Source organism: Sus scrofa, chromosome 9 (genome assembly GCF_054392235.1).
Source record: "Sus scrofa isolate SSC_HxYL_T2T_F1_AM1 chromosome 9, Sscrofa_HxYL_maternal_Yorkshire_Landrace_v2.0, whole genome shotgun sequence".
NCBI lineage: Eukaryota > Metazoa > Chordata > Mammalia > Artiodactyla > Suidae > Sus > Sus scrofa.
This window is the reverse complement of record NC_139391.1, coordinates 69,282,862-69,527,545: the sequence shown is the minus strand read 5'-3', so window position 1 is coordinate 69,527,545 and position 244,684 is coordinate 69,282,862. Positions and strand designations below refer to the sequence as shown.

The 244,684-nt window shown below is 48.4% G+C and overlaps 5 protein-coding genes across 11 annotated transcripts; 4 read left to right on the top strand and 1 right to left on the bottom strand.

Moving 5' to 3' along the window:
* Positions 1-2,679: 2,679 nt before the first annotated feature.
* On the top strand, positions 2,680-14,050 carry GOLT1A (golgi transport 1A). 2 transcript variants are annotated; one of them, NM_001444233.1, is made up of 5 exons: positions 2,680-2,784; positions 10,437-10,528; positions 11,522-11,700; positions 12,960-13,023; positions 13,703-14,050. In NM_001444233.1, the coding sequence occupies exons 1-5, from the start codon at positions 2,760-2,762 to the stop codon at positions 13,739-13,741; spliced, it is 399 nt and encodes a 132-aa protein (NP_001431162.1). In that variant the 5' UTR covers positions 2,680-2,759; the 3' UTR covers positions 13,742-14,050. The 2 variants fall into 2 exon arrangements, with proteins under 2 accessions (NP_001431162.1, XP_084830314.1); XM_084974188.1 differs by lacking the exon at positions 13,703-14,050 and adding an exon at positions 13,195-13,357.
* A 1,474-nt stretch (positions 14,051-15,524) lies between these two features.
* On the top strand, positions 15,525-21,516 carry KISS1 (KiSS-1 metastasis suppressor). Its single transcript, NM_001134964.2, has 3 exons — positions 15,525-15,793; positions 18,800-18,934; positions 21,086-21,516. The coding sequence occupies exons 2-3, from the start codon at positions 18,832-18,834 to the stop codon at positions 21,397-21,399; spliced, it is 417 nt and encodes a 138-aa protein (NP_001128436.1). The 5' UTR covers positions 15,525-15,793; positions 18,800-18,831; the 3' UTR covers positions 21,400-21,516.
* A 12,293-nt stretch (positions 21,517-33,809) lies between these two features.
* REN (renin) lies at positions 33,810-47,265 on the top strand. Its single transcript, XM_021063212.2, has 9 exons — positions 33,810-33,934; positions 38,385-38,535; positions 39,722-39,845; positions 40,800-40,918; positions 41,853-42,049; positions 44,991-45,110; positions 45,475-45,619; positions 45,878-45,976; positions 46,903-47,265. Exons 1-9 carry the CDS (start codon positions 33,837-33,839, stop codon positions 47,062-47,064), a joined length of 1,215 nt encoding a protein of 404 aa, XP_020918871.1. The 5' UTR covers positions 33,810-33,836; the 3' UTR covers positions 47,065-47,265.
* Positions 47,266-49,593: 2,328 nt separating this feature from the next.
* On the top strand, positions 49,594-70,905 carry ETNK2 (ethanolamine kinase 2). 6 transcript variants are annotated; one of them, XM_013989550.3, is made up of 9 exons: positions 49,594-49,783; positions 50,506-50,578; positions 51,469-51,728; positions 54,722-54,844; positions 60,783-60,925; positions 61,477-61,560; positions 64,268-64,413; positions 66,589-66,662; positions 69,763-70,905. In XM_013989550.3, the coding sequence occupies exons 2-9, from the start codon at positions 50,534-50,536 to the stop codon at positions 69,833-69,835; spliced, it is 948 nt and encodes a 315-aa protein (XP_013845004.3). In that variant the 5' UTR covers positions 49,594-49,783; positions 50,506-50,533; the 3' UTR covers positions 69,836-70,905. The 6 variants fall into 6 exon arrangements, 5 of the variants coding, with proteins under 5 accessions (XP_013845004.3, XP_084832958.1, XP_003357431.3 ...); XM_084976832.1 differs by having other exon boundaries at positions 50,506-50,657; XM_003357383.4 differs by lacking the exon at positions 50,506-50,578.
* Positions 70,906-75,531: 4,626 nt separating this feature from the next.
* Positions 75,532-124,091, bottom strand: SOX13 (SRY-box transcription factor 13). The gene is given in 16 exon segments (XM_084978396.1): positions 75,532-77,451; positions 78,307-78,523; positions 79,373-79,516; positions 79,822-79,918; positions 80,054-80,163; positions 80,861-81,023; positions 81,241-81,326; positions 83,900-84,014; positions 84,382-84,450; positions 84,854-85,026; positions 86,716-86,802; positions 86,890-87,001; positions 88,365-88,397; positions 88,400-88,592; positions 94,137-94,193; positions 123,945-124,091. Coding segments are annotated over 14 exon segments (1,875 nt in total). The 5' UTR covers position 88,592; positions 94,137-94,193; positions 123,945-124,091; the 3' UTR covers positions 75,532-77,174.
* Between the last annotated feature and the right edge of the window lie 120,593 nt (positions 124,092-244,684).

Genomic DNA, 244,684 nt, shown 5'->3' with positions numbered 1-244,684 from the left:
AGTCTAACATTTCCACTACTGTATACTTGGTTCCAGTGCAGTAGGGCCTTTGCTGAATAAGCAAAGGGATTGACTGCAAACACATCATTAAAGCAAAGATAAATGCAAGGGAAATTCCAGGGATCTCCTTGTGTCTTCTTAATAAATATTTTTAGAAATTATTTCATATTATTGCCTACTTTATATTTTTTAAGTTTTTACATCCCAAGGATGAACACCTGTGTTGTAACAGTTATATATGGAAATATACTGGGGAATTCCCTGCTGTTTTTCTTTTTTTCTGTAACACCACCCCAGGGATCCACATTCAATTGTTCTAAAAACTTTATATCACTACTTCTCTTTCCAGTCCATCCTCTATTCCTCCATTGCCTATTGGAAATATATGATCTTCAAGGCCTTTTGAAATCCCACAGGGAGTTCCCTGGTGGTCTAGTAGAAAGGATTTGATGCTTTTACTTCTACAGCCCAGGTTCAATCCCTGGCTGGGAACTGAGATTCCCACATCAAGCCAAATGAAAGAGAAAGAAAGAAATGCTATAGAATGAATTTTATCACACAATGGCATTTCAAAATACAAATCTGTGTGTCTTTGATGTGTTACCACTACCCCATTCCAGACCATAACATGGGAAGCTACATTATTATTATTATTATTGTCTTTTTTAGGTTTGCACCCACAGCATATGCAGGTTCCCAGCATAGGGGTCTAATCTGCCTACGCCAGAGCCACAGCAATGCCAGATTCGAGTTGCATCTGCAACCTTCACCACAGCTCATGGCAACACTGGATCCTTAACCCACTGTTCAAGGCCAGGGATCAAACCTGCAACCTCATGGTTCCTAGTTGGATTGTTTCCGCTGCACCACGATGGAAACTCCGGGAAGCTACTTTAATAACACATACATCATGAGTTCCCGTCGCGGCACAGTGTTTAACGAATCTGACTAGGAACCATGAGGTTGTGGGTTCGATCCATGGCCTTGCTCAGTGGGTTAAGGACCTGGCATTACTGTGACTGTGGCGTAGACTGGCGGCTACAGCTCGGATTGGACCCCTAGCTTGGGAACCTCCATATGCCACAGGTGCAGGCCTAGAAAAGTCAAACAGACAAAATATATATATATATATACACATATACATCAAACCCTATTTATTTATTTATTTAGGCTTCACATCATGTTCCCTCACTGTCTCCACTTTGCCATCTCTAACTTGTTTTGTTATCTCTACTTCACTGAAGGTTATTTCCCTCTTTCTCTTTTTTTGTGCAAGTACATCTGGTCTGTTATTACTTATCTAACACCAGGTTTTATTCTAGTGTTCATTCCCTCCTCTTTCATTTTCTTGTGTGGAGAGAGGGGTTATTTGGGTGGGGTTTTTTTGGGGGGTGTGGTATATCATGACCCTAGTCTTCTATTTCTCTTTCTCTTTTTTTTTTTTTTTTTTTTCAGGGCCACACCCTCACATACGGAAGTTCCTGGGCTAGTGGTCAAATTGGAGCTGCAGCTGCCGGCCACAGCTACAGCCACAGCCACAGCAACTTGGGATCCAACCTGTGTCTGCAACATACACCATGGCTCATGGCAACGCAGGATCCTTAACCCACTGATCAAAGCCAGGGATTGAATCCTCGTCCTCATGGGTACCAGTCAGGTTGGTTACCACTGAGCCACCATGGGAAGTTCTTCTATTTCTCTTAAATTCAAACTTATTACAAGTAGGTGCAAGCAATCTGCCTACTTTATTTATGCCTTCTGGTAAGTCTTTCCTGAACACTTATATATTGAGAGACGTTGTGTTTTATTATAATTTTTTCTTCTTTATTATAATTAGATTTAAGTTATTTTGAAATGGTGTATGTAGATGGGTCATATTATCTATGAATTGCACTGCAGGATAGGGGGGATGTTACAGAGAGGGTGCTGGCTCTAGCGGGTTTGACGTTGGGAACTGTCCAGCCTCTCTTTTTTCAGGCCCACGGAGGGAGGAAAGGATGCAGCCACGTCTACACAGCAGGTAGGTGGGCCAGAACCAAGCTTCCTGAATCATTGTCCAGCCCTACCGTAAGCGTAAATTCATCTTTCATATTCCTTTAGCTCAACGTCACAGTCCAAAGCTGGACACCGCTGGGGGAAAGGACGTCGAACTCCCTTGGGACGTTTTTTGCCCTAGATGGAACTGAGCCTGGCCCTCCCTTAAGGCTATCAGAAACAGGTTTTAGTCAGTTCTTTCGCCCTCTAGCGTCTAGCCTGGGTACCAACAGAAAGCGAGCAAACTGCTTACAAGATGAATTTAGTAGTTTTCCAAAGAGAAACAGATCCCAACTCTTCCCCCACTTTCTACCAAACCATGTAAGGAATTCAGGTGCCCCTAGACCCCAGTTCTTCCACAAACAGCCCAAGTTTTGCGAAAGAGATGGAAACAGCTGAACTCGGCCTCAGGGCGTGGGGGGAAGGAGATAAAAGGGTCGGGTGGGCGGGGCCTTCTCCCGGTGGGCGGAGCGCATGGGAGGGAGCTTTGCTCTCTGGGAAGAACCAGGAGCAAAGGAGGGTGTGACTTCAAGCAGCTGTGTGTGTGTGTGTGTGTGTGTATGTGTGTGTGTGTGTGTGTGTGTGTCTAGAGTTAATGATTTACCAGAGGCCCATTTCACAACTTGCCAAGGGTCAGCTTCCCTTGAGCATGTACAAGTTCGGTCCTCTCTGCTCCTCGCCCCTTGCCAGCTTCCACCCGGGAGGTCCCCCAGGCAGCCTGCAGCATGATCTCCATCACCGAATGGCAGAGTGAGTGTGAGGGGCCGGTGCTGTAGAGGCGGCTGGCCTGGAACTGGGAATCCAGGCTGCAGTGGGTGGAGAGCAGCCCCTCCCAGCAGGGACCTTTCTCTGGGGAACCGGGAAGGCGACCTCTGGAGCCGGTGGCTGGGAGCTGCTGTGTTGGCATCCTCCAGGCAGGCAGCAGGGCCAGGGCGGGGTGTGGCTCCCTGCCTTCCACAAGGTGGGGATGGGGCTTGATCAGGACCCCCAGGTAGCCAGAGGCTGGTTTCTATTCAAGCACTCAAGCTGGAACCCATTCAGGGTTCTTAAACCTGGGATACCACAAAGGCAGACCTGGTAGATTCTCTGTCTATTTAGACATCTTTCCCCCACAAACTCTTAGGGTCTTCTGTGACCCTGGGCCCTTTCTTATCAGAAACTAAACCCAAATCCCCTCCCCAAATCACTGTTGTTACCCCTAAGTATCTTTCCCCTCAGGAGAGAGGGCAGGGCAGTCCCCAGGTCCAGGTGAGAACTATAGCTCCGTGAGTTTCATTTGGGTGAGTTACTTAAAGCCAATGTCTCATCTGTGAACCAGGGATACTGTTCGTTCGTTCACTGAACAAATGTGTCTCCTCTGTTGGGCACAGAGTATACAACAGTGAGGGGAACAGACATATTCCCTGCTTATGTTCCAGAATGAGGCAACAGGTAATGAGCAGATAAAGACGTTAGTATGTAGTACGTCAGATGGTGATATGTCCTCTGGAAAAAAATAAAACAAGTTGAGGAGGCTTGGGAGTGCGGGCTAGGAGAGATTTTGTTTAGAGTGGTAGGGAAACGCTTCCCTGGGAAGGTATTCTTCTACGGAGACCCATAGGAAGTGAGGAGGCAAAGCCATGCAGCTCTCTGGAGGGGGCAATGTTCTAGGAAGAGGGGACAGCCAGTGCAAAGGCCCTGGGGCATTAGCAGACCTGATGTATTTGAAGAACAAGGAGGCTGGTGTGGCTGGAGCAAAGTGAGGAAAGGGGAGATTAGTAGGTAGGTTAGTCAGGAAGGTCATGGAGAGGCCAGGCTGTCTAAGAATTTTGGTTTTACCTTCATAAGATGGGGAACCATTGGAGGGTTTTGTGCAGAGGACTGATGTGATCCGCTTATGTTTTTAAAAAGTCACTCTGGATGCTGGATTGAGAATAGACAGACTGTAGAGGGGTGGGGTCAGCAACAGAAAGACTGGTTTGGAGGCAAGAGATGGTGAAGGAGACCGGTTCTGAGGGGAGAGGCGATGATGGAAGAGGCGCAGGGTGGTAGCAGCAGACTGGTGGGAAGTAGTCAATGCTGAACCTATGCTAAGGAGATTGCTGAGAGGATTGATGGATGGACTGGATGGGAGATGTGAGAGAAGGAAGTCCAGAATGCCTCCAGTATGTTCAGCCTGTGCAGTCAGAAGGGCTGGGTAGGGGGAAAGCAGGAGTTGGGTTTTAGATGTGTTGAGATTGATGTCAAGCAGTAGTCGGGTATGTGAGTCTCTAATGGAGAGAGACATTTGGGAGTTGCCAGCATAGAGATGGCATTTTAAACCCGAAGGTCCCAGGAGTTCCTATGGCTCAGTAGTTAACGCATCCGACTAGGATCCATGAGGTTGTGGGTTCGATCCCTGGCCTTGCTCAGTGAATTAAGGATCCGGCGTTGCCGTGAGTTGTGGTGTAGGTCGCAGACGCAGCTCTGATCCTGTGTTGCTGTAGCTCTGGCGTAGGCCAGCGGCTACAGCTCCAATTAGACCCCTAGCCTGGGAACCTCCATATGCCGCAGGAGCGGCCCTAGAAAAAGCAAAAAGACAAAAAAAAACAAAAACAAAAACAAAACCAGAAGGTCCCCTGGATACCGATTCTCAGCCTCCCCACTACTGACATTTGGGGGCAGGATAGTTCTTTGTTGTGGGGTCAGTCCTGTCCGTTACAGGATTTTAGCACTATCCCTGGCCTCTGCCCACTAGATGGCAGTAGCACTCTCTCACTCCCACTTGTGAGACTCAAAATCTCTTCGGATTTCGCTAAATGTCCTTGGGGGAACAAAATCGCCACCTCCCCCACCCTACCCCCAGTTGGGAACCACTGACCTGAGGGGAAAGAAATATAGAAAGAGAAGAGGACTGAGGGCTGAGCCCAGTGGCGAGCCCAGTAGCAAGCCCACGTTTTATTAAACCAACATGTGTTTTAAGTCCTAAGCAGAATGTGCGAAGTCCTGCAAGAGAGAGAAAAGAGGCAACCAGCTTAAGTCAGGAAACACAGTGGATCAGATTTCCCTGAGAAACTGACATCTGCCTTGAGATCTGAAGGAGGAGAGTGTGTTAGGCAGGAAACAAGTAGGTAGAAATAGCATGTGCAAAGGCCCCGAGGCAAGAAGGCTCACCATGGAAACAGTGATGTGGTTGGGGTATGGCAGCCGTGGGCGATAAGGGCAGGAGATGAAACTGGACAAGCAGGTCTAAGCCCCATTATGTGGGGTCTGAAAGCCAAGGCAGGCATGGGAGGACTCTGTGTCGGTCTAAGTCCGTGGGAAGCCATGGAAGATTCTAGGCAACGCTAATATGAGTGGATTACACGTTTTCCAAGATCCCTGACTATGGTGAGGAGAAGGGATAAGAGGCTAGCAGGAATGAAGCAAGAGACTAACTGGGGAATGTTGCAGGAGTCCGGGAAGGAGATAATGGTGGCTTGGAATTAAGTGGTAAGAGTGGAGAGGAATGGACAACTTTCAAGATGCATCTGGTACAGGAGGAGTTAATACAACATTGTAAATCAACTATACTTTAAAAATTTTTTATGAGACATTTGGGAGGAAGAAGCCATAAAACTCAGCTGTGGATTGAATGAGGGAGGGAGATGGCAGGAACAGTGAGATAGACTCAGTGATGCCCCTTGGGCTTCTGCCTCGAGCTGCTGGGTTCATGGTGATGACATTTTTTTCGTTTGGGGAAAACCGAGTGAAGTGCAGCTTTAAGGATGGAAAATCAATAGCTTAGTCTGGACCTGCTGAGTTTAAGACACCTTGGACAGAGAAAGAGATATGCCAGGTGGGCAGCTGGATAAGAATTTGGAAGCTCAAAGAGAGGCATGGGCTAGAAAGACAAATATCAACATTGTCAGCACACAAGAGATACTTAAAGCCGTGAAAATCCCTGTGAAAAATCCCTGTGAAACTAGAATGAGAAAGGAAGAGTTCCCATTGCGGCTCAGCGGGTTAAGAACCCAACTAGTATCCATGAGGATTCGGGTTCAATCCTTGGCCTCACTCAGTGGGTTACGGATCTGGCATTGCTACGGTGTAGGTCATGGATGTGGCTCTGATTTGAAGTTGCTGTGGCTGTGGCATAGGCCGGCAGCTGCAGCTCCAATTGGATCCCTAGCCTGGGAACCACCATATGCCCTGGGTGAGGCCCTAAAAAGTCAAAAAAAGAAGAGGGACTTCCCATTGTGGCGCAGCGGAAACAAATCCGACTAGGAACCATTGTCAGTGGGTTAAGGATCCGGCGCTGCTGTGAGCTGTGGTGTGGGTCTCAGACACAGCTCGGATCTGGCTTTGCTGTGGCTGTGGGGTAGGCTGGCACCTCTAGATCCAATTAGACTCCTAGCCTGGAAACCTCCATGTGCCACGAGTGTGGCCCTAAAAAAAAAAAAAAAAAAAAAAAAAAGACGTAAAGAACAGCAACAACAAAAGGTCAAAAAAGAAGGAAAAAAAAAAAAAGAATGAGAAAAGAACTGAGCTGGAGCCCTGAGTAATTCAAACCACCAAGAGGAAGAGAGGGAAATGGGAGCTGACAAAGAAGACTGGGAAAGAATGGCCAGGAGAGCAAGAAAAAAACCAAGAATATGGTGTCACGGAATCCACAACAGGATATTTCAAGACGGGAGTGGCCAGCTGCTGATAGATGAGGCGTAACACCTGTCCTCTGCATTTGGGAAGGTGGATGTGACAGGAGGCCCAAGCAAGAGCAGTGGATATGGAGGAGGTAAGGGCAGAAGTGGACTGGACCGGGTTGGTTAAAGGCACTTTCTCTAGAGCCAGACTGCTGGGTTCACACCAGACTCCTGCCAGCTGCTGGCTGTGCACCCCTGGGCACAGGTTGAGACACTCCACTTATCCTCTCAGTGTTTCAGTTCTGTTTGCGAAATGGGGCTAATGGCATAGCTACTCATAGGTGGTTAGGGAAATTTAAACGAGCTAATACGTCTCAAGTGCTTAGACTGCCTGGCACCACGTGTTCATGAGTGATAGCTATTATTACTATTAATTACTGTTAATTTTGAAACAAGAAACAAGACGTCTCTTCTCATTTCCTTCCTTCCTCTTCCTGAACAATTTTGATCTAAAGCCTTGAGATGGAAGCAGGGCAGTGCCCGGGGCAGGTGTCAGAGCCCTAGTGGGTGGAGGGTTCACACTGGGGTTGGTCTGGAGCCAGAGCAGGGGGAGGGGGGCATCCTGGCTGGGTAGGGGTGGAAGCCAGAAGGTAGCTTGATGGTGGAGGGGCCTGCAGACTCCCCCTTAATGAAGTGCTTAAAGAAACATCATCAGGAGTTCTCATTGTAGCTCAGTGGAAATGAACCCAACGAGCATTGGTGAGGACAGAGGTTCGATCCCTGGCCTCACTCAGTGGGTTAAAGATCCAGCGTTGCCGTGAGCGGTGGTGTAGGTTGCAGACACGTCTTGGATCTGGCGTTGTTGTGGCTGTGGTGTGAGCGGTGGTGTAGGTTGCAGACATGTCTTGGATCTGGCGTTGTTGTGGCTGTGGCATAGGCTGGGACTACAGATCCGATTAGACCCCTAAACTGGGAACCTCCGTGTGCCGAGGATGTAGCCCTAAAAAGACAAAAAGTAAAAAATGAAGAAAGAAAAAAGAAACATGAGTAACAGGTCAACTTGAAATCGTGCATCACCTAGTAGATGGCATGAGAAGAACCCAGCATCGCCTCTTGTTGATATTCTACATAACCTGAATCTAGTCATGAGGAGACATCAGAAAACCCAAATAGAAGGACAACTGCAGGATAAACTGGCCTGAATCGTCAAAAGCGTCAAGGTCATGTCAAGGAGAGACTATTGTTCCAAATGAAACAACCTGAAGAGACATGGCAACCAAATGACACATGCAATGGCTGTCAGTGATATTACTGAAACAACTGGTGAAACCGGAATGGGGTCTGAGGGTTGGATGATAGGAATGTATCAATCTTATGACTTTGATGGTTGTATCCCGGATGAACGGGAGAATAAAGGAAACCACAGCCAGGTATTCAGGGGTGATGAGATAGCCGGTGGCAGCTGCTTTCAAATGGTTCAGGAAAAAAAATTCTTTGTACTGTCCTTGCAACTTTTCTGTCTATTTGATATTGATTTTAAAAAGAGAAGGGGAGTTCCCACTGTGGCTCAGAGGGTTATGAACCATGAGGACACGGATTCAATCCTTGGCCTTGCTCAGTGGGCTAAGGGTCTAGCATTGCTGTGAGCTGCAGTGAAGGTCAAAGACAGCTCAGATCCCACAGTGCTGTGGCTGTGGCGTAGGCTGGCAGCTCCAGCTCTGATTTGACCCCTAGCCTGGGAACTTCCATATGCTGCGGGTGCAGCCCTAAAAACCAAAAAACAAAAAACAAAAACAAAGAGAGAAGAAGAGAGGAAGTGTGTGGTGTCTGAGATTCCCTTGCATAGCCTCAGGCCAGAGGGACTGCTGTCCTTGGCACTGTAGCTGCTTCCTGGAATAAGAAAAGCATTAAATCCGACTTCAGTTAGTGCAAGATACAGAGTTGGGAGTTGGGGGGCAGCCTGGCTCATCTTCTTCTTTTTTTTTTTTTTGCTTTTTAGGGCCACACATGCGGCATATAGAGGTTCCCAGGCTAGGGGTCCAATCGGAGCTGTAGCCGCCCGCCTACACCACAGAGCCACAGCAATGCAGGATCCAAGCCATGTCTGCGACCAACACCACAGTTCATGGCAATGCCACCACAGCTCATGGCAACGCCAGATCCTTAACCTACTGAGCAGGGCCAGGGATCGAACCCACAACCTCACGGTTCCTAGTCAGATTCGTTTCTGCTGCGCCATGATGAGAACTCCCAGCCTGACTCTTCTTGAGAGCTGCTCTGGAGGTGCAGCGTCCGGGCCGTTGTGCAAAGAGGGCCTCTGGGCTGCCATCAGCCTGGTGCTTCTCTGCGGTTTGGGGAGACCCCCCCCCCCCTTCTCCCCAGGTGTCGCCCTGGCAAGTCAGGCCTCTCTGTTCCCTGAGACTCCCAGCTGTTCTTTGCTCCAGAGCCTGGAGTCCTGGATGACCTCCAGCTGGGGGAACTGCAGGCACTTGTGTCACTCCCGGTGGCATGCCCCGCCCCCCACCCTCTGCCATGCTTTCTGCCCCAAGCACTTCAGAAGGAGCCTTGGCTGGTAATTTGACTGAAATCCCTCAGCTACTCCACCAGTGAGAGGCAGAGGAAGGTCTGAGTCTTGTGTGTGAGAAACACCATTTCTGACCCTTTTCTACATAGTTTCATGATCACGGAGTAGTTTCTCCACTGAACGCTGGAAACACTCAGGTTGGCTCATAAGAAGCAGCGGCTGCCTCCATTGCAGGAAAATTCTGGAAATGCACCAGCCTTTGAAAGGCCTTGCAGAACAAGTTGGAACACTAATAATCATGTAAGCCAGCCAATGACTGTTGCAGAAAAAAGTGTAATATAGGAGAGAAGGCATGAAGTTGAATTTGAGAAATGTATGCTATTTCTACAAAATGAGTAAGAGGCTGGACTTAAGTGTTTACAGGATGGGCATGTGGATATTTTAACAACAACAACAAAAAATGAAAACCCAATAAAATGTCCACGAGTTCCCACCGCGGCTCAATGATTAATGAACCTGACTAGTATCCATGAGGACTCGAGTTCAATCTCCGGCCTTGCTCAGTGGGTTAGGGATCCGGCGTTGCCCTGAGCTGTAGTATAGGTCGCTCAGATCTTGCGTTGCTGTGGCTGTGGTGTAGGCCAGTGGCTACAGCTCCAATTTAACCCCTAGCCTGGGAGCATCCATATACCTTGGGTGCAGCCATAAAAAGACCAAAAAAAAAAAAAAAAGAACAGAAAGCTGGGGACAGGGGTGGTTTAGAGAAGGAAGGAGACAGTGTGAAGAATTGTTCAGGAGGGCAAGCGTCCTAAGAAATAGGGCAGGTCAGCTGGGCAGCTCCAAGACCCTTTGGAGGCTGGTGGCTGTGAATTTTCAGTGGTACCCTTCTGCCCTGGTATGCACTGGGCTCCCAACTGCAAGAGGACATGGACAGAATAGGCAGAGCCATCCCCGATAGTGATCTAGATAACATAGCATTTGAAGACAAAAGGAAACTGAAAACAGAAGGCGGGGGGGTAGCACTAGGTACCTCATAGAGCTGTTGTGAGGACAGGATGCCAGAGTGTATTGAGAAGACCAGCAGTTTCCAGGTGCTCAACATAGATGTGTGCCCATTCTTCCCTTCCCTTCCCACCTTGTTATTCTGAGGACACAGAAGCCACAACTCCTGGATGGAAAAAGAGCCACCCCATCCCCCACCCCAGAGGGCACCTGTTCAGTGGCAATGGTGGGAGCGGGGGTTCCAGGACCCAGCCTCTCCCAAAGCCCAATCCACACAACTTCCTTGCCTGTTGCAGAGATTGGTGTGGGCACCACCGGCTTCGGCATCTTCTTTATCCTCTTTGGGATGCTCCTGTACTTTGACTCCGTGCTCCTCGCCTTCGGAAATGTGAGTCCCCCAGCCCTGTAAACCTACCTGAGATCTCCGTTGCTGGCCAGGCAAGGGCAGCTGGGATGGATGGTGAGACCTGCTGGGCACAGAGAATCTGAGGACCTGGATTCTCCCACCAGGCTCTGGGCGAAGCCCTGGAGGTGCCAAGATGAGTCCATCAATGTCCCCCATCAGAAACCCATCTCCTAGGGACAGGAATGTTACATCAACACAAAAGGCAAGGACAGAGGTAAAATCTCTGTAAGAGAAACATCTGCTATGAAACGAGGTGCTTAAAGAGAAGAGAATATGCCGATAGGAGAAGAATGAAGAGGAACTTAGAAAAAACTGGATGGGGTGGGTAAAGCACTTCCAGGTGGATGGAACAGCAAGAGAAAAGGTATGGAAGGAGTTCCCTTCATGGCTCATGGGTTAATGAACCTGACTAGGATCCATGAGGACATGGGTTCGATCCCTGGCCTTGCTCATTAGGTTAAGGATCCAGCATTACCGTGAGCTGTGGTGTGGGTCACAGATGCAGTTCGGTTCTGGCATTGCTGTGGCTGTGGTGCAGGCCGGCGGCTACAGCTCTGATTTGACCCCTAGCCTGGGAACCTCCATATGGAGCAGCCCTAGAAAGGAAGAAAGAGAGAGAGAGAAGAAGGAAGGAGGGAAGGAAGAAAGAAAGAGGGAGGAAGGAGGGAAGGAAGGAAGAAAGAGAAATGACATCCTGTGTGAAGAAGCACTTGAGATCCAAGAAATTGGGTTGAAACATGCTAGAGGCCTTTGCAGGTCTCCCGGTCTCCCCCCGCCCCCACTTCCTCTGGGCATGGGTGTTCCTAACCGGTTCACGTTCCTCAAGGCTCTGGGAATTGTGCTCGTTGCTGGCTCACCCTCTCCCATGTTGTCCCTCCCGGAAGGGTTGACAAGTCCTGCCCCATGTCTGCTGCGTGGCACCAGCCCCAGCCCCTTACTCCCCAGGGAGCTCACCCCTGTTTTGCTCCTCTGCAGCTGCTGTTCCTGACCGGCCTGTCCCTCATCATCGGCCTGAGGAAGACGTTTTCCTTCTTCTTCCAGAGGCACAAGCTCAAGGGGACCAGCTTCTTCCTGGGGGGTGTGCTAGTTGTGCTTCTGCGCTGGCCCCTCCTGGGCATGTGCCTGGAGACCTACGGCTTCTTTAGCCTCTTCAAGTGAGTGCAGCTCCGTTACCCCTGGATGGGCTCAGCGGGGCCTCTGAGCAGCTGAGATCAGGTCTGCACAGCTTGGGGCAGCATGACCAGTACCTAAAGAACACTTTATCCTGCAAGAGATGGGGGCCTCGGAAGGGTGGAAACTGGGGAGGGGCTTCAGGCGGACACTCCCCCAACCGCAGGCTGAAAGATAAGTTGGAGGGATCAGCCCATCCATCAGCAAACATTGAGCGCCTGCTGTGTACCTGTCACTGTACCTCTCACCAGGGTGTGTGAGGTGAAGAGTGGGGCTCTGAATAAAGTGGGCACGGTCTCTAACAGAGATCCAGGCCTGGAGCCCAGGAAACCTGCAGCAGGCGGCTCATATCCAGTCTAGGGAGGAGAAGACAGTAGCAAATAAGCATCCCCCACGCATTTCTTTGTGCAAGGCCTTATGATGTAGATACTATTTTTTTTTGTCTTTTTTTTTTTTTTTTTTTTTTGCTTTTTAGGCCAACACCCATGACATATGGAGGTTCCCAGGCTAAGGGTCGAATAAGAGCTACAGCTGCCAGCCTACCTCACAGCCACAGCAACATGGGATCTGAGCCATGTCTGTGACCTACACCATAGCTCACAGCAACACCAGATCCTTAACCCTCTGAGCAAGGCCAGGGATCAAACCTGCGACCTCAGGGTTCCTAGTTGGATTTGTTTCCACTGCACCATGATGGGAACTCCTATTTTATCTTTTTGGGGCCTCACCCACAGTGTATGGAGGTTCTGAGGCTAGGGGTTGAATCGGAACTACAGCTGCTGGTCTACACCACAGCCCCAGCAACACCAGATCCAAGCCTCATCTGTGACCTACACCACAGCTCATGGCAACACAGAATCCTTAACCCACTGAGTGAGACCAGGGGTTGAACCTGTGTCCTCATGGATACTAATCAGATTCGTTTATGCCGAGCCATGCCAAGAACTCTGATGCTATTTTTATTAAACCCATTTTACAGCTGGAAACTGAGCCTCAGAGAGTTAAGGAATTTGCCCAAGTGCATACAGGTGCCAGTGAGGGGTAGATCCACTCAGAAATGGTAGGACCTTCATTCTTAACTGCTCCATTTGGCTGCCTCTCAAAAACCAGGGGTGCAGAACCATGCCTGCCCTCCAGTGCCCGGAGGCCTGCTCTGTTGGAAGCCAAAGCTGGAGTCTTTGGGGGACCTCATCTTCCCCTCTGGGGCCATCACTGACCCCTCCCTCCACCTCTCCCCTCCTAGGGGCTTTTTCCCTGTGGCCTTTGGCTTCCTGGGTAATACCTCCAACATCCCCTTCCTGAGTGCGGTAAGTGGATTATGCTCGTGGCTTGGTGGTGATGCCTTGAGGTGGGGGGAGCACATGGAGTCAGTCCACTGCCCCCAGAAGAGCACAGTAGACCCTATCCCATCTCCCCTTAAACCCCCTTCCCCAGGTTGGTGGTCTCAGCTTCTCTTCCCCTCCCTGTACCATCTCCAGGTGTCAAGAGGAGATGAGATGAGGGGACCCATGAGCAGTTGTGCCTAAGGTGTGGCTGGAGACAACAGTGGCTGTCCATAGCTCCCTGTTAGAGCCAAGGGGACAGAGACTTAGGGAGTCCAGGTGACCCAGCCAGCCAGTGCCAGATTTCTGGAGAGATGGCCGAGTCTGGGCCCCAGGCATGGAGAGGATGTGTGACAGCCAACGACAGCAGGATAAGCAGGTGGCAGAGTCTGTCCTCTCCTTGGGGCAGGCATGGGGCAGTGGTCCCCAGCCCCTGCCCCTCCCTTTCTCTGAAGCACCTAACAGAACATAAGCTCTCTGAGAAGTTCAAGGAGGCCCTAAGCCAGCATCTTGACATGCCTGCCAGCTGGGCACACCCCCGCAGCCCCCTCTCCATATCTGCACCTGGCTCTGCTCCTGGCTCTCAAGGCCAGCTTCTTAATAACCTAGATATTGAGTCTGCTCTCGACTCTTTGTCTGGAGTAATGATTCTTGGCTCCCACAGCTGTTCCGGAGGCTACAAGGCACCAGCTCAATGGTCTGAACAGCAAGAGATAAGCTCCTTGAATTTGGATCATCAGCGGAGGGGGCTGGAAAGGAAATGGGGGCCACCCCATCAGGCCCCCACCCCGCACTGACTCATGTCCCCGTCATACCTGGACCTCTCCAAGTCCAGAAGGAAGGATAGAGCTGAGTGACTGACCTCAACTCCCCACGTCAACTTAAGAGGCTGTTTAGGACTGTTGAGAGCAGAGATCCAGGGCCCCACGGAGAACAGCCTGGGCTGGGATCACATCCCACTCTGTATTTATCAGAGAAAAGGCAAAGATTAAATCCCCAAGCTGTGAATGTGCCTAAGAGTCTAAGTCAGTGTCTCTAGCCCATTAAGTCCAGTCCCTGACTCGGGGCAGGCCCACACATATCATTTCGTGTGACAAGGGGCAGGTCTGCTTTCATAAAAAGGCTTTCATTCTTACCCTGGTGTTCACTAGTCCTAATGAGTGAGATAAATGTGTGTGTGAGCCCCTGTTAGCAGTAGATATTAAATAACTGTTTTTTTTTTTGTTTTTTTTTTGTCTTTTTGCCTTTTCTAGGGCCGCTTCCCCCGGCATCTGGAGGTTCTCAGGCTAGGGGTCTAATCAGAGCTGTAGCCGCTGGCCTGCACCAGAGCCACAGCAGTGCGGGATCTGAGCTGCATCTGTGACCTACACCACAGCTCACGACAACGCCACATAGTTAACCCACTGAGCAAGGCCAGGGATTGAACCCGCGACCTCATGGTTCCTAGTCGGGTTCGTTAACCACTGAGCCATGACGGGAACTCCATAAATAACTGATGGGTCTTAATCCCCATCCTGACAGGAAGTTCTTCTCCACTACAAACTAGGTGGATGTCTGCAGCATCTGTATTGGGGTGGAGACATAGCCCCTACCTTCTGAGAGCCCATCTCTGTCCTGGGGAGCCCCTCACCCAAGGGCCCAAGAGAGACAGGAGTGCCCTGCCGTGCATACACATAGCAAGTCTCTATGAGGGCCCCTGGGTCTCTATGGAGCAATGGAGCAGGTGCTGAGGGAAGGCCTGCACTGCTTCCAGCGAGGTTCACAGCAATTCCAAAACAGTGTGATCGAGGTGCCACGGGACATGACCGTGGGTGGGGCCACACCCCAGGCCACACTGCACCTGGAAGGCTCCTGTCCCCTCAGCACCTCCCAGGTATGTCCACTTTCTAGAGCTGCCAGTTTGCACAACTTTCTTAGCCAGCGGCTCACAGACCTGTCATGTTCCTCTCCAGACCCTGTACTGAGCACGTGCTCAGGAACTGTTTGGGGAAAGAAGGGATGAAGGAAGGAAGAAAAAAGTGACAATTCCCCCCTCCCAGCCCAGGAGTCACCGTCTAGTCTGAGACCCCAGCTGGCCAAGAGCTGGGAGCAGCACAGGGAGAAGGAGCACGCTGCCGCCCCCACCTCCCCCCACCCCACCCTCACCCTCTGCTTCCTCCCACCTCCAACCCCCCGCCCCCACCCCCACCCCCACTCCCCACCTGCCCCCAACCCCCCACCCCCACCTCCCCTGGGCAGATTGTGCTCCTTCCTCCCCTGTGTCCTGCTCATTTCACACTGGCTGTGTGGTGCCTCTTGTCTGGGAGGGAACATCGCATATCCACACCACCACCCCCTCCTCAAATAATCCATTTCCATATTGTTTGGGGCAGAATGGGTCTCTCGGTGGGTCTGGGGAGAAGCGGGTGAGGAGGCTGGAAAGAACCGGTGGGCATCAGAAAGCCAGGCTTGGAAGGCTTCTGGAGGGGGAGGAAGAGGCTGATTTCAGTCCTGAGGACCTGGAGGCGGGAGTCAGCCCTCAAGAGCGGGAGTGCTCTTCTCTCCGAGGGGGTCAGAGGAGCGGGGAGGGGGAAGCAGAGGGGGGCCTTTGCCTGGAGACGTCATCTGGCTTTTATAAAAGGGATGTGACCAAGGAGCTGGTGAGAGCAAGCCCAGGAGCCCAGCTCCCCTTCCTCCAAGTGGTCTCCCACCCAAGCAGTGTCATCACCTCGGAGACCTCGGGGACCTCGTGGCGCTCCTTCTGGGCCAGGACAAGGTAGGTACCCACAGCAGAGGGGTCTGGCTGGACCCAGGGAGGCACCCAAGGAGGGAGCAGGAATTCAGTTCCAAGGCTGACAGACGTGTCCCAGGCAGGCAGAGGGGGTGCTGCTCTTCCCTGATGTTTGGGTTGGCCAGACTATTCTGGGATGTCTGGATAAATAGATGAACTTGTACTCTATGCAGCCAAGACCTGGGGAATCCTTTCTGTGAGAGAATTAAGTGCAGGGAAGAAGTCTCTGGCTGGGATGAGAGGCCCCAGAAGTTTTGGGAAGGAGCTGGGGAGTTCCTAGGGCTCACGGGGCTGGAACCAAAGAGCCCTGAGTTCCCCGAAGCCCCTCACCCCCACCCCGCACTAAAAGATGGGGTCACCCCAGAAGGGAGCTGCCATACTGCAAAAGCTTTCCAACCAGGCCTGGAATTTCTGTCACTCACTAGGTATAAAACCCTTAGGGCAGGGGCACCACAAAAATGCCCACTGCAGAACAGCCACTCATGGCCACTTGGAAGCTGATGGTTCTTTTCCCAACATTTTAATTCTACCACATGTGTTAAAAGCCCTTGTGCTGGGCAGTGAACCCAGAATTGGTGGAGGGTGTGTGTGTGTGTGTGTGTGTGTGTGTGTGTGTGTGTGTGTGTGTGTGTGTGTGTGTTAGGGACGGGTCTTGGGAGGGAAACTGAAGTTCCGACATGGTGCACATGGTAAGTGCTCCTATGATGGGTTGGGGAGGATGGAGTACAGGTGAGAGGAGTGCAAAGAAGGAAACTTCTAATTGCACAGTCCCCTGTCCTCACTCACCAGCCTGTTTCTGAAGAGCAGCCCCAGTGCTCCATCCAAGAAACGCAAGTCACATATTCCCCTCCGGCTGGCTCATGGCTCACACAGATCCCTGCTCCCGGTGACAGGCAGGGGGGTGGGCGGCGGCGTGTGGCCCCTTCCCCAGGCTCATCGCTCTTCCTCTTCAGCAAAGCTCCACCCTCCTGGCAGGCTGGAGGGCCTGTGCTTCCCCCCACACCCAGGTCCAGCTCCCCTGCGGGGACCACTCTCCATAAACCTGGTCAACTTTTATTCATCTGGCTGACTTGTGCCCCAAAATTCAGCTCAAGTGCCATCCACTGCAGAACACCTGCCTGCACCTCCAGGTCAGGCTCCCATGGGCTCTGACATCCCTCACTCCCTACTACCCCACCTCCCATCCCCTATCCCCTCCTACCCCCCACCCCACCCCCACTATCTTCCAAACCCCACCCCCATCACGTACTCAAGAGCCTCCAGCCTATCATTTACCATGTTATTTTAAGATGGTCTCATGTGTCAGTGTCCTGTGCTAGATCTCAGGGGAGGGCCTGGGGGACGCACCTGTGCCTGAGCACACCTGTGCATCTGTAGCCCCTAGCGCAACACCCAGTTGGTGCTGATCAGGAATGACCTCTGAACTAACCTGGATCCTATGCATCCATGGTCTGAAGCCACAAAAGAAATGGTTTTACACTCTTCTTTCCCTAATGGATTGATCCTGCCTCGATGCCACACCCTACCCCAGGCCTCAAGGCAGGTGCGGAAAGCCATGACCTGGGTTTCAGGGTATCACAGAGCCAAAGTCTGCAAGGATAAGTGACCGTCTGAGGGAGCAGTTGGTGGCCAGACTGATCAAAACTATTATTTTCTGCATGGAGCACTAAGACCCAGAGGAGGGGGTGGTGACCTGCTCTAGTCTCACAGAGGGAGAGGGCAGAGCTGGGGCCAGATTTGAGGCCTCCTGATCCCCCTCTTATGCTACCCCATGCCTGCATCCAGGTGGGAGCAGAGAGGGGGACAGAGAGTTGGGGCAAGATCAGAGGGACAGATGGGGCTGTGTAACCATTAGAAGCTGATGGGCAAAAATGATAGCCCCACCCCCACTTGCCCCTTGACCACAGAGAGAGGCTCGAGCCTTTAGATCTGGTACCCACACCCTTTCTGCTCAGCCTGCTGCGCTGCTTGGCTCGCCAGTGGTTTATCTTTAATTATGTTTGTTGAAAGATCTCAGGTGCCTGATGACTTTTTCAAAGAGAAATCAGCCTTGGGAGCTGGAAGAGCTGGGGGTGGGATGGGGTGAGAGGAAAAGGGGTGTGAAGGGGGTTCAGGGTACACAGCTGCCATCTCAATGGCCAAAATCATGATGTCAATTAAATTCATATCCTCTCAGAGCCCATGGAGAATAGATTATGGAGACAATTGACCTGATACATCAGGGAGTTTTTTTCTTTCCTGAATGACAGGCAATAAGACAATTTAATGATAGTCTTCAAGGCTGTTAAGGGTTATGAGAGCAAGCAGGATGATTGCCTCTTCCTTTTTTCCAAGCTCAGCTTGGACTTCACTGTGCAAGTGGTCTCGGTCCCATTTCCATGCTGTGTCTGTTCAGACTCATGTAATTCAAAAGAATTAAATTCCTATTACAGCAGGGGTTGGAAACTGGGCCAGGTTCTGGAAGGCACATTCTAACGGGGAGAATGGAGCACAGAAAGTTGTGGACTGATGCAGAGCCCAGCATGGAGGGAAGACGCACCTGCTCCCAGGCTCCAGAGAAAACACTGGGACCTCAGCATCCTCCATTCAGGAGACTTCCTTGCCCACTTCACTCCACCCCTCCCTGCTCACTGCAGGATTCTGAGATTCAGAATCCTGGCCATTTCCCAACCGCCAGGATGGCTGCCTCCTTCCTTCCCTCCTCCCCTCCCTCGATTCCTTCTGTCCTTCTTTCCTTCCTAACCTTACTGGCCTCTCTTCCTGCAGGAAGCCCTCCCTGACGATCCTCGCCAAGCAAGGGCTCAGCTTGGACTTTACTGTGCGAGTAGTCTCAGTCCCATTTCCATGCTATTCAGACTCATCCCTCCACTGGGGGCCTCCTGGGGAAGGGGCTGTTCACCTCTTGTCTCTTGGCACCGGGATCTGCCCCAGCACCCAGCCCAGACTCGTACCTGACTGAATCCCTCTTCCCTTTCTCTGTCTTGGCCTCAGGTCACTTCCAAAACCTGCATCTTCTCACCAGGATGAATGCACTGGTTTTTTGGCAGCTGATGTTCTTTCTTTGGGCCACTTCCTTCAAGGAGACATTAGAAAAAGTGGCACCCATGGAGAATCCTAGATCTACAGGTATGAGGTGTCTGGAAGAAGGGTGGGAGGGGGCAGGTGAATTGTCACAAAACGAAAGGGACCGTATTTCTCAGATATAGCTAGTATGTGAATTTAATGCTACGTTTAATGGAAACCTAAGACTGGCTGGCACATGCAACACATTTTGGGGCCCCACTAACCTTGTAAGCAAGGGATGGCTTGCTGTTGTTATGGGCAACAGGGGGCTCCCCGAAGTTCAGGTGTTTCTTAATCACCGAGCCCCTTCATGGTTTTCTCTGGTCTGTGCCAACCATCTCTCTGCAGATCTGCTGGGAAGGAATTTACTATGCAAGCTTCTTTGATCAGTGACCTCAGTTTCTTTATGGGGAATTTGAAAAAAAAAAAAAAAGAAAGAAAAAAAACCTAGATCAAAGGACAGACCCTTAATAATTTGTCAACCTTATGCATTCATTGCGGAACTGATGACCTGGAGAAACCAAGGCCCAAAGAGGCAAAGAAAGCTTCCCAAAGTCGCTCGGTCCAGTGCTGCAAAAACTCAGCAGTTGCTGGGCTCCTGAAATGCCCTCTATGGGGCATAAGCTAGGACAGGGTTCATTCCCCAAGTCAGGAGTCAAGGTGGTCTGCTTAGCCTCCAGGGACCTCAGTTCTTCTAGCTATGGAACTGGCAGCCTTCTCTCTATCAGATTTCGAAGAGCAAAGAGGACATGGCCCTTTGCCAAGGGAGTCTTCTCTCCTGGGATCAGGTATTCTTTCTGGGTGAGGGAGAACACCCCGGGAAATAACCTTACCACTGCCCTGGGGACACTGAGCTCTTGCCTCTTTCTGGCAAAAGGTTTTAGGTGAGGCTAAAAACAACAGCTTAAGCGGTCATCCTACTGCTGAGATGGTGGCTGTCGCTGGAAAGGACACCATCGTCCCTCCCATCTCAGCCTGACACCAGGCGAGGTGGGAGGGCCCTCCTAGGAAGATTATCACTTTGCAGACCATGCCCACACTCCTCCAAAGTATGCCAGGGCATCCGAGAGCAAGGCTCCAAGCCAGCTACCCACCTGTACATGCCCACTCACACCCCAGACCTCATTTCCCACTGACCTCTTAGAACAATTGGCTGAGGTCGTTGTCTCCTCAGAGATAGTCACACTATTTCACTGCCAAAAATTAGAGTTAACTTAATGAGCCTTGCATATGAAGTGCCTTAAAATTAGCCTCATTAACCCTCAGTATGAAGGGGAGAGATTATACCCAGAGTGGGAGAGGTGAGCTGGTTAAGGTGACCCAGAAATTTCTTGTTCTTCATTGAAAAGTTGATTAGGGGAGTCACATGTGTTGGGGGTGTAGGGGCACAATGGTCTTAGCTTCACTCTCTTGATTTCTGTAACTGCAAGCCTCTCATTAACTTTCATATATTGAACATTTTTGAGGCCCTGCTATGTGCAAAGCACTATTTTCAAGACTCTGAGAAACTCAGAGATGAATGAACATGGCCCCAACCCCCACAAGGAGCTCAAGGTCTAGTGGGAAGCTGGTGTGAATCTGGGGCAGGTGGCCAGCCAATGAGCCAAGAAAAGAATGTAAAGCTGAGTGTCCAGTATACACTTTAGTTTTATTTCCAAGCTCTACCCTGTTTGCTTCCTAAAACAAAGTAATTTATTACAAAAGATACTTCAGATAATTCTGGAAAACATAAGAAATCAAAGCTCTGTCGGAGTTCCTGTCGTGGCTCAGTGGTTAACGAATCTGACTAGGAACCATGAGGTGGCAGGTTCGATCCCCGACCTCGCTCAGTGGGTTAAGGATCCGGTGTTGTGGTGTAGGTCGCAGACGCGGCTCGGATCTGGTGTTGCTGTACTCTGGCAGACACTGGTGGCTACAGCTCCCGATTAGACACCCCCCCCCCCCAGCTGGGAACCTCCATATACCGCGGGTGCCGCCCTAGAAAAGAGACAAGAAAAAAGACGACCAAAAAAAAAGCTCTGTTGAAGGAGGAAGGAACAAATGGCCTAACCACCCAAGCTAAGATGCTGGTGGTGCCTGGCAAGGAGGTTTGAGCTTCCCAGGGACAAAAGGAACAAAAGGGAAGTAGAGAATGGGGGGATGAGCAAACGGTCCAGAGCCGTCTTTCCCAGGTGGCAGGCCTCACAACAGCCTCTCCTTGCGACTTTGTCCTAGGCCCGCGGCCCATTCCGCCGCCGCTCCAGGCTCCCTGGGAGCAGGGCCCGCGGTGTGCGGAGAGAAAGCCCGCTGCCGCCGAGGCGAACCCTCGGGGGACCTCATCGTGCCAGCCTCCCGAGAGCTCCTCGGGGCCCCAGCGGCCAGGCCTGTGCACCCCCCGCAGCCGCCTGATCCCTGCCCCGCGGGGCGCGGTGTTAGTGCAGCGGGAGAAGGACCTGTCCGCCTACAACTGGAACTCCTTCGGCCTGCGCTACGGAAAGCGGCAGGCGGCGCCGCCCGGGAGCCGCAACCAAGGCGCCGGGCGAGACTGAGACCTTCAAACCCGGGAGGCGGGTCCAAGCATGGGGGCGGGGCGGGGCGGGGGCGGGGAAGTGGGAGGGGCTTGGAATTTCAACCTGAAACAATAAAGGAAATGCAGTGCGACTCACCCCACCTGTGATCTGTGGCTCATTTTTGCTAGCGGCGTGGATGAGACTGCTCCCCTTCTCTCTCAACTGGACTTTTAGCTGGTTTTAAGTGTTGTCAAAGCCAATGCTTTTCAAACTAGTGGTGAAAAATTGGGTTGTTTTTTCCCCTAATCTGGGGCAGATCAATACTGCTAGTCACACACGCACGCACAAAATGAATCTGCAAAAGACTGAAAAATTTTAAAGTAACTTAAGCCCAAATTAGATGCTGCTTGGGTATTTCAGCAATATCAGATTTCTGGAATTCTTGTTGTGGCTCAGTGGGTTAAGAACCTTACTAGTATCCATGAGGATGTGGTTTGATCCTTGGCCTTGCTTGGTGGGTTAAGGATTCTGCATTGCTGTGAACTGTGGTGTAGGTCACAGACATGGCTCGGATCTGGTGTGGCTCTGGCTGTGGCATAGGCCCGCTATAGCTCCAATTCAATCGCTAGCCTGGGAATTTCCCTAAGGTGTGGCCCTAAGAAGACCAAAAAAAAAAAAAAAAAAAAAAAAAATCAAGTTTCTATAAAAACTTCTGAAGATGCTGTCTTAATTCCTAGACTTAGTGTCACCTTAGACAGTAACAAATGTTTTGTAGAGGGCCATGAGCGGGCCATGAGATCACTCTGAGTAGCACAGACCCAGCCAAGGGGAGGCAGGTGGCTTAAGTACTTAGTTTTTAGCCAACTGGACAGCTTGATCCACCAATGCCCCTTCCACTGAGGCTTAACTATCATCCCAGCCCTGCAGTCAGACCCCTGTTCAGGTGCTTGGCCACAAGACACTGAAGCCTCACTCTAAGTGCAAGATGTGTCAATAGTGGGCTGGGCCATCCATCTGCCATCCTGCCCCTGACCCTGGGAAACTCTGGATGGGTCCAGTACTTTACAGGCATCACTTATCTACATCCTTGGAGCCACCCAAGGGACTGAGCATGTATTAGCCCCATTTCCACAAGTGAGAATCTCGAGGTTCAAAAAGATAAATAACTCAGGCAGCCAGTGAGTGGCAAGACATTTCAGGCCATCAGACCACCAAGCCTCTCTGGCAAGGTTTCCCTCTGAGTCAGCTGTGATGGAAAGGTCAGCCTGCCTTGTGGGGACATTCCTGGGGGGCCCCAACAGCCTTGGAGTTTGAACTGCTGTAGGAAGGAGTAGAGCTTGTCAGTAGGGGAATCCCAGGAAATGTAAGGCTTCTGACCACAAGAAAACCCAGCCCTATTCGACAGCCTCAGGCTCCCCCTACCCTGCTTGGTGTAGAATGGAAATGTTCTCTCCCACAAGGATTGTGGCGTCCACTGCCATTCCGTGAAACACCAGTGTTCCACCCATTGCAGAAAGCAGGACTCCAAAGAATGGAGGCAGAATCTTGTTGCTATGGCAATGAGATGGGCTGTCATGGGAACATGACAACCGGCCCCACCCCCATCTCTACCCTGAAACCCTCCTCCAGGATCGCTCAAATTACTGAACTGCTGTGAGCTCATGTTCCAGCACGGCATGATAGGGTGAGGCTGTTGATATTTCATCCACCAAACAGACTGGGGCATGTCTCTGTACCTCTGAGAAAGGAATTAAATCCCCCCCCACCTATTCTGTTAAGTGAGTTATTCTCTATTCTCTGGACCAATCCTTTCTCTGATGAATCTGCAAGTAGGAAGAGGCTAATGGGTCTCTAAAATCTGTTCTTAGCCAGCCTAATTTTACAAAACTCCCTGTGATCCCCTCTAACCCTCCTCATGACCTTAAATGTAAACTAACGAAAGGCAAGTGTGTGTGTGTGTCTGTGTCTGTGTGTGTGAGAGAGAGAGAGAGTGTGTGTGTGTTGCTTCAGGGGCAAGAGCGTGAAATGTGTTCTCTGGTATAAGAAGCAGGTCTGAGAGTTCCCATCGAGGTGCAGTGGAAATGAATCCAATTAGGAACCATGAGGTTGTGGATTCAGTCTCTGGCCTCGCTCAGTGGGTTAAGGATCTGGCGTTGCCATGAGCTGTGGTGTATGTCGCAGATGTGGCATTGCTGTGGCCATGGTGTAGGCAGCAGCTGTAGCCCCAATTCGGCCCCTAGCCTGGGAATCTCCATATGCCTGGAATGTAGCCCTAAAAAGACAAAAGACAAAAAAAAGAAGCAGCAGCAGGTCCGTGTATGCAAAGCTGTGTGTAAGAAGGGTAAATGTGAGAGACACGCAGGTGTCTGTGTGACCCTGTGTGTGGCGTGGCCCCTCTAACTACATTCCAGGCCTTATCAGCTCCCACTGCACACAAGTGCCCTCCAGGACCTCTGTTCTAGCTCCTCCAGCAGGTAAGCAGGAGGAGAGCTGGGTCCACCTATCCCGTGCCTCCTGCCCTGTGCCTGTGAGACTCCAGGCTTTGCAGTTTGGGGTCCCATGACTTGTGAAGGGGTGAGGATCTCCATGGGATGAAGGGATCACTGGTTCCATGAGGCTCCCAGCCTGACTCTTAATGGATGGGAGGGAAGGTGCAGGGCACATTGGATGCTGGGAGGGGCCCCAGGGACTCCCATTCACCTCCTGAGACTTCTGGCTGGGCTCTGAGTATAGGGCACCAGGGACCAAAGACTTGGAGGTAGGGCTGCCTAGGCGTGCTCAGATCTGCTCCTTCCTGGGATCACTGGACAGTGGGCAGTCCCCAAGGGGCAAAATACCGGGAGGGCCTGGGCATCCTTCCCTGGGGTGGGGGGTGGGGGGTAAAGTGGGAGGGAGCTGGTCTCATGCTCCTAAACAGAGGAACATGGTGGGGGGGGGGGGGTGGAGGCGTTGCGGGGGCGGGTAGGAGGAGGCAGAGAGATTTGTGCCTCTAGCATCTCTCTTAATATGTTAACAAGCACAGTCTGGGGTTCCCGTCGTGGCTCAGCAGAAATGAACCTGACTAGTATCCATGAGGACAAAGCTTCACTCCCTGGCCTCTCTCAGTGAGTTAAGGATCAGGCGTTGCTGTAAGCCGTGGTGTAGGTTGCAGGTGTGGCTCGGATCCCATGTTGCTGTGGCTGTGGTGTAGGCCAGTGTCTATAGCTTGGATATACCCGTAGCCTGGGAACTTCCATATGCCTTGGGTGCAGCCCTAAAAAGATAAAAACAAACAAACAAAAACACAAGCCGTATTTGAGTACCTATCCTGTGCCAAGCACAGGGCTGCTCCATCTGAACCTCACAACAATGGCCTGAGGTGAGCAGCATTGTTGGAGAGATTGAATGGTGTGCCCAAAATCACACAGAGCCAGGGCGTTAGACTCTCACATTCTAATGCCAAATACCATAATCTTGCTACACACCAGTCTTTCCTTTCTCTGGCCCTGCTGTGTGGCAGGGCCCTCCCTTTTCCTGAATGATGCATCTTGGGAAGCAGGTCTCTGGCACCCGGTGTAACTCTACCCCCATCCTTCTCTGACTCCTTTGACGACATCATGGTTGTGGTTAGCAATCCCCAGAGCAGCCCTCCTCCTTTCAAAGGTGCCAGGCATCTGAATTTCGCCTCTGTCTGTCACTTTCTTTCTCTGGAAGCAGCTTGCCCAGGTCCAGACTTGGTCACAGGTAGGTGAGATATATCAAGTCCCAGGGGAGCTAGCATACGCTTCTCTGACATTTTTTTTTTTTTTTTTTTGCTATATCCACAGTATGTGAATCGAACCAGCACCACAGCAGTAACCAGAACTACAGCAGTGAAAACACCAGATCCTCAACCTGCTGAGCCACCAGGGAACTCCCCCTTCTCCCATTTTAAAGACATCAGAGCCCAAAGGGCTTCCATACTCAGCTCAGAGCTGAGAGCCTGGAAGCCAGCAGGACTGTTTGGGTTTTTGGGAAAGCCAGAGCACAACAAAGGGCCCCCCAGTTTCATCTCCTTCTCAGATTCTGCTTGTCCATGTTTTCTCTATTATCTGTCCAGTACAGTCTTTTTTTTTTGTCTTTTGTCTTTTTAGGGCCACACCCTCGGCATATGGAGGTTCCCAGGCTAGGGGTCCAATCAGAGCTCTAGCTGCCAGCCTATGCCACAGGCACAGCAGCTCAGGATCTGAGCCGCATCTGCAACCTACACCACAGCTCATGGCAACGACGGATCCTTAACCCACTGAGTGAAGCCAGGGATCGAACCACAACCTCATGGTTCCTAGTCGGATTTGTTTCTGCTGCGCCATGATGGGAACTCCTGTCCAGTATAGTCTTAACAATAGTCTCGTCCACACATCTTGCAATGTACAAAAGTACCACTTTTGGAGTTCTTATTGTGGCTCAGTGGGTTAAGGACCTGATGTTGTCTTTGTGAGTTTGTGGGTTTCATCCCTGGTCTTGCTCGGTGGGTTAAGCTTCCAGTATAGCCGCAGCTGAGGCGTAGGTCCCAGATGCAGCTCTGATTTGAGCCCTGGCCCGGGGAACTTCCATAAGTGGCAGATGTGGCTGCAAAAAGAAAGAAAAAAAAAAAGTACCACTTTTGACCCATTTATGTTTGCTTGGTCCCTAAGCCCCTTAAAAGACAGCAAAGGAGTAAGAGAGGAATAAATTCCTAAGGACACAGAGAAGGGACAGGAAAGCACAGCAGATGAGAACTAATCACCAGGTACTGAAACTGGAAGTGAGACAGAGGGCTCAGCAGAATAAAGGAAGCTACAACCTCAGAGCCAGCAAAAAGGAGTCACCCAGGATCCAGTCTTTATACTTGGAGGTGTCTGGGACAAATTCTAGACTGAAAACAGGGGAATGGCTGAACATCTCTACCTGGAAAATGAGACTCCCCAGGTCCCCTTTCTCCAGCCAGCAAAGCCAGGCTATCCCACTGGGGAGAAGCTAGAGGGTTTCTCTTCTAAGGACTCAGGTAGGGACCTCTACTCACGGGAGTCACAGCACAATAAGGATGGGGATAAAGAGAGTGACTGAAAAGAGGAAAAAAAGAGAAAACAGAGGGTGAACTGTGAGATTCTGCCTGGGTGAGCCCCTAGCCCAGTCCCCATCTCTTCCCAGAATCTGGGCAGCAAGGACCAAGTCATCAAATAGGAAAGTTCTGACAGATACTGACATTGGAAGGTTCCTATCCTGGTCTTTTTAGGCTGCTTTAATTAAGTACCACAGACTGGGTGGCTTACAAACAACAGAAATGTATTTCTCACAGTTCTGGAGTCTGGGAAGTCCAAAATCAAGGGGTTCCGGTTCATTGCCTGGTGAGAGTCTGCTTCCTGGTTCATTGATGGCTGCGCTTTTGTTGTGTCCTCACATGATGGAAAGGAAGAAGGGTCTCTTTTATAAGGAAACTAACCTCGGAGTTCCCTTGTGGCTCACCCGGTTGAGAAGCTGACTAGTACCCATAAGAATGTGGGTTCAATCCCAGGCCTTGCTCAGTGGGTTAAGGATCCAGTATTGCTGTAAGTTTTGGTGTAAGTTTCAGATGCAACTCGTATCTGGTGTTGCTGTGGCTGTGGTGCAGGCCTGCAGCTACAGCTTCGATTTGACCCCTACCCAGGAACTTCCATATTCTGCAAGTTTGGCCTTAAAAAAAAAAAAGACACTAATCTCATTGATGAGGGCTCCACGCTCATGACTGAATCACCCACAAAGCCCTCCACTTCCTAATACTATCACATTGAGGGTTAGGATTTCAACATACAATTTTGGGAGACATTCAATCTGTGGCAGTGCCCCAGGGAAATGCCTACTTAGAACCCCCATCGAGAGAGGGGTGCACCAGCTGTGAACCTTGCCCCTACACAGTGTTTCTCCACCTCTCTCTCTTAACCATGAATGGAGAGCCAAGTTGTTCCAGGACCCCGAAGAAAACTTCCTGTTTGGAAGAGAAGACCAAAGCCAGCAAACACAGAGAAACCAGAGATACCATGAAGAAAATTAGTCTATAAATGAATCTCCTCAGTGGGGCTCAGAAAACATTTATAAAACAAGCAGTGTATACAGGGAGTTCCTGTTGTGGTGCATCAGAAACAACTCCGATTAGTATCCAGAGGTTGCAGGTTTGATCCCTGGCTTTGCTCAGTGGGTTAAGGATCCAGCGTTGCCATGAGCTATGGTGTAGGTAGCAGACACAGCTCAGATCCTACATTGCTGTGGCTGTGGTGTAGGCCGGCAGCTGTAGCTCCAATTCTACCCCCAGCCTGGGAACCTCCATATGCCTTGGGCGAAGCCCTAAAAAGTGGAAAAAGAAAAGAAAAAAAAGAAGAGAAAAGAAATGGCAGTTAAGGAATTCCTGTGTGGCTCAGTGGGTTAAGAACCTGACTCGTATCCATGAGGATTCAGGTTCGATCCTTGGCCCTGCTCTGTGGGTTAAAGGATCTGGTGTAGGTCACAGACATGGCTAAGATCTGGGGTGACTGTGACTGTGGCATAGGCTGGCAGCTGCAGCTCCAATTCAATCCCTAGCTCAGGAGCTTCCATATACGGCAAGTTCGACCCTAAAAAGACAAAAAGAGAAGAGAAGGGCGGGGGTAGGGGGGAAGAGAATAGAAGAGAGGAAGGAAAGAGAGACAGACAAAGAAAGAAAGAAAGAAAAAGGAAGGAAGAAAAAAGAAAAGAAAAGAGAAAAAGAAAGAAGTTTAAGTTTAATCTTTAGGAATATGGATGATCAACAAGAGCAAAATAGCTGAGAGGGTTGAAAGGCATTGCCTCTGTAGAGCAGGGCTGGGCATGGGGTTTGGGGTTTGGGAGCTGGGCTGGAAAGACTCATTCTCATTTTTGTTTTGTTTTGTTTTGTTTTGTTTTTTAGGGCTGCATGCGTGGCACGTGGAGGTTCCCAGGCTAGAGATCAAATCAGAGCTATAGCTGCCGGCCTACACCACAGCCACAGCAATGCCAGATCCAAGCCGTGTCTACCACCTACACCACAGCTCACGGCAATGCCGGATCCTTAACCCACTGAGTGAGGCCAGGGATCGAACCCGCATCCTCATGGATGCTAGTCGGCTTCGCTAACCACTGAGCCAGGACGGGAACTCCGGAAAAGCATTTGATTATGTTTCTAGCTTTCACGCCTCAGAATACAGTGTCTGGTCCCACCACATTGGGTACATCTCATTACAGGAACACTCCTTTGAGCTGACTCTCCCACCAAGCCCCCTGCCCCTTTGCCCATTCTGTCCTCCCCCCAGGCCCCTGCCACTCTCAAGACCTGTGTGATCCACCTTCAATTTTCCTGGGCCCCCACTCCAGCAGACCTCAGGTTGGGATCACCCCAACCCTGGCTGAATTCCTGTTCCTCCAAGCTTCCCCAGAACAAACAGCTAAGGACACTTGGTTCTCTGCAGCCCTGCCCCCAGCTTCAAGGTGTTCCTGGTCCCAGCCCCAATGCCTTCCAAGTAATTATTCCCTCTGGAGGGTCCACCCACACAAGGCAGCCCTGGCCTGGTTATTAAACTCCATTCTGGGTCCTTTTTTTTTCCCCTCTCAAGTCCCCAGCTGCTCATCTCTTTAAGTTTAGCATTCCCATCTGATTGAAAAATTCTTCCAAGGAACCAGCTGCACCCTCCAGGGACGGGGAGCCAAGTGTGACAAGGGGAGGAGGACAGGGAAGGAAAGACATGTCCATTTTTACCTTTTCTCCTGCTTCCCCCTTTGCTTTTTATGAACAGAAGCAAGACCGGCCCCCCAACTCCGTGCCACAGTAAGTCCAACCTCTTGACCACCTTCCCCGGAGCAGTGGCCACGGCAAGAACTTTCCTAAACTAACGCTGGCTGGGAAGAAATCCACGCGCTCCTTTCAAAGCTGCAGAAAGCAGGCTCTTTGTCCCTCCAGCTTTCTCTCCCTTCACCCTTGACCTTCACGGGCCCCTTAGTAGGCCTTGCTCACAATTCCAAATGCCCTTGGGCTCATTACCATGGAGCAAAGTGGGATTGGGGGCCAGTTATCTCCTGAGAGATTTCTGGAGCCCCACGTGCCCTCGGGAAGCCCCCCACTCTGCACACCCCTGCCGTGGCCATGGGATCCGAAGAGAGAGGAAAGGACTAGCCTTCGAGGGATTTACGCTTCTTGGAAAGGTTCTCACGTCATGGGTCTGCCCCAGGGGAAAGGGCAGGTGCGACATGGCCCTTCCCTCTGCCTCTGCCAGCATCCCTTCCCTGACCTTGAGGCGACGCAGCCTGGGGCCTGGATGTGGGACCCTAGGGGGCTTCTGTGAGAAACACCAGACCTCTGGGCTGATGGGGCCTGAGAGATAACCTGAGAAGGGTCCCTTCCCACGCGCCTTCCCACCCACAGCCCAGGGCACCAGCAGGCTCAAGTTCAGAGGGAGACTCTCAAGGCCGGCCCACCGCCTTTCTGGATCAGTCCACCCCAACTGTGGAAATGGGGGCGGAACTGGTCGGACCACCCAGCAGGGCATTGGGACACATGGAATCCTAAAAAGTCCAGCATCGCAGCTGAGCCCTACAAGGCCCTCACTCTCATTGGCAGCCCTGGCTATGGTGCTGTTCTTCCTCAAAACAAAAATAAAACCAGATTCTCCTCCTTGCCACACGTCCTGGACGTCAGCTCTATATGGTGGGGCTACACACACGGGTCTGGCTCTGATTCCCACAGAAAATCCTTCAAGGTCTTTATGATCCTGGGGCTTCTCGCCCCCAGTGAAGCATCCGTGGAGCCGTCATCCACTTTCTTAGGATCTTTGCTCGTTCCGACTACAAGCCACAAACTGTCTCGCTGGGATGCGGTCACCGGTGTCTGGTCTTAGGATCTCTGGCCCACAGAAGTGGAGGGGGACTGAGAGGAGCCTCGGAGAAGAGCATGGAACGGCTGCCCCTCCCAGCCTCTGAGCCGGAGCCACCAGGAGAAACAAGAGACTGTCATTTCCAGGCCATGTTACCCTCTCAGTGGCCTCACATTGTTAGGCATCCCTCTCTCAGGGTGGTTATTCACTTTTCTTTTCTTTTCTTTTCTTTTCTTTTCTTTTCTTTTTTTTTTTTTTTGTCTTTTCTAGGGCTGCACTTGCAGCATATGGAGGGTCCCAGGCTAGGGGTCTAATTGGAGCTGTAGCCACTGGCCTACGCCAGAGCCACAGCAACGCAGGATCCGAGCCGCGTCTGCAACTTACACCACAGCTCATGGCAACACCGGATCCTTAACCTACTGAGAAAGGTCAGGGATCGAACCCAAAACCTCATGGTTCCTAGTCAGATTCGTTAACCACTGAGCCATGACGGGAACTCTGGTTATTAACTTTTCTTATTCACGCTTGTGCCCACTGCTGGTCCCAGGGCCAGCACACAGGTGCACTGCACACATTGGCAGGAGGCGAGGATGTGGGCAGGAAGGGTGGTTTTGGTTGTCCGAGAGTCTGAGGCCGCAGAGGGCTTGACCAGCTGCCTTGACCACCTGGCCATGACTTTGCTCTAGAAGAATCCTGAGTACTGACCTGAAATACAGATGAGGTTCTGTTGCCCTGTGCTGGGTGTCTAAACCGCAGTCCAGCTGGGGATTTAAAAAGCTCCTTCTTTCCCACAGAAAACTCTTTGGGCTTGTCAGGCTCAGCTTTCAGACTCAGCCACAGCCCAGCACTCCTCTCCTTTCCATCCCATGTCTAACACCCACAGTCCCAGGAATGGGCCCAGAGCCACAGGATAAAGAGCTCAGCTCTTCCTTCCCTAAGTTCTCTGAAGCCTCAGCTTCCTGTATGAGCAGTGGGGGTGAGGGTCCCCACTTCACAGGGCTGCTGAGAAGGAACCATGTTAGTTCCTGTCATTGTTGTAATGCCACATCTAGACAAGTGTCTGACGTAGAAGGAATGCTCAGTGTGGAGCTCCCGTTGTGGCTCAGCAGTAATGAACCTGACTAGGATCCATGAGGTTTGATCCCTGGCCTTGCTCAAAGGATCCAGCATTGCTGAGAGCTGTGGTGTAGGCTGGCAGCTGTAGCTCCAATTCTACCCCTAGTCCAGGAACTTCCATGTGCCATATGTGGCCCTAAAAGATAAAAAGGACAAAAAATAAAAGAAATACTCAGTGAATACTTGCTAATGAGTGAAAGAGGAATGAAAGAGCACTGAGAGCTACAGGGACGTTTAATAAATATTCACTCGGGTGCCCATCATGGTGCAGCGGAAACGAACCTGACTAGGAACCATGGGGTTGTGGGTTCAATCCCTGGCCTTGCTCAGTGGGTGAGGATCTGGCATTGCCATGAGCTGTGGTGTAGGTTGCAGATGCGGCTCGGATCTGGCATTGCTGTGGCTGTGGAATAGGCCGATGGCTAGAGCTCGGATTCGACCCCTAGCCTGGAAACCTCCATATGCCGTGGGTGCGGCCCTAAAAAGACAAAAGACAAAATATATATATATATATATATATATATATGTATATATATATATATATATATATTCACTCAATCTGACAAGGCAGATGTTTCCATTTTGAGGGGTTCTATAAAGTCTTCCCCTGCCCTCAAATGCTTCTCCCACTGCCAACCACAGTGCTTGAAAATTCTCTAGTTAAGAATTTATACTAAGAAACAACAAATTCTTCTCATCACTTGGTAGGCGTGTGATAATTTCAGAGGTCCAGATGCATTAATTAGTCAGCATGTTAGCAACAGAGATTAGCTCCTCTGGTTACGTCCTTACTGCCTACCGTCGGTGCAGAGAACACAGAACTGAAGACACAGGACTTGGATACTAGAATGTTCGCACAGGAAGGCACCCTGGGGCCATCCAGCATCTGCTTCATTATATAGATTTGGAAACTGCAGCCCAGAGAGTGGAGGTAAGGGTACCACATCACACAGCATGTTCATGGTAGTCAGAACCAGACCCCAGGTCCCTGACAGCAGTGCCAGGGCTTCTCTCACTGCCCATCACAGGTCACTGGTCAGCCACTTGATAAGTATTAAGCTCCATTTGGGGCAAGAGGTTGATGTATACACAGAAATAATTCTAAGAGAGGACAGTTGAGGTCTGTGCTCTCCTAGAAGGCTTGTGTCTGCACTCTGGGCTCCCCACCCCCGGCAGAGACCATCGATTCCAGGCTGAATCCGTGCCTGCATCACCGAGGAAGCAGTGATTTTTTTTTTTTTTCTTTTTTCTTTTTTCTTTTTTCTTTTTTTTTTTTTTTTTTTTTTTTTTTTTTTTGGTCTTTTGTCTTTTCAGGGCTGCAGCCGTGGCATATGGAGATCCCCAGGCTGGTGGTTGCATCGGAGCAACAGCTGCCAGCCTACTCCACAGCCACAGCAACATGGGATCCAAGCCGCATCTTTGACCTACACCACAGCTCACGGCAATACCAGATCCTTAACCCACTGAGCAGGGCCAGGGATCGAACCTGAAACCTCATGGTTCCTAGTCAGGTTCGTTAACCACTGAGCCAGGACAGGAACTCCACCAATGAGCCACAACGGGAACTCCAGGAAGCAGTGATATTTGAAGTAGGCCCGGAAGGATGAGCAGGGAGAAGCCAGGAGAGGACACCCTAGGCTGAATAAATAACAGCCATCCTGGGACTTAGGAGCCAGGTGTGGGTGTGCTGAGCTGCCTCAGACTGCTTGTGAAATACAGAGAAAGGGGAAGGAACAGAGGCAGGGCCCAGCCAGAGAGGCATGAGGCCCAAGCAGAAGAAGGAGCAGGGGTGGCAAGTCCAGGAGCCTCACCTCACTCCTTGGCAGAAGCTTCCCCAAACCCCTAAGTCCGTCCTTCCAACAATACTAGGTCCAAACACACCTCTGCCCCAAGCCCCCTACTCCGAGGCTACACAAGGTGCTGCTTCTCCCATCAGGCTGCGGACACTTTCCCATAAGCAGCTGCTGCTGATAGACGTGGAGGGAGACAGGATGGAGACCCCGTATCTGGGTCTGTCAGGAAATAAGCCAGGAGGAGTCACCCATGTTTCAGACGGGAATGCTGAGATGCAGCCTGGGAGAAGCCGGTCAGAAGCACAGTGAAGGTTAACACAAGAGGACAGATCTTCCCAGACAGGGGCCGTGGAGACTGTCTGGGGGATTAGAAACCCCCGTTCTATGCCTGTCCCAGCCCTGACCTTGTTCCCTAGCAGGGATATTTCTCATCTGCCCCTGTCTTCCCTGAGGGGTCACAGGTCCAGGCTGGGACAGGGCTGCTGGCGTCAGTGGGCACAGCTCTGCTTTCCCACAGCCCTCCTCCCTCTAGCTCCCCTGCTCCGTGTCGGAAACCTGATCACCTTTCACCCACTTAGCTTGGTCCCACAGAGGGATTTATTACTGCTGCCCTGCCATCTGCCCCCAGGTAATAAATTAGGGCAGAACAGAATCGCAGCCATCTCAAGTGCGGAGACTATAAAAAGAGAAGGGATCTTCATCGGATCCCAGGAAGGGCTGGGGACCCAGGTGGAGCATGGACCGGTGGAGCAGCATGCCGTGCTGGGGACTCCTGCTGGTGCTTTGGGGCTCCTGCACCTTCGGTCTCCCTGCAGACACTGGCGCCTTCAGTCGGTAACTGGGTTAGGGGGTTGGCAGGGGCTCAGGGATTCTTGTTTTCCAAACACCTCGGCTTTCAGATATGTAATAGCATGCCGTCCTCATGTCCAGCCGCTCAGGGAGGTTTATGGTCTTATTCAGAGAGGTCAGGTGACTAGCCCACTGTCACACAGCCAACAATGGCACTAATCAGGCCTGGAAGCCATGTCTTTTCATCCCTGCCCTAAGCTTTCACTTCCTGCACAGACCACCATACTAGGCACTGCGAGCGGATCCAGAGATGACTGAGACATACTCCCTGGCCTCCAGGAGCTCACAGCCTAATCACTAAGAAGGGCGAGGTATGGTTCAGTCCACCAGGGAAGCTGTGTGACATAGTGGTTAAACATCAGGCTTCTGGATTTGAAATTTCTAAGTTTAAATTCTGCTCCTCTAGCAGAACCAGCTAGCTCTGAAACCATGAACAAGATATGGAACCTTTCCAGGTCTCAATTTGCCTGTTTTTAAAATTTATTTATTTTTATTTTTTATTTTATTTATTTATTTTTGCATTTTAGGGCCACACCCAAGGCATATGGAGGTTTCCAGGCTAGGGGTCAAATCGGAGCTGTAGCCACTGGCCTACGCCAGAGCCACAGCAACACAGGATCCGAGCCGCGTCTGCAACCTACACCACAGCTCATGGCAATGCCGGATCCCTAATCCACTGAGCGAGGCCAGGGATCAAACCTGCATCCTCGTGGATGCCCGTCAGGTGCATTAACCACTGAGCCACAAGAGGAATTCCTCAATTTACCATTTTTAAACCAAGGATAAGAAGAGCATCCATTTTACAGAGCTGCTTTGAAGACTGGAGGAGATATTGCATGTAATCCTTCAGCCTGGTGCAGGCATGCTGGAAAACACCAGCTGTTCTCATACTACAGGGTGGATTTGTCACAACTGTTAAAAGAAAGGCTTAAGGCAGCTCAAAGCGGGGGAGGGCTTTGTGGAGAAAGGGTTTCAGGTTGGGGAGTGTGGATGGAACCAGGAAAGGGTTTGATAACAGTAATAGGTGCTAAGCCTATAAAATGCTGAAGATTTCACAGAATCGTTTCTCATATTTCATCTCCAATCATCCCTCCAACAAGGCAACAGTCCCACTTTACAGCTGGGGACACTGAAGCTTAGGGAGGTCGCACATAAGAGGCTGATCCTGGGCACACACCGAGCCCTTTGTTTCCAAAGCCCCCTTCCCCTGCTCTGAGGTTTGTGGAGAGTGACTGCCATGGTGGGGGGTGTGACGGGAGAGACTGGGTGCTTCCCAGCAGCATGAACCTGAGCCTGGCGCCCACCCCCAGGATAAAGGCAGAGCAAGGTAAAAATATTCTCCCTTGTTCTCGTCCAAAAAAAAAAAAAAAAAAAGAAAAGAATGGGAGTTTCCATTGTGGCGCAGTGGTTAACAACCCAACTAGTAAGCATGAGCTCACAGGTTCGATCCCTCGCCTTGCTCAGTGGGTTAAGGATCTGGCATTGCTGTTGAGCTGTGGTGTAGTTCGCAGATGCGGCTCGGATCCTGCGTTGCTGTGGCTGTCGTGTAGGCCAGTAGCTGTAGCTCCAATTCGACCCCTAACCTGGGAACCACCATATGCGGCAGGAGTGGCCCTAAAAAGCAGGAAAAAAAAAGAGAGAGAGAGAGAATGGAGGAGTTCCCTCGTGGCCCAGCCAGTTGAGGCTCTGGTGTTACCACTGCTGTGGTGCCAGTTGGAGCCCTGGCCCAGGAACTTCTGCATCTCCTGGGTGCAGGAAAAAAGAAAAACAATGGAATTTGGCTAGGGTGGAGAGTCAGGGTTTCAAAACATACTTACAGGAATTTTGCCACCTGCTATGTGCAGGGCACAACGTAAGGCTCTTTGGGAGATCTGAGTGCCAGACCTCATTCTCAAGGTGCTATCATCGCCTTTACCTACACAAAGGGCTTTTACATTTACTGAGAAGCGGGCAGCTCAGTTAACTTGCACAGTGATTCCTGGTAGTACCCCTGGAGGTAGGTACTACCATTACGGCCACTTTTATAAAGGAATGAATGGAGGCTTAGAAAAGGCCCAGAGAGGTTGGGTAAATTGCCCAGGATCACACAGGTAGGAAGGGATTCAAGCATGTCCTGACAACCACCAGACAGCGCCACCTCCATGAGCCTGTGCCTGTGCAGTGCTGGCTGTGAGCACCGGGAGCCCAAGTAAAGGTGAGACCAGTGAGAAGGGAGTTCGTGTAGCAAGCTTCCAGAGGTGGGGTGCATGCTGGGCTCCCAGGGATAAAAGGGCTGGAGTGAAAGGAAGGGGAAGGGGAGACGGGAGGGAATATCTAAAAGGAAAAAGGTAAAAGTAAAGGTCCAGGGCAGGAGTTCCCATCGTGGCGCAGCGGAAATGAATCCGACTAGGAACCATGAGGTTGCAGGTTCGATCCCTGGCCTCACTCAGTGGGTTAAGGATCTGGCGTTGCTGTGAGCTGTGGTAGAGGTTGCAGACGCGGCTCGGATCCTGCATTGCTGTGGCTGTAGCTCCAACTAGACCCCTAGCCTGGGAACCTCCATATGCCGCAGGTGCAGCCCTAAAAAGCAAGCAAGAAAAAAAAAAAAAAAAAGGTCCAGGGCAGAGACTGCTCAGAGTAAAGAGTGGAAAATGAGCCCTCTGAGGGATCAACGCTTCTCTGCTCCTCCATTTTGCCATCTGTAAAGTAAGAATAGTAAAATTACCCAAATCATGAGATGGCTGAGAACTAAATAAGATCATAATTATGAAAATACTTTATTGACCAGCAGACTGTTACAAATGTGACAAGTTATTAAAATATTACACTAACAGGCATGAAAGTTGCATTCATGTTTTGTGGGCATCACGGGGTACACAGGGCGTGTGGGGTGTGAGAAGGAAAGGACAGTGGAAGTGCAGGGAAAGGAAGAGGGATGCTCCAGATGCTGGGCTTCAACCCTGGGACCTCCCTGCTGCCCCACCCCCCACCCCCGCAACAACTCAGGACATGTTCCACTGAGTTTGGGCACACAGCCTCATATGGGCACCCAAAAGACTCTATATGGGAAACGGGACCAGACACGCCGCTTTGAATCCCTGCTCCTTTGCTTCTGTCACCTCATCCCTTATCATAAAGTGAGGGCAATGACAGTCAGCTTTAGACCTGTTCTGAGGTTCACATGGATGGGGGTGGTGCACAGAGTGTTTGGCATTCATGTGGTGGCAGCTCAGTATGCTGCGAGTTTCTTTTTTTAATATTTATATATATATGCTTTTATTTTTTGCTTTTTAGGGCTACACCTGTGGCATATGGAAGTTCCTGGGCTAGGGGTTGAATTGGAGCTGTAGCCGGCCTATGCCACAGCCAGAGCCACACCAGATCCGAGCTGCATCTGTGACTTACACCACAGCTCACGGCAATGCCAGATCCTTCACCCACCAAGCAAGGCCAGGGACCGAAGCCTCATCCTCATGGCTACTAGTTGGATTCGTTTCCGCTGCGCCACAACGGGAACTCCTTCCCAGTTGTCTTTAATTCGGCCTCCCAAAGGAAAGTGTCAGGACAAGAAGCAGAGGAACTGGGATTTAGCTCAGGAAAGTACCTCTTTCCAAAGAGGCTGCACAGGCACTCTGGAGATGCCTGCCTCTCCCCTGCCACACCCTGCTCAATGGGTCCACTTCACCACACACACCAGGCTGGGCACCTGCCAAAGGCATCAGAGAGCCCCTCGGGCCACGGCAGGTGCCTGCTGCCACCTGCAGGCCGTGAGTGGCATTGCCTCCTCCTGTCCAGCTTTGAAGGGGGCACTCCCAGCCTTCACCTCCTTAGAGGGGAAGTCAGTGCCATTTCGTCCTCTGTCTCCTCGCCTGCTGGAGCAGGTGAGAATGTGTGATTATGTTCAATGTGTGATTATGGAATGAATGAGTGAATGAATGAATGGCCTTGCAGTGGTAAGGAGTTAAATTAGACATCAGGAAGGAGTTAGTTTAGGGTTTTTTTTTCTTTTTTTTCTTTTTTGCCATTTCTTGGGCCGCTTCCGCAGCATATGGAGGTTCCCAGGCTAGAGGTCGAATCAGATCTCTAACCGCCGGCCACGCCAGAGCCACAGCAACACGGGATCCGAGCCGCATCTGCGACCTACACCATAGCTCACGGCTACACCAGATCCTTAATCCACTGAGCAAGGCCAGGGATCAAACCCGCAACGTCACAGTTCCTAGTCGGATTCTTTAACCACTGAGCCACGACGGGAACTCCAGTTTAGGGTTTTTTAATACCAGAGCAGGTGACCACAGAGGTCTATATATTCTCTTTCAGAAAGTTAAGGGCACAAGAGTGATTCTTAGGTGCCTGGACTAAGGTTAGGGTAGATATACTAGAAGCTTCTGAACTCTACCATTATAATGGGGGAGTACAGAGCTCTTCTACTTTTTCTCACTCCATCACGGGCCAGGATCTTCCTCAAGAAAATGCCCTCAGTCCGGGAAAGCCTGAAGGAGCGAGGCGTGGACATGGCCAGGCTGGGTGCTGAGTGGAGCCAGTTCAGCAAGAGACTCTCCTTTGGCAACAGAACCAGCCCCGTGGTCCTCACCAACTACCTGGATGTGAGTGCCCAGCTCGGTCCCTTGCTCCCTTGGGTCAAAGGCCTTCCTAGCTCTTTCCACCCTGTCTTTGACCAAGTTACTGAGGGGCACTAGGTACTTCACAAAATCCCCATGTCACAGCTGGAAAGCCTGAGGCATAGAGGGCAGGAAGGAGCACTGTTGCAAGACATGTTTCCTTGAAAACTCCATCTAGTCCTTCTTTACTTTATCCCATCTTCTTGTCTTACTTTATCCCATCTTCCTTCTTGGAGAAACAGTCACAGTGCTGGTAAATGACTTAAGCTTAAGAGCAAAGACCTAAAGGCATAAGTGACTTAAGTTTAAGAACTGTTATGTGCCTAGAGGTCAGAGTAAGAGCTTAACCCTTTACCACCTAAGTGGCTTTTTAAATAGTAAAAGAACTTATATAAGAGTAAACAAACCCTGTATCATCCACCCATAGCCACTCCTCACTTGATCTCACAATAAAAGCAGTGTGGTTTCTTGAGGCAGGGCGCTCTTGGTCCCTGAGATCTGGAGTTCCCCGGCGCTCTTGGTCCCTGAGATCTGGAGTTCCCCGGCGCTCTTGGTCCCTGAGACCTGGAGTTCCCCGGCGCTCTTGGTCCCTGAGACCTTGAGTCCCGTGCTCTTGGTCCCTGAGACCTTGAGTCCCCTGGCTCCCACCTTTACTTAAGATAAATGTCCTCTGTGTCTTGTTTTATGTTAACTATTTTTCCTTAAGTTCCACAGCACCCGTTCTTCAGCCCCATCCTGCTGAGCTGGCCCCGGCAGAGCACTGAGACAGGGTCAGGTTTCGAACTTAAGAATCCAGGCTCTGGGCCTCACGTCCAGGTGTCACTAGTGGGCGGGAGGAGGGGGTGGGAGGGGAGTGTGACCTCAGACGTGGTTTCTGTGACTAGGCTCAGTGCACCTTGAGTACTTATTTCATCACTGGTTCCCCAAGGCGTGCAGCACCTTCCTGCTTCATTTTCAGTACTTTTACTCTGCAATCTTGCCTCACTGAGCCTCCCACTTCCTGGGAAGTCTTGAGGCAGCGCTAAGCCTCCCACCCCATCTCTGCTGGAACATGGAAGCCCAGAGACGCTGCATCGTCTGTCTCATCTCCCACCAAGTGCCAAAGGGTGGGATCAGGCAAGGCCCCAAGGCCCAAGGCCCCTCTAGCCACCTTTTCCTTTCACCCCTACAGACCCAGTACTATGGCGAGATCGGCATTGGCACCCCGCCACAGACCTTCAAAGTCATCTTCGACACAGGCTCGGCCAACCTCTGGGTGCCCTCCACCAAATGCAGCCCTCTCTACACGGCCTGTGGTGAGACTCAGGACCTGGGGTGCCTCCCCCTCAAAGCCCCTGCCCTGTCACACAGAAAATGTCCCCCGTTTTTCTGATATGGCCACCAAGGTAGAAAAGCAGTCTCCAGGAGCCATTTCTCACTCTTGCTGAGACCGAGAGATCTGAATTCTTCGTGAACGTATGGAGTGCTTACTGTGACCGGAATCTTCCCTTCATCCCAGTGTTAGCAATTACTTCAAAAATACTCCATTTGGGGGTTCCGTCGTGATGTAGCGGAAACGAATCCAGCTAGGAACCATGAGGTTGCAGGTTAGATCCATGGCCTCATTCAGTGGGTTAAGGATCCGGCGTTGCTGTGAGCTGTGGTGTAGGCACAGACACAGTTTGGATCTGGCATTGTTGTGGCTGTGGTGTAGGCCGGCAGCTGTAGCTCCGATTAGATCCCTAGCCTAGGAACCTCCATATGCCATGCGGGTGGCCCTAAAAAGACAAAAAAAGACAATAAACAAACAAACAAACAAATAAAATACTTCATTTGAGGAGTTCCCATTGAGGCAGAAATGAGCCCGACTAGTATCCATGAGGATGTGGGTTCAATCCCTGGCCCCACTCAGCAGGTTAAGGATCCAGCGTTGCCATGAGCTGTAGTGTAGGTCACAGATTCGGCTTGGATCTGGTGTCGCTGTGGCTGTGGCGTAGGCCGGCAGCTACAGCTCCGATTCGACTCCTAGCCTGGGAACTTCCATATGCCGCAGGTGCAGCCCTAAAAAGCAAAAAACAAACAAATGAAAAACTTTGAGACAAAACTCAGATATATGAGCACATGACAGAGGCCCAAGAAACACAGTCCTTGACTGGTGAAACACATTTTCAAGCCTCCGAGCTCAGGGCCTCCCCATCCCTGCACTCAGGCCTCAACACACCAGTCCTGCCTGGGCTTCTCTTGACCCTGAGCTTATGTCCCCCTGGCAGAGATTCACAGCCTCTACGACTCCTCGGAATCCTCCAGCTATGTGGAAAACGGGACGGAATTCACCATCCACTATGGGTCCGGGAAGGTCAAAGGCTTCCTGAGCCAGGACCTAGTGACTGTAAGTGGGGCTGTCCCAGGTCATCCGACCCCTGTTCCCTTCTTGTCCCTAGACCTCTCCTGCGACCCCAGGGCCCATGGCTGGGGAAGGTGGGGGCCAGCCCTCCTTGGAGCCCGGGGAGTCGAGAAGCATCCTTCTCCGGTAATTCTCTCTGAGCAGCACCTGGGGCAGAGCAGACCTGAGCTCCTGGCTCAGCCTGGGTGATCAGTGGAGACTTTTGCATTGAATGCACACATAGGGCTTGTCCTGAGCCCTGCGGCCTCCAGTCATGTAACCTGCCTGAGCTCTGACTGGGCTCTTTCCCAGATGCTAAGACCGAAATGCAGGGTCAGAGTCAGGGGAACTGTGGACACTACGAACAGCATCACTTTTGGGGCCAGGCCTGGGTTTTCGGGTCATAGTTGAAGTTAGAGTTCGGGATCAAGGTCTGGTTTTGTCATTTGGCCTGTGTCTGACCCTCCTCTCCTTTCTAGGGTTTTCCAGCCGCTGCTCTGGACAGAGTTAGGGGGAGGGTATGCATGCGACTGAGAGGGAATCACTATGAGCCCTCACTTCTCCACCTCTCAGTGAAATCCGGAGCTCAAAGAGCAGGCCTGGCTGTGCTAAAGAAATCCTTAGCCCAACATGTGGGTAGGAGCCCAACAGCCAGTCTTGCCCATGTGGAAGCTGGACCACTGGGGAGCTCCTGGCATCCTCTACTACTGCTTGTCAGCCTCTGCCCCTTCCAGTCACTGGGCAACCCCAGTTCTCTCTGGACCCCAGAGCCTGGCACGTAGGATTGTTGAAATGGTCTTACCCCAAAGTTTCACACGCTGGAGCATGCATGTCCGTCCCCTCCCTCCCCCTGCCACTGCCCCCAGAGGAGAAGCCTAGACCAGACCCTGGCCAGGGGATGGGTCATGGGCTTGGTCTCCTCTGGTCCTTTCTCCCACAGGTGGGCGGATTCACAGTCACACAGACGTTTGGAGAGGTCACAGAGCTGCCCCTGATCCCCTTCATGCTGGCCAAGTTCGATGGTGTTCTGGGCATGGGCTTCCCTGCACAGGCCGTCGGCGGGGTCACCCCCGTCTTTGACCACATCCTTTCCCAGAAGGTGCTGAAGGAGGACGTTTTCTCCGTCTACTACAGCAGGTGGGCCTGGACTCCAGCGACAGAGGCTGGGAAAAGGCAGGAGGCAGGAGAGCTGGGAGAGTGGGAAGAGAGTTCAGGGCCAGGGTTTCGATGCGTTCGTGATCAGGTGGTATTCAATCCATAGCTAGAGCTACACTACCCAATGTGAAGCCGATGCTTACATTCAAATTAATTAGAATGAAGTAAACTTAGGCATTCAGGAGTTCCTGTCATGGCTCAGCGGAAACAAATCTGACTAGTATCCAGGAGGACAAGTTTGATCCATGGCATGGGATCTGGTGTTGCTGTGAGCTGCGGTGTAGGTCGCAGGCGCAGCTCAGATCTGGCATTGCTGTGGCTGAGGTGTAAGCCAGCGGCTGCTGCTCTGATCAGACCCCCCAACCTGGGAACCTCCATATGTCTCGCATGCATGAGGCCCTAAAAAGGCAAAAAAAAAAAAAAAAAAAAAAAGAAAAAGAAAAGAAAAAAGAAAGGTAGGCATTCAAGTCCTTAGTCACACCACACATTTCAAGTATGCAATAGCCACAGTGGCTAGTGGCTACCACGTTGGGTGGAGATTTACATTCTTGCAGAAAGTTCTTTTAGACAGCACTGCCCTAGAACAAGAGGAGAATGCAGGGTGAGAGTGATGGGAACTAAGCCATTGCCATGACTGGTGACCTCCCTGTGAGGGTCCCTGGCTCCTCTCACCCAGGGAGAGCTGACTTCATTCATTCATTCATTCCTTCATTTATCTACTCATTCACTGGTTCAACAAATAGCAGGTGCTGATGTGGCCAGCACTGTAGGAGGCTCTGGAGGTACAGCCACGAACACAGTGTACAAGACAGAGTCCCTGCCCTCACAGAACTTACAATCTGACAGGGAAGACAAGAAGCATGACAACGTGATTTGCAGCAACAACAGCAGGGCCCGAAACTCCACCCTCCCCCCCACCACCCGCTTTCAACTCTAGGCTGAGTTTATGTGCAGTTCAGCCAGCCTTGGGGAAGCTGCTAACAGCTGCCGAACAGAGCTGTGATCTGCTCTGAGCTGCCGGGCTGAGCTGGAGACAAGAGATCATAAGGCAAAGAACAGGAAGCTGATAGCAGTGAGGCCCAAAGGGAGGCTCAGCGTCTAGAGAAATCACAGAGATAAAATGGAAAGGAGAGTCTGGTTTGGTAGGAGAAAGGGAGGGATCAAGAAAAGGCCCCCAGTTGGCTGTCAGGAGCAGTCTTGGGAAGAGGTGTTTTAGAGGCCGGGCCGGGCCAGATGGCAAAGGCAGCGGAGAGGTGGCTGTGGGCATCAGGAAGGGAAAAGCAGATGCAGGCTGCCCTGAGGAGCTTGAAAGAGAAGGGACTGTCAGGTGGGGGTGAGGGCAGAGCTGCGGAGAGAAGCAGAGGAAAGAAGGGTGGGTGTTTCCCAGTGCTGGCGGCTGTCAGAGTGTGCCTGCAGGTGGAGGAAGAAGCCAGTGGAAAGCGAGAGGGCGGAAGTGTGGGGGGAACAGGGGAGGTAAATGAGGGCACAGGAACCTGGAGGCCATGGAAGGGAGGAGGATCCCTGGAAATAGGATGAAGGCAGGCCTTGCCGAGCAGAGGGCCTGCCTCTTCCTTTTGTCTGGGATGATGAGGGAACACCCAGAGTGAGCTTGAAGTGTCGGAAACTTGTGCTAGCACATGCGCAGATGTACTGGATTTATAAAAAAGCAGGTAGTTGGGAGTTCCCGTTGTGGCTCAGTGGTAATGAACCTAACTAGTATCTGTGAGGATGAGGGTTCAATCCCTGGCCTCGCTCAGTGGGTTAAGGATCCAGCATTGCCACGAGCTGTGATCAGGAGTTCACATGCCAGGGATCAAACCTGTGGTCCTCCTGGATACGAGTCAGATTAGTTTCTGCTGAGTTACGACGGGAACTCCTGATCACAGACGCAGCTCAGATCTGGTGTTGCTGTGGCTGGGGTGTAGGCCGGCAGCTGCAGCTCTGATTCAGTCACTAACCTGGGAATATCCATACACCACAGGTGCTGCCCTAAAAAAAAAAAATGCATCTAGTTGCACTTGCACCAAAGACATGTGCAACCTACACCCATGTGCACGTCCACATGCCTCCTATTACAAATGCTGGGAAACCCTGCACAAACACACACACTCACACATGCTGAAAACCAGCCCTAAGTTAGGCCCTGAGCTGTGGGAGGCATCGTGCCCCTTGGAGGAGGGGAAAGGACAGGCATCCGCTTTGGACGGGACACCAGGAGCCCTGGCTCCAGCCCCCTCGCCGCCGGGGTGACTTCAAGCAAGTGACTTGACCTTTTGGTGATGCCACTGCTGTAGGGTAAAGTGTATAATACCCATCTAGCAATAGGCTGCTGAGGCATACCTGAAACAAAGGCTTCCCTTCTGCTGTTTCTCTCTCTGCAGAAATTCCAAGTAAGGGATATGGAAAGCCCCCCAACTTGGCCCTGACCCTCCAGAGCACCTGGCCCAGAATCTCACATGCCAACTGCCCAAAACTTACCTCTACAGGCTTTGTGGGATGCCAAAGGGCTCCGCCCCCTCTTCCTGCTCACCCCAGGCCCCTGTCCACCCCCACCCGACTGCTCCTAGAGGCCCATCCCACACCCCATGCACCTGCTCAGACTGCAGCTCCCCAAACCCAAGCGAGGGTGGGGCTGATTTCCATCTTGTTTGCATTCTACTCACTGCCCTAGTGCTTCTTCCTTCTCTATGACCTCTCTGGGGATGCCTTATTGGGTGCAGCTGGATTATCCTGGAACTACCTCTGATTGGGCTTGGGGACGGGCAAGAAAGGCGGAGATGCCGTATGTTCTACAGCTTCCCAGCCTTGCTATCCGTCCCCCCTTCCTCTGCCTCACCTGCACCGGTGCCCAACTTCCCTTGCTGCTGACATCACTCAGTCCCAGAGCTTGTGGGTCTCCAAGAGCCTCTGATTTTCCTTTTAGGAATTCCCAGTTGCTGGGGGGAGAGATTGTGCTGGGCGGCAGTGACCCCCAGTATTACCAGGACAGTTTCCACTACGTGAGCATCAGCAAGACTGGCTCCTGGCAGATCAAAATGAAAGGGTCAGGAATCACCTCCTCACGCTCCCCAAATGCTGCTGCTGCTGGGGGTGGGGCTACCATCCTTTCCTCTCTCCTAAAGCAGCCGCTTCTTAAGGCTCAACCAACATTTGCTCTCTGCTTGCTTTGTGCAGGGATGGGAACACTGACATATGTGGGTCAGAGGGGAGGGGGGACCTCCTGAGCTAAGCCATGTGCTGAGGGAGGGGGCGGCACTTTTCCTTCTCCAGTGCATGCATTTCCCATCTTTCACTGCATCACCAGCATGGCCCCCCAATCACTTGTGCTCACTCAGGAATGCTATGCAGCCTGGGGGTGCCCCATCAGCCCTCTGTCCATCTGTCTATCTGACTGTGGCCTCCTCCAGGGTGTCTGTGAGGTCGGCCACCTTGCTCTGTGAGGAGGGCTGCATGGTGGTAGTGGATACCGGGGCATCCTACATCTCAGGTCCCACTAGCTCCCTGAGGCTGCTCATGGAGACCCTGGGGGCCAAGGAGCTGAGCACAGATGAAGTAAGGAGTGAGGGAGGATGGACGCCCTGGATCGGGGTGGGGGGTGGAGACAGGAAGCATGAGGTCCCAAATGAGACTATTTCAGGCCTTCCTCTCTGCCCCTGACATGCTCCACCTGTGTGGTTTGGTCCCTTGGGTGGAGGGAGAGGACTGTGCCCAGCCCTCTCCAGCAGAGGGATCAGGCCACAAGCACAGGGCTGTGTCCACTAGGGGACCTCCCACACTCAAGGGGGCTCCATTCACCCTTCCCACCACCAGTATGTTGTGAACTGTAACCAAGTGCCCACACTCCCCGACATCTCCTTCCATCTCGGAGGCAGAGCCTACACGCTCACCAGTGCGGACTACGTCTTACAGGTGAGGCTCCCGTCTGCCCCTGGGCAACAGGGAGGAAGGGTGGGCAGGGGCCCTCAAAAAGAGACATGTCATTATGTACACAATATAGACTAGACCAGCGGTTCTTGGCTACACATTAATCACCTGGGAGCTTTTAAAAATCCCAGTAAAGGAGTTCCTATTGTGGCTCAGTGGTTAATGAATCCGACTAGGAACCATGAGGTTGCAGTTCAATCCCTGCCCTTGCTCAGCGGGTTAAGGATTCAGTGTTGCCGTGAGCTGTGGTGTATGTCGCAGACTCGGCTCGGATCCCGTGTTGCTGTGGCTGTGGCGTAGGCCGGCGGCTACAGCTCCGACGAGACCCCTAGCATGGGAACCTCCATATGCTGCAAGAGCGACCCTAGAAAAGGCAAAAGAGACAATAAATAAATAAATAAATATCCCAGTAAAAAGCCCCACCCCGTACCTATTGTTACCTCTGGGAGTGGTTCCTGAGCACCAGTGTTTTCAAAACTCAGGTGATTCTAATGTGCAGTCACATTTAGGAATCACTCCTAAATGATGCTCGTTTCCTGAGCTTCATTTTCTCATCAAATTCCCCCAGTAATACTATGCTCCTATACCTTTATTCACTTTATTTTTTTTTAATTATTATTATTATTTTTTTTTTGTCTTTTTGCTATTTCTTGGGCCGCTCCCGCGGCATATAGAGGTTCCCAGGCTAGGGGTCGAACCGGAGCCACAGCAACGCAGGATCCGAGCCGAGTCTGCAACCTACACCACAGCTCACTGCAACGCTGGATCATTAACCCACTGAGCAAGGCCAGGGACCGAACCCGCAAACTCATGGTTCCTAGTCGGATTCGTTAATCACTGCGCCACAATGGGAACTTCCCCACTTTATTTATTTATTTAAATGGTGGGGAAACTCTCTTGCTTCCCGCCAGGACCCCTACAATAACGATGATCTGTGCACACTGGCCCTCCACGGTCTGGACGTTCCACCGCCCACTGGACCCGTCTGGGTCCTTGGTGCCAGCTTCATCCGAAAGTTCTACACGGAGTTTGATCGACGTAACAATCGCATTGGCTTTGCCCTGGCCCGCTGAGGCCCACTGCTGCCTTGCAGGCCCTGCGCTCGGCCCTAGCCCAGAGCTACATCACTCTCTGTGACCCATCCCCACCCTGCCTATGCTTGTGTCCTTACTCAGGGGCACAGGGCTTGGAGCACCTCCTGGATGTGTGTCCTGCCCCCAGCATCGGCTCTTCCTGCTTTGAGGACAAATAAAAACTTCATGTTCACAGCCTCATGGCACCTGGCTTCACGGCAATTTGTAACAGAGGGAGGCACAGCCGTGAGATCATGTGCAGACAGAAACGTGACAGAATGACAAACTACACATTCACTCACGCGTGCAGGTTCCTGCGTGCAGGGCTGATGCCATCTGTCCAACATCACTGGGGCCCAAATGGAGTTGTTTACACAACCTTGGATGGGAAGTTTGCAGACAGCCAGCCCCTCAAGGACCAGGGCTAGCGCTGTGGCAGAGGACCGTGGGTCAGGAATATGCTCCCAGCTCATGGAAGCCAGCTTCAAGCTCAGGCTCTGCACTCAGGCACTGCAACCCCCTGCCCCACATAGTCATTTCCACAGGCAGTCTAAGGTGCCGACACCCGAAAATGTAGACCACCAGAGATCCTACTGACACTCCCTTTTTACATGAGGAGAAACTGAAGCCTGGAGAATGAAAGCATTTGGCCAAGATTGTTCAGTAAAGTGTGCAAAATCAAGACGAGCACACTGCAGAGTTCCTGTTGTGGCTCAGCAGTAATGAATTCAACTAATATCCATGAAGACGCAGGTTCGATCCCTGGCCTCGCTCAGTGGGTTGAGGATCCAGCGTTGCCATGAGCTGTGGCGTAGGTTGCAGACGCAGTTCGGATCTGGCGTTGCTGTGGTTGTGGCATAGGCTGGCAGCTGCAGCTCCAGGAAAACCCCTTGGCTGGGAATTCCCATAGGCCATGGGTGTGGCCCTAAAAAAAGAGAGAGACTAGCACACTGCCCATTTGACTCCAGTCCTGGGGGTTTCCCACCTTACACATACGGGTTCAGAGGTGCACAAGCACACACACGTATGCACTGCCACCCTCCATCTCACAGACATGGGACTCAACAGGTGGTCTTCTCCCACCCGCACCCCTTGGACTGTCTGCAGGGGATGTGTAGCTTCAGGAATGAAAGACAGCATCCACCTGAAGCCACTGATGCAGGTCCTCATCACATAGCTGCTCACCCCTCTTTTGACTGATAACCCAGGTCCCATCAAACCTCACACATCTAGGATCACAGACTCTAGGGATTATACGGGGCCCCAGAGCACCTCTAGGGCATCGTTCTCTCATCCACAGCATTCTGTGCAGAGCCGAGAGCATGATTCTCTGAGTTTTGTTTGCCTGCTTGGCTTAATTTCCTCACTGCAGAAAGAAATGGTTGGAGTCAGCATCCTTTCCAGCTCAACATCCTAGGGTTCCATGACCTTAAGTGGGCAGAACCCCCCCATCATCTCCTACCCTGTTCAATACGACAACCATATATGACTATTTACATTAAGTGTAAAATTAAATCAAATGTCACATTAGCCACATTTCAAGTGCTGGATAGTCATATGCGGCTTGTGGACAGCATAGTTATAGCACATTGCCATCATCACAGAAGTTCCGCTAGGCAGAACTGGGGCCTTGTGGTTAAGGGGTTCTGAATAGGTCAGAGAGATAACATGAGGAAATAGGAAACAGGTGCAGTGAGAGCTCTCCTATGCGAGCTGGTGGCTGGTGAGGTCACCATTGGCACACCCACCCCAAAATGCTTCCCCCAACGTCCCCTCTCCGTCGGAAAAGACTTTCCAGATGCAGCAGGGGCCGCTCCCACAGAACCTCTTCCAGGATTCTGGCGATTGGGGGCAGGAAGCTGGGGCACAGGTAGTCCAGCCCAAACTGACCTCTTGGGAGCAGCCAGTGGCCACACTCCAGGAAGGAGTAGGCGTGCAAGAAGAGCCTTCCCCAGGCCCTGCCCCAGGCTACCCAGGGGGAGCTGACCCAGAAGAGCTGGAAGGGGGGCGGCCACCTCCCCCGCTCAGAAGCCCGCGGGTGAGGCCAGGACTGCTGGGCAGCCCAGAGACCCAGGTGGGGGGGCGGGCCGCGCCGACCACGCCCCCCGACCACGCCCCCTACGTCACGGCCTCCCCGGGGGCGTCACCCCGCCCAACGCTCCAGGTAGCGGCGGCCGCGGCTGCCCTCTGTGGCGGGAGGCTCACCCCCGCGGCCCTCCGCCCGGGGCGGGGAGGGGGCGTTCCTGCGACCCGCCGCCCGTGATGTCACAATCGCGGCTGGCCCTGGCGTTCCCGGGTCGGCTTGGGGCGCCCGGCTGCAGGGCGGCGATTGAAGCGGGCCGCTGGCTCCCGAGTCATGGAGTTCCCCTGGCCCCTCCTCTACCACTCCCACTCCCGCGCTGGGCCCCCCCGCGGGGGCTAGCGTCCGCGCGGCGGCTCCGAGGGGGTGGGGCTGCAGGGAATGGCTGTGCCCCCTTCGGCTCCCCTGCCGTGCTCGCCCTTTTACCTGAGGAGGCAGGCGCCTTGCCCACAGTGCTCATGGGGCATGGAGGAGAAGGCGGCGGCCGGCGCGGGCTGCCGGGAGCCGCCGGGCCCCCCGAGGGCCGCCGCCGTCCCGTGCTTTGGCATATCCGTGGACCACAACGACATCCTCCCCGGCGCCCTGCGCCTCATCCGGGAGCTGCGACCGCATTGGAAGCCCGAGCAAGTTCGGACCAAGGTAGCCGAGTGGGCGCGAGGCCCGGGATGGGGCCCCGCCGGGGCTGGTGTGGGGATGCATGGACCTCTGTCCCTGCATCCTTCCGGGTGTCCGTCCCAGGGGTGCGCGACTGCTGCTCAGGAGAGGGGTGAAATGGTGGTTTGTGTGTGTGTTTCTTTCTTTATCTATTTTGGTCCCTAAGCAAAGCTAGGCTCCTACCTTCCTCGGCCCTCCACACAGCTCTCTCCTCTTGGGGCTCTCAGGCACTCCGGAGGTCCACCTGCCCACTGTCAGCACATTGCGCGTGCGGGACCCACCCCCTGTCGCTGCGTGCTGGTGCCCCTCGCTGCCCAGAAGCGTGTTCCCAGCTGGCTCTGAAACCTGCGGAGGCAGGAACTTTTAAGGGCATCCCCCCAACACTCCGACACACATCGCTGCACCTTCTCCACCCTATGGTGGGAACCAAGCCTCCAGGCTCTGAGCTGCTTCTCCTGGTCCCAGGAGCCACCCTGTGAAATTCCGGGCTAGCCCCCAGCCCTGGCGCTTGGCGGTGGTAGAGGGGGTGGGGGGGTGGTTCTGGCTCAGCAACACCACTCCCCCGTTACAAGGCACCTCCCTGTTCTGCTGGGCACATTCTCAGGGACATAGACGTGAACAGAGCCTCCCCTTGAGGAGCCTCAGGCTGACTCCCTAGATGAACTGCCTCCTTTCTAAAGAGCCTTCATCTGCCCCATCCTCTCTAGGAGCTGCCTGTGGAGGAAGCAGCCGGGAATGGGCACCTGCAGCTTCTGCTGGAGTGGGAGGAGCTCCATGCTGGTGGGCCTTTCTGGGTGGGGAAAGGCAAGGGTCAGAACCAAGTGTGGAGGCTGACAGACCCTTCTTAGAGGAGGGGAGGGTGGGTAACGTTTCTAAATAAAAGACCGCTTTGGTATAAAACTGTCAGGGCATTAAGTAGGACTGACGTTAATTCCAGCACTGGCCTAACATGCTGTCTTCCAGTCCCTCCTCTCTCTGGGCCTCAGTTTCCCCACCTTTTATTGGTTCAGATGTCCTCTAAGGCACCTTACAGCTCTGTCACACTGTGCTCTGTAAATTCCTTGGCTCATTTCTCCTTCTCACCCTACCCAGAGAGCCAGCTCTCCCAGCCCAGGATCTACTATCTCTTCTGGCCCTAAGGAACTCTGACCATCAAAGCCCTGGGGTGGGTGCCCACCTCAGTCCCCTCCTGTGCCCCTGCTGCTGGGTGGGGCAAGAGACACAGCAAGGAGCCCTCTGCCTGTAGGGCAGTGAGAGGCTAGTTGGGTCAGGCTGTATCCATCCTGGGCTACTCCCGGCCCTCCTCTGCCACATTCTTTCAGGGCCCGATAGGAGAGTGAAGATGGGGAGGGGGTTTCTGCCCACCAAGTGGTGTGAAAACCCCTCCACTGCCAAATCCTATCCAGTAAAGGAAGGCCCAGGAGAAGTGGGCCTGGCTTTGCCCAGGCTGCCATTTTTTGTCTTGAGCTTTCTGGTCTACCTCAAATGTTGGGACAGGGTGGAGCATTAGGAGCAGTGCTGAGCTCTTAAGTGAAGGGGCTAAGGATGGGGGTTCTGTGTGACCGTGCTGAGGGTTCAGATGAGCACCCCATGCTGGAGTTGGGGTGCTGCAGGGCAAGAGCAAAGTCCCTGGCCCACATATCCCTGCGCTGCCCTCTCCCCCATGCCAGCGCTTCACTGATGGCATCACCAACAAGCTGGTGGCCTGCTACGTGGACGAGGACATGCGGGACTGTGTGCTGGTCCGGGTGTACGGGGAGCGGACGGAGCTGCTGGTGGACCGAGAGAATGAGGTCAGGAACTTCCAGCTGCTGCGGGCACATGGCTGCGCCCCCAAACTCTACTGCACCTTCCAGAACGGGCTGTGCTACGAGTACATGCAGGGCATGGCCCTGGGGCCTGAGCATATCCGTGAGCCCCGGCTCTTCAGGTGAGGAGGCTGCCCAGGTACCATTCATCTCTATGATGCCACGGGCCTTGGGTGTCAAAATCCTTGGCCACTTCCTTGGTGGAGTCCATGAATGAGAGTCTTAAGATCTGTGAATTCCTTGAACCTGCATGAAAAGTGTGTGTGTGTTTATCTGCCTGGCTCTGTGGAGAGGAGCTATAGCTTCAGTAGATCTGCAGTAGGGTCTGCTAAAAGGATATGCCCTTGAGGAGGCAAGTGAGAATTTTGGTGACCATGGGACCAAAGGAGGGATCTGCTTCCTGGCCCATGCCTCATTTGTCGGGCCCACCCCACGTCTGACCTGGAAACATCTCTTGGAGCCTTGAAGTGAAATCTGAGCCAAATCCCCAGAGCGCTCAGGGTTTCTTGCCCCTCCCCTACTGCCCAGGGCTCAGGGAGGCCTGGAGAATGGGCCTTATCCAGGGTGAGCGTGGCTGTACCAGCCCAGAGAGATGCCACCCTTCCCCTCGCCTGAGCTCTTTCTGGGCTTTCTGACAAGGCGGAAGTCCATGTTTGGGGAACTGCTGAGACTTCCTTCCAGAGGCTCACAAGAAGGCTCCGTGGGGCCCCCAGGGAGTACCCCCCATTAAATGCCTGGATGTGTAGGACCCAGGAATTGGACTTAACCTTTAAGCACTGTGGATGCCACTGTGGGGTCTGGAAAGAGGAGATCCAACGAAGAGTCCCTATGGTGGTGTCCTCTGACCATGCTGAGCAGGGGTGTCTGGCCAGGTCCCCCTCCCTCCCTGTGACGCCACATGTATGTGCAGGGCTTTCAGACTGTAGTGAGGTTCCAGGCAAGCCGACGGTGACCCCTGACACCGGGGACAGCAGCACCAGTGTCTTCCTGAGACCCTTTGGATCTGTCCTGTTCCTCCCAAGGGGAAGGGGCCTCCCAGATCCCAAGGGGAAAACAGGAAAGCCCACCAGGGGACTGGACCAAGAAATTTCTTTGCTCCCTCACCTGCTCCCCAGTTAAGCTCAAGCAGGTGCACCTGGCCCTATTTGCAGGGAGCCCCTAGCAGGGCCTCTGGGGACTTAGAAGAAGGCAATGTGAGAGCACCCCATCCCTCCTCTCCTGAGCCATCCTGCGTCTCGGGCTGGCTGGGCCCCGGGATATTCCTGTGGAGTTGTATGTTGTAGCTGTGGGTAGGGGTCTTCCCAGGCTCCAGCTGATAGCTCCAGATGCTCCCAGCTGTGGATGCGAGGTCAGAGCAGGGGGCGGGGGGACCCTGTCCTGACTTCTCCCACAGTACCCCTCCCACCTCTCCCTCAGTCTTGTGCAAAGAAGCTCCACTGTTGGCAGGTCCTCACTGCTCCCGGGCTCCTGCCACCTCTGTGAAGCTAATGCTGTCACTCATCCTCTCACAGAACCAATTACCATTGTCAGGAAGATTGAAGATGGATTTAGGTCTGATAAGAGGAAGAACTTTTTATTTGGGGGAGAGCCAGAAATTGGGATAGGTGTAGGAGGTAGACCCTTCCTTGATGATTTTCCCAGCAGAGACCATCATCCTTCTGGCACGAAGGTGGATCTCTGCAGGAGGAAGAGGCCTCAGGAGCCACCTCCCTATGTTCCCCTGAACCCCACCTTCCACCCTCAGCATGGAGACTTTGCAGCACAAAAATGCTGAGTGTCGAGATTACTTTCATTGCTATTCCAGACAACAGCTCTATTGATATTCAAGAAAACGCTCGGTTCAGGCTCTTTTCCGAATCTTCCTTTGGGAAGGGAAGCTCTGGGTCTCGGGTCTGCTTCCCTGTTTTGCCCAAACCCTGGTGGGCTCCCTTGTGCCCCAGGGCCTTTTAGCCTCTGAAAGCGCAGTCTGGGTCTCTCTCCTGCTCGCTTGCTGCCACGCCCCCTGCCCCCTCCACCCTTCAGGAGGTGGGAGTCTCGGCAGCGCTTCCGGAGGAGCCCCAGACGCCCCGCTCTGCTGTAATGGGTGACGGCCAGCCCCTTCCCAGGACCTGGCAAGGGGAGGGGGTGTCCCTGGAACAGCTCCGTAACAAGGTTTCAAACAGCCAGTGCCTTTGTTGTCTTTCCCAGTGGTTATTATTCGAGCAACAGGCAGAGGCAAAGGAGGCTTGAATGTTGGAGGCGCGGCAGCTGGCTGGGGGGTGGGGCTCCAGAAGGGAGAGCTGGCAGAGGACTGGGAGAGCCCAGCCGGGCCACAGGGCCTCAGACGCCGGGGTCCTTATCAAGGCCCTCCCTCTCCGACCATCCACCCCCGCCCTCTCCCAGCAACCTTCCGTGGTTCTGTTTTCTCCTCTGCCACCGCCCCCTCCTTCTCTCCCGGGACCTTGGATAATGTCCACAGGAGAACTTGAAAATAGAACGCTGGTTTGTTTTGCGTCCTTGGCACCCAGCCGCCAGCATCAACTCCCTGCTGCAGAGGAAGGGGCTGCCCTGGGCTGGCTTGCCTTCCCTCCCCACCTTGGCCAGACTGATAAGAGACAGGCATTTCTTCCCTGCCTGGCATCACCACCCCCTGATCCCTTGGGGCCATGTGTTCACCGCCCCCTGAGGGCATGGGTCAGAGTCCAGGAGGTGTTGGGGGAGGGTACTCTCCCCATCCCCGGGTGACCCCCCTGTCCTCCGGGCTTGCTGTAATTACACAACCTTGGAGTGGGGCGGGGTCATTGGCCTGCTTAGCCCACTGCTTTGCCCTTCTGCTTCCTCAAGCTGCCCCAGCTCTGGTTCTGGAAGGGGAGCTGCTAGGCTGAAGGCTTTATTTTCACGCCTTCTGCCGAGACCTTCCTTCTGGAGGACCGAGAACTCCTAACAGATTTGTATGGTCCTAACCATTCTGCCGAGACCTTCCTTCTGGAGGACCGAGAACTCCTAACAGATTTGTATGGTCCTAACCTCGGCCCCAGTGGACCTTGTAAGGGCCATTTCTTTATGATCGGGAGGGGCTGAGCTGCAGAAGGCCTGTCCCACACTCATACTCTGTTCTTCCTGTTTTCTGCTGTAGGCTCATCGCCTTAGAAATGGCAAAGATTCACACCATCCACGCCAATGGCAGCCTGCCCAAGCCCATCCTCTGGCACAAGATACACAATTATTTCACCCTTGTGAAGAATGAAATCAACCCCAGGTACAAAGATCTGTGAATGGGTTCAAGGCTGCCACTGTCTCTGCTGCCTTAATATGGCCTCCCCTCCCCGGCCCACCCTGGCCAGGAGGTTTAGGCTTCAGTCCTCATTGCTCACCTCTGTCAACCAGCAGAGGTGGGCTGGTGGATGACACCTCGGGAACTTGGGTATTGAGCTCAGAGACTAAGCTTTGCCCATGGTCACAGGGCTGTAGTCAGAGGTAGGGCTTCTGTTTCCCAGCCTAGGACCCTTTCTACCTGAGCTGCCTTCTGCGCATGGAGAGGCAAGGGCCTGGCCCTCTTGAGAATGGGGTGGGGCTGAGTTCAGATCAGTCAGAAGAACTCAGCTCTTTAGCTGACAAACCTTTGAGACTTCAGGATTCCTGCTACTTGTCTGGGCAGCCTCTGGGGCCGACGTGGCTCTGGGGCCCCTGCTCCCCACCATGTTCACAGTGACAGCTTGCTGTTTCCTCACTGCTCTTGCCAGGGAGGGACGCACCCCACCCTTCCTGACATTGCCCTCCCCCAGGGAAGACTCGGTTCCCCGGCCCTCTCCTTACCCTCTCTGCCCAGCAACCTGAGTCCTTCTAGCCTCCAGATACCTGACGCCTCAGCATATCCTTGAGTGCTGAGAAAAGGATGGTGACATGAGAAAAGACTGGGGCACCCCTGCCCCTAAAAAGGCCATAGCGAGTCTCTGATCCCTCCATGGTCAATCCACTAGGATTGAACACCACTCTTTTCCAGCTGTTCATGGGAGCAGGGCACAGAAAAGGTTTGGGAGAAGGGTATCTCCTTCCCCTCCTAAGATGACAAGATAATAATTAACCACCCCGATCATGTTTCTCTGTCACATGCACACACACATGACTTTACCTAGATCTTCCCTCTGGGTCATTACCAAGCACTGCTATGGGACTATTGGTCTAGGATGGCCCATATTCAGACTTTCTGTGTCAGATGTTCTCTCGGGGACAAGGACTGCCTTCCTCCTTGGGGTGAGAATGGCACGTGGAGAGCAGGACCCTCTGATCATCTGGCCTACCACTTTCATGTGACAGATGGAAAAACTGAGGCCCAGAGGAGAGATGGGACCTACCCAAGGTTGTTACTGATCAGAGATAGTTCAAGGACTAGAGTCCAGGCCTGGTGTTCAGGCATGACCCATGTTCCTGCAGCATCTCTTACCTGTAGTGCTGTGTAACCTTGGGGTGACCTGTTGGAAAGGGAGTGTTCCCTGAAGGAGAACCAGCCACTGTCCTTTGTTCTCATCACACCTTTGACCTCGGGCAAATCAAGTTTGGTCACAAGGCTTAAGTTGGGCCTCTTGAGGGCAGTGACACCTGCCCTAAACTGTCCAACCTGCCACAGGCAGGGCAGTGATGATCAGTCACTCAGATGAGATGAAGCACTTGGGAACCCGTCTTGGCCTCATAGCTCTGACTTAGTCAGTCCTTCCTTCCATTGATTGATTGGGATTTAACACAATAAAAACTTGAAGGTGACATAAACCCTGCCCTCAAGGCTCTTAGGAACCATCTGTATAAATGGCGCCTGCCTGGGCAGGGTGTGTGATGTATGCCAAGGTGGCAGCACCAGGGGAAGTCTTCTTGGCAGAGATGGTGTGGCCGAGATGAGAAGGGAGGCTGCTCTGGCTAGAGGAGACGGCTTGAGCCTGGCTTGCTGTGGGTAATGGGTAGATGAGGCTGGCTGAAGCAGATCCTCAGGACGGGTTGGGGGTAGGGCCGGAGATGGTGCTGCAAGGGTGAGTGGGTGCTAGATTATGAGGGGCCTTCAATGCTGGCTTAGGGAGCCAAGGTTAATTTGGCAGGTAGTGGAGAGTCAGTCACTGTGAAGGTGTCAGAGCCGAGGGCTCAGGTCAGTCCCCTAATCAGGACTGTAATTTAGGAGGAAAGCCTTCCACATTGTAAAGGACAGATGTGTCTGGGAGATGGGAGGCCAGCTGGGGGAGCGTCATTAAATGGGCCACATCTAGGACTAGGGTTCCCAAATTTGAGCATGAGGTGGTGCTTACTAGGTACAGGCTTCAGACCTAATCCTGGGGTGCTTACTAGGTGCAGAGTCCGAGCCTAATCCTGGACATCGATTGGGAGGTCTGGCATTACACCCTGGGAATCTGCATTTTTGACCGGCTTCCCCAGTGACTCTGAGGCAGGGGATCAAGGAAGCAGGTTCTGAGGGACATTGCCCTGGGGCAGCCCCATGGGGAGCTGGAGAATAGGCAAAACAGCCAGACCTTGTGGAAATATTTTTTATTTTTGTTTTTATTATTTTATTCTTTTAGGGCCGCACCCGTGTCATATAGAAGTTCCCAGGCTAAGGGTCAAATCGGAGCTGCAGCTGCCGGCCTACACCACAGTCACGGCAGTGCTAGATCCAAGCCGCACCTGCGACCTACACCACAGCTCACGGCAACGCCAGATCCTTAACCCACTGAGTAAGACCAGGGATTGAACCCACATCCTCATGGATACTAGTCGGGTTACCACTGAGCCACAACAGGAACTCCAGACCTTGTGGGAATAGATCTGGGAGTCCTTAGGGTTGGGCTGGGCAGGGAGGAGCCCAGGGTGGCTGTGGAATATGGGGGTGATAACGGCTTCAGGGGCATCAAGAAGAGATTCGGATGGGTTGATGGGCCTGAGGGCAAAGATGGTGAGCAAGTAAGTCCTCCATGGAGAGAAGGTCTCTTCCCTCTGCCCGGATCCCGAGAGCTGAATGGACATGTGCCAGGCAGCCGTCCTTTCTTCAGGGGGAACCCCAGGCTTCGCTGAGGAGAGCCCCAGCCCCTGCCCCCACCTCCTGCTGCCTCTGAGGGACAGAGGAGTAGGAGGAGCTCTTCTTCCTGGGCTGTGAAAGTTTCTGGGATGCGGTGGTGGTTACTATTCTGCCAGCCCCACAGCCTTGAGAGTCGAGCGATGGCAAGGCCGAAGGTAGCAAAGCTGGCAGTGTTCCAGGTGCTCAGGGGAGGAAAGCAGGGCAGCAAGGGAGGCTGCCCAGGGAGGTAGAAGGCCTGGTTTGTTCCCACGGTAACCAGCTGCCTGGCCTTGGGGTGGGTAGTATAGGGGTCAGATAGAGGTCAGGGCCTGGGCAGCAAGCATCTTGGATGTCAAAGACATGTTTTTCCAGCTGAGACCTGGGCACACTGAAGGTAGCCCCCTAAATCTTATCTTTGGATGGTCTCAGTCCAAGGGGGGAAAAAAAATCTTAAAACAAAAGGTAGCTTTTTTTTTTTTTTTTTTCTTTTTAGAGTAGCACTTGCAGCATATGGAAGTTCCCAGGATAAGGGGGCAAATTGGAGCTGCAACAGTACGCCTATACCACAGCTACAGCAACACCAGATCCAAGCCGCATCTGCAACCTATGCCACAACGTGTGGCAATCCCAGATTCTTAACCCACTGAGCGAGGCCAAGGATCGAACTGGCATTCTCAGGGACACTATGTCAGGTTCTTAAACAGCTGAGCCACAGTGGGAACTAAAGGCAGCTTCTTTTAAAAAGCCAAGATCGGAGTTCCCTTCGTGGCTTAACACATCCGACTAGGAACCATGAGATTGTGGGTTTGATCCCTGGCCTCCCTCAGTGGGTTAGGGATCCGGCGTTGCCGTGAGCTGTGGTGTAGGTCACAGATGTGGCTCGGATCCTGCGTTGCTGTGGCTCTGGAGTAGGCCAGCAGCTACAGCTTCCATTGGACCCCTAGCCTGGGAACCTCCATACACCGTGGGTGCAGCCCTCAAGAAGGAAAAAAAAAAAAAAAAAAAAAAAGATTAAAAAAAGCCAGGATCAAGGAGTTCCCATCATGGTGCAGCAAAGATGAATCTGACTAGGAATCATGAGGTTGCGGGTTCGACCCCTGGCCTTGCTCAGTGGGTTAAGGATCTGGTGTTGCCGTGAACTGTGGTGTAGGTCGCAGATGTGGCTCGGATCCTGCGTTCTGTGGCATAGGCTGACAGCAGAAACTCTGATTCAACCCCTAGCCTAGGAACCTCCATGTGCCTCTGGTACGGCCCTAAAAAGAAAAAAAGTAATAAAAATAAGAAACTCGGGAGTTCCCGTCATGGCTTAGTGGTTAATGAATCCAACTAGGAACCATGAGGTTGTGGGTTCGATCCCTGGCCTTGCTCAGTGGGTTGAGGATCTGGTATTGCCGTGAACTGTGGTGTAGGTTGCAGACACAGCTCAGATCCTACGTTGCTGTGGCTCTGGTGTAGGCTGGTGGCTACAGATCCGATTGGACCCCTAGCCTGGGAACCTCCATATGCCGTGGGAGCGGCCCTAGAAAAGACAAAAAATAAAAAAATAAAAAATAAAAATAAAAAACTCCAGTGAGAGTGAGGAGAGGCCTTTCCCCATCCCACCCCTAGCAGACTTGTAGACTCAGAGTGGCCTGTGCAGAATCTCAGAGGCTACTGAGCACCGCCCCCCCCCCCCCACAGTTTGGAGGCTTTGGGATTCTTGCTCTCCTCAGGAGAGCAAGTAGTGTATCCATCTGTGTAAGACACATCTGGAGGCTGGAGGAAGCCTCTGCCCTTCCCTGAGCCTCAGTTTCCCCATGGGGGTGGAGACCTACGATCCTCTTTGACTTTGACCTTCTCAAAGCCTGCAGGGGAGGCTGCTGCTCATCCTTTCCCAGGGGGACATGGGGATGCCTCAGTCGCTGAATACACTTCGCTGTGTTCTGGCCTCTTGGCGGGTGAGGGACAATGGGACATTTCTCGTTCTCATCCTCCTGCATGCGCACCCTCAGTGCCCTGAACAAGAAAGCAAACAGGAGTCACATGCCTGAAGATAAAAACCCTAGCCTCCTCCCCTCCACCCATTGGTGGTTCTGGGGTTTTCAGGGCTCTGCTAACTGTTTGGCTTTTCAGTGTACACAGACCTGTGTGCTTCCTGGGGACCAAAGTTCAGAACATTGGAGCACAGTATACCCTTTCCAGCTTCCCCATGGCCTCCGAGAACATCGTTGATTGACCTCTTCATTCATTCTTCAGCATGTACTTTTCTCTGCAGAAATGCCTGCTGTGGGCCGTGGGATGGGGTGGGGCTGAGAGACAGGTGGCCTCTGTGCATCTTTGTTCTTGCCTTCAAGTGGCCCCACACAGGCAGCGGGCAGGGAAACACCCTCCTAGTTCAAGGGGTGGGGGCGGTGAGTTATCGGAGCTCAGCAGAGCAAGTGCTCTGGCATCGAAAAGCCCTGGTATCCCCTTGACCTTGTAGGAATGGGCCGAGGAAGCAGTATTTTTGCTTTCTGGTGTGGGTCTGAGTGGTCTTACTGTGCAGTGAGAAGCTAGACTAGATGATCTCTGGTCCTTTCCACATGTGATGCCAGCCTCCAGAGTGGGAGACATACCAGGACCACCCTTTGCCTCCTCAAGAGGGCGCCAGCGCTTCCCCCCACCCCAGAGCAGTGATTCGTCCCCTGGAGGAGCTTTTCTGGATCTTACTGTAGAGAACTACACCTTCCCCCTAGGAATTGTTCTGAGCATCCTATGAGCAGGTCTGTTCACATCCTACCCACCCCCACCCCCGCCGCCCGTGTCTCCTGTCTGGAATAATTGAGTTTGAACACTCATTGTCACCTTCCCCAATCTCTCCTGTGCCTCTGTCCTTATTTCCCTCTCCCTCTGACCAAGGAGCAGGATGCTGTTGGGTCAGGGACTTTTATGCTTTGCAAAATGCTTTTATGCCCATGTTTTAATCAGCTTCTTAGAGTAACCACAGGAAGTCAGAAGGACAGGAAAACCTTAGTGCCATTTTACAGATGACAGAAGTGAGGGTCTGAAAGGTCAGCCATTTGTCTAGGGTCCTTCCGCAGGTGGAACTCGTGATGGGGCCAGAGCCCAGGGCATTTGAGGCCAAGCACCTGTGTGTCTGCTCTCAGCCCTCCCTCTACCGGCCAACTTTCTTGCCACTGTCAAGCCTTTCTGCAGATGTCCCTAAAGTGGAGGTGTTGGAACAGGAGCTGGCCTGGCTGAAGGAGCATCTGTCTCAGTTGGATTCCCCTGTGGTGTTTTGTCACAATGACCTGCTCTGCAAGAATATCATCTATGACAGCACCAAAGGTATGGCTTCTCTGGCCCTGGCCACGCAGCAGCAGGGCTCAGCCTGCTTGACCAGCTGGTTTCTGGGTTTTGGTCCTCAGGCCAGTACTTGGACAAGCAAAGTGAGACCTCCGGTATAGGTCAGAAGTTAATTTGTAGGAGAGAAATGAGAAAGAAACAAATTCCTACTTAGAAAAATCTTTGCCAAGAAAGAACTCAAAAATCACAATTTGCAGAGCCATTCCCCGACAAGGATGTCTCGGCTGCCCTGAGCCACTTTACAGAGAGGGAGAGATCCCGTGTTCCTGATGAGAGCTTCGCCTCAGGAAGCCCCGAGCTTTCTCTCTGGTCCTTAGCCGTGCTGAGGACCCAGCAGTGTGAGAGGGACAGCTGGGGCTGGAGTAGGGCAGGTGACAGATGGAAGGAAGCAGTTTAGACGGTTGCCACCAAGAAGCTGGGTTGCTGCCGAGGCCAGGGAGGGCCCGTGGGCATGTTCCTGAGGTCTGTGGAAGCTTGACCAGGCCCCGTTTCCAAATCTGGGGCCAACCCTCCCTGCCTCTCCTCTCCCACAGGTCATGTCCGATTCATTGACTATGAATATGCCGGCTACAACTACCAAGCTTTTGACATTGGCAACCATTTCAATGAGTTTGCAGGTGAGAGGGGCGTTCCTCTTTGGCCTCTGTCCAAGATACCCTCCTCAGGATGGAGGGCCAGGTCCAGGGGGGAGGAAGAGAGGGGCTTCTGTAGGTGGGGAGTGGAGGCTGGACACCCTGTGCTCCAAATATCACAGTTCAGGGGCAGGGGCACAGCCTCCGTTGCGAGAGCTCCAGGTCTCATGGGGGAGGCTGGATGCACAGACACAGCCCCTGCTAGCCTATCTGGCACTTTGGTACAAATTGGGAAAACTAAACTTGATGGAACACGTTAAGAGTTCCTGTCATGGCACAGTGGTTGACGAATCTGATGGGGAACTATGAGGTTGCAGGTTCGATCCCTGGCCTTACTCAGTGGGTTGAGGATCTGGCATTGCCGTGAGCTGTGATGTAGGTTGCAGACGTGGCTCGGATCCCACATTGCTGTGGCTCTGGCGTATGCCAGTGGCTTCGGCTCCGATTGGAACCCTAGCCTGGGAGAAAAAAGTGTGTAGTCTGCAACTGGACTCCGCAGGTTCCCCTCCTGGCTTTGTTGCTTGCTAGCTGCATGACCCTTGGGACAAGTTACTTTCCTTCTCTGTGCCTCTGTACAAAGGAAATGCTAATAGTACCCACTTCATAGTATTGATGTGAAATACACGCACACACACACCAGTGTGGCACATACTAAGCCCCCAGTTGGTGTTTGCTGCTGATGTCAGGCAGGGGAGCTTGCCTGCAGCTGAACGGGGAATGGAAGAGGAAGAGCAGCCGTGGAAGAGGTTGGCTGAGCCTAGGGCCGTCCTTCCATAAAGGCAGGTGTGTACAACAGAATCGTCTGTGTAAAAGAAGCAGGGCAGGTTTTTCCAGCTCGAGAGCTTAATTGTTAACCAATTCGACAGGGCTAAAGAGGCGACTGGTGGATGGACCCAGACTGGAGGGACATCCCCAGGCTGGCAGTGTGGGATGCTTGGCACCATGTAGCCAGTCCCTATGGCTTAGGATAGGTGAGGCACGCCCAGGCCAACTGGATTGCTGGCATCTGACGCAGCCTCCGGCACTCCCCAGCCCCCATCAGGCCAATCACGTCCCTTCTGGAACCTCAGGTGACCAAGGCTGTCAAGCACTGCTGGCTCCTGAGGGGATGCCTCCCGGGGGGTGGCCACAAGCTGCATTGAGGAACCCACGGGATGGCTGGGGCCTCAGCTGGGCAGAGCAGCTGAGCCATGGGGGGTGGCATGGAGCAGAGGCTGGCACTGCAGGGCGTGGACCTATGACTGCTCGGCTGCCAGACCCTCCAGCCTTTCCAAAAGGGATACTTTTTAAGCATTTTAAGTCCTTACCCACCTCATGGAGCAAAAAGTCCAGCTGGACATTTCTCCAAGGGGGGAAGATTGCATCCTGCTTCCAAGTAGAGAATGAAAGAGCAGGAACCTGGCATGTGGGGAGGAAGAGGGTGCTAGAGGGGAGAGAGGGACCACCAGGGTCCTCGGGAGCAGGGGGATCCGGCGCCGGGAGCTGGGAGTTAAGAACCAGCCTCTGGAGTTCCTGTTGTGGCTCAGTGGTAACGAATCCAACTAGGAACCATGAGGTTGCGGGTTCGATCCCTGGCCTCACTTAGCGGGTTAAGGATCTGGCGTTGCCGTGACCTATGGTGTAGGTCGCAGACACGGCTCGGATCTGGTGTTGCTGTGGCTCTGGCGTAGGCTGGTGGCTACGGCTCCGATTGGACCCCCAGCCTGGGAACCTCCACATGCCGCGAGTGTGGCCCTGGAAAAGACAAAGAGACCAAAAAAAAAAAAAAAAAAAGAACCAGCCTCTAACTATTGTGTGACCTTGAACAGCTCTCTTCTCTCTGGGCCATAGTGTCTGTATCTGCACCAGGAGCTTCTTCCCCAGCCATACCCTTAGGGGCCCAGGAGGCAGTGTTTCTCCGGGCATATAAAGGAAGCTTGGGAAGGATAGGAAAAAAAGAAGAGGGAGGAAGAGACGGGAATGTGCCTCAGTCCTGGTCCTAAGTAAACTGCTTTTCTCTAGCCCAGCTCTAAAGCCAGGGTCTCTGCACAGGATGTGACTGGTGCATATTGGGCTGGCAGCTTGAGGATTCAGGGAAGGGTGGCCTAGAAGGAGTCAAAGCCACCTAGCTCAGGGATTCTGGGCCTGACTGCATTTCTGAATCATTGGAGGAGTTGGACAGGAATCTGTATTATTGCCAGGCTTTCCAGCTGATGTTCTTAGGTAGCCAGCTCAATGCTGGTCCAGGGAGCAGTGTTTGAGATGCATTATATCCAGCTCCCCGACTTTAAAAATGAGATTTAGGCCAGTGAGAGGAAAGTGTTTGCCCGACAACTAGGCTCCCGATTCAGAGTTTTGACCCAGCATCTCCTCCGTACCCAGGTTTTATGTAGGGCTCAGGGACCCAGTGGTGCTATCTTGGGGGGTCTGTGTCAATTCCAGGACTGGGCCTTGCCCCTCAGTGAATCTGCCTCTCTCTGTGCTCTCCTCTAGCTCAGCCCACTGAAACTGGCACCCCCAGCTGGGACGGGGGTCGACCCTTCACGCATTAGAGTTTTTGATCAGAGAAGCTCCATGCTTAGGCACAGCCCCACAGGGGCAAAGTAGATGGTGGTTTTGAGGGGATCAGGGAACACCTCCTGAGCTGGAAGAGACCCCCCCCCCATGGGGGCCCAACTCCCCAGGAGTTTCTGTGCGCATGTCTCCCCATCAGGTGTGAATGAGGTCGATTACTGCCTGTACCCGTCGCGGGAGACCCAGCTGCAGTGGCTGCGCTACTACCTGCAGGCACAGAAGGGGATGGCTGTGACCCCCAGGGAGGTGGAGAGGCTCTACGTGCAAGTCAACAAGTTTGCCCTGGTGAGTGCGTGTGACTGGGAGGCGGAGGGGAAGGAGGAGCCAGGAGGAGGGACTCAGGGCTTACCCCCAGCTCCTACCTCCCCACAGCCCAGGGAGGAGGAAGCCCAGCCCAGGGTCAGGGGTGAGGCCCTGGAGACTCTCGTGCTATGTTCTAGAGCCCCAAACCAGAGGGGCCGTCTGGAAAGAGACATCTTGGGCCTCCGGTTAATAGTAAAATGCCCTGTTCACTGCTTTCCTCTCATTCCATCAAGTCCAGGTTTTCTCCTTACCAGGGAACGACTTCCAAAGAGATCTCAGCTTCCTACTATCTCTCACTGAGATAAGTTCTTTCTAGTGTCTAACCTTGGCCTTTTATGCTGCAGTTAAACACCCCCCCCCCCGTTTTTTTAAGCCTCTAGAGGAGATAGAGAATGTTAGTTCTTTTTTTTTTTTTTTTTTTTTTTTTTTTTTTTTTTTTTTTGTCTTTTGTCTTTTTAGAGCCACACCCATGGCACATGGAGGTTCCCAGGCTAGGGGTTGAATTGGAGCTACAACTGCCGGCCACAGCCACAGCCACAGCCACAGCCACGCCAGATCCGAGCCACGTCTGCAACCTACACCATAGCTCACAGCAACTCCAGATCCTTAACCCGCTAAGTGAGGCCAGGGATCGAACCTGCAACCTCATGGTTCCTAGTTGGATTTGTTTCTGCTGCATCACAGCGGGAACTCCAAGAATGTCAGTTCTAATCCCCCTTTTTAACTACCTCCACTGTCTCAGACCCCTATGTAAGCCTTTCCCGTCAGGCTCTTCCTTCTCAAATCACTGTGCTGTCAGTTCTAGATTTTGAGTGCTGCTTAGCCAAGGTACATGCCAGGTCTCCATTGCTGGGTGCCCAGGGGATTGCTGACTAGTCTTGCTAATGTCAGCCATGCATAAGCAAGAAGATGAGTCAGCTGTCCTGAATTAAATAAAAGCTTTAATTACCTGTACTTTTGGATTGCGGATTCTATTTTCCATATTGGTATAAAACTGATTCTCATCAGGTTCTTCCTCTTAAGTGTTCCACCCATGCCTTCCTCTTGCTAAACTTTTTTTTTTTTTTTTTTTTTTAGGGCTATAGGTGCAACATATGGAAGTTCCTAGGCTAGAGATCAAATCAGAGCTACAGCTGCCTGCCTATGCCACAGCTACAGCAACACCAGATCCGAGCTGCATTTGTGACCTACACCACAGCTCATGGCAATGCTGGATAGTTAACCCACCAAGAAGGGCTGGGGATCGAACCCTCATCCTCATGGATACGAGTCTGGTTCATTTCTACTGAGCCACAATGGGAACGTCCCTCTTGCTAAATCTGTAGTGATGATTCCCACTTGCTAATTAATCTCCATCCCTTTAAGTTATGGGAGAGGAATAGCATGGAGGGAGGAACTATAGAGTCAACCCCAGAGTGGGCAGGACTTAGGGTGGGATGGGAGGGCTGCGGGAGTGGGCCCCCTGGCCTGGGAATGCAGTGGTGGCACAGCTGTTTGTCCAGGAATAGCAGGAACCATGGTGCTCTGGCTTCTTGAGCCCAGGGTAGCCTGGGCCCCCTGGTTGTCTGGCTCTGGGGAGGCAGGTGACCTACGGCACGGGGATCGGTGCCTGGCTCAGACCTTCCTCCCATGTCTATGCTCATTCTCTAACCTGAGCTCCTCATGGTAGGAGACAGGGAAGGGGAGGAGGAGGTCAGCTTAGGGGTCTTCCAGCAACTGGCCCTATGATGCCCATGTGACCAGGGCACTACGGACAGGGTGCCAGCCCCTGCACTGGCCACCAGGCCTAGGCTCTGGCTTAGGGATTCCTCTCATCCTGGATACTTTGGCCTTAAAGAGTCTCTTGGGTAGGGAAGAGACCAGGGATGGAGCTTGGGTCCTGCTTAGGCTGGGGAGCAGGTTGAAAGCCCCCATCCTGCTTAAGCCCCAGAAGGGGTAGAGCCTACTCTGCTTGCCTTTTTTTAGAAGGAGTGGAGCCCCCAAATATCGTCAGTGACTTGACCTCTGCGATATCCCCCATCTGTGCCAGGAGGACCCCACCCTGTCTCTGCCAGTGTCCTCGTATCTCTGATGGTGACTGTATCCCTCCAGGTCTGGGGGTCCGTGACAGGTGTGTGGGGGGGGTCACCACACTGACCTTGTCTGATCCGTTTTCAGGCGTCTCACTTCTTATGGGCCCTCTGGGCCCTCATCCAGAGCCAGTTCTCCACCATTGACTTCGATTTCCTCAGGTGAGTGCAGGGAGCGAGTTGGGGAGGCGTGGGGAAGGAAGAGCCTTGAGCCAGGATGTGGGGACAAAGGACAGCCCCAGGAGAATGTCCAGGATCCATTCCTGTGCTCTGCTAACTCATCCCCATTCCAGCCAGCCCACACGAGGGGATCAGTGCTCCAGGAAGGCCGTGGGAAGCGCATGCGCCCAGAGCCCCTCTCTGAATGCTGTCAGAAGCCCCCGCTTTCTGCCTAGTAGGTCGAAGATATGGCTCAGATCTGGCATTGCTGTGGCTGTAGTGTAGGTCACAGACGTGGTTTGGATCTGGCATTGCTGTGACTGTGGTGTAGGCCGGCAGCTACAGCTCCAATTCCACCCCTAACCTGGGAACCTCCATATGCCACAGGTGTGACTGTAAAAAGAAAATAAATGAAAAAAAAAAAAATGGGAATTCCTGTTGTGGTGCAATGGAAATGAATCGGACTAGGAACCATGAGGTTGCAGGTTCGATCCCTGGCCTCACTCAGTGGGTTAAGGATCTGGCACTGCTGTGAGCTATGGTAGAGGTTGCAGACATAGCTCAGATCCTGCATTGCTGTGGCTGTGGTGTAAGCTGGCAGCTGCAGCTCTGATTCTACCCCTAGCCTGAGAAACTCCACATGTCTCAGGTGCGGCCCTAAAAAGCAAAAAAAGAAAAAGAGAAAAAAAAAAAAAAAAAAAAAAGTAGCAGAGGGAACAGAGTCCCAGAGGGAGGGCTGACTGGCTGAGGTCACACAGTGATTTAATGCTTTTACCTCCCAGCCTCCCTGCCTGGGGTATCAGACCCACCTGCTCCTCCAGAAGCCCCCTAGTGACATCCTAGGACTGATAACCAAGACTGTACTTTGAATATTGACCACTTAGGCAGCCCTGTTGTGCATGATACACATGTCCCTAAAGGACTAGGAATCATTTTGTCTTCCATCCCAGTCCAGTCTCTGTCTTTACCCTCCCCACCTGCGCTCCGCTAAAAAGGAATCACTATGCTGGCTTCAAAGTGTTCCCCAGAATTAGAGGAATGCAAGGCAAACCTATCATCACACCTGTTAGGGTGGTTACTTTTTAAATTTATTTTATTTTATTTTATTTTATTTTAATTTAATTTAATTTTATTTTATTTTAATTTTAGAGCTGCACCTACAGCATATGGAGGTTCCCAGGCTAGGGGTTGAATCGGAGCTGTAGCTCCCAGCCTGTGCCACAGCCACAGCAATGCAGGATCTGAGCCGCATCTGCAACCTACACCACAGCTCATGGCAACGCTGGATCCTTAACCCACTGAGCAAAGCCAGGGATCAAACCTGCATCCTCATGGATGCTAGTCAGATTCATTTACTGCTGAGCCACAACAGGAACTCCTTCTTTTGGGACGGGAGGGGTGTCGGGGGGTGTTTACTTTTATTTTTATTAAAAAAAATTTTTTTTTTGGTTTTTTTCTAGGGCTGCCTCTGCGGCACATGGAGATTCCCAGGTTAGGGGTCTAATCGGAGCTGTAGCCACTGGCCTACGTCATAGCCACAGCAACTCGGGATCCAAGCCGAGTCTGTGACCTACACCACACCACAGCTCACGGCAATGCCTGATCCTTAACCCACTGAGCGAGGCCAGGGATTGAACCTGCAACCTCATGGTTCCTAGTTGGATTCACTAACCATTGAGCCACGACGGGAACTCTGGGGGTGGGGTGGGGGGTATTTTTAAATAAACAGGAAATAACAAGTGTTAGTGAGGCTGTGGGGAAACAAGAAGCCCCGTGTACTGCTGTTGGGAATGTGAAATGGTGTAACTTCTGTGGGAAACAGTTCTGTGCTTCCTCAGAGAGTTAGCAGTGGAATTATTATGCGATCCAGCAACATCGCTGCCGAGTAAACACCCCAAAGAGGTGAAAGCAGGGTCTCAAACAGATATTTGCACAACCACGTTCACAGCAGCATTACTCGCAATAGCCAAGAGGTAGAAGCAACCCAGGTGTCCCTTGATGGATGAATGGTTAAACAAAAGGTGGTGTGTGCATACAGGGAATATTATGCAGCAGCCTTTGGAAGGGCAGAAATATGTCACAAGCTACCACACAGATGAGCCTTGAAGGACACTGCACTAAGTGAAACAAGCCAATCACAAAAAAAGACAAATACTGTATGATTCCACTTAGATGAGGTAACTGAAGTAGTCGCATCCCTAAAGAAGAAAGTAGAAGGGTGGGTGCTGGGGGCTGGGTGTTGCTGTGTGATGGAGATAAAGTTCCACTTTTGCAGAAGGAAAAGGCCCTGGAGATCTGTTGTGATGTGACCATGGACCATGGTGAACTATTAAAAAAAAAAAAAATCAGGGAGTTCCCTTTGTGGCTCAGCAGTTAATGAACCCAACTAGTATCCATGAGGACTCCGGTTTGATCCCTGGCCTCGCTCAGTGGGTTAAGAATCCAGCGTTGTCATGAACTGTGGTGTAGGTTACAAATGCAGCTCCGACCCCGAGTGGCTGTGATGTGGGCCAGCAGCTGTAGCTCTGATTCTGCCCCTGGCCTGGGAACCTCCATTTGCCCTGGGTGCAGCCCTAAAAAGATAAAAAAAAAAAATCAACAAACATGTTTAGGGAAGGGTTGCTCCGGTCTGATCTAAGAAGAAAAGTACAATTATAGTTGAAATTATTTTTATTTATTATTATTATTTTTTTTTGTCTTTTGTCCTTTTAGGGCTGTACCAGCGCCATATGGAGGTTCTCAGGCTAGGGGTCTAATCGGAGCCGTAGCTGTCAGCCACAGCCATAGCAATTCCAGATCCGAGCCTCGTCTGCCACCTACACCACAGCTCACGGCAACATCAGATTCTTAACCCACTGATCGAGGCCAGGGATTGAACCCTCAACCTCATGGTTCCTAGTCGGATTCGTTTCCGCTGCGCCACAATGAGAACTCCTATAGTTGAAATAATTTAAAACAAACACCCCAGCCTAGGCTGGGGTCCATTTGCCCAGACCCAATGGGCTGAGCTGGTGAAGAACCTTCCTTGTGGTGTCAATGCCCCTACCAGGGCCCACCTGGCTTCCCTTCTCACCCTCCCGTCCCCCCTCCTGTCTTCTGGCAGGTACGCAGTGATCCGATTCAACCAGTATTTCAAGGTGAAGCCTCAAGTATCGGCCTTGGAGATGCCAAAGTGACCAGCTTCCCCCTCCCTCTCCTACCCATCTGCCTGGCCAGACCCATCCTCCAGGGCTCAGTTCTGCTCTGGGGTCTGCACCCTCGGACAAGATGGGAGAGGGGACAGGTGGGTGTCCCAGGAGAAGGCTCTGCCCCTGCTGCCAGCCCCTGGGACGCTGCTGGTGACCACATTCTCCTTTGGAGGGGTTGACAGGACCCAGCTCTGGGGATCGTCTTCACCTTATCAGACTTGGGGTCGGTGGTGGCAGAGGGCCTGTGGCCAGCCAGGACTCTGACCACACCCATCCCGGGAAGCCCGGCATTCCTAGCCCGGGGCCATGCTGGAATCTGGGCTGCCTTAGATGTGTCTTTGACCTTGCTGGCCTGGGGAAGGGGGAAGGTGGGAGGGCTCCATTCTACCTCCAGTGCCCTGAGCCTCCAGCCTGTCTACCCCTGCATGCCCCACATGGGAGGTGCTGAACTCAAACCAGCATCCTGCCAGCTCTGACAGATGGATGTAGATATTTGGGGTAGGGGAGGTCCTAGAATTAGGTTTGATGGCTCGCCCAGCAGCCACCTCATCTGAGATCCCTGTGTTTCTCCAAATCAGATCCAATCCAATAACCCCTTCCCAAACCTCAGCCCAAGGACATGTGCTCTCCTCCAGGCTTGGGTTCTGTCTCTCTGCCACCTGCTGGGAGGGAAGGGAATGGTGACATCTTGGGCCACCAAGGGCTGGCTCTGCTTCATGCTGTGGCTTGGCTGGAGGGAACGTAGCCAGCAGCCTCCTGCCTTGCTCCCTCCCCTTCCCTCCTCAAGTGGATCCAGGGTCTCGCTGCTGGGGAACGACTCGTGAGAGTTAAACAGCAGGGCCAGGGACCGGGGCCAGGGACCTCAGGGGCTTGCCCAGTGTGGGGGAGCCTGGGTGGGATGGGTTGTGAAGGTGCTGAAGGAGCTGCCACCCCTGACTCCCAATGGCCTCCACCTCCCTTCTGCCCTCACAGCCTCATGGGCTTTCCTGCCTCTGACCTATAAAATGATTCATTTGTAAATTATCATGGTTTTCTGCATTAAACTGACCATTTATGGACCACTCTGTATCTATTTTTTTGGGGGGGGGCGGTGGCCGCACCCATGCCATGTGGAAGTTCCTGGGCCAGGGATCGAACCTGCACCACTGGAGTGGCAATGCCAGATCCATAACCCACTGCACCACAAGGCTCTGTGTGAGTGCCAGTGGTTAGGATTTGACTCCGACAGTGTGATGAGTTCTCCTGACGTGAGGGGTGGAGAGGGGATCCAGCCCCTCCCCTCTGGGGTCCCCTTGGGTGGTACATTTTCTACCAGGCCCTCCGTGTACCTGACACACAGGGCACAGGGCCCTGGTTTGGGGCAGACCAGGGCACAGAGCTGGTGCTTTCACAACTCCTCTGCTTTTGACCATCTTACTAGACTAAGTTGACCCTGAGAGAGCACAGCTTAGGGAGAGCTAGGCTGTGGATTCCAAGAACTCGGCCTACTCAGGCGGTGGACCAGTAAGCCCCAAATGGTACCAAGCAGGACTTCTTCCCAAATCTCGCTGGCCCCCAGCTGTTCGGGAATTGGGATGCAGGTTGCTCTGCCTGAGGGCAGGCAGGGTGATTCCTGGAACCAATCTGTCATCTTCTCAGAAGGCCAGAGGGAGGGAGAAGAGAAACTCAAAGGTGAGTGGGGGCACCTCTCTGCAGCCCAGGCTGTACTCCCAGGGCTGGGCCTCAGGGCTACAGCTGCATCCATGCACCCAACCCCACCTCCACCCCGACAAGGTGCCTGGTGCCCATAGTGGCAGCAGCGGCCACAGCAGCAGCTGCCTTCCAGGTGGACTCTGGCTGTTTGGCTTTTGCCTGCGTGAGTACCAGGATGCCATGGCAACCAATGGAGCTGAGCCGGCACTAGCAGCTGGGGCCTTGTTCAAGGTCACGGTGATCCAGTGTGGCCAGGCCCTTGATGTTTAGTGTTATCGAGCCTAGGAGGGGTGCTCGTGGAGGACACGGGGGAAAGGTTTGCCCTGGCACAGGGACGGTGCAGGGCTGGGCAGGTAGGGCCCCTGTGGGGTCAGGTAGTCACGCATGCAGCCTTCTCGTGGACTAAATGGCAGTGCCCACCCTCCTTGTTCCTCTCAAGACTCACCTCTGGAGCTGAGGGCAGATCTAACCCCTGTGCAGGCAGTTTTCTTTCCAGCCTCCTGGGGCCTTGATGTCACAGCATTGAGATGGTGGTGCAGTGGTAAGCAGGGAATGCCTGGGACAGGGGCCACCACCCCCCAGATGCCCCGAGGCCCAGCTGCCACCTGCACTGAAGGAGTTAATGTGTCGGCACCATCCTGCTGCTGCCTTTGAAAAGCATCCTCATTCCTCCCATTCTCCAGGGAAAGGGGTGGGGGATGGGAAGTTTGGCAGACCCCCCCCCCCCCCAATAAAGCCTGGAATCCCACCATCTCTCCTTTCACTGCCACCCTGGACCAACCAGGGCCCCTGCCCATCCAGCTCAGCACCAGGACTTGGAGACTCCTAGGGGGGGCCTTGGCTCCACTCTGAGGCCTCTGACAGTTAACAGGAGCTCTGGGCAGAGGTCATCTCCGCTGGGCTCTGACCCTCAGCCTTCGCAGGAGAGGCAGAGGCCAGAGAGCAAGCTTGTGCCCTGGCCTTCCTGGAAATGTCGAGGACACTCTGTTCCTGGACTTTAGACCCAACTGAGCCTGTTCTGCCTCTCCTGGGGCCAGTGGGGTGGGTATCCCGGACACCAACCACAGGTTCCCAGGCAGAGCTTTCCCATCCTAAGAGGATGCAGGCCATGAGACTCTGTCTTAGCTGTTGGAATGAGGACAGGACAAGGGTTGCTGGAGTGGGAGGTGGGCAGTACTGGTCTCAGGCTCCCCTGAGGCCACAGAGGAGCTGGGAATAGGGAAGTGAGAGGCACTCAGGACTGGCAGGGGGTGAGGGTGAGCCTGGCTTGGAATGTCCTAACGAGACTGCCCAGATTTGGTTTGGAATAGCGAGGGGCAGTGGACTCGAAGTTGAAATGAGCAACTCCCCCATGTGACCACCAGGGGGCAGGCGCCACAGTCAGCCAAGCACCTCTTCCCAAGGGGCCAAGGGGCTGGGCTCTGCTACTGGTCACTGCCCTGTGGGAGACCTAGGATGCAGAGGGCAAAGGTGAGGGGTCTCAAAGCTCTGGGAGGCTGGGCTGGGAAAAACCAGCAAAGGCTGGTAGCCAGGACACTCCCTAGATTAAAAGACTGGGACCCTGGGAGTTCCCCTTGTGGTGCAGGGGAACGAATCCAACTAGGAACTATGAGGTTGTGGGTTCAATCCCTGGCCTTGCTCAGTGGGTTAAGGATCCAGCGTTGCCGTGAGCTGTGGTGTAGGTCGCAGACACGGCTTGGATCCTGCGTTGCTGTGGCTCTGGAGTAGTTTGGCAGCTACAGCTCCGATTAGACACCTAGCCTGGGAACCTCCATATGGAGCGGGTACAGCCCTAAAAGAACAAAAAGACGAAAAAAAAAAAAAAAAAAAAAAACCAACTGGGACCCTAATTCTTGGGGTGTCTTTACTACCATGTTTGTAACCCTGAAATCAGTCACACCTACCTTCTCTCACTACCACCCCCTCCAATTTGGAAGTCCAGTTTCCAGCACTGAGGAGCCTCTGCTTGAATACTTCCCGTGTTGGGAAGAACACTACCACTTTTGACCATTTTTATCAAAAAGTTCAAGCCAAAAATGTTGGTTGGCCCTTGAGACTTTGCATCAAGAGTCTAAGTGCTAGTGCTGCCTCATGAGCTGTATCATCTATGTGTTACCCACCTGACAGCTCTGAAGAAAGCAGTCTTGGAGTTGCTGTTGGGGCTCACAGGTTAAGAACCCAACAGGTATCGGGTTCGATCCCTGCCCTCACTCAGTGGGTTGGGGATCCAGCATTGCCATGACCTATGGTGTAGGTTGCAGATGCAGCTTGGATCCCGCATTGCTGTGGCTGTGGTATAGGCCAGCTGCTGCAGCTCCAATTAGAACCTTAGTCCAGGTATGTCCTTATGCCTCAGGCGTGGCCTTAAAAAAAAAAATAAAAGGCAATATTGTTCTTTTGGCCTTACCCCCATTGTCTCTTTTCTGGACTAAACATCCCTGGCCCTCAACCATCCTTTAAGAATGTGTCCATCCACTAACTCCCTCCAGTTCTCCATTCAGAATGCTTGCCTCTGGGCCCCTCCAGGGTGATAATGGCCTTTTCTACTGAGGGGCCTGGGACTGGCATGATGCGCCTGAGACCAGGACTGCATGGTGTATACTGGCCCCTCACCTCCCTCCTGTTAGCACATATGTCTGTTTTTTGGGGTTGTTTGTTTTTAGGGCCACACCTGCAGCATATGAAGGTTCCCAGGCTAGGGGTCAAATTGGAGCTGTAGCTGCCTGCCTACACCACAGCCACAGCAATGCTGGATCCAGCCTCGACCTACACCACTGCTCATGGCAATGCCAGATCCTTAACCCACTGAGTGGGACCGGGAATCAAACCCGCATCCTCCTGTTTCCTAGTCGGACACGTTTCCACTGTACCATGAGGGGAACTCCAGCACACACCTGTGTTAATCCCACCTAAGTCTTCCTCTTTGACAAGAATTACCTCTCAGCTTTGTTGCCCCCTTTTCATATTAGTGAGATTAAATTTCCAGCCACAAGGGTTGGTCTTTTTATCAACCGTTGTTGCATTCAAAGAGTTTCAGTCTGTCATCCAGCTCTTTTAGGGCTAATGGACTATTATTTCTCCTAGTGTGAAACATCTTTGAAATTCTCACTTCAAAGCATAAGGTCACAGAGCCCTGAAGTGCATCAATGGAGACCCTGCTTCATTAATCAATATCTTGGCGGGGGGAGACTCATAAATGAGCTCCTGGCCTTCATGTGAGTCCTTTTCTGGAGTGAGTTTCACAGCTTTCATTAGATTCTCAAAGGGCTCCTTCTCCAAAAGAGGGTAAGAGCCATGGCTAAGGCTTAACCTCCTTGTTTTCAGATGAGGACAATGAGGCCTAGAGGGGAGGCCCGATCACTCCCACCCCACCCCTCACCCCCTGCAATACACACACAAAACCGTGTAGCTTGTTTTGGGGAGAACCCCAGCTGCCTGACTCTTGTTACAGTGCTTGTGCCACTGCCTTCTTTCTTAGGACCTGGGTGGCCACTTTGTGGTGAGGTCTGCCTCACCTCTGTTTTTTTTTGCTTTTAGGGCCCCACCTGCAGCATATGGAGGTAACCAGGCTAGGGGTCCAATCAGAGCTGTAGCTGCCAGCCTACACCACAGCCACAGCAATGCCAGATCTGAGCCAAGTCTGCAACCTACACCACAGCTCACGGCAACGCCGGACCCTCAACCCACTAAGCAAGACCAGAGATCAAACCTGCAACTTCATGGTTCCTAGTCGGATTCGTTTCCGCTGCGCCATAATGGGAACTCCTGCTTCACCTCCTTGAAGCAGGTGTGGTGTTTTTCTCAGGTGCGGGCTCTGGGGTGGCACCTGGCCTGGGCCTCCCTTGCCTAGGATAGTTCCCCACGGGCTCCATGCATGAAGTTCCCTGGGGCTGCCACAAGGGGGCAGTGGTGCCTGGGCTGGTGGCATATGGAAACATTCTGGACTTGGGCCAGGCTCCCGTGCCATCCCCCCTCCAACAAGAGCCAGAGACTGAAATGGTCTGTCTTTATTATGCCAACAGAAAACAAACAAACAATTCCTCCAAGGGTAAACAGGAGAAATATGCTGGTTAAGTTACTCATCATTATCTTATTATTAACAAAATAAAGCACTATCTATGTTTACAGTCATACAAAAAAAAAAAAAAGAAACAGCCTGGAGAGAAGTTGGGCTTGGGGAAGTGGAAGGGAAGGGGAGAAGGTTGGGGGGCGGACAGACTCTGTCCCTGTGGGACTGGGGTTCCCTTCCCACCCCAACCCGGCCCCCCATTAGGGGCTGTTCAGGATCTTTGGAGTCATGTGCCAATGGGATTGGATTTTCTTGGGCAAAGATCTTGTGAAAAGGGTCAGGGGTTGAGGCAAGTTCTGGTGTAGAGTGGGGGAGGGGAAAGGAGTGGTGGGGGCGAGCTGGGTGGGAGAGGATGGAGAGAAAGCCGAAGCCCTTTTCTCCTTCCACTCCCTTCCAAGAATGGGGCCCTCCCACCCCTGCTCAAGGAGTGGCAACCAGCTGCCACAAGAGCCCCCTCTCCAGGGCTTCTGTCACGGACAGAAGAGGGCACCCTCCGTCCTCCTGCCCCTATTCCTGGCACTCAGGTTGGGACCGGGGGCAGGGGCACCAGGCCAGAGCCCCCTGGAGGCCAAGCACATTCCCAAGCTGCTGGGAGCTAAAAATGGCTCCGTGGGAACTGACAGGCTGGGTCGGGGAAGGAGCGAAGGGGAAGGCAGGAGGCTGGGGGGCTGAGGGCAGAGACCGGGCCAGCATCAAAGGGCAAGGGCAGACACCTGGGAAGGCAGAGATACAAGAAAGGCCCTCCAGAGAGGCAGGGACAGAGAGAAAAATGCACCAAGGACACACAGAACCTGAGACACCCAGACTGACAAAGAGGTAGCAATTAGGGGACGAAGAGAAGCACGGAAAGGGCCCCCCCAGGGAAGCGAGAATGGCATCCAGAGACACACTCACAGGAACTCAGCGACAGTGCCTGGCACATAGCGGGCACTCAATAAATACCTTGTGCAATGAAAGAACAGATGAAAACACATGTGCATGTGCGCGCATGCGCACACACACACACACATGCACACACAGCAGCCAGAGGCACGATAGGCTTGGCAGAAGATAAAGACGGCGAGGACACCCAGACCTTTCTGCACAAAGTACAAAGTGATCCTCATGGCAGAAGAGCAATCTAGGGTACTGCAGGCGGGGGCGGGGGGGGTGCCCGCAGGCGGTGGGGGGGCGGTTGTGTTGGTCCCATGGTGGCTGGTCCCGCTAGGACAAGAATGGAAACAAAGCATGTGGCCCCAAGGGGACAGGTCTGTAGCTGCCATACCCTCAGGGTGGGCAGACCTGCAGGGAGGGTCACTGGGTGTCCCCTGGCCACAAGCCCCATGGGCCTGGATCTCAGCCCATCACCACCAAGTGGAGCCATCAGCTCCTCAGGTGTGCCCATGGGGCAGCGGGGAGGGGGTATCTCCCCGTCGTGAACATTATCTACAAATGCACCGCTGTGCCCCTCTCCCGGGCATGCCCAAGTCCAAGTACCAACACAGTCCAGGGTGGGTGGCTGTGTCCCCCTGTCCTGGGGCCAGGTCCTCCCCAGGGAGGAGGGTGGCCAGGCCCACGCAGCCGGGATCAGTCCGTAAGCACCACCAGCTCCCCGTCACTCTTCTCCTCGCCCTCCGAGTCCTCCTCCTCGCTGAACCGGTACATCTCACCATCGGCCACTGAGTGCCTGTCCTCCGTGCCCTCGCCCTCCTCCCTGAGGCTGCAGGTGTTGACGATGACAGGCATGTTCGGGTCCAGGCTGCGGGGCACATAGTGCTCCACCAGGGGCTGTGCCAGCGGCACGCCCGCCACCCGAGGGTACAGGACGTCTGAGGGGCTCATCTGCACCTGGCCGGCCTGCGGGCTGGGGAGCAGAGGCGGGGCAGGGTTACAGGTGCACCCCCTCCTCTCCCCTCCCCTCCCCGCCTCCTCAGGGTGCACCCTCCCACCTCACACCCTTGGTTTCAAGATATACACACTCTGTTCCCGGGCTGCTTTCTGATAGCATTTTCTTTTCTTTTTTTTAAGAGCACACCTGCGGTATATGGAAGTTCCAGGCTAGGGGTCAAATCAGAGCTACAGCCGCTGGCCTGCACCACAGCCACAGCAATGCAGAATCCAAGTTGCATCTGTGACCTACACCACAGCTCACAGCAATGCCGTATCCTTAACCCACTGAGCAAGGCCAGGGATCGAACCTGCATCCTCATGGATACTAGTCAGATTTGTTTCCACTGCTCCACAAGGGAACTCCCTGATGGCATTTTCACTGTCAGCTCCAGACCCCCAAACACATGCAGCCTCAAGGCTACGGGTCCAGATATTCCTGGAGGATAGTGTGTGAATCCAGTTTTTGGAAACTATTTCATATGCCCCAGGGAGTCTCCTGTTTAAAGGAATCCACTAAGATGCTTTGCTTTGGTCAAGTCGGGAATCCTTTGTATGATAAGGACCCTGATTTTGAGTATCCCTGAATTTTTACCAAGTTTGTGAGAAATGGGATCCACAGGCACATTTTTCCAGATATACGTACGCTAGTCCCCCACAGTCACTCAGTCACTAATCTATATCGTGAGCCACCAGGGACTCACCAGTCACAGCCACCCCCACAGTAACATGCACAGACTCAGCCACAAACAGATAATGCCACCCTCCCGACACACACACACACACACACACACACACACACGTGTCACGGCTGACAGGGGAGCCTGCTCACGGGGTCGCGTAGCTCTGGCGGGCATCCTGGCGCCGGGTCCTCATCAGAGCCTTGTACTCGCCCACCCGCAGCCGCTTGCCCTCCACGATGCAGGTACGCTTGGGCCTCGGCTTGTACTTATAGTCAGGGTACTTCTCCAGGTGCTGCCGGCTCAGCCTCGCCTGCTCCTCGTAGTAGGGCTGCTTCTCCTGGTTGGTCATGGACTTCCAGCGGGAGCCTGGCCCATCCCCAGGGGTGGGGGGGGGCAGGCAGTCAGCACTGGGCTCTGCCAACACCCCCAGCCCCCTACAGGCCCTGGAGGCCCCAAGAAGGTTTTGGTCCCAGAGATATGTGCATGCGTTTCCACAGCAAGAACCTGGCCCAGTGTGGGCATTCCATTGAGACTGAGCAAATGGATGAAGTTGGCATGTGTAAGGCTATTCAACTGCCAGCTTAAGACACAGCACCCACCCACATACCAAACTACCCAGCAACTCTGGGAGGCCTCTGGTCTGCATGATTTGCATAAACAAAAGAGTAGCCACCCAGGCCCCCAACAATGACCAGAGGCTCACTGCTCGGGACAAAAATACCCGGTGTCTCAGTTGACGAAGAGACCTGTACAGACCCTGGAGGAGCTGAGGCTGCAAAACAACTGCCCTCTTCTAGCCCCACCTGGCCTTACATTTCTCCTTGACCTCCAGGGGGGACACATAATTTTAAAAACTGTCCTACTGACAGCCCAAGAAGGCCAGTCTCTCCTGTTTCCTGCCAGAGCCAGCTCCAAGGGTCTAGGCAAATGGGAACAGGCTAGGGAGCGATCATAGGGGCTAAAGCATGTATGTACTCTCTCTTTCTGCCCTCCCTGCCCTGCTGAGTTTTTAGGTGCTGAAGAGCCCTATACTGTGACAACACCCCAGGACTCGGCTGCCCCCTATCCTGCCTGACTGCCACACTCCATCGGATTCCACTGGGGTTCACCTAGCAAGCCTTAAGTAGACCCAGCTGACTCCTGCAACCAGGTCTTGCTGGACCATGGCTCCTGGAGCCCCCGAAAGCCACCGAGACCCCACTCACTGGCCCTTACCAAGGATCTTGCTGATGCTGGAATTGTGCATGTCTGGGAAGGCTTGAAGGATCTTTCTCCTCTCGTCCTTGGCCCACACCATGAAGGCATTCATGGGCCTCTTGATGTGGCTGCTGTTCCGGGACTCAGGGAAGTGGCGGGAGCCTGGGGAGCAGGGGAGGAATCAGCCAGGCAGAGTCCCCAGCATGGAGTAAGGAGAGTCCTCCAGCATGGGCAGAAAAGGACATTCCCAACTTGACCACTAGGGGGTGCTGGGAGGCTCCCGCAGAGGCCAGGGATGGTCAGGAGTAAGACATCAGCAGAGGCCCAGCCAGGGACTCAGAGACAGACACATAAGGACACTCCATAGACAAAGGGACTGGAGACAAACACAACATGACCCACCCTAGCCCTGGTGGGAAGCAGAGGTGGGCCCTCTTGCCCAGAAGCCCAGTACCCAGAGCCCTCACCGTCCACGTCACAGCCCAGCATGGCTTCTTCCAGTGGGTGCACGCAGTTCTCCTCCAGCCGCTCCTTGGCTGGGGATGTGTCCAGGCTAATGAGGTCCTGGGTGGACAGAGCAACTTGTTCATCAGCCCCCTCTGCAGCCCCCACTCCCTTCCCTCGGATATTCCCTTTGGTAGCCTCAGACTCTGTCTTCCACCCATGGCCACTGGGGTGCAGGAGAGTGGGAGCCCATACCTTACGGAAGGGGGTGTTGGGGGAACTTTCTAAGGCTCCACTGTGGCCATGCAGCAGCTGTCTGGCATCCTGAATGGCTTTGGTGACAGCATCCCCTTCACCAAGGAATCCTATGGGAGACATTGTGGGGTGGGGGAGCGATATGCAGGGAAAGGAGGGGTTATTATTATTATTTTTTTGTCTTTTTGCCTTTTCTAGGGCAGCACCCACGGCATATGGAGGTTCCCAGGCTAGGGGTCTAATCGGAGCTGCAGCCGCCGGCCTACACCACAGCCACAGCAACGCGGGATCCGAGCCGCGTCTGTAACCTACACCACAGCTCATGGCAACGCTGGATCCTTAACCCACTGAGCGAGCCAAGGATGGAACCTGCAACCTCATGGTTCCTAGTCAGATTCGTTAACCACTGAGCCACGATGGGAACTCTAAGGAGGAGTTATTGAGGGGGTCCAACCAGCTCATACCTGGCCACCCTGAGCTGAATGAAGCTCCCTCTTCCCTTCTGTTGCACTCAGCGCACATCCCCAAGGGGGCACCTTTTGCATTGGAGTCATGGTGCCAGGAGACCAGAAGTGAGAATGGCACCCCCTGACATCCCTGTGGCCTGAATCCCTGATGCGGGGTGGATGAATCCCTGATGTAAGAAGGGGATCTTTTGGGACACTGAGTGCCGAAACTTAAGGGGCCAAAGAGGGCAAGCCTAACCCCTTGCTTTACAAAATCTGTATCTGGCAGAAGGGAAGGGATGTGCCCAGGGTCACGCTCTCCCCAAGAAGACAGCTGAAGGGAAAGGTGCAGGAGGCTTACCCAAAGGCAGGCTGGGGGGGCTGGCCTGCAGGTCCCGTGTGGGGGCCCCATGGCTGGGGGGGCGGGGTCCGCAGTTGCTCATCTTCAAGCTGGGGGAGCTGGAGGTGTTGGGCAGCTCGGGGGCCTTGGGCTTGGCCGTGAGATTCAGGGGTTGGGAGGGCTCCTGAGGGAGACCCAGAGAGGCCAGAGAGTGAGACACCAAAGACACCCCCAACGAAGGACCGAGGGGCCATAGAGTGACAGAGGACGAGAGGAGACAAGCATGCCCGGAACAGATAACGGGACAGACAGGAAGAGAAAACGGAAGAAGCAGATGAACGCGAGCAAAGGAGCCCAAGTGCCCTAGGTGGGCAGCCAGCCATCACAGGCTGGGGCAGTACCTGTAGGGGGTGGTGGGCAGACAAGGCCCCAGGCCTCTTCACCACGGGGGCAGGGGGGCTGTGCAGCAGCTGCAGCGGATACTCCACTATGGAAAAGGCGGCAAGGAGAAAAGTCCTGGATGAGCACAGAACAGCAGACACCCTGCTTGACGAGGTCCCAGCAGCACCACATGAGCAGAGCCTCGGAGCTGGCCCAGCTTGCTTCCCACCACCGCCCTCCCAGCCCCCAAGCGCTGCTGAGGACCTCCTTGGCACTTGTCCCCCGCACACAGATCGCCCTCATCACCCTCCTTCTGCCCTTCCTGACCCACTGAGCGTAGAGTTCCCACCCATTGGAGATGAGAACAGGTAACACCGTCTCCTCCTTTCCCCTGTATTCTGTACCTATGAAAACCCGTCTCTTGCCCACTATCCCGGTAATCCCCAGTGTGTGGCCTGTAATCAGGACTCCAAACATCATCCCATTCTATGGATAAGGAAACTGAGACCTGGAGAAGTGACACAGCTGCCCACATCGTTCATAAAAGGGAGCACTGAGCTCTGAACCCAGACCTCTCCTGCTCCACGGGCCCAGCATCACTGACTTGACAGGTGAGGTGGAGCAAGAAGTCAGGGAGACAAACCACAGACCACATGGCCGGCAGTGACAGGGGCCACACGGGTGGCATGCCAGGGAACTCTGTCCAGTTGGGGTGACTGGAGCAGGCTTCCTGGGGAGGGGAGGCACGCAGGTGGGAAATGAGATGGGCACATGATGGGCAAGGGGGGGGGGGGGTTCAGGGCCTGTGAGGGTGGAGTCAGGGAGTTTGGACTCTATGCAAACCATGTACCAGCCCAGGCTTGTGAGCTGGAGCCACCTAGAGTTGCAATGGTTTTGTGCAACCCGGCTCCCTCTTCACTGCCCCCGCTTCCCAGGCCCCACTTCTTCACCCCAAACTGGAAACCTCCTTCAAAGCAGGGCTTGAGGGAGTTCCCATCGTGGCTCAGCAGTAACGAATCGGACTAGTATCCATAGGACGCGGGTTCAATCCCGGGTCTTGCACAGAGGGTTAAGGATCTGGCATTGCCACGAGCTATGGTGTAGCCGTGAGCTGTGATGTAGGTTGGATCTGGCATTGCTGTGGCTGTGGTGTAGGCTAGAAGCTGCAGCTCTGATTTGACCCCTAGCCTGGGAACCTCCATATGCTGCCGGGGCGTCCCTACAAAGACAAAAAATAAAAATAAAAAAGTCAGGCTTGACTTTCTCCATCCTTTGTGTTTCCCCTTCCTGTGCCCTGGAGTCCATGGAGTTGACCATGACCTGTGTGTGCCCTTGCTGGTGGACCCATAGGAACTCATCCAGATAGATCTGCCCTGGCTCCTCTCTTGAGTGGGACAGAGAGGGCAGGCCAAAGAGGGTTGATTTAAAACCTGTTCCCCTTTTGGATCAATTATGGGCAGCATCTCTGCCCTGTCCCCAGGACCACTCAGAGGGACTCAGTGATCACAGCCCAATAATTCTATCTCTGCCTGGGTCCCACTGTCACTGCCCTAGTTCATAGTTCAGGCTGTCATCCCCCATCTCTAAAATCCCCTCAAAAGCCCCCTACCCAGTCCTACCTCCACATGGCTCCCCTCATTCCCTACCACTCTCGGTCAGTGTGACAACACATCCTCTTAGAATTAAGCCATTTACGCCTATCCCACACCCTACAAAATAAGTTCCAAAGTCCCAGCTTGGCCCCAACTGCCCCTCAGGCAGATCCAACAGCTCCCCTCAACTCCAGCACCCCCTGGGGCTTCCTGCCTCAGGACACAGGCCCCTGCCCTCAGCTCCCAGCCTCATCCTCACAAGTCTACTCCCCCCGGGACCCAAGCAAGGGTCACCTCCTCAAGAAGCCCTCCCAGATTCCCCACCTCCCCAGATGCTCCAGCTGATGGTATCCTTCTATCTCCCTCCCCAGACATTCTTTGAAATAAATTCTTTGAGCTCAAAGTCCACTTTTTTTTTTTTTTTTGGTCTTTTTGGGGCTGCACCTAGGGCATAAAGAGGTTCCCAGGCTAGGGGTGGAATCCGAGCCGTAGCTGCCAGCCTAGATCGCAACCACAGCCACAGGGGATCCAAACCGAGTCTTCGACCTACGCCATAGCTCACGGCAATGCTGGATCCATAACACACTGAGTGAGGCCAGGGATTGAACCCATGTCCTCATGGATACTAGTCAGATTTGTTAACTCCTCAAAGTCCACATTTTATCACCCCCTTGGCTGCCTAACTCAGCAACTGATGCATGGTTGGTGCTCGGTCTGTGTCACTGAGACTCAATGATGGTGCAGAAGGCAGCAGCTCTTATGGTCAGGGCAGGAGCGAGAGCATGAATTTGGGAGATGTATAAATCTCACTTAACATTCAAAATATTAGTATTCTGGTACAGGACATGCACCAGAACTGAGGGACTAGACCTAGATTGGTGACACCCTCTTACTGCTGGAAAGCACTTTATGGTTTTCAATGTGCTACTTCTTTTCTTTCCCAGTGAAATTTGGAAAGAAGGGATTGTTCTTCCACTAGACAGAACCCAAACTGAGGCCCAGAAAGGCCACACTGCCAGGGACTGGATGAGAGCTGTTCCTGGGCACCTTCCCTGCCCACCGGTCAGCCCTCCCTGCCCACGCTCACCTGGCTTGCAGGGGATGGGCTGAATGGGCAAAGCCAGCTGGGAGTCAGGGGTGACAGGCAGAGGTTGGTGGCTTGGGGGGAAGGCTGGGATCATGACATAAGGCATGTTGACCTGCTGAGGGCAAAGAAATCCTGTGTGAGTCCCTGGGGGCCCAGCCAGCTCCCTAGCTGTGGTCAGCCCTGGTCACATGGGGTGGACCGAGGGACAAGAGACACAGGCCTGGGGCAGGAACAGTCTTCAGAGGGACCCATCTGACTCCACGCCCCCTCTGTGGGCCCCTGTCTTTCTGTCCTCAGGTCCCAGCTGGGGAGGAAGATATTCTGGGCCCCACCCTTGACACAGGAGAGCAGAAATGAGCCTTCTCCTTAGGGTCAGGGCTGAGTGGTTCTGCTTCGTCCGCTTCTCTGACTTTCCCTGTCCACGCTGGCGTCCACCCCTTAACTTCCTGCTCTCCCATCACCTAGCTCTCGGCTTGTTTTACCTGGATCTGCTGCTGAAGGAGGTTGATCTTATGCTGTTGCTGAATCAGCTGCTGCTGCTGCTTAGCGATCTGGCAAAAGGAGATGGGAGCATGGACCTTAGGCTCCAGGATCCCACCCCCCCACAAGCCTTCGCGGCACCATCCTCACCCCGACTTCCGCGCTAGTGCCAACCAAGGAGGACAGCTGGACAGGCCAAAAAGCAGGAGAGCCAATCCTTTCCTCAGAGACTAGGGATGGAGGCGGGGCAGCAAGCAGCCAGCTGCTTTCATGCAGAGCCCCTCAGCCTCCCTCTAGCCCCTGTCCCCTCACAAGGGCTTACGATGTGCCAGAGATGGGAATTCTACAGCCTCTACCTGTGGTCCCCTCCCCACATCTGCCCCCAAGGCCTCAGCATGCACCCATAAGCCTGATCACTCCCCCCAGGCTGACCCACACCCCTGGAAAGAGAGCCAGACACCAAGCAGGGCCCACCTGCTCCTGCTGCTGCCGGGCCAACTCCATCTGCTGCTGCTGCTTCTCAAAGAGCATAGCAGCCATGTTCTTCTGCTCGGAGTGGGCCGTCAGAAGCTGGTCCCGAAGGGTGGACAGTTGGTGGATCATGACCAGAAGCTGGAGCTCCTTCTCTGCCAGGCTCTCCTGGGTCCCTGCTCCACAGTGAAACAACCACCACTGAGAATTTTTCATCTGTCCATCCATCCATCCGTATGACATTGAGCAACTGCTACGCCCCCAAGCCCCTGTCAGGGGCTGGACGGCAGAGATGACTGACAGGCAACTTTGGCCCAGGAGGGGGCTCCTCAGCCAGTCATCTGACAACTAGCAGCTCTAGAAGTCCCTCCCCATCAGCTGCTGGTTCCAGGTCCCGGAATTGCTGATGGTGGGGCATCTCGGCCCTGGCCCACCTCTTGGATGGATGTCCTCAAGTGCCCAATGCCACAGGGTCAGGGTGGACAACCATCCCACAGGAGGGCCCAGTGTGACAGGCTCAGGTGTTGCAGCAAGACAGATCTGGACTCAAATTCCCCTTTTAGGAAGTTCCCACTGTAGCTCAGTGGAAATGAATCTGACTGGTATCCATGAGGATTCAGGTTCGATCCCCTGCCTCGCTCGGTGGGTAAAGGATCCAGCGTTGCCGTGAGCTGTGGTGTAGGTGGAAGATGCAACTCAGATTCCAAGGTGCTGTGGCTGTGGCATAGGCCGGCAGCTGTAGCTCCAATTCAACCCGTAGCCTGGAAACCTCCATATCCCACAGGTGCAGCCCTAAAGAGAGGGGAAAAAAAAAAAAAAAAAAAATTCCTCTTTTAACCCATGCCTCCCGGGAACTGTTGGGCAAGCTACCAACTTCTCTGCACTTTAGTTTTCGAATCTATAAATAAGCACAATGATGGTCACTTCACAGAGTTGCTGTGAGGGTGAGAGGTATTGAATGTAAAGCTTAATCACAGATCTGGCACATGGGTCTTAACTAGCAATGTCAGTGCTGCCCTATCTCTCCAATCCAGCTCATAGCAGATGCGACAGTTATTCCCAAGTGCCAGGCTGTAGACTATTCGCATCAGGGAGCCTTTGAAAAATACCATCGCCCAGGCCCCCATCCTCTGGGGCTCGCATTCAGTAGAACCTGGACATCTGCATTGTTTTAAAGTTTCCTCTGGGAGTGTGAGCAGCCACACTGGGAAACTTTATCACTCTAATGAACCCAAGCAACACCCCTTTAATAATCACTTGGGGAGAAGTTCCTGTCGTGGCGCAGTGGTTAGTGAATCCGATTAGGAACCATGAGGTTGTGGGTTCGGTCCCTGCCCTTGCTCAGTGGGTTAACGATCCGGCGTTGCCGTGAGCTGTGGTGTAGGTCGCAGACAAGGCTCGGATTCCATGTTGCTGTGCCTGTAGCATAGGCTGGCGGTTACAGCTCTGATTCGACCCCTAGCCTGGGAACCTCCATATGCTGAAGGTGCAGCCCTGAAAAGACAAAATAAAAAATAATTTCCAGCAGTGAAAGGGAAAGTCTGGCTCATTTCACAGTGAGGTCTGGGAAGTGGTAATGACATACCTGGGGTCACTAGGGTCCCTGGTAAGAGCCCAAATCAGGGGATTTGATTCCCATCAGGCCTCTGCTGCGTGGGAAGAAGCCTAGAGCTTGGGCACTGCACATGAGGGATGGCGCTGACTCCTAGGGCCAGGCAGGAGCCAGAGAGGCACAAGCCAGGCGTGAGGGCGCCGAGAGCCCCAGGAATTGCCCTACAGGCCTAGACTGCATGGCCAGGCCTGGAGAAGGGAAAGGGGCACAGACATCTCCCCCCGGCGCCCCCGCCTCTGCCCATGGCCTTCACCTTTGACGTCTTTGGCTTCCACAGAGCTCCTTCCCAGAAACCTCTCCTTCCAGTCACTGGACAGCAGCTTCTCAATGGCCGGCACGACTGGAAGATACCAAAGGAATGAGGAGCCACCATCCCACCACCTCCCCACCCAGGCCCCTATATCTCTAAACAGGGCAGACATCAGACCTTCTTTCAAATTTCGGTTGAAGTCCAGCTTCTCCTGGCTTCCAGAAGCAGCCTCGGGGCCTCCTGGTCTCTTGGGTTCTGGGGACCCACTGCTCTCCAGGGAGCTGCTATCCTGCAAGACACACTGAATGTCACTGTCACCCCCAAAGAAGGGGGTCAGACCTCGGGAGAGGTGCACCCTGCAGGTGCCCCAGAATCTCCCACCCCACCTCCCCTGAGTAAGGCCCTCCCTCCCCACCTTTCTGACCTTTGCTCAGACTTGACTTGATAAATAAGAACAAAAGGTTCAAAGACAAGAGACCTGGGCTCCGTGACTCACAAGGTGCTTGATCCCATGTGTGTCCCTGAACTCCAAACCTGACCTCCCTCTTCTGAAAATGAAAATACTAATACCTCTCTCGCCATAGGATGGTTGCTGGGATCGAGGGAGGGAACACATGGGAGTGAGGTTGGCCACTGCAGAATCAGAGGCCAAAAGCCAGCTATTCATTGCTCCTTTGCATATACCTACTGCTCCAGCTCAGCTGGTTACTCCCAGGGCCCCCACCCCTCCCCTCTTTAAGACACCACCCCCTCTATTCCTCTTCTCATCAAAATCCTCTCCATTCTTTAAGGCCCTGCTCAAAGCCCTACTCCTCCAGGAAGTCCTCCATGATCGCCATCCCTATCCCCCAATCTTCTCTCACACAGAAGCCTCCAAACTCTCCTGATTTTCACTCATGTGGTGTTTTTTTTTGGTTTTTTTTTTTTTTGTCCTTTGTCTTTTTAGGGCCGCACTTGCGGCATATGGAGGTTCCCAGGCTAGAGGTCTAATAGCTGCTGACCTACACCACAGCTCACGGCAACGCCGGATCCTTAACCCACTGAGCAAGGACAGGGATCGAACCCGCAACCTCATGGTTCCTAGTCAGATTCGTTTCCGCTGTGCCACGACGGGAACTCCACTCTCACATATTCCTCCTGGCTGGATCCTTCTCAGAGTCCCCAAACTCTCCCAATTTTCTCTCACTTGGCTTTTGATCATATTCTCCCTTTTTACATCTCTTGCATGGAATCATGGAGTTTTTAAGAGCTGCAAGAAATCTTGCTGCTCGTGTAATTCAGCTTCTTCAGGACGAGCAGCTGTGTTGTCTTGAACAGTGAGTTAACTCTGGTGTGGGTAATCAGATTGATTTTCACAAATCATATGAAAAAGCCTAACAGATTTAAGCCAGACTCAGAGCCTGTGTATCCTATCTCTCAACTAGTCCTGGAGAGTAAGGACTGGTCACACATAGGTGAGCAGCTAATATCAGATGAATGAGGGCAAGATCCTGCTCAGACAGGTAGCCTGACCCACCCACCCATCTAAGTCTTGCCCAGAGAAGAACATTTCTGCCAGCCCCTCTGCCCAGCTAGGCTGGTGGATGCCTGTCCCACCCACTCGGGGAATGGCCACATGCATGGGGCTACAGAAGCGGGGTGGGGACACTGACCCAGGAGCCCCTAGCAGAGTGCTGGGCACCTGGGCTGGAGCTTGAGGGTCAGCACCATCTTGGGGGACCCGGGCTGGGTCTCCGGGCTGGGGTTCAGCTGCGGTGGCCGAGCCCTGGGGGGCCTCGTGGCAGGGCTCCTTCTTCCCCTCTGACTTGACGGTACAGTTCACCATGGTGCCAGCGTCATCCAGGGCCAGCTGGGCAGAGCCGGGACTCCTCATGGACATCCTGAGGGAGGGAGGAGCAGAGTGATGTGGCGAGTCCTGAGCCCCGAGGCAAGTGACTGTCCCCCGCAGCCCCACAGATACAACACTCAAGCAAAATGCAAGCTTCCATCGGGAACCCACTGTGACCAACTAGAAAAGATTCTTGTCCCTTTATTTATTTACTTTTATTTCTTTTTGGCTATGCGCACAGCATACAGAAGTTCCAGGGACCACAGCAGCCACCCAAGCCACAGCAGTGATGATGCCGAATCCTTAACCCACTGAACCACCAGGGAACTCTATTTTTTTAAACAGAAAGGTCTAGAGAAGACCGGGCCAACACACCCTGCCTGTTGTAATGTTGGGACCAGGGCACGGATGGGTTCACCTGAGAGGCCAGAGATTGTTAACTGGCCATTTCTGAGCCCAGTAAAGCCAAGATCATATATACACTACATGTCTGAGTATCTTTATAGATGTATGTAGTTGTCATCAGTTACCAATATTTAAAAATCAAGAGATAGCACATAAAAATCTGGACTTGATCTTCTCTTGACGTTGGTCTGCGGCAATAATAGGCTGAGATTGAGCCGTAGTTACTCCTGAGAACAGGCCAGTTTGCCTTCCTTTCCACCACTGCCCCCTGCTCCCCAAAAGGGAAACCAAAGTATCAACTACCCTATATAACACATTATTATTTGTTTTCCTTATAGTAGAGGCAACATAAACGTGAACTCTTTCTTTCTTTTTTTTTCTTTTTTTTCTTTTTTGGCTGCATCTGAGGCATATAGAAGTTCCCAGGCCAGGGACGGAATCTGAGCTGAAGCTACAACCTACACCATAGCTGCAGCAACACTGGATCCTTAATCCACTACGCCAGGCAGGGGATGGAACTGGCACCGTCAAAATGAACAATTTCTAATATCCATGTACCTATCTATCAAAAGTAAGGAAAAAAGGAAGCTGAGAGATAAGTGATTTTTAAGAAAAATATTTCCAGAGTTCCCGTAGTGGCACAGTGGAAACGAATTCGACTAGGAACCATGAGGTTTGGGGTTCGATCCCCAACCTCGTTCAGTGGGCTTAGGATTCGGTGTTGCCATGAGCTGTGGTGTAGGTTGCAGATGCGGTTCGGATCTGGTGTTGCTGTGGCCAGCAGCTTAGCTCTGATTCGACCCCCAGCCTGGGACCCTCCTTATGCCACAAGCGCGGCCCTAAAAAGCAAAAAAAAAAGTGTGGCACAGTGGGATCGACGGCGTCTTGGGAACACTGGGACATAGATTCGATCTCTGGTCTGGTGCAGTGGCTTAAGGATCCAGCATTGCCACAGCTGTGGCTTGGGTTACAACTGCAGCTCAGATCTGGGGAAAAAAAAAAAATTCTCGTAATTAGTTCAGAGTCTCTGGCCCCTTCAGGCATCTGCAATGCCTGGTGCAATGTAAGCAGTGAAACTGCGTCCCTGCTGCCTCTCAAGGCCATCCGGCTGCCTGGGGCAGCTAAATTGCTGAGCAGGACACTGGAAGTAGTTTTCAGTGGTGATGCCAGGCTCAAGGCCAGAGTAGCAGATGCCCAGAGCTCGCCTGTTCACCCTCCAAAGTCACTGACGCAAGACCAGCGGGGACACACAGCAGGTTCCAAGTAGGCACAGGTCTTGCCTCAGCTACTCCATTGGCTTCTGAGTGACCTTGGGGAAGTTACTTAGCCTCTCCACTCCTGTTTCCTCATCTGTAAAATGGGTGGGCACCGATTTGATATTTACATGGGTGTTTAGAACAATGCAAGGCCCTAGCAAGCAGGGAAGTGGTCTTTGTTAAAACACTGCCAGCTTGGGAGTTCCCTCTGTGGCACAGCAGAAAAGAATCCGACTAGTATCCATGAGGATGCAGGTTCGATCCCTGGCCTCTCTCAGTGGGTTAAGGATCCTGCGTTGCTATGGCTGCGGTGTAAGCCGGCAGCTGTAGCTGCGATTCAGAACTACTATATACCACCAGTGCAGCCCTAAAAAGCAAAACGAACAACAAACAAACAAAAAACACCACTGCTGGCTCTAAGACAGCACAAGGACCACAGGCTCAAGCATAGCCCAGGGGCTTGAGAGGTAAAGGCATGGATCACCCACAAATCAAAACTTCTGTGGGTCAGGCCATAGATCTATTTTAACAAGCCCTCCAGTTGATTCTGATACATACTAGTTTGAGAGGCATTGTTAAATAAACACTTTTTTATTTTATTTATTTATTTATTTTTGTCTTTTTGCCTTTTCTAGGGCTGCTCCTGCGGCATATGGAGGTTCCCAGGCTAGGGGTCTAATTGGAGCTGTAGCCGCTGGCCTATGCCAGAGCCACAGCAATGCGGGATCGGAGCCGCACCTGTGACCTACACCACAGCTCAAGGCAATGCCAGATCCTTAACCCACCGAGCAAGGCCAGGGATCGAACCCACAACCTCATGGTTCCTAGTCGGATTACTTAACCACTGAGCCACGATGGGAACTCCGATAAACACTTTTTAATTTTTTTTTTTTTTTATTTTGTCTTTCGCCTTTTCTAGGGCCACTCCCGCAGCATATGGAGGTTCCCAGGCTAGGGGTCTAATTGGAGCTGTAGCCGCTGGCCTATGCCAGAGCCACAGCAATGCGGGATCCGAGCCGCGCCTGCGACCTACACCACAGCTCAAGGCAACGCCAGATCCTTAACCCACTGAGAGAGGCCAGGGATCGAACTCGCAACCTCATGGTTCCTAGTGGGATTCATTAACCACTGAGCCACGACGGGAACTCCGATAAACACTTTTTAAAATTTTTCTTACATAAAATTTTTAGGAGGGGAGTGTAAGGCAAAAAATAAAACATCCTTTACATTAAACTGCAGGTGAAACATAATATTTGTGTCTTACATCAACTGTATAATAAAATGTTTCTTCTCATGTATAATGAATGATGCAATGTTCCATACATAAGAAAGATGCATACAGCTGTATACAGGTGCAGTATTTTATGTGAAAGAGCATTCTAGTTCAATACCATGTTTGATTTGATGCCATCCTACAGATCACACCAGACCTTACCCTCCTGCCACTTTCAAAGGCAGGGTGTCTGGGGGCTCGCCTGGGACCCAGGACCAGGCAATGCAGGGTGAGGAGAGAAGGGCATATGTCAGCTCAGGAGAAAAGAGACGCTTCTTCAGGGTGCTGCTCTTGGGTCCCCTCCCACCACCTAGGGACCTGGAGAGCGTCCAGGAAGCAGGCGACTCGGCCCATCCGGGCACAGGGAGGGGCGCAGAGCCAGGCCCCGAGCAGGGGGGCCGGGCGTGGGGGAGGGGAAGTCGGGGAGGGGTATTATCCTGAAGCTGAGGGCAGCAATTACATAACAAACAAACCCGGGGCTCAAGCTGTGAATTAATCAAACCGCTGAAAATAAAACCTTCCTCTCAGGAACTTCAGACAAAAGAAATGAAAACAACCAGGCTGGCTGGAAAATAAAAGACAGCAGCACTGAAAGGGGGACAAAAGGAAATCAGACAATAGGGTGTTGGACAAAGGCAATAAAGCCAAAGGAAGTGTGACAGGCGAACAATGCGGGCCTGTGGGCTTCTGATCCCCGGCCGGCTCCGCGCCGCGGGCCCACACCCACTGCGCGCCACCGCGCCAGGCAGGCCGCCGGGTTGCCTCCTCGATCGGACCTGGGGTCCTGTGGGCGTTTTCCTCCCTGCGGTCCCAGCTTCGTGGCCTTCGGCTTCTAGCTCAAAGCCTTTCTCCCCACTGCAGCCCAGACACCCGGCGGCAGCCACGGGGTGCGCGATTCTGGGCAGGAGCCAGGGTGGGGCGCAGGGCTGGGCTCGCCCCGGCACCAGACTCTGACCCAGAGCCGTGGACTGGCTGTGCATCCCCCACCCCCACTCCCGACTGAAGGCGGAAGCCGAGGAGGTGATGATCTGTCCTAACGAACCCCAGGGCCGCACTGCCCGGTGCCCAGGCCACCTGCCACACCGCTGCTGAGCACCTGTACCAGGGCCAGTCCCAAAGGCAACGTGCTGCGTACAGAGTACCCCCCCCCCCCCCGCGCTTTGGAAGGCTTTGTATAAAAAACAATGTAAACCAGCTCTTAATAATTGGTTATTGATTACACGTTGAAATTTTGAGTCTGGATGCTGTTGGGTTAAATAAAATATATTGTTGAAATTCATTTCACCTGTTCCCTTTTGCACTTCCCGTTTTAGCTACCAGAAGACATTAAAAGCATATAGGTGACTCCCATTATATTTCTGTTGGGGGGGGCGTACTACACTAGAACATCCCCTCCCTTTGACCTTGATGGCCTTTTCTACCCACACTTAACCCCAAGAGTACCTCCCACTGGGCGTCAAGACTATCTATATTGGCGCCCCTGCCTCCTGGGGCTCCCAATGGCTTATCCTGGCCTCTGGCACAGCGCCTGGTGAAAAAGAAAATGGCTCCTGGTGACCAGCCAAGCTAGCTTGGAGGTGTCAGTCTGTTCACTGGGGCGTGGTACCCATTAGATAAGCCCGCCAGACCCTGCTAGCAGCCCAGACAAGGGCTCTTCATTCCCACAGGCGTCTGGCTGTACTTCAGGCACCGGGCCTTGGCTCTCCATTGGTCCCCTCTCTGGATCCATTTGTAGATGATGCAGAGTACAGGCTTTTGGGTTCAACAGCCTGGATTTAAATTCCTTCAAATGCCTGCCCTGCCGCCGTCTGACACCAGCTGACTTGTGCAACCCTAGGCAAGTTAATTAACTCTTTCTCCTAATCCATATAATGGGTATAATAACCCATCTCTCACTGTCCACGAAAATTCAATAACAGGGTGAGCATCCATTAAGTTATCACATGGCCCAGGATACTCCTGGTGCCAAGTAGTTGAGAGAAAACTCCTCTGGGGTCAGAAAGACCTGAGTCCATTTCATTTCCAACTCTGCTTATTTAATTGCCGACTCTGTGCAACCTTGGCCAATGATGTAACCTCTCTAAACCTCAGTTTCCTCTTCAGTGAAAGGGGAATAAAAAAACCCAGTATGAAGGGATGAGCCATCCATTAACACTTCAGACTTTAAGATATGCCTTTTTTCACATTTCTTGGCATCCTGAACTGGGCCTTCAAAGCACTTATCATAGTTGATAATGATAACCTTTACAAGTTTCCCTTATTTCTGACTGGCCTAACAGCCTGAGAACCCATCCAACCCGACCCACAGCAGTGTGAAAATATGCTTGTTTTTGCTCATCACTGTCACCCCAAAGTCTAGCACAGGGCCTGGAACACAGTAGGTGCACAATAAATGTACAACCCTCAGTATAATACAGTTCAGCAGCATAGCACAAGGCAGACCTGAATTATAATAAGTGACTGCTACTATTATCCTTATTAGATAGATGTTGCTCTCTCTGTGGTTTATCTCCCACGCCCCCACTGCCCACACCCAATTATCCTCAGCTGTCTCTTCCTTGACTCTAAACTCTCTGTAGGAGTGACCCAAATGCCCCAGTAACAAAGCAAGTACTTATCTTTTTGTTTTTACCTTGGGACAGGTAAGAAACATTGTCCATACCTTTTGAATCGAAAGACCCTGTTGGAGTCTTCCCTTAAGTCTCTTCTTTTCCAGAAACTAAAACAAACAAACAAACAAACATCCCTCAAATTCCCTTATTACCCCTTCCCTACAAAGCACGCTTCATGCTTCAATAATCCACATGGTTTTTCAAGAGATTTTAAGGTCAGCAGCCACACCCTCCCCTCTCCCCAGATGCCCAGAAGCCAAAGGCTCAGTACACAGGAGAATTACGGGGTGCCCCCGAGTCCACGCAGGTCATGGTCAGAGGCCACAAGCCCACAGGACACTCCAGTGGATGTGCTCCCATGTAGCCGATCTCTCCATCTCACCCAGCCTTACTCACATTTTTCACATGGAGAAACTGAGACCCACAGAGGTCAAGTTCATGTGGCTTGTTTGGGCAGTACTGCTTCAGGAACAGAATCAGAGGTCCTTCAACTGGTTGGGAGGCAGAACAGCATCCCTGCTCTGAACCTTCCTTCCCTTCTGGGGAACCTACTCCACATACTATCTGCTGCCTCTTCTCCTTGGCCTTATCTCACCTGAGCATCACCAGAGAGAGGTGAAGGTCCCTCGGGGTAGAAGGCTCCGGCTATACTCACCCTGGATGCCACAGAGTCTTGAGTCTCTGAGCTGATGACTGTGATGCCCAGGGGCCCCCAAGTCCAGTGCTGAGGACAAGGCATAGAGATGCCTGGTCTCCATGGAAGGCCAGTGGCTCAGAGCATGGCTCTTGGGTGACAAGGCAGACTACAGGTGCACACACACGGAGCCCCTTTCTGCCCAAAACAAATCACCAGCCACTTCCTCTCCCAATCAGCTATGGACCAGCCCAGCTGGATGGGAATCAAAGACGTTTTTACCCTCAGATCTTCCTCCCTCCACAACGACAGCCCCCACCCCTCCAATATCTAGATAGAGCTAGAGATAGTGATAAATTCCAGTCATCGAAGCATGACGGGTGACTCAGACCCAGGGGTACAGGAAGACAGCCTGAACAGACAAGCAGACCCTCCAAGGAGGGCCAGTGACTACATTTCCCCACTGGGCACATACCGAACCCCTCCACTGAGACTCACTCCCAAGCTAGCCCTGAGCAGGTGGTGCGAAGGGACACTGCCAGGGAGAGAACCACGTGGCAGGGGAGGGGCAGAGCCCGAGTCCCAAGGGAATGTCACTTCCTTTCAAAGCCCCAGAGAGTTGAGAGCCTCAGGCAGCCCTAAACAATAGCCCGAGGCATGGGTGCCCAGAACGGTGCCCCGGTGCCACATCCTGCCATTCTTCTCCCAGGCCGCACCCTGCCACCCTTCCTGGCTACGACCGATCCTATCTCTGCTGTTTACTCAGAGCTGGGAGCTGGGCTGGCTGCAGACTCGGAACAAAGCTTTCCTGAGAGGCCCCCTCACCCTCTCCAGCCTCTGCGGGCCCTTGGGGGTATCAGATCCATGGCGCTGCCCAATCTGGTCTAGCCCAGCTCAAGGGGGAGGCCACAGCCAACACCCCTGGTCCCTGGGCTGTTTCTGGGCTGGCCAAGGCAGTAGTCACCTCGCAGAGCAGGAGACAGAGGCTCGCTGAACCTCGGGATTCCAGACCTCCAGCCTGCAAGAGGAGGCAGCCTCCCCCGCACCTCTGGCCCAGCAGCCCAGCTCCAGACAGGGCTTTGGCAGGTGCCAAGATTCAGCTGATGCCTAGCCCAAGGGCACGAAGGAGCTGGGGAGAAATTGGAGCTGTGATGCTCCCAGCCACAGCCCCATGTGAGTCTTCTCCCAGCCCAGGAGATACCAAGAAGAGACAGAGGGAAATGGCGCAGAAGTGATGTTGAGGTTCCCAGTGGGATGACTGCTTGCCTAGGAGGCCTGGGTGAAATTGAGAAGAGGTATGCGATGTCTCCAGGAGCCCCTTCTCTGGGGGCTCTCCTCCCTGAGGATCCAATGCTGTCTCCAGCCCCTCCCAAGCCCCATCAGCAGCACCCCCCACAGTGCTAGGAGGCAGCCACAGTCCTGTCCTTACCTCCCAGTGGCCAGGTCCAAACTTATGCCCTAGACAAGGGAGTTTCTGGTCTTCTGCACCAGAAGTACCCAGCCCAGAGTTGGCACTCAGCAGAAATGGTAAAGCTGGGGCCAACTGGCTTTAGGGTTAACCTTAACCGTAACCCTACCCCCCTCCTTTGGGGATAGCCCTGAACGTCAAACCAAAGGGAGAGGAGGCAAAAAAGAGCAGCAATGACAGCGCGCCCACTTGGCTGCGAGCAGTGGGCGAGGGGCTTGCCGCTTATTTCTCCTTCCCACCCAAGGCCCAGTGGAGGCATCTGAACTCAGGCCTCAATGATGCTCAAACCCACATCTTTCTGTCTGTTGGCAGATGCCCTGGCCACTCTCCCTCTCCCCCAGATGACAGGATCCGGTCCAACAAAGATAGATCTGCCACTGTCTTCACTGCTTACAGGATTCCAGTTGTTTTCGACTTGAGTTGTAGCCAAGAAAGGATCAGTCGAAAGAAACCAAGGGAGTTCCCATCGTGGCACAGCAGAAACAAATCCAACTAGGGACCATGGGGTTGCGGGTTCGATCCCTGGCCTCACTCAGTGGGTTAAGGATCTGGTGTTGCCGTGAGCTGTGATGTAGGTCACAGATGTGGCTCGGATCTGGCGTTGCTGTGGCTGTGGTGTAGGCCGGCGGCTACAGCTCCGATTAGACCCCTAGCCTGGGAACCTCCATATGCCGTGGGTGCGGCCCTAAAAAGACAAAAAAAAAGAAAGAAAGAAAGAAACCAAGACACTTTGGAAACTTGGGGGAAAGACTCAACTTCTCAAAATCCTAGTTTCTTCCTGTGTCAAATGGAGATTCCAATACCTACTTTATGATGAGAAGGTAATCACGAGCTTAAAGATCTGGTACAGAATCTATGTTTAGGGAAGGAGATGGGAAAGAAACTTAATTAAGCAAGAAAGATGTCCCCCCTCCCCACCCCAGAGCACCCAAATCAGGACACCCACTCTGCCTCTCTCCCCAGCAGGCCCAGTACATCTCTGGCTCTCCAGATGTGACCCTTTGGCATTGCTGGGTGGCATCCTGATATGGCTAAAAGAAACAGGCTTTATTGGCAGCCAGATCTGTGTTTGAAGCCTGGCTTTACCATATACTACCCGTGTGATTGTGGGGAAGTTTCAGTTTCTTCATCACTGAAATAGAACACATAAGGGATTCCGGCTGTGGCTCAGAGAAAACAAACCTGACTCTTATCCATGAGGACACGGGTTCCAACCCTGGCCTCCCTCAGTGGGTTAAAGGCTCTGCTGTTGCCCTGAGCTGTGGTGTAGGTCAAAGATGTGGCTCAGATCTGGTGTTGCGGTGGCTGTGGTGTAGGCTGGCGGCTTCAGCTCCGATTCAACCCCGAGCCTGGGAACCTCCATATGCCTCGGGTGCGGCCCTGAAAAAAAAAAAGGAACAAATAATAACCACCTCATAAAATTATTGAGAGGACTGGATAGAATGTTTTTTTTTAAAAAAAAAAAAAAAGTTTGGTTGCTGAATGCTCCCATGGCCTTTTAGGGACACCTCCCCCACCCCTGCATGGCCAAACACACATGAGACCCCCACCTAAAGGACAACTGGGAATGTCATCCTCTTCCTTCTCCACCTGTCTTCTGTCGGTCTTCCTCTCTTTGGTGCTGTTCCACTACCCCGCTTAGGTTGTTTGCATGTTCTGTCGGTGTCCCCCACCACCCTGAAATCTCCCCCCACTGGTGCCCACACTGAGCACGGCACCCAGGCCCCACACAGTGCACACTGAAACCCCAGCAAACCCCACATACTCAGCGCTACTGCCAACCTGGCCAACTGCACCCCCCCCACACCCCCAATCTTCCTTTCTCAGGCCCATCAGACCTCACAGCTCCTCTGTTTCCTCCAGAAGCCAGAGCTGAGAGGGTAAAGTGCTGTTGTGTGAACCCCTGTGGTCCCCAGCCAATTCCAGGAGGGGACGGGAAGGTGGAAACTAGAGGGATGACCACAGAGAGGGACAGGACAAGTGGGAATGGCCTGCTGGCACCAGGCTGAGTGAAGGCTCATCTTTTTTTGTTTTGCTCTCTAGGGCCACACTCATGGCATAAAGAGGGTCCCAGGCTAGGGGTTGAATCAGAACTGAAGCCACAGCAACGCAGGATCCAAGCAGAAATCTGCGACCTACACCACAGCTCACGGCCACGGCAGATCCTTAACCCACTGATCGAGGCCAGGAATCAAACCCACAACCCCATGGTTTCTAGTTGGATTCGTTTCTGCTGCCCCACGACGGGAACTCCTGAAGACTCATCTTTGCAGACATCCCTCTTGCTGGGGCTGGCATGGGCTGGGCAGCATTTGGCTTCTGCTTGGTGACAAGTCTGTGCCATGTGGACAAAGCTCTCATGGTCTATGGAGACAGAGAGGCTCTGGAGATGCGCACAGTTGATTCAGACCCAGCAGCCCTCTGACTAGCTGCAGGGACAGGCCGACGCATTCAACGCAACCTGCCAAGCATACTACTTTCTTTATTTGTAAATGCGACAGTAATACATACTCAGGAGTGCAGTTGTGAGAAGAAAACAATGTAACACAGGCAAAGGCCAGTGCCTGGACACAGCCGTGCTAAAAAGCTGTATGACCACGGGTATGTCGTGGTCATCTGGCGCTGGGGTGATGGGTGAGGAGTGGAGAGACAGTCTAAGTGGGAGCCCAATGAATATTTAAGATACACCTCAAATTCTTAACCTCTGAAGGAGACCAAGAGCTACTTCTCATGGTTGTGGGAGACTCAATATAAGTATAGTCTGTTAAAATATACGTATAAAAATACATATATGCATTCTATATAAAATACTTAGTGCAATGCCTGGTACAAAGCATTGGCATTTAGTACTGTAACTGCGATCGAATGGATGAATGAATGAATGCTTGTGCTACCAGCCAGAGCACTCAACCCCCCAAGCCAGTGAACATTTTGAGGCCCCTTCTGAAGCTATTTCAAATATTGGCCTATGGAGTTCCCGTAGTGGCGCAGTGGTTAACGAATCTGACTAGGAACCATGAGGTTGCAGGTTCGGTCCCTGCCCTTGCTCAGTGGGTTAAGGATCCAGCGTTGCCATGAGTGTGGTGTGGGTCGCAGACGCGGCTCGGATCCCGCGTTGCTGTGGCTCTGGCGTAGGCCGGCGGCTACAGCTCTGATTTGACCCCTAGCCTGGGAACTTCCATATGCCCCGGGAGCGGCCCAAGAAATGGCAAAAAAGATAACAACAACACAATAATAATAATTAAAAACTATCGGCCTCCACATATTTGGGAGTCCACACTCCCCTCTCAAAGTCACCTCCATGGTACATGCTGGTGTCCTGAGGGCTCAGGAAAGTACCTGATTCCTTCCCTAGCTCTTCTTCCTCTTCCTGCCAGCCCACCCACTGCGAGGGCAGGGGAAATGGGGCAGCAATTGAGATGCGTAAGAGGTACAAGAAAGAAAGAGGAGTCAGTAAATGCCAGTCACCAAGAAGGCCACCAGGCAGTATTGACATAGCAGGGCACATCTTGACCCGGAAGGTTGGCACGCAAATAATCAGCAAAAATACTTGGCCTCATTCTTTCCTTTCCGGGCTGTACCTCCTTAAGGCTCCATAAAAGAGACACCTTGAGAGCCGGTCCGGGGGCTTCCAGGGGGGTCTGAGCATCCAGCTCCCCAGCTTGAGCAGACCACGGAGAAATGAGGTGGCTGGCAGCACTGCGGTCATGGCAGCCGGGGCCCGTGGGCACTGGCCTCACTGTTGGGCACCCTGCTCAAGCTGGCTGCTTCCCTCATGGCCTCCCCACCCCCCACCCCTGGGGGTTCTGGGTGGGACGCCACCTGTGCCTCGTGAAAACCTAATCACCACCATCTCCCCCAAGACGAGCTTGCTCATCGGAAACCCCAATTGAGCAGCTCTTGCACAAGAAGCATTCATTCTTCCAGCGAACAAAGTGTTCCGTTCTGTTTCTCTGCAAAGGCCATGTTTCCTCTGCCATTATCTACCCCATCGGCAGCCAAGCCTGCCACAAAACACAAGATTTCTTCTTTCTTTTTGTTATTTTCATCGCCCCCTTTATTTATGGGTCGTTGTTTTTTCTTGGCTTTGGCTCCGTTTCAAAAGGGCAGGGGAGCAGAGGGAGGAGAGCAGTATCATAGTCTCTGAGTTTATCTAAAATGCTCATGAAACGACCCCTAAAGCAGGCAGCCTTGTCCCCCAGTATGCCTGGAACCCCAACTTCCAGCAGCAGCACCCTTTGGAAACTGAGACAGGACCACTTCAACCAAGAAGAGACCCAGAGCTGGCAAAGGGTTGGATAAAGCATGATTCTGAGAGGGATCTTGACATCTGGAGCCCATAATGGTAATTAATAAGAATAAGAAAACAACGGTGATGTTCAAAGTATTTAACAACAAATCACAAGCACTAGCCAATTAGATGGGACTCTTGGGACAATCAGATAAGTTGGCAGATGCCCACCACCCACACTCTGGTGTGTGTCAGCTGAAGACCCCCTCTGATCACAGCTAATATTTTCTGATTATTTTCTATGTGCCCAGCCCTGTCTGAATCACTTTTATTTCCCTGAATTTATTGAATCTTCACAATAACCATCTGAGGTAGATGGTATTATGGTTTCTCCATTTTACACATGAAGAAATTGAGGCACAGAGGTGATTTAAATCTGGGCAGTCTAGCATCAGAATCCACCTCTCAACCAGACAATAGGAATCAAGCACCTAACTCAGTGTCATCTACAGGGATTAGCTCTTTTAATTCTTCCAACAGCCCCATGAAATAGTTACTATTATCATCTCTGTTTTCGCAATGAGGACACAAGGGCTTGAAGTGAAACAACTGCCCAAGGTCAGAGCCAGTGAGTGGTGAACAAGACACCAACCCAGAGACTGGCTGCTGAGTCACTTCTTTGCCTTGTTTGAGGGCCCAGGAGCCATGAAAAATCATCTCCTGGAGCCTGAATCACCTACCCCCACAGCCCCAACCTCTGCCGGGCCACCACTGCTCTCATGATAGGCGTCAAGGGACCCAGGCGGGTCCTAATTCAGTTGACGTGAGAAAAGTCAAAGGCAAAAGCCAAATGAGAGACATCAAACGATTCAAAGCCAGTGTCCTGGGAGTCCCCATCGTGGCTCAGTGGTTAATGAACCTGACTAGCATCCATGAAGATGCAGGTTTGATTCCTGGCCTTGCTCAGTGGATTAAGGATCCAGCGTTGCTGTGAGCTGTGGTGTAGGTTGCAGATGCGGCTTGGATCCTGTGTTGCTGTGGCTGTGGTGTAGGCTGGCAGCTACAGCTCCAACTGGACCCCTAGCCTGGGAACCTCCATATGCCACAGGTGCGGCCCTAAAAAGCAAAAAAAAAAAGCCAAGGTCCTACCACAGCATCCTCTGAGTGAGTTTCAGGGTGCAGGGCTACCCCAGCCCCTGACCTTCCTAAGAGCTGTCACCTCTCCTTTGTTCCCTGGCCATCCTTCCCTGCCCTCTACTCCAGCTCCCTTAGCTTCCTACCAACAGCATCGAGTAGAGCTATGCACTTCAGAGATCCCTTAACATATGTACCTAAAGAATAGTTAGGGGTCATCTTATTTTCTTCCCAATTTTTTCTGACTACACAAGGAATGTATGCTCATCGCAGAAAATTCGCAAAATTTAGAAAAACATAAAGACAAAAAAAATTAAAGTCACCCGTTTCCCATCAATCTAGAGGTGGTGACTGACAACAGTTGGGCATGTTTCTATCAAATCTCTTTTCTATGCATAGTTTTCTTTCTCATCACTCAGCTCAGCAGCAAGCTTTTATATTATCTCCCCCACCCTAACTTAATAGTATATCAGGGGAAGTTATCACGTTACTAAAACTCGGAAATTATTTTAAAATTCTTTATAAACGTCATTTGTAATGGTTGTACATCTCCCTCGGTGGCTGTACGGTAATTTACTTTACCCAATGCCTGTGGTTAAAATGGTTCAACTCTTTAAATCTCACATGACTGAAATCTCCTCTTCACCCCCAAAATCATCCACCCTCCAGACACTTCTGGTGGGTCAGGGCCCTTCTGCTCCTATGACAGATGGGAAGGAAAGGGCCCTGACAATTAGCAGACAGAACAAGGTAGCAGAAGGACCTCACCTGCCTCCTCTTTTTTATTTTTTGTCTTTTTAGGGTCGCACCCATGGCATATGGAGGTTCCCAGGCCGAATCAGAGCTACAGCCACCAGCCGACACCACAGCCACAGCAATGCAGGACCTGAGGTGCATCTGCGACCTAGACCACAGCTCACGTCAACCCCGGATCCTTAACCCACTCACTGCACGAGGCCAGGGATCGAACCCGCAACCTCATGGTTCCTAGTCGGATTTGTTTCCACTGTGCCATGACGGGAACTCCTCCTGCCTCCTCTTGATGGGACAAATAGCAAAGGACAGAGGATGGAGGCGATGACGAAGGCCCAGACGTGTGGGGCCAAGGCCTGACTGCTTCTGCAATGGGGAAGGCATGTCTCAAGGTTTCTGGGGGCCTGACTTCCCCTTGAAAAGATAAAGAATCATGATGAGATGCCACTCCACACCCATTAAGAGGACTATTATTAAAAAAGAAAAAAGAAGTGTGGGCAAGGATGTTGGACAATTGCTGGTAGCAATGTAAAACGAAACAGCTGCTATGGAAAACGACATGACGCTTCCTCAAAAACTACAACAGAGAATAGCCAGAGGATCCAGCAATTCCCCTTCTGGGTGTGTACCCACAGGAAGTGAAAGCAGGACCTTGAAGAGATGCTCTTCACCCGGCTCACATAGCATTACCCCCAATACCCAGAAGGTGGAACCACCCAGGCCTCTATGGAGGGATGCATGGAGAAAATGTGATTCACAGCGGAATATTATTAGCCTCGGAAAGGAAGGAAGTTCTGACACACATGCTACAACAGGGATGAACCTTGGAACCATTATGCTAAGTGAAATAAGCCTAAGTGAAATAACAGACTGATACTTCTTGATTCTGCTTATAGGAAGTACTTGGAATAATTAAATTTCTAGAGATAGAAAGTAAAATAGAGGTTAGGAGGGGCCGAGGAAAGGGGCCAAGGGGGAGTTGTCGTTGAATGGGTACAGAGTTTTAGTTTGCGATGATGCAAAATTTGAGTCTGTGGAGGTCCTGTCGTGGCGCAGCAGAAACAAATCCGATTAGGAACCATGAGGTTTCCGGTTCAATTCCTGGCCTCCCTCAGTGGGTTAAGGATCCGGTGCTGCCCTGAGCTGTGGTGTAGGTCGCAGATGAGACTTGGATCCCACGTTGCCGTGGCTCTGGCGAAGACCGGCAGCTGCAGCTCCGATTGGACCCCTGGCCTGGGAACCTCCATATGCCACGGGTGCAGCCCTAGAAAAGACAAAAAAAAAAAAAAAAAAAAAAAAGGCAAAAAAAAAGCTCTAAAGAGGAAGATCTGAGCTAACTAACAGAGAGGGGTGAGTGGGGTAGGAGCCTCCTGCAGAGGGAAGGAGGGAATGGAGCAGCAGCCCTCCCAGGTCGCAGAGCCACCCACTTATTCCACAGACGCTGCCTGCCTTGGGCCACCCGAACTGTCCTTTTCCTCCAAAGAGCCACCCATCCCTAAGGTTCATTTGATATTTCTGTTTTCTGTCACTGGTGCCTTTACTGGTAAACATTCCCCCAGTTGCCACTTACCCACTTACACATCGGAGGGTTTCCAGCGTCTCTAAGAGCTGCCTGCGGGCGGTGGCCACGCCGACGGCAGTCCTCCACAGAGAACCTTAGAGATTTCCCAGGGAAACTGAAAAAAAGCCCCTGGCATCTCTGTCCATCTTTGTCCAAAGAGGAAGAGAGATGAGCGTCCCCTCCCCTGCCCTAGCCTCCCTAGGCCCTCCCTCTGCCCTCATCGTTGTTGTTGGGCCATCAGAGCTGCTCGGCTTCCCTTCCCCCACAGCCTGTGTCCTGACCCAGGGGGTGAGGGTCAACGATGGGGTCACTAGAGGCGCCCAGCTCAAAAGGAGCTCTGTGGCTTAGAAAGGAATTTAACCCTCTCCCTCCCAGCTCGGGACTATCCACCCTAACAGACCTACCTGGATGGCAGGAACAAAAGTATGGCAGCCCAGAGGATAATTCTGAGCTCACAGGAGAAACGAGCCCTAGACTTGGAGGCAGAAGGTCTGAGTTTGACCCCTAGCTCTGCCGCAAGTTCAGGGTGCAATCCTGGGCAAGTCTTAATTCTCTGAGCCTCAGTCTTCCTATCTGGACATTGGGAGTCAAAATACACACCACCAGATTGCTTGGCGCCTCAGCACAGCAATTTCCTAAATGTCAAAGCACAATGTCCACTTGATGGTTTAGAAGGCCCCATACAAGGGCAAGGATTTGGGCGCCTCTAAGTCACTGTGGGGCCTGGATCACACCACCTAACCTTGCAAGGTCTCAGTTTTTCCATTTGCACATGGAGCGTATTATGACTTCTCTCAGAGATAAAATTTTAAGTCACGGAGGGCTCCAAAGCCTTTGACGCTGTGGAAATACAGGCACCATGAAGGCCCTTGGTTTCCATCTTGAGGCTGTAGCCCAAATCAGCAGTAAGAGGGTGACAGCACCTGCCGTTTTCCCAGTGAGCACAACAAGCAGAGCACCTCAGATATTTTTGGACTCAATAAAACCCCCCCCCTTTTTTTAGGGCCACACCCACAGCACATGGAAGTTCCCAGGCTAGGGGCTGCAGCTGCTGGCCTGCACCACAGCCATAGCAATGCAGGATCCAAGCCACGTCTGCGATATATACCCCAGCTCATGGCAAGGCCAGATCTTTTAACCCACTGAGCAGGGCCAGGGATTGAATCTGCATCCTCATGGCTACTAGTCAGGTTTGTTACCATTGAGCCACGACAGAAACTCCCAACAAAACCCCTTTTATAGTTGAAGCACCTGAAGCTAAGCAGTAGAGGCACAATCCCACTGAAGGCCCGCCTGACTCCAAGTCCAAAACCATAGCTCGAGGACCCGGGTGAAGAGATTCCATCCCCAAAAGGACTCCCAACCTAATTAGCCCTCCTCACTGTGGGGGTGGGTGTCGGGCGAAAGCCTCTACTTCCAGCCAGCCTCCTGCAGGCAGCTCCTGAACGCCCAGAGTCCAAGGGTTAGTTAAAGGCTGTCTATTACTCTGAATTATTAAAATTTAGCAGCAGTTGGGTTTGGTGAATGCAGTGATTTCATGCTTTAAAGTGATCCCAACTCTGGAGTTCCCATTGTGGCTCAGTGGTTAACAAACCTGACTAATAGCCATGAGGACGCTGGTTTGATCCCTGGCCTTGCTCAGTGGGTTAAGGATCTGGCGTTGCCGTGAGCTATGATGTAGGTCACAGATGAGGCTCAGATCCGGAGTTGGTGTGGCTGTGGCAAAGGACAAAAGGAGCCAAAGCATCATGTCTGCCATACCTGGCAATACCCTGCCTGTGGCTAGTGCCATGAAAAGTTCACTGCCTTTTCCAGACTGCTCCCCAGCACCAGCTCAACAGGGTCCACACACTGGGGTCCGTGCCCCAGCCCACCTCCACCCCACACCCCATCCCTGCTCCAAGCTCCTGGAACACTTGAGGCAGCAGCTCTCACTCTTGTTTCTTTGAGTGCGTGGGTCACTCTGGTAACAGAATAACCACAGCAACAAGAGCAGCCAACACCTGGATAAGACTCCTCTGTGCCAGACACTGTCTGAACCCTCTCCACGTAACCCTTTTTTATGTAATTCTCTCAGTACCAGGTATGATTGTCAGCTGTATTTTATAGTTGCGGAAGGTCAAGCACAGAGAGGCTAGGTAACTTGGCCACAGTCACACAGCCTATCTCTGGGCCAAATCTGAAGGAAGAATATGGTGGGAAGCTGAGAGGGGTCTCGACAAAGTCTGTCCCCACCACACACTGCAGAAGTGCTCCTCCTCATGTCCCAAATCCCACAGAGCCATGCTCATGACCCAAGGGAGGAGCTGGCCCACATCCAGCCATCACACCCCAGCACAAGTCCCAACAACAACCACCACAACGGCCACCATATTAGCTCCCACTTACTGGAATCTCCTACACTCCAGGCCCTGTCCTGAGTCCTGCAATAGATACATGATTTCATTGAATCCTTTTACCTTTGGGAGGTAGATATTATTCTTTTCCCACTTTGTGGGTGAAGAGACTAGGCTCTAAGAAAGTTCTGGTATTTGCCGGGAGTCACACAGCTCAGAAGAAACAGAGCTAGGACTCAAACAGGGATCTCTCCGCCTCCACCTTAACCCAGCCTCCCAAACCAAGCGCATGGAGAAGGAAATGTCTCCATCAGTCCTGGCACCCACGCCAACTCAGCCGAAAGGTCTGTTCCCACAACGCAGCTCAGTTCCCCATGATCCTGTCTCACCTCCCTAGACAGATTACGGCTTCCTAGTGGGCAGGGTCTGGTCTCCCCCGCAGCCAGCCTCGCCCAGTGCCTTCCCACAACGAGGGACTGGTAGAGCTAATCCATCGCCTGGGTATCTTACTTGTTAAAAATTATATCAAACCACTACCTTTAAAAAAGACATCCAGAGATTAACAGCCATCAATCCTGAACCAAATACATTTGCTCATGCATCGAGAAATGGCACACCCATGGAAGGCTGGCCGTGCTCACGCACTTGAGCTCCTGCGGGACCAAAGCCAAATCGAATGTGGGTCAGAGCAGACCAGGAAAAGGAACATTCCATCCCTCGGGCTGCCAGCCTTGGTCCCACACCCCCACTTTCCGCCCCAGCAGGGCTGCTCAGCCTCTGAGCTGGTAGCTTGGTCACCGTTGTCCCTACAGCACCTGGTGCAGAGGTGGCCTACTCACATCTGTCTTAGCAGGACACAGGGTTGCCAGGAGCCCGAGTCTGGTGCTGGGCCCAGGCTACGTGCTCTGTACACACTTCATGGACGTATCTGTGCTGAATCAAATCTCGGAGTTCATCCTTTCATGAACCCCTGGCAAGAGCCTTGAGCCAGCGGGGGAAGAGGATGGCAGTCCATAGAACAGAGGACAAGGAACCCGCCTCAGGACTGAGTGGCCATCAGCTGTGCGAGGATAATAATAAGATAATAGTCCAAACCTCACAGCTGGAAACCAGGCCCATTCTCACTGCCCGACATCCCTCTCCCCCACCACCCAACGCCTTGCATTCTCTGCCCTGGCTCTTTCCACAGTCCCACAAAAGCTTCTTATCTTTCCAGAGAGTCTGCCTTTCAACAACCATCCAGCGGCACCAAGTCTGGAGACATGGTTGGGATGCGCGAAATGGCCACTTGAGGGGTTCGCTCTCCCCGAGGCAGCCTGGGCTCCTCTCAGCCACGAAGCCGAGGCCAGGGATCAGGCATCACTGTCCCTGACCCTGAGAAGCCCCCCACCAACCCAAACCAACCCTTTGGGACCTTGGCCCGCTGGGGGATGCCGACACCCTAGAAGAATGGTTCATGTAGCTACTTCCAGCCAAAGCCGAACAGTTGGACGGAGAATGTTGGGAAATCACAGAAAGAAGGAGACCAACTTACGTGAGGAGTGGATGGAGGAAGGGGGCTTGCCTCCAAGAATGCAGACTGGTGATGGGTCCAGGGAAGTGTGGAGGCCAGCCTGGTGGAGGGGGTGCCACAGGTGCTGCTCCCGTGCTCTCCATCATCTTCCGGACCCCACACACAACAACCTGCACACACACAGCCCAGGCGCCCGCAGAGCTCTATCTACTGCCCCGATCTCGTGGCCGCTGAGCTAAATTCCACCAGCTCAGCACTTTTGCAGAAAGGGGGTTGTTTTGCTTGTGTGCCATTCTTTCCACAGCGGTGGTCATCTTGCCCGCTCCCCCTCTTCCGGGGTCTTCTCTCACCCCGCTGCTCTCCTTTCCTGGTAGGCGTTTTCCCAGATCTGGCCACCTCGAGAAACTCTGCTCTGAGGGTCACTGCCCTGACCCCATTTCACAGAACAAAATCTGGGCACCATATGGGAGGGGAGTTCACCCCTGTAAGAGAAGCCATTTGGGTTCCCATGGGGAAGCCGTGCCATCCAGAAGGGCATCTCCCCACCCAGGGCTGGGCTCGAACTGGCTCCATGCTAAAGCTGCTCCCTAGCACAGATTAAGGCACCGCACAGTCAATCAAAAAATTGTTGACCCGGTCGTCTTTCCTGTCCAACCTCTCACCACGGCCCTAAGAACCTTCCCCCAACCCTGGGGAACAGAATGTGCTTGGCTGCAGACCTGGTTGTCATAAATTGCTAATAACAGATTCTCAATCTGAAAAACAAAATAATAGAAGCCCTGGTTCTTCCTTTCTGCTCTTCTCATCCCCACCGCTACTTCCTGCAAGGTCAAGAAGAGAAAGAAATGCTTCCTTTGGTCACAGTCAGAGAGCAAAATCTATTTCTCAGGGGCTCACTTCTCCCCACCAGCCTTGCCCTATATGGGCACAAAAGCCAAAGAGACTATATGGGATATGGCTTTGTTTTCCAATGCTCTTCCTTGTCTCTAATCGCGCTCTATGCCCAGATTTATTGAGCACCTGCTAAGTGCCAAGTTCTGGGCACCCGCGTGTGAAGGTGCCCTGAGCCACGTTCTCAGGTAAGGGGACCCCTGGGGAGCAGCAGCGAGGATGAGCCTGTGTGTTCCCGCTAAAGAGCGACGGGGGCCGCCCTCTGTGCTCACCCCAGGGAAGGCGATCGATAGTAGGGCTGACCTGAAGCTGACCCTCGGTTCCCCTCTGGCACCTGCCCTCTGTGAGGGGGTTAGGGGTACAGAGAACAGGAGTGAGGCCAGACAAGAGCCAAAAGCCAGAAGCAGCCATCTTTGAAAAGAACAATAGTAAAAAGCAAATCTGAATGTGCCTAGGGAGAGATTATAAAATTGTGTTCAGTGTATTGGTTGGATGCAAATTATATGTAAATATGCACATGGCCCTTGGAAAAATCCCAGTGTTACTGCTGCTTTTTCTGCCTCTCTCTTACTCGGGAAGTTTTCAGGGCTACCTAGAGGCTCTCTGGCCAGGGGGCCCGAGGACTGTCCCCAGCCCTATCTCCCTGCTTTCTGCGCTCCCCTTTGGGGAAGCTCACCTCACCATGAGGATGCCTGAGGAACATGAGTACAGAGGAGAAAGAGAAAGTGGGGCTATGCTTATGCTGGGCATGGCCAAGGTGGCAGGTGAGAAAGAAGAAAAAGATGATGGTCTCTGCCAAGGCAAATATTCTTCCAGATCTGGACTCAGCACAGGATAGCTGGAACTGCCAGAAAACCCAGTAGGCATTCCTCAATGCCCCTAAGCTTTTCCTACCACCAATTCCTAAAAGCTAGTGACAGCATGGCAGAGCAAGCAACCAAGGGACCCTGCCACAAGGTCCCAGAGTGGGTTCCCGGTTGTTCACCAGGCTCATTTCTTCAGACCCACAGTCAGTGTGGAATGAAGAGGTTCCACCACTAGGATGAGCTCATGACTGAATCTCAATTTTCTCATCCACAAAATGGGGCATTAGATACTCTCCGTCCTTCCTAACTGACAGGGTTTCACGTGCGCCCCTGAGATGAGCTGTGTGGAAGGAGGTGCGGCGTGGAGGGTACCACCAGATGCAGATGTGGGATTGTGACCGTGTGACTCCACGGCTGGACTTTGAAACTGCAACAAAAATCACCAGGGGAGCTACCATCATCCTCATCCGACTCTATTGCCACCGCAACACAGCATTCCCGTGTTATCCCAGGAGGGGTCCAAATGATTCTTCCCAAGTTGCAGATGGGAAAAGCGAGGTTCCAAGGGCTGGAGTGACAGGCCTGAGCACACACCGTCTAGGGCCTTGGTTTCCTCTGGTGCCCAGTGGCCCCGCCAAAGCCAGCACAGAATAGACGGCCCTGGAGGGCTTCAGCTCTATGGGAAAGGCCGGATGGGGAGCCCCACTGCCTGCTGCGTAGGGAGCAGCACCTGGGGTGCAGCCACTGGAGATCAGCTCCCTTAACTCGGTCCAGCAGGCCCAGTGGTGCCCTGGAAAGGCTGCCAGCTGAGCTCTCTGGTCCTGGGTCTCGGGCCTGACTGACCTACTACCCCAAAAATGGGCAGCCTGGCCATTACCGGTTGGAAAATCATGGAAGGAAGTAGACAGACAACTGTTTCCCCCTTACAGATACAGAGACCAAGGGCCAGAAATGTTGATAGCACTGGCAAGACCACACAGAGAGCACCCCTAACAGTTGCTGCTGACTGGGCCACTGCAGTGTCTCAGCATTTAGCCTATCCTTGCTCTCCACCCCCGGTCCCCATAATAACTCTGCCAGAGGGGAGATGCCATTACTCCAGTTATGGAGGAGAAAACTACCACTCCAAGAAGTCAGCTAAATGGCCCAATATCAAGATTCAAAATCCAAAAGCTTCAAATGCAGAACTTTCTGACTCAAAAATTTCAAGGTGGAGTTCCTGTTGTGGCTCAACGGAAACAAATCCAACTAGTATCCATGAGTATTTGAGTTCAATCCCTGGCTCGGGGGGTTAAGGATCTGCCATTGCCGTGAGCTGGTTGCAGATGAAGCTCAGACCCCTCGCGGTGCAGCTGCTGTGGTGTAGGCCGGCTGCTGAAGCTCTGATTGGACCCCTAGCCTGGGAACATCCATAGGCTGCACCTGCGGCCCTAAAAACAAACGAAAAACCCCTCCATGGTGTTTCCACTGAAACATCCTACTTCTCTGTAAATCGAAGAATATGCCAGAGCGAGTGAGACTGAGTTACCCAGGCCCTTTATGGCCCAGCCTGGCTGCCCTCCAGCTGTTGCGGTCTCTGACCACAGTACAAGTGCAAACAGGTGCCTTTACACCTCTGGCCTGCGACTCACATGGTGCCCTTCCTACCTTCTTGACCAGAAAACACCCATACCTCACTCGAAGCCCAGCTCCGTTATGAATCACTCCATTATGAATCACTCCCTATTAATCGTAGAAGAGGTGACCTTCCTCCAGGGCATTCCAAAGCCCTTGGACACCTCTGGTCTTTAGCACCTGATGGGGCTGCAATTATTTGTCTCCCTGTCTGCTTCCTAGGCTCTGGCTAGATTTGAGCCCCTGATACTCTCTCAGGGACAGGGACAATGATAGCCTTCTCTCCTGTCTCCCTTACTAGATATCAATAGGCATCCCACAGGCACCTCTTCGCACATTTAACCATCACAACAGCCCCACTAGGCCGTAACTATTATCACCCCCGTGTTACAGATGCCGAAACTGAGACTCAGAGAGGTTAAGTTACTTACTCCAGACCACAGAGGCAGTCTGGCTCTAGGGTCGTCTGTCCATGCAGGTACCATTTGATTCCTCCTTTTCTCCCCCATCCCTGCTGCAGTGGCCGGCACATGGCAGGTGTTCAGTAAAGTTTTGAGGGAAGTGGGTTTTGCTGCACCCCAGCTACTCCACCCCAAATCCCACCTGGAATCCCTTGGCCCAGGTCTCCCTACTTCTCCCCCCACCTTCCATTACTCCTGATATTTGCTGCTTCTTTCTTCCAAAAAGCTCCAGGTCCTTTTCCTATCTCCCATCCATTTTTTATCCATGGTACCCCAGCAGTGGTGAGGGTCTTTTTTTTTTTTTATTACTCAATAAATCTATTACATTTATAGTTGTACAATGATCATCACAATCTAGCTTTATAGGATTTCCATCCCACAACCCCAGCGCATCCTCCCACCCCCTGGGTCTTTCTGTCTTTCCAGCAGGAAACTGACACTCAGAGGCCTTGTGGCCAGTGGATCTGTTCAGAGGGAGGGCTCCTGCCTCCCGGGCTAGTGCCTCGTAGGGACTGGTCTCCGCCTCAAGCACGAAAAAAACAAACACCAAGATGCAAGGGAGTCTGGAGGTCAGCACCTGCCCTGCCCTCGTTCCCAGCACCCCCTGGCTGACCTGGCCACTGGTCTCAGGGCTGGGCCTGAGAGAGGGGGGGAGAAGGCTGCTCCCCAGGGCCAGGGAGGAGGAGACAAGAGGTCCTTTGTGTCTGCAGTGCTCCTGAGACACCTGTTCTCCCTCCTGCCTGCCTGCGGCCTCCCTCCCTCCCCGGCCAGCCTGTGTGCGGCCTTGTTTATCCTGCAGCCCTGGCAGCCAGACCCAGCCTGCTCCCAGCGTGGGGCTCGGCAGCCCCTGCCAGCACCTGCCTGGTCCTGGCAGCCCTGGAGGCTGCCGGCCAAGCACAATCACCCCGCTGTTGACACAGTTGTTGATTTTCAGGAGGGCGGGGAGGGAAGGGAGGGGAGGAGAGACGTAGCAAAGGCATTTAACACCAGCCTGGCTAATTAGCAGTTGGCCCTAGCAATCCTGCACATCCCCGTCCCCCCAACCCACCGAGGAGAGGTCTGAGCTTCCGATCCCTGGGCCACTTGGGCCACAGGCCACAGGCAGCCCCCACACACCCCATGCAGATTAGTGCACCCCCAAAACCCATGCACCCCATGCTGGCACACACAACTCATAGCTGAACGAGGCCTCCGGGTGCCAAGAGCCACTCAGACTAAGCCATTCAGTCTTTGAGTGCCCACTAATCACCCTCCCCCCAGAGTCATGATGCTCCAGGGTCCTTGGTGAGGGACAGGACCATCTGATATGCCCTTAGAGACGCAGGTGGGGTCCCTGGGAGAGGGGGGATCTGCCCTTACAACCTGCTCTGGTCTCTGACTTGCTGTTGACAAGGTCTCTCCTCACTCTCCAGTTCATGATGTTTCCTCTTACAGGGAGCCTTCCCTGACTGCACAGATCTGGTTGCAGTGCCCCTTCCTGAAGCTCTGATGCTCTGCAAACCTCTCCCTGTACCTCCAAACCTTCACTTTTGTCAGTCTAATTGTTACCTTCCTGAAAAACGATATAGGGACTGCGCTGGTCTCGCGGCTCTAGCATACAGGGCACTGCTTTGAGGCAGGTGCTCCGCCTATACCTGCTGAGGGGGGGTGGGGGTAATGGAGCAGCCCCCTTCGGCCCAAACACCTACCCCCCCTCTCCCCCAAGTTCCCGCTCTGACAATCACCTCTTGGGTTGATAAGGCCTGGTGGCCAGTTAAAAGGCTCAAGGACTTCAGGAATTACCTGTTAACCTGCCACCAGCATATCCATGTAGACTAGTAAATCCAATTAGCCAGTCATCTCGGATAAAAAGAGCACGATTTTTTTTTTTTTTTTTTTTAGAGCAGCACCTGCAGCATATGGAGGTTCCCAGGCTAGGGGTCAAATTGGAGCTGTAGCTGCTGGCCTACACCACAGCCACAGCAATGCGGGGATCCTTAACCCACTGAGCGAGGCCAGGAATCGAACCCGCATCCTCAAGGATACTGGTCAGGTTCATTACCACTGAGCCACAATGGCAACTCCAGAGAGCAGGATTTGAAAGACAAGGGATGAGTGAGTTTCAATGATGGGAGAGGGATAGGGGATGGCAGGGACATAAAGAAGATCCAGTGGGTGAAAGGCCGGCAAAAGCACCTGGGGGAGAGGTTGCTGTCGGGTAAACCTCCACACCTCCCCAGTTCCATCTCTGACAGCTTCTAACCCCAGCCCGCTTTGCCTCAGGAAGCAGGTCTTGGCACCTGTGACCAATTATCCAAACAGGACTCTGCCTCCACAAGGAGGGTGGTACCAGTCCAACTCTCCAGGCCCCTAAACTGCCCAACGTACACATACCCACACTCACACCCAAGCCCTCTCCTCAGTTCTGGTTCTCCAGAAAGGGGTAACAAATAACCAAAAATCACCTCCAAATTGGGGGTCTCAAGTTGAAGAGTATGGATCTAAGGCCAGGCAGAGCTGGTAGAAGAGAAAGGAACTTACATTATGAAAACCACAGGTCCCTAATGCTCCGAACCAGTTTCGAAAGGGCCAGCATGTACAGTTGTACAGCCCGTGCACTGCACAATTCCAAGAACCCCATTCCCCCAGACTCATATACTTACGACAGCCTGACAGAGAGCAAATGCATCCCTAGACTTCCTCAGCTACTTCCTCTCCTGCTACTACCTACCTCTACCCCAGGCAAGATGAGACAGATCCCCTTCCTCTGCTCCCTGCATGCTTTCCTGGCGAGGGTCCCTGTGAGTGACAGCTGAGCCCTTCACCCCAACTAAGAGAAGAGGCCTCCTTCTCCCTGCCCCACCAGCCCCAGCTAGGAGACCCCACTGACTCTCCACCAACTCTTACCCTGCCACTTCTGTCCTTCTTCTGCCCTCACCAGGGTCAGATGCCCCAGTGGTACACATATGGTGAAAAGGGGGGTTTGCAGTCCCAGCTCATAGGGACATGGTGGGAGGAGACTGCACGTATACAGAGGGAAGGCGGGGTGATCACCTGCACCCCGGGCGGACTGGAATTGAAACCCTAACCTGTGTGCGCACCAGAGGCTCTGGAGAACTGAAGCTCAGGGAGGAGGGATTGCCCCCAGTCCACTCTCCCCTTGCCTCAGTGACATTGGTCTAATGTCCCCACAGTCTCCTGTAGATGTGGGGCTCCCAGAGGTGCTGCCTGGTTCCCCAGGGGTCAGTTTTGCTGACCGAAGTCTTCAGGGTACAGGTCCCGCCTGGCCACTTACACGTGTTTACCTGCGCTTACACACACACACACACACATGCCAGCAGGCCCTCCATTCCCCCCCACACACACCTAAAGGGGAGCCAGGCAAGCTAGAGAAATGGCAGGGGCTGAAGAGGCCCCTCCCTTCTGCTTTCAACAGCTCCGCGTCCACTCCCCTCTCCCCTCACCCCACTGGCCTCCGACTGTACCAGCACCCAGGCTTGCTTCCAGCCCCTCCCTACTAACCTTTTATTCATTCTTCCTTCCCCACCCCACCCCACCCTTCAAGGGACAGGCCGGAACCAAAGCCTCCCAGGGACGGGTGAATGACTTCAAGATCCTTCAATAGGGCTGGGGTGGGGGTGGGGAAGCAAGTTTCCAGAGCTTCACACCTCCCAGAGACAGAGAAAACTCCTCACCTGCCCTCCAGGTATGCACAGGGCCTGCCAGGCAGGAGTTAATTTCTTTTGAGTCAGCAGAAGGGCAGCTTAAGCCAAGGCTCACTCCCTTTCGTGACTCCTCCCAGGTGCCAGGGCCAAAGCGAGAGGCCTCTGGGCCCAGTGTCTGGGCAGCCCACCCCAGCCCAAGGCCCACCAGGAGGGTCCATGAGCCTAGCCAATGGTCCTCCTGAAAGGTATCCGTCCAGAGTTACAGGCTTCTGGTCACAGTGCCCCTGGTACCCCTCCTGCCAGGGACCCCTCTTTCTGTGGACTCTTCTGCTGTTGGTCCAGCCTGGCCTCCTGGTCTTCCAGAAGAAAAAACACTGACCGCTTTTTCTGTTTCACTGTCTGGCCCTTCTCGTTACATTTTAAAGCCTTTCCATGCTGATTATACAAGTAATACACATTGTTGTGCTACTTTTAGAAACCACAGAAATATAGGAATAAGAAAATAAATATAAGCCACAATGAAAACAAAGCAGAGGTCAACAGAGGATGTAGGTCTGGGGGTAGGCCACCCCCAGCTGCTGGAGCAGAGAAGGGGTTCTGCTTACCCCTGGACTCGAATGGACCCTCCTGCACCCTCATCCTGGACTTATAAGGAAATTGCCCCACTCTGGCTGCTCCTTCACATGGCTGGACCAGGGGCCCCCAGGGCACCCACCTCTGCCCCCCGCCCCCCTGCTCAGCCCAGGACCTGGGATTGCAGCGGGACACCTCTGGCCCTGCCAAGGAGCAGGACCCGGCCCTGAGGTTCCCACCCCCTTTGTGGGGGGAGGGGAGGGGCGGGGACCAAGGCCCTCTGGGAACGAGTTCCCACCCCATCCCGTTCCACAGGCTGCACATTCCATTCCGAATGGAGCAGGGGGCGGGGAATGGGGGAGGTAAGGCCGAGGGGAGAACAGTCTGGCCTCCTCTGGGGCCGATCCCCCAGGGAGCTCCAGGCCTGGCAGGAGCTCAGACCCAAACACCCGGCGAGAAGGGAGCCTGAGAGTTCCTGCCCCGTCTGCAGCCTCTTCCTGTCCCCCTTCTCCTCAAGCCAAAACATTCTGCCTCGGCTGGGTCCCCAGAAGACCCTGAGGGACAAGATGGGGGGGCGGGGGTAACACTAAACCCTTCCTCCCCCAAATCCCCGGGGCTGCACAGGAAGCTTCGCGCCAAGGCCATTTAAATGCTAAGGCCACCGAGGGGGGGAGGGGAGTCTGACTGCAGCATGTACCTAGAGAACTGAATTCTGATTTGATGGCATGGGTTAGGCTTCCCAGAGTGACAGAATGGGCCTGGGTAGTGATGCCGGTTAAGTGAAAAGGTGGCAGCTAGAGAGACGAAGCCCACTTCTTCCTTCCTCGCCATGCCCAACACACCCCTCCCCTCGAAAGGCACTCCTGGGAGTTCCCATCATGGTGCAGCAGAAATGAATCCAACTAGGAACCATGAGGTTGCAGGTTTCATCCCTGGCCTTCTCAGTGGGTTAAGGATCTGGCGTTGCTGTGAACTGTGGTGTAGGTTGCAGAGGCTGGCAGCTACAGCTCCAATTAGACCCCTAGCCTGGGAACCTCCATATGCCATGGGTGTGGCCCTAAAAAGACCAAAAAAAAAAAAAAAAAAAAAAAGACACTCCTGGCTGGAATCTTCAACCTTTGGGTACAAACCTCACCCCTGCTGCTCTCCTGGTTTGTCCTGTGCACATTCTGAGAGGCTGAGAGCTGTGCCCAGGGTTGAATTGGCCCACAGATGACCTTGGGTGCAGGCAGAGGAAACCCCAGGTACTTCCTCCTCACCTCACAGCCTCTGACCACTGTCCCCCTAGACAGAAACCAAAAGAACCCACAAGGGCCTTCACCACCATGAAGCCTGAGCAGAGCCACCAGTCCCGGGGGTCTCTGGCTAGGTTCTTGGATATGGTAGGCACTTGAACACCCTTACCCACCCCTACTATGGTCGGAGGGAACTACCATATCACTGAAGCTCAGAGAATGTATTTGAATTTTAAAAGAAACAGTCATCCCAGATCAGACAAGGTGGCAGAAGCTGAAGGTGGGCCCTGCTGAGCTGGCCTATAACTAATCTCCTGATCAAGTCTTCCCAAGGAGCTGGAAAGAAGACTAAGAAAGGGGCAATCAACACGAGGGTCACCTCCCCCTCAAATGAGGGGTCACCCAGGCAAAGAACCCCATCCAGGACATGCCTTCCTGGTTGGAATGGGGGCAATAAGAGAGATGACAGGAGGTATGAAAGCGACCCTCTGTGGATCCTGGTCCCCCTCGTGACAGGCACTGTGACAGCCTTCCTGGCTCACATACCCAGGTTCCAGGAAGGGGACTCACGGAGGGTGAGGAGCACAGCGAGTTCAGGCAGGAGTGAACCATCTTAAGCAAACACAGAGCACCAAAATAATTCCCATTCAAAGCATGATTTACTGTGGGCTTGGTCAGCCCTTCCCAACCCAGAGTTCTTTTCAAAGACACAGCTTCAGCCCTGAGGAAGGCTGGGGAGGGGGGCACAGACACAGCTGCACTTGAATTCCACTTCTTCCAGTGGCATCAGCTTCCTGGCCACCTACCCAGGAAGCTGTCCAAAGAGGGCCAATCTTGAAGCACCCACCCCCAGGGAGGAGGAATCAAGTGTCAGCCTCTCCAGGGCAAGGACACCTAGATCCTCTGGAGGAGCAGACCTAGCTCAGGCAAACTCAGACCCTTACCTTTCGCGGAGCGCTGCTGCAGACCTAATCAGATGTGAGCCTCCTCTATTCTAAGGGGTAAGGATTGCTGTGATTGTCCCATTTCACAGATGAGGCCCCGAGATGTTATGTGATGAACATCTCTCCCGCCTCTAAATCCCTCTTACAGTACATATCATGTTGCCCCGAATCTGCTAATCATCACAGGAACAAAATGTTCAGGAGAGTAGTCTCTAACTAGGAGGAAAGATGGAGTGAAGATGTGGATGGAACCCAAGACATTTCCAAAGCTGAGGCAGCATCGGAAACGGTCGTCATTACTGTCATCAAAACATGTTAGGAGTTCCCGTCATGGCGCAGTGGTTAACGAATCCGACTAGGAACCATGAGGTTGCGGGTTCGATCCCTGCCAGTGCTCAGTGGGTTAAGGATCTGGCATTGCCGTGAGCTGTGGTGTAGGTTGCAGACGCGGCTCGGATCCTGCGTTGCTGTGGCTCTGGTGTAGGCCAGTGGCTACAGCTCCGATTCGACCCCTAGCCTGGGAACCTCCATATGCCGCAGGAGCAGCGCAAGAAATGGCAAAAAGACAAAAAAAAAAAAAAAAAAAAAGTTAAAAAAAAATATATGATAAAGTTGTTAGAATAAAGTGTCTTTAAAAAAAATAATAAGGAGTTCCCGTCGTGGCGCAGTGGTTAACGAATCCGACTAGAAACCATGAGGTTGTAGGTCCGATTGCTGGCCTTGCTCAGTGGGTTAAGGATCCAGTGTTGCCCTGAGTTGTGGTGTAGGTTGCAGACGCGGCTTGGCTGTGGCTCTGGCGTAGGCCGGGGGCTACAGCTCCGACTCGACCCCTAGCCTGGGAACCTCCATATGCCATGGGCGCGGCCCAAAGAAATAGCAAAAAGACAAAAAATAACAATAATAATAATAATAAGCCACAAGGTATTACTGTATAGCAGAGGGAACCTTATTCAACACCTTCTAATAACCTATAATGGAAAAGAATCTGAAATATATATATATATATATATATATATATAAAACAGCCTTTTTGCGGGGGGCACACCTGTGGCATACGGAAATTCTCAGGCTAGGAGTCAGATCAGAGCTGCAGCTGCCAGCCTACACCAAAAGCCACCGCAACCTGGGACCTACACCACCACCTACCGTCCACAGCAATGCCGGATCCTTAACCCACTGAATGAGGGCAAGGATCAAACCTGTGTCCTCATGGATACTAACTAGTCAGATTCATTTCCCCTGAGCCGTGACGGGAACTCTAATATATATATAACTGAATCGCTCTAGTATCCACCTGAAACAAACACAATAAATCAACTAAATTTCTGTTAAAAAAAGAAAAGCTCGTGTGAAAAATGGAAGGTAATATGACTTTGAACTAGCTCCTTCATCTTTCTAGACTTGGGTTTTGCATCTGTGTCATGGACTTATTGATCTGTTCCGTATGCTACAGGTCTAAAATTGCATTGTTCTACTAAAACAATTGTACCGAATATTTGAAATAAAAAAAAAAAGCACTCCTGATTACAAAATCTGAGCTGGGAGTGGAATGCCCTCTCTATGCAAGAGCAGAGAGAACATCATTTAAGGCAATGGTGTGTTAGTGAGACCTGTGGCTCCCCCTCCAGAATGATCTCCCACAGTCCACCTTATCTAAGTCATCCTCTCAATTCAGAATCAGCTTTCTAGGAGTTCCTGTCATGGTGCAATGGAAACGAATCCAACTAGGAACCATGAGGTTGTAGGTTTGATCCTCGGCCTCACTCAGTGGGTTAAGGATCCGGCATTGCCGTGAGCTGTGGTGTAGGTTGCAGACGCAGCTCACATCCTGCGTTGCTGTGGCTCTGGTGTAGGCTGGCAGCAGCAACAGCTCTGATTCAACCCCTAGGCTGGGAATCTCCATATGCCACAGGTGTGGCCCTAAAAAGCAAAAAAAAAAAAAAAAAAAGTTGGGCTTCTAGCCAGCCTCTCCTCTTCCATTCTTGCTCCCCTTCAAACTATTCTCTACTTAGCAGCTAAAGTGATGTCTCTTTTTCACATTTTTCCCCACTTATGAAAGTCACCCATGACCATTGAGGAAGATTAGAAAAATCGACAGAAGATAAAGGAGGAAATAAAAATCACCTAGTCCAACATCCAGAATTGACCTCTGTCAACACTGAGGTAGGCATCTAGTCCTTCTATATATGTGCATGATGGCATGCATATACATATCTTATCTTTACAAAACTGGTAAGGTTTTAGTTTTGTTTTTTTGTTTTTGCTTTTAGGGCCGTACCCACTGCATATGGAGCTTCCCAGGCTAGGGGTCACATCGGAGCTACAGCTGCCAGCCTACACCACAGCCACAGCAATGCAGGCTCTGAGCCACACCTGCGACCTACACCACAGTTGACCACAATGCCAGATCCTTAACTCACTGATCGAGGCCAGGGATCCAACCTGAAACCTCATGGTTCCTAGTCAGATTCGCTTCTGCTACATCACGACGGGGACTCCAAGATCTTTTTTTTTTTTTTTTTTTTTTTTAACTTTTTATTATACACATTTTCCAGGCTTAAGCTATTATTCTTTTTTAACTATGTTTTTTGGTTTGGGGGGGGTGATTGTTTTTGGCATAGGTGATACATGTGCGTGGTCCTACATTCAAAAAGGACAAAAGCTTCTATAGTGAAAACACCATCTCTCCCTCATCCCTCAGCCACCATTTCCCTCCCCTGGGACAACTCTGATTACCAAATAAGCTCCCACCCCCATGTACCAAATAATCTTTTAAAAACCATACATCAGATCATGTCACTCCCCTACTTAAAACTCTCCAGTGGCTTCCCATCGCCCTGGCCATGAAATCCAGGCTCCTAACTAGTCCTACTGGGTCCCACATGACCAGGCTCTGGGCCACCTGGCTTCTCTAGTCTCTCTCTCCAGCTCCACTGCTGATGCAAACTCTGTTCTGGCTGCAAGGATTTTTCTTTTGCTGTTCCTTCTGCCTTGAATCTCCTTCCTTCAGATCTTTGTGCAGTGGGTCCTTTGGCATCATTCAGGCTTCAGCTGAGCGAGCCTCTCCCAGGGCGGCTGTCACTGGCCTCCTCCTCTCTGTCACATCCCTGTGTCCTATTTCTTTCACATCACATAGGATCTAATATTGTCTTGGTTACTTATTTCCAGTTATTTATTGCCAGTCTCCTCCCTCTAGAAAGAAGGTTCCCTGAAGGCAAGCACACGATCTGTCTTGTTCATTCATGAAGGCCTGCTACCTCACACAGGGCCTGGCACATAATAGTAGCTCAACAAATTTCTGTTAAAGAGATGGATGAAGGTGGCTGCAATGCTGGTCTCATCACTGACAGCCCACTCCCAGGATCTCCAGACACCAAGAACCTACCTCCTGGCCATCCTCTCCCAGGCCTGGGGCAGTGTGACTGGGTCAGAGAAAGGAGAGAGAGGAGCCCATTGGCCAAGACAGGTGGGTGGACGGCGGCTGCCTGCTCTTCCTCACTGTCTCTTACATGTGTTGTGCATTTGTCCAGAATCAGATAAGCAGCTTGGACAAAACCAAATTCCTAGTAAACGCTCTCAGTGGAAAACTGAAGGTAAAACTTTTGCCCCTTACTTACCCTACATCCTCCCACATCCACTCTGCCCAAGCAGCTGGAATATGCCAGGTTCCCAAGAGAGCCCCAGCAGCAGGAGACACAGATGCCACCTAGGCAGCAGAGCTCCCCAAGGAACATCCTCAGCCCATCCCACCTGACTCTTCCCCGGGGCCCCAGACACCTGAGCTCCTCTCTCCAGAAATTCATCGGCCCCAGAGACACAAATGCACATCCAATCCTGAGCCAGCAGCCCAGGCCAGGACACTCAGGGGACACGCTCATGGATATGCTCCTTCCTGGAGCCTGATTTCCACTGAGAGAACATGGAAGTTGGGCCAAGAATGATTTTTAAGAATGAAGAAAAGGGGAGAATGAAGTGCCTTTCACCAAAACTGTGAAGGGAGGGAGGGAAGAAGGGAGAAAGGAGAAAGAGAAAAGATGAAAGACTTCACAAGATGGAACTAAACAAGCAGTAGGGAGGGTGGGAGGTGCTAAATCAGGAAAGGGTGGGGAGAAGGTTGAGGTTTCATCCTTTCCAGAAGTGGACAATTATTAATTGATTAAATGAGAGCAACCTCAAAATGCTTTTCTGGGTTCTCTGCAAGGTCAGTTATGTAATAATGGCAATAACAGAGCACATTTCTCCAGCACTCACTACATACCAGGTACCATTTATTTATTGTATGAGCTTCACTTTATTAAGAACTTTAATCCTCAAGACAACCCTGTGAGGTAGGTACTGTTCATATTAAACCCATTTTACAGGTTAGCAAACTAAGACAAGAGCAGTAAGGTTAAACCTCTTAAGATCATATCTCCAATCCCAGAACCCTGTCTCTTAACCACTAAGATACACTTTGAGCGATCCAACTACCCTCCTGAAGTTCATACCTTCCAAACCAGTATACCTTAACTGATCATTAGTTGCCAGTTTCAAAGATGTGGGCATAACTGCCCATTTTGCACACGGGAAAAATCTAGAAAAGTCAAGGGACTTGTCCAAGCTCATGCGGCCCATAGGTGGGGAATTAGGACCAAAGTAAGCTGAATCTCAGCATCTCCAGCGCCACTTCCCAAGGGAGCACAGTAGAAAGCAGGGTCTCTGGAAACTCCGCCCAGAGCAGCAGCATCTTCTCCGGCTGTCTTTCGCCCGACCCCTTCACCAGCGCCAGCGCCAAGGCGCCCTGCCCGGAAATTCCCACAGAGTCAAATCAAACTTCCCAGGAAAACTCCTCGGCTTCCTCCTAGTCCCTGTCACGGAGGCGGCTGCCAAGAGCGCCGCTGGAGTCCTTGCAGCTGCCGTCGGCCCTTCAGGGCGGGAAGCCACCGCTCGTGCGCTGGGGGTCCTCCCAGAAAGGTCCAGGGCTAAAGTTCAAAATTTACTTCCCGCCCAGGCACGGCTCTCAACTCCGCCCGGGAATCGCCGGCTACCCCCTCGTCTCTTACCCTCCCCAGCTCCAGTTAATGGAGCACCTCCAGCCTGGAAGACCAGGCGGGCAGATGGGAGAATCCCGCGGGCGATCCCTGCGCGTCTGGGGACACGAAGCAGCCGGCGCGCGCACATGTGTGTGTGTGCGCGCGCGAGAGGGGTGTGTGCGTGTGTGTGTGTGTGTGTGTGTGTGGTGTGTGTGGTGTGGTGTGGTGTGTGTGTGTGTGTGTTTACGTACAGAACGCGCGGGGTGGGAAAACAATGGCGAGCCGCTGGGAACAGAGCAACTAGCCCCCTTTCCCACCTCCTTATCTCCTACCTCCCTAACCCCAGGCACGATTTGCTTTTGCAGTGAAATAGGAATGAAAAGATTCACCTCCGACGTCCAAAGGCGGGAGGTGGGGGGTGGTAAGAAGGAGGCTAGGATGGGAGGAGGGAGGGGGGTGAAACTGGAGCAGCCCGAGCAGAAAACAAACAGGATGCAGAGCCCAGCTAGTCCACTGGGGAACGAACCTGAAAGGGTGAGGAGGGTTGCATGGCTGGCCCCCGGCACCCCACACAATCAGGGTAGGGGTAGATCTGCGCCTCGGCGCGGGCACCGGAGCCCCACGCAGGGCGCGCACAGGTCGCCTCCGCTTCCCACCGGGAAATCCTTGAACTGGGCGCACAGACGGGTTGGTGAGAAAGACCTAGGGCCCTCGGCTGGAGAACGAGGAGCGGGCGACTGGGGGGTGGGGGGGTGCGGTACCCCAAGCTCGGCTCTTGTGGTGCGCCCACAGACACAGACACACAGCCACCTCTCTTATCAGGCTGCCACCTCTCTCCACAAGGACCTAGGTCTGCCTGCGAGGAGCCTCCACTGCCGGCGTGGGGGGTGGGGGGTTAGGTGGGGGTCCGTTCCCTTTTGAAAAACTTTGCAAAGGATGGAAACTCGCAGAGAAGAGGGCCAGCGTGTGCCAGAAACGTGGGGTCACGAGTGTCAAAACTTCGGAAGGCTGTGGAGGGGGCGCGGCGGCGCGGAGGGGGTGCACTTACTACTCAGCCGGACTCTGGGATCGCTGCTCGCGGCTCCGCGCTCCTGCTCCTCCTCCGTCCGGGTCCTCGCGGCTGGCAGCCTGGGCTTCCCGCTCACATGCCCCGGCGACTCCGCGGACAGGCGCGCCGGGCTGGGAGGAGGCACGCCCCCCGCCGCCAGCCGGGGAGTCGCTTGGGACTCTTGGCCACCCCGGCTTCTCACCCCACCACTGGCCGCCGTCCCGGGCGGAGAGCTCGGATCCGGCCGGGCGGCGCCCTCCGCCGAGCCAGGCCGCTCTCTGCACTCTGCCCTCTGCCCTCTGCTTGCGGCCGTCTCCCTGCCTTCCGCGGTCCTGCTCCCTGACTCGCCGGACGCTGCGCCGGCCCGCCGGGCTCTCCCGCTCCGCGCCTCGGCTCGGTCCCGAATCAGGGCCTCAGAAGCTGACCGCTGCTCCCCAGGCTCAGATCCGGGCTCGCCGCTCCTGGGCCGGGGCTCCAGGACCCGCACTCACACAGTTCAGTTCCAAGCCGGGACTGGGAGCAGGGCGCTCTCTGCTCGCTGCTGCGAGGCGACTCCACAGCCTCTGAAGAGAAAGAGGGAGGGAGACAGAGAGCGGGCAGGGGGAGGAGGAGGGAGGGAAGAAGGGTGGGGAGATGGAGAAGGAGGGAGGGCCAGAGAGTTCCCTCCTCCTCCCCGCAGCCAGGTCCCTCTAGGCATCAACAGCTGGAAACCTCTGTTGGAGAGGAAAGAGCTAAGGTTCCTGGGCGGCGGGAGTGGGTGGAGGTGGAGTGAGTGGATGGACAGAATAGAAGAAAGAGGTGGATTCTGCCCACTCCCACTGCCAAGGTATGAGGTCACTACGGAGGCGCTTCACTCCTTAGAGTAAGACTCAAGAAGAAGTCCTTGGTCCAACTCCCAGCCTCCTAACCCCTCCAGATAGATAACCTGGATTTGGGGATTTAAAACAAACAAACAAACAAACAAAAACAAAACGGTTTCGAGTTCCTGTCGTGGCTCAGCGGTAACAAATCTGACTAGTATCCATGAGGACACCAGTTCGATCCCTGGCCTTGCTCAGTGGTTTAGGGATCCTGCGTTGCCCTGAGCTGTGGGATAGGTCGCAGCTGTGGCTCTATCCCGCATTGCTGTGGTTGTAGCTCTGAGTTTACCCCTAGCCTGGGAACTTCCATATGCCACAGGAGCACCCCCAAAAAGACAAATAAATAAGTAAATAAATAAATAAACCTGGTTTCAGAACTTCCCTTAGGAACCTGATCCTATCTGCTGCTACACTGCTTCCTGATGTGTCAGACTTCTCCCTAGTCCTGTCATTTTGCACTGTCTCAAGTTCTTATTTTTTTCCCCTGACCTGTGTGACATGGGGATGGGGGGGAAACAGATTCCTTTAAATCAATGTATTTATTAAATACCTGTGTCTGGCCTAAGTGGGTGCTGGGGACACCAGGATGAATGAGAGAGTGCCCTGCCCTTTCCAGGAGACAGATGAGTGAATGTATGATTACAGTGAAGTGGAGGAGTGTTGAGATCTCAGCCAGGCCCATGAGGCAAGGGGACCATCAAGGGCACTAGGTCCGGGTCAGGGTTCAGAGTCTTGGAGGAGGTGTCATCTGAACTGGGTCTTGGAATGCAGAACAGGGTAAAGGTGTGGCAATCCTGGGATTGCAAATAACACTGTGCCCACAGTGCAGGCGGCCACCATGTGATGATCAGCCAGGCTCTAAGACCTTGTAAAGCTTTGGCTTTCAACCTCTCCCACTACCATCCTCCACTAACTCCTTTTAGTCATCTTTTAGGTCTCAGCCCAGAGCATTTCTTGACGGCTAAATCTGGGTCAGGTGTCCCATTTCTGTGTGGGCTCTATGCATAGTCGTAGATACGATGCTAATTGTTCATTTGGCTGACTCCACCAACTGGACTGTAAGGGCAGAGATGTGTCGCTCTGGCTTGCTGTTAGATCCCTTGTGTTTGGCCCCGCATTGGCAACAAGCCTGCCCTTGATAAATAGTTGTCAATCGGAGTTCCGGTCGTGGCCTAGTGGTTAACAAATCTGACTAGGAACCATGAGGTTGCAGGTTCGATCCCTGGCCTTGCTCAGTGGGTCAAGGATCCCACGGCATTGCTGTGGCTGTAGCGTAGGCCGGCAGCTGCAGCTCCGATTGGATCCCTAGCCTGGGAACCTCCATATGCCGTGGGAGTGGCCCTAGAAAAGGCAAAAAGACAAAAAAAAAAAAAAAAAAAAAAAAAAAAAACTTGTCAATCAATTGGTTGATGGAAGGGGAGTCACAAAGGAATTCTAAGCAGGGCTTCTGATGAGATCAGTCTAACCGAAGGCAGGGAGGCCCGTGACCAGACATTGGTGGTAACCAAAGTAAAAATAATGCAGGCCTGAGCTAAGCGAGAGGTAAGGGGGATGCAAAGGGAAAACAAATGAGGGTTAAGGCAGTGAGAGAAGCCAACATTAACTCACCAGAGTTTGGCTTTTGGATAACTGTGGATGAAGCTATTTCAGAAACTATGAAAGTTGCTGTACAGCAGAAATTGGCACCACATTGTAAGTCAACTGTACTTTGCTGGTACCATGCTCTAACCAACTGAACTAATGGGTCTGTGTGCTAACTATACTTTAACCAACAAGCAGACAGAGTTCCCATTGTGGCTCAGTGGTTAACGAATCCGACTAGGAACCACGAGGTTGCGGTTCGATCCCTGCCCTTGCTCAGTGGGTTAAGGATCCGGCGTTGCTGTGAGCTGTGGTGTGGGTCGAAGACGTGGCTCAGATCCTGCGTTGCTGTGGCTCTGGTGTAGGCTGGTGGCTACAGCTCTGCTTTGACCCCTAGCCTGGGAACCTCCATATGCCGCGGGAGCTGCCCCAAAAATGGCAAAAAGACAAAAAAAGAAAAAAGCGGAAAAACCAGAAACTGTGAAAGTCACCCAGATGCCACCAAACCTTTCCTCTCCCTGCCCATATGCCTGTGTTTTCCATGTATGAGGCTCTTTTCTCTGGCCCCTGATTTGCTTCAATGAGCAACTTTATCATGGACACCCTCCTCCCGCCCCCCCCACCTCCCGTTGCTATCCTTTGCTGAGGCAAATTGAGATAGGAAGGATGGAGAGGTAGGAGGTGAGCTCTCCTCTCTCTGATACCCCCACCCACTACATCTTACCTCACTGGTGTCCACGCTTCCTAGTCACTGCCACTTGAATGGGAAGCTCTATAGTACTTGCCTTTTGTGTCTTAGGCACAGTTCTATTTTCATATTTAATATCTACTTATACCTTATCCCAATTCTGTCAGCTTGGTATCATTACCCCCATTTGGGTAAGAAAGATGAAGCTCAAGCTCATGGCCAGCATGGGATGGAAGGAAAAATTATTTAAGTCTAAAGATTCTAGGTCTTTTTTTTTTTCTTGTCTTTTTAGGGCTGCACCTGCAGCATATGGAGGTTCCCAGGCTATAGGTCTAATCGGAGCTACCGCTGCCAGCCACAGCCACAGCAATGATGGATCCGAGCTGGTCTGCGACCTACACCATAGCTCAGGGCAATGCCAGTTCCTTTACTCACTGAGTGAGGCCAGGGATCGAACCCACAACCTCATGGTTCCTAGTCGGATTCGATTCTGCTCCGCCACAGTGGGAACTCCCGATTCTAGGTCTTTCGATACTACCACAGTGTTTCCTAGGAACACCCATCAAACTTATATTTCTAGCTCAGTCAACCACCTGCTTGAGGACTCGACACTCTTCTGAATGTCTTCAGACCTCACTCATTGCCCTTTCTCAGCCTCCCTGGTTTATATTTCTTCCTTCACCCTCCTCTCCAGGTGGGTGTGTCATGTGGGCTCTCCCATACTCCATTTTCCTTTCTCTCCCTAGGTGAAATTTTAACTGTTTCCATAACTTTTTTTGTCTTTTTTTTTTTTGGCTGCACCCAAGGCATGCGGAGGTTCCCAGGCTAGGGTTAGAATCAGAGCTGTAGCCAGCCACCGGCCTACATCACAACCACAGCAACATGAGATTCAAGCCTCATCTGCAGCCTATACCACAGCTCACAGCAACACTGGATCCTTAACCCACTAAGTGAAGCCAGGGATCGAACCTTCGTCCTCATGGATACTAGTCAGATTGGTTTCTGCTGAGCCATGTTGGGAACTCCATTTTCATAAATTTAAATACCAACTACACACTGGTGATTCTCCCAATTTTTCATTGAAATTTCTAAGACTGTTCAGTGTACTTTGGACTCATGTACCCAACCATACACTTGACATTTCTACCCAAGGACTCACACGCCTAAACTTATCATGTTCAAAATTGAGTTTATATTGGAGTTCCTGTCGTGGCTCAGCAGTTAATGAACCTGACTAGCATCCACGAGGATGCAGGTTCGATCCCTGGCCTTGCTTAGTGGGTTTAGGATCCGGCATTGCGGTGAGCTGTGGTGTAGGTCGCAGATTCGTCTTGGATCCCCCATTGCTGTGGCTGTGGTGCAGGCCGCTGGCTACAGCTCGGATTCTACCCCAAGCCTGGGAACCTCCATATGTCGCAAGTGCAGCCCTAAAAAGACAAAAAGACAAAAAAAAAGAAAAAACAAAAAACAAAATTGAGCTTATAATCACCACCACCCAAGCCTGTTTATACTCTGTACCATCTTTCCAATCTCAGCAAATGGTACCACCACCTACCTAGTGGTTTGAGTGATTTGATTCCTTCTTTCTCATCTGATCAAATTAGTAAGCACAATTGATCTATCTCCAAAAACATGTTGCAATACATCTACTTCTGTGTCTTCATTGTCCCCATCTAGTCCAGGCCAGACTACTGCAGCCTTACTTCTTCTGAAAACTGAGACCACTTGCAGCCACATAATTTAACTAAGGCTGCTTACAGTGACGTGACTTTAATATTTGTTCTAGAAATTTCTTGCCCAGGAAGATAAGACCGTAAACCAGTAAATAACTTCATTATTTGCATCAGGAACTTCCTGAAAATCAATTTGTCCGAACAATAGACTGCTCAAACAGCCCCCTCTCAGGACAATAGTTGGCTCAACCTGGCCGACCACTAGTTTAGCAAACAATTGTTGTTTTTTAAGACCCTCCCCTTGCTGTGTCCTCCAATCCTGAACTGTTATCTCACAAAATATGCCCAATCCTAATCTGATGATCAACTTCACACTCTATAAATATCTTTCCTTGGAAAGTGCTAACCCAAGCCCTGCTCTTCTCAGAGTGGCCCTGTCTCATTCTCTAGTCTCAACACAAATATCTCCTCCTTCGTCTTTCCTCTTCCTCTACCTATAATCATCCTCTACCCCCATCTCCTACCTGTATTCTCTTGGCCCCATTTGCCCCATTTCATATCACTTACTCCAACTGACACTTACATATTTTATTTTATTTCATTTTGTGCTTTTTAGGGCCGAGCCTGCAGCATATGGAAATTCCCAGGCTAGGGGTCAAATTGGAGCTGCAGCTGGCAGCCTACAACCCAGCCACAGCAATGCCAGATCCTCAACCCACTGAGCAAGGCCAGGGATCAAACCTGCATCCTCACAGATACTCAGCAGGTTTGTAACCTGCTAAGCCACGACGGGAACTCCTCTTTTTTCTTTTTGACCTTGTGGCATGTGGAAGTTTCTGGGCCAGGAATGGAACCCCAGCCACACCAGTGACCATGCCAAGTCCTTAACCACTAAGCCACCAGGGAACTCTGCTTTTCTGTTTTCTTATGCACTTTTGTTTTTAATATCTGGAGCCCATAGGAGAAGCTCAACAAATATTTGCTGAAAGAATGACTTTGATTGGCTTCAGTGAGTGTGGTGACCAATCCACCTGGCAGGGCCATCACGTCTGCTTCTGAAACACTGATGGGGGCTGTGGTGTCCAGGGGTGCGGGAGGTTCCCCACGCTGCCTTCACCTCCAAGGTTAGAGACACAGTGGAAAATGCAAATGCCTGTGGGAGAAGTAATAAAAGGATTAAATTCACAGAGTGGTGTGAATTGTTTTCCTTAGTGTTACGGGAATAGTGAGGGGAGAGAAGCTCCAGGAGAGGAAGTGAGCTGAGGAGCCAGTGGACAGGGCACATGGAAATCCCTGCCCCGAAGCCCTTCCTACCTCCCGCAGACCAGACCACCCATACCTCTGAAGGGCCATTTTCTCTGTGCAGCCTAGAGAAAGGAGCTTGTAGCCTGGGTCAGGTCAGGGTAGGCACAGCCTAGCGGAGCTTGCCTGGGCACTAGCTCTTCCTCCTACTTACTGACCAAGGAAGTGCTTTTCTAGAACCTTATAACCAGGAGTGCTCCGCCCAGGGGGCCTAGGCTTCTGCTGGGGAGGGGGCCTCTACTCAGTTCTCCCTGAGTCTTTCCAGAGAGTCACCCTCACTCTTGATTAGTATGGAAGCTAACCAAGAAGACAACAGAGGAATTCACAGAATGTTTCATTTGCCTATCAGAATCTGAGAATATAAGATCTGGAAGGAATCCTCTTCCCAAACCATCTCCTCCAGCTCCTCTCTTTGTGCAGAGAAAAGAGAGGTATCTTACCTAAGGCCTTATGTGTGTGATCTCCTTTTAATCCCTCAGCAACTCTGTGACAGTGGGGACAGTTCCATTTTACAGATGAGGAAAAAATGACATTCAGGGAGGGGAAGGGAACTTTCCAAGAACACATAGTGAAGGGGCAAGAGTTGACAATTGAATCCAGGTTTTCTGGCCCTCAGTACACGCTTTTTCTTTCTCTCTCTTTTTTTTTTTAGGGCCGCATCTCGGCATATGGAGGATCCCAGGCTAGGGGTCTAATCGGAGCTGCAGCTGCTGGCCTCTGCCACAGCCATAGCAACTCAGGATCTGATCCACATCTTAGATCTACGTCACAGCTCATGGCAACGCTGGATCCTTAACCCACTGAGTGAGGCCAGGGATCAAGCCTGCATCCTCATGGATGCTAGTCAGATTAGTCTCCGCTGAGCTTTTTCTACTTTACCGTCCTGCTTTTTCTACTTTACCTGCTTTTTCTACTTTACCTGCTTTTTCTACTTTACTGTCCTGCTTCACCTCTAATGGTGTCCTTAGAGTCCAAACCATATAAACTAACACATGAGTATTATTTAACAGCCTAGATTCTAGCCTAGAAGTAGACAGAGATCTTTGCTTCTTATGTGGCAGTCAACCTCCTGAGCCCCAGCTGGAGGACTTTCTCCCAAGGATAGACATCTCAACCTACACCGTCGTCTCCCTACACACTTGCATGCACACACACAGGGACCCCACTCAGTGCATGTGCTCTTGAGTGTGCTAATGCCGATGACTTGAGTCGTTTGTACTTGGACACACACACACATGAACACACGGGCATACACTTGTAAAATTTCTCCACTCCATCCCTCACTTGTGTAGCTATTATGGGGAATTGAGCGTAGGAAAGAGGGCTGGAGTAGCCATTCTCACTTCCAGAACTAGCACCATTCTCTGTCAATTTCATTATTTGTGATCCTAAATGCTGGGGTTAAAAATCAGGACCCATGTCTCCCTGATCAACTTGGAATGGGTGCAGTGCAAAGACAGCCATCTCCCTCTGAGAGGGTACCCCCCCCCCCCACACACACACAAGCACGCACGCACGCATACACTTTCTTTGTTTTGTTTTGTCTTTTGTCTTTTTAGGGCCGCACCTGTGGCACATGGAGGTTCCCAGGCTAGGGGGTCTAATCGGAGCTGTTGCTGCTGGCCCACACCACAGCCATAGCAATGTGGGATCCAAGACTTCTCTGTGACCTACACCACAGCTCAGGGCAACGCCGGATCCTTAACCCACTGAGCAAGGCCAGGGATCGAACCTGAAACCTCACGGTTCCTAGTTGGATTGTTTCCACTGCACCACGACGGGAACTCCCACTTGGTTTTTTTTCTCTTTGCTCTTTCTATTCTCTCTCACCTCTTCCCTCAGAGTGGGGGGGGGGGGGGGCAGCACTGGGTCCCACCTGAAAAAGCAGCTGATTGAGGGAAAGAGGTTAAAAGGGTATTCCCTTTCCAGAAGCCTGGGCAATTGCGAAAATTCTGCTGCAGCCTCCTCCTCTTCACCTGCTCCCCCACCACCTGGCTTAGAGTGCCCCACCCCCACTGCCTAACTTTTTTTTTTTTAACTCTCTTTCCTGTCTTGCAGAGACCCAGATCCTCATCCTGGGAGGGACTGGCAACAATTAACAAAGGCACCATGGAGTAAAGACAATTAACAATCCAGAAAAGAGGGGAAAGAGAGGCTTTGTTCTGGTCTCCATGGCAACGGGGGGGGAGGAAGGAGGAGGAGGAGGAGGAGGAGGAGAAGGGCCATCCCTGAGGCTGATACTTTCACTTTCCTTTTATCCCTCCCCTCTCCCGCCCCTTTGGGTTTCTGCCAGGGAGACCGAGGGGATTTTGAAGGGAACAGGGCTGGGACAGGCCAAGGCTGCAGGCTGGAGATTCCAGGTGGGGGACTGAGGCACATGCCTCACGGCTGAGGACTCAACTGAGGAGCCCCGGCCAGAGGGACAGCCTTGGACCTGAAGCAAAGGCGTCCTCCCTTCCTCCTCCTTCTCTGAAGGGCTTATCTTGTACCCGGAGTCTTCTTTGCTCTGGACAGCTGATGGTCAAGAAGAGCTTGCCAGGGGGGTGGGTGGGGGGGTGCCTGTGCTCCCTTCCTGGTCAGAGGGAAGAACTCAGGGGGAAGTGAGGCTGAGGGGTAGGACTGACTGCCTGCTGCACCTTGCAGGGCCCACTGCAAAATGACACCTGGTGCCCTTGTTTCAAATGATTAAGAATTCAAGATGGCAAAATAGCAGAGCATGAAATCCAGTGCAGGGCCCTTCTGGGGGCAAGGTGGTTTGCAGCTGCACGGGTTGAAGGCCCAGGAAGCTGGCCCTGTCAGAAGGTGGCCTGGAGCTGGGTTGTGGGGGGCGGGGGGCGCGGGGAGGAAGGAGAGAATACTTTGGAGCAAATTTTTCCTTCTTGGGTTTCTATTTCCTCAACCTTTTTTTTTTTTTTGTCTTTTTAGGGCTGCACCCATATCATACGGAGATTCCCAGGCTTGCGGTCTAATCAGAGCTGTAGCTGCTGGCCTACACCACAGCCCAGCAACGCCAGATCTGAGCTGCCTCTGCAAACTACACCACAGCTCACGGCAATGCCGGATCCTTAACCCACTGAGCAAGGCCAGGGATCGAACCTGCAACCTCATGGTTCCTAGTCAGATTCGTTTCTGCTGTGCCAGGACAGGAACTCTCATTTCCTCAGCTATTAACAAGGAGATTGAACTAGGTGATCTATGGGTCCAGCCTTCCTCTTCTCCAGGATAAGAAGAGAAGGATTTTCCAGGCTTCTCTCTACTGCACACAGTTCTGAGCTCCACCTCTGAGCAAGGGAGAAACCAAATATAGAACCCTCACTCCTAAGAGTGGGGTATTCTGGTGCCCAGCTCTCCCAGGCTTTGGAAAAGGCAGAAGAAGGTGAAGTACAAGCGCCCAAACCCAGCTGGACATCATGCTGTTGGTTTACAGGGAGTTAGAAGGCAACTTCCTTTCCATCTTACAAGGTGTTTGTAGCCAGAGGAGAAGTATCTTGTTGGGAGAAGCCAGGCACACCAGCCGGGCTTCATGGGTGGGCTTCTCAGTAGCCACAGGAGGCTGGCTGCCAGGACATTTCTTGCTCCCAGAGCCCTAAGGTCCTGCAAGAAAATGGGTTGGGGACTCCAGAGCCTTCTCCTTCTTGGGCTTAGCCTGACTGCCCTGTGGGTCCAAGTGAAATGAAGAACATTAATCAGAAAACCCTATCAGGGAGAAAAAAATTCAGCTCCCACAGAGGCCCCAAACCAGGCAAAAGGTCAAAGATCCTGCTCTCTGCCTTTATCTCAATGCCTGGAGGGTGTCTGCCCAGGAACCCCTTGCTGTTATGGGCTGAATTGTGTCCCGCCTGTCCAAAACTCCCATGTCCTAACCCCTAATGCCTCAGAATGTGACTATATTTGAAGACAGGGTCTTTACAGAGGCAATTAAGTTACACTGGCATATTTAGGGTGAGCCCCTAATCCAACAGGACTAGTGTCTTTATAAGAAGAGGAAATTTGCATTCAGACAACACGTGGAGGAGACACAAGGAGAAGATGGCCATCCCCATGCCAAGGAGAGAGCACTGGATCCTTCCCTCTGGCTCTCAGAAGGAACCCACCCTGCCAGCACCTTGACAATGGACTTCTAGGCTCCAGAACTGTGAGGAAATAAATTTCTTCTGTTTAAGCCACCCAGCCTGTGTACTTCGTGGGAGCAGCTCTGGCCAATTACTCTGGATGCTTAGGGGTTGGGAGGTCTGCACAACCTTGAGGCTGCCTGGCCTCAGAGGATGAGTCTGCACAAGGGGGAAGTCTTGCACTTGCATTGCCCTGCTATTTGAACTTGAAACAAAATTGATTACTCTCTTTCCTCATAGCCCAGTCTTTTCCATTTTTTTAAAATTTCTTTTGGTATCGGTTTAACACATTTTATTGTTTTAATCCCTTTAACCTTTTTTTTTCTTCTGGTTTTAATGATTTTACTTATCTCGGTCATTTTGAATCTCTGTTTTGTCTTTCTTCTAGCTATTTTATACTGTTTTCTTTTATCACATCTTATCTTCAGGATTTATTGTTATTGTATTATCTTTTTATTTTCCATCTTTTATTTCTAACCTTTGCCTTATCATGTCTTTGTTCCATCTTTTAATTTCTTTTTAGTTTATTTGGTTTATTTTTAGTTCATATTATCATTTTGCCTGGTGCCCTTAAAAAAAAAACAAACTGGTTTTTCTATCTTTTTATTTCTTAGTTTATCTTTTTATTGACTGTTGTATTATCATTCATATTTTACTGTTTTCGATTCTCTCAGCTTATTAAATGTGGAGGCTGGAAATATAGCCTTCAGGGGAGAGCTGGGAGGCTAACTCAGGCCCGAAGCTGAGGAGGCTGGAGGCTCTGCCTCCTTGAGCTGACGACCCTCTCAGCTACTCCCAATAGATGCCCAGTTTGCTCCACAGTTGACCCTTTCCAATCTATAAGAGTTAATCTGTGTAACATAGGGAACTTTGGGATAAAATTCACCCAGGGAAGTACCAGGTTTGCTTACAGGAATAGCACATTAGAACTGATGGAAGAGGAGTTCCTGTCGTGGTTCGGTGGTTAACGAACCCGACTAGTATCCATGAGGATGCAGGTTTAATCCCTGGCCTCACTCAGCGGGTTAAGGACCTGGTGGTGCAGTGAGCTATGGTGTATGTAGGTCGAAGATGCAGCTCTGATCCTGCATTGCTGTGGCCGTGGCATAGGCTGACAGCCACAGCTCCAATTGGACCCCTAGCCTGGGAACCTTCATATGCCGTGAGTGCAGCCCTAAAAAACAAAAAGACCCCCCGCCAAAAAAAGAAGAGGTGGAAGAGCCTAGCTTTCTCCCTTGTATACAATTACATGCACAGTATCATCTAACAGTAGTATCTAACCATCACTAGATATTAGACCAAGGCTATAAAGAAACCATGCTATTTCTTTCTTTCCTTTTTTTTTTTTTTTTGTCTTTTCTGGGGCCATGCCCGCCGCATATGGAAATTCCCAGGCTAGGGGTCTAATCGGAGCTGCAGCTGCTGGCCTACACCACAGCCATAGCAACAAAGGATCCGAGCTGCATCTGTGACCAACACCACAGCTCATGGCAACACCAGATCCTTAACCCACTGAGCAAGGCCAGGGATCGAACCTGAAACCTCGTGGTTCCTAGTTGGATTCGTTAACCACTGACTGTGCCACGACGAGAACTCCCGAAACCACACTATTTCTAAGTGTGGGTGGAAGATTTTGCTGCGGGAAAGAATCCTAACATACCTGCCACCACAAAGTTCATAGTCTTGGAGTTTCCTGGTAGCACAGTGGGTTAAGGATCTGAGTGTTGTCATGGCTGCAGCTCAGGTCACTGCTGTGGTGCAGGTTCAATCCCCGGACTTCTGTATATCATAGGCACAGCCAAAAAGAAAAGTAAATAAATAAAAATGGGTGGGGGAGCTTATAGTCTAATTAAAGCATATTTACCCATGACTGGTCTGATTTTCCCTCCTTCCTGGCAAGATTACAGGAGATTACAATATCACAGATGGCTGATTGTCCCCTTAAGATCTATTTTTCTTTTCTTTCCTTCTTTCTTTTCTTTTTTTTGGGGGGGGGGTTGTTGTTGGTGGTGGTCTTTATAGGGCCACATGCTTGGCATATGTAAGTTCCTAATCTAGGGGTCGAATTGGAGCTGAGCTGCCAGCCTACACCACAGCCACAGAAACACAGGATCCGAGCCGAGTCTGCGACCTACACCACAGCTCATGGCAAAGCCAGATCCCCAACCCATTGAGCAAGGCCAGGGCTCGAACCCTTGTCCCCACGGATACCAGTCAAGTTCATTACCACAGAGCCAAAATGGGAACTCCCCCAAGATCTATTTTTCCTATTTTTCCCTTCTAACAAAACTGACTGTCAATCAAAAGACTGCATTTCCTAGGCTCCCTAGAAGCTAAATATGGCCCTGTGCCTAGGTCCTGCCCTATAGGATCTAAGTACATGTATGCAACTCTCCAGTCATGTCCTTAACAAGGAAGGATGTATTCTGCCCATTCTTTCTCCCTTGTGCTGGCTGGAAAGTGGGCATAGTGGCAGGAGCTGTAGTCATATCATCTCAGGTCATGAGATGAAAGAGGGGCATTAAGAAAAAAACAACTACCAACCAAACAAACAAAAAAAACAAAGCAGTCTGGGAAGTTCCCGTTGTGACTCAGCTATAACAAACCTGACTAGTATCCATGAGGATGCAGTTTCGACCCCTGGCCTCGCTCAGTGGATTAAGGATCCAGTGTTGCAGTGAGCTATGGTATAGGTCGCAGACTCAGCTTGGATCTGATGTTGCTGTGGCTGTGGTGTAGGCTGGTAGCTGAAGCTCCGATTAGACCCCTAGCCTGGGAACCTCCATATGTCGTGGGTGTGGCCCTAAAAAAATAAAAAAAAAAATGAATAAATAAATTAAAATTTAAAGACTCATATAGATAAAAAAATTAAAGAGACAGAAAATTTTTTTTTCTTGTGATGAGAGCTCAGGGATTTACTCTCTCAACAGTTTCATATGTAACATACATATGAATGTATGAATGTATGAATACAAATGAATGTTGGTTACATTTATCATGTTGTACATTACATCCCCAGTACTTATTTTTCTTTTTTCTTTTTTTTTTTTTTTTGGTCTTTTTTTTTTTTTTTTTTTGCTATTTCTTGGGCCGCTCCTGCGGCATATGGAGGTTCCCAGGCTAGGGGTCAAATCGGAGCTGTAGCCACCGGCCTACACCAGAGCCACAGCAACGTGGGATCCGAGCCGCATCTGCGACCTACACCACAGCTCACGGCAACGCCAGATCGTTAACCCACTGAGCAAGGGCAGGGACCGAACCGGCAACCTCATGGTTCCTAGTCGGATTCGTTAACCACTGCGCCACGACAGGAACTCCTTATTTTTCTTATAACTGGAAGTTTGTACCTTTGACTGCTTTCACTCAATTCCCATCCCCTCAACACCAACCACCCCCTGCTTCTAGTAACCACAAATCTGATCTCTTTCTCTATGAATTTATGAGTTTATTTCTTTGCTTTTTTTTGAAGTATAATTGACCTACAACACTATGTTAGTTCCTGTTATATTACATAGTGACTTAGTATTTCTTTTTCATTTTTTTGCTTTTTAGGGCCATGCCCATGGCATATAGAGGTTCCCAGGCTACGGGTCCAATCAGAGCTGCAGCTGCTGGCTTATGCCACAGCCGCAGCAACACAGGATCCGAGCTGTGTCTGCGACCTCCACCGCAGCTCAGGGCAATGCTGGATCCTTAACCCACTGAGCGAGGCTAGGGATTGAACCCACAACCTCATGGTTCCTAGTCAGATTCATTAACCACTGAGCCATGACAGAAACTCCTCCTAGTGACTTTGTAATCCTATTCCTTTCCAAATGATAACCTAATAAGTCTAGTTATGATACATCACTACACAAAGATAATGAATAGTTATTTACAATGTTCACCACATTGCACATAGCAATCTATCTGTATATATGCAATTATTTTAAGTTGCTAATCACTTATGTTCAAATGAATTTTAACAAACCTGCATTTTTGCTCTCTCACACCACATTTACTGTTTTTGACATCATATTTCACACCTTTTTATTTTGCATATTCCTTAACTACTTAACTACTACAGTTGATTTGACTGATTTTTGTCTTTTAATCCTCCTGCTAGCTTTATACATGGCTGATTTAGTACTCTTTTTATATATCTGCCTTTGCCAAAGAGATTTTTCCATTCATAATTTTCATGTTTGTGGTTGCGGCCTTTTCTTTTTTGGTTGGAGGAATTCCTTTAACATTTGTTGTAAAGCTAGTTTGGTGGTGCTAATCTCTTTTAGCTTTTGTTTGTCTGTAAAGCATTTGATCTCTCCATCAGATCTGAATGAAAGCCTTGCCAGATAGAACGTTCTTGGTTGTAAGTTTTTCCCTTTCATCATTTTAAATATATGATGCCATTCCCTCCTGTTCGGCAGAATTTCTTCTGAGAACTCAGGTGTAGCCTTATGGGAGTTCCCTTGTATGTAACTTGTTGTTTTCCCTTGCTTCTTGTAATATTCTCTCTTTATCTTTCATTTTTGCCATTTTAATTACAGTGTGTCTGGTGTGTTACTTTTTTGGTTGATCCTGTTTGGAACTCTCTGTGCTTCTTGGACCTGCATGTCTGTTTCTCTTCCCAAGTTAGGGAAGTTTTCAGTAATTACATCTTCAGATATATTCTCTGCTCCTTTCTTTCTCTCTTCTCCTTCTGGGACACCTATAGTGTGAATATTAGTTTGTATGATATTGTCCCAGAGGTCTCTCAAACCTTCCTCACCTCTTTTTATTCCTTTTTCTATTGCTTCAGTGATTTCCATTGAGTGTGAACTAGACTTAGTGACTCACTTCTGATGGACAGGATGAGGCAGAAGTAACAATATGTGATCTGGAGACCAGGTTGTAAAAGGCAGATTGGCATTTGGATCATTCACTCTGAGAGAAGCCACCTGCCCTGTCAAGCAGCCTTATGGAAAGGCCCATGTGGTAAGGACCTGAGGTTTCCTGCCCACAGTCATGTGAGTGAGCTTGGAAGCAGACCCCCCCAATCCCAATCAAGTCTTCAGAGACTGTAGCCCTGGCTGATAACTTCACAAGAGACCTGAGGAGACCCAGAGCCAAGATCCTTCAGCTAAGCACACCTGGATTCCTGAACCTCAGAAACTGTGTGAGATAAAAATATATTTATTATTTTAAAATGCTAAGTTTGGGGATAACTTATTATGCAAGTAAGGAGATGATAGAGAAGGTGTCAGTTTTAGTAAGATAACCCCACAGCTTCTACACATAGTTACCTTCTATGGATAGGATCAGCCACTTGCAAAAAAGAAAATCATTATGTTAATGGAAATATATATTTTTTGGAAAGTATGATTGACTCATCTGCATAATTTGTATTTTCCCAAACCTCCTATCATGATGCTGGACACAAAATTAGTTAATTGATTAACTAGTGACTGTCTATTGAGATTTTTTTTTTTTTTTTTTTTTGTCTTTTTAGGGCCACATCTAGGGCATACAGAGTTTTCCCAGGCTAGGGGTCAAATCGGAGCTATAGCCACTGGCCTACACCACAGCTCATGGCAATGCTGGATCCTTACCTAAGCAAGACAAGGAATCAAAATTGCGAGTTGGCCTTGGAGGAAAACTAAGTGGCTTGAGGAAAATTCCTTCCCCCTCAGATTTCAGTTTACGTATAAAATGAAAAGATTGGACAAGATTATGTCTAAGACCCCTTTCCATTCAGACCTTCCATGATTTATAATTGAAGATGTGAGGAGGAATTGATGCTCTTCTATGACCTTCAAAAAGTGATGTTAGGAAGAAAAAAATAGATAAAAATGGAAATCAGTGAAATAGGAAACAGACCAACAATGAAGAAAATCAATGAAAGCAAAGGCTGGCTCTTTGAAAAGATCAATAAAAGCAATAGGCTTCTAGCTAGCTTGATCAACAACATCAAGAATGAAAAGGAGGGAGCATCACTTTAAATCCCATAGACATTAAAAGAGTAAGAAGAGAGAATTATTAACAACTTTTTAGAATAAATTTAGCAGCCTACATGAAATGAGCAAATTACCTGAAATACACATACTAGAAAAACTGGCCCAAGAAGAAATAGAAAATCTGAGTAGCCCTCTATTTATTAAAGACTTGAGTTCATAATTTTTTAAAAAACTGGCACCATTCTATCAATCTTTTAAGGATGAAATAATACTAACCACACATTAATTGTTTCAGAAAACAGAGGAAGAAGGAACATTTCCAACTCATTTTATGAGCCCAGCAATACCCTGACATCACAACCAAAGATATTGCAAGGAAAGAAAACTACAGATTAATGTCCATCATGGACATAGAACAAAGCCTTAACAAAATTCTTGCAAATAGAACCCAGCAATATACAAAAGGATAATAGATCAGGACCAAGTAGGATAATCTAAGAATGCAGGGCATACAGAGTGTAAAAGAAGAAATAAAATTGACTTTATTCATGGAGTTACCACTGTGGCACAACAGGATCAGCAGCATCTTGGGAGCCCTGGGATGCAGTTTCGATCCCTGGCCCAGCACAGTGGGTTAGGGATCTGGCATTGCTGCAGCTGTGGCTTAGGTCACAGCTGTGGCGTGATTCTGATCCCTGGCCTGGGAAGTCCACAGGTCATGGGGCAGCCAAAAAAGAAAAAAAAAAAAAGACTTTATTCATAGCCAAAATGATATGTACATAGAAAACTAATGAATTTACCAAATTCATTTACCTAAAACTGCTAGAACTCAAGTCAATAGAAAGTCAATTGAGCAACGCTGCAGAATACAATGTCAGTATACCCCAGTGAGTTGTATTTCTGTATACTTATAACAAACTATTAGAAAATGAAATGAAAAATACTACCTACAGTAGCATCAAAAAACGTGTAATACTTGGAGATAAACTTAATGAAAGTTATGCAAGATATTTATATGGAAAACTATAAAATATTGCTGAGAGAAATTAAGATCTAGATGAAGAGATATGCAATGGTCATGGATGGGAAGGCTCAATATTGTTAAAATGTTAATGCTCTCAAAATTGATCTATAGATTCAATGCAATCCCAATCATAATCACCACTATGGACTGAATGTTTATATCCCCAGCTCAACCAAATTCACACACTGACACCCTAATTCCAGAATGATTGCATTAGGAGGTGAGGCCTTTGGGAGGTAATTAGGTCATAAGGGCAAACCCTCACAAATGGGATTAGTGCCCTTAAAAAAACTCCCCACAGAGAGCCCTTGCCCCTTCTGCTACATTAGAACACAGTGAAAGGATGACCAACTAGCTATGAACCAGGAAGCAGTCTCTCACCAGACACTGAATCTGCTGATCTCTTGATTTTGGACTTCACAAGCTCTTCCCAGAACTTTCAGAAATAAATTGCAGTTGTTTATATCTATCCAGTAGACTAAGATAATCTCCAACTAATTTTTGCAGAAATTGACAAGCTTATTCTAAAATGTACGTGGAAATCCAAAGGACCTAGAATATCCAAAACTGTCTTAAAAAGAGAAGAGCAAAGTAGGATATATTACTTGACTTCAAAACATACTATAAAGCTATTGTAATGAAGTCAGTGTGGTATTGGTGTAAGGACTGACATATAGATCAGAGAAACAGAACAGAGTCCAGAAACAGACCTATACATGTTCTGTCAGTTGATTTTTGACAAGGCTGACACAATAATTTAAAGATGAAAGGGGAGTTCCCATCGTGGTGCAGGGGAAATGAATCTGACTAGGAACCATGAGGTTGTGAGTTTGATCCCTGGCCTTGCTAAGTGAGTTAAGCATCTGGCATTGCCTTGAGCTGTGGTGTAGGTCACAGATGTGGCTCGGATCTGGCATTGCTATGGCTGTGGGGTAGGCCTGCGGCTATAGCTCTAATTCTGTCCCTAGCCTGGGAACCTCCATATGCCGTGAGTGTGGCCCTAAAAAGCAAAAAAAAAAAATAAAAAATAAAAAATTTAAAAAAAGGGGGAAAGGATATCTTTTCAACAAAGGAAGCTAGAAAAACTGTATAGTCTTATGGAAAAAAAAATATACCTTGACCAAAGCTTCATAACACATACAAAAATAAACTGGAAATAGATCATAGAGCTAAACATAAAAGCAAAAATGATAAAATTCTAAAAGAAAACATAGGGGAAAATCTTTGTGACCTTGGAGTTATTAAGGATTTCTAAGGACACCAAAAAAGAAACAATAAATTTGACTCCATTGAAATTAGAAACTTCTGCTCTTCAAAGGACACTTTGGAAAGAAAAAAGGAAGTCACAGGCCACAGCCTGGGAAAAAGTATTTACAATACATGTATTTGACAAGGGACTTGCATCTAGAATATATAAAGAACTCTAATGTTTTAATAAAAAGACAACTCAATTTTTTTTTTTTTTTTTTTTTTTTTTGTCTTTTTGTCTTTTTGTTGTTGTTGTTGTTGTTGTTGCTATTTCTTGGGCCGCTCCTGCGGCATCAATTTTTTTTTAAGTGGACAAAATATTTAAACAATCATTTCACTGAAGAAAATTTATGAATGGTAATAAAGCATATTCAACATCATTAGTTATCAAGGAAAGGCAAATTAAAACTGCAATGAGATTTTATTACGCTCCTATTGAAATGGTTAAAAGAAAAAAGATGGACAATACCAAGTGTGAACAAGGATGCAGTGCAATGGGAATGTTCATGTGCTGCTGGTAGGTGCATAAAATGCTGCCACCACTTTGGAAAAGATTTTGGTAATTTCTTTCTTTCTTTTTTTTTTTTTTTTTGTCTTTTTGCCTTTTCTAGGGCTGCTCCCATGGCATTTGGAGATTCCCAGGCTAGGGGTATAATCGGAGCTGTAGCCACCAGCCTACGCCAGAGCCACAGCAATGTGGGATCCAAGCCGTGTCTGCGAACAACACCACAGCTCACGGCAATGCTGGATCCTTAACCCACTGAGCAAGGCCAGGGATCGAACCCACAACCTCATGGTTCCTAGTCGGCCATGCGCCACGACAGGAACTCCCAAGATTTTGGTAATTTCTTACCATACTCTTACCATACCAACAATTTCCTACTAGAGATATACCTAACAGAAATGAAAATATATATCCACAAAAACTTTTTTTTGGCTGCGTCCATGGCATGCAAAATTTCCTGGGCCGGGACTGAACCCACACCACAGCATTGACTAGAGCCCCAGCAGTGACAACACCAGGTCCTTAACCTGTTAGGCCACTAGGGAACTCCCATAAGGACCTTTATACTAATGTTGAAGGAAGTTTTGTTCATAACAATCCCAGAGTGGAAGTATCCATGTGTTCATGAACACACATGAATAACTAAATAAATAAACTCTGGTGAATTCACATAATGAAACACTACTTAGCAATGAAAAGAAAAACTACAGGTGCCTACAACAACTGGGGGAAGCCAAATACAAGAGTCCATACTTCATAGTTCCATTTATGCAAAAATCTTGAGTTTGCAAAGCTAAGCTATAGTGACAGAAAACAGATCAGCAGTTGCCTGGGGCCAGTGGTTGGAGGGAATATTTGGGGATAATGGAAATGTTCTATATCTGGATTTTGGTGGGGCTTACACAGGTTTACTAATTTGTCAAAACTCAGAGTTCCCGCTGTGGTGCAATGGGACTGGCAGTGTCTCTGCACTGTCAGGACGCCAGATTTGATTCCTGGCCCTGCACAGTGGGTTAAAGGGTCCAGCAGATTCCATATGCCGTGGGGCAGCCAAAAAAGAAAAAGAAATTGTCAAAACTCACTGGGGAGTTCCCATTGTGGCTCAGGGATAACAAACCCAACTAGAATTCAAGACGAGGCAGGTTCGATCTCTGGCCTCACTCAGTGGGTTAAGGATCCAGTATTGCCATAAGCTATGGTCGCAGGTGGGACTTGGATCCTGCATTGCTGTGGCTGTGGTGTAGGCTGGCAGCTGCAGCTCCGATTTGACCCCTAGCCTGGGAACTTCCATATGCTGCATGTACAGCCCTAAAAAGCAAAAAAAAAAAAAAGAAAAAATCATTGAGCTGTACACTTTATTATTTTTAACTGAAGTGTAATTGCTTACAATGTATTGATTTCTCTTGTACAGCAGTGATTCAGTTATACATATATATACACTGTTTTAAAATATTCTTTTCTATTATGTGAACTGTAAAATCTAAAATGGTACATTTTATTTAAGTAAATTATATCTCAATAAAGTTAATTTTAAAAGAAAAAAGGCAATCCCATAGTGGCGCAGCAGTTAGCGAACTCAGCTAGCATCCATGAGGGCGATCCCTGGCCTTGCTGAGTGGGTTAAAGATCCGGTGTTGCCATGAGCTATGGTGTAGGTGGCAGGTGTGGCTGTTTCAGTGTTGCCGTGGCTATGGTGTAGGCCTGCAGCTGTAGCTCCAATTCAACCCCTAGCCTGGGAACCTCCCTATCAGATGCCATGGGTGCGGCCCTAAAAAGACAAAAAGGAGGGGGGAAAAAAAAAAGAAAAGAAAGAAAGAAACAAAAAAGGCAGGAGTTCCCATCGTGGCACAGAGGAAATGAATCCAACTAGGAACCATGAGGTTGTGTGGTCCGATCCCTGACCTCGCTCAGTGGGTTAAAGATCTGGTGTTGCTGTGAGCTGTGGTGTAGGTCGCAGATGCAGCTTGGATCTGGCATTGCTGTGGCTGTGGCAGAGGTCAGCAGCTGCAGCTCTGATTCAACCCCTTGCCTGGGACTTCCATATGCCTCAGGTGTGACCCTAAAAAGCAAACAAAACAAAACAACAAGGCAGTGTTATCTGTGTCCTACACTGAAGGAGTGGGGTTTGAGGCTGGTTCTGTCTCTACCTTCCCATTCCTCTTTAGCACATTTCCAACATCTTTACCCCCAAAGCCATCCCATGGCGGGGGCTTCTTTCTCTGGGAAAGGTCTCTCTCCCAGTATGTTCTCCCCACCTGCCACCCCCAGCCAGGCCTTTCTTCACCAGCCTCCACAAACCAGAATCCACTGTACCCCCCACCAGCTGGCTTTAAGGATAAGCTGTCTGTGTTTCCCCAGGTAAGGGCTTGGGGCCAAAGCTGAGCAGCAAATTATGTTCAGCTGATGCAGAATTGGCCCTCGACTAAACACATCCAGCTCACCAGCTCTTGTTGGGTCTTGGCAAGGGTGAGAGACTGCACACAGAGTCTCTGGCACCCCTGCCTCCTGACCACTACACTTATCCCATGGACCACCAGGCCCAGGCTCTCTGGCCTGTGCATGAAGTTCCTGGCCTAGGCTTCTTGGTCTCTTCCCTACCTAAGTCTTATTCTCTTTTCGGATCCTGGGTTCCTCTGTCCCAGGTCTTCTCCTGTCCCTAAGACATCATTCCACCTAGGGAATCCCAAATAGAACTCTTTAAAAGAAAGAAATCCAGGAGTTCCCATCATGGCTCAGCAGTTAACAAACCCAACTAGGATCCATGAGGGTGCGGGTTTGATCCCGGGCCTCCATCAGTGGGCCAGGGATCTGGCGTTGCCATGAGCTGTGGTGTAGGCTGGCAGCTGTAGCTCCGATTGGCCCCCTAGCCTGGGAAGCTCCATATGCTGCAGGTGTGGCCCTAAAAAGCAATCGAATAATAATAATAAAAGAAAGAAATCCTGGTTGGCAGTGATTGTGGTTTGGGGCCCCACTGATGACCGGTTAGAATCCTTTGAAGATTGTCCTGAGTGGTAGGTGTTCCTCCCCACCAGGACAAGGACACTCTGTGAGGCTCGATGACCTTGTGGCTCAAACTGTTCATGGACCCCAGCCACCACTATCCCCCCCGCTCCGCCCAGGGGATACATACTTGAACCATTTGGGGACATAGGGGACAGTCCTGGCTCAGCCTATAAAAAGGGTGTCAGGGTGTCAGAATGTCAGGGGGGCTTGGTTAGGGCTCCTGCCCTACATTTGTTTCTGGAGTCACCCCCGTCCCAGGGAGAGACTAAAGCTTAGAATCCAGGTGGGCCTCGGGGATCACAGGCCAGGTCAGAGCCTGTGGGGATTTGGGCAACAGCAGCCTTAGGGGAACTATGGCTCTTTGCCCCCAGCCCCTGTCCTCCTCCTACTTTTGGACGGCAAAGAGGATGCAATTACCCTGGTCATGGGAATGGCTGGACCCGTCCGACTTGAAGACAATGGCTTGGCCAGAGCACGTGGGCGAGCCCAGGAGACTGGCTCGGGTCTGCGGCTTCCTGGGAGGAAGTGAGGCATTGTTTCGGGGGCTGTGTGGGCCCGCTGGAACTCCGCACAATGCAGGCATCAGTGGGTGCCAGGTCCAGCCCACCGACAATCGGGAACTTGTTTATTGCTTTAATGACCCCACAGTGGATCCACCTGGAAACAGACCTGCTAATGAGCGGAGACAGAGCTGGCACAGCCCCAAGGGAAGCCTGTCGGGCCAGTTCCCCTGGAGGCGCTAGGGTGTGTGGTCTGAGACTGGGAGAGCTGGGAAGTAGAGACCTGGGTTCTGTCTGGGAAAACCACAGGGAGCTCTCCGGCTTCTCCATCCCCATCCGCCTCCTGCTTTGGGGTCATGAGAAGGCAGAGTGGGGAAGGGGCCGTGAGGTTGAGAGGGGGAGGCACAACTGGGCTTCCCATTCTAACCTCTGCTCCAAACTCCTGGTGGCCTTGACCGAGCTAAGCCTTCTGGGCCTCAGTGTCCCCATGTTTCAGGAACGGATACCAAAGTCATTCCTGCTGTCTCTCTACTTTCCCAGGGTGTTGGGAGGATAAGGTAGGATCAGACACAGCAACTGCTTTGAACTCCTTGGAAGAAAAAACCCCTTTTAGACATCAAGGCTTTCCACTGTTTGCTTCTTTCCCCTGTGGTTGGAACCTGGGAGCTCAGGGAGGTATACTGTCTGGGACCCGGTTTTCCTAGACCGTTTGTCAGACACCTGCCTGAGACCAAGACAAAATTTAAAACTGCCCTAAGTCAAGGATATCTTGAGCCAAGGGTGGGCAGCCGAGGAGGGGGCAATGGTGTGCTGGAACCAGCCCAGGTCAACTCACGAGAGCCAAGGGTTTAATGTTCAGGAAGGTTAACTCCATTGGTAGCTTGCAACCAGCTGCTGTAGGAATTTTTACACCATAGAAATCAGCAATCTCTACAGACCAGGATTTTTTTTTTTTTTTTCCTTGAGAGCTGGTTTCTCAGGCAGGGTCTGCAGAAGTCTCACTTGGTGCTACTCTGACCCCACTGCATTTTCTATCCAGGTCTCACTGGGAAGGCAGGGCAGGGTTTGTCTGCCCTCTGAACAGAGGTTCCCTGGATATTGGAGGCTTGAGCAGTTAATGGCCCAGTCCAGGCAGTGGCGGGGCAGGAGTGGCCAGTGCGATGGAGGTCACTGGCTCAGTGCAAGAGCTAGGAGAAGAGTTGTCTCTTCTGTACTATCCTGAGCTCTGAGGGTCTGGGGCCAATTCAAAACCCCAGCTGGGTGCTGAGGGCCACTTCTGCTCTGAGGGTTTCTTTAGTCTTGTTCAAACACAACTGGGTTTGGGATGGGGTTGGGAGACCACATGAATTGAATACATCAGGCATCTATGAGGATACTTATAAGAGGGTCACTCAGAGATCTCATCAATTATTTGAGGAACTGTGTGCTTGAGTTTTGGAGAGTTGTGTTTTTTCTTTTTTGGCCATACCCACAGCATATGGAAATTCCTGAGCTAGGGATAGAACCCAAGCCCCAGCAGTGACAATGTCAGATCCTTAACCTTCTGTGCCACACAGGAAATTCCCTTGGAGGTTTGTCTTTAATGCAAGAAGTTTCTTTATAGGCTGAAAAGGAGTGATGATCATAGATCATCTGACATGGCAGGCAATGGGGGATAAAATTGTGAAGCTGAAAGAGGAAACTATCAATGACTTGGGATGGGTCAAGGGGACAGCTCTGGGCCCAGAAACCAGGATACCTGGCCTTGCATTCTGCCTCTGTCATTTGACCCAGGACCTCCACCTTCTCATATGTGCTCTGTGGTACATCTTTCACAGTCCAAGGCATTTGATCCAGAGTCCAGGAGGTCCTGGGCTTAAATCTTGGCTCGTGCCTCTTACCAGCTGTGTGCCCTAGAGAAGGTTGACTTCTCTGATTCCATCACCTCCTGTGAAAGCGTGATCAGAGAGCCCTCTACCCAGAGTTCCTGGGAGAATTAAGTGGGATAATTCATGCAAACTCTTGGCACAGAGCCTGGCACACAGTGGGTGTGCAGTAACGGGTCACTTCATTTTGAGGGGGTACTGCTCTCCAAAGCAAGATGACACAGAACGGCCCAGGAAGGACCTGCCACTTAAAAGCAGTAGGAGAGCTTGAATTCCCTGTCAGGGAAAACCATGCAGCTCCAAGGCCATCTTACCAGGGGATTTCAACCCACATGTGAAAGTCACAGCCTCCCAGAGGAAACCCCCACATTGTCACAAGGAAACGGCATAATTGAGCTGAGGTGGAGAGGCAGGGGGCTCGGGTTCTGGTCGTGACTTGGGCAGGTCCCTTATGCTCCTGTTTCCACTCTCTTGTTTAGGACTCAGAGCTCTTCTCTGCCTCGTCACCCCCGCCAAATGAGGTCATGCTGATGCGCAGAAGGAATCACTAAAAATATTTTAGAGTACTCTATGAAGTGCATTATGATCACAAATAATAATATAATTAATCTCCATGGCCCCGGACAGTCCCTGAAGATTTATTTGTGGGGAGAAGAATTTTTTCTCCATCCCCACTTTTCCAGGGAGTTTTTTTTCCGGTAGGAGCCTCAGCCCCTCGGTTCAGAGTGGAACTGAATGTCCAGTGTAGCTCACGGTCCTGTCTTCCACCCTCCCACTTGTCCCTCCACTGGGAAATCTAAATATATTTTTAGGGAAACTCATTCCTCCTGCCCTGGTTTCCTCTCCAGGGCGCGCCTGGGAAAGCTCTCAGAACTCGGACTCGGAGCTGCTGTAGGGATGTGCTTGAACAGATCTCTCTGACTCTGGGCTTTGGTCCCCAGGAGGGCTAACCAGGGCAGGGGGCCCAGGGCTGAGATGGCCCAGAAAGGCAAAAGGTGTGGCCGTGACTAGGACAGTGGGCAAGGCAGGGAAGTCTCGGGTGGGGGCGGGGACACAACCGCCAAGGCCCCCAAGGAGAGAAAAGGGGAAAACAGCCCAACCACTGTCCCCGGTTCCGCAGCGCAGGCTGAGGGCAGGGCTCTGGCCCGAGGGATAAATAATCTTCAGCTGCAACAATAAAGATGGGTTATGACCTAATCACCCAGCCCATTCCAAAGGCCCAGGGGGTGGGTCTCTTCCTCTGGCCCTTCCAGGTTTAATTATCTGAAGAGGCTTTGGACTTTGAGAGACTCAAAAGAGAAAGAAGATCTGCAAATAATTAAGCTGGGGAATGGCCTTCACAAAAGAGGGGTCTGTGGATGCAGGGCCGGGTGCAGAGGACGTGGCAGGTGCCCCTCCGTGCCTCTGTGTGGGTTGGGCGTGAGTGGGGACAGAGATCGGGGAAGAGGACGAGAGGCAGCTATGGCTGACAGGTGCTCCCTGGCCAGGAAGAGCCAGAGTGAGCCTGGAGAGACCTCGTTCTCCGCCCAGGAAGGCAGGAAGCTAGGAAAAGCTGCCTGCCCTCTGAGGATCCCTTGTACCCAGGCGTTCTTTCCAATGTTCATGGCTCCTTTTCAAACCCTACAGTTGTTGGCAGCATCCCTTGAAGGGACGGAAGGAACTCAAAACAACACGAAACAAGTCAGCTTAATTTCCTCACGCACCACTGCAGTGCACATAGCTGCATAGTCCAGGAAAGCATCCGAAGTTGTCCTTGCCCACCCGGACTTGTCACCATCGGGGTATTCTCTCCCTGATACGGTCCTGGCAAATTCTCACGTGGTCAGCAAAGCCTCTTACCTCTACCTGGCTGTGGGCTTGGTACCATCTCACACAACTTGCCCAGATCCACATTCTGTATGACATGTAGCCACAGACACATGATTGCAGACTGTGAGGGAATCATGACACCAAGATTACACACTCCTGCTAGGATGTAGGCCCAGCTCATTGGTTTTCCTTAGAGGAGTTTGGGGGTTGTCATTCATTTAGCCTGGTCCTTCTAATAGAGGTGCCCGTAAAGGGCCCTAATGGGATTTTTTCTTTCTTTTTTTTAGCTTTTTAGGGCTACACCAGCAGCAGCATATGGAAGTTCCTAGGCTAGGGGTCGAATCAGAGCTACATCTGCCGGCCTAAGCCACAGCCACAGCAACGCAGGATCTGAGCCCTCTCTGTGGCCTACACCACAGCTCACGGCAAAGCCTGATCCCTGACCCACTGAGCAAGGCCAAGGATCAAACCCTCATCCTGACGGATGCTAGTTGGATTTGTTTCCTCTGCACCACCATGGGAACTCCCCAATGGGATTTTCACATCTCCTCGGTCGTGTTGTCCCTGGATTCCTCAGCACCCCCCTTAGAATCACAGCCTACTAGCACCTGAAAGAACAGTAGTAGCAGGTCTTCAAATCTGTTTTACAGATGAGGAAACCGAGTGATCTTTCCTCACCAAAGCTGGCTCTCTGGACTCCCATTTACTTTCTATACGACTTTTCACATTGGCGTTTCTGTGAGCTGTGGTGTAGGCCAGCAGCTATAGCTCTGATTCGACCCCTAGCCTGGGACCCTCCATATGCCTTGGGTGCGGCCCTAAAAATCAAAATATATATATGTATATGACGGCGGAGGGTCACCCTAGATTATAAACTCTATCTCCAAGCAGCCCACTGGAAAGTCAAGACACAGGTTGCCTCTGAACATGAGACCCCTCCCCTACTCAAGCACTGAGGCTCTACTGTATTTTAAAATTACCTTGGTATATTTCTATATTAGCGTTCTTTTCTATTTTTACAACGCTTTCCCATTGTGCTTTGGCTCGCTGGGGCAATGTTGTTCTCCTGGTTGTGCCAATAGGCTTTTCAATCAAAAACAAGAAAAAAAAAAATCCACGTGTTTCTGTTTCTTTATATATCTCTGCTTTTTCAGGGAAATAAATATTTGTTGAATTGAAGTGGAAAAATTTTCGAGAAAAAATGTTTCTGTACCTTGTGTGTTTTGCTGTTATTGTTGTTAAATAAGTGCTTTCGGTGACAGGGCTTTTGTTCTGAGAAAGGGCTTTTTATGTTGGATTTGGGAGGAATGCTGTGCATCCATGAGGCTGTTAGGGTTTCAAAGGGGGAGAGTCTTTTTTTATTTTTGTTATTATTATTACTTTTTATTTATTTATTTATTTATTTATTTATTTATTTATTTTTGTCTTTTCAGGGCCACACCCGCAGCGTATGGAGGTTCCCAGGCTAGGGGTCGAATCGGAGCTGTAGCCGCTGGCCTACACCAGAGCCACAGCAACACCAGGTCCGAGCCTCGTCTGCAACCTACACCGTAGCTCACGGCAATGCCAGACACTTAACCCACTGAGCGAGGCCAGGGATCGAACCCGCAACCTCATGGTTCCTAGTTGGATTCGTTAACCACTGCGCCAGGACAGGAACTCCCGAGAGTCTTAAATCATATAAGCCAGCAGTGACCTCTCTTCTCCTCCACTTTGTTTCTGCCTGATCCATACATTCCCTCTTATCACCAATGCCACCGTCCCACCACTGGGCCTTCCAACCATGATGTGGTAGGAGAGTAGGGACGATAGTAAAGAAGTTTGTTAGTTGCTGAGGGCCCAGTGGAAGCTCCGCGGAACCCATCCCATCCTGAGTGAGGGAGAGGGGAAGCAGAAACACTCCACCTTGAGATGAGTAGAAAGCTGCCACTGAGGTCCCGCCTTTGTCCAAGCCAAGGATACTTCCAATGCTCACAGTTCACCTGGCTCTCTCAAGGATCATTTCACAGTGAGTTTTACGTACATGGAGACACTGATGCCTACACAGGTGCAGAATGAATTCCACCCCTTCCTCAGCCAGCAGGGAGCAAAGCCAAGGAGCAAGGACAAGTGTGGTACAGGCCAACCGCAGTCGCCTGTCACAGGGTGACTTCCCCCTCTAGTGATTCACCTCTCCACCTGTCAAATGCTCGCTGAGTACTGCCACAGGCTCAGCACTCTGCCATGTCCCTGGCGAGGCAGTGGCGAAGGAGACATAGCCCAGGCCCCCCAGAGTTCAGCATCTGGCAGGGCACAGACATTTAGTTAGACCACTGATCACACCTGATGGATGGTAGGTGCTATGGTGGGGAAAGTTCTGGATGCTACGGGGGCACTCAGGAGGGACACCTGACTCAGGAGGCTGAACTTTCTCAAAAGATAGGTATGTTTGGGAGATCCTGCCGTGGCTCAGCAGAAATGAATCTGACTAGTACCCATGAGGATGCAGGTTTGATCCCTGGCCTCTTTCAGTGGGTTAAGGATCTGGTGTTGCCATAAGGTGTGGTGTAGGTTGGCAGCTGTCTGGAACCTCCATATGTCCTGGGTGTGGCCGTAAAAAAAAAAGGCAAATAAATAAATATAACAAGGATAGGTAGGTTTGGAGTTCCCCTGTGGCTCGGCAGGTTATGAACCTGACTAGTTTGCATGAGGTTGTGGGTTCGATCCCTGGCCTTGCTCAGTGGGTTAAAGATCTGGTGTTGCCATGAGCTGTGGTATAGGACGCAGATGCAGCTCGAATCCCTCATTGCTGTGACTGTGGTGTAGGCCAGCAGCTGCAGCTCCAACTAGACCCCTAGCCTGAGAAATTCTATATGCTGCAGATGCAGCCCTTAAACAAAAGATACGTAGGTTTTTGTCAATTGAAGAGCAAGGGAAAAGGCGTCCTAGGAGAAAGAACAATGTGTGAAACAGAATGACTGAAAAGAGAATTCAAGTAGTTCAGTTCCACAAGACAGGAGGGAAGTGCTGGCAGGAAAAGAGAACTGGTTGAGCTCATTTATTTGTGCCAAGCACTGTGTTGGGTGCTGAGCAAGAGATAAGCTCCCTGTTCTCATGGAGCATCTATTCTAGATTACACTATCTGACAATGCCCTATCCTTAGGCCCTGAGCCACCAGGGAACTCCCAGTCATCTATTTTATATATATATCAGTGTGTAAACACCAAGCCAACAAGAATATCAGAGTGATAAATGCCAAGCAGAGAATTATGGCAGGAAAGCATGCAAATGGGTGATAGAGGCATTACTTTCGGTTGGGCACCTTTCTGGAGAGAAGCTGAATAAGATTGGCCATGTGAAAATCAGGTACCCCGGGCCCTGGAAACTACCACATATAAGGATCCAGAGATGTTTAAGGACATTTGAGCCATGGAATTGCTTTAAATGACCTGCTCACACATACCTCTCCAGCTCCTTATAATAGTTATTACTGCATAACAAACTACTTCAAAATTTCCTGATATAAAACAATGAATTTATTATCTGTAAGTCAGACAAAGAAAGGCAAATATTGTATGATATCACTTACATGTGGAATCTAAACAATGATACAAATCGACTTATTTACAAAATAGAAATGGGCTCACAGACTTCGACAACAAACTTATGGTTACCAAAGAAGAAAGGTTTGTGTGGGGAGGGGGGAGGAATAAGTTAAGAGTTTGGGATGAACATATACACCCTGCAATATATATATAATAGATAACTGGGAGTTCCCTGGTGGTTCAGTGGCTTAAGGATCTGGCATTGTCACTACTGTGGTTCAGGTCACTGCTATGGCATGGGTTCGATCCCTGGCTTGGGAACGTCTGTGTGCCACAGGCACAGGCAAAAAATACATTTAAAAATAAAAATAAAATAGATAATCAACAAGGGCCTGCTGTATAGCATGGTAGGGAATGTGGGAATATTCATATGTATCACTAGTTCACTTTTGCAGTACACCTGAAACTGACACAACATTGTAAATCAACTATACTCCAATATAAAATAAAAAGTAAATTTAAAAAAACAATGACTATATTATGTCACATAGTTTCTTAGGATCTGGAGTCTAGAAGCAGCTTAGCTGGATGTTTCTAGCTCAGAGTCTCTCTCTTCACCCTGTAAGCCTCTCCATAGGGCCACTCATGACATCTGCCTCACCCAGAATGAGTAATCCAAGGCAGAGAGAGACAGAGATAGCACACCCAAAACAATGGCCACAGGCTTTGATAAGCTATCTTGGAAGTGGCATGCCATCTCTTTTACAATATGCTATTGGTGCAGTGTGCAAGGGACGACTCAGTGTGACTATCAGAAAACAGGGACCACTGAGGGCCACTGTGGAGGCTGGCCACTTCTGCTCTCTGGCCCCTAGTGTTTACTTCCCTCTTCTATGAAAATACACTCCCCTCCCCTCCAAAGGCAAAACAAAAGAAAACCAACAAACAAAACGCCCAAATCCACCTCATCCCTTTATAGCATCAGCTACATCTCATCATCTAAATCAGGTCCAGGTGTAGTTCCATAAGAACAGCTCCCATGAAAGTTTCCTCTTGACCAGTTAAACAAAGAGATGCATTGTCGACTCTCTCCTCTCCCCACCCCCCATCCAATATACAACACAGGAAAGGCATAAAATAGCTATTCAAAAAGAGGGAAAGTGGGACGTTCCCACTGTGGCTCAATGGGCTATGAACCCAGCTAGTATCCATGAGGATGCAGGTTCCATCCCTGGCCTCACTCAGCGGGTTAAGGATCTGGCATTGCCGTGAGCTGTGGTGTAGGTTGTTGATGTGGCTCAGATCCCACATTGCTGTGGCTGTGGTTGTGGCTGGCAGCTACAACTCCTATTCAACCCCTAGCCTGGGAACTTCCATACACCATATGTGTGGCCCTAAACAGACAAAACAGGTGGGAGGGAGTGGTCCACAGCAATTCTGAAATCTAGCCAGGCAGGTGGAATATTTCTTCATGACTCTTGGCTTTCCCTTCTGAGCTCTTGGTTCTGACCTTGGTGCCATCCTTCCTTTCTCCTGTGCTTTCTCAAAGCTAGCATGTGCTTACAGCTGAGTACTTTCCACAGCTTGCTTCCTACCAGTAGAATTTTGTGAATTCAGAGACCACTTTTCATTTTTTCTCTATACTATATGAAAATACTTAGTGAAAAAAAAAGATAGAGAGAGCCCAGAGCCTAAACTCTACATAATGTTCCATAAATGGTAGCAATTATCATTAAAGGGAAGAGTCTAGGTGAGTTGTGATAGGCAGAATAATGACCCCTAAATATGTTCACATCCTAATCCCTAGAAACTATGAACATGTTACCTGTGTGACAAAAGGGACTTTGCAGATATAATTAGATTAAAGATCTTGAGATTGGGAGAAATTTCTGGATTCTTCAGATAGACCCAATATAATCCAAAGAACTGTTCTAAGTGAAAGAATGAAGAGAAATATTTGGAGAAGCAGATGTGATGACAGATACAGAGGTTAAGGTGATACAGTTGCTGGCACTGAAGTTGGGAAGGGGCCACAAGTCAAAGAATGCAGGTGGCCTCTAGAAACTGGGAAAAGCAAGGAAATGGGTTTTTCCTCCATAACCTCCAGAAGGAACACAGCCTTGCCAACACTTTGATTTTAACCCAGTGAGCTCCGTTTTAATTTCTGATCTCCAGAACAATAAGACAGTAAATGTATGGTGTTATAAGCCATTAGGTTTGGGTAATTTATTATAGTAGCAATAGGAAATTAAGTTATGTACTGATGCCACTAAGATATGAAAGGGTAGGAGTTCCCTTGTGGCATATTTGTTGGGCTCCAGGGCTTTCACTGCTGTGGCCCTGATTCAATCCCTGGTCTGGGAACTGAGATCCTACATCACACTATGGGAAAAAAAAAAGGGAGTTCCTGTCATGGCTCAGTGGAAGCAAATCTGACTGGTAACCATGAGGACACGGGTTTGATCCCTGGCCTTGCTCAGTGGGTTAAGGATCCAGCATTGCTGGGGGCCATGGAGTGGGTTGCAGACGCAGCTCAGATCTGGCGTGGCTGTGGCTGTGGCATAGGCCGGCAGCTGTTGCTCTGATTCAACCCCTAGCCTGGGAACTTCCATATGCCACAGGTGCAGCCCTAAAAAGGCAAAAAAAGGCAAAAAAAAAAAAAAAAAAAAAAAAAAAAAAGGGAGAGAGAGAGGAGAGAAAAGATATGAAAAGGTAGGAAATTTGGGGTATTTTGGACACACTAAGTGTATAGAGCCCAGGTACAGATGTATAAGAAATAGCTAGGTATTTGAGGGTGGACCGCAGGAGAGACATCTGGACTAGGGAAAGAGACCCAGGATTTCAGGGGATCTGAAAGGCAGAAAATAAAGGGGGAAAAAAACTAAAGGATGAGAGTGAGAAGAATAGAGGATGGAGGAGGCATGGAGGGCAGGCCAAGAAGGAAAAGCAGGCAAGGGACTTCCCATCGTGGCTCAGCAGTAACGAACCCGACTAGTATCCATGAGGACGTGGGTTCAAATCCTGGGCCTTGCTCAGTGGGTTAAGGATCCGGAGTTGCTGTGAACTGTGGTGTAGGCCGGCAGCAGCAACTCCGATTTAACCCCTAGCCTGGGAACTTCCATGTGCCGCAGGTGCGACCCTAAAAAGAAAAAGAAAAGAAAAGCAGAGGGGCCCTTGCAGGAGAGAGAGAAGGAAAAATTAACAAGGACTAGAGGATTAACATCTCCTTACAAAGGAGATAAAATGATAACAGAGTGAAGACTCTTGTTTCACTGCTTATTCTCTGGGGTCTGCTCTTTATTTTCTAGGTTGTTCAGATCCCCAAAGTTTGTCTGGAAAACCTCCTGAGATGGGGTATCATGGCTCCCAGGATTCCAGGGAGGAGGGCTCAGGAGGAGCAGACCAAAGCATGCCTCCACAGCAGCCTCAGCACGCCTCCACAGCAGCCTCAGCACCAGCCCGGCAGTGAGGCCCGAGACCTGGCTCAGGTCTCAGGAGCACCCCTGAGATCCTCAGGGAACAGAGGGGCAGAGGCACCATCAGGGTGAAGCTGTCTTTTTCACTTCTTTGGCATTCAGCCCAAGGGCCTCGATTTTTCCTGCACTGCATGAGCAAAACAGGGCCTTTCATCTGGTGGTTGATGAGACACCCACGCAGAGCTAGAATGCCCAGGTAAAGCTGGAAAGGGAGAGAGACCCTTCTTTTTTTCTGTCTTTTGTCCTTTTAGGGCCATACCCGTGGCATATGGAGGTTCCCAGGCTAGGGGTCTAATCAGACTGTTGCCTTGGTCTACGCCACAGCCACAGCAACACCAGATCGGAGCCACGTCTGTGACCTACAGCACAGCTCATGGCAACGCCGGATCCTTAACCCACTGAGCGAGCCAGGGATCAAACCCGAAACCTCATGGTTCCTAGTCGGATTCCTTTCCGGTGCGCCACGATGGGAACTCCAAGAGATCCTTCTATATATTTCCTTTTCTAGATGGAGGGCCGTGCTGACTCATCTCCCTATTCAACTGTAAAGGCCGGGGGGCTCCTTTAATCCCCCTTCCTTTGAAAACATCCAGAAGCAAATTTCTCACTTAGGAATGCTTTTCAATATCAAGAAATAGAAAAGTTGCTTACAAGGGCTTTAATAAATTGGTATTTATTCTCTGTATTTAACAAGAAGCCTGGGGGGTGTCAGTAGGTGACATTGGTTTAGGACACTATCATATTAGGGATAACACCTTGTATTTTCCTTGGCCTTTTTCTCAGAGTCACAATATGGATGCCATAGCTCCAGGTATCATATCCTCATTCAAGGTGGGCAACAGAGGGAAAGAATGGTACCAGATATAGCTATCTTATTGACTAAAAACCAAGGGTTTCCCCAAACCCAAACAGGTTTTCGCTTATGTGCAATTGGCCAGGATATCATCAAAAGTCATTTGTATCCAAAAAAGATAAGGTGGTTTCAGTTTTTCTAGCCTCCAGAATGGAGACTGGTAGGGAAAGGAGGTTGGGAATGGGTATAGGATAAGCCAGTCTATAACCCAAGGGATGTTGTTGATTCAAATCGCCTCTTTCTAAGAGAGAGCTTTTGTTCCATTCAAGGGCATCTGAAGTATAAGGGCCCTCTCCTCCCCTGCCAGGGACTTCTCACTCCTCACAGCAGGCGGACCCCAGGTGATCTCTCCAGGCACATGGCACCCCGGACTATAGCCCCCTGACATCTCCCTCTCTGGGGGTTCCTGTCTCATAGAACCACACCATTGCAGGAGAAGAAGATGAAGTCTAGCTTAACTTCCAAGTAAGGAAACTTAGGGTTGTTTTTTGAGGTCAAGGATAACTGTTCCGTTAACTCAAAGAAGAGGAAGTCAATCCAATTGTCTAGAATGGCAATGAGGTCTCATCTTTTTCCTTTTTTTCTTTTGGCTGCATTCATGGCATGCAGAAGTTCCTGGGCCAGGGATTGAACCCGAATCATAGCAGTGACAACACCGGGTCCCTAACCTGCTAGGCCACAAGGGAACTCCTAGTTCTCACCTTTCAACCAGCTGGTAGACCATGGTGAGACAGTTGGTACCCAGGTCCAGAGGTACAATGAGGTCTTCCTTCCAGCCAGCTCTGCCCCTTTCCCTTCCCAGGATATCATCAAAAGTCATTTGTATCCCCGCTCATCTCTGGCTCTGCATCACTAGGTCCCATGTGATAGACGCACCATAGTTTGGACTGCCCTCCCATTCATTTCTCTCACCGGCAGATGGAACATCTCTGAAACCGACAATATTGACCCCACCTCCTTCCTGCTCACCCACATACTGCCCACCGCCCTGCAGCAGGCTGGCAGGGAGACCCCTCATCCTGACCACAGTCCCAAGCTGGGCGTGCACGTGCTATTGGGAACATGACCTAGAGCAATAGTGCAAGGCTATTAAATCTGGTGGGAGAGTGAGGAGGGGACGGTTTTTCCCACTTCTGCTCAGAGAGGATCAGGATTTGGGAAAAGCCCAGATAGACCTTCAGGTATGACTCACACCTGGTGCTCAGTGGGTGTCTGCCACATGCACAAGAAATGAGGCACCCGCCCATCCTCAAGCATGCTTTGGGGTCCCCTGCTTCAGTGGGTAAGTTATTGCTTTTGTTGAGCTAAAGGGAGCCCCTTGGTGCATGTAGTTCAGGAGCTGGAGTTTTAAGGTGACAGCACCCAGGCTGCTTGGGGGTGGAGCGGGTGGAGCCAGAGGAGCTTCGCCCAGCATGAGTGTTGTAGCTCCTGTGATTAATGGACAATCACTCATATCAGCCCCATTTCCTGAATCCAAACAGTTTGAGAAGGAGGTGGGGGGCGGGGTGTGGGAGGGTGGGGAGAGTTGGGGGGGTGTTGGAGGAGAATGTGTAGGAGGTGGTGTGCAGGGCAAGGGCAGGCTGATAGAGAAAGAATGTCAAAAGTTCTGATTTAGACACCCCCTTTTTTTCTTTTTAGGGCCGCACCTATGGCATATGGAGGTTCCCAGGCTAGGGGTTGAATCGGAGCTGTAGCCGCCAGCCTACACCGCAGCTATAGCAACTCAGGGTCTGAGCCGCATCTGCAACCTACACCACAGCTCACGGCCACGCCGGATCCTTAACCCACTGAGCAAGACCAGGGATTGAACCTGCATCCTCATGGATATCAGTTGGGTTCATTAACTGCTGAGCAATGATAGGAACTCCAAGACCCTCTTTTGCTGTGCTGATGAGGGTGTGGACAAAGGGGAAAGGGGCCCTCTTATAACCTGTTGGTAAGAATATAAATTGGCTTGTCATTTCTGGGGGACAGTTTGCCTTACCTACCAAATTTTAAATGGGCATGTGCATATCTATTCCACAGATATATTTCCACACATATATTATGTTGACAGGGTTACCTGTGAGTCTGGAGCAGGATTTGGACAAGTAGGGGTCAAATATTTCTTACTTCATATCCTTTTGTATTTACATCTCTTTTCTTTTTTTTTTTTTTGGTCTTTTTAGGGCCACACTTGTGGCAAATGGAAGTTCACAGGCTAGGAGTCGAATCAGAGCCTATACCACAGCCACAGCAACGCAGGATCTGAGTTGCATCTGCAACCTACACCACAGCTCACGGCAATGCCGGATCTTTAACCCACTGAGTGAGGCCAGGATGGAACCCACATCTTCATAGACAATAGTTGGGTTTTCAACCTGTTGAGCCACAACGGTAACTCTTGTATTTGCATTTCTTGATAGCACGTATTAACTTTCTAATTATAAGCATAATAATTGCTACCATCCTCTCTCGAATTCAAATATGTTATCAGTATAGGTATTATTGTCACCCTGGGGAAGAATTCTGGCCTGGGGGCTCCTGAATTCCACAGGTAGAAGTTTTTGAGTTAAGAGGGGTCCCTGGGGACAAGGTGAGTCTGGTAAAGGGACTTGGGGTTCCAATCCGAGAGGACAGTGTCCAGGCTTGTTTGCCTGTCTGTCTCACAGCTCTCCCCTGAGGCCTGGGTCCCCAGCACCCAGTTTATTAAGGTGAAGAAATAGAGAACAAAAAGAGAAAATAAAAGTTTATAGCATTTCATTAAAAAAAATGAAGTACATTCAAAGAAATAAAAGGATTATTAAAATGATATAAAAAGCAATGTGCAAATAAAAGATGAAATGAACTAAAAATACCCCCTAACTCAGCCCACAGCACTCCAGGGGCCATCAGGCTCGAGGTTGCCTAGTACAACCACTAGTCCCCCTGGAGCTGGCCTGGAGGATGAGCTGGGGAAGACAGTCTCCCCTCTACTGCTCTGTCCTGCATGAGGACACAAGCAGCTCCGCAACTGCTCACAGCTGAGCTGGAATCTCGTGGGACTGTCTAGACAAAACCTGTATGAAGTCTTGGGACCTTTGGAGGAGCATCAGGATGTGGAGAAACGCACAACTATTAACCTGTTATGAGCAGGTGCACTGAGGGCCCCCACCCCATTCCCAGCCTGCTTCTCTGCTCCCCAGGCCTGCCTTCTCCTTCCTGCAGTGGGAGGCCTAGTCTAGGGCTTTCTTATCCTCAGAGCCCCAAAGCCCTCTGGATCCCACTTTTCCCAGGTTTCCTTCTTGAGGTTTGCCCCTTCCTGGGGTAACTGACAGAACGTGCATTCCTTTGGGACCAAAGAGCTAGTCTAACACTTGGCCTAGCTCTGAGAAAAGGGTCTAACAGCTTCTCCCTCCATTCATTTTCCAGAGTCAGGCTCGTCAGTCTGGCACAACCACATTGAGAAGACTTCGACCTTCCCCCAAGGTGGGTTGAAGGTCATCTCAGTCTGGCTGTTCAAGGGCGACTCTGCCAGGTGGGCAGAATGTGATGCTGGGCCTCCTTCTGGCAGCTTCTTCTCTGTGCCCCATGTCGCAACAGCTAGAAAGGGCCACCTCCTCACTCATCTCTGTGATTTACAGGAATGATGCCTCCCACAGTCCTGTAGAAAAGAAACACCCACACGTAGGGGAAAGATGAAAAACACATTGCTGCATTGTCTCCATAGCATGTTCTCGAGTCCCTGGAAGGATGATGAGTACTTACATGTGGGGACAGGGAAGGGTACCTTATCCAGACTAGTGAAGCCTGGGGTCTGGTCTCCCAGAACAAAGAAATATTTGCCCAGAAAGAAATCTCCAGGAGTTCCCATTGTGGTGCAGAGGTTAACAAATCTGACTAGGAACCATGAGGTTGCAGGTTCGATCCCTGGCCTTCCTCAATGGGTTAAGGATCTGGCATTGCCGTGAGCTGTGGTGTAAGTCACAGATGCAGCTCAGATGCCACGTTGCTGTGGCTGTGGTGCAGGGCGGTGGCTACAGCTCCGATTAGACCCCTAGCCTGGGAACCTCCATATGCCACAGGAGCGGCCCTAGAAAAGACAAAAAAAAAAAAGGAAATCTCCACCACTTAGAGCAGCTTTCTGCTTTGAAACCAAGTATTGCCCAAGGCTTCCAAAAGTCCTAGGACCAATTCTTGGTTAAGGCCCGAGTTGAAATTTTGAGGGCTCCCCACCCCCTAGAAATCTCCTTCAGGGAAAGAAATTTTCCTGAGTACAGAGGGCTCTGGCTTCGCAGGAGGAGTAGGGGATAAATGATCAGTGCTTGCTCTTCCAAACCCCAGAGGTATCTTCTCCATCGCTAAAAAAACACAGCACAATAACAATAAAAATGGAAGATAAGATGAGATAAAAGAGTGTAATATAAAAGTATAAAGGACAAAATAGAGATGAGGAATGATCAAGATAGGTAAAACAGAACTGGAGGACAACTTTTTTTTTTTTAGAGCTGCACCGCGACATACAGAGGTTCCCAGGCTAGGGGGTCCAACCAGAGCTACAGCTGCTGGCCCACGCCAGAGCCACAGTAACGCTAGATCTGAGCTGCATCTGCAAACTACATCACAGCTCACAGCAACACCAGATCCTTAACCCACTGAGTGAGGCCAGGGCTCAAACCCACAACCTCATGGTTTCTAGTCAGATTCGTTTTTGCTGCACCACAGCAGGAACTCCTGGAGGACTAACTTTAAAGGATAAAAGAGGAGTTCCCATCGTGGCGCAGTGGTTAACAAATCCGACTAGGAACCATGAGGTTGCGGGTTCGATCCCTGCCCTTGCTCAGTGGGTTAACAATCCGGCGTTGCTGTGAGCTGTGGTGTAGGTCGCAGACGCGGCTCAGATGCAGCGTTGCTGTGGCTCTGGCGTAGGCCGGCCGGTGGCTACAGCTCCGATTGAACCCCTAGCCTGGGAACCTCCATATGCCACGGGAGTGGCCCAAGAAATGGCAAAAAAAAAGATAAAAGAAAGGAATGAACTTTATGTACAAAAATATAATCAACAATTTATAAGGTCAGGAGCTGTTATAAAAACAAAGGTGTATGATGTTCAAACAGATCAAAGCAATCAGGGATGTACCCCGCTAGCAGTGTGCAAGGGTTTCCCGGCTCTCACACACAGTCAGGGTTTCAGCCCCATTTAGCCAACTCTAACAACCCTTCTAAGTTTCATCTTACTGCTTCAACGTCATTGGACCTTGTCCTGATTCTGGCTGATATCTGTAGGGTTGTATCCTATTTATTTTTCTGCCAGGATTTCCCAAAGCATATTTTATTGGGAACCAGTAAAGTATGGGGTCAGAATGCCCAGTTTTCCATTCTGAAACCCAAGAAGCCCTGAAAACCAGACCACGGTCTTCTCTTATTTGGAGATGTAACCTGATCTGGCCACTCATTTGGTGGCAAAACCTAAACTGAACTGAAGTGAAGCTATTTCTAGGATGCATATTCAGGCATTTCCTTGCAGGAACATTGATGTATTTGATTACAGGGGACTCCTGCAAACCTTGCATGGGGTGTTGTGCAACATAAAACAAATGCACCTTATCATCTTTCTAAAATTCTGAAACCCGTCTGGCCCCAAGATTTCCGGTGAGAGATTGTGGACTGGAATTCAAGTCCTTCACCAGAGGATAGAAGAATGGATATGTAAAGTGTGGAGTCTTTACACAATGGAATATTATATAGCAATGACAAAATGACTCGTCTGTGCTACATGCAACATCGTATTAAGAGAATGAAGCCAGACAGGAAAGCAAACATGTTGGGAGACTTAAGATCACATTGCTTTTGCTTGTTCATCTCTTAAATGACATATAAATACTTACATACATATATATACACATATATGTCTCTCCCATATATATAAGTTCTCATATATATATATATATAAGTTCAAGCATGAGAAAGCTAATCAGGTGGAATTCTCTCAGCAAATACAGGCGAGAACCTCAGTTATTTCTCCCCCCTCAGAGCCTCAGCTGACCTCCATGGAGAATGCCCTCTGACCCCCATGCTTTCAGGCCTACCACCAGTGCAGAGCCGGGTCGCTGTGCCCCCTCCCTTTCTGCCTTCCTTTCCCAGCCTTTGTCTCTGGCGCCTCTTTGCTTTCCCCCTGGGTGGAGTGGCTCATGGGATGGTGGCAATCTTGTCTTTTCATGCTTTTGTCCCAACTCCATTCGGGGTCCCTCTCCACCCTCTTCCCTGGCCATTCACATCAGCGTTTTATCTTCCTTCATTCCCTCTCCTCCTTGGCTTGACGGGGCTACTGATCCCCACGCAGCCTGTTCTCTTCCTGTCCTTGTGTCTCCACTGTCTGATCCTTGGGATCGGCTGGTTTTAGGCTTTTGTTTGGGCCGCAGGGCTTTCTCTCTGCCTCTGCCTCTCTCACCCACCACCCTCCCTTCCTTCCCCCTCATCTCGATGTCCTTTGTGGGATGTGCACTTTTATCTTCCTTTGATTTGCTCTCTTCTCTTTGTAGAGGGAGAATGAAAGACTCGGCTAATTGTAGCAGGAGGGCAGTGACGCCCGGTTCCCCTTCCCAGCATCTTCCCCACCAGGCTGAGCAGGAAGGGAAATGAGGGCAATTCAGACTCCCACCTGCTCCCTGGTCAGCTCCAAATCTCTCTTTGCCCCACGGGATTTTCTTCCCCAGTTTTCTCAAGGCGAGATGAGACAGTCCTGGAGCTTCTCACCACCACCTCCGCTAAGTCTCCGTGGACCCTCCATGCATGCATTTATGTGTTCAATGCACACTGCTGTGTGCCAGCCTTCATGCAAGGTGCTGGGCACAGAATGGTGAACAAGACAGATGTGCAGTCTCCAAGTTCACAAGTCATAGCAGTAAAGTGGGTCAGGAGTGAGATAAGGAAATTACAGTATTGTCTCCAGCAGAGGGCCTGAACTCAGAGAGGGGGCAGGGACCAACACTGAGGAAGTGATGTCTAAACTGGGATCTGACTTGGAGGAGTTGGGTGAGAGAGGGGAGGAAAACAATTCCCAAACAGAGACAGCATTTATTCTAAGGGGGAGAAAGCATGATGATAGACATTGATTATAAGAATTTATGGGGCATAAACTGCTGGGGGCCTGGAGATGGAGTCTTGTAAGAAGGTTGGAATTTATCCCAAGAGAAAGGAAGTCATGGAAGTGTTTTGAATGGCACTGTGGACAGATGACATTTGTGTTTGGGGTGGTGTGGCAAATAGACTGGAGGGAGAATTAGGATATGTATTCACTTCCTACCACCGCCGCTGTGACAAAATGCCACAAATATGGTGGCTTAAAACAATGCATCTGTGTTATCTTACAGTTCTGGAGGTCAGAAGTCCAAAGTTAGACTCACTGGACTAAAGCTAAGATGTTGGCAGGGGTGGTTTCTTTTGAAAGTTCAAGTGGAAAATCTGTTTCCTCTTCTACCTACATTCTTGGGTTGTTGTCCTTTCCTCCATTGTCAAGGGTGATCATGCCAGTCTCTGTTTCCATCATCGTATTCCTTGTCTATGTCTGATCTGAGAGGCAGGAACCCTCTCTTTTATAAGGACCCTTGTGAATACTCTGGGCCCACTCAGATAATCCAGGATAATCTTCCCATCTCAAGATCCTAATTTAGTCACATTTGCAAAGTCCCTTTTGTCAGGTAAGGTGGCACATTCAGAAATAATGTCATTTGCAGCAATACGGATGGACCTAGAGATTATCATACTAAGTGGTAAATCAAAGAGTGAAAGACAAACATCACAATATCATTTACATATGCAATTTATATATGGGATAAAAAAAAAGGATTCTGCAGAACTGAAACAGACTCACAGTTTTTTTTTTTTTTTTTTTTTTTTTTTTTGTCTTCTTGTCTTTTTGCCTTTTCTAGGGCCGCTCCCGTGGCATATGGAGGTTCCCAGGCTAGGGGTCTAATTGGAGCTGTAGCCACTGGCCTACGCCAGAGGCATAGCAACGCAGGATCCAAGCTGTGTCTGCAACCTACACCACAGCTCATGGCAACGCCGGATCCTTTACCCACTGAGCAAGGCCAGGGATTGAACCCACAACCTCATGATTCCTAGTCGGATTTGTTAATCACTGCGCCATGACAAGAACTCCCAGACTCCCGGACTTTAAAAAACTTATTGTTACCAAAGGGGACAGGTGGGGAGAAGGGTGGACTGGGGGTTTGGGATTGGCATATGCACCCTGAAATATGTGGAATGACTGGCCAATGGGGACCTGCAGTATAGCACAGAGAACTCTACCCAATATGCTGTGGTAATCTACATGGGAAAAGAATCCAAAAGAGAATGGATGTGTGTACATGTATAACTGAATCACTTTGTTGTATAGCAGAAATTATCATAACACTATAATCAACTATACTGTGATAAAACTGAAAAAAAGGGGGCACATTCATAGGCTCTGGAGATTAAGATGTGGACATCTTTGGAGACCCTAGTTCTGCCTACCTACCACAGGGGGCTATTGTGGTATTTCTGGCAGGATATAACGATAGCTTAAACTGAATAGTTAACATTAGAGATAGAGCCAAGGAGACAGATTTGAAATAATGTTAGAAAATAGACTAATTGTTGACTAATTGGATGTGGGAAATGAGGGAGAAGGATGAACAGGGATCACTTCTTTATTTAATTTACTTTTTTTTTTTTTTTTTTTTTTTTTACCTTTTTGTCTTTTTAGAGCCGCACCGCAGTATATGGAGGTTCCCAGGCTAGGGGTCTAATCGGAGCTGTTGCTACTGGCCTACACCAGAGCCATAGCAATGCCAGATCTGAGCTGCATCTGTGACTTACACCACAGCTCATGGCCAAACCAGATCCTTAACCCACCAAGCGAGGCCAGGGATCGAACCCGCAACCTCATGGTTCCTAGTCAGATTTGTTTCCACTGCGCCAAAACAGGAACTCCAGGGATCACTTCTAATTTCCAGACTCCAGGAACTGATTGGATGGGGGTGTCTGTCATTTACAGGATAGAAAACACAAGAGAAAAACCAGGTGTGGGGATGAAAAAACAGGGACAGATGAGTTTGAGCTATCTTTGAGACATCTAAGAAGAAATACCCAGAGGGCAGGTGGGCATGTATTTGAAGTCCAGGAGAAGGGTCTGAAGAGGGCTATGTAAGTTAGAGTAAGAGGACCTTATTTTTGTTAGAGGAGGCCCAAGAAATCCAGCATTCAAGGAACAGGAATAATACAAGGAATCATAGAAGGATATTGAGGAGTTCCCATTGTGGCTCAGCGGGTTACAAATCTGACAAGTATCCATGAGGATGTGGGTTTGATCCCTGGCCTTGCTCAGCAGGTTAAGGATCTGGCATTGCTATGAGCTGTGGTGTAGGTTACAGACGCCACTCGGATCCCATGTTGCTGTGGCTCTGGTGTAGGCTGGCAGCTGCAGCTCTGATTCAACCTCTAGCTTGGGAACTTCCATATGGCACAGGTGCTGCCCTAAAAAAAAAAGGACACTGAGAGTGAGTAGCCAGAAACATAGGGAGACAACCAGGAGAGTTTTCTCACTGCAAAAGATGGGTGTGACTGTTTAAAAATATGTCCACGAATTCTTTTATACTGCAGGGGTTCAGACTATGTCACCCAAAAATACGCCACATTGGCATAAAGATTATGTTGAGCTAAAGACAACTGAAAAACAGCAAACATCAAAAAAGCTCTGTCTTCCCCTACTATCTGCATAAAAGAAGGTTTAAATGCTTAATTACAAAAGACTCTTATCAGCCCAGAGACAGCATTGAGAGGAATCTACATAACAAACCTTACTGAATAATCTTTATCTTTCATTAGTTACCCTCCCCAGTTTGCCATTCTTGAACACCTAAAACCCTTTTCCATTGTCTCATTATTTCTCTATACGTCTATTGTTTTTTGTTAAGATGCTACTAGCCTAAGTTATAACCACCCCTTTGAGTTACTCATCACTATTTTTCCCACATGTATGATCTCTGCACACATTAATAAATTCTATTTTTTTCTTATTAATCTGTCTTTTGTCAGTCTAATTTTCAGGACCCCAGGCAATCAACCTGAGAGGGTAAAGGAAGAAAGTCTTTTGTTCCTGTCCTATAGTACTCCTAAAAAATGCAGAGTACAATTCTTGTCCCCTTGAGTATGGGCTAGACTTATTGACTTCAATTCTCAGAAATAGAATAAAGTGGAAGTGACAATGCATGAATTTGGAAGTGAGGTCATAAAAGGACTACAAATACCTTCTTTTCTTTTCTGGTGGAAATTATGTCATGTTGCAAGGACAAACAAAGAGCTTATGGAGACATCCACAAGATGAGGGGCTGAGGCTTCCAGCTGAGAACCAGACTGGAACTGGGGCCTCCTGCCAAAAACCAAGTGAATGAGCCATCTTGGAGAGTCCTCAGACCTAGCCTTCAGATGATTGTAGCCTTGTCCAACATGCCAACCACAACTACATGTGAAACTTTGAACAAAACCAACAAGCTAACATGATCTGGAATTTCTGATTTACAAAAAGCATAAAATAATAAATATACATTGTTTTTACGAGACTGAAGTTTTAGAATAATTTGTTACACAACAGATAACTAATACAGTAAGGAAGTAAGTGTTTCAAGGGAAGAGCATATCCTAGAAGCTAGAGGTCAAGCAGAATTTAGTAGGTTGTACTCATAGTTACCTTCCAGTGGGTACTGAGGCCTGCTGGATTGATCCAGAGTTGAGGAAGGCTAACTAAGCTTTTGTAGGAGTTCCTTTGTTATTTAGTCCAAGTTTGCCTGCTGGCCACTCAAAAGCCAATACTCAAGAGACAAGTGTTGGTTGGAAAGGAAAAGTTCTTTTACTCAGAATGCTGACAACCTGGAAAGAAGGTAGAGTTACGTCCAAAAACCAATTGTGAAGATTCTGCTTGTTCATGAAAGTTTTCAAAGGTAGAAAGGGGAAGTAAATCATAGTTAATCATTTGAGAAATGTGTTATCTTCCATTGTGTGTAGACTATCTTCTGATTGGTTGTTGGTAAGGTAACAGGGTGGTATTCCAGGACTCTAGTGTTCAACCAGAAGTTACAGTCCTCTAGCTGGCAGGTGGGGGAGGAGGCTTAGTTCCTGCAGAAGAACTCAAAGGTATTGTTATGTATATGCCTTGAGAGGAGGAACCAGGACCCTGCTTTATTGCTGCACTATTGTTTCTTGATTGCTCCTCCTTGGTGTCTGCATTCCCTCCCTTCCTTGATTAGCAACTGTTTGAATCTGCACTTTGGAACTCAGAGAAGGTCTAGGAACTGAATGTAGCCTTTTTCCTACAAATATGAAACAAGGAACATGGAAAAGATTTGTACCCAGGAGGGCCTCGCTGGGTCCTGCTCCATTTCATCTTGACCAGGATGACGTCAATCATGTAAAACCAGCAATCATTTGTTTTTTCACCAAGGTAATGCAAGAAAAGAAAGGAGCATCTAGAGGCTAGTCTAGCATCAGTCCCCACTTAGAAAAAACAGTTTGGCCCATTAAAGTGTAAATTTTTGTTTTTGGTCTTTTGTCCTTTTAGGGTCGCACCCACAGCGTATGGAGGTTCCCAGGCTAGGGGTCTAATAGGAGCTACAGCAGCTGCTGGCCTACTCTACAGCCACAGCAACGTAGGATCCAAGCTGCATCTGTGACCTATACCACAGCTCATGGCAACACCGGATCCTTAAACTACTGAGCAAGGCCAGGGATCGAACCCGAAATATTATGGTTCCTAGTTGGATTTGTTTCCACTGTGCCACGATGGGAATTCCTACAATGTGAATTTGCAAAAGCCTTATTTTTTAAAAAGGCACCAAGGAACAGCGAAAGATGAAGACAAAGGTGTAAAAAAGGACATCAAAATCATACATGTGGGGAATCAGAGTAAGAAAATCTAGACTTTTTTTTGAGACTGTATTTGAGCCTATATGACATAAGTGTAAAGCAAACAGATATAGAAAGGGGTTAACATACTTGAAAAACAGGGCAACCATGAATCAAAAACAAACAATACATTCACAAAAACCAAAAAGAAGAGGACGTAGTTACCATCCTCCAACTGATAAAATAAAAAGAAATCATCCAACCAAAAAAAAAAAAAAAAAGAAAGGAACAAAGGAGAAACAGAGATTCAACTGGAAAACAAGGTTTATAATGGCAGTATGTAGTTTTTTGTTTTCTCTTTAGGGTCACACCCACAGCATATGGAAGTCCCAAGCTAGGAGTTAAATTGGAGCTGTTGCCCCAGCCTATGCCAGAGCCACAGCAATTCAGGATCTGAGGCAAGTCTGCAACCTACACCACAGCTCATGGCAATAATGGATCCTCAACCCACTGAGCGAGGCCAGGGATCAAACCTGCATCCTCATGAATGCTAGTCAGATTTGTTTCCTCTGAGCCATGACGGGAACTCCCATACATATTTATTAATAATTGCTTTAAATGTCAATGGATTGAATACTCCAATCAAAAGACATAGAGTGGCAGACAGGATAAAAAAACCAAGAGCCTATAATATGTTATCTACCAGAGACCCGCCTTAGGGCAAAGGACACATAAATTGAAAGTGGGGTATGGAAAAAGATAATTCATGTGAATGGAAATGACAGGAAAGCAGAAGTCACAATACTCACATCAGACAAAATAACTTTAAAACAAAGGTCAAAAAGAAAGATAAAGAAGGACACTATTGAATGATAAAAGGATGAACTCAAGAAAAGGATATTACACTCATCAATATATATACCTCAATATAGGAGCACCCAAATACATAAAACAAATATTAACAGACATAAGAGAAGAAATTGATGAGAATACAATTCCAGTAGGAGACTTTAACACCCACTCACATTCAATGGGCAGATGTTCTAGACAGAAAATCAATAAGGCAACTGAAATTCTAAACAACCAGTTAGATTTAATTAATATAATCAGGACTTTACATTCAAAAAACTCAGAAGATACTTTCTTTTCAAGTACACATGGAACATTCTCTAGGGTGGACCGCATACTAACCTCACAAAACTTACCTCAACAAATTTAAGAATATAGAAATAATTTCAAGCATCTTCTCTGACTACAATGCATGAAACTAGAAATCAACCATAGGAAAAAAATGTGAAAAAAAAATGACTACATGGAGACTGAAAAACATGCTAGAAAAAAACCAAGGGGTCAATAAGGAAATAAAAAAGGGAATTAAAAAATACCTCAAGACAAACAACAATGAAAATATAACCCTAAAAAAAATCTATGGGGTGCTACAAAAGCAGTTCTTAGAAGGAAGTTCATAGTGATACAGGCCTTCCTCAAAAAACAAGAAAAAATCTCAAATCAACAACCTAACCTACCAAGTAAAAGAATTAGAAAAAGAGAAACAAAGAAAACCTAAAGTCAGCAGAAGGAAGGAAATCATAAAGATCAGAGAGGAAATCGATAAAATAGAGATTAGAAAAACAATAGGAAAAAACCAGTAAAACCAAGAGCTGGTTCTTTGAAAGGTTAAACAAAATTGACAAACCTCTGGCCAAACTCACTAAGAAGAGAGGACCAAAATGAACAAAATAAGAAATGAAAAATGAGAAATCTCAGCTGATACTGCAGACATACAAAAAACCATAAGAGAAAGTTATGAAAAATTATACGCCAACAATTTTGACAACCTAGAAGAAATGGACAACGTTCTAGAAAACTAAAGCTCACCAAAACTGAATCAAGAAGAAATACACCAGGAGTTCCCATCATGGTGCAGTGGTTAATGAATCTGACTAGGAACCATGAGGTTGCGGGTTCGGTCCCTGGCCTTTCTCAGTGGGTTAAGGATCCGGCGTTGCTGTGAGCTGTGGTGTAGGTTGCAGACATGGCTCAGATCCCGCATTGCTGTGTCTCTGGCGTAGGACAGTGGCTACAGCTCCGATTAGATCCCTAGCCTGGGAACCTCCATATGCCGCGGGAGCGGCCCTAGAAATGGCAAAAAGACAAAAAAAAAAAAAAGAAGAAATACATCACTTGAACAGACTGATAACTAGAAATGAAATTTAATATGTAGGGAAAAAACTCCCTGCAAACAAAAGTCCGGGACCAGATGGCTTCACAGGTGATTTCTACCAAAAACACAAAGAAGATCTAATACCTACCCTCTGAAACTCTTCCAAAAGATCAAAGAAGGAACACTTCCAAAGACATTCTATGAAGCCACCATCACTCTAATGCCAAAACCAGACAAAGACACTACCAAGTAAGGAAATTATAAGCCAGAGTTCCCATGGTGGCTCAGTGGTTAACAAATCTGACTAGGAACCATGAGGTTGCAGGTTCGATCCCTGGCCTTGCTCATTGGGTTAAGGATCCAGCATTGCTGTGGTTTATGGTGTAGGTTGCAGATGTGGCTCGGATCCCAAGTTGCTGTGGTGTGGCATAGGCTGGTGGCTACAGCTCCAATTAGACTACTAGCCTGGGAACCTCCATATACTGTGGGTGCAGCCCTAGAAAAGAAAAAAAAAAAAAAAGACAAAAAAATTATAGGCCAATATCACTGATGAATATAAATGAGAAAATTCTCAACAAAATTTTAGCCAGCCCAATTGAACAACACATCAAAAAGATCATACACCACAACCAAGTGGGATTTATCCCAAGTTCACAAGAATGGTTCAACATAAGCAAATCAATCAATCAATGGAATACACCACATTAACAAAAGAAAAGTGAAAACTACGTGATCATTTCAATAATGCAGAAAAAGCATTTGACAAAATTCAACATCTACTCTTGACAAAAACTCTTACCAAAGTGAGTATAGAGGGACCATAACTCAACGTAATAAAATCCATTTATGCCAAAACCACAGCCAATATAATACTCAACAGAGAAAAGCTGAAAGGCTTCTTGATAAAACCTGGAAAAAGGCAAGTATGTCCATTCTCACCATTTTTATTCAACACAGTATTGGCCATTCTAGCCACAGCAATCAGACCAAAAACAAGATCAAGAAATAAAAGGTATCCAAATTGGAAGAGAATAGGTAAAATTGTCACAATACGCAGATGACGTGATATTCTATATAGAAAACCCTAAGAACTCCACACAAAATATACCTGAACCGATCAACAAATTCAGCAAACTTTTAATATTGTGCCCCAGAAATTTAAATAGCTAGGAATAAGCCTGACCAAAGAGGTCAAAGACTTATATGCTGAGAACTATAAAACATTAATCAAGGAAATTAAAGAGAATTCAGGAATTCCCATCACGGCTCAGAGGAAATGAATCTGACTAGCATCCATGAGGACGAAGGTTCAATTCCTGGCCTCACTCAGTTGGTTAAGGATCCAGCATTCCATGATCCTTAACCCACTGTGGTGTAGGTCATAGATGTAGCTCAGATCTTGAGTTGCTGTGTCTGTGGTGTAGACCAACAGCTACAGCCCAATTCAACCCCTAGCCTAGGAACCTCCATGTGCCATGGGTGTGGCCCTGAAAAGACAAAAATAATAAAATAAAATAATAAAGAGGATTCAAAGAAATGGAAAGCTATCCCATGCTCCTGGATTGGAAGAATTAATATTGTTAAAATGGTCATACTACCCAAAGCCATGTACCGATTTAATGTAATCCCTATCAGATTACCCATAACAGTTTTCACAGAACTGAAAAAAAAAAAAAAATCCAAAAGTTTATATGAAACTATAAAAGACCTAGAATTGCCAAAGCAATCCTGAGGGGAAAAAACCAAGCAGGAGGCATAACTCTACCTGACTTCAGACAATATTACAGAGCTACAGGAATCAAGACATTGTGATACTGGTACCAAAACAGACATACCAATCAATGGAACAGAATAGAGAGCCCAGAAATAAACCCAGACACTTTCAGTCAATTAATATTTGATAAAGGAGGGAAGACTATAAAATGGGGAAAAGACAGTCTCTTCAGCAAGTGGTGTTGGCAGAACTGGACAGCTGCATGTAAATCAATGAAACTAGAACACACCCTTACACCATGCACAAAAATAAACTCTAAATGGCTTAAAGACCTAAACATAAGACATGACACCATAAAACTCCTAAGAGAGAACAGAGGCAAAACATTCTCTGACCTAAACTGAACAAATGTTTTTTTAGATCAGTCTCCCAAGGCAATAGAAATCAAAACAAAATTAGGAAATGGGACCTTAAAAAGATGGGACCTAAAAAAGTTATGATTGGCACAACATTGTAAGTCAACTACACATTAACTAAAAATAAATTTTAGGAGTTCCTGTCGTGGCACAGTGGAAACGAATCCTACTAGGAACTATGAGGTTGCAGGTTTGATCCCTGGCCTCACCTGGTGGGCTGAGGATCCGGCGTTGCTGTGAGCTGTGGTATAGGTCAGATCTTGAGTTGCTGTGGTTGTGGCATTTGCCAGCAGCTGTAGCTCGGATTTGACCTAGAGCCTGGGAACTTCCATTTGCTGTGGGTGCGGCCCTAAAGCAAAGCAGAAAAAACAAACAAACAAAAAACCCAACTCTCCCACTATTCTGTCTCTCCCAGTACTCTGTACCTAATTCCTTGCAGCTGAATGTGTCTGGGGACAACACATAGCTATGCTGCCTGATCTGCTTTTAATTCATGACCATTCTTCTCCCATGACCCTTAATGCTGCATGGCAATCATGCCAGATTTCCTTCTCCTTGGCAACACTTCCACTTCTCCTCTTTCTGCCCAAATTCCAATACCTCTTTCTTCATATGCCTCAGGTGTGGCCCTTGTGATTAAGGATTTGACATTGTCCCTGCTCTGGCTGAGGTCTCTGTAGTGGGCCTGGGATTGAACTTCCGTACTCTGTGGGTATGGCCAAAAAACTAAATAAACCAAAAAACCAAACCCCCAAACCAAACATACCCCTTTCTTCCCTCCATTTTCTCCTTCAGTGATGACCTCAATTCCCTTCCTCTCTTCAAAGAAAATTATTTGAAAGAACATTCAGTATCCAATTTATTTTTTTCTTTTTTGGGTCACACTTGAGACATGTGGAAGTTCCCAGGCCGGGAATAGAACCTGCACCAGAGTTGTGGCCTGTACCACAGCAGCAACAATGCCAGATCCTTAACCCACTGCACCACAAGGGGACTTCCAATTCCTCTCCTTTGATTCTATCTTCATCCCACTCCAGTAAAGGTTTTTGCCTCCACCACTCCACCAGAACAGGACTGCTCTGGTCATGGTAGCTGATGTCCTCTACATGCTGCATCCAGTGGACATGTCTCAACCTTTCCTTTTAGCAGCATTCGACAAAGGGGATCTAAGCCTTCCCTTTTTATTTATTTATTTTTTTGTGTCTTTTTGCCTTTTCTAGGGCCACACCTGCGGCATATGGAGGTTCCCAGGCTAGGGGTTGAATCAGAGCCATAGCTGCTAACCTACACCAGAGCCACAGCAATGCAGGATCCAAGCCACGTCTGCAACCTACACCACAGCTCACGGCAATGCTGGACCCTTAACCCACTGAGAAAGGCCAGGGATCGAACCCGCAACCTCATGGTTCCTAGTCGGATTCGTTAACCACTGAGCCACGATGGGAACTCCTGCTTTTTTTGCTTTTAGGGCCGCCCTTGCTGCATATGCAAGTTCTCAGGCTAGGGGTCGAATTGGATCTGTAGCCACTGGCCTGTGCCACAGCCCACAGCCACCGCAACGCTAGATCCGAGCTGTCTCTGTGACCTACACCACAGCTCATGGCCATGCAGGATCCTTAACACACTGAGCTGGTCTGGGGATTGAACCTGCGTCCTCATAGATACTAGTCGGATTTGTTTCCGCTGCGCCACAATGGGAACTCCTCTCTAAGTCTTCCTTGAGAGATCCCTTCATTTGACTTCTAGGACATTACACTCATCTGGCTTGATTCCTACCTCTCTGGCCATGGTTTCAAAGTCGTCTTTGCTGCTTCCAACCCCCACAGCCCCCACCTGCCTGCACTAAAAGTTGGAGCGCCCTAAGGCTAGTCCTTGGGCCTCACAGCTTTCTGGCTGCACTCTCTCCTTAGGGGATTTTGTCCAACCACAGAGTTTTAAGCTCTGTCTGTATCTGACAGTTCCCCAATTTGTATCTCTGATCTGAACCTCTCCAGTTTTTTGGGTTTTTTTTTTGTCTTTTTGCCTTTTCTAGGGCCGCTCCTGTGGCATATGGAGGTTCCCAGGCCAGGGGTCCAATTGGAGCTGTAGCCACTGGCCTACGGCAGAGCCAGAGCAACTCGGGATCCGAGCCACATCTGCAACCTACACCACAGCTCATGGCAACGCCAGATCCTTAACCCACTGGGCAAGGCCAGGGATCGAACCTCTTGGTTCCTAGTCAGATTCGTTAACCACTGTGCCACGATGGGAACTCCCAGGGCTCCAGTTTTAATTATCCAGTTGTTTATTCTCCGTCTCCATTTGGATGTCGAACAGGCATTGCAAGCTGAACACATCCCAAAGTAACCCCTGCCGTTTACCCTAACACTGCTTCTTCTTCAGACTTATCAAGCACGGAGAAATGGCAACTACACTTTTTTTTCAGGTGCTTGACCAATAAAAAATGGTGCTATCATCTTTGACTTCTCTTCTTCGCATAGTTCATAGCCAACCTGTCAGCAAAGTCTGTCTGTTCGACCTTCAACATGTTTGCAGAGCTAGACCATCATCTCTCACCTCCAACGTCTCTCACCTTCCTGTTCTTGCTCTTGCTTCCCTTCTGTCTGCCGTTAACACACTAGTCAGATACATTTTGTTAAGTCCTAAGTCAGATCATGTCACTTCCTTTTTTTTCTTTTTAGGGCCTCATCCGTGGCACATGGAGGCTCCCAGGCTAGGGGGTCTAATTGGAGCCACAGCTGGCGGCCTACACCACAGCCACAGTAATGCAGGATCTGAGCTGTGTCTGTGACCAGCTCATGGCAACACTGGATCCTTAACCCACTGAGCAAGGGCAGGGATCAAACCTGCAACCTCATGGTTCCTAGTCGGATTCGTTTCCACTGTGCCGCGATGCGAAGGAACTCCAGATCATGTCACTTCTTGACTCTGAACTTGCATTTCCCAGAAGGTAAAGATGACAGCATCCCTCTCCCCACCATCCTCTGACATCTCTTCCTCTCCCTCTCATTCATTCTACTCTAGTCCATTGCACCCTGCTGTCCTTCAAACACATCAGGCTGTTTTTTCTGTTTTGTCTTTTTGCCTTTTCTAGGGCTGCACCTGCGGCATATGGAGGTTCCCAGGCAAGGGGTCGAATCGGAGCCGTAGCTGCCGGCCTTCACACTGGCCTTCGCCAGAGCCACAGCAATTCAGGATCCAAGCCACATCTGCAACCTACACCCCAGCTCACAGCAATGCCAGATCCTTAACCCACTGAGCAAGGCCAGGGATCGAACCTGCAACCCCTTGGTTCTTAGATTTGTTAACCACTGAGCCACGAAGGGAGCTCCCAGGCGGGTATTTTTGCTCACGCTGTCCTGTCTACATAGAATGACCTTCCCCTAGACATCCTAATGGATACCTGCTGCACCTTCCTCAAGTGTTAATCCAAAGATCACTTTATTTATTTGTTTATTTTGGCCATGCCCTCAGGAGGCAGAAGTTCTCAAGCCAGGGATGGCACCCAAGCCACAGCTGTAACCAGAGCTGCAGCAGTGGCAATGCTGGATCCTTAACCCACCAAGCCACCAGGGAAATCCCCGAAGGTCTCTCTCTCTCTCTCTCTCTCTCTCTCTCTCTCTCTTTTTTATGGCTGTACCCCCTGCATATAGAAGTCCCCAGGCCAGGAATTGAATCCAAGCCTCAACTGCGACCTGCGATGGATCCTTTAACAGGCTGCACAGGGCCAGGGACTGAACCCATACCTCTGAAGCAACCCAAGCCACTGCAGTTGGATTCTTAACCCACTGCATCTCATCAGGAACTCCCCAAAGTCATTTTATTTTATTTTATTTTATTTTATTTTATTTTATTTTATTTTATTTTGCTTTTTAGGGCCACACCCATGGCACATGGAGATTCCCAGGCTTGGGGTCCAGTTGGAGCTGTAGCCACCAGCCTATGCCAGAGCCACAGTAACTTGGGATCCAAGCCACGTCTGCAACCTACACCACAGCTCATGGCAACCCACTGAGCGAGGCCAGGGATCGAACCCATGTCCTCATGGATGCTAGTCGGGTTCTTTAGCTGCTGAGCCACAATGGGAACTCCCCCAAAGTCATTTTAGATGAGTCCCTTGGTCACTGTGGTAGCCAGCCTCCAAAATGGCCCCCAGTGACCCCTGCATCCTGATATTCATACTCTTGTGTTGTCCCCTTGTCCCCTCCTATGTTGTGCCAGGGCTGGTTTGCATGATGGCAGAAGAGATGGAATGCCACTTAAGATTCGGTTATAAAAAGCCTACAGCTTCCATTCTGAGCATGTGATCTCTCTCTCTCTCTCATCATTCTGGGGAAACCAAGCTGCTGAGTCTTGAACAGTCCTATGGAGAACTAAGAAACTGAGGCCTCTTGCCAACAGCATGTGAGATGAGCAATGGGAACTCACATTGTGACTGAGCCAGTACCACTCCTCTTAAGCCATTTGTGTCTTCCTAACCTTAGAAGCTGTGTGAGATAATACATGTTTATTGTCTTCAGCTGTTAAGTTCTGGAATAACTTGTTAGACAGCAAAAATAATACAGACACCATATGCAAACCCATTTCCTGACATATCATATTGACTTTTCTGCTTTATTTTTTTCTTCTTAGCATTGATTACTATTTAACATACTACATATTTTATTTATTTATCTTGCTTATCTTTCCTCCTTAACTAGAACGGAAACTCCTGGAGGGCGGGTGTTTTTGTCTATTTTGCTGACTGCCATTTCCCCAGCACTTAGAACAGAGTCTGGCAGATAGTAAGATCTCAACAAATATTTGTCAGGTGAATGCATAAGTGAATGAATGAATCTGACTTGAGCATTTTGTTTGAGAATTCTCCTACATAAATTCAGTTATAATCCTAATCTCACTCACAGTTCTCCCAGTACCACTCTTACTCCAAAACCTGTGCAGTCAGTTCTGCTATAAACATAATTAATATATAGGCTCCTAAAAATCATTATGAAAAGCCATGCAATAAAAACCACAGGGCTCAGAGTTCCTGCTATAGCACAATGAGATGGGCAAGGTCTTTGGAGCAATAGGAGGCAGGTTTGATCCTCAACTCAGCACAGTGGGTTAAAGGATTTGGCATTGCTGCAGCTGCAGCGCAGGTTGCAGCTGCACCTCAGATCTGATCCCTGGCCTGGGAACTTCATATCCTCAGAGGCGGCCTTAAAAAAAGTAACAAAAGCCACAGGGCTTATGGGGTAAATGGGGTAAATGAAGTTAGAGGTCACAAAGCTTAAAAGCTTTCTCAGAGTTCCCATCGTGGTGCAGAGGAAACAAATCTGACTAGGAACCATGAGGTTGCAGGTTCGATCCCTGGCCTTGCTCAGTAGGTAAAGGATCAGGCGTTGCCGTGAGCTGTGGTCGTAGATGCGGCTCGGATCTGTCGTTGCTGTGGCTCTGGCATAGGCTGGTGGCTGCAGCTTGGATTAAACCCCTAGCCTGGGAACCTCCATATGCTGTGGGTGTGGCCCTAAAAAGACAAAAGACAAACAAAACAAAACAAAAACAACCCTTTCTCAGTAACAATAACAAAAAAGCAAGAACCAAATAAAAGGGTAGCACAATTATACATACTAAACAGTTACAAAATATATAGAGTTTCTGCTGCGGCATAACGGGATTGGCGGTGTCTCTGCAGTGCCCCAAGATGCAGGTTCAGGCCCTAGCCTGGCACACAAAGGATCTGGCATTGTCACAGTTGCAGCATAGGTTGCAACTGCAGCTCAGATCTACTCCCTGGCCTGGGAACTCCAGGGGGGCCATAAAAAGAAAAAAAAAAAGATAAAAGTACAAATGCTGCAATAAATGTGACACCATACCTTGAAACAGGCCTGAATTTTGCATATGGAAGTGCGTGTTAGAAGAGGGGCAGTTTATGAGTTACTGTGAGAGGTGGAAAGGGGGTTATCTGAAATTGGAAAGGAAGTTGTAACAGTCTGCGAGCTTAGGTAGGTGGTAGAAATTTGAGAGGTATGCTTGCTTACATTTTGTGTATTTCTACCCTGCTTGGTACAGTTGAGAGCATTTTTGTCCATTCACCAAGTGTTTCTCAGGGCAAGATCAAGTATAAACAAATGCAAGATTTGCATTATGCTCAAAGGGCTCCCAAATATTTGAATCAGTTTGGAACAAATTCATGTTTTCAAAATAAGCCTTACAGCAGAACTACCTATATCTTTATTGATATCATTTCCTAAGGCCATCATAGTCTTCATTCTCCTTTTTGCCTGGCCAATCCCACCTTCACTTTAAGCTTTATTTCCCATTCGCTCTTTTATTATCTACATAGACTTTATTTTCTTCAAACATTCTTAAGCTCCCCTCTCACTTTTATTTTATTGTCATTTTGAACTATCATATTATTTCGCTCTACATGTGATTATGTGTCTCTCTCTTTAACTATCTGTAGACTACTTAAGGGCAGGGGTAAACTCCAACTCATTGTATCTCTTTTCTCATCTTTCAGAATCCATCCTGGAACTGTGTCTTGCATACGATGGCTACTGAAAATTATTTGCTGATTTGATTTTGATCCTGAGGCAGGATTAGATGAGGCCTCTTTCATCTCATAGCTCAATACCTCATGATAGCGGCAGGACACGCATGGAGAAAACTCAGGCCAGGAATGAGGACAAAAAAAAAACCTGAGTAAAGATGAGTGCAGTGCTAAGTAGGTAATGAGTCCCAAGGAAAGGGAGGTGTTCAATAACCACCGCTTGGCTCGTTTAAGCAGGGGTTGAAGAGAGCTCTTGCTGTGGCTCAGCAAGTTAAGAACCCAACTAGTATCCATGAGGATGTCAGTTTGACCCCCGGCTTTGCTCAGTGGGTCAAGTATCCAGCCATGGCCGCAAGTTGCAGATCTGGTGTTGCTTCGGCATAGGCTGGCAGCTCTGATTTGACCCCTAGGCTGGGAACTTCCATATACTGCAGGTGCAGCCCTAATTTTTTCTTTTTTCTTTCTTTTTTTTTTTGTCTTTTTGCCATTTCTCGGGCTGCTCCCTCGGCATAGGGAGGTTCCCAGGCTAGGGGTCTAATTGGAGCCGTAGCCACCAGCCTATGCCAGAGCCACAGCAATGTGGGATCCTAGCCGTGTCTGCAACCTACACCACAGCTCATGGCAACGCCAGATCCTTAACCCACTGAGCGAGGCCAGGGATAGAACCTGCAACCTCATGGTTCCTAGTCGGATTCGTTAACCACTGTGCCACGATGGCAACTCCTAATTTTTTTTTTAATTTAAGAAGTTTTAAAAATAAATAAACAGGGATGTAGTTCTAGAATGCTTGAGTTTTGAACTGAATTTTGAAGACTAGAAAGATACTTTTGACTCAGAATTTAAAACTTCTTACCAAGAGGGAAAGCAGTGGACACCTACTCCACCAGCACAGCCTAAATTAATACCCCTGAAAAGTGAAGGGTGGGCTAACGTTACACTTCTCTCCAAAGACAGTAGGCAAAAATGGGTGAGGAAAGCGATCTGGGGACCAAAGTTGAGTGGTTGGGGAAGGGAGTGGGATGACTTTGGTGCTTCACTGGTGGGACATTAACATGAGAAGCTCATTCTAGGAGGCATCATTCAGATAGTAGTCTCTGTGAACCTTCTGTGTGCCAACTGGAAATGAGTCTTTAAAAAGGAGACTGACAACCCACCTTCTTCCAGATGTGCATCAGGTGAGGGGAGAACGTGGGGACTGGGGGTGGTGCAGATAGTGCATGAGGCTAGAACTTGCTCTATGGGTCTAATAAGGATCTATGGCAAAAGAAACAAACAGAAGAAACGCTGCATTATTAACTTCAAAATAAGAGATCAAGGAGTTCCCATTGCAGCACAGGGGAAATGAGTCTGACTAAAAACCATGAGGATTCGGGTTCAATCCCTGGCCTCACTCAGTGGGTTGAGGTTCCGGCGTTGCGGTGAGTTGTGGTGTAGGTCACAGATGTGGCTCGGCGTTGCGGTGAGTTGTGGTGTAGGTCACAGATGTGGCTCTGGCGTTGCTGTGGCTGCAGTGAAGGCTGGCAGCTGCAGCTCAGATTCAACCCCTAGCCTGGGAACTTCCACATGCCGAGGGTCTGGCCCTAAAAAAACAAAAAACAAAGAAAAAAAAAAAGGTAAAATAAGAGATCAAGGTTACAGTTATGTATGTATATGCCTTACATATTCATCAGCAGAAGCCAGAATCCCTTTTTTACTTTCCACAACTCAGAAGGCTTTATTTTATTTTTTATTTTTTGGTTAGGTTCACCCTCCTATCATATCCCAAAGGACCCCAGAGAGCTCACATTTCCCTAACATAGGAGAAAAAAAACTATTTTCTCTCCACCCATTTTAGGTTCACTGCCTGGGACCCTGTAAATTAGACTGATAAAAGACAAACAGGAGAAAAACAAACAGAAGTTTATTAACATGCTCGCGGGGCTTACACAAGGGAGGACTTAGTGATGAATAAATCAAAGGGATGGGTAGAATTTGGGCTTATATAGCATCTTTTTTTTTTTTTTTTCCTTTTTAGGGCTGCATCCGCGGCATGTGGAGGTTCCCAGGCCAGGGGTCCAATTGGGGCTGTAGCTGCCAGCCTAGATCACAGCCATAGCAACGTGGGATCCGAGTCGTGTCTGTGACCCACACCACAGCTCATAGCAATGCCAGAACCTTAACCCACTCAGTGAGGCCAGGGATTGAACTCTCATCCTCGTGGATGCTAATCGGGGTTTTTTTTTTTTTTTAGGATAAATGTCTGTTATTCAATAGAATAACTTATCCATTGGAATTATAACCCTTAGCTCTTCTGAAAATGCTTAACTGCACAATTTTTTTTCCATTTTTTATTACTCAAATGAATTTATCACATCTGTAGTTGTATAATGATCATAACAATCTGATTTCACAGGATTAACCATCCCACAGCCCAGGCACATCCCCCCACCCCCCAAACTGTCTCCTCTGGAGACCATAAGTTTTTCAATGTCTGTGAGTCAGCATCTGTTCTGCAAAGAAGTTCCGTCTGTCCTTTTTTCAGATTCCACATGTCAGTGAAAGCATTTGATGTTGGCGTCTCATTGTATGGCTGACTTCACTTAGCATGATAGCTTCTAGGTCCATCCATATTGCAAAAAATGCTGGTATTTCATTCTTTTTAATGGCTGAGTAATATTCCATTGTGTATATGTACCACTTCTTGATCCACTCCTCTGTTGATGGACATTTAGGTTGTCTCCATGTCTTGGATATTGTAAATAGTGCTGCAATGAACATTGGAATACATATGTCTTTGCGAGTCGTGGTTTTCTCTAGGTAGATGCCCAGGAGTAGGATTGCTGGATCAAATGGTAGTTCTATGTTTAGTTTTCTGAGGAATCTCCATACTGCTTTCCACAGTGGTTGTACCAATTTACAATCCCACCAACAGTGTACTAGGGTTCCTTTTTCTCCACACCATCTTAAGCACTTATTGTTTGTAGACTTTTGGATGATGGCCATTCTGGCTGGTGTAAGGTGGTACCTCATAGTGGTTTTGATTTGCATCTCTCTAATAGTGAGTGACGCTGAACATCTTTTCATGTGTCTCTTGGCCATCTATATGTCTTCTTTAGAGAATGTTTGTTTAGATCTTCTGCTCATTTTTTGATGGGGTTGTTTGTTTTTTTGGTATGGAACTGCAGAAGTTGTTTATAAATTTTGGAGATTAATCCCTTGTCAGTTGATTCACTTGCAAAGATTTTCTCCCATTCTGTGGGTTGTCTTTTTGTGTTGTTCAGGGTTTCCTTTGCTGTGCAGAAACTTTGAAGTTTGATTAGATCCCATTTGTTTATTTTTCTTTTTATTGTCAATACTCTCTTTGATAGGTGGATCTGAAAAGATGTTGCTGTCATTTATGTCAGAGAGTTTGGCCTATGTTTTCCTCTAGGAGTTCGATAGTGTCTGGTCTTATATCTAGGTCTTTAATCCATTTGGAGTTTATTTTTGTGTATGGTGTTAGGGAGTGTTCTAATTTCATTCTTTTCCATGAGGCTGTCCAGTTTTCCCAGCACTTTGCTTCCCATTGCTTATTGAACAAGCTGTCCTTTCTCCATTGTATATCCTTGCCTCCTTTGTCATAGATGAGTTGGCTGTAGGTGCGTGGGTTTAATTCTGGGCTTTCTATCCTGTTCCACTGATCTATATTTCTGTCTTTGTGCCAGTACCATGCAGTTTTGATGACTGTTGCTTTGTAGTATAGTCTGAAGTCTGGGAGCCTGATTCCTCCAGCTCCGTTTTTCTTTTTCAGGAAGTCTTTGGCTATGCTGGGTCTTTTGTGCTTCCAAACAAACTTTAAAATATTTTGTTCAAGTTCTGTGAAAAATGTCCTTGGTAATTTGATAGGGATTGCATTGAATCTGTAGATTGTCTTAGGTAGTATAGTCATTTTGATAATATTAACTCTTCCAACCCACGAGCATGGTATATCTTTCCATCTATTTGTGTCATCTTTGATTTCCTTCATCAGTGGCTTGTAGTTTTCAGAGTATAGGTCTTTTGTTTCTTTAGATAGGTTTACTCCTAGGTATTTTATTCTTTTGGATGCGATGGTAAATGGGATTGCTTCCCTAATTTCTTTTTCTGCTTTTTCATCATTAGTATATAGAAACGCTGTTGATTTCTGTGTATTGATTTTGTATCCTGCAACTTTGCCAAATTTGTGGATGAGCTCTAATAGTTTTCTGGTAGAGTCTTTAGGATTCTCTAGGTATAGTATCATGTCATCTGCAAATAGCGATAGTTTTACTTCTTCCTTTCCAATTTGGATTCCTTTTATTTCTTTTACTTCTCTGATTGCTGTGGCTAGGACTTCCAGAACTATGTTGAATAGTAATGGCGAGAGCGGACATCCTTGTCTTGTTCCTGATCTCAGCAGGAATTCTTTCAGCTTTTCACCATTGAGAATGATGTTTGCTGTGGGTTTGTCGTATATGACCTTTATCATGTTGAGGTAGGTTCCCGTTATGCCCACTTTCTGAAGGGTTTTTATCGGAAATGGGTGTTGGATTTTGTCAAAGGCTTTTCCCGTGTCTATTGAGAGGAACATATGGTTTTTATTCTTCAGTTTGTTGATGTGGTGTATCACACTGATGGATTTGCGGATATTGAAGAACACTTGCATCCCTGGGATAAATCCCACTTGATCATGATGTACAATCCTTTTAATGTATTGTTGGATGCAGTTTGCTAGTATTTTGTTGAGGATTTTTTGCACTGATGTTCATCAGTGAAATTGGCCTATAGTTTTCTTTTTTTGTGGAGTCTTTGTCTGGTTTTGGCACCAGAGTGATGGTGTCCTCATAGAATGAGTTTGGGAGTATCACTTCCTCTGAAATTTTTTGAAATAGTTTCAGAAGGAGAGGTGTTAGCTCTTCTCTAAATGTTTGATGGAATTCGTCTGTGAAGCCATCTGGTCCTGGACTTTTGTTTGTTGGAAGTTTTTTAATCACAGTTTCAATTTCAGTTCTTGTGATGGGTCCATTCATCTTTTCTATTTCATCTTGGTTTAGTCTTGGAAGATTGTACTTTTCTAAGAATTTGTCCATTTCTTCTAGGTTTTCCATTTTATTGGCATATAGTTGCATATAGTAGTCTCTTATGATCCTTTGTATTTCTGTGATGTCCGTTGTTACTTCTCCTTTTTCATTTCTAATTTTATTGATTTGAGTCCTCTCTCTTTTTTGCTTGATAAGTCTGGCTAGGGGTTTATCAATTTTGTTGATCTTTTCAAAGAACCAGCTTTTCGTTTCATTGATCTTTTCTATGGTTTTCTTGCTAATCGGATTTGTTAACCGCTGAGCTACGACAGGAACTCTATGTAGCATCTTAACAGCACATTTTTGGGAGTGCCCATCGTGGCTCAGTAGTTACGGAATCCGACCAGGAACCGTGAGGTTTCGTGTTTGATTCCTGGCCTTGCTCAGTGGGTTAAGGATCCGGCGTTGCCGTAAGATGTGGTGTAGGTCGCAGACGTAGCTCAGATGCTGAGTTGCTGTGGCGTAGGCCAGCAGCTACAGCTCCGATTAGACCCCTAGCCTGGGAACCTCCATATGCCACAGGTGCAGCCCTGAAGAGACAAAAAGACAAAAAAAATTTTTTTTAATGATCCATATGCCAAAGTGGCATCTTTGGGGTCTTTAACATTCTATGAGTAGGCTCCCCGACTTCCCATCCTAGGCCACCCTTTAAGTAACTTAATTTCCACTTTGTTGAACTTCTTTGGGGATTCCGAGCCACTGCCTGGCTCTAGCTGCCTTGATCATATAAGACTGCCCTCAGACTTTGAAAGATGGTGCCATTCTGTGTTTGCTGGCCAGGGGGACCTTCCCACATACCGGAGGTAGCTAGTCTGATGACACACATGAACATGCTGAGGGGGTGAGTGAGCCTCTGAGGCCTTTGTCCCAGTCCTGCCTGATGATAGCTGTGCTATGTGGATGAGCACAGCTAGGAACCCAGCTGCTGCTTGCTGAGTGTTGGGAAAAAAAATGTTATGTCTCTACCCCTGGCCTCTGTGGCTGAGAATGAGAACTCATTATAAATATGCTTAATGGTAGTTCATCCCAAACCTCAATATGATTTCTCTTCTCTGCCCTCCCCTAATCTGGGAGAGTCAGGGTAGAGGACTTCTGAGTTAAATGGCCTGGGCAGAGTCAAGAGGAAACTTCTGAAAAGCTGATTTTCCGGTTTGGCTGGCCAGTACATTGCCAGCCCCAGCCACTCTCCCCTCCTCCCAAAACCTGACTGTCCATAGATCAGAAATTACACTGCTATTAATTTTCTTGATGGGAATTAGCTGATTGAGTGGAGAAGACTAGCACATAAACACCCTGTGATTTTTCTAATTTTTAAAAAATTTTTATTTTTTGCTTTTTGTGGCTACATATCTGTGGCTTATGGAAGTTCCCAGGCTAGAGGTCAAATCAGAGCTTCAGCTTCTGGTCATAGCCACAGCCACAGCCACAGCCACAGCAACTCAGGATCCGAGCCTGGTCTGTAACTACACCATAGCTCACAGCAACTCCAGATCCCTGTTTTTTTTGTTGTTGTTTTTTTTCTTTTAATTTTTTTTTTCTCTTATTCACAGCAACTCCAGATCCTTGAGGGGGGGCAGTTGTTTTGCTTTGTTTTTTGTTTTGTTCTGGGTTTTTTTTTTTTTTGTCTTTTTGCCATTTCTTGGGCTGCACCCGTGGCATGTGGAGGTTCCCAGGCTAGGGGTCTAATTGGAGCTGTAGCCACCGGCCTACGCCAGAGCCACAGCAACGCGGGATACGAGCCAAGTCTGCGACCTACACCACAGCTCACGGCAATGCCGGATCGTCAACCCACTGAGCACTGGCAGGGACCGAACCCACAACCTCATGGTTCCTAGTCGGATTCGTTTCTGCTGCGCCACCACTGGAACTCCACTCCAGATCCTTTAACCCACAGAACCCAGGGATCAAACCTGCATCCTCGTGGATGCAGATCATTTCCGCTGAGCCACAATAGAAACTCCCATCTCTAATGGTTTATAAATTTGTTTAGATTGGTTGAGAACATAGGGCTCATGATAATCTTTACAGAAGATGATCTAAGTTAATATACTAGGATGACAATAATCACACAAATAACGCTTTTTATAAACAGGCACCAACAAAGGTGTTCAGTTTTTTTCCCCTAACCTATAGGAGAAAAAAAAATTAATTGTAAAATTTGACTCTTAATCCTTTGTAACTTTCTACAAATAGGGAAGATAGAACCATTGTCTGAACAACAGCAACAAAATCTTCCAGTAAGAGGTTTCTTTTTGTTGTTGTTTTTTCAGGCTACCCCCACGGCATATGGAAGTTCCCAGGCTAGGTGTCTAATTGGAGCTGTAGCCACCGGCCTACACCACAGACAAGCAACACAGGGTCCGAGCCAGGTCTGCGACCTACGCCACAGCTCATGGCAATGCCGGATCCTTAATCCACTGAGTGAGGCCAGGGATCAAACCTGCAACCTCATGGTTCCTAGTTGGACTCATTTCCACTGTACCATGACGGGAACTCCAGTCTAAGAGTTTCTAATGGGGATACTCATAATAGTCTTTTTTAAAATTTAATTTTATTGGTGTATATGTCATATCAGTTTCAGGAGTACAGCAAAGTGAATCAGTCATATATATTCTAATCATAATGTTTTAAATGCCCATCCCTGCCCAGGAATTGAGCAGCTCCGAATGGCTCACTCTGCTCTTGCACCTGTTTGCACTGATGTGGAAAGTAACAGCATGTCTTTTCTATCAAAGGACATCTTGGTTACTCCATTTTGCTCCGGTTTCGGCTGAAATGCCCTCCTGCGACTCCCTCCTCTTTCCCTCTTCTCCCAGCAACAGTTTGTTTCAATTAGCCAACCAGAAAGAATGTGCTCCCTGACCTGACCAATGAGAAGGGGACAGGTACATCACCTGCGTTAGGGATAAATACGGAGGGTCTTTTCTTCTTTGCGCAAGCTTTTTGGAGCATCCCTGCCCTTCTGCAGAAGTAAAGCGCCTTGTCGAGATCGCCCCTTGTCCATGTGGCTCACTTTCCAACACTGATGACCGGAGCCAGAGTCATTTTATTTCCCCGACACTGGGGACATCAGAGGAAAGGAAGAGACGTTACCATTTCACTTTGGAGGAATAATGAGGTTTTGCGTGTCCTCTAGTGTGAGGCCTTTCAGAGCCCTTCACAGGCATGGCCATAATCAGCTCAGGCTGTCGTAGCAAAATACTCTAGACTGGGTGGCTTAGACAGAAATAAATTTTCTCACAGTTCTGAAGGCTGGGAAGTCCCAGATTAAGGTCCAGCAGGGTCAGTTTCTGGGAAAGTCTCTCTTCCTGGGCTGTAGATGGCTGCCTTCTTGCTGTGTCTTCACATGGTGGGGAGAGAGAAGAAGCTCTTTGCATCTCTTCTTTAATAAACTTATCAGGATCCCACCCTTATGACTTCATTTAAACTTAATTGCTTCATTACTCCAAATATAGTCATACCAGGAGTTAGGGCTTCAACATATAAATTGAGGGGAGAGGGGAAACACAATTCAGCCCGTACCATTCCTTTCTTGGCTCCCCCAAATTTATGTCTTATTGTGTGCAAAAGACATTTGTCCTTTTTTTTGGAAGTTATTTATTCATTCATATTATTTAAAGGGCTTATGAACTAGTGCAGGGAGAATTTTTAAGTGGTTTTTCTTTCTTTCTTTTTGTCTTTTTAGGGCCCCACCCACGGCATATAGAGGTTCCCAGGCTGGGATCGAATCAGAGCTATAGTGCCTGGTCTACCCCACGGCCACAGCAACGTCAGATCCGAGCCACGTCTGTGACCTACACCACAGCTCACGGCAACACCAGATCCTTAACTCACTGAGCAAGGCCAGGGATCGAACCCCAAACCTCATGGTCCCTGGTGGGATTCATTTCCTCTACACCATGATGGGAACTCTAGCCCTCAAAGTCTTAACTCATTCCAGTGTCAATCCTGAAGTTTATTATTTTTATTTATTTATTTTTTTAAACAACAACCATTTATTATTACGTCTCTTATGAGTGTGGGTTCACGGTGGATTGGCTGATCTAGGTTGGTTTCAGCAGATCTCTGCTAGGTGTGCTAATACTTCTACAGGTCAACTGGAACACTGTTCTTTGTTGGACTGGATAGGTCATCTTAACTGGGGAATCCCTGCTTCAGGCATCATTCCTTTTCTTCCAGGAGCCAGCATCTAGCACGAATTTTTCCTTCTCAATAAAAATGGAGAAATTGCAAGAGGAAACACATAAGGATTAGGCTCAGAGCTGACACATCATCTATTCTGTTTCATGCAGTTGCTGAACCAAACTAAGTCACAGGGCTAAATCAGAATCAGGAAGTAATGTTCATCTATTATGCCCATAGATTTCTTTCTTTCTTTTTTTTTCTCCTTTTTTTAAAAAATTGTTATTTCCCCAAAACAGTATTTTTTTCTACTGTACAGGATGGTGACCCAGTTACACATATATGTACACATTCTATTTTCTCACATGATCATGCTCCATCATAAGTGACTAGACATAGTTAATCCTGAAGTTGAAAGCCCAGCTAAACATCATCTCAAGAAGTATGCCTGTCACTTGAGGTATATTCATCTTAAGGCAAAATTCTTCTCCAGCCGTGATCCTGTGAAACCAGACAAGTTATGCACTTCCAAAATCCAGTGGTGGTCAGGCATAGGATAGACATTCCCATTCCAAACAGGAGAAATCCAAATGGAAGAAATTGTTGATAGGTCCCAAGCAAGTCTAAACCCTAGCAAGGCAAATTTCACTATATTTTGTGTGTGTGTGTGTGTGTGTGTCTTTTTAGGGCCACACCCGTGGCATATGGAGGTTCCCAGGCTAGGGGTTCAGTTGGAGCTGCCACAGCCACAGCAACATGGGATCCGAGCCGAGTCTGGGACCTACACCTCATCTCACGGCAATGCCAGATCCTTAACCCGCTGAATTGAGGCCAAGGATAAACCTTGTCCTCATGGATGCTAGTTGGGTTCGCTAACTGCTGAGCCACAACGGCAACTCCTTCATTAGATGTTAAGTCTTGAGAATAATCCACTTTGGCTCAATGCCCTATCTGCCGGACACACTGGAGTTGCTGTCCTGATTCCAGGACCCATTGAGGCGGTGGTTCCATCTCCATAGCTCTGCTACTGGGGATCCTGCCCCTAAGGTTCCAGACGGCCTCACCCTTAAGGCTTCAGTCAGAAGCTGTATGGCCTGTTGGAAACAAGGCAATGGCCCCATTCTTTGAAGCCAAAAAGGCAGCCCTGACGATCTCTGAATTTCCGAGCAGTAATTCTTCCCTTTTCTTGAAGGACAGCAGACATTTACAGCCTACCAGTTCTATGGTCCTGTTCTTAGTACCTAAAAAGTCCAACAGCCTTCCTTCATTTTGTCTCATTTTTCTGTTCCCTTTAGGTCACACTGGCAGTGTCTTTGCTGGTGTCATCTGGTCTGTACTCCTGACTTCTGCTGAGATGCCTGTTAAGTCCACAAGTATCTTTATCAAACGGTTATTGAGCTACACCTTAGTGTTCTCTTCATAAGGGTTCTCATTTTTTACACGAATAGGCTGATAATTTTCCAAATCTTCAAGTTCTGTTTCCTTTTCGCATAATAACTCTTTCTTCAATTCATCTCTTTCCTTTCACAATCTTACTGTAAGGGTCAGGAGGAACCAAGCCACTCTTTCAATACCTTGCCTGAAAATCTCTTCAGCTATACACCCAATTTTTAAAAAATTTTAAATGTTATGTTGCTTTTGAAGGCTGAACTCGAGGCATGTGCAAGTTCCTAGGCTAGGGGTCGAATTGGAGCCGCAGCTGCCAGCCCTACACCACAGTCATGGCAAGGTGGGATCTGAGCCGCCTCTGTGACCTACACCAAAGATCATGGCAATGCTGGATCCTTAACCCACTGAGCGAACCCTCATCTTCGTGGATTCTAATCAGGTTCATAACCTGCTGAGCCACAATGGGAACTAAACACCCAGTTTTATTGCTTGCAAGTTCTACCTTCCACACAACACCAGAACATAGTTTAGCCAAGTTTGCCACTTTATAACAAGGGTTAACTTTTCCTCTAGCTTCCAATAACACGTTCTTCATTTTCCATCTGAAATCTCGCCAGAATCGCCCTTAACATCCATATTTCTAGCATGCCTGTTAAAAATATGCCAACCTCTACCTAATTCCCAGTTCTAAAGCTGCTTCCACATTTGTTACAGCAGCACCCCATTTCTTGGTACCAAAATAGTATGAGTCAAATTAAAATCTGTGTTAGTTCAGCTATATGAGAAGCTGAACCATAGATAGATAGATAGATAGATAGATAGATAGATAGATAGATAGATAGATATGGAGATACCAAGAGATTTATCATAAGGAATTGGGCTACAAGATTATAAATCCTGGAGTTCCCGTCGTGGCGCAGTGGTTAACGAATCCGACTAGGAACCATGAGGTTGCGGGTTCTGTCCCTGCCCTTGCTCAGTGGGTTGGCGATCCGGCATTGCCGTGAGCTGTGCTGTAGGTTGCAGACGCGGCTTGGATCCCGCGTTGCTGTGGCTCTGGCGTAGGCCGGTGGCTACAGCTCCAATTCGACCCCTAGCCTGGGAACCTCCATATGCCGCGGGAGTGGCCCAAGAAATAGCAACAACAACAACAAAAAAGACAAAAGACAAAAAAAAAAAAAAAAAGATTATAAGTCCTAAAACCTGAAGTTGGCAAGCTAGAGACCCAGGAGAGCTGATGGCGTAAGTTCTAGTCCAAAAGCTGGCAGGTTTGAGACCCAAGAAGAGCTGATGCCTCCGTGCAAAACAAAACAGTCCAAAACAGGAGAAAACCAATGTTCCAGCCTAAGGCTGTCAGGCAAAAGGAGTTTCATCTTACTCAGCTTTTTTAACTCTATTCAGATCTTCAGTTGATTGAATGAGGTCCACTCACACAAGTAAGGCAACCTGCTTTACTTTATCTATCAATTCGAATGTTAATCTCCTCTGGAAATACCCTTACAAACACACCCCCAGAGCAATATTTGCCCAAATGTCTGGGTTCCCATGTTCTGGTCAAGTTGGTCCATAAAATTACCACAACAGCAGTCACTTGGGAAGGTCACAACTTTTTAAACCTTTCCCTTTTTTATTTTTTAATTTTTTGCTTTTAGGGCCACACCCATGGCATATGAAAGTTCCCAGGCTAGGGGTTGCATCAGAGCTACAGCTGCCAGCCTATGCCACAGCCACAGCCACAGCCACAGAGGATCCAAGCCACATCTGTGACTTACACCACAGCTCGTGGCGACAGCCAGATCCTTAAGCCACTGAGAGAGGCCAGGGATCGAACCCCCAACCTTATGGATCCTAGTCAGGTTTGTTAACTACTGAACCACAAAGGGAACTCGTCCCTCAACAAGATTTGATTAAGTATGTGCTAGACTTTGACTGTCGATTTAATTCTGTTCAGTCTTGATTTGATACCAACTGTAGAAAGGATTATTAATAGACAGTGAGCTCATCTCTGCAGAGGTCTTCTTGTAGATACTGACTTGTTGGCTTGGTGTACCTCACAGTTCAGTGATTCTAGGTTATGGATGGCAATACTGTCATGACATGGGCAACGGCCATGAGGAGGTAAGGCAGGAGAAGCAGGAGAAGCTGTACTAGATCAGGGCTTCTTAAGGAATATGAGAAATACTTGAATAACTTGTTAAAATGCAGAATCCTATTCAGCAGTTCTGAGATAGAGCTTGAGATTTTGCATTTCCAACAAAATTCCAGGTGATCCTAATGCTGCTGGTCTAGGGACCACACTTTGCATTATTTATTTTTTTAATTATTTTTTTTTATGGCTGTATATGTGGCATATGGAAGTTCCCAGGCTTGGGGTCGAATTGGAGCTATAGCTGCTGGCCTAAGTCACAGCCACAGCAACGCCAGATCCGAGCTGCATCTGCAACCTATGCCATAGCTCATGGCAAAGTCGGATCCTTAACCCACTGAGAGAGGCCAGGGATCGAACCAGCATCCTCATGGATCCTAGTTGGATTCGTTTCTGCTGAGCCACACGGGGAACTCCTAGGGATCACATTTGAACAGCAAGGTACTAGATGAGTGTTTTTTGTTTTTTGTTTTTTGTTTTTTGTATTTTTAGCTATTTCTTCGGCCGCTCCCGCGGCATATGGAGGTTCCCAGACTAGGGGTCGAATTGGAGCTGTAGCCACCGGCCTACGCCAGAGCCACAGCAATGCGGAATCCAAGCCACGTCTGCAACCTACACCACAGCTCACGGCAACGCCAGATCCTTAACCCACTGAGCAAGGGCAGGGACCGAACCCACAACCTCATGGCTCCTAGTCGGATTCGTTAACCATTGCGCCACGACGGGAACTCCAGAGTTTTAAGGTCCCTTCTGGTTCTCAGAATTTGTCCAATTCAGCAAATGTTCATTGAGAACTTATTGCGTGCTATGATGCTATGAGGTAGCCAATAGATGTATAAATATGCCTCCTGCCTTCAAAGTGCTAACTTATATTGAGAAATCTGGACAAATAGCCACAAGTCTCACAAATTAAGTGATGGCTTAAACTTCAGGTTGACCTCCGAGTGTCTGGTCTCTTAGGAAGGCATTCTTCCTGAAGTTTATTTATTTATTTATTTGTCCTTTTTGTCTTTTTTTTTTTTTTTTAGGGCCACACTTGTGGTATGTGGAGGTTCCCAAGCTAGGGGTCCAATCAGAGCTACAGCTGCCAGCCTAAGCCAGAGCCACAGCAACGCCAGATCCGAGCTGCATCTGCTCGGATGTGCATCTGCACCATAGCTCACGGCAATGTCGGATCCTTAACCCACTGAGCAAGGCCAGGGATCAAACCCACATCCTCATGGATACTAGTTAGGTTCATTACCACTGAGCCACGATAGTAAGTCCTTCCTGAAGTTTTTATATCAATGCCTTCCCAAGAATTTTGGTCTCAATTTTTTGGAGGAAGACGGGAATCTGAAATGTAGTAGTTTAGCCACCTAGAAAACAAATCTGCATACGTAAGAATAGGAATAAGAAGAAAATCTGTTTGATGAAAAAGTGTAGGGTTCTTTTTAAGGCCACAAGGTCACGGTAGTGGACTCCATCCCTGAGAAAACTAAGAACACACGGCCTTATGCACAAGGCAGCCCTGGGAAAGGATGTCTCTGATCCAGTAGACTAGGGTCAGAGTTCCTCTAAGAAGGAATAGGGGAGACACTCAGCAGGGAATGGCTAGCCCTGTGGATTGGGGTCATGTGCACTCTGAAAGGCCAGTACTATCAAATAGCCTTTCAAGCCAAGGATCTTGATCGCTTGGGTTCAAGCAGACTGGCAAAGGTGGGGGAGGGAGAAGTTGAGAGGTAGTCAAGGAACTGGTAAAACTGTGAACAGGAGTTCCCGTGTGGTGCAGTGGTTAACGAATCCGACTAGGAACCATGAGGTTGCGGGTTCGGTCCCTGCCCTTGCTCAGTGGGTTAACGATCCGGCGTTGCCGTGAGCTGTGGTGTAGGTTGCAGACGCGGCTCGGATCTCACGTTGCTGTGGCTCTGGCGTAGGCCGGTGGCTACAGCTCCGATTGGACCCCTAGCCTGGGAACCTCCATATGCCGCGGGAGCGGCCCAAGAAATAGCAACAACAACAAAAGACAAAAAAAAAAAAAAAAAAAAAAAAAAAACTGTGAACAAAGCTGGGAGAATGCAATGGCTATGAGGGGTGGGGTGGGGAACGCTGCTGGTGCAGAGGAAGAAGGCAGTGGAAGGACCAGCTGAGACCCCTACGGCCTTGGAAAGGACCAGCTGGCCATAACTTGTGAAATAGTTGCCGAGTAGGCCTTTTTATAGTAAATAGCTCAGGCTAGTCTTGTGATTGTTGGTGAAAGCAGAATCTACTTCCCCAAACCATTCTCCCCACACACCCTGGTTCTCCAGTCCTACTTGCCCAGCCCTGAGGTCCACTCTGTCCCCTGCATGGCAGCAGCTGTAAGGTTGAGGGCAAGTGGAAAGCCTCCTAGAGCCCCTCTCCGCTCGGTCCCCTTGGTCCTACACACACACACACACACACACACACACACACACACACACACACGCACGCACACACGCACCCCTAACCAGGCCAGTGACTTGAGCTCAGAATGCCTGAGCTGGTGGGGGTTGGAAAAGGGGGAAGGGGGAGGGAAGGAAGAGGAGAATCAAACAGAAACCTTCTCATCTTTCTATCAGCAGCCATGCAAGGAATATTGTTCAGCATGGCACAAAAGCAGCACTGAAAATAGCTGCAGCCAGAGCGGGGCTGCCAACCACTGCCTGAGATAACGTCTACTTGGAGACACTGGTGTCTTTGTGGGGCTGTCAGTGTCCCTATTGTTCCCGGAGCCTATTGCCTGGGGAATATTGTTCCCAGCTTTTGTCTCCCCCGGTTCACTTTTGTTTGCCTTTACTTACCATTTCATTCCTTGCTCCCTTTGTGCTCTCCCATTCCCTCCTTTGTCTCTGCCTCTCTAAGCCTGCCTGTGGCTGTGGATTGGTGCCCAGGGAGACAATAGGCCCTACCCGCTCCCAACCAACCGCCCCACCCTGAACCACACACACCCCATGGTTCCATTCCCTCCCTCCCTTCTCCCAAGTGGCACCCAAGAGGTCCCAAAGGGGGACAGCCTTGAGGGAGGGTGGGGTCCCAGCTACCTTCTCCCCGCCTGGTAACAGCAAGTCCAGGGCAATATTTGGTTCCTGGAGGAAGTCTGAAATGCCTGAAGTGGATCCCTGCCTCTTTCTGAATCTCTCTCTTTTAAACATAGGTTTGGGGTCCAGTCAAAGGCATAAGGACATGCTCCCAGCCCACATCCCCCAACCCTCTCTCAAGTGCCCAGCATGCACTTCTCTGACCAGGACACTCAGTTTTCTTCCCCCTCCCTCACAGCCTCCCGGATCAAAGCGACTTCTGTTTATTTGCACATTCAAATCCAGACTGCCTCCAGTAACCCGATCCAGTCGGGCGCCAGGATGGTGCTAGAAAAGCCCTGCGTGCACCCTTCCCCCCATCTAACAGCCCTTTTGGCAGATCTGGGTAAAGAAGGGGGCAGGGGTCCCCTAGGGTCAGAGTTGGGAGTGGACCAGAGGCTGACAATGAGATAAAACTGCCAATTGCTTTAGAGTGGACATTGGTCCTCTCACTTCAGTGGCAGGGGAAACAAGGCATCGAAAGAGACCTCGAAAATACAGGAATCAGGCCCTGAGTTTGCCTGCCAACTCCCAGCAGGCTCAGGTGTCCCACTGCAGCCCCACGGAGGGAGAGACGCCTTCTTAGTTCCAGCTAAGAGAGGCCAGGCCCCAGGCAGTACTTGAGGGGCTGGCATTGACTTTAGGTTTCAGAAGCAGTTGATGGAAAGTGCTTTTTTGTCTACCTCCCCCAACTTCCGGCCTCTATACAGAAGAGGACAGTGAGTGGAGAATTGAGGAAGCTTTTACTTTGGGGGAAGCCTGGGGGCAGGGACACAGCCCGAAGCCAGAGAGGAACCTCTACTCTCTCATTGTTCTAGTTCCAAGGACAATGGGAATAGTCTCCAGAGAGTCATTGTTTCAAAAGCTGGAAATTGGGTAGGGGATTTCCGGAAAGTTTGAATAGAAGCCAAGCTTGGCTGAGAGGAGACGGGAGGAGGAGGAAGTGGAGGAGGAAGAGGAAAAGGAAGGGGAGGGGGGCAGTCTGGGGTTAGAGGAAACTACTACTGGGCCCTGAGGACAGACTTGCACTCCTGATTTCACTACTCTCAATCTCAGACCGCTCACTTTTTGTTCTGATTTTTGCTCTGCCTGTCTTCCCATCCCCCTTCTCTAGCCAAAATTCACTCTAAATTCTTAATACTCTTAAGCATAAAGAGAAGCAAAAATAATTTCCCCTGCTTTAAAGGAAAGAATTGAGTATGACCCATCATTGTAGAGCAACCAAAAGTGATGGCGCACAGGCAATATATTCAACTTATCTGAGACTGAAATATTTGTCTTGTAGCTGGGAGTAGCCAATGAAATATAAGTGGAAAAGGTGAGGTGTCTTGGAACTTCTCTTAAAGGTGGCATACTTTTTGCCTTTCTCACCTTCTTCTTTTACTCGGCTGGGATGTGGTTGTGAGGGTTGGAGATCTAGCAGCCATCTTGGGACCATGAAGGGAGTGTGAAAGCCTTGGGTTACGGAAGGCCAAACAAAAAAATAGAAAGTGCTTAGTTCCCTGATAACTGAGGAACCACAACATTAGCTTCAAACTGCCTACCTATGAAGTTTATTTATGTGGGGTAGAAAAATCTTTTATTAGATTATGCCCTTTAATTTGGGCCTTCATTATTAAGAGTCAGACAAAACTCTCACTAATACAGTGGCATGATTTATATCAACGAGGAAATAAATTTCTATACCATTTCTTTCTGATTGCTGAACTGGTAGAAAAAAGAAAAGGAGTCAAAAGAGATATCCCATTGTGTACTAGAGCATGTGAATAATACTGCAGGTTTTCAAAGTGAAGTCACAAGCTGAGTTTGGAGGCAGGGGCTAGAGAGAACACAATCACTCTGTACAATAAAGTAGGAGGAATCATTCTGAGGTGGCTGGGGAGAAGCGAAGAGGCCAAGCAACATGCAGAAGATTGCTATGGATGGGTATATGAGCATTAGAATGAAATGGCAGCTGATAGCCTGAAAGAAGAGGAGAGGGGGGAAAAATCTCTACAAGAAGACACAAGAACGAAAAAGACACTGTTTATTAATATTAATCAGGCTTTTGCCGGATTATATAAAAATAACAATTCAAAATGATGAGTATAGGTCATCAAAAAAGTTCTTTCCATTTAGTAATGCAAAAGCCAAGTTTTGGGTAAGAGAGCAGGAAGAACCAATGTTGAACTCTCCTCCTCCTTCTCTGAACACATAAAATAAGGGAGAAAATATATTTAAAAACTTGTAGCCACACTTGAAAATAAGGGAAAAAATAAAAGGGAAATATTAAAAGAGGGAAAAAGGATTTAACAAGAAATAAGAATCACATTGATACAGCCAGACTTTCTCATATTTTTTCACAGCAGACAATGAAAGACAGGGAATACAATCATCAAAATTGTGAAATAAAATAATGTTAAATAAAAAAATCTATGCCCTGTAAAACCATTATTACAGAGTAAGGGTAAAGTAAAGATAACTTTAGCCATGCAAGAACTCGGAAATTTTAGTCATCACAGACTCTCATTAAAGAACTATTTCAAATAGAAAAGTGAATCCTGAAAAAGAAAATGTAGGATGCAAAGTTTGACGGACAATTTTACACATAGCACATGTGTAATTTAATAAAGGAAATACATAGGTAGGTGATGCTGCAATAACAATCAATCATTCCAAATCCCAATGGCTTATAACCACAATGTCAGCTCAGCTGCAGGTTGGCTAGGGCTCTGCTCTATACGGCTTCTTTATTCTGATGTTTCAGTGGAAACAAAAGTTTCTATTGGGGAGAAGCTAATTTCACAGCAGAGGGAGAAGAAAAGTGGAGTGCCATGGTTATTAAAGCATCAGTTAGGAAGTAGCATATAGCCTGTAGCCCACAAAACAAGTCAGGTGGCCAAGCCTGCCATAAATGGTATGTGTCCTGAAACTCATGTGGCCATGAGAGGGGGTACACATAGTTCTCTCAGGAAAGGGGGTGAATAATTTGGGAACAGTAATATAATCCTCCACAACAAGCACAAAGCCTGGAAAAATATGACTGTTAACAGCTATGAATTCTGAGAAGAGAACATAGGTAATTATATTCTGCATTTTTTTAAGGTTTCAAAATGAAAAAAGAAGGCAAAGGAAAAAATTTGGATCCACTAGAATAAACACTTTTGTATCCTGCTTGTTCAAGTTTAACATTAATCTTGTGAATAGAGAGGAGGGGAAAAAATCTTTCTCCCGCTGGGGCTCTGGAAGTTAAACTGGCAAAAGACAGATTAACAAGAGAAAAGCAAACAGTTTATTAATACGTGCAGAGTACATATGCATGAGTAAAACTCAGTGACGAGTAACTCATAGGAGTGGTTAGAACTCAGGGCTTGTATTATATCTTAATGAAGGATAAATTTATAGAGAAGTGACAAGACAAAAGGAAATTAATTTAGGCTCTTAGAGTAGCAAACTGTGGGAAGGTAAGTATACAGAGAAGTGAATGAGAGATAAGTTCAGTAAGGCTTGTTTGCAGACCTAGCTCAGTGCTGAATTTTGTCTTCTTCATGGCCATAAAATTCTCCCAGAAGAGGGGGTTTATGGCGGTCCTCATTTCTCAGAAGTGTCTGCTTTTAGTCAGTAGGGAAAGCTCTGAGAAAGCTTTTTTCTGCATCTGTTGATGGTCACTTGCGTCCAGCTCAAAATAATCCTTATGCCAAAGTGGCATACTTTGGGGTGGCATCTTCTGATCTTCTGCAAGAGAATTCATTCATAGCACTAATAGTCCTCCCCATGTATCCTTTTTTAGATTCAGAAACCTAATACGGTTTAGAAAAAACAAAATAGATGAGATGATAGAAATTTGGGGCTTACAGGAATGCAACATGTGTGCATATCCCAAGAAATCTGGATATCTGGTGTTTTATTGTGTGTAATTATGATTCTGAGTGACAGATAACTTCAATATATAATGTGAAACAATTTTAAAAAATGAAAAGTCTCCAAAGAATATTGAGCATATAAAAATATTGGACAGTGAGAAAATTATGAAGAAATGTGCTTACCAACAACTCAAGTATTTTTCAGTTCTCAGGAAAAATCGTGAAAACTGAAATGGATGAAAGAATTACTGGATGTCTTCAATTGGAAACTATGTGTTATCTGAGCACACCCTTCTAGGTTATCTGATTCTTTGAAAGGGGTTTGCAAATTTCATTGTCTTTGAGCTATTTTACAACAATGTAAGTTGTAGATAACATAGCAAAGCAAATAATTCTGTTTTATACACTTACAAATGAATCCTGCCCAGTGAAGGGACATCTGATCCCCACTCAAGAAAAAAAAAAAAAAAAAGCTAGTTTTGCATCTATTTGTAGATTCATTTTAGAGCCTACAAATATGTCTGGTCTTTGAATTCTCCTTTGAAGTGACTGAAACATTACTTACTCCATTAATTAATGAGTTAAATAAAATCTTTGATGTGCTCATTTTATATTTGTAAGGGCATCATGATTTTATCTTTAAAAAAATTTATCCTGGGGGCGGGAACAAATTGCCAGAGGGGCAGGATGTGGAGCCTACCTTCTCCCAAAAACACATTAAAAAAAGAAACAACAAAACTATCTACGTGTAGAATGATTATTCGCAAAGAACATCTATTGAATGCTGGAAGAAGACCTCAGGCATCCAAAAAGGGCAAGAAACCCTCCATATAACTGGGTAGAACAAAAAAGGGGGAAAAATAGAGAAAGAGAAGAGAAAAAGAGAAATCAGGATGGGACCAGCACTCCCAGAGGGAGCTGTGAAAGAGGAAAGGAATCTGTACCCTGGGAGGCCACCTAACTGATAGGAAGATCAGCTAGGATGGAGGGGGAGCCTCAAAGCCTTGGAAAAAAGCCCAGCAGCCAGTCTGAGGAGTGCAAAGCAGAGAGAGAGGGAGGCACAGACCAAAAGTACCACTGTGCCACGCACCGCAGCCTGAGGCAGCTGGGTGGTGGATGCGTGCTCAGACTAGGGCTACTGAGGTCAGTTCCAGGGAGAGGACTAGGGTTGGCTGTGTGGAAAGAGCCTGAGGGGGCTAGGGGGTGGTCCACCACAGCCAAAGGAGTTCAGGAGGAGGCCTGGGCCCACCAGAGAAGCAAGGTGTCATTGCTGGGGAGTGAGAGAGAAGGGGTGTGGGACCACCATAGGAACTTCTTTCTCTGCACATGCATGGGTTCTCAGGCAGCAGGGAACCCTTTACAAGGGTTAGGTGGGTTAGTGCACACTTCTACAGCCAGCTTGGACTCTAGAGGTGACACAGCCCACCAACACTGGGGTCCCATGATAAGACCCTTTGGCCCCAGTCACCATGGAGGTAGCCACCATGGAGGTAGCCACCATGGAGGTAGCCACCATGGAGGACCCTGCAACCAAGTACCATCTGTTTCCCCCATCTCCCCGGGAACACACACCCCACTGTTGTGGCTGCTTAGGGCACTGGGCTTTGCCTCCAGGTCCCTGAGGGGCACTGCTGCTGCTGAGAGCCCTGCAACCAGGAGCAGCCTGCTGCCCTCACCTCACTGTAGGTCCCTGCCACTACCAAGGGTCTAGCGACCAGGTGCTGCCTGCAGGTATTGCTCCTTGACCCCACCTCCATGGAAGCATGGACAGTCTGTACACCTGCACATGCCCTATCAAGGGGATAATGGCCTGCACATACTGAAAAAAGAGACAGCAAGCATCCCAACCAAAAGGAAACCTCACATGAAAAAAATTGTAAGCCCTTACAAGCTACCCACAGACACTCCCACATACAAATAACCCTCTAAGACCATGGTAGATAATTGCTTTCTCTAAACTTACAGAGTAAGAAAAATATAAGCTAAATGAAGAAGCACAGCAACCTTTCCTAGTTAAAAAAACAGAAGAATATCTTGTTCTTTTAACCAGGGAGCAAACAATTAAGCAGACCACTGAAGTCTAACAGACACCAAGTTCGAAAAGGAGGTAATGAAAAAACTAAAGGAATTAAGAATGGATATCAACAATAATGTTGATTACTTTATTTATTTATTTATTTATTTATTTATTTTTCCTTTTAGGGCCACACCTGTGGCATATGGAAGTTCCCAGGCTAGGGGTCTAATCGGAGCTGTAGCCACCAGCCTACACCAGAGCCACAGCATTGCCAGATCTGAGCTGCGTCTGTGATCTACACCACAGCTCACGGCAACGCCGGATCCTTAACCCACTGAGCGAGGTCAGGAATCGAACCTACAACCTCATGGTTCCTAGTCGGATTCGTTTCTGCTGCTCCATGATGGGAGCTCCCAATGTTGATTACTTTTAAAAGGAACTGGAAACAATTAAAGAGGAGCCAAGAAAAAAACAATTTATTTGCGGAGATGAAAGCGGAGTTAAAGGCATTGAACAGCAGAATGAATAATACATAGGAATGAATAATGACTTAGAGGATAGAATAATAGAAATCACCCAAGGAGTTCCTGTCATGGCTCAGTGTTTAATGAATCTGACTAGGAACCATGAGGTTGCAAGTGCGATCCCTGGCCTTCCTCAATGGGTTAAGGATCCGGCATTGCCATGAGCTGTTGTGTAGGTTGCAGATGTGGCTCGGATCCTGAGTTGCTATGGTTGTAGTGTAGTCCAGTGGCTACAGCTCTGATTGGACCCCTAGCCTGGGAACCTCCATATGCCATGGGTGTGGCCCCAGAAAAGACAAAAAAAAAAAAAAAAAAAAAAAAAGGCAAAAAAAAAGAAAGAGAGAAATCACCCGATCAGGACAGCAGACAGAAAACCAAATTAAAAAAAAAAAAAAAAAGAAAGCAATATGAGATATATGGAATAATATAAGGCATGCCAATCAACACACAGTAGGGATTCCAGAAGGAGAAGAAAAAGAAAAGGGAATTGAAAATATATTTGAGGAAATTACCGCTGAAAATTTCCGAATTTTCAAAGAAGGAAACAGATATCTAGATACCAGAAGTACAGAGGGCCCTAAACAAGTTGAACGCAAACAGACCTACACCAAAACATATTACAATAAAAATGGCAAAAGTTAAAGATAAGGAGAGGATTCTAAAGGCAGCAAAAGAAAAACAATGAGTTAATTATAAGGAACCCCCCCCCATAAGGCTATCAGCTGATTTCTCTACAGAAACACTACAACGAAAAAACAGTGGCAAGATATATTCAAAGTTCTAAAAGGGAAAATTTTCCAACCTAGAATGCTCTACCCAGGCAGATTATCATTTAAAATAGAAGAAATAAAGAATTTCCCTGACAAAAACTAAAAGATTACAGCAAAATTAAACCTATCCTGAAAAAAATATTGAAGTGTCTCCTGTAAATAGGAAAAAAGTAAGAAGATATTGGATGGAGGAAATCATGATTGGAAAGTAATCACTTTAATAAGCTAGTACACAGTTCAAAAAGGAAAAAAAAAAAAAAAAGGATATGTGAAAGCAAAGGTAAACACAAGGAAGAGCAAAAGGATAACCATGATGTAAAAAAAGGACATCAAAATCATAAAATGTGTAGGCTAGACTTTATTTATTAACTATGTCATTTTAGAGCCACACCTGTGGCATATGGAAGTTCCCAGGCTAAGGGTCGAATTGGAGCTTCAGCTGCTGGCCTACATCAAAGCCACAGCAACAAGGGATCCTAGCCAAATCTGTGACCTTTGCCATAGCTTGGGGCAATGCCAGATCCTTAACCCACTGAGAGGCCAGGGATCAAACCTGCATCCTCATGGACACTAGTCAGGTTGTTAACCCAGTGAACCACAATGGGAACTCCCAGGACGTTTTTTTTCTTTTAGAATGTATTTGAGCCTGTATGACTATTAATCTAAAGTAAGCAAATAAAGAAAGGGGTTGAAAAAAGGCAACCACGAGTCAAGAAAAAAAATTCACAAAAACCAAAAAGAAGAGGACACAGCATAAAATAAAAGGAAAACATCCTATCAAAAAAAAAAAGAAAAAGAAAAAGAAAAAGAAAGGAAAAAAGGAGAAACAGAATCAACTGGAAAATAAGGTTTATAATGGCAATAAAAACATTTATCAATAATTATCTTAAATGTCAATGTACTGAATGCTTCATCAAAAGACACAGAGTAGCAGACTGGATGAAAAAAACAGAGCCTACAGTATGAGGCCTACAAGAGCCACCTTAGGGCAAAGGACACATATAAATTGAAAGTGAGATGGTGTAAAGATTATTTCATGTGAATAGAAATTACAGGAGGGAGTTCATGTCGTGGTGCAGCGGTTAACCCCTAGCCTGGGAACCTCCCATATGCCATGGGAGCGGCCCAAGAAATGGCAAAAAGACAAAAAAAAAAAAAAAAAAAAGAAAGAAAGAAAGAAAGAAAGAAAGAAATGATAGGAAAGCAGGAGTCACAATACTCATATTAGAAAAAAAAAGACTTTAAAACAGAGGCCATAGGAGTTCCCGTCGTGGGGCAGTGGTTAACGAATCTGACTAGGAACCATGAGGTTGCGGGTTCGGTCCCTGCCCTTGCTCAGTGGGTTAAGGATCCGGCGTTGCCGTGAGCTGTGGTGTAGGTTGCAGACGCGGCTCGGATCCCGCGTTGCTGTGGCTCTGGCGTAGGCCGGTGGCTACAGCTCCGATTCGACCCCTAGCCTGGGAACCTCCATATGCCGTGGGAGTGGCCCAAGAAATAGCAACAACAACAACAACAACAAAAAAAAGACAAAAAAAACAGAGGCCATAAAGAAGGACACTATCGAATGATAAAAGGATCAATTCATGAAGAGGATATTACACTTGTCAGTATATATGCCCCTAATATAGAAGCACCCAAATACATAAAACAAATACTAACAAATATAAAAGGAGAAATTGATGGGACTACAACAATAGTAAGGACTTTAACACCCCACTCACATCAATGGACAGATCTAGACAGAAAATCAATAAGGCAACAGAAATCCTAAATGAAACAATAGAACAATTAGATTTAATTGATATTTTCAGGATATTACATCCAAAAAAACTAGAATATACTTTCTTTTCAATGTTTCAAGCACATGGAACATTCTCTAGGGTGGACAACATACTGGGCACAAAACTGACCTCAACAAATTTAAGAGTACAGAAATAATTTCAAGCATCTTCTCTGACGACAATGGCATGGAACTAGAAATCAACCACAGAAAAAAAAATGTGAAAAAAAAACCCTGACTACATGGAGACTAAAAAACATGCTACTAAAAACCAAAGGTCCAATGAGGAAATAAAAAACAGAATTAAAAAATAACTTGAGACAAACAACAATGAAAACACAACCATACAAAATCTATGGGATGCTGCAAAAGCGGTATTTAGAAGGAAGTTCATAGTGATACAGGCCTTTTCAAAAGACAAGAAAAATTCTCAAATCAACAACCTGACCTACCATGTAAAAGAATTAGAAAAAGAAGAACAAACAAAACCTTAAGTCAGCAGAAGGAAGGAAATCATAAAGATCAGAGAGGAAATCAATAAAATAGAGATTCAAAAAACAATAGAAAAAAATCAGTAAAACCAAGAGCTGGTTCTTTGAAAGGATAAACATAATTGACAAACTAAGAAGAGAGAGAGAACTCAAATAAAATAATAAATGAAAAATGAGAAATCTCAGCTAATACTGCAGAAATACCAGAACATTAAGAGAATACTATGAACAATTAGATGGCAAAAAATTTCACAACCTAGAAGAAATGGACAATTTTCCAGAAACCCACAGCCCACCAAAACTGAATCAGGAGGAAACAGATGATTTAAAGAGACTCATCAGTGTTCCCGTCATGGCTCAGTGGTTAATGAACCTGCCTAACATCCATGAGGATGGGGGTTTGATCCCTGGCCTCCATCAGGGGATTAAAGATCTGGCATTGCCATGAGCAGTGGTGTAGGTCACGTGTTACTGTGGCTGTGGTGTAGGCTGGCAGCTGCAGCTCTGATTCATCCCCTAGCCTGGGAATCTCCATATGCTGGGGGCTTGTCCCTAAAAAGACAAAAGACATAAATAAATAAATAAATAAATAAATAAATAAATAAATAAATAAATCCATCACTAGAAATGTAATTGAATATGTAATAATAATAAAAAGACCTCCCTACAAACAAAAGTCTCAGACCAGGTGGCTTCACAGGTGAATTCTCCTGTAAATACAAAGAAGAACTTATACCCATCCTTAAACTTCCAAAAGACTGAAAAAGAAGGAATACTCCCACAGACATTCTATGAAGCCACCCTAATACCAAAACCAGAAAAAGATACTACCCCAAAAAAAAAATTATAGGCCAATCATTGAAGAATATAGATGTAAAAATTCTCAACAAAATTTTAGCTAGAAGAATCCAACAACACATCAAAAAGATCATACACCTCGACCAAGGGGGATTCATCCCCAAGTTCACAAGGATGATTTAACATATGTGAATCAATCAATGGAATACACCACATTAACAAAAGAAAAGTAAAAAATCACATGGTCATCTCAATAGATGTAGAAAAAAATCTGACAAAATCCAACATCCATTCTTTTTTTTTTTTTGTCTTTTGTCTTTTTTAGGGCCACACCCACAGCATATGGAGGTTCCCAGGCTAGGGGTCTAATTGGAGCTACGGCTACTGCCGTAGATCTGAGCCACATCTGTGAGCTACACCACAGCTCATGGCAACGCCGGATCCTTAACCCACTGAGCGAGGCCAGGGATCAAACCCGAAACTTCATGGTTCCTAGTTGGATTCTTTTCTGCTGCGCCACGATGGGAACTCCACCAACATCCATTCTTGATAAAAACTCTTACCAAAGTGGATATAGGGGGAACATATCTCAACATAATAAAATCCACTTATGCTAAACCCACAGCCAATATAATAGCAAACAGAGAAAAACTGAAAGTCTTCCCACTGAAATCTGGAACAAGACAAGGATGTCCACTCTCACCACTTTTTATTCAACATAGTATTGGAAGTCTTAGCCTCAGTAATCAGAAGGAAAAAAGAAATAAAAAGTATTCTAATTGGAAGAGAAGGGATAAAATTGTCATTATATGCAGATGACACAATACACTATATAGAAAACCCTAAGGACTCCACATAAAAACTTCTTGAATCGGAGTTCCTGTCATGGCTCAGTAGTAATGAAACCAACTAGTATCCATGAGGATGCAGGTTCAATTCCTGACCTCACTCAGCGAGCAGGAGTGAGCTGTGGTATAGGTCACAGACATGGCTCAGATCCTGTGTTGCTGTGGCTGTGGCATAGGCCAGCAGCTGTAGCTCCTATTCGACCACTAGCCTGGGTGCAGATTTAAAACGACAAAACGAAAAAACAAACAAAAAACCTACTTGAACTGATCAACAAAACTCAGTGAAGTAGCAGGATAGAAGATTAACATTCAGAAATCGGTTGAGGAGTTCCCGTCCTGGCGCAGTGGTTAACGAATCCGACTAGGAACCATGAGGTTGCGGGTTCAGTCCCTGCCCTTGCTCAGTGGGTTAAGGATCCGGCGTTGCCGTGAGCTGTGGTGTAGGTTGCAGATGCGGCTCAGATCCCGCGTTGCTGTGGCTCTGGCGTAGGCTGGCGGCTACAGCTCCGATTCGACCCCTAGCCTGGGAACCTCCATATGCCGTGGGAGCGGCCCAAAGAAATAGCAAAAAGACAAAAAAAAAAAAAAAAAAAAAAAAACCAGAAATTGGTTGCATTTTTGTATACTAACAACAAATACTAGAAAAAGAATATAAACAAACAATACCTTTTAAAATTGCACCCCAGAAATTTAAATACCTAGGAATAAACCTGACCAAAGAGGTCAAAGACTTATACACTGAGATCTATAAAACATTAATCAAAGAAATTAAAGAGGATTCAAAGAAATGGAAAGCTATCCCATGCTCCTGGATTGGAAGAATTAATATTGTTAAAATAGACATACTATCCAAAGCAATCTACAGTTTTAATGTGATCCCTATCAGATTACCCATGACATTTTTCACAGAATTAGAACAAATAATCCAAAAATTTATATGAAACCATAAGAGTGCAGAATTGCCAAAGCAATCCTGAGGGGGAAAAACCAAGCAGGAGGCATAACTCTCCCTGACTTCAGACAATATTACAGAGCTACAGGAATCAAGACATTGTGGTACTGGTACCAAAACAGACATACCAATCAATGGAACAGAATAGAGAGCCCCAGAAATAAACCCAGACACTTTCAGTCAATTAATCTTTGATAAAGGAGGCAAGACTATAAAATGGGAAAAAGACAGTCTCTTCAGCAAGGGGTGTTGGCAGAACTGGACAGCTGCATGTAAATCAATGAAACTAGAACACACCCTTACACCATGAACAAAAATAAACTCTAAATGGCTTAAAGACCTAGACATAAGACATGACACCATAAAACTCCTAAGAGAGAACAGAGGCAAAACATTCTCTGACCTAAACTGAACAAATGTTTTTTTAGATCAGTCTCCTAAGGCAATAGAAATCAAAACAAAAATAAGCAAATGGGACCTAATCAAACTTGCAAGCTTTTGCACAGCAAAGGAAACCATAAAAAAGACAATCTATGGAATGGGAGAAAATTGTTGCATCTGATGCAACTGACAAGGGCTTAATCTCCAAAGCATACAAACAACTCATACAACTTTACAACAAAAAAAATAACCCAGTTGAAAAATGGGCAGGAGACCTAAACAGACGTCTCTCCAAAGAAGACATACAGATGGCCAGTAGGCTTATGAAAAGATGCTCAACTTAATTATTAGAGAAGTGAAAATCAAAACTCCAATGAGGTACCACCTCGCATCAGTCAAAATGCTCATTGTTAATAAGTCTATAAATGACAATACTCAAGAGGGTGTAAAGAAAAGGAAACCCTCCTATACTGTTGGTGGGAATGTAAACTGGTAAAACCACTATGGAAAACAGTATGGAGTTTCCTCAGAAAACTAAATATTGAACTATCATATGACCCAGCAATCCCACTCCTGGATGTATATCCAGACAAAACTATAATTCAAAAAGAAATGCACCCCAATGTTCATAGCAGCACTATTCACAATAGCCAAGACATGAAAGCAACCTAAATGTCCATTGACATATTAAGGTTTAAGAAGATGTAGTATATATACACAGTGGAGTACTACTTGGCCAAAAAAAAGAATGAAATAATACCATTTGCAGCGACATGGATGCAACTAGAGAGTCTCATACTAAGTGAAGTAAGTCAGAAAGAGAAAGACAAATACCACGCGATATCACTTACATGTGGAATGTAAAGTATGGCACAAATGAACCTATCTACAAAATAGAAACGGACTCACAGACATGGAAAACAGACTTGTGGTTGCCAAGGCAGAGGGAGAGGAAGTGGGATGGACTGGGAGTTTGGTGTTGGTAGATACAAACGATTATATTTAGAATGGATAAGCAATGAGGTCCTACTCTATAGCACAGGAAACTATATCCAGTTTCTTGGGATAGATCCTGGTGGAAGATAACGTAAGAAAGGGAATGTGTGGAGTTCCCGTGGTTAATGAATCCGACTGGGAACCATGAGGTTGCGGTTTCCATCCCTGGCCTCGATCAGTGGGTTAAGGATCCGGCATTGCGGTGAGCTGTGGTGTAGGTTGCAGACACAGCTCGGATCCCACGTTGCTGTGGCGCTGGCGTAGGCCAGTGGCTACAGCTCTGATTAGACCCCCAGCCTGGGAACCTCTATATGCCGCAGGAGCGGCTCTAGAAAAGACAAAAATGCAAAAAGACAAAAAAAAAAAAAAAAAGAAAAGAAAAGAAAGAAAGGGAATGTGTATATATATGTATGACTGGATCACTTTTTTGTACAGCAGAAATTGGCACAATATTGAAAATCAACCATACTTTAATTTTTAAAAATGTAAAAAGAAAAAAAAAAGCAAGCAACCAACGGGTTCAAAAAATTATCCTGCAACATTGAATATTCCACAGAACTTCGTTTGTTATGAATATTTATTGGGAATCAGTCTGTGGTGTAATATGTTTCTGCAAATATATGTTAGAGATAATAGTTTGTATTATTAACTGTTACTTTTTCCTCATGATTTTTTTCCTCACTCAGCCCATTTGGTCCAAGCTTGTTCCATCAGATTCTCTCTCTTAAGAATGTAAAATCAGGAGTTCCCGTTGTGGCACAGTGGTTAACGAATCCGACTAGGAACCATGAGGTTGTGGGTTCGATCCCTGTCCTTGCTCAGTGGGTTGAGGATCCAGCGTTGCCGTGAGCTGTGGTGTAGGTCGCAGACGCAGCTTGGATCCCGAGTTGCTGTGGCTCTGGCGTAGGCTGGCAGCTGCAGCTCCAATTCGACCCCTAGCCTGGGAACCTCCATATGCCAAAAAGAAATGGCAAAAAGACAAAAAAAAAAAAGAATGTAAAACAAAGATAACTGTGAGTTCTGAGGCTGGGGGGTGAGATGGTATCTACTTGGCACTATTGGGGCTGCTGTCTCTGTGGGATTTTGGCTGGAAAAAGCAAGAGAGGAGGCATAATGGATGAGGCCGAGGATGAGTCATGCCCAGAACATGGTTCCTGACTGCTGTCTGCTTCTTGACTCTCCTGGCAGCCTTCAATTTCTGAAAATCATCCAGAATTCTTCCAATAAATTTTCTTTTCTGATTTACCTAATGTGAGATGATCTATGTTATCTGCAATCAGAATAACTTTAATCAGAGTTCCCACTGTGATGCAGTGGAAACAAATCTGGGTAGTATCCATGGAAATGCAGGTTTGATCCATAGCCTCACTCAGTGGGTTAAGGATCCAGTGTTGCTATGAGCTGTGGTGTACGTCGAAGACGTGGCTTGGATCCCTGGTTACTGTGGCTGTGGCGAAGGTTGGCAGCTGCAGCTCCAATTCAACCCCTAGCCTGGGAACTATTGCATGCCTAAGATGAAGCCAAAAAAAAAAAAGAGAGAGAGAGAGAAGAAGAAGGGCATAAAATCACACCATGGTTAAATCCAAGTCTCTACCTACCCAGCCTGGCTGGATCCTTGTGGCTGGAGAAAAACCACCTCAGTGACTTGTTCCCACTCTAAATCAGTGAATCTCTATGCTGTCCAGCAACCATCCTTTACATTGTCCAACCATTCCCCTCCCTCTCTCTCCCCTCTCCTCATACCATCCTCACCCTGGGAAGTAAAACTGGCTTGCTTCTTCACCAAGAAAACTGACACTATCCTGAAAGCACTTCTACAGAGTATTACCTCTTCACTCATCTGGCTTCCAGGACGCCTTGATTCTCAGCTTCCTTTCCACCTCACAGATTTCTCTTCCTCCATCTCCTTTGCCAGACTCTCTTCTTCTCAGCTTCTAAATCTATATTGTCCAACATCACAGCCAGTAGCCTCACATGGATGTAGACCACTTAGAAATGTGTCTACCCGAACTGAAACTGTAGTTAAGTATTCCACACACACTGTGGCTGTGGCGTAGGCTGGCAGCTACAGCTCCAATTAGATCCTTAGCCTGGAAACCTCCATATGCCGTGGATGTGGCCCTAGAAAAGACAAAAAAAAAAAAAAAAAAAAAAAAAAAAAAAGTATTCCACACATAGAGATTTCAAAGACTTACAAGGAAGAAAGAAAATATAAAATATTTCATTAATAATTTTTATAGTGATCACATGTTGAAATGATAGTTGAAGCAACAATATTTTTGATATCTTAGGTTACATAAAATATAGTTTAAAATTACTTTCACCTGTTTCTTTTTCTAAATGAGCTTACATTATATTTCTCCATTAAAAAAATTTCTATTAACATCAAAAAAGCCAATCACCCAATGGATAAATGGGCAAAAGACCTGAATAGACATTTCTCTAAGGAAGATATACAGATGGCCAACAAGCACATGAAAAAATGCTCAACATCCCTGATTATTAGAGAAATGCAAATCAAAACTACCATGAGATACCACCTCACACCAGTTAGAATGGCCATCATTAATAAGTCCACAAATAACAAGTGATGGAGAGGGTGTGGAGAAAAGGGAACCCTCCTGCACTGTTGGCAGGAATGTAAGCCACTATGGAGAACAGTACGGAGGTACCTTAGAAAACCATACATAAAACTACTATATGATCCAGCAATCCCACTCTTGGGCATATATCCAGACAAATCTTTCCTTAAAAAAACACACGCACCCACATGTTCATTGCAGCTCTATTCGCAATAGCCAAGACATGGAAACAACCCAAATGTCCATCGACAGATGATTGGATTAGGAAGATGCGGTATATATACACAATGGAGTACTACTCAGCCATTAAAAAGAACAACAGAATGCCATCTGCAGCAACATGAATGGATCTAGAGACTCTCATACTGAGTGAAATAAGTCAGAAAAAGTCAAATACCATATGATATCACTTATAACTGGAATCTAATATACAGCACAAATGAATATCTCCACAGAAAAGAAAAGCATGGACTTGGAGAATAGACTTGTGGCTGCCTGGGGAGAGAGGGAGGAAGTGGGAGGGATCAGGAGGAGCTTGGGGTTATCGGATGTAAACTATTGTTCTTAAAATGGATTTACAATGAGATCCTGCTGTGTAGCACTGAGAACTATGTCTAGATACTTACATCCTGACACGACAATGGAGGAAAAATTATGTATACATGTATGTGTAGCTTGGTCCCCATGCTGTACAGTGGAAATAAATAAATAAATAAATAAAATTTAAAAAAAATTTTATTAAAGCATAGTCGATTTACAATATTGTGCCAATTTCTGCTGTACAGCAAAATCACCTAGTAATACATATATATATATATGTGTATATATATATATATATATATACACACACACACACACACACACACACACACACACATTTCTTTTCTTAAATTATCTTCTGTCATAGTCTATCCCAGGAGACTGGATATAGTTTAGTTTCCTGCGCTATAGAGTAGGACATGATTGTCTGTCTATTCTAAATGGAATATTTTGCATCTACTAAGCCCAAAGTCCCAGTATATCCCAGTCCCATCTCCCTCCCCCTTGGGAACCACAAGTTTGTTCTCTGTGTCTGTGAGTCTGTGTCTCTCCTTCCTTCCTTCCTTCCTAACAGCTGCACCTGTGGCATATGGAAGTTCCTGGGCTAGGGGTTTAATTGGAGCTGCTACTGAGGCCTACACCACAGCCCCAGAAACACCAGATTCAAGCTGCATCTGTAATCTATGCAAACACAGCTTGTGGCAACACTGGATCCTTAACCCACTGAGTGAGGCCAGGGATCGAACACACATCCTCACAGTCAAGGTCAGGTCCTTAACCCACTGAGCCACAATGGGAACTCTTGTGAGTCTGTTTCTGTTTTTGTAGTATTTCCTATTGTCAGCACTGCTCTAAATGTCTGAGCACCCAGGACTCAATTTTCATTTTTATTTTTTTTTAATGGCCACAACTGAGGCTTAGGGCAGTTCCCCAGGGCCAGGAACTGAATCCAAGACACAATTGTCACAGGTGTAGCAACACTGGATCCTTTAACCTAGTGCACCGGGCCGGGGATCAAACCCATGCCTCTGCAGTAGCCCAAGCAGCTGCGGTCAGATTCTTAACCCACTGTGCCACAGCGGGAACTCCCAGGACCCAGTCTCATTCTCTCATTCAGTGTTATGGCTTTGAATAGTTTATATACGCCAGCCAACAACTGCCAAACCTCTTTCCTGGCATCCTGACTTGTGTGTTCAACTGCTTGCTCAGCTTCTCCACTTGGAGGTCTAATATTTATCTCAAACTGGCTCTCCCATCTCAGCTGAGATGGCAACTCTGTCCAGTTATTTAAGGAAAAACCTTAGTGTCATCTTTGACTTCTTTCTTTCTCTCAAATGTCATATCCGTTTCTTCCAGTGGGCTTATATTCATAGTACATCTAACCATTTTTACTAAGATGGGGTTCAGGACACACTATTCCGTAATACGGCAATTTGGCATATTGAATTTTTTTTTTTTTTTTTTGTCTTTTTAGGGCCACATATGTGGCATATGGAGGTTCCCAGGCTAGGGGTCCATTTGGAGCTGTAGCAGCTGGCCTAAGCCAGAGCCACAGCAACGCCAGATCTGAGCTGTATCTGTGACCTACACCACAGCTCACAGCAACACCGGATCCTTAACCCACTGAGTAAGGCCAGGGATCGAACCCGCGTCCTCATGGATGCTGGTCGGGTTCGTTAACCTCTGAGCCACAACAGGAACTCCCGGCATATTGAATATTTTGAGGAAGGAGTCTGAAAACAGTAGAAGCAGGAAGGTCACTCTGACCTCCCTCCTCACCCCGCTCCACCGCTTTCCCCTTGAAGCAGGTCCCAAGACCCTCATGTGAGAGGTGATTTCCCTATACCTGGAGGAAAGGAATAAATATCCTTATCTCTAAGAGAAGGGCCTTGGACACAAAGAAAAATCCGAATGAACAAAGCTTGCTGAGTTTTCTCAGGCAGAATACACGTAGCTCAGACTCTTTGTCCTATCATTTCTTTCCATGACCTCCCACTCTTCATCAAACCTAGCACTAAAAGCACTCAGGCTTAACTATTTTTTCAGGTCTTCATTTCTTTTTTTTCTTTCTTCTTTTCTTTATTTTTTTCCTTTTAGGGCCGCACTTGCGGCATATAAAGTTTCCCAGGCTAGGGGTCTAATCGAAGCTACAGCTGCCAGCCTACACCACAGCCACAGCAATGACAGATCCGAGCCATGTCTGTGACCTACACCACAGCTCATGGAAATGCCGGATCCTTATCCCACTGAGTGAGGTCAGGGATTGAACCCGAAACTTCATGGTTATTAGTTGGATTTGTTTCCGCTGCGCCACAATGGGAATTCCATGAAGACTCTTGTGTCATGAAAAATAAATAGGTATGCTTTTGTCCTGTTAATCTTTATCGGTTTAACTTTCAGGCCCAACCAAGGGACTCTAAGAGTCAAGGAAACCTTTTTTCCTCCCTGACAACTACTTTCTCTGCTACCACCATCTTGCTTAGTTTACTGGGATGGTAGGGAATAGATCTCCCAGTTTCCACCCTTGGGCCTTTACAGACTGTTCTTTTTTTTTTTTTTTTTTTTGTCTTTTTGCTATTTCTTTGGGCCGCTCCCGCGGCATATTGAGGTTCCCAGGCTAGGGGTCGAATCGGAGCTGTAGCCACCGGCCTACGCCAGAGCCACAGCAACGCAGGATCCAAGCCGCGTCTGCAACCTACACCACAGCTCACGGCAACGCCGGATCGTTAACCCACTGAGCAAGGCCAGGGACCGAACCCGCAACCTCATGGTTCCTAGTCAGATTCGTTAACCACTGCGCCACGACGGGAACTCCTCTTTTTTTTTTTTTTTTTGTAAGATTTTTATTTTTTCTATTATATTTGGTTTTCAATGTTCTGTCAATGTCTGCTGTACAGCAAAGTGAGCCAGTGAAACATATATATATGTATGTTTGTATATCTATATATCTATATCCATATTCTTTTGCTCACATTATCCTCCATCATGTTCCATCACAAGTGACTAGACAGAAGGATCTCATTGCTTATCTACTCCAAATGCAAAGAATTTGCATCTACTAACCCCAAACTCCCTGTCCACCCCACTCCCTCCCACTCCCCTTTGGCAATCACGAGTCTCTTCTCCTCTTCTCCAAATCCATGAGTTCGTTTCTTTACAGACTGTTCTTAACACAGCACCTGAAGGATCATTTAACCCCTCTGGTAAAAATCCCCTTACAACTCCCATGTAAGTCAGAGTCCGAAGTCCTTACAGAGGTAAAGGCCCTACATGCTCTGACCCCCGTCACTGCTCTGGCCTCCTCTCCTACCACTGCCACGCACCCTGCCCCAACCACGCTGCTGTTCCCAAGGCCACACACACACTCCTTCCTTAAGGCCTGAGGGTTCATTGCTCCCTCTGCCTGAAGTGCTCTGCTCTTGGATGTTTACATGGTGGAAAATCTCAGATAGTTGCATGCCAAACTATCTAATTCAACTTCAGCTTTGGGTTCAGATGTCCCATTCTAAAGGAGATTCGTCTATTTAAAATTGTACTGCCTCAGAGTTCCCATCGTGATGCAGTGGAAACAATCCGACTAGGAAACATGAGATTGCGGGTTCGATCCCTGGCCTTGCTCAGTGGGTCAAGGATCCGGCGTTGCCGTGAGCTGTGGTATAGGTCGCGGATGGGGCTCTGATCCCAAGTTGCTGTGGCTGTGGCGTAGGCCGGCAGCTGTAGCTCTGATTGGACCCCTAGCCTGGGAACCTCCATTTGCCTTGGGTGTGGCCCTAAAAAGCAAAAATAAATGAATAAATAAATAAATAAAAATAAAATAAAATTGTACTGCCTCACCCCACCCTAATCTCTTTACTCCCACCTGCTTTCTCTTTTCTCCAAAGTACTTACTTATCACTTTCCAATATCCTGTGCAATTTACTTATTTATTATGTTTATTGTTTATTGTTATCCCACCCACCATCCATGCCAGCAAAGTAGAAACTCCTGTAGGGCAAGGAACTTGTGTCTTTTTTGTTTCCTGATAGATTCCAAGTGCTTACAACCGTGTCTGACACATAGTAGACTCGATACATATCTGCTGAATGAACTTTAGGCTAATCAGAGTAGGTTGATTATTCTCACAAGGTGCAATAAGACAAATTCCAGTTCAGGGTGGCCAAGCTGGAAGCCGAAAAGAAAAGTGGAACCACAAATCAGATTCTGAAAGCCAGATCAATAAATCAATTACTTGCTAGGTCTAAACGCAGTCAACCACATGGTCTGATTTGCTCTTTTCTTGGGGGATGGGGGGTGTTAGATAGATTGATTGATACAATTGATGGGAGAAAAAATGGGATCCTGAAAATCTCACTGGAAATATAGAGAAAGCATCAGGAATTGCAGGAACCCTGACCCTGGTTCCCTAAACCAGGTCTTTTTATGCATGCCGTTCTGAAAGAGGGATCCCCTTCCAAGGCAAGGAATGGAATGCAGCTGTGGGGCAAGGGCAGCATTCCTGGGGAGATTAGAGAAGATAGGTTCATTACAGCCTCCTTTCTAACTCTTTGTTCTGGGCCTGCGCCTGGAGGCTAAGGCCATTAAGCAGAAAACAATTGGGGATGCTAAGAAATGGAAGGTCCACACCTGGTTTTTCAGTTCAATAGGGACGGAGGTACACGTGATGAGACCCAGTAACGTTACTAACATTCTTTCAGCCACAAGCAAATATTTATTGAGCTCCTATTATGTGCCAGACACATTCTTGGCCTTGAGGAAACAGTGGTGATGGATAAGGTCGCTGCTTTCATGGAGAGCTTGTGTTCTGGTTGGGGAAATAGACAATAATAAGTGAAAAAGTTCAAATCCCACTCCTGGGCATCTATCCAGAGAAAACCATGACTCGAAAAGACACATGTACTGCAATGTTCTTTGCAGCACCACATGCAATAGCCAAGATATGGAAACAACCTAAATGTCCATCGACAGAGGAGTGGATAAAGGATGTGGTACACATACACAATGGAGTATTACTCAGCCATTGAAAGGAACGAAATAATGGCATTTGCAGCAAAATGGATGGACCTAGAAATTACCATGCTAAGCGAAGTCAGTCAGACAATGAGACACCAACATCAAATGCTATCACTTACACGTGGAATCTAAAAAAAGGACACAATGAACTTCTTTGCAGAACAGATATTGACTCACAGACTTTGAAAAAACTATGGTTTCCAAAGGAGACAGGTTGGAGGGTGGGGTGATGCACTGAGGGTTTGGGATGGAAATGCTGTGAAATTTGTTGGGATGATGGTTGTACAACTATAAATGTAATAAAATTCATTAAGTAATTAAAAAAAAGCATTTCAGATCACGGTCCTTGGTAGGCACTGAGAAGAACATTTAAATGGAAGAATGATGGGGACTGGGCTGCTTTAGATAGGGTGGTCAGGAAAGATGGCTCTGAGAAGGTAATGCTTAGTCGGAGACCTGGATGATGAAAAGGATCTAGTTATGCAAAGAACACTCAGGTAGAAAGAACAGTAAGCACCAAGGCTCTGGGTTGGAAAGGATGTTCACAGAGATCAGAGCGAGCCTATGCAGCTAAAGAGTAGTGAATGTGAGTATTGAAGGAGTTGTTAAATGTTTGAGTTACTTTCTATAGGAATGTCCCTTCCTTTCCACATTAGAAGTTCAATGTCTATGTTAGCATCATGACTCAGCAGTTAACAAATCCAACTAGTATCCATGAGGATGCAGGTTCAATCCTTGGGCTCACTCGGTGGGTCAGGGATCCGGTGTTGCCCTGAGCTGTGGTGTAGGTCACACGCGTGATTCAACCCCTATCCTGGGACCTTCCATATGATGCAGATGTGGCCCTAAAAAGCAAAAAAAAAAGTTAAAATAAAAAAAATTAAAAAAAAAAAAAAAGAAGTTCAGGAGTTCTCGTTGTGGCTCAGTGGCTAACAAATCCAACTAGGAACCATGAGGTTGAGGGTTCGATCCCTGGCCTTGCTCAGTGGGTTAAGGATCCGGTGTTGCTGTAAGCTGGGGTGTAGGTTGCAGACGCAGCTTGGATCCCGCGTTGCTGTGGCTCTGGAGTAGACTGGCGGCTGCAGCTCCTATTTGACCTCTAGCTTGGAAACCTCCATATGCCACAGGGGCGGCCCAAGAAATGGCAAAAAGACAAAAAAAAAAAGTTCAATTTCTTTAATTTCTGGGAACGTTAGTAATATGTAATTTATGTAAGTGCTTATTTATCTCTGAGCCAATCAAAATAAACTCCCCTATAGACTTTATAATCTAATTTGGTAATATGATCTGCTGGTAGGAAAATATTACACATTCGCACAATGAATGATAAAGACCTCCTGGAATTATAGACATATAAACATACAGACTCACTGACAGAGAAAGCTTAGAGTTTCAATTCTCAAATTTCAACCATAGGCCAAGCATAAACATGAGGTGGGTTACCCAGCTACGGAGTGGTAGAGTCTGGGTTCTAACACAGGCAATCTGGCTCCATGTGAGTTCAGTGGTCAAGTTCACCATTTTCATTACTCCAACTTAACATAATGGAGAGAAACAACCCTGATACAATGAAGATCTCCTCTTAGGTGGGTTTTGCTGTGGCACATTGGGTTAAGGATCTGGCTGTTCCTGCTGCTGTGTCATAGGTCAAGGCTCTGGCTCAGCTCTGATCCCCTGATCTGAAACTTCCACATGCTATAGGTGTGGCTGAAAAAGAAAAAAAAAAAAAAAATAATCTCCTCTTAGAAAAGGAGGAGTTCCCGTCTTGGCACAGCAGAAATGAATCCGACTAGGAATCATGATGTTGTGGGTTTGATCCTTGGCCTTGTTCAGTGGGTTAAGGATCTGGCGTTGCTGTGGCTGCGGTGTAGGCTGGCAGCTACAGCTCCGATTAGACGCCTAGCCTGGGAACCTCAATATGCTGCAGGTGTGGCTCTAAAAAGACAAAAGACATAAAAAATAAAAAAAAAAAAAAAGAAGGAAGGAAGGAAAGAAGGAAAGATAGAAAGAAAGAAAGAAAGAAAGAAAGAAAGAAAGAAAGAAAGAAAGAAAGGGAAAGAAAGAAAGAAAAGGATAATAAAGGAAATTTCCAGGACAGCTCCAGACATTGATCATCAGTCAAGCACATGTTAGGTCCTGTTGAACAGGACTCATACATACCTGTCGCTAACTCCTACAAACCTCAGTAGTTCGTAGGGCAACTATTCATTTCCTTGAACAGAGACTGTGTGTGAACTTCTTGGGCAAAGACTCCAACTGACAGAAATTCTGTCCTCTGAGAGGTTATACCTTGCCGCATTCCTTTTAGTCTACACTTGATTGCCGGCTACCTATACGTGTTATCTTAGGCTGAGTGTATCTTTGGGCTGAGTGTTCAACCAATGGCTGCAAAACTGCAAAAACAATACTTCCATCTTTCAAGAACCCTTTTGGACCAACTCTTCTCAAAGCTAGTTGAACTTCAGGCTGACTTCTTAGACTAAAGCGCTGTGAAATCTCTACTTTCTTCCTCTGGGCACAACACCCCATTGAGATGGTTCTCATGCGTCAGCAACCTGAGGGAAGGCTACGCTTCATAGTGATATGCTTGATTTCTCACGGAATCTGCTGTTGCGACCCGGACCCTCTTCTGCTCGGCCTGGCTGCCATCTTCCTTCCTGGTAGTCCCAGTGACTGCACAGCTAAGTCCTGCTCCTGACAAAGGCACCACTGTCTTCTCTTGAGTATCACCTAAGCCTTTATTCTTTTTTTATTGTCCTTAGTATAAGCTTCTTGATTTGAGTCATTTGGCACCATTCAGGGCTCGTATAAACAAGGTGGGGTGTAGCGCTGAGATTCTCTGGGTTGATTATCGTCTCTTGGTGGTTCTCATCATTTGAATACAAGCAATCATCAGTTAGTCAATGAACGTCCAGGTTAGTGTCCCAGTTCTTACATGTACATACATGATGGTGCCAACAGCATCACATACACAAAGTTCCAACAGGATTCTATCAAGGACAATTTAAAGTTTCAGTGACCACTCTGGGGAATGATATATAAAAAATATATATCAGGTCTTTATTCAGGTATCCTGGAATCAAAGGATTCAAAAATTTCAAATGATTTAATGGTTAACCTTTTTTTGTTTTGTTTTGTTATAGAGAGGTCTCCAAAAGGCAGAAAAACTCTACGGTGTCTTCCCTTGATAACTTTTAGAAAAGGCTAACAAAAATGTAGAGAACTTAAAAATCCAAACACAAAGGCTCCTCTCCATCTTCTGATCAGCTCCAGATGGGTCTCTTTTCTGATCTCCTTCCTGTACCTTGACCTCTTCTTTCCCTGTCCTTCTGCATCACCACTGGGCCCTCCTCTTTCCTTCAGTGTTCCTTCTTAAACACCTTCCTCTCACTGACAATATCCCCTCACAATGGCTTGTGATATAGTTGTGAATGAAGGTCGCGCCCTACATCAATGCACTTATAACCTAAACCTTGGGTAGTTCCCATTGTGGATCGGCGGGTTACAAACCCGACTATTATCCATGAGGATGAAGTTTCCACCTCTGGCCTCGCTCAGTGGGTTAAGGATCCTGTGCTACTGCATACATTGCAGGTCACAGATGTGGCTGGAATCCTGAGTTGCTGTGGCTGTGGCTTGGGGCCAGCAGCTGCAGCTCCAATTCAATCCCTACCCTGGGGACTTCCATATGCCCTGTGCGGCCCTAGAAAGACCAAAAAACAAAACAAAATAAAAAATCATCAAAGACTTTGTTCTAAAATTTTATTTATTTAGTCTTTTTAAGGCCACACCCATGGCAGATGGAGGCTCCCAGGCCAGGGGTCAAATTGGAGCTGTAGCTGCTGGCCTATGCCACAGCCATAGCAGTGCCAGATCCGAGCAGCACTGGTAGCTTGCGGCAGGGGCCAGGGATTGAACCCACACCCTCATGGATGCTAGTTGGGTTCGTTACTGCTGAGCTACAATGGGAAATCCCTCTAAAAATTTAGAGTCTGGGAGTTCCCATCATGGCTCAGTGAAACAAACCCGACTAGCATCCATGAGAACTTGGGTTCAATCCCTGGCCTTGCTCAGTGGCTTAAGGATCCATTGTTGCAGTGAGCTGTGGTGTAGATCACAGTTGCAGCTCAGATCTGGCATTTCTGTGGCTGTGCTATAGGCTGGCAGCTATAGCTCCAATTAGGCCTGGGAACCTACCTAGAAAAGGCAGGATGGATTTAGCACCAAATTATGTTAAGTATATACATCAAAATTTGACCACAGGTGACTATTTAAAAATATAAATATAGGACAAGATCTCTTAGTAGCTTTCTATGAAATTTTTCCTGTAAAAAATTAGCCCCAAACTGGAGTTTGTACTTAGAGAAAGGATGTCTATTCTAATTTCAAAGACCATTTAACTGCCACTATCCAGGAACAATCTAGCCCTGATAAGGGCAAAGATATCACAGCTGTATCATGTAATTTTCTTTCTTTTTTTTTTTCTTTTTTTTTTGGCCATGCCAGCTACATGTGGAAGTACCCAGGCCAGGGGTCAAACCTCCACCACAGCAGTGACCTGAGCCAGATCCTTAACCAGTTGCACCACAAGGGAAGTCCTGTAATTTTTTGTTGGTGGTCTTAAACAAAGGTAGCAGATTTAGCTAAAAAATGGAAGAAAGTATGTTCTCTTCTCTAAATGACAAGGTCTTTCAGAGCACTGTGAAGATAGTTTGAATTTGAGAAAAATATATAGACCAAATTAATGGCTCTTTATATTAAGTAACTAGATAGAACTATAAAAAAGAACACCTATGGGAGTTCCCACTGTGGCTCAGCAAAAATGAACCTGACTAATATCTATGAGGATGCAGGTCTGCTCAGTGGGTTAAGGATCTGCCATTGCCATGAGCTGTGGTGTAAGTCACAGACATGGCTCTGATCTGGCCAGCAGCTGCAGCTCTGACCCCTAGCCCAGGACCTTCCATAAGCCACAGCTGTGGCCCTAAAAAAAAAAAAGAACACCTCTATAACTAGTCTAGACAAAGACACTTAACCATATTATAAGGAAAAGGGACATTAGAAGAACAATTATTCTGCTTTAGCTTGGAAGATAGGATCTAAAAAGACGAAAGACCATGTTTGGCCACCAAAATGATATCCCTCTTCAAAAGTAGCTCCTCTGGGAGTTCCTGCTATGGCATAGTGGGTTCAGCGGCATCTTGGGAACACTGGGACACAGGTTCAATCCCTGGCCCGACACAGTTTAAGGATCTGGCATTGCTGCAACTGGGGCTTTGGTCACAGTTGAGGCTCAGGTCTGATCCCTGCCCCAGGAAATCCCTGTGTCGCAGGGTGCCCAAATAGGGGGGAAAAAAAAAAAAAGAGTAGCTGCTTTGGCCTTCTCACAATTGCCCTTAACAAGAGAAATTTCCATGCAGGTGCAAAAGCATGGAAATTTTTTTCTACCATGAACCTTACAACCCCTTCTGCCATTTTCTTTTTAGAGTAACAAAAAAATTGCAGCAGTCCGAATCTTAAATACACCTTAGATTCTGACTTCGTCTCAGGCACTCCCTGTCTTTTTGGGCCTTCTCACAAATTAGCATGTTTTTCCACTTTGTACTATTACTCCAGTGAATTTGTTTAATTCGAGTACCATGATTTTGCAGGTAATTTTATGATGGCATAGGCTGATTACCCACTGCCTGACTATCCACTTCCCTACTAACACCTCAGACCTGGAAAAGAGCCCTGACAAACTGGACCAAAGATCATTCAAATGAGGAACACACAAAAGAGTCTAAATCCTTAAAAGTCTCTATCATTCTGGCTGTGCTATAAAAAGGATATTGAAGATCTTGAACCCCTCTTATACTGCACGCTACCAGAAAAGACTCATTATTCCTTGCCTTGTATTAACCCCATTCTGCCCATTAAAAAGGCCAATAGGCTCAGCAGCCACTTTGTACAAGACATAAGAGCCATTAACAAGATTGTGTCTCCTTGCTCGCCTATAATCCCCAATCCCAATTCCATCCTATCCTCAATTCCTGAGATAGCTACTTACTCTGCAGTGGTGGATCTACATCTCATATTCTTTAGAACAGTTGCAACCAAACACAATATTCGTCTTTATTTATTTGGGAAAACCAACAATACACATGAACGATTATGCCCCAAGGGCTCACAAAACACCCTCCTGTTTGTCCCCCTCCACCGAAGCCTTAGCAACATCCAATTCCCCCTGGAATCTATTCTTATACAGTACGATGACCTTCTGCTATGCTCTCCAGATGGAGAGCCTCGCAAAATCAATTCTCTCCATTTGAAGACAGCATTAATGTACAAAGGACACAATGTTTCTAAGAATAAACTCCAATTTTACCAGATCCAAGTGCATTATCTAGGCTATGACATCACCCAAAGTGGAAAGTGTCTTTTTTCATATCTTGGAAGCTATTCAGGACTTGCCCCCACCCATTTTACCAAAAGGTAACAACAAGGATTTTGCAGTCTCATAGGATAACTACTGATAGACATCGGATTCCTAACTTTTTGGAATTTGCTGCCCCTTTGCATATTCTTTGTATGTTTGTATAAGAGCAGGCATACCTAAGCTCTTGCCCTGGACAGATTTTTCTAGACATCGCTATCTATAACTTAAAGGACGCTTTTCAAAATCTTCCTTTCCTTGAACCCCTCAATTACTCTAAATCTTCCTATGTCTACATTAAGGATTAGTACCATTTTGGGGGTTCAAAATCAAAACTTCCATGGACATCGTATCATAGTTCTATTGCTTATTTTGGCTTCTCATTTGACCCTGTAGCAAAAGCCTACACTCCTTCTTTGTATGTAGTGGAAGCAGCTGCAAAGGTAGACTTGGATGACTTAGAATTTCCAATTAACTTCATGGTCTCTCATGTTTTCAAACCTTATACTCAAATTAAAATACCCAGTGTTTTTCTGCTTCTAGATTGACCTCCTATGGAGGGCTTCTTCTCTCCTAATATGCATATGCCTCTACCCTACCCTAAACCTTACCACACTTCCTCTACCCTAAACCCTACCACACTTCCTCCCCTCCCAGACAATGGTGAACCTCAAGAGTGTCATGCCTACATTTAGGAGAATTCCTTGCCTTACTTCCATCTCGATTCCTAATTTAATTCACGTACAGGGACATACTTTGTATGACTTGAATTCTTTTAAATTTCATGAGATTTATTTTTATAGTCCAGAGAGTTTCATGGTCTGTGGTATATAGTTTTATGTGTGCTAAGAAAGAATATTCTTGCAAGAGTTTGGGTCAACTACAATCTCCTAAGATATTCTCACCTCTTTTTTTTTTATTTCTTTCTTTTTAGTGCCATACCTGCAACATATGGAGCTTTCCAGGATAGGGGTGAATTGGAGCTGCAGCTACCAGCCACAGCCACAGCGCCACCAGATCCTTAACCCACTGATCAAGGACAGGGATTAAACCCACATCCTCATGGCTATTAGTTGGGTTCATAACCTCATGAGCCACAGCAGGAACTCCCTTTCTCACCTCTGACACCAGCTGTGAGTTCATGGTGTTCCCAAAAGCACTCTCGGTTTTGCTAGAACTCACAGGGCTCACTGAAAATATTATGCTCATGTTTATACTTTAATAGGAGAAACAATACAGATTAAAATCATCCAAGTATGGAGTTCCCATCATGGCACAGGGGAAAAAATCCGACTAGGAACCATGAAGTTGTGGGTTCAATCCCTGGCCTCGCTCAGTGGGTTAAGGATCCGGCATTGCCGTGAGCTGGGGTATAGGTTACAGACATGGCTTGGATCTGGCGTGGCTGTGGCCTTGACTGGCAGCCATAGCTCTGATTAGACCCCTAACCTGGTAACATCCATATGCTGTGGGTGCAGCCCTAAAAAGCAAAAAAATAAAAATAAAATCAGCCAAGTAAAAAAATACTTGGTCAGAATTCAGGATGTGGGTTTCCCATTTTCCTCCACAGCTGTGGAGTCAAGATGGATTGTTTTTCTGACATTGGTTTGGTTGTCAATACTTCTATGCAAAGAAGTATTGACAACCAAAGAAACTCACTGGAGCATCGATATCCAGAGGCATGATTTATTGATTGCCCACATGATTGAATTCAATCTCTAGGTCTACAATACTGAATAACCCAAAGTCTTTACCCTAAGACTATTGTGTCAGGTCATTCCCACCCAAAGATCTGATGTAATCAACCTCTGCCCTAAACAATGTATGACACAGATTACCTCCCAGAAGCTGAGGGCAAAGGCCAGACTTCAATTTGCGCAAGACTAAATCCTTTACAAACCTCACAATTCTGTTGTTGTGTAGATTGTTCTGTAAGTGTTCACTAGGTGAAACTGGTTGATAGTGTGGATCAAGTCTTCCACTTCCTTACCTGCTTTTCTGTCTATTTGTTGTGTCAGTTCTTGAGAGACAGGTGTTAAAATCTCCAGCTATAGGAGTTCCCACCATGGTGCAGTAGAAAGGAATCCAACTAGGAACCATGAGGTTACAAATTTGTTGCCTGGCCTTGCTCAGTGGATTAAGGATCCAGCGTTTCCATGAGCTGTGGTGTAGGTCGCAGACAGGGCTCAACTCAGATCCAGTGTTGCTGTGGCTGTGGTGGAGGCCAGCAGCTGTAGCTCTGATTAGACCCCTAGCCTGGGAACCTCTGTATGCCATGGTGAGGCCCTGACTGAAAAGACAAACAAATAAATAAATAAATAAATAAATAAATAAATAAATAAATAACCTCCAGCTATAATTGTGGACTTATCTATTTCTAATTTTAGTTCTAATTCACATAAAGTTCACTCTTTTGAAGTGTACAATTCAGTAGCTTCTAGTATATTCACAGAGTATATTCATCCAACATGACTGACAAATTCTAGAAAACTTTCATCAACCCCAAAAGAATCTCCATATCAACAATTTCTCTTGGAGTTCCTGCTGTGGCACAGTGAGTTAAGAATCTGACTGCAGTGGCTCTGGTTGCTGTGGAGGCATGGGTTTGAGCCCTGGCCTGGTGCAGTGAGTTTAAAGATCCAGGATTGACACAGCTACAGCATAGTTCCCAGCTGTGGCTTAGATTTGATGCCTGACCTGGGAGCTTTCATAGGCCATGGGTGCGGCCATAAAAGAATTAGTCTCATTTCCTCCTACCCACATGCCCTGTCAACCACTAATCCACTTTCTGTCTGTATGAATTAGCCTCTTCAGGACATTTCATATAAATGAGATCATACAATATATGGTCTTTTGTGTCTGATGTCTTTCATTTAGAATAAAGTATTCAAAGTTTATTGATGTAATAGCATGAATCAGAACTTTTCCTTTTAATAGCAGAATAATTTTCCATTGCATGGATATCAATAGTTATTTGGGTTATTTCCACTTTTGGCTGTTAGGGATAATGATGTGATAAACATTCACATGTAAGTGAATGGACATATGTTTCAATTCTTTTACTAGGAGTGATAATGCTATGGCATATGTTAACTATATTTAACTTTTTGAGAAATTGCCCAGTTGTTTTCCAAAGCAACTGCGTCATATTACATTTTATATTTCCAATAGTAATAAACAAGTATTCCAATTTCCCCACATTCTTAGCAAAACTTATTATTGTCCTCATTTTGATTATAGCTATTCCAGTAGTTACATAGTAGTATCTCACTGAGGTTTTGATTTATATTTCCTTAACGACTATATTTATATTAAGGACTTTCCATGTGTTTCCTAGCCACTTTTGTATCCTCTTTGGAGAAACATCTATTCAAATCCTTTACCCATTTAAAAAATGGGTTATTGGAAGTTCCTGTGTGGAGCAGTGGGTTAAAGCTCTGGTGTTGCAGTGGTGGCACAGGTCACAGCTACAGAGCCGGTTCAGTTTTTGGTCCAGGAATTTCCACATACTGTGGGTGCAGCCAAAAGAAAAAAGAAAAAAAATTGGCTTATTTATCTTTTATTGTTGAGATGTGAGAGTTCTCCATATCCTGAATTTAAGTCCTTCATCAGATATGTGAGTTGCAAATATTTTCTCTGTTCCATGGGTCATCTTTTAACTTTCTTAATGATGTCTTCTGAAGCACAGGAGATTGTAATTTGATTAATTCCGATTAATCTATTTTTCCTTTGTCACTAATATTTTTGGTGTCATACCTAAGAACCCATTGTCTAATCCAAGGTCAAGAACATTTACGCCTATATTTTCTTCTAAGAGCTTTATAGTTTTACTTCTTAGATTTGGGTCTATCCATTTAGACTTATCCATTTATTAAGTTAATTTTTGTATGTGGTGTGAGGTGGGGCCCATATTCATTCTTTTGCAGGTGGCTATCCATTTGTCCCAATATCACTGTAGTACAAGTGCCTGGCATTAAGTGTTTTGTTGTGATGCAACACAGGTTTTGATTGCTGTCAGTCATCTATTTCAAAAGACATCATCTTGATTGCTCAGTCAGTGATCTATTTCAAAGGACATCATCTTGAATAAACATATTGCTTATTATATGGCACAGCTACTAGCAAAACAATCAGTTAAGGAATGAGGACGTTCTATTTGTGAAGGTCCCTCTTTCAGAAATCACTGGGGAAACCCAGATAACTGACCATTTGAATGATCCCTTCCCAGGAACTAATTCCCACTCTTATGCTTTAAATTAACCAATAGAAACTGAACCCACAAACCCCTAGACACCACATTCTTGAACACTAATAATCACAGAGCCCCTGATCCATGCTTTATCTTTCTACTTGTGACCTTGCTGTGTGCCTCTCAGACATGCTTATGTACTCTCCAGGACCTGTGAATCCTCTTCCTTAAAAAATTCCCCGATGTTTTTGCTAAAGTACATTCTACAATGACAATAAACATCATAAGGGCTATTTCAGCCACAACATTGGCCCAGTGAGAAAAATGTCTATGGGGGTTTGTTATGAGTAATATAGACAAGTGCCTCGGGCATTCCTAGCATCACTATCAGCAGGTTGGCACGGACACAAAGCCATTTGTTGAAGAGACTATTCTTTGACCATTGAATGATCTTGGCACTATTATTAAAAACCAACTGGGAGTTCCCTGGTGGCCTAGCAGCTAAGGAACCAGCAGTGTCACTGCTGTGGTGTGGGTTTGATCCCCAGCCTGAGAAATTCCACATGCCACAGGCACAGCCAAAAAACCCAAAAAACCCATCTGGTCATGTCATTGGTATGGGTTTATTTGAGGATTCTCAATTCTATTCCCTTGATCAATATGTTTATCATTATGCCAGTACCACACTGTCTTAATTACTTTAGCTTAGTAGCAAGTCTTGAAATTATGAAGTGTGAGTCTTCCAACTTTGTTCTTCCTTTTTAAGATTGTTTTGACTATTCTGAATCTTTTTCATTTCCATATATTTTAGGGTCACCTTGTGAATGTCTACACAGAACGCAAAGGGAATTTTGACAGGAATTGCATATCAATCTTTAGATAAATTTGGGTAATATTGCAAATTTAGCAATAATAAGAGTGCTAATATATTGACATGGGATATATTTCTATTTATTTAAGTCTTCTTTAATTTCTTTCATTGATATTTTGTAGTTGTCAATGTAAAAATTTTCCTTTTGTGTGATTTATCCCAAAGTATTTAATTATTTTTGATGCTATTGTAAATGGAAGTGTTTCCTAATTTCATTTTTGGACTGTTCACTGGTAGAGTCTACAAGTACAACCAATTTTTGTATGCTGACATTGTATCACTACACAAACTCAATGAACTTCTTTATTGGTTTGAATGGGTTTGTGTGTGTGTGTGTGTTCGTGTCTATGTGTGAAATTTTTAGTGTTTTCCAAATGTTAGATCTTATGATCTCTGAATTGTTTTATTTTACTTTCTAATATGGATAACTTTTATTTATTTTTTCTTGTTTAGATCTTCCAATATAATGTTCAATAATGATGCTTAGACAAGACATGTTTTTTCCTCAGTATATCATTTAATTTTTACATGTTTGTGAGTTTCCCAAATTTCCTTCCTTTCATTTACTGAGGCTGGTTGATACTCTTAACATATAGTCTATCCTAGAGAATGTTCCATGTGCTCTTGAGAAGAATATGTATGCTGCTGCTCTTAGGTAATATGTTCTATATATGTCTTTCATGTATAGTTGCTTTACAGTATTGTTTAAGTCTTCTATTTTCTTGTTGATTTTTTTGCCTGGTTGTTCTATCCATTATTAAAAGAAGGGTATTAAAATCCCCAGGAGTTCCCATTGTGGCTAAGCAGAAACAAATCTGAGTAATATCCATGAGGATGCAGGACTAATCCCTGGCCTTGCTCATTGGGTTAAGGATCCGGCATTGCCATGAGCTGTGGTATAGATCACAGACAAGGCTCAGATCCTGCATTGCTGTGGCTGTGGCATAGGCCAGCAGGTGTAGCTCCAATTCAACCCCTAGCCTGGGAACTTGGCATATGCCCCAGGTACAGCCCTAAAAAGCAAAAAAAAAAAAAAAAAGAAATCTTCAATTATTATTGTTGAATTGTTAATATTTTTATTCAATTCTGTCAATTCTTGCTTTATATATTTTAAGACTTGATGGATATAAACATAATTATATACCTGTAATTATTATGTATTCCTGATGGATTAACTGTCTTATCATAGCAAGTCCTTCTCTTTCTTTTTTTTTTTTTTTTTCTTTTAGGGCTTTCGACTTCTAACAATCAGGACAATTCCCTGAGTTTTCTGAGAATCTGCTTCCTGGGTTATAATCCTCAGCTTGGATTGAATAGAATTCCCTTTCATTCCTCTTTTTAAAATTTATTTATTATTATTTTTTTTTTAGGGCTGCACCAGCAGCATATGGAGGGTCCTAGGCTAGGGGTCAAATTGGAGCTACAGCTGCCAGCCCCACCACAGTCACAGCAACTCAGGACTTGAGCCATGTCTGCGACCTACACCACAGCTCACAGCAACTTGGGATCCTTAACCCACTGAATGAGGCCAGGGATTGAACCCGCAACCTCATGGTTCCTAGTAGGATTCATTTCTGCTGTGCCATGATGGGAACTCTTATAACAAGTCCTTTTTAATCACTGGTAACAATTTTTTTGCCTTAAAATCTATTTTGTCTCTTAGTATATCTTAATTTCTCCCTTTGTTTTTTGAAGGATAGTTTTGCCGGATATAGAATTCTAAGCTGGAGCTCCTTGGTGTCTCAGCAGGTTAAGGATCTGGCATTTTCACTGCTGTGACCCTGGTTATAGCTGTGGCATGGGATCAGCCCCTAGACAGGGAACTTCCACATGCTGAAGGCACAGCCAAAACAAAACAAAACAATAATTCTTGGTTGACAGTCTTTTTCTTTTAGCTCTTTGAATATGTCATTCTCCTGCTAATTTTATTGAGGATCCCTTATATGTGATGTCATTTTTCTTTTTGCTGCTTTCAAAATTCTCACCTGTCCTTTTTTTTTTTTTTTTTTTTTTTTTTGGTCTTTTTGTTTTTTTAGGGCAACACTTGTGGTATATGGAGGTTCTCAGGCTAGGGGTAAAATTGAAGCTGTAGCCACCAGCCTACCCCAGAGCTACAGCAACTTGAGATCTGAGCCACATCTTCAACCTACACCACAGCTCATGGCAACACTGGATCCTTAACCCACTGAGTGAAGCCAGGGATAAAACCCACATTCTCATGGATGCTAGTCAGGTTTGCTAACTGCTGAGCTGATGCGAACTCCCTCACTTGTCTTTTGACAGTTTTTCTACGACATGTCAGGTGTTGATCCCACCGAGTTTTTCCTAAGAGTTCATTAAGTTTCTTGGATGTGCAAACTAATGGCTTTTTTTTTTTTTTTCTTGCTTTTTAGGGCTGCACCTGTAGCATATGGAGATTCCCAGGCTAGGAGTCTAATCAGAGCTATAGTTTCTGGCCTACACCACAGCCACAGCGACGTGGAACCTGAGCCGCATCTGTGACCTATACCACCTCATGGTATAGGACCTCATGGTTCCTAGTCAGATTCATTTCTGCTGCGCCACGATGGGAACTCCCAAACTAATCTTAAAATCGGCCGGATTAAAAAAGACAACTTATGTGCAGAATATAAAGATAATAATGGCAGTGGTTGATTTAGTGTCTGAAATAATGCATGTCAGAAGAGACTGAAACAATAGGTTTAAAGCACTGGAAGAAAAAAGAATTACCAACCTAGAATTCTATACCTAGAGAAAATTTTTCAAAAATGATGACCAAATAAAGACTTTTTCAGCATACAAAAGCTAAAAAGAATATACCAGGAGTTCCCGCCATGGCTCAGAGGTTAGTGAACCTGACTAGCATCCATGAGGATGTGGGTTCCATCCCTGGCCTTGCTCAGTGGATTAATGATCCAGGGTTGACGTGAGCTACAGTGTAGGTCACAAACTTGGCTCATATCCTGCATCGCTATGGCTGTGGCATAGGCCAGCAGCTACAGCTCCTTTTTGACCCCTAGCATGGGGACTTACATATGCTGAGGTTTAGCCCTAAAAAGAAAAAAAAAAAAAAAAAGACAAAATAATTTCTTCAAAAGATAAATGACTATTAAAGAAAAAATAGCAAATGTAATATGTAATTAATAACATATGTAGAAATAAAGTATATGATAGCAATAGCACAAAAACCAGGAGTGGAGAAATGAGAGGAGTATACAGTTCTTATAATATTTGTGGAGTAAAATAATGTTATTTTAAAGTAGATATGATATGCTAAAAGTATATACTATAGGCATAAGCAACCACTGAAAATTAAACAAAACAGAAACTCAAAGCACTAGAGCTAATCACGCAATTAAAGAGATTAAGGTGTTCCTTGTGGTGCAGTGGGTTAAGGATCTGGCATTGTCACTGCAAAAGCTTAGGTCACTGCTGTGGCATGGTTTCATTCCCTGGCCTAAGAACTTCCACATGCCACAGGCACTGCAAAAAAAAAAAAAAAAAAAAAAAAAAAAAAAATAGAGAGAGAGAGATAAAATGAAGACATAAAAAATACCCAGTCCAAAAGAAGGAAAAGAGAGAGAGAGAGTGCAATGACTAGATGGAACAAATAGAAAACAGCAAATAAGCAGTTTTATTTATTGGCTGAGCCACGACGGTGTCAATGCCACGTCTTTAATTGCTAGACCACCAGGGAACTCTACAAATAAGCTGCTTTAAATCTAGTAATGTCGGAGTTCCCATCATGGCGTGGCAGAAACAAATCCAACTAGGAATCATGAGATTTCGGGTTCGATCCCTGGCCTCGCTCAGTGGGTTAAGTGTCTGGCATTGCCGTGAGCTGTTGGTCGCAGACACGGCTCGGATCTGATGTTGCTGTGGCTGTGGCATAGGCCGGCAGCAACAGTCCGATAAGATCCCTAGCCTGGGAACCTCCATATGCTGAAGATGCAGCCCTATAAAGACAAAAATAAATAAAAAGTAAAAAAAAAAAAAAAAAAAAAAAAAACTAACAATGTCAATAAGCAGTTTGAAGTTAAATACCTTCATGATCCCTATTGTAAACCACTTGAGGTTGTCCCACATCTCACTAATGTTCCTTTTTTTTTTCCCCAGTGTTCTTGGACCTCTTAGCAACCTCAGCAGAACTAGTGGATCTAGAGGATTTAGTGAGCAGGTATAACTGAGAGGAGAATTTAAATTCTAGAAGAAAATAAATATTTCAATATGTAGTTCTTTAAGGAAATAATTGATGGGCAGAAAAATGTTTGTGTTTTTAAAATACAAGCCAGCTAAATCCATATGAGCTACAAAGCACTTGTGACGATTAAGCTTTAAATTATTACTGCCATAGGAGCCTTTTGTTTTATGGTAATGTTCTGTATCTTGATCTGGGTGCCAGATATATTCACTTTGTGAAAAGGTATTGAGCTGTGCACTTGATTGGAATACTTTTCTGAGAGTGCCAAATCCTAACCACTAGGTCACCAGGAATGGGCATATGGAGGTTCCCAGGCTAGGGGTCCAATTGGAGCTGTAGCTGCTGGCCTACACCACAGCCATAGCCATGTGGGATTCGAGATGTGTCTGCGACCTACACCACAGCTCATGGCAATGCTGGATACTTAACGCACTGAGAAAGAACAGGGATCGAACCCGTGGCCTCCTGGATACTAATCAGATTCATTTCTGCTGAGCCATGACGGGAACTCCCTCTATTCTTATATTTTAATTAAATGTCTTATTGCTCAAACAACTGTTATGAGGCACTGTGTTACATGAAACCAAATATATCCCAATATAGCGTCCATTTCATCTAAGTTTACTAATTTACTGACATAAAGTTTTTCATAGGAGTTCCCATCGTGGCGCAGTGGTTAACAAATCCGACTAGGAACCATGAGGTTGCGGGTTCGGTCCCTGGCCTTGCTCAGTGGGTTAACGATCCGGCGTTGCCGTGAGCTGTGGTGTAGGTCGCAGATGCGGCTCGGATCCCACGTTGCTGTGGCTCTGGCGTAGGCTGGTGGCTGCAGCTCCGATTTGACCCCTAGCCATTGGAGCGGCCCAAGAAATAGCAAAAAGACAAAAAAAAAAAAAAAAAAAGTTTTTCATAAGTCTCTTATATTTAAAGACTTTAATGTAAAATATGGAGTTCCCGCTGTGTCTCAGCAGTAACGAATCTGACTAGTATTCATGAGGACGCAGGTTCAATCCCTGGCCTAGCTCAGTGGGTTAAGGATTGCTGTGAGCTGTGGTGTAGGCTGCGGGCTCTGCTCAGATCCCACATGGCTGTGGCTGTAGCTGTGGCATAGGCCAGCAGCTTACAGCTCTGATTCAACCTCTACCCTGGGAACTTCCATATGTCACACATGCAGCCCTTTAGGGAAAAAAAAAAGATTTTAATGTATTTAAACTTACTTATCAAGTACTTATTGTCAACATAAGTTTGTCTATTTTAACATCTGCTTTGTGGGGTTTTTTTTTTTTTTGGTCTTTTTTTGCCATTTCTTGGGTCGCTCCTGCGGCATATGGAGGTTCCCAGGCTAGGGATCCATTCAGAGCTGTAGCTGCTGGCCTACACCACAGCCACAGCAATGCCGGATCCTTAACCCACTGAGCAAGGCCAGGGATCAAACCTGCAACCTCATGGTTCCCAGTCGGATTCGTTAACCACTGAGCCACGACGGGAACTTCAACATCTGCTTTGTTTTTATAGATTTCTCTATGGTGTCATTTTTTTCTCTATTTCACTAATTTATGGTTTTGCTTTTATTTTTTTCCTTTGTTATACTTTCTTTGAGTCTACTCTGCCTTTTAAGATTGTTTCTTGTTCTTTTCTGATCTGCAGTTAAATTTTGATATGTTTGAATTTTTTTAATTTATCCCCCTTGAATTTTGTTAGGCTTTCTGGATCTGGGGATTGATATCTCTCAACCACCCTGGAAATTTCCCAGTCATTTTATCTTCAAATATTGCTTCATCCACTCTCTCTATTATTGCCTTCTAGAACACAACTGAGATATATGTTAGACTTTCTCATTCTGTCCTCCATGTCTCAAACTTTCATTCATATTTTCTCTCTTTGGATTCATTGACAGCTTTCTCCATAAATTCTTTGGATCTATTTTGAAGAAAGTATACTGCTTCTCTTTTCAGTTGTGTTTAAGCTACCGTTTAAGCAGTTCCTTTAATACTTAATTTAACATCTTTTTTTTTTTGTCCTTTTAGGGCCATACCCATGACATATGGAGGTTCCCAGGCTAGGGGTCGAATCGGAGCTGTTGCTGCCAGCCCACGCCACAGCCACAGCAAGGCCAGATCCAAGGCTTCTATGTGACCTATACCACAGCTCAGGGAAACAGCAGATCCTTAACCCACTGAGCAAGGCCAGGGATCAAATCTGCACCTTCATGGATACTAGTCGGATTTGTTTCTGCTGAACCACAACTGTGACTCCCAAAGTAAGCCTATTGATGATATTTGCTTACAAAAAACTGAGATTTCAAGTAAAAATTAAAATATTAGAGGGAGTTCCCGTCGTGGCTCAGTGGTTAACGAATCCGACTAGAAACCATGAGATTGCGGGTTCGATCCCTGGCCTTGCTCAATGGGTTAAGGATCCGGCGTTGCCGTGAGCTGTGGTGTAGGTCACAGATGCGGCTCGGATGCCACGTTGCTGTGGCTCTGGCATATGCTGGCGGTTACAGCTCCGATAAGACCCCTAGCCTGGGAACCTCCATGTGCCATGGGAGTGGCCCTAGAAAAGGCAAAAAGGCAAAAAGGCAAAAAAAAAAAAAAAAATTAAAATATTAGAAAAGTTGTATCTGCCACTCTGATCTTACATTCCTAATACTTAAAGTCTTTTCTGATGATATCAGAGCTAATGCAAATGAGAGTGACCTTTTTTCTACCCTATTTAATACTATATGTTAACATTTGAAAGATATGCATAACTCAATAATTTCCAAATGACCAATTGCATGATGTTACAAAATTATGTACAGATGAAAATTCCATTCAAAGTGAAAAATAGGTCAATAGATTCTAATTTAACAGAGTATGAATGGTTCAATTGAGATTGTTTCAGATTCCACGTTGCAACTATTTTACGAACGACCATTTGTTGAATTTTTTTTTTTTTTTTTTTTTTTTTTTTTTTTTTTTTTTTTTTTTTGTCTTTTTTGTTGTTGTTGTTGCTATTTCTTGGGCCGCTCCCGCGGCATATGGAGGTTCCCAGGCTAGGGGTTGAATCGGAGCTGTAGCCACCGGCCTACGCCAGAGCCACAGCAACGTGGGATCCGAGCCACGTCTGCAACCTACACCACAGCTCACGGCAACGCCGGATCCTTAACCCACTGAGCAAGGGCAGGGACCGAACCCGCAACCTCATGGTTCCTAGTCGGATTCGTTAACCACTGCGCCACGACGGGAACTCCTGTTGAATTTTGGTATAGACTCTAGAATTATTTGAGAAGATTATTAAAATATTTCTCCATTTTCCATATTTTCATATTGGTGTGAAGCCAGGGTGTCTTTATATATTCCAACCATGACAACATATTACAACAGATTGAATGCAGAAACGTATGGGCTATCTTCTATTAAGCCAGACAAACATACTTGCAAAAATAGTATTTTATATCCAAACAAATGAATGTTCCTGGGTGTAGACAACAAAAAAGTATTCTCCAATATGCTAGGGCTCCATAAATAGAATACCTACCTTCCCCTTTTAAAATAAGTTACTTGAACATTCACTTCTGCCATTCAAGATATGAATAATTATGACTGTAAGAATGGAAAAACTGGGTGATAAAAGGATTGTTTTGCGAATTATAAATTGCCTCCAGAAGTTCCCATCATGGCTCAGCGGAAACGAATCTGACTAGACTCCATGAGGACGCAGGTTCCATCCCTGGCCTCGCTAAGTGGGTTAAGGATCTGGCATTGCCGTGAGCTGTGTAGGTTGTAGACAGGGCTCAGATCCTGTGTTGCTGTGACTGTGGTGTAGGCCGATAGCTACAGCTCCGATTCAGCCCCTAGCCTGTGAACTTCCATATGCCGCAGGTATGGCCCTAAAAAGACCGAAAAAAAAAAAAAAAAGCCTCCAAATTACTTATACTATGGCAGAATGGGGACTCATTCTACACTTTTTACCTCAAAAAGGGAAATCAACACATCACCTGGTCAAAGTCCTTCTATTTAGAATGTCATCTCTCTCCATGCTCATCTTAATCCTGTTTATATTTCAAGACAAAGCTCAGATCCCACATAGATTTATAGAATCTTGGTACTGGAAAGGAGCAGAAGAGAGGAAAATTATATTGAGGTCTATTTTTTATTTTTTTATTATTATTTTTTTTTTGTCTTTTTGCCATTTCTTGGGCCGCTCCCGCGGCATATGGAGGTTCCCAGGCTAGGGGTCGAATTGGAGCTGTAGCCACTGGACTATACCAGAGCCATAGCAATGCAGGATCCAAGCTGAGTCTGCAACCTACACCACAGCTCATGGCAACTCTGGATCCTTAACCCACCAAGCAAGGCCAGGAATTGAACCTGCAACCTCATGGTTCCTAGTTGGATTTGTTAACCACTGAGCCACGACAGGAGCTCCCTATTGAGGTCTATTCTTATACTCCTGTCTGGGTATTTACAATTCATTCACATTTAATCCTTACAGAAAACCAGAATAGGTTTTGTTTTCCCCATGTTATAGTAAAGGAAATCAAAGTTCAGAGAGTTTAAACCACTTGCTCAATATCATCCTGCTAGCAGTGGAATGGGGACTCATTCTACCCTTTTTACTTTGAAGTCCGTGCCCTTTGTTATTTCTCTATACTAGCTTAATTTCGTCTCATCTAAATAAGCCTTGTCCAGGAGTTCCTGTCGTGGCTCAGTGGTTAACGAATCCAACTAGGTACCATGAGATTGCAGGTTCGATCCCTGGCCTTGCTCAGTGGGTTAAGGATCTGGTGTTGCCGTGAGATGTGGTGTAGGTTGCAGATGCATCTCAGATCCCGCATTCCTGTGGCTCTGGTGTAGACTGGTGGCTATAGCTCTGATTAGACCCCTAGCCTGGGAACCTCCATATGCCACAGAAGTGGCCCTAGAAAAGGCAAAAAAAAAAAAAAAAAAAAAAAAAAAGACTAAATAAATAAATAAGCCCTGTCCAGGACTTCCTGGTGTGGCTCAGTGGTTAACAAACCCAACTAGCATCCATCAGGACACGGGTTCGATCTGTGGCCTCGCTCAGTGGGTTACGGATCCAGCGTTGCCACAAGCTGTGGTGTAGGTCACAGATTCTGCTCGGATCCCATGTTGCTGTGGCTGTGGTGTAGGCTGGCAGCTGCAGCTCCGGTTGGACCCCTAGCCTGGGAACCTCCATATGCTGTGAGTGTGGTCCTAAAAAGACAAAAAAAAAAAAAAAAAAAAAAAAAAAAGGAAGCAGCATGTCTGGCAAATTGGCCAAAGAGATCAAAGAAGAAAGGGACCTGAAACTCCAAAACTCCTATAATGTGTTGTGATTTCTTTTCCCATACTTTTTTTGTCTTTTCCTAGGGCCGCACCCTCTGAACGAGGCCAGGGATTGAACCTGCAGTCTCATGGTTCCTAGTGGAATCCTTTCCACTGTGCCACGATGGGAACTCCTTGCCCCTGATTTTCAAACTGCATCTGTTAAAGTCATTCTCTTTGTTTACCAGCATTGGAACCATAGGATCACCTGGTATTTGTGTCTCTTTACAATTGTGTCTCCAATTTCCACACGGAAGAAGACGGTAGGTGTTAAGAGAAAAAGATGAAAAGAGAAGAAAGGATAAAGGCTATAAAAGTCTGTCTCTCCGGTTGTTCTGTGAGCCTAAGTGCATTTCTGCCCTTCTTGTAGTTTGGTTTATCAATTCTTCCTTGATCAGAAAATTTTACCAGGAGTTCCCGTCGTGGCGCAGTGGTTAACGAATCTGACTAGGAACCATGAGGTTGCGGGTTCGATCCCTGCCCTTGCTCAGTGGGTTAACGATCCAGCGTTGCCATGAGCTATGGTGTAGGTCGCAGACGCGGCTCGGATCCTGCGTTGCTGTGGCTCTGGTGTAGGCCAGTGGCTACAGCTCCGATTCGACCCCTAGCCTGGGAACCTCCATATGCCGCGGGAGCGGCCCAAGAAACGGCAAAAAGACAAAAAGACAAAAAAAAAAAAAAAAAAAAAAAAAAAATTACCAATATCCTTCTAATTAATTCCTGGTTTCTCCAAGCCAGTTAAATCGGATTTCTGTCTCTTGCAACCAAGGGGCCTGCCTATTATTAAACTTATTATGCACTCTTGTAAGGCAAGCCCGGAAAAAGGCCCTGGGAATTCCCACCCTGTGCCTTTTCTCGTTAATAGTTTGCCTATGTATCTCCTGAGCTCCCAGATCCCTGGATCCAATTGCCTTAGTAACAGGATATTGCAGATGCACCTCAAATTCATTATCACCTCTCCTCTCAAACCTCTGTCTCCAGGGTTGTCCATCACAGTAAATGGCATCACTGCTCACGTTCAGGTGCTCAGATCACACATTTGAATGAGGTCCATGACTTACACGCCTAACATGCCCTGGGCCCTGCCTGCCCCTCTAGTTTAACTGTGTACTGTTCCTGCCTCTGTCCTCTACCCTCCAGCCACACTGGTTTCTCTAAAATCAGTGTTCCTCCATCATACCATTTTGCATAGGACTTCCCTATGCAAAACCATACCCCTGTGCAAAGTACTTAAAATGGAGAGCTGTGAAAGTCCCTATAGCCAGAATCTCTCTCTGTCTTCCCTAAGAAATGGTCAGAAATAAGACCATTCCAATCCTCACACAATGAGGAGTTTGAAACAAATGGGGCAGAAACAGAAAAAAAAAAAATTACAGAGGTCATGGTTCTGTAGTGATGGGCATCAAGGGCTATATTGACTTAGTTTTATGTGGAATGACTTAGTTAGGGCCCAATCTCAAATTAACAAATAAATGAATGGACCTCTGTTGCCACCCTGGTAAGAAAATTGATCCTAAATGTCCCTGACTTTTTCATCCTGCTCTCTTCTTAATCAAAATCTCTCACAGAAGCATCTGATTATTGAGCCTGCTTTTATGCCTGGGACTCATAGTGGCAGAAAAAGCCCCACAAGGGAAGGGGTGATCAAAAGATGTGGGGAGACCTCGAAGCATGTGTTCCCTCCTCATTGATAACCCAGTCAGCTCATGACATTCCTCTGGCCATGAAGATTGCTTCACAATAAGCATCTGACCCATTTCATGCCACATGAGACACTGGGAAGATTTGGGGGTTATTGTAAAAGATCTCTCAGTCTTTCTTTTCTTTTTCTTTTTTTGTCTTTTCCAGGACTGCACCCACAGCATATGGAGGTTCCCAGGCCAGGGGCTGCATCAGAGCTGCAGCTGCCAGCCTATACCACAGCCACAGCCACGCAGGATCTGAGCCGCATCTTCGACCTACACCATAGCTCACGGCAATGCCAGATGCTTAACCCACTGAGAGAGGCCAGGGATCGAACTTGCAACCTCATGATTCCTAGTCAGATTCGTTTCCCCTGAGCCACGAAGGGAACTCCAGATCTCTCATTCTTAAGGTCACCTGGAAGCTCTCCCTCTTTCTGGACAGAGTGGTTTAGGGATGTGAGGCCTGTAATTACTGCAGCAATTTTGTCACCATGAGGAAAGCTACGCCCTAGATAAAGCTAGCATAGCAGAATGCAGAGGGAGATGGGAAGAGATTGAGAAACTGAATTTCACCAATCCTCAAGCCCACACTTTATACCTCTGCATCTTACAATTAACTTCATGAGCCAGTTTATCACTTAAGCCAGTTTTGTTTTTCTTTTGTCTTTTTTGCTATTTCTTGGGCCGCGGCCATGGCATATGGAGGTTCCCAGGCTAGGGGTCGAATTGGAGCTATAGCCACCGGCCTACGCCAGAGCCACAAAAATGCGGGATCCGAGCCACGTCTGCAACCTACACCACAGCTCACGGCAACGCCAGATCCTTAACCCATTGAGTGAGGCCAGGGATCCAACCCGCAACCTCATGGTTCCTAGTTGGATTCGTTAACCACTGTGCCACACGGGAACTCTGCAACTGGAATTCTTAAACAATGCTGGTGGGAAAAGAAAATGGAATGGCCACTATGGAAAACAGTTTGACTGCTTCTTTCCTCTTTTTTTTTTTTTTCCAAATTAAAGATTGTATTTTTAGAGCAGTGTTAGGGTCACGGTTTCTTTTCAAGTTAAACATACAGCTAACACATGACCCATCAATTCCACTCCCATATATTTAAGAGAAATGAAAACTTCTGTTCACACAAAAACTTGTACATAAATATTTATGGTTGTTGGAGTTCCTGCTGTGACTCAGCAGGTTAAGAACCCAACTAGTATCCATGAGGATGTGGGTTCGATCACTGGCCTCAATCAGCAGGTTAAGGATCCAGTGTTGCCACAAGCTGTGGTGTAGTTTGCAGATACAGCTTGGAGCTGGTGTTGCTATGGCTGTGGCATAGGCCAGCAGCTGCAGCTCTGATTTGAGCCCTAGCCTGGGAACTTCCACATGCCACAGATGTGGCCCTAAAAAGCTAAAAAAAAATTCATGGTGTCTTTATTCATATCACAAAAACTAGAAACAACTGAAATGTCCTTCAACCGGTGAAAGGATAATCTAACTATGATACATCTGTGGCCTGGCACTACTAAGCAATAAAAAGAAACAAACTATTGACACATGCAACAACGTGGATCTCAAAGGCATCATGTGAAATATGAAAGAAGTCCTGTGCCAAAGGCTACTTCTGTGTGACTCTACCTATATGATATTCTGGAAATAACAAAATTATAGGACAGAAGACAGATCAGTGCTTGCCAGGGGCTGGGGGTTGGGGAGATCCACTATAAACGGAAAGCATGAAAGGATTTGCAGGGAGGGGGGATGAAACTGTTCTATATCTTGATTGTGGTGGTGTTTACATAACTACATACATTTTTCAAAACTCATAGACCTATACTCACCAAAACAGTGAATTTTACTATGTGTAATTTTTTTTTTTTTTTTTTTTTTGCTTTTTAGGGCCATACCTGTGGCATATGGAAGTTTGCATGCTAGGGATCAAATCAGAGCTACAGCTGCCAGCCTGCACCACAGCCACAGCAACTTGGGATCTGAGCTTCGTCTGCAACCTGTAGCAGATAAAGCTTGTGGCAATGCTGGATCTTTAACCCACTGATCGAGGCCAGGGATCGAACCTGAATTCTCATGGATACTAGTTGGATTCGTTTCCGCTGAGCCACAATGGGACTCCCTGTAAAATTTTTAAGGGAATAATTTTTTAAAAAGTTCTGCTCTCTGTATACAATAGCCAAGACATGGAAACAACCTGAGTTTCCATCAACAAAGGCGTGGATAAGAAAGATGTGGTACATATACACAATGGAATATTACTCAGCCATTAAAAGGAAAGAAATAACAGCATTTGCAGCAGCATGGATTGATGTAGAAATTACCATGCTAAGTGCAGTCAGTCAGATAATGAGACACCAACATCGAAAGCTATCATTTACATGTGGAATCTAAAAAAAGGACACAATGAACGTCTTTGCAGAACAGATACTGACTCACAGACTTTGAAAAACTTACGGTTTCCAAAGGAGACAGGTTGGGGGGGTGGGGAATGGTCTGGGAGTTTGGGATGAAATGCCATAAAATCGGGTTGTGATGATCATTGTACAACTATAAATGTAATAAAATTCATTGAGTAGTTAAAAAAATACAAACAAATAAAAAGTTCTGGTCTCCAGTGGCTCTCAATCTATTGGATGAAACAGAGTTCCAATCCTTGGGGTAGTGCAACCGGTAAATGTAGTTTCCTGCTATAACGAAAAGTCGAATATATGATACACATATCTGAACGTGTATCAAAGAGAGACAAGTGCAAAGGCATGCAACTTCAATACTTAATACATGTAGGCATTGAAATAAACATAACAAGGTAAAATTAGTGTGAGAAAGCTCCCTGGAAAGGATGAGAGGAGGTTATAAGGACAAAAGGTTGCAAGGATCCTAAAACACTTTGGACAATATGAAGATTTATAAAAATACAGATTTCATAATTTTTTTTTTTTTTTTTTTTGTCTTTTTGCCATTTCTTCGGCCGCTCCCGCGGCATATGGAGGTTCCCAGGCTAGGGGTCGAATCGGAGCTGTAGCCGCCAGCCTACACCAGAGCCATAGCAACGCAGGATCCAAGTCTGGTCTTCGACCTACACCACAGATCATGGCAACGCCAGATGCTTAACCCACTGAGCAAGGCCAGGGATCGAACCCGAAACCTCATGGTTCATAGTCGGATTCGTTAACCACTGCACCACGACGGGAACTCCAGATTTCATAAATTTTTTCATTCCCTACAAGGCCTAGCATAATCTCGTGCATATTGCTGGTGTTGGGTAAATCATTTTTGCTTATTCTTGTTATTACATAGGACTCGTAAATAAAATGAATTGTTCAAAGGAGTGTAACAATTGGCACTCAAGCCAAAGGGGAGTGTCCAGAAGTTCCTATGTACCAGCACGAGAACTAGCTCAGATCCCAAGGACTTTTCCCCTTGTTATGCCCAAAGTTTAAGGTTGTAATGTCTTGATTCAGGATAACTGAGGTCTGGCATGGTTTGCAGTTTGAGTAACTAGTATCAGTCTTGTGCTCTCTGCTCTACAAGAAGATGGAGGTTCTGATGCATGCAGGCTCATAAGCCCCCACCTGCCAGGGTGGGCATCCTTCCTGCGGCAGTCCCCCTCTGCTCGCCTTCCTCTCTCCTGCTAGCCTGCAGGGCTCAGTCTTCTGCAGAAACCAGCCTTGATGGTATCTTGTTTCCCAGATCTGCAGGGGCCCTCTCAGCTGCAGATTGGTGATGTGACAATCAGCCTTCAAAGCGACTTGATCCCAGGTAGGAGGCACACAGCAGCAACCACCTCCGGAAAGTTAGCATCTTGCAAGCTTACCAATACCCCCAGAGATCCGGTGCTGCTGTGATTTGCCAGAGTGGAAGAAAACGGTTTAAATTAACCATCTTTATTCACCCCACCACAGCCCTAATGGCACTTGATTTCTCCCCATCAAAAGAGTCCCTTTCCCAACAAGCATGGGCTAGGCAGTGTAAAGAATTGATTTCATTCAACTAGATCCTGTAATTCTCTCTCCTTTAGGACAACTTCTAGCTGGACCCTTCTCCTGGACACCAAACTCTTAACTTTTTTTGTCAAGTTTTCCTTTATTCTCAACTCTAAAATCTTATTTATGAAGACATCTTACCCAGCTTCAT

What these genes read in the sequence shown, in the direction of transcription:
- GOLT1A (XM_084974188.1), top strand. Translation starts at nt 2,760, where the DNA reads ATGATCTCCATCACCGAATGGCAGA. An exon ending in TGCTCCTCGCCTTCGGAAAT is followed by an intron (nt 10,529 to 11,521) that starts GTGAGTCCCCCA and finishes GCTCCTCTGCAG; the next exon opens with CTGCTGTTCCTGACCGGCCT. An exon ending in ACATCCCCTTCCTGAGTGCG is followed by an intron (nt 13,024 to 13,194) that starts GTAAGTGGATTA and finishes TACCATCTCCAG; the next exon opens with GTGTCAAGAGGAGATGAGAT.
- KISS1 (NM_001134964.2), top strand. Translation starts at nt 18,832, where the DNA reads ATGAATGCACTGGTTTTTTGGCAGCTGATGTTCTTTCTTTGGGCCACT. An exon ending in GGAGAATCCTAGATCTACAG is followed by an intron (nt 18,935 to 21,085) that starts GTATGAGGTGTC and finishes ACTTTGTCCTAG; the next exon opens with GCCCGCGGCCCATTCCGCCG.
- REN (XM_021063212.2), top strand. Translation starts at nt 33,837, where the DNA reads ATGGACCGGTGGAGCAGCATGCCGTGCTGGGGACTCCTGCTGGTGCTT. An exon ending in GACACTGGCGCCTTCAGTCG is followed by an intron (nt 33,935 to 38,384) that starts GTAACTGGGTTA and finishes ATCACGGGCCAG; the next exon opens with GATCTTCCTCAAGAAAATGC. An exon ending in GTGCGGACTACGTCTTACAG is followed by an intron (nt 45,977 to 46,902) that starts GTGAGGCTCCCG and finishes GCTTCCCGCCAG; the next exon opens with GACCCCTACAATAACGATGA.
- ETNK2 (XM_084976832.1), top strand. Translation starts at nt 49,603, where the DNA reads ATGGGGCATGGAGGAGAAGGCGGCGGCCGGCGCGGGCTGCCGGGAGCC. An exon ending in CATCTATGACAGCACCAAAG is followed by an intron (nt 60,926 to 61,476) that starts GTATGGCTTCTC and finishes CCTCTCCCACAG; the next exon opens with GTCATGTCCGATTCATTGAC. An exon ending in CCATTTCAATGAGTTTGCAG is followed by an intron (nt 61,561 to 64,267) that starts GTGAGAGGGGCG and finishes TCTCCCCATCAG; the next exon opens with GTGTGAATGAGGTCGATTAC.